We start from the raw sequence: 247,290 nt of genomic DNA, 5'->3' as shown, positions 1-247,290 counted from the left end.
AGGGAATTTTAGCAAACAATTGGTTTCTTTTATGTAATATCAAAGTGACTCTCATAAACGCTGCTCACAATATGATATAATAATAAATATACTGACCCGGACGAGTAGCGTTTATGAGAGGCACTTCGATATTACATTAAAAAAACAAATTTTTGCTAAAATTCCTTTTCCAGTTGTGCAGGAATTACGACCACGGCCGTCTGGCATTTCTTGTTCCTTTTGTGGTCTCCTCATGGGTTTGGTTGACTAACTTTACCTCAGGCAGGTACGGCCTTACTGGATAGGGAACAAACTCTGCATTTATTTTTAAAACATAATTCATAGATCCTGTGCGCTGGAAGGCCAGGAGGCTCCTCTAAATGAACACCGTGTCTTCAGGCAGCCCTGTTATAGACCGACAAGCATACGTCTGCCTTCTATTCCTTCTGCTTACGCCGCTGGCCGCAATCTATCATCTATGAAGATTTTTGCATGCTACGGAAACAGCTCCGTTCTGCTGCATCAGGTTCTCTAAGAGTAATGGAAACACCAACAGAATGAGGCAAAGGCAGACCTAGTCCCCCCCCCCCCGCCCCCCAAAGCCATCCTGTCTAATGCAGCAGGTTTTTCAGGCTCCCGGCATCTGGGATGCTGAGCTTGCCTAATTTAAAAAGAAAACGAGCATCGCATAAATCTTGATGAAACATGCAGTCATTTGTTTTTTTGCTATTTCTATTTACGTTTTCAATATATGGAGGAATATCTATAAAGCGTTATTCAGATGAATAATGCTGTGCTGGTACGAGATCAGATTTAGGGAGTCAAGCCGAGATGTTAAAAATACATCAGTCATCTCTTTCAGAAGGACCACGGTCCACCGGGCATCCGGCGCCTGTTGGGTGTAATGGAGAAGACTCTATTGAAAACATATCTTCAATAACCATCAATGCCGCAGCATCCACATTACCAAAGGGGTTAGGATTAGCTGCTCTATTTCTAGGTGTTGGGTCAAGACTATTTCGCTTCATTATTATTTATTTTAAACTGTCATGGAAATACGGGACGATCTGTCCTTAAATAAATGGAAATAAATGACAAATCTGCGTTAAAACATTAAAAACGATATGCTAAACCTGTCATATCGTTCGGCTTTGAGAACAAGCTCTGAAGTTAATTTTGGGATTGTATTCATAAGGCGTGCCAAACGGAAGACAGATTTGTGACTCTGGGACGTAACCACTTTATTCCAATTTAGCCTTCCTGAAGAAGTGCATATACAAATCTCAGCAACATTAAAATTCGACACTAAAAAAAACCACAACGGGGCCGCGCGTAACCGTGTGCTCTTCCCCTAGCTGTTGCCAAGGCAAATGAGCATGCATACAATTGCATGGCACACGCTGCGAAGCAATGAGACCTACGAAATAGGATTCCATATTTAAATTTGCTCCAGCAACTTGTATCATTGGTTTAAAATTACAGAGCCGTCAATGTTTTCATTGAGCACTCTGGGCATTACAACAAATGTCTCCTGCTTTAAACTGTAAATGCAGTTCGGCAATGCAGAAACAAATCTGAGGCATAAAGCTCCCAGAGCATTAAATATTCCATTCAATAACACCCAACTTATCAAGCTAACTCTTTCAATCGGTGATCCCTATATTTAAAAAAAAAAGAAAAATCTCCAAGGGACAAATACGATTTATCATCTGTCCTGGCTTGTAAATCATGAAGCACCTGAGCCTTGTAAAGACACATTCCTTTAAAACAATGTGCTAAATTCTCAAGACTTGAAACTAGGGTTGCCTGTCTCCAGATTCCCAGCAGGGGTTCCCCTGATTTTGGGGGCTCCACCCCTGGTTCTTGGGGTTGGTCAGCAAGGAAACCCCACCCACAAACAGCAATGTCGCTATGCTATGCCCCCGATGTGATGACATCACCCAGAAGTGACATCATCACATCAGGAACATCACATGGCCGTGCTGTCTGAAGGCAAAACTCTATGGTTTGAAGCCGGTTTCACCATAGAATTATGCCTAAAAACCAGAGCATTGCCACACAACGTCCCCAATGTGACATTATTGCAGTGGGGATGTTCCAGAGCGCCTACCAAATCCCACCGCCAGCGCAATGAGAGGGCCTGGAAACCCTATTTGAAACATTTCTTATGCCACCTTTCCACCCTAACAGTGTTCCCTAAGAACATAAGAGAAGCCAGGCTGGATCAAGGCCAGTGACCCATCCAGTCCAACTCTCTGTCACACAGTGGACAAAACCCAGGTGCCATCAGGAGGTCCACCAGCAGGGTCAGAACTCCAGAAGCCCTCCAACTGTTGCCACCCCAAGCACCAAGAATACAGAGCATCAGTGCCTCTGACATAAGAACATAAGAGAAGCCACGTTGGATCAGGCCAACGGCTCATCCAGTCCAACACTCTGTCATACAGTGGCCAAAACCCAGGTGCCACCAAATCCCACCACCAGCACAACAAGAGGGCCCGTAAACCCTATTTGAAATATTTCTTATGCCACCTTTCCACCCTAACAATGTTCCCTAAGAAGGTCCACCAGCAGGGCCAGAACTCCAGAAGCTCTTCCAGTGTTGCCCCCACAAGCACCAAGAACACAGCATCACTGTCTCTGACATAAGAACATAAGAGAAGCCATGTTGGATCAGGCCAATGTGTCACACAGTGGCCAAAAAACCCAGGTGCCATCAGGAGGTCCACCAGTGGAGCCAGGAGGTGCCATCAGGAGGTCCACCAGTGGAGCCAGGACACTAGAAGCCGTCCCACAGCTGCCCCCCAAGCACCAAGAATACAGAGCAACACATGCCCCAGACAGAGGTTGCAAATGCTCTGAGCAGGAGAGCCCAGGCTAGCTCGATCTCATTGTGGCATTGTGATAGAGTCAGGCAGCAGCAAACCACCTATGAACATCTTGTGGCTTGAAAGCCTTGTGAGGTTTCCATAAGCCAACTGTGATTTGATGGCAAAAAAGAAGTAAATGTTAAAACATTAAAAAAAACAACATTAAAACATTAAACAGCATTTACAATAAGGAATGTAAAAAAGTTATTAACAGTTCAATAAAAAGGTGAAGTCATACAGACACACAACAAACACTACTAGAAAAGAGGGCAAATTACAGTAACTGAGGGGACACCAAACAATACCAAAAAGTCTCCAACCGTTGGCAGAAGAGAGCAGAGTGAGAGAGATCCATCTCCCTGTGGGGAGGGGATTCCAAAGTTCTAGTGCATAACAACACCACTACATTTTATTATTTTATTATTATTATTATTATTATGCTACTCAAATAACCCCTGCACCAACCCCAAGAAATAGGGCTTCCTACGCAGCAAGGGATGGCCAAACCATGCTTCTCAAGCCACATGTGGCTCTTTCACATATATTGCGTGGCTCATGGAGGCCAAGGAGAAACAAATAAGCATTGGCACCACAGTCAGTCTCCAAGCGCTGACCCATAGGTAAGTGAGTATTTCCACTATGTGTGAAGTGGGGAAGAAGAGGAAAACAGGCAGGCCGAGGGAGAAAAGCCAGCACGTAGAGGAGAGACGCTGCAAGCTGCGCTGCCAACACACACTTGGGGTTCCTGATCTTCCCTGCTGGACAGACAGAGCAACCTGAATGCAGCACCACCCAAAAGGACAATGAGACTGAGAACAGCGAGGGAAGGAATACAAGAGGACGAGCACCAGCGGTAGCCCTTGGCTCAGCAAGCAACGACAGTGATGGGACTGGGGGGAGGGTGATGGCTGCACTTGCCCCTCCTCTGCAAAGGGCACTGGGATGGCCAAATAGGCCGTGACACTGACAGAAGAAGCGCGCCTCCTTCACTTGGACGGCTGGACGGTGCAGGCCTGGTAGCCATGGGCCATGGCCAGCCATGGAGCTGTGTCCTTGCAAACAAAAGGCTGACGCTTTTAGTTAGTTTATCTCTATCGAATGGCCCTAATCTAGTGAGTTTTCTAATTGCAGCCCCAGAGAGAGTAGGGCTGCTAAAGTATGGGTCTGGAAACCTGGTGCTGAATTCCCGTAAGGCGTTCTAAGGACACCAGTCTTGCTCATCGGACCTTCCGATATTTGTTGCTAGCCTTGACTTGGTTTTTCGCACAGCATGCTGACTTTGGGCACACTGCTGCTTCACCAAGCTTTCAACTTGTGTGTTCCTAATTCTAGAGAGTAAACAGAATGAATCAGTCCACGTCACGCATCTTAATAACAGAAGCTGTCTTCCTTCGGAAAGTACTCCCTCCCACTGCACTGTGACTGGCTCTTGTATTAGTCATGGTCTTAACTTTCAGTGCTGCTGGGACAGGAATTTGGGGTTATTCAGGATACCTATTAGCATTTCACCACCAGTGTTCCCTCTAAGCTGAGTTAGTGTGAGCTAGTTCACAGTTTTTTAGCCTCTGGCTCACACATTTTTGTCTTAGCTCACAAAAAAGTGGCCCCAGCGCAAGCTAATTTGTGCAGTAGCTCACCACTTCAATGCTAGCAGTTCACAAAGTAGCATTTCTGCTCATAAGACACCACAACTTAGAGGGAACATTTATCGCCACCCTTTTACAGAGATGATGCAGCCACCAGAAGCCACCTCTCAGCAAGTCTATACTCTGGCTAGGCCTGCTCTTCTCTTGCTAGGCCATGCGCTCTGCTCATTTCTGCCTTTGCATTTCCTGTGATCAGCCATCACAGATACTACACTGTCATTTAGTGCGTTCCTAAGAACACAGGGGAGTCGAGCTCATTTGTTATGAGGGCAGGATCTTCACCTTGTTGAGCCAGGCCACGTATCACAAAACGTAATGCGGGATAAGGGAGATATAAACTTTATATAGAACACAGACACACACATGCAACCTAATCCACCTCACTGGCTTGTTGAGCCTCAGCCAACAGAAGGAAGAGAGGTTTAGATCAGTAGCTCTTCTGTGCAATTGAGAGAGCCTGGCAAAGCTAGCTTTTCTTCCCCTAGTTCGCCCCCAAAGGAGGAGCTTTGGGGAGAGATGGTGGCTCAGTGGTAGAGCATCTGCTTGGTAAGCAGAAGGTCTCAGTTTCAATCCCTGGCATCTCCAACTAAAAAGGCTCCAGGCAAGTAGGCATGAAAAACCTCAGCTTGAGACCCTGGAGAGCCGCTGCCAGCCTGAGCAGACAATACTGACTTTGATGGACCGAGAGTCTGATTCAGCATAAGGCAGCTTCATATGTTCATATGCTTTGTAGCTCCTGTGCGATTGAGCAAGTCTGGCAAAGCAAGTTGTGATCCAGAAGGAAGCAAGAGAGGGAGAAGGAAGCAGACAACAGTGAGTTGCTCGCGGGCCTGATTTGGCCCCCAGGCTGCATGTTTGACACCCCAGCATTACAGGGTGTAAACACCAATAACAGACCTTAGCAGGATTCTCAGCAGAACTGTTTAAGGGTAACACTTCTTTGGATTCTATGATAGCATACTATCAGTGGAACAGAATGGCTCGGTGGCACAAATCCAGACAAACAATGAGGAGGCGGAAGAGTTAAAAGGGATATTTGAAGGACAGTTAATGAATAGAAGGGCTATTGGGATCTTGTAGCAGCTGGCATGAAACAAAACTTTGGAAGACTATAAAACTTAGTTTAAATTCATCCAAATTAATAACTAATAAAATTAATTGCTGGTAGGACCAGGTGAATGATTCTCTCTTGTTTCTTTTCTCGACAGAAGCAGGAGATTCAATGTTGATTACTGTAGTGCATACTTAATGCCACTAGAGGATGCTGCAAAACGTCTTTCTTTTTAATTCGATCCCACCACTGAACACCTTAGTGACTCGAAACCAACTTTATAGTCCAGGTTACTTTACAGTAATGCAATAAGGAAAAACAAAATGTAGCATTTACTCTGGAACAAATGTCAAAAGACTGCAAAAATTGACCTGCTCTTAAAGATGACTAGAAGACAGGCCAACTTGTCTGTTTCCCCCGTCAATCTCTCAGTATTTCTAATTTAGTTAAACGTAACCCCACATTTAAACACACTCTGAAAAAAATACAAGGAAAATCTACCTGTTTTTATTATCAGCCTTGGGAATCTAATCAGTCTTGGGAATCTATGCCAACCTGTTCCACACCACAGTTTCACTCCACCACCAGAACACTCGGTAAGTATAGAAAGGTATCTGAGGCTTCAAGTCCCAACATTTTTGTGGGGGCTTTGCAGGGGGGGAAACGGCTCCCATCATAAGATCATCAGAAGGGCTATGCTGGATCAGTGGTCCATCTAGTCCACCATTCTGTTTCACAGAGTGGCCCCAACCAGTTCCTCCGCTACCCATTAACCTCAGGATCAAAACTCAATGATGGACTATATAGGAGCTTGTTGCAAGGTCAGTACTACTGAAATTGTGGTACAGGAGGTTCACAGTTGCTCTAAACTCATTTGTTATAACGGCCGAATCTGACATAAATGAGACCTTGCCGGGCCATGTGTGCACCTATTTAAGATTAGGTAGCAGAGATATAAACTTTATAAAGAACACAAACACAATTAAAGATTTTTAAAAATAAAACATGCTTAAAACATTAGCACTCATTGGTCTTAAAGGTGCTTGCTTTGTATTTTTCCCATAAGATACAGAGAATGGGGCAAAGGAAGCTCTTTCCTTCCTTCCCCAGGGGACCAGGAGGGGGAGGAGTCTCAGCCAATAGAAGGAAGAGAGGCTTGGCTCAGTAGCTCTGCTGTATGGCTGAGAGAGCCTGGCAAAGCAAGCTGTCTCTCCTCCTTCCTTCCCAAAGGAGGAGCCTCAGCCAATGGAGAAAACAGAGGTTTTGCTCTGTAGCTCCTGTGCAATTAAGCAAGCCTGGCAAAGCAAGCTGTGATGCAGAAGGGAGCAAGAGAGAGGGAGAAGGAAATAGATGACAGCTAGTTGCTTGGGGGCCTGATAGGAGCCCTCTGGGAGCCTGATTTGGCCCTCGGGCCGCATGTTTGACACCCTGCTCTAAACACAGAAAACTCTCGCTCCCCTATCCCAGTTCAGTATAGCAAACAGGAGCATGCACTATCCCACACCCTCAGAAAACAGAGGCCCAGAAAGCAGTGTTGATGCTCTAAATCCCATCTTATTCCACCCAGTTTCTTTTTGAGTTTCTAAGAACTGTGGGGTTGGTGGCGGACTGTGCTGCATGGACTAATGCAGTCCATTACCCATATAAATCAGGGAAGAGAAAGGATGTGATTAGGAGATAGTAGTTAATGACAGTACTGCATTATAGTCTGGTATTATTAGATCAGGAGTGTCAAACTTGTGGCCCAAGGGCCGGATCAGGACCCCAGAGGGCTTCCATCAGGCCCGCAAGCAACTTACTGTCATCTGCTACCTTCTCTCTCTCTTTCACTTCCTTCTGCATCACAGCTTGCTTTGCCAGGCTTGCTCAATCACACAAGAGCTACAGAGCAAAGCCTCACGCAAGAGCTACAGAGCAAAGCGCTCCCCAGGGAGCACTAAGATCTAGCTCCCAAAGCCTTTTAAGGATCCCTGGACCAAAGGAGGCCAAATTGAGAGTAACAAGAGAGCAGGCCTTCTCCGTAATGGCCCCCCACTGCTGGAATCAATTACCGGAGGAAGTGCGAGCCCTGCGGGACTTTAATCAGTTCCGCAGGGCTTGCAAAACCACCCTCTTTCTGCAAGCATATAAGGAGCCCTGAAAGCGATATCTAGCCATCGAAATACATCTATTGAACATAGCACCTAATTTATTGTAGTTTTTAACTTTTATGTAACCGTTTTTTAAATGTATGTACTAACTGTATTTTAAAATTGTTTTATGTAAATCATGGTATACCATGTCTTGTTAGCCGCCCTGAGCCTGCTTTGGCGGGGAGGGCGGGATACAAATAAAAGTTTTTTATTATTATTATTATTATTATTATTATTATTATTATTATTATTATTATTATTATTATTATTATTATTATTTCTATTTTCTCCATTGACTGGCAAGCACATGAAGCAACATTGTAAAAAAGCTCACAACGCCCAGCCATTTCATGTTTTCTCCTGGGTCTTAGGCTCAAAGCAATCACCATGAGATTTTTGTAATGAATATAATAAATCAAAAGTAGGTTCACAACCTACACACATGGATCTGAACAGCATACTGAAGACTGCCACAGCACAGACGTTGTCTCGAGATTTTGATGCAATAATGCAGAGCAAGAGGTGTCAGTCACCAGAGACTGTTAAATAAACAAAATATTGCAGGAGTGCTAATCTTTTAAGTACATTTTAAGGGCCTTTTTAAAAAAAAAATCTTTAATTGTGTTTCTGTCTTTTCTCCACTACCCCGCATTATATTATATGACACACATGGCCTGGCCTGAGAAGTTCTCATTTATGTCAGATCTGGCCCTCAGAACAAATGAGTTCAACACCCCTGACCCATGTTGTGAGCTGAGAATGAGAGACAGTGGTTTAGAACATCCCTACAACATAGCCTGTTATTGTCTCCATACTGTAGAGACAAGGGAAGGAAGCTGGGGGAGAATACAGCACAATGCAGACACAATGTGGTGGTAGTGTTAAAGTAAGCAGACTCAGGTTCAAATCCCCACTGGTGTAGTGGTTAAGTGTGCAGACTCTTATCTGGAGAACTGCACAGTTGCTCCCTCCCTTGCACTTTCTGGATGGGAAGGAAGTGCGGGGGAGGGAACAGTCGCGTGCCCTTTCCAGCCGCAGTCCATTCGAGCTGCCACCGGCTTGCCCCAGCGCTGATTTCCCACCAATCCAGTGATTGGAGGGGGGAGGGGCTTTACACAACCTGAAATTGATCAGCGGTGGGGAAGGGAGGGAGAAGGAGGCATTGTGGGTGCAACACCGCGGGGGGGATACATGGAGGGTGCGGGGGAAGGCCAGGGGACGGGAGGCCCTGCAGGCCAGCATTGAGGCCTCCATGGCCCGGTGCCGGGTCGCGACCCTGCCATTGGGAAATGCCGCCATAGAGGAAGGACAGGTTGAAAATGCAGTAGAAAGAATGTATTTCACTGCTATAACCTCAGGCTACAAGGCTATTGTCATGATAACAATCTCCACTGTAATGGTCACTTACAAGACATACCTAATAAAAGCTATAAGAACTTTCTCATATTTAGTTGCTAATATATGTAAACACAGAACAAATATTTTAAAATCAATTTCTGGAGAAGAGCCCAAACATTAAATACTGACTTATAATCAGGTCTGATTTCACCAAGCCCAATCTGAATATTTGCTTTTGTGTTCCTAAAACATAAATTTCTGACACCTTGATTTTTTTTTTTTAGCTACGGGTGTCATCAATCGATAAAAGCATGTTCAGGAAAGGAAATACTACTTTACACAGAGAGTGATTAAAATGTGGAATTCACTGCCAGAGGATGTCATAATGGCCACAGGAATAAACAGCTTTCAAAGGGGATTAGATAGATCTATGGAGGATAAGTCTTATCAGTGGCTACTAGTTATGGTGACTGAAGAAAACCTTCACACTCAGAGGCGCTAAGCCTCTGAATCCCAGAGCCAGAAGGTAACAGGTGGTGAAGGCCTTATCCTCTATGCCCTGCTGTTGGCTGTCCAAAGGAACTGGCTGGCTGCTGGTGAGACAGGATGCTGGACTAGATGGACCACAGCGTCTGATCCAGCAGGCTGTTTCTGATGTTCCTCATTTGCTGAATTCCAGCTAGACTAGGTTGAAATGCTGTTAACCGCCCTGAGCCTGCTTCGGCGGGGAAGGCGGGATATAAATAAAATGTTGTTATTACTATTATTATTATTATAGGTTCTGAAAGATCCAAAATCCCACTCTGTCATAGAACTCGCTGGGCGACCGTGGGTCAGCCACTCTCAGCCTAACCCATTTCACAGGGTTCTGGGGAGGATAAATGGAGATGGGGAAAAAAGGTGCATCCCCCTAAGCTCCTTGAAGGAAAGATGAGAAAGAAGCATACTAAATATATATATATAAATAAATACTACAGTGGTAGTCATATGTCCGAGTCACTTTCTGTCAGAGGTTTTAAAGAACCTCAATAAATCAGTATGTGTACTAGCATTGCTAATCCCCAGTTGGGGGCAGGGGATCCCCCAATTTGGAGGCCCTCCCCCTATGAGTATCTGGGGCTCAGGGGGCAGTGTTTTTGAGGTAGAGGCATCAAGCTTTCAGCACAGCATCTGGTGAGGTGGTGACAGCTGCCAAGATGGCCAGCTTCAAGAGGGGATTGAATAAGCATATGGAGCAGAGGTCCAGCAGTGGCTATTATCCACAGCATATTGTTAGAACTCTCTGTCTGGGGCAGGAATGCTGTGTATTCTTGGTGCTTTCTGTGGGCGGGGGGCATAGTGGGAGGGCTTCTAGTGTCCTGGCCCCACTGATGGACCTCCTGATGGCGCCTGGTTTTTTGGCCACTGTGTGACAGAGTATTGGACAGGATGGGCCATTGGCCTGATCAAACGTGGCTTCTTTTCCGTTCTTACCTCTCCTCAAAAGTTTCAAAAAGATTGGAACAGGGGGTCCAATTCTATGAGCCCCCAAAGAAGGTGCCCCTATCCTTCATTATTTCCAATGGAGGGAAGGCATTTGGAAGGTGTGCGGTCCCTTTAAATGTGATGGCCAGAACTCCCTTGGAGTTCAATTATGCTTGTCACAACCTTGCTCTTGGCTCCGCCCCAATGTCTCCTGGCTCCACCCCTAAAGTCTCCTGGCTCCACCCCCAAAGTCCCCAGATATTTTTTGAACTGGACCTGGCAACCCTAACGTATACATAGATACCGAAAGCAAACGTTAACTACATTTATCAATTCGGCTCCTTTATGAGCATACATTATAAACAAAACAAAAGAAAGAAAACAAGTACGATTTTAAGGGTCCCTTTAAAAAGAAAATCCCCCTCAGTGGATTTTACCTCAAGGTCTCCAAATTACCTGTGCGTCAACTGCCATTTTAATTTTCTTCCCCTCAACAAACTCACGGTTATCCATTCACAACACTATGGAACCCCCCCTTTGGCTTTTCTCTCCTTTCTCAGAGCGAAAACGCCAAACCAACCCGGAAGCAGCAGAGCAGCGCGTGGTCGACTCTAGCCATCCCCCTCTATGGCGCTCTCAACCCAACCCTTAGCCAGGCCCTTCTGCCAATCCCTTCTTGGCCCCTTTCCAACCAATGGCGTGCCAGAGTTCCTTTCCTCTCCCCTCCCTCCCGCCGCGCCTGTTCTCGCGAGAGCGCCCTGGATTGGGAAAGGACGCTCGGCCTCCCTCTCGCGAGGCTCAGCACCCGGAAGTTGGCTTCCCTGAGAGGAGGGGGAGAGTGATTGGCGGGGCTGCTGTGGTAACGGGGTTTGGCGGAGGCAGGCGGGCTCCTCTCCCAAGATGGCGGCGGCGGGGGCCAGCGGAGTGAACCCTTTCCTCAGCGACTCCGAAGAGTCCGACGCTGAGGGAAGCAGGCCGGGCGGCGGCGGCAGCAGCAGCAGCGACCCGGGGCTCCCCGCCGCTCTCCCGGCCCCTTCCTCCTCCCCGCCGCCCCCTCAGCAGGTGCCGCCGCCGCTTCCCCCCCTGCAGGCCGAGGACCCTCCGCGGGTGCCGGTGGACGCCCTGGCGGCGCAGCTGCTGCGCGACCAGCTGGTGCTGACGGCGCTGGAGCTGCACACGGAGCTGCTGGAGAGCGGCCGGGAGCTGCCTCGGCTCCGCGACTATTTCTCCAACCCGGGCAACTTCGAGCGGCAGAGCGCCGGAGGAGGAGGAGGAGGCGGCACCCCGGCCCCGACCCCGCCTGCCTCGGCCGCCCCGGGGGGACTGGCCGCCGCCGGCAAGGAGGGAGGCCCCGGACAGCTCCGTAAGTGACCGCGCGGTGGGAGCAAGCAGGGGACATATGAACGTCGATCTATGAACCTGCGAAGCTGCCTTCTTCCGAGTCAGGCCCTCGGGGCCCCCCAAAGTCAGTCTTGTCTACTCAGACTGGCAGCGGCTCTCCAGGGTCTCCAGCTGAGGTTTTTCATGCCCATTTGCCTGCACCCGTTTTAGTTGGAGATGCCGGGGATTGAACCTGGGACCTTCTGCTTACCAAACAGATGCTCTACCACTGAGCCACAGCCCCATTCATGGCTCTCCAGGGTCCCCAACTGAGGTTTTTCATGCCCATTTGCCTGGACCCTTTTTAGTTGGAGATGCCGGGGATCGAACTTGGGACCTTCTGCTTACCGAGCAGATGCTCTACCACTGAGCCACAGCCCCATTCATGGCTCTCCAGGGTCTCCAGCTGAGGTTATTCACGCCTACTTGCTTGGACCCTTTTTAGTTGGAGATGCCAGAGATTGAATCTGCGACCTTCTGTTTACCAAACAGATGCTCTGCCACTGAGCCACAGCCCCATTCATGGCTCTCCAGGGTCTCCAGCTGAGGTTATTCACGCCTACTTGCCTGGACCCTTTTTAGTTGGAAATGCCAGGGATTGAATCTGGGACCTTCTGTTTACCAAACAGATGCTCTGCCACTGAGCCACCGTCCCTCCCAACATATGAAGCTGCCATACTGAATCAGATTCTCGGTCCATCAAAGTCATCTACTCAGACTGGCAGCGGCTTTCCAGGGTCTCAAGCTGAGGTTTTTCATGCCCATTTGCCTGGACCCTTTTTAGTTGGAGATGCCAGGGATTGAACTTGGGACCTTCTGCTTACCAAGCAGATGCTCTACCACTGAGCCACTGTCCCTCCCAACATATGAAACTGCCTTCTACTGAATCAGACCCTCAGTTCATCACTCAGTCTTGTCTACTCAGACTAGCAGCGGCTCTCCAGGGTCTCAAGCTGAGGTTTTTCATGCCCATTTGCCTGCACCCTTTTTAGTGGGAGATGCCAGGGATTGAACTTGGGACCTTCTGCTTACCGAGCAGATGCTCTACCACTGAGCCACAGCCCCATTCATGGCTCTCCAGGGTCTCCAGCTGAGGTTATTCACGCCTACTTGCTTGGACCCTTTTTAGTTGGCGATGCCAGAGATTGAATCTGGGACCTTCTGTTTGCCAAACAGATGCTCTGCCACTGAGCCACCATCCCTCCCAACATATGAAGCTGCCTTATACTGAGTCAGATCCTCAGTCCATCAAAGTCAGTCTTATCTACTCAGACTGGCAGCGGCTTTCCAGGGTTTCCAACTGAGGATTTTCATGCCCATTTGCCTGGACCCTTTTTAGTTGAAGATGCCAGGGATTGAACCTGGGATCTCCTGCTTACCAAGCAGATGCTCTGCCACTGAGCCATTGACCCTCCCAACATATGAAGCTGCCTTCTACTGAATCAGACCCTGGGTCCATCAAAGTCAGTCTTGTCTACTCAGACTGGCAGCAGCTCTCCAGGGTCTCAAGCTGAGGTTTTTCATGCCCATTTTTCCTGGACCCTTTTTAGTTGGAGATGCTGGGGGTTGAACCTGGGACCTTCTGTTTACCAATTGGATACTCTACCACTGAGCCACCGTCCCTCTCCCAGAGGAAACCCGAAGGCTCATGGCTGTAAATTACTGGCAAACAACAATTTTACAAAATTGTGAATATAATTATTCAGAAATTCCAAATGTGCAAAATAAACAATAAAAACAATTTCATGTATGTTTGTTTCCTCCTGTCTTCACTTTGACCTGAAAAACTCCCAGTAAAACCCGGGAGATGATGAAACAGCAGTTCAACTTCACTGTTATTATTATTTGTTACATTTAATGAATCACCATATCCTGGCTAGTGCCAGGCTCAGGGCTATGTACAACAGTAAAAAATACATATATATAAAATCACTTAGAGTAAAAAATTACAAACCCTGATGGTGTCTTTAAAGTGCTCTTAGTCAGTAAATCACATCAGGCGTGGGGGGGATCCCCCCAAGAGGGGGTAGAGAGAAAAAGGTGCTGGGTCAAAATGAAGACAGGAAAAACAAACATACATGAAATTGTTTTTATTGTTTATTTTGCACATTTGGAATTTCTGAATAATTATATTCACAATTTTGTAAAATTGTTGTTTGCCAGTAATGAGCCTTTGGGTTTCCTTGCTTGTGTGTTTTGCACAGCTTCCTCTTGTTGTTTGTAATCCCCAGGTGGGGGCAGGGGATCCCCTGATTTGGAGTCCCCCCCCCCGCTTTGGAGTCATCAGAAAACAGGGGGGGGCTGTCTGCTGGGCACTCCATTATTTCCTATGGAGACCAATTCATATAAATCAAACTTGCTTAGTGTAAGAACCACATAGAATAAATATCAGATGGCTGAGAACCACAAGACATGAATGTCAGATGTTTTGAGAGAAGGAAGGAAGGAAGATGGAGGTGGAAAGAAAGCAAATTTAAATGTATTTCCAAGTCAGCTTGGCTTGGAGAAGTGATTTAAAGAGAGAAATGCCTTCTCCGAGCCAGCCAACAGGTTGTGGACGCTTTGAGAGCCACACAACATATGTGAAAGAGCCACATTTGGCTCCTGAGCTGCAGTTTCGCCAACTCTGCTAGAGGGTATAATGGAGAATTGGTTCACGGGTATCTGGGACTCTGGGAGAAGCTGTTTTTGGAGGTAGAGGCACCAAATTTTCAGCATAGCATCCAGTGCTTCTCCCCAAAGTACCCTCCAAGTTTCAAAAGGATTGGACCAGGAGGTCTGATCATATGAGCCCCAAAAGAAGGGGCCCCTATCCTTCATTATTTCCAGTGGAGGAAAGGCATTTAAAAGGTGTGTGATCCCTTTAAACATGATGGCCAGAACTCCCTTTGAAGTTCTATTATGCTTGTCCCAACCTTGCTCCTGGCTCCACCCCCAAAGTCCCCAGATATTTCTTGATTTGGACTTGGCAACCCTATCAGATGGGCCAAGAAATTCTCTTCTCCATCCACCCCCTGCAAACCCTCTTGGCCTGTGATTGACCTTCCTCTGTGTTCTCTTTTTCTCCATTTCCTCCCAGTGCCTTCCTAAAAGCCACAGGGTTCATTTGCAGGATGACAACCTCCACGTGCCCCCTGAGTTTGTGTAATTTTTTCTTTTGTTATGTTAGTCCCCCCCCCCACACACACACACTCACACCGGAGCAGGGGTGGCCAAAATTGCTTAATGCAAGAGCCACATTATTTTGCAGCTCTCAGATGTATGAGAGCTGAAAAACATGAACGTCGGATGTTTGAGAGAAGGCAGGCAGGCAAATAGATGGGGAGGGAGAGGTGGAAAGAAAGCAACTTGTATTCTCCAAAATGTATTCTCCAAGCTGCCAGCTGGCTTGGCTTGGAGAAGTGATTTAAAGAGACAAATGCCTTCTCCAAGGCAGCTGATGGGATGTGGGGGATTCGAGAGCCGCATAATATGTATGAAAGAGTCCCATGTGGCTCTTGAGCCACAGTTTGGCCAGCCCTGCACAGGGCTTCCTCCAAGGAGCTGAGATCCCTGAACATCGTTTTCCTCGCCTCCATGTTATCCTTACTACAGCAACCCAGTGAGGCAGGTTAGGATGGAAGAGAATGATTGACGAAGGATTGGACTGTAGCTCTCTTAGCTCTTAGTCCAAGTGCACGATGCGATATATCGGGATGGATAACTGTGTTTGTCTGTAGCAAGAGAAAACAGCCAGAGTCCAGCAGCGTCTTAAAGACTGACAAAAAAAGTAAACTTATATAGGATTGCTCTCATAGTGTGTGGGAAGAGCAAGAGTCCTGCAGCAGCTTAAAGACTACCAGAATTTGTGGCAGGATAGGAGCTTTTGCGAGTCGAAGTTCTAAGTCAAGGGTGCTGCTGGACTTTTGCTTTTTCACACACGGGTCCACTTCAAAGTAGGTCACAAGTTATTCAGAAGGACTTGCTCCCCAGAAAGTGTTCTTAGGATTGCAGCCTGTGTTAGTAGCATGCTTCATGTCAGTACTGAACACCTACTAGCAGGGATTCCGCACTAGAATCACCAGTCAAAAAGGACAGCTTTTAAGTAGTAACTAATACTCCCTTTAAGCTGTGGAGTCTTGTGAGCAAAAGTTCTACTTTGCGAGCTCCTGGCATTAAAGTTGTGAGCTACTGCAAAAATTAGTTTGCTCTTGGGCCATCCTTCCTGAGCTGAGACAAAAATGTGTGAGCCAGAGGCTAAAAAACTGTGAGCTGGTTCACACTAACTCAACTTAGAGGGAACACTGGTAGTAACTGTCTTCATTTGCCATCCTGCTGGCTTATCTTTTGGTGTTATCAGCCCTTTAGGTACACGCATTTGTGGAGCATTGCACATGTTAAGATCATTGAACACTGCAAACCCCACAAGTCTTATGAGTACAGGCCATCTTGAGCCTCTGTACACCTTTGGACAAGACTAGCAGTGAAGCTACTCCTCGTGTACACGAGTCTTGTTTCACAAGGTTAGGTATTGCTGTCAGCTGGAATTTTTCTGAATCATGTTTTGCCTTCTGGAGGAGGCAAAAGTTGGCTTCTGTCTTTGGTACTGAGGCATTAAGCCAGGAACACAGGGAACTCTCATTGATTCATACCCTACATTATTTTTAAAAAACGGCTGTGAAAACCATGTTGATGTGATGTTTTTGGTTCATTCACTGGCAACAGTAGCTGTATAGTTTTGCAGGACCAGAGGTGGCTTTCTCAGTGTCCCTTGTGTTCTGAAACAGCCCTGAAACATGGAAGTGTGGTTGCCACATAGCAGTGTTTGGGAAACGAGCAGTCCTGAAAAAGCGTGACCGTGTGTCATCACACTACATGCGTGATGAGGACTTCATGGTTGAAAGGGATTTCTTGGTTCTTAGGCTAACCACATTATGAGATAGATCAAGATAGACAACTGTGTTAGTCTCTCTGTAGCAGCAGAAAAGAGTAAGAATCCAGGAGCATCTTAAAGACTAGCAAAAAAGTAGACCTTTTTGAGATTGCGTTCATAGCGTGTGGGAAAAAAGCAAGAGTCCAGCAGCAGTTTAAAGACTAACAAAATTTTGGAACTGACAAAATAGCATGTGGAAATGGGGAGGAGCGGAGGTTGAAAACATTTCAGTAACTTTTGGTTTTCAAGTACTTAATTGTAAAAATACTTCCGTTAGCGTGTTCTCTATTACGTTCAGGCTTATATCTTTGTAGGCAAGAACTTCTATATTAATAGACCATTTTGATAGCGGCTGTTCTTGGCTCCAGTAAATTTGACATTGCACAGTGAGAGAGGTAAAGTGTCACAACTTGAAGTTTTCTCTGTTTTTGAGAGATTTAGGCCAGTCTGCTACTGAGGATCCATGCTCGGTGGAAAATTTCTATATATATTTATATGTATGCAGGGCTTTTTTGGTAGAAAAAGCCCAGCAGGAACTCATTTGCATTTTAAGCCACACCTGACACCAAGCCAGCTGGAACTGCGTTCCTGCTCAAAAAAAGCCCTGTGTGTATGTATTCTAAGCAACCTTGAATCATCAGGAAGGGTGGGATATAATGGTTTCACTAAACAAATAAAATGTACAAATGTCTACACCAATCACAATGCCACAAAATTGACCAGCTGAGTGACCGCAAAAAGGAATAATTAAAACCTTCTCCATACCTAGTGTATTTTAGTAGTTCTGTTACCTTAAGAAGGTGATCTTTGAACCTATCACAGTTTGACTAAGGATTTCTTTAGGATACCGGCCAGTATAGTATTTCAAAAGGGACTTAGAAACTGTAGAGCCTATGCAGAGGACAATGGGTTTGGATTAGAGTACCTGCATAGGTTTGCATCACAATTATTATTTTTTGTTCCCCATCTGCTATACACCATCTCTTAATTTTGGGATTCATGTGTCTTCATTGCAATATGTAAAAGGGTCCGGAATGATGCGGCTGAATAAACTTGCTTTACAAATCAAGGTTCTGCTAAAATTGGGTGCTTCTCTTGCTTAAAGTTTCCAAAGTTCTTCAATACACTGTCAAATATAAAACTTCTTAAAGAACTCACTGAACTAGCTCGTGCATTTTTATGACTGTGACTCAATTCATTAGATAATTCTGTGGCAAAATTCCATTCTGAACAACTCGTATGAAACATCTGTACAGTGAGGGCAGAACTTGGCCAGTATAGCCACAGTGCAATTTGATTTTTCACCAATGTTGTCATAGTTAGGAAATTTGCCTCTCTTTCCCTTGATAGGAATTAATGAAACCGTAGGAGTGTTTGATTTCTCTGCCAATTCATTTGTCAAAATAAAGCTGCAATAAGCAGTTTAGTTATCTAGAAGGAATACCAGTTGCCCCAGTGGAGAGCTGATCAGCAAATATTCTTGTACTAGTTCCCCTTCCTTGTCACTGCTGCTCTAGTTATACCATGGCCCAAATGGACAGCTACCGCAGAGCTGCACTGTTTCCATCTAAGCAAAATACAGCACCAGGGGTGGAATTCTAGCAGGAGCTCCTTTGCATATTAGGCTACACCCCTGATGCAGCCAATCCTCCAAGAGCTTACAAGACTCTTTTTTTGTAAACTCTTGGAGGATTGGCTACATCATGGGGTGTGGCCTAATATGCAAAGGATCTCCTGCTCGAATTCCACCCCTGTATAGCACAGTAGTATAGCTGCAGTTACCTCCTTTGGTTGGTGTGTAGTGTTTTACTCCAAGGCTTTCTGTGAATTGTGACAGGAGCCTATGTGCATCTGTATTTTTTGTGTGTCAGGAAAGAAGTGCAGACTAATAGAAGCCATAGAGTCTGTGTAAGCTTTCCCACTATTTCCTGATTTTCCTAAGGGAGTAGATGAAGAGTGCTCTCATCCTGCAGTTGTACTAGAAAGATGGGGTAGATGGAGCAGGGAACGGTCAGTTATCTACGTAATACTGATTTATAACATTGAATTATACAATCTTTTTTTTTTTTTTTTAAATGTGGATATTGAAAATGGAGCCTTTTTCCTCACAAGAATGGCTATCCCTTGTCGGAACTGAAAATTATTTTTGTACCACCCAGGCATTTAGTAGTTCTTTTATGAAGATGTTTTTTCAGTGTGTCAGCTCCTTTGTTGTGCAATTAATACTTAGCAGTGTAATTTTAAGATGAGTTACATCCTTCTAAGGGTGTAACTGCTTTGGATTATGCTCTAGGCGTTGTCTGAAAAAGGAACATGCATTGTAGGGCAGGTTTGAGGAGTTGCTGTAAACATTTGTGAACAACCCCCCTTTCATTAAATGAAATAATTAAAACTCTTTAACGCATTTTTAAGCGTTTTATGACTTGTGTAATATTACTTCTCGAAACGAGACTGTTTCCTCTCTCGGGTAATAGCATGAAGTTGCGGCTGGAGTAAGTGTGTGGAGTAACACAGATTAATTTCAAGCCCTCGCTGACAAAATAACTTGTTCTATCTGCTGATGAAAAAAAGAGAGGAAGTTTAGCATTCTGTTTCAGAAAACTGTCCTAAGACTGTCCTGAAAGTTGTGTCATGGAACAATATAGGAATTCAAATTAACATCAGAATGGTGGCATATGCTTATTTCATCTGTAGCTTGTGCTTCTTATATGATAAGAGTATAATATGTAGTGTTCACAGGTGGTTGACAGTGCAGTTCTATGCAGAGTTATGACTTAAGGTGTCACAGTCCCTTAAAACGGCACTGACCCTGAGCTTTTATTGGACCGCACCTTGGGACTGAAGAGACGTAATTTTTCTGTAGGAGCAGGGTGGATGGAACAAAGGAGTAATCTTCAAGATGAAAGTCGATTATGCACCATCTTCCTCTTCTTGACCCATCTGAGTTCTTAGAGAACAGGGAATCAGGAACTTATGTAAGATCCAGTGGACAAGGGGGTTGGTTGTTAGTTATCATTGCATTTAGAATTTGTATTAAATTTTTAAAACCCAATGGATTGTCAGAATAGCATTATGAAAAGGATCTTTTTTTTAAAAAGACTGCTGCATTAAAACACAATTATTGCAGGAATGCTGTTTTAGTATTTTACAGTCGGGTCATTTTGTAGAAAAATAGGTAGTGGAGCTCATTAGCATAACTCATTAGTATATGCCCCCCCCCCAGCCAAAAGCAACCCGATGCAAGAAAGGAGAGCCCCAGGCAAGCAAGGCCTGCTTGGGCTGGCTAGAGATCCTCGCTTGCTTGGGGCTCTCCTGGGCGCCACAACCAGTCAAAAGGCCAGCAAGCCACCCGCCACCCAAAATCACATAAGTGGAGGAAGGGTGGCGTGGGCTTTTCCAAGGGTTAATGAGGGCAGCTGAGGCCGTGGCAAAGCTCCTGGTGGCTGGCTGGCTGGCTGCCCGCTCTCCTAATCCAGGGGTTGTTATGCAGCTGCATCTACTATTCAATGGACAGGGTAGGTGGGGAGGAAGAGGGGGAACTCTCCAAAAGGTTCAGGAGCTGTGCTTCTGTGAGCTCCTGCTGAATTCGCGGCCTGCTGGAAATTATTCTGGGGATGCTTTTGCTCTTAAGCTTTCCCCCATTAGTAGATAACACCATTGAGTCACATCAGAATTAGTTACTGTCTTCTGATCACAGCACACATTGTGGTCCATTTTCAGTGTTCCTGATGTAGCTGCTCCAGGTTTCCCCCCCCCCCCTCTTATGAAGTGTGTTAATGGTTCTCTTGCAAGAGTTTGCTAAAGAAGAAGAAAAGTACACATCACCGGCTGGGTGACAGAAGTGTAAATGAAGTGCCTGAAAGAAGAAGTGCGAAATTCAGCCATTTGTTGTTATATGTGAGGAAAAGGATAAAAAAGCATTCTCTAATTCTGCAGTCAGTCCAACATAAACTTTTAATCTGGGGTACAGATAGAGGAGCAAATCTTCTCTATGGCATGTAGGGCTTTTCACTAATATATGCCTTGAGATGCAGGATTTGAGGACCGTTATCCCTTGCTGTGATTATGTCCAGCTGTGCTGCACATGGAACTATCTTTTAGTACAGTACAGAAGTTTTAAGAACATAAGAGAAGCCATGTTGGATCAGGCCAATGGCCCATCCAGTCCACACTCTGTGTCACACAGTGGCAAAAAATTGTATTTATACACACACACTGTGGCTAATAGCCACTGATGGTCCTCTGCTCCATATTTTTATCTAAACCCCTCTTGAAGGTGGCTATGCTTGTGGCCGCCGCCACCTCCTGTGGCAGTGAATTCCACATGTTAATCACCCTTTGGGTGAAGAAGTACTTCCTTTTATCCGTTTTAACCTGTCTGCTCAGCAATTTCATCGAATGCCCACGCGTTCTTGTATTTGGCCAATTCAAAAATGTGACTACAGAATTAAATAGATGCCCCAGGGTGACAAAACTCTTAGATATTTAGCAGAACTTTTAGGTAATTTAACATCTATAATTAGGAACAGTATGTAAAGTTTCAAAACACACTATAACAAAGAAATGCACAGTCAGCAGAGTAATACAGTTATGTAGTGTAACCAGGGCTTTTTTTGTAACAGGAACTCCTGGGAGAACCGGGTTTGATTCCCCACTCCTCCACTTGCACCTGCTGGAATGGCCTTCGGTCAGCCACAGCTCTCATAGGAGTTGTCCTTGAAAGGGCAGCTGCTGTAAGAGGTATCTCAGCCCCACCTACCTCACAGGGTGTCTGTTGTGTGTTGGGGGGGAGGTAAAGGAGATTGTGACTGCTTTAAGATTCAGAGTATAGGGTGGGATATAAATACAATATCTTCTTCTTCACCGCTGGGTGTTTACTGGGTGACCTTGGGCCAGTTGTTCTCTTCCAACCTGACCTACCTCACAAGGTTGTTATGAGGTTAGGGCAAAGAAATAGAGGACCACGTATGCCTATGCTCCTTGGAGGAAAGATGGGATAAAAATGTACTGAGTAATTAAAATGCTCACCTAGCACCAAACTTACATTTTTTTAGACATCGGGGCATTTTTGTAGCAGGAACTCCTTTTCATATTAGATCACACCCCTCTTTTGTAGCCAATCCTCCAAGAGCTTGCAGGGCCTACTGTAAGCTCCAGGAGGATTGGCTGCATCAGGGATGTGTGACCTAATATCCAGAGGAGTTCCTGCTACAAAAAATGCTCTGGACATAAGGCAAAGGGCACTTTTATTCTACCCAGTGTTATAGTCTCCTTTGAGTTTGTTTTCATGCGAATATCATCATATGTGTTTTAGTTATGATCTTATCTTTTTAGTGTTTTAATTATGATCTTTTTCTGAGTTGTAATTAGTTGTTGATGGTTTTTTAGTTTGTCTCATTTTAGCCCTTGTGAAGCCATGATTTAGGAAGCTTAACAGTGTTTGTTTATTAGGCTTCAAGCAGCTTTGGTTATAATTTGCAGAGAGAAAGGCTAGACGAAATTAATAACCACATTGTTGAATTTGCATGTAACTGCATGTAACTATAGAGTCTCTTTTTATCACTATCGCATGAACTTGCATATATTTTAACTTCCTCTCCCTTTTATTTTTACCTCATTTTACTGCTGCTGTGTTTCTTGTTATCCTGAAAGTCAGTTGTCTAACAGTACAATCCTAGTCTAAGTTTCAGTGTTCTAAATACTTTGAAGTTAATGAGTTTAGCCGCTCTAGTTCTTCTCCTATTTCATGTTTCAGTGCAGAGTTAAAGCTCCAATGTGCACCGATAACAGGATGGGCCGCAGTTTTGTTTTTTTGCAGTGAACAAAGAGATTTTAGACATACATTATAATTCATGTAACCAATATTTTTAGCAACTGAATTGGTATTTTTAAAGTTTCAGATAAGTATACCTTCTACCTGTATAAGTTACAGGTGCTGTTAAATGAGAAGCAGTATCCTGCAACGTAGCACGCTGTCATTTGAGGTGCTTCTTTTTGTTCCCTAGCAGCCCCATGGCGCAGAGTGGCAAAGCTGCAGTCCTGTAGTCCGAGCTCTCTGCTCACGACCTGAGTTTGATCCCGGCAGAAGCTGGGTTCAGGTAGCCGGCTCCAGGTTGACTCAGCCTTCCATCCTTCCGAGGTCGGTCAAATGAGTACCCAGCTTGCTGTAGATGACTGGGGAAGGCAATGGCAAACCACCCCATAAAAAGTCTGCCGTGAAAACATCATGATGCAACGTCACCCCAGAGTCAGAAACGACTCTGCACAGGGGACTATCTTTATCCTTTTTTTTTTTGTTCCCACCCCTCTGTCTCCTATTTTGTTACTCTGCTTTCCCTTTACACTCTCCTAACCTATTGGGAAACTCCCAATACAGCTATCCTGCGTACTCTTAAAAGTTCTTTACAGCTCCTATCCTGACAATGTGGATCACTTTCTTTGCCCCCGTTCCCCATCAGAGTAGAACCCTTTCGGTGGGAAAAGGTGAGCAGGTGTGTATAAATAGAGAAGTAACATGTGCCCCGTGCTCTAAGGAAACATAGACTAGCTGGTTTCCAGCTCTTCGCTTACTGTAGCTAGTTTCCTCAATGTGGGAACTGCTATAGCTGAAGTAGCCAAGTCAAGCCGCATATTGTGCTTCTCCACACAAGCTGGGGACGTTGTTTGGATTATGGCCTTACCCATTTTAATTTTTTTTTTATTTTTGTAGATCGCGCTGGAAGCATTAGCACTCTCGACTCATTGGACTTCGCAAGGTACTCCGACGACGGGAACAGGGAGACAGATGAACGGGTGGCTGGTAAGTAAAAGTTTCAGTTCGGAGAAACCGTCTCCACTGAATGATATTTGTCCTCCCCCCCCCCCCAATACATCCTAATCGTAATGCTTTTAAAATGTTTTGAGTGGCTATTCAGATTGGTAGTATTCCATCCGTGATATCCTTTTCGTAATGGAAAGAAACGAGTAAGGTTTTTGAAATCTCCCTCTGAGACAATTAATCCTTTATAGCTCTTCTGTCACTGACAGTTGCCACAAAACAGAAACAGCCGAAGGCCTACCTGTGGGTAGCACCACACCTAGTTCTTTAAGGGGCTAAAGTCCATGTGCTGCATCCCGACAGAACAAACTTTCCCACCTCCTGCTTTTTGCTGTGCTCCCTGAATTACAGATATACTGGAAGTCAGTGGATCCCCCCCCAGGTACAGCATAGGAGACAAGGGAAGGTTGGTGCTGCTTCTTGTGAGTTGATAAAGGCCTAGGATCCATCCTTCATGAATAAGAAAATATTTATGTAAATAAGAAAAATTAGAATGATATTACAGTATGTTTTATGTTTAACTGGTTTCTTGGTTGATCCTGAAAAGCTTTTGAGGGATTCGGATATATTCCACCTATGGCGGGAGGCGTAACTTAATAGAATTTTGAACGAATCTCCTCGCAAGTCCTGAATTCGGTGCTTGTGAAACTCTGAATTAGAAATTCATTTCAAATGTGTTAAGTGTCAAACCAGTAGACTAGTGCCTCTGAACAGTACCAGCGCTGGGATAGCTGTTATCAGCTTTACTTCAGCTTTATGGGCTCACGAGCTTCACATTCAGAAAGGCTAGTAAAAATGGATTAGGTCTTATAAAAGGGTTTTGTGTGACAAACACATTTGTGCGGCAGTTCAGTCATGTTTTAGACTAATCTGACCACTGATCAGATTAGTGTGTTGAGGCAGTCTACACATAAGACACCTGGGGATATTCATCCCATGCTCTTAGAGTATTTTGTTCTAGTTTTTAACTTGCTATTGCAAGCTCAAGACAAAACACCGATTTTTTTCTTTTGCTTATATATGATCAAAATACTAGAAAAGTTCTGCAAGTTACATTATCATTGCATGTTGCATTATGTTTTTTGGCCTGGAATATAGCAGAGCATCTTCTCTGAGCATGTAATAGCTTGGTATTCTTGACCATTCGGTTAAATGTCTCCTTAGGCTTTCAAACGTCAAAAATATTCTAAGACCATATATTTGGTATCTGCTCCCCTCCATGATCGAATTTCATGGTATTTAAAGTTTCACTGCCTTCATTCATAAATGTGAGGTAGTTGAAGCTCTTAAATTTCTGTCAGGCTCCTTGACATTAGGTTGTGAAAATTGGGAAGTCAGACACAATCTGTTTGGCAAACTGAGTTCCATACGTACTGCAGACTTGGTCTTCTGCAGAAAATTGAAGCATTTTAGTAAATTTTATTTGGCAAACAGCCAGAGGTTTAATATAAAACTTTCAAAAAACCAATAAGCACACAGATTAAGATCTTCAACAAAGGATTTTTTAAATTATTCATATTTCTATCTAGAATTCAATACATTCTTGCCACTTGTTGTTTCTGTAACCAATACACTTCTGACCCAGCATGAAAACAAAATAGAAATCCAGTTCTTAAGCTGTAACAAGCTCCAGTTTGTTCATGCCATTCTTGAGCCAGGTTTATTCTCTGGTTCATGTGCTTCCCCATGACTTGTGCAGAGTGGAGATCCAAGATTTTCCAGGTTTAGTAAATCTTTCACCTAACTGCAGTTTGTTAGGACATCTGCATTCAGGTGTTTTAGTCAACCTGACATTTTGTCTGATCCATAAAATGCAGTTTTAAACTGAGACACAAATTTGTATTTGTTGGAGCACTGACTTTAGATGTTCTAACCAACAGTGGCTTGATGGGTGACTTTCTAAACATAGAAGCTCTCAATTTCAGCTCCATGTGCGTGGGGAACAGGTAGCGGAAAAGGTGTTTGCAAGCACAAGAATCAAAACAGGCTTGAGTTCATCAAGAACAAAATAAAGTGATGTCTTAATACAGACTCAAGTAGAAAAAACACCAACTTCAGGTTCCTAGGTATTGCCAGCATGTTTTGACTGTCCCTTGCTCTTAATATATTGTATGTACAAACTACTTAATGTAGCATTCCCTGAATTCAACAGCACCCCACCTCATACTCTCAACACCGAGCGTTTGTTCCCAAAGTGTTCACAAACATATAAATGATGCCGCTTTTCTGCTTGTTCCAGCTGCTCCAAAGAAACGTTGCTTTACAGTTACTTCTAGCACAGCTAACCTTTCAAAGATTACCATAAAAGGATGCCCACTGCCAGGAATTTAAGTGCTTCAAGCTTGCCTTGCTGTGGGAGAATACCTTGTGCTGTGAAGTTCAGAGGGGGCTGCTGTGTTAACATGATGCAGAAAAAACAAAAGAGTTCTGTCACATCCTGAACACTAACAAATATAAATATATTGTTGCAAAGCTTTTGTGAACTACGCCCTACTTCAGATGCGTGGTGTGTTTTTGAGGTGTGACAGAACTTACTTTTTTTTTTTTTTTAACTTCTAAAGTCAGGGCTGTGCCAACCCCAGAAGAACAATTAACAGAGCCTCAGCCTTCATTCAAAGCGCAGGTCACTTTCGCTGCAGCTTTTTTAACCCAAAAGAAATTTAAAATGGCTCCTACTTTATAAATAAAAAAACACGGACTCTGTTTTCCTCCCAAGAGCTTATGTTTTTATTACAGCAATAATTTTGAGCCCGCTAGGTTCTTGGAAGATGTTAGAGTGTCAAAAGAGAAACCATGCAGCAGAGTAAACTGTTTTAACGGGAAAGCCAAGTTACAGTCGCAAATGGCTGTTCACTGTGTTTGAGTCTTAATAGGCCATAAAATAGTTTGCTGTCTGACATGGGTTGGTGTAAGATGGGCGTTCTGATTTTCTGTGCCCTCAGTGGTATGTCTTGCTTCAGTTTCCCTAGTGGAGTTTCTGACCTTCCCTACAGCTTGTGTTCTCGCTGATTTTTTTAAAACATTTTTATCATCCTGTTGCAGGGCATTTCTGATCTGCAATCGTTCTGTAGCCCAGCACTTTTATCGGTTTTAAATGAAGAGCTGCCCGTTAGCCTTAAATTAACACACTCTGAATTGAATAATTGAATTGGGTATTTTTGAAGCCAAAAGGTTTTCACCAAAGTTATTCTAGAGCTGGCTCCCCTCATAGAATATATGTTCATAGAGAAAGTAGCACTGTTGTTATCGGACTTTGTTGCACAGAAATATTTGCAGATCAGCATTGCTGACTACTACAGAATTTTTTCGCACTTTTTCATCCGATCCTCAGTTGTGCTTTTTGTATTTCTGCAGTAAAATTCTGTGCATCAAACAATTTACTTCCGTGTAGTAGATGTGATGTACTATAGCTACCCCGTTCTGTTTTTGAACAAGAAAAAAAAATGCAAACTGAGTGAATCTTTTTTCCATACACCCTTGTGACCAAAAGATTGTCCTCAGGGAAAGGGAGTTTTCTGTACATGTTTTTCAGAGATACACAGTCCTTATAATTTAGCTAATACCTTCAAATACACTTTTTGCATAATGATCTGAAGTTGAGTCTGTTCGGATATTCCAGCTTTAAGATCCTTAGTAACAGGGGTGGAATTCTAGCAGGAGCTCCTTTGCATATTAGGCCACACCCCCTGATGTAGCCAATCCTCCAAGAGCTTATAAGGCTCTTTTTTTGTAAGCTCTTGGAGGACTGGCTACATCAGGGGTGTGTGGCCTAATATGCAAAGGAGCTCCTGCTAGAATTCCATCCCTGCTTTGTAATTTGTGGCTTCATGGTGGCACTGTTTAAGGTCTGTGATGTTGCCTGTTACCTCAACTAGTGAATTTACCCTTTCACTATATTTTGCATGGGGCCATTTGGGGGTTAAATTGAATAATTTTCTTTAAATTTCTGCCTGATGCAGAAAAAAAAAACACCGATTCATCACTGTTAAATAACTGCCCTAAACAATGTAGACAAAACAGAAACTGAATCTTCCTTTTCTAATGGGGGCAGTGGCAGCATGAGGAGCACGTGACCCCCTGGTAAGCTGCTGCACACAAATAGCGTTCCACAAAATAACAGCCACCCCGTTCAGTTATTTTAAAATGGCTTCCGCTGTAGGAGCAGCCACCTGCACACTGCTCTTGTAACTTTAGTCCCTGTAACTGCTAGTGTTCCATTCTGTTTGTAGAACAAAGCAAGAGTCAAGTGGCACCTTTAAGACCAACAAAGTTTTATTCAGAATGTAAGCTTTTGTGTGCGCGAGGCACACTTCATCGGACAATAGTATGGAATGGCAAGCAGTCCTAAATATAGAGAAAGTGGACGGTGAGTTAGTACGCAGAGTCGTGGAAATGTTTTTTAGCCGATTAAAAGAATCACAGGTTGAGGTGTGATGTTTGTTAGTGTTAACTGGGCTGAAACAACAATGAAAGGTAATATAAAGCAGGTCGATGTCCATGTACTAAATCCATTAAGTATCCTTGGTGTGAAGTGCAATAGATGAGAGTCTGCTGTAGTGTTTTTGTTGTTCAGTCTCTGGGTTAAAAGGAGGGCATAAGTTTCTCAGAGGTTTGATTTAAACATATAACACACATATAAATATAATTCTAGTTTGCCACTAGAAAAAAGAATATGTTAACATATAGTGGAAGATGGGTTAGTATATGTAATGAGATAAGCAGCCAGTATCCCTGTTTGTGTATGTCAGTACAAAGAACATTATTCTGATACACTCTTCTAAAAGAGAAATGCCTTGGAATACTGTGGATATATTACCCTTCGTTGTTGTTTCAGCCCTGTTAACGTTAACTAACGAACACCAGACCCCAACTTGTGATTCTTTTATTCGGCTAAAAAACCATTTCCATGACTCTGCATGCTAACTCACTGCCCACTTTCTCTATATTTAGGACTGCTTGCCATTCCGTACTATTGTCTGATGAAGTGCGCTTAGAGTACACAAAAGCTTACATTCTGACTAAAACTTTGTTGGTCTTAAGGGTGCCGCTTGACTCCTGCTTTGTTCTGTTTGTAGAATTTGTGGCTTTATCAGGTGTGCCCTCAGAGCAAGACACTCTCCCAGAGCTCCATCCTTTTTTTCCCTCAGCTTTTCAACCCTAGTATGCATTACTGCTTTGTGGGGAACTTTCCAAACAAAGTAGAGACAGTAACAATATTCTGCTGAAAACTGATAGCATTCCTTGTCAGACCGCTTAAGCTGTGAAGATCAGATTCGAATGATGGAAAATATTCACCAGTTTGCTTCAGTCTAACTCTGCCGCATGCGTTCACGAGTTCCATAAAGATTGCATGCTTTGTCTTTTAATACGAATTGTATTTTATTTTCATACCCATCCTTGCTTTTTTATATTTCATTTTTTTGTTTCCCTATTCTTGGTTGGATGCCTGTATATGTTTAATCCAAATCCTTGTCCAGTCCTGGAGTTTGAACTACGGAAAGCAAAGGAGACCATTCAGGCCCTCCGAGCCAACCTGACTCAGGCTGCAGGTGGTGTACATAAACCTTTTCCTTAGCATTTGTATTTTGACAAAATAGCAGAGGCTGGAGCCTTACACAGTGGAGAATAATACGTTTTGTGTGTTGCTGTTTACAGAAAATGAAGTTCCTTTGCAGGAACGGAGAAATTACAAATCAAGTCCTGAAATTCAGGTAGGTAACTATAGAGGCTTAATTTGTTTTTACCTTATGTCAGTTTTACAGTTACTCACTGACCTCTGGGCAAGTGCATTTCCAATCACACACCTTTTGAAACAGCTCTTGTGATTCATGGGTGTATTTGAGTGAAGTTCTAACACTTTATGTAGGCTGGCAAGCATTTATACTTATCTTCATTGCCGTCCTGAAATCTGTGGATCGTAATAGAGTGGGAGCCAACATTTAATTAACCTGTAATAATTGTTTGTTCTTCCTAGGAACCAATTAAACCTCTTGAAAAAAGAGCTCTAAACTTCTTAGTCAATGAATTTTTATTAAAAAACGGTTACAAGCTGACTTCAATAACTTTTTCAGATGAAAATGATGATCAGGTAAGGTTACATGCTGTTCACTTTTTTAGCTGAAGTTCTTTATGGCTGTTTTGTGACGTTGCTTCCAATAATTTGCTTCTTCCCGTTTTCCAGATTGCCTAATTGGATATCTGTTTTGTGAGAGAAATGGATGCAGGGTTAGGAAACGGGTTCTGTATTGGCAGTAAGAAGGAGGCCTATGCCAGTATTCAGCATGGTGGTCTCTTTGGACATTAGGAGTATGGGATGATGTTACTGTCTCAAATTATAATGCTATGAAAATGATTAGCAGGTTTCAAACGCGAGAAAACCCTACTAATAACTTGTAGTTTACTATGCCCTAGATAGTAGTTCTGGAGGAAATGAAATTTTGCTAAAAAAGAAAATCTAATTTTGTCCATGAGATCTTGATAAATGAGGCAGCAGAGACTAAAGAGCAGAACTTAGGTTACTTAAAACAAAAGTGCTCGTAACAAAGTCTGGAATCTGTAGCTTGTACATATGACATTTTGTTCAAATATCTTATGCGTGATCTATACACCTCCAATACATCTCCTCACCATTTAAAGAACAGCAACGGTAACAAAGTTAGTTTAGGATGAGAGGTTAGTTTATCTGTTTGGGCTCCATTTCCACTCAGTATATTTGCATGATCTATTCTTTTGGCAATGTGGACTACATTGACTCTCTTGGGATTCTTCCTTCCCTCCCTCCTTCCTTCCTTCCCTTCCCTCCCTCCTTCCTTCCTTCCCTGCAATGAAGCTGCACTTGTCCTTCGATTAATTAGTATATTTTCCTCCTTGGTTTGAGGCATCCATGTATGCTGGATGCTCACAGTGAGGTTTGGATATTTATAAATAATTAGCAGAAGGGAGGAATTATGAAACGCCCTCAGGAGATGGAGGAACATCCTTTTAATAACTTCTTTATGAAACAGCCATTGCCTCTGTTTTGGATTTCACCATCTGGACCTGCACCGGGTTTTTTTCCCCCTTAACGATCAACTTCCTCATTCTGCCATGAATTGTGATCTAAGTTTTGTTTGGTTTGCTGGGTGTCAGACCAAGTTTATTACTCTTAAGCGAATAAATTTTCTAGCCATTAAATCCAAAGCACCTGAAGACTTAGACAGAGAAACAGAGCTGGCTGTTAGTAGCTCAATAGAAACCATTCACTGCTGTGAGGCAGAATATCTGTTTGTGTCCATGAGTAGAACCCCTGACAGGAAGAGCCCCGTAAACATTCTGCTTTTGCCCTTCCTAAGGATTTTGAGCTGTGGGATGATGTGGGGCTGAACATTCCAAAGCCGCCGGACTTGCTGCAGCTCTACCGTGATTTTGGGAACCACCACATATCTGCAAAAGATGTTTTGGACATAGCCATCGGCACAGAGGAGGACGAGTTAGATGTCACCACTCCTATCCTGGAGACCATTCCCATGTTCGGAACGCCGCAGTCAATAGAGGTAGCAAAATGTGATTCACCTTTGAATGACTAAAGGCTGCTGCCCAGAATACAGCACAGCAAATGATGCTTTTCCTCTGTCTTTCCTTTTGTTTAGCAATGTGTAATGGTGCAGAAATTGGAAGATCAAATTAATACCTTAAGCACAGAGAAATGGTCTCTAATGGAACGGATACAAAGGCTTGAGAGGTATGTGCTGTCACGCTATAATCTGTGAGCTTTTTTTTTATATCAAGCATAAATGCATTTGATAAAATAGACAGATCACTAGATATTCAGAAGTTTCCTTGATTAACAGTGTATTTTGGTAATTTAGCTCACCCTCTCGACTTTCGTCGGCCACGTCAAATGTTTTCAGGCTTCTGTGCTATGAGTGCACTGAAAAGAATAGGTTTTGTGCTGCACGAAATCTCTTGTGCACCATGTTCCTTCCTTCATCTATCACTGTTCTTAGTCGCTGTTTTCAAAGGAAGGAATGCTATCGTGCCTAGAAAGGATGTCAATGGTAGGGAATGCTGGGATTTGGAATGTGGCAAGGTATTCAGTTAAATACCTGTGTTAGTTTCATTTCTTCCAGTTATTTTTTGGCCAGCATATGGTAGCAGTTTTAAAATTCTTATAACTCTTTTTTGTTTGTTTAAATCAGAGGTGTTGAACTCATTTGTTACGAGGGATGGATCTGACATAAATGTCACTTTGTTGGGCCAGATGATGTGTGCCGTAAAATGTAACACGAGGTGCTGGGGATATAAACGTCATAAAGATGATTTCAGATGCCAAATGGCAATAGGCTTGATTGGATTAGGTGTGATATGCAGAGGGGTGGTAGGCCTGGAGATATCATCGTTGGTAATGAGACAGGAAACCTAGGTTTCGATTTGGTCCAGGAGTATGCAAAGAATAAATGGATGTGAATCTGAAGACGTGAGCGGTGTCTCATGAAAGCTCATACCCTGCCTCAAATTTTGTTAGTCTTCAAGGTGCTGCTAGACTCTTTCTACAGCTATTAAAAAACCCGTAACATTCAAAAACCAGCAGGGGGGACATTTTAACTTTCCAGGACATTCATTTGCTGACCTAAGAGTAGCAGTTCTCTTACAAAGGAATTTCAGAGGGAGATTAGAAAGACTGCTAAAGAAGTTCAATGCATCTTCCTGGGCTGAATTGAGACGCAGGTTTCTTCTCTCATTACCAACGGCTGCGATTGTTGTTTGGCATCTGAAATCACTTCACTCTCCAAGATATAAAAACAGATGGACTCACGTTTTAGCTGTATCTGAAGAAGTGAGCAGTGACTCATGAAAGCTCACGCCTTGCCAACAGAGGTTGTTGGCCATTAAGGTGTTAATGAATTCTTGCTGCCTTCCACGAATAAAGGCTGCAGGCTGTGCTGTTAGGTTTCTTTTATTGTTTGTTTGTTTTTCATCTGTTAGAACTGGAAAGGGGAATCTCCGCAAGCGAAATAATGCGTTGCTTCCGGATGACAGAATCCGCTCACTGCTAGTGATGATAATGAAAGCTTTAAAAGATTTTTTTTTTAAGTTTAAAAAGCAAAGGGGGGGTGGGTTAATGAAGAAGAAAGGCAGCCAGCGAGAGGCGAGATGGAGATGACATGTTGGAATATATGGAATCATAAATGTATTTTTAAAATACTTAGCCACGGGGCTTTTTGGGTAGAAAACCCCCAGCAGAAACTCATTTGCATATTAGGCCACACCCCCTGTTTCATAGAGGGCTTTTTGTAGAAAAAGCCCAGCAGAAGCTCATTTGCATATTAGGCCACACCTCCTTGACACCAAGCCAGCCGGAACTGCTTCCCTGTGCATTCCTGCTCCAAAAAAAGCCCTGCTTCGCCATCTACTTCTAGTCATTAAACCATGAGATCTGATCCAAGTGTTGCAATTCCTAAGCAGGGCCTTTTTGAAAGAAAATAAAATCTCAGCTATGCACATAGAAATCTAATTTTTTTTAACAATATATTCAGAATAAGCCAAAATAATTTCTCTATAATTCCCCTTATCCAGATGCATCTTTTTTCCTGCCTGCCCCCCTTCCTTTTTCAACGTGTGAGTGCATGATCAGGACTCAAAAGAAAGCAGCAGAGAAGGGCTTGACAGAAGACTCTCCCCCTCTCCTGAAGAGTGCATGTATAGGAATAAAACTTTGGTGGTCTCTAAAGTTCCATGGGACTGCCTTCTGCTGCATGCCTGCTTTGTTTCCTTCCGCCTCCCTCCCTGTCCAAACAAGAGAAGACAGGCTTTGGCAACACAGGAGCAGCCCCGGTGGAGGAAGCGAGAAGAGAGCAGAGGGAGCTTTCCTCTGGTGCACATGCATGCGTTCCCTTTTTCCTTTCCCCATGCTTCCTCCCCAAAGGAGGGAAGACAGGCATGGCAAAGCAGCAGCTCCAGTGGAGGAAGCGAGAAGAGAGCAGAGGGAGCTTTCCTCTGGTGCACGTGCGTGCGTTCCCTTTTTCCTTCCCCCATGCTTCCTCCCCAAAGGAGGGAAGATAGGCTTGGCAAAGCAGCAGCTCCAGTGGAGGGAGCAAGAAAGGTGGTGAGGGGAGTTTTCCTCTGGTACACGTGCATGGACTCTCATTTTCCTTCCCCCTCACAGAGGCTTTTCCGCACAGTAGGAGCCAGGACAAGGACATAGGAGACAGTCAGTTGCTCCTTGGCTAGATACCAGCCCTGTGGGGGCCGGATACAGCTCAAGGGCCACACATTTGACAGCTGTGGTTTAACTATTCCAATTCAATGCTGCTACTGTTAGCTGTTCAATGTGGATAACCAGGGGTTGCCTCCTAATCCTAGGCAGACTGGCATCCATCGGGTCTCCTCTTTCACCATATTTGAACTACACACAATATTCCAGTATTGCAAGGGGGTATAACACGTAGGGCTGAGCCTTCCAAAGCTTTGTAACCTTGGGATGGAGATGACATTTTTATGGATGTACTCCTTGTCACAGAAGGAAGGGAACAATGTGTCTTTCCTTGCCTTAGGTAAGGGTTCCCACTGCAGCACTCTGGAAACCAGCTGCAACCACTCGGGGACTCCTGAGAGCATCTAGACTAAGAAGATAGCCTTCTAGTGTGGGCCTCGAGCAATAACAAAGTGACCAGGTGGAAACCCTAGGAAGCACCTCATAACCAACGAGTTATGAGCTTTCCACAGAGCTTTCATCCAAAGCCTTCAAATTTTCCCACATTGTAAAATAGTCTGCATGAATGCTCTATGACAGGGGACCCCAACCCACGGTCCATGGACTGGCACCAGTCCATGGCCTGTTAACAACTGGGCCGTGAGTTGTATAATTTATTTCATTATATATTACAATGTAGTAATAACAATAAGAAGAAGATGACATTGGATTTATATCCTGCCCTCCACTCCGAATTTCAGAGTCTCAGAGCAGCTCACAATCTCCTTTGCCTTCCTCCCCCACAACAGACACCCTGTGGGGTGGATGGGGCTGAGAGGGCTCTCACATCAGCTGCCCTTTCAAGGACAATTCCTGCCAGAACTATGGCTGACCCAAGGCCATCCCAGCAGGTGCAAGTGGAGGAGTGGGGTATCAAACCTGGTTCTCCCAGATAAGAGTCCGCACACTTAACCACCACACCAAACTAATAGCAATAGAAGTGCACAATTGTATCATCCTGAAACCAGCCCCCCACCCCACCCCCAGTCCCTGGAAAAATTCTCTTCCACAAAACCGGTCCCTGGTGCCAAAAAGGTTGGGAACCGCTGCTCTATGACACATTTCTGGGAAATGCTGTTAATATGCTTCAAAGCAGTGATAAATTCCTGGAGATGACTTATTCTTTACTAGTGTTTCATAGAACAATTTTCTGACTAGTAGGGGAAACTATAATCAGTTCTTTTGTTTTACCTCTTACAGTGAAATAGACTATTTAAGGAATGAAAAACCTGCTGTTCCAGTAATCTGTGATTCGGTCCAGTCATCTTTAGCTCAAGTGCCTCTCACATTCCCTGATGATAATGGAAGATATTTGGATATCAAGAGTTCTGCCACTGACAGCAACCATGGGGAAGCTGAAGAGGAAAGGCTTTTCACAGGAACTGAACCTGAATCCAGAATTCCTAAAGATAACACTATAAGCTGTCTCCCTAATAAGGGGAGAGAAAAACTTCCGTCTTGTTCCCCGTCCATTAAAGTTGCCGTACACTTCGATAAACCCAACAGGTTAGTGATTCTTTTTTAAAAGTCTGTCTCGTCTTTTGAGTAAGGATACCAGTTTTGACTCTTGAATGACTTTAACACTAACTCTAAGTGTTACGCGTGGGCAACCCAAATTGATTTCATAAAAGTAAAAGTAGTCCCCTGTGCAAGCACCAGTCGTTTCTGACTCTGGGGTGACGTTGCTTTCACATTTTCATGGCAGACTTTTTACGGGGTGGTTTGCCCTTGCCTTCCCCAGTCCTCTACACTTTCCCCTCAGCAAGCTGGGGACTCCTTTGACCAACCTCGGAAGGATGGAAGGCTGAGTCAACCTCGAGCTTCCACTGGGATTGAATTCAGGTCGTGAGCAGAGGGCTCCGACTGCAGCACTGCAGTTTTACCCCAACAAAGCCTTTGTAGGATTAATTTTTCTTTCTTTTGGGGTGTGGAAGCTCAGCAACTCCTTTGAGACATAAAAATGCTGACCTTGTTGGAAGTCTTAAGGATATGAGAAGTTTTATGTGGAGCTAAACAGAACATCTGCTACCTAACAAGGAAATACTAATCTTGTCTGTCCAGTTTCTGCATTGTATAAACCAGCTTTCTCATATTCATAATGTTTAAATTCTGCCTGAACCAGCTATTCAATACAGTTGAGCTGTTCAAAGTGTAAAAACTTAATTTCTTTAGTAGCAGGAAGTGTGGCAGCAGACATCGTAAGCCAGAGTTCTAGCTGCAAGGACAGTTCTTTCTTGGTCCACTATAGTCCTCTATGCATAATATGGGTAGAAGGCAGTACGCGTAGAGGGGGAGCACAACTCTCTGTATGTGACGTGTAGAGAACAATATGCATAGGAGGGCCCTGTCATATCTGCCATTTCTACAACATGGACATATAGACCATATAAACCAGGGCTGTCGAACTCATTCGTTATGAGGGCCAGATCTGACATAAATGAGACCTTGTCGGCTCAGACCATGTGTGCCATAAAATGTAATGCCAGGTAGTAGAGATACGGACTTTATGTGTTTTAACAATTTATTGATAATATATGGTTATAAAACTCAATTATAAATTTTCTATACTAACCCATATGATATTTCAACCCCCCCTCCGTCCAATGTTTGACTTCCCCGAAGTTATAGATTTAAGTTCAATACTAAAGGTACCACTAACCTATCAAAGTTCAGTATTCTTTTTTTTTCTCATTAATACTAAAAAATTGTCCAGTGTCTTTTTACATTCCACTCTTTCTCCATATATCCTTTAAATTTCTTCCACTCCTTTTTGAATATATCTAAATCATAGTCTCTTAAAGTTCTAGTTAGTTTGTCCATCTCACTCCACGATAAAACTTTCACAATCCAATCCCATTTTTCTGGTATTTTTCTTTGCTTCCACAGCTGCGCATACAATGTCCTAGCAGCTGAGAGCAAGTACCAAATTAAAGTCCTGTCTTCCTTTGGAAATTTTTCTAATTGTAATCCAAGCAGGAAAGTCTCTGCTGTTTTTTTAAAGTCATAACCCAAAATCTTGGAGGAGATATGGACTTTATAAAGGACACAGACAAACACAATTAAAGGTTTTGCGGTTGAGCAAGCCTGGCAAAGCAAGCTGTGATGCAGAAGGAAGCAAGAGAGAGGGAGAAGGAAGCAGCCAGTTGCTTGGGGGCCTGATAGGAGCCCTCTGAGGGCCTGATTCGGCCCCCGGGCTACATATTTGACACCCCTGGTGTACACATTCCTCTTTGACCAGGGGCGTTGCTTTTACAGCACTCCCAATCAAGGGTTGCAGCCTCACATACATACAGTTTGTGTGCATATAAGCAGAGTGGTAACATTAGTCCAAGGATACATAGATGCACTGGCAGCATTACTTCCCAGATATATGTGTTGCCCCCTACTCATATTTCACAGGTATATGTCTGTGGCATACTACCAGTGTGGGGGAAGCATTGCAGTATGGCATCGGTAGTTGCTGCTTTCACATCTGGGTGCACCTCAAAGCAAATGGCTTCGTCTGTCAGAACTTCTAGGAAATGTTCCTATTCCTAATTTTAAAAATTATTTTCCTAGTATTGTCACTACAATTGAATGATGTATTTTGAACTGTGATACAGCTGTTAAGAGAATAACTTGTAAAACTTTTTCATCTAGAAATTAGTTTAAAATTCTACAGGTTTATAGATCACCTTCCAGCTTTCAATTATGAAGCAAATAGGCGTTCTCTATTAGTTGTTTGCTGATCGTGTTTTCTGTCCCCTACCTTTATTTCCCACAACCGCCATCAAAATACTACACCAGAAAGCTGTCACCTGCATTCCATCAAGCATTGCTGTCTTTCTGTCAGATGTCAGCAGAAAGCCGCTTGGGATCAGAGGTACGTGTAGTCCTTCAGTAAAATATTAAATCGCAGTGAATCATCTGTGTATCCCAGTTTGGTGTAGTGGTTAAGTGTGCGGACTCTTATCCGGGAGAACTGGGTTTGATTCCCCACTCCTTCACTTGCACCTGCTTGGAATGGCTTTGGGTCAGCCATAGCTCTGGCAGAGGTTGTCCTTGGAAGGGCAGCTGCTGCTCTCAGTCCCATCCACCTCACAGGGTGTCTGTTGTGGGGGAGGAAGATAAAGGAGATTGTGAGCTGCTCTGAGATTCAGAGTGGAGAGCAGGATATAAATCCAATTTCTTCTTCTGTGTGAAGGAGACCATTTCAGTTTTAATCTTTGAAGTATACTTCTGGCAGAGACTTTTGGGGAGCTCTTTTGAAAAGCCGTGTGCTGGCTTAATACATGTAGCCGGCCTGTTCTCAGAAGTGCTCATGAGAAGATGCTATTGTGAGTGCTACTGTGGAAATACTACCCATCTGAAGGTATTAGTTGATGCCTGTGGAGTCAAGCCTGAGTCGTCTCGGAGACAATAATACTTTCATGGCCCAATCAGATGGCAGATGTGCTATATCGGAGTGCTGTATCTGAGAGGGACTCCAATGACGTTATTTTAAGCACTCATTACCGTGCATAATTAAAAATAAATTCCCCTTCTAGGTGTCTCGGATTGCCGATAGCGAGAAAAGCGTCATGCTAATGTTGGGCCGTTGCTTACCTCACATTGTCCCGAACGTCCTGCTTGCAAAGCGAGAGGTGAGAAATCCAACAACTTTTTTTGTGGGTTTTTTTTTGTTGTTTTCCTTTTTTTAAAAAAAAATGTTTCTGTACAAAATGTGTAATGTTTCTAATGTGGAAGTCGATTACGTGCAATCACTTTCTCACTTTTGTGCATGCATCTCTGCTCCTAGAGAATGGTTGTACACCTCTGCCAGGTGAGTTTAGCAAAACAGCATGGTCTCCTCGCCCTCTCTACCCTCTCGCTTAAGATCCTGATGGCACTCTGCGAGGCTGTTGTTGTGAGTCCATCCGTTTGGCCCTTAAGTTTGCTTACTTGTGTTAGCGAAACCCACTTCTAGCGCTTATGTGTATTTTTAAAGTAGACTTAGCTATGTTCCCTAGGGTGAATTTGTTACCTCCCCCCCACTTCTGAAAATTGGGAATCAATTGTGTAAGGTGTGTAAGGTGTACATGCTTGGGTACCCAAAGGGTGGGTGAGAAAGAAAAAGAAATTATTTTTGAAAAATAAATTGAACAAAATATATGTATTTATCACAGAGTGCACTAAAACTATACTTTAAAAACAATGGCACATTTCACTCTTGTTTTTAAGGTTGGGAGTTTTCCTTTTCCGTTTTGGTAAGGTTTACATGAAAAGTTCAACTTAGGTTTTATTTCTGATATGTAGCAGGAAGTCCTTTGCATATTAGGCCACACACCCCTGATGTAGCCAATCCTCCAAGAGCTTACAGGGCTCTTTGTGCAGGGCCTGCTGTATGCTCCAGGAGGATTGGCTACATCAGGGGGTGTGGCCTAATATACAAAGGACTTCCTGCTACAAAAAAAGCCCTGAATCACAGTATTTGTAGTAAAACAGGATTCGCCTTGATGTCACTATATGTGATGAAAGGTGGTACATAAGTGTTCCGTTCACATTTGTAGAATAGCCGCTAACATGTTAACACAGCCTTTTGAAGAAGAATGTCCTTAACTCATTAACATTTGGGATTTAAGGTTTTTCACTGTTGCCGTGCTGTCGTGTTTACAAATGGGGACAATAATAGTGTGATAGGGAGGATTCCGCTTTATTAAAATCAGTGGCAAAACTTGCATGGATGGTAAATGAGTGTAATTGTTATGGATAGAACTTTTTGGCTGGTATAGTAAAGACTGCTGGGTGAACTGAAAATGGTGGGGGTGGTAGTGGGGTAGAAATTGTTTTTACAACCAGCTTGGCTTTTTACCTGTTAATCCAGAGAACTAATTATGCATTTGCCCTTGAAACTTGTTGAGGCTTTATGAAAAGGTAACGAAGTCAAGAAATATGTACTGATCTTCACTTCATCTGTCTAAATTTGTAACTGGTGAAATTCTGCTTATAATGACATTTAGTTCCTAACTGCATAAGCGGTGTGCCTTGTTAAAAAATTCTAATTAGTAATTTCCATTCAGTAATGCAAAAGAATTCAATTAGTTGTGTTCCAGGATCAGCTACCAATTTCTGGCTGTTGCCGTTGAGCTTGGCAGGATGCTGTCTTAGCTTCTCTTTTGCAGCTCTCCTAGTTACACTTAGATATTGTGTTCTATTTCTGCAGCCCTGTTTCCTGCTTATTTTTCCCTTGCAAAACCTGTAGAAGTAATATTTAAATGTAATTCTGATCAAAGAGAGAAAATTTGCTTGCTAGAAATGTATTTTGTGCCTGCCTGGCTTTTTTCTTTTTAAACTTTGTGTGTAAAACACACATAACTGTTTCTAAAATTTGCCTTTAATGGACAGTTTGTCACTATGACAAGACAGTGTTCTTTATTATAATTGGCAGAATTCTGGATATAGAAGAAAAGAATATTGGTTGTTTACGTTGGGTTGGACCTCAACCAAAGAGTACTTCTGCTTATGCCAGAAGAGGTGGTGATTTCCACATGCAGCCGTTGGCTGCCCATTGAGCTTTCTGGGGGTCCCCAACCCTCAAGAGTGGCTTTTCAGGGTATTGTAGTTATCAAAAGAGAAAACTGTCCTGAGGGGATCCAGGCCAATTAATTGTTCATAATCATAAGATCCATATATTGGGGGGGGGGCATCATTTCAACCAATAATGCACCATTGTGTATACCTAAGACCACAATAACGACTGGCTTGAAAAAGTATAGACCAGGGGTGGCCATTCTGTGGCTCAGCAGCCACATGTGGCTTTTCCACATATATTGTGTGGCTTTTGAAGCCCCCAGTGCCACGTCAGCCAGCTTGGAGAAGGCATTTCCATTTTTAAATCATTTCTCCCAAGCCAGGCCTGTCAGTGTCATTTAAAGTTGCTTTCTTTCCACCTTTCTCTCCCTCCTTCCTCTATCTCCCTCCTTCCTCTATCTCCCTCCCTCCCTCCCTCCCTCCCTCCCTCCCTCCGTCCCTTCCTTCCTTCCTTCCTTCCTTCCTTCCTTCCTTCCTTCCTTCCTTCCTTCCTTCCTTCCTTCCTTCCTTCCTTCCTTCCTTCCTTCCTTCCTTCCTTCCTTCCTCCCTCCCTCCCTCCCTCCCTCCCTCCCTCCCTCCCTGCAGCTTTCAAATATCTGATGTTTATTCTACATGGCTCTTACATTAAGCAAGTTTGGCCACCCCTGGTATAGACACACACACATATACAACACTTTTCTTTTTGTAGATCATTGTTTTGCAATGTAGGTTTCTAATAATGATAGGACTGGGGAGGGACGGTGCCTCAGTGGTAGAGCATCTGCTTGGGAAGCAGAAGGTCCCAGGTTCAATCCCCGGCATCTCCAAAAAAGGGTCCAGGCAAATAGGTGTGAAAAACCTCAGCTTGAGACCCTGGAGAGCCGCTGCCAGTCTGAGAAGACAATACTGACTTTGATGGACCGAGGGTTTGATTCAGTAGAAGGCAGCTTCATATGTTCATATGACTATACCGTATAACAGTAGTGCTTGGGGTACTGTGGTGCCTGATTACACAATAAGGAAAATAGCATTTAATGTATACTTAGTTCAGTACTTTATACTCTAAGTACTCATTGCATGAGTTATTCCAGTAAATGCATTGTATATTAATAAATTTAAAGCGCTGTATGTATGTGCTTTCTTGCGGTTCCCTGAGTTTAGCTCTGTGTGTCCGCGTGCATAGACATAAACATGCACTTTGGATTTTGTGAGAGATTTTTAAGCATTAGTGACGGCACGCCCTCTTACGTACAGGCATCTGTTAAACAGTGGTCCTGTTCTTGTTAACAAATTCCCAGAGAGCTGTTGAAAACTAATTCCATGAGCTATTTAGAGAATTCAGGCTTGTCCGGAACAGCAAAGTTCTGCCAAGTTGCATAGCAAACTATGGAATACCTGAAGTCGTTTTTGCTGTGTTGTGAGGTTCTGCTATTCAAAGGAAGAAGTGAAAATACTCCTGGGCTAGTGTAAGCCCATTCCACCGGCATGAGCAGAACTTTGGATCCCAGCCCGGCTCAGTAACTTAATTGTTAGAACTCCAGAATAAGCCCTAAAATAAAATAGGTTGTCAGCCTCCAGGTGGGCGACTGGAAATAAACCCAAGGTTTCCATGAAAACCAGCCTCAAAAAATGAAAACGACTTACAGACCAATAGGCAAATGTACAGCATTTTCATATACTCTCCGTAAACAAAGCAGGAGTCAAGTATCACCTTTAAGACCAACAAAGTTTTATTCGGAATGTCAGCTTTCGTGTGCATGCGCACTTCTTCAGACGAGGAATGAGGTACAGTAAGCAGAGCTACATATAGCTGGTGGGGTTTAGAATGCAAAGTGGTACAAAGTTTAAATCCAATAGCAGAATGGTAAAATTAACAAATTCAGAAAACCAGATCGAAGGTTTTCTGAATTTGTTAATTTTACTGTTCTGCTATTAAGCAGTCCTTGGAATCATCCCTCTTGGGCCCGAAACCAAAAGTCAAAATTGGCATTCAGGTAGATTGCACCCTTGTTCATCACAGGCCTTCTGACACCGACCAACCATCTGGGCAGGCCATCTGATCACCGCGCCTCCAATGTGATAATCCCAACCCCAACCACCTTGACTGTCACATGACTGATTAATACTTCACCTGCCACTTCAAAGCTGCTGCCTTTGGGACAGCAAACCATCAGCGTCCTCTCTCACTCCCCTCCAGTATGTAGTTACAGCCTAGTAGGGACTTCCTTGCCTGAAGACATCCAGCATTGAACCTGGTGGTCAGAGCTGAGAGAACCACACCAGTTCTTCACCATCCAAGAGATCTACTCCCATGCAGGGGCAAGGCACCTTACCAACAACTCTTTCTTTCTTTCTTTCTTTCTTTCTTTCTTTCTTTCTTTCTTTCTTTCTTTCTTTCTTTCTTTCTTTCTTCCTTCCTTCCTTCCTTCCTTCCTTCCTTCCTTCCTTCCTTCCTTCCTTCCTTCCTTCCTTCCTTCCTTCCTTCCTTCCTTCCTTCCTTCCTTCCTTCCTTCCTTCCTTCCTTCCTTCCTTCCTTCCTTTCGATTTATATTATAGTGTGGACACTTAAATACACAGCCTGGTGTCCAAAGATGCCAACTATATCGGCCTGATTTTCTTCTCAGTCCAGATGGTAATCGGTATTGGTAGTCGGTGGCATCAGTGTTGGGAGGCCAGTTAGATGGTATAGCAAGATAGGGACGTCCGTCTGCCTCAGCCAAAGGCCTGGCGGAACAGCTCCGTCTTACAGGCCCTCCGGAATGGCAACAGATCCGAGAGGGCCCGAACCTCTATGGGAGCTGATTCCACCAGGTCGGGGGCCAGGGCCAAAAAAACCCTGGTCCTGGTCAAGGCAAGACGAATGTCCCTTGAGCCAGGGATGGTCAGAAGATGTTTAGTGGCCGATCGTAATGGCCTCTGGGGCTCATATGGGGAGAGAGGATTGCGGAGGCTATTCTTTGGGCTTAAGATCCTCCTCTCAACGTCAATCCCGGGCTTGATACTGCCCTCATTGGACCCATCATGCGCAGTCCTGTTCAACCTTGAGATCTCCTCAACACTCTTACAGGAGACCTCGCTCTAGGTCCAGAACTCCATGCCACCACCATCAATCCCCATCTTGTAGCTCAGCGTACTGCAGTTCCCCATGTTGATACTCCAGGGCCTCTTGATCTTCTCAACCATCAGATTCGGGACTGTCCCGCCATCGCAGAAGACGTATTGTGGATCCTCCCCCTCATCCCCGTGTGACAATGTGACCAAGTCTCCTCTATTTCCCACACAGATGCTCCAATTCATCAGTTCCCAGCTCCTTGCCATCCACCAATGAGCATACCTCCCTATGGACAGTGCCTCTGCCCTGCAGTCAATGGCTTGGGACTTTATGGCGACACCGGTTCAACTAGTGAAGTCAGTCCAGTGCTCCCTAGGTCTCATGGCATCAACCACATTAGTCGTCCCCTTGTGAGGTTGCAATGGAGACTACTACAACTGTGGTTCCTAAGCCACTTCATGCCTCATTGCTAGACACAATCAACCATATTACTCATTCCTCAGGATGTCCTCTCCACACTTTCGTGGTAGACATCCAACAAGAACCTCCTAAGAGGCATGCTGTTCCTACCACTCCTGCAGGTTGTGCTCTCCACAGATGCCTCACTTTGGGGTCAGGAGCTCATTGTGAGGGTCTTCATGAGCCGGGTCAGTGGTTCACTATGGAACAACACCTTCATATCAACTGCCTTTAGTTACTGGCGGTACATCGGCCGTTGAAGTCTTTCCTGCCATCGCTGAGAGGTCGAGTCATACAGGTTCACACCAACAATGTGGCAACAATGTACTGTGTCAACAAACAGGGAGGCACCGCCTCAGCCGAACTGTGCAAGCATGTTATTGCCCTATGACGACGGTGCAGGAAGCACTACATTTTTCTGACTGCTATTCATATTCCAAGTGTCCTGAATGTTAAGGCAGATCTTCTCAGCAGAACCATGTCAGGCAAAAATGAATGGTCTCTCAACAGGAGGTACCTGACTCCTATGTTCAGAACCTTCAGCTACCCAGAGGTGGTTGCATTCATTGTCAGGTAGAACAACAAATGCAGTGCTTTTTAACAGCTACCTACGGCTCACTCAGAGATGCTTTTCTGCCAGTGGGCAGGGAAACTATTTTACCAGTTTTGCTGGGCTTGTTATGAGTGCAACTGAGTTTGCCTCCCCCTTTATTCGTGCTCTCATGATCCAGTGCCAGGATTAGAATGAGAGCGTGTGTCCAGACCAAGTTTACCCAGCACATTTCCTTTAATTTTTTTTCTTTCACATTTTCCTTTAATTTCCTTTAATTGATTGCAGATTTTGAACTTAGGCTTCCCAGATAGTAGGCTGGTACTGACTACTATACATGGCTGTCTCTCTGTTCCTGCACTGCCTCATGGGAGCTGTAGTTATTTTTCTAGGGAAGACTACAGTTTTGTAGATAAACATGTAGCCTCCATTCTGTGCCATGGTGCCTTCACATGTTCTCGACCAGCACGTGAAGCAGCTTATGTACAAAAGCTCACAATGCCCAGCCATTTCATGTTTTCCTCTGGGTCTTAGGATCAAAGATTTCTGTAATGAATGTCAGTAAATCAAAAATAGGTCTTGCAACTTACAGATGCACACCTGAACAGCACACTCAAGATTGATGCAGCTCAGACATTGTCTCCAGTTTTTGGTGCAGTAATTCAGAGCAAGAGGTGTTACTTATCAGAGACTGTTAAACAAAATATTGCAAATGTGCTAATGTTTAAGCACGTCTTATTTTAAATTTAAAAAAAATCTTTAATTCTATTTGTTCCCTTTGTAAAGTTTATATCTTTGCTACCAGGCATTACATTTTATGAAACATGTGGCCCGGCCCAATGAGGTCTCATTTATGCCAAATCTGACCCTCATAATAAATTAGTTCAGCCCCCCCCCCCTTCCCGGCAGACGCATAGCTTCAGTGGGGCCCTCGGGGGTCCCCAAACACAAACCCCATCAATCAGTCCCCCTTTGCTTGCTTTAGGAGGCTTCAACCCCTTTCTTTCTCCTCCCCACCTTACCCTTCAGCCTCATGCAAAGTGCAGGGGAAGATGAAAGCTTGTGAATAATTTTGTAGTAATAAAAGGGACAACATGGCATTTGTTTTTTTAGGGGCATTCACGGGGTATTTTGAGAGTTGTCATCGAGAGTCCGGACCCCCTAAACAAAAAAGTCTGCTGTGGCCCCATCAAATTTGAAATCCTGGCTAAGGCCCTGCCCCCTGTTCTAAATGCTGGGGTCGAATCCTAGTCTCTAAGCAAGTTAGAAATTGCAGTTTGAAGCTCTTCATTTCAGACTTCTCAACAAACTGTCACTAAATTGAAGAGTTTCTAAATTTGGAACTGTTTGGATTCAGCTATGCCATGCAAGCGAAGGAGAGTAAGAAAGAGCATGCCTAGAACAAACCAGACTCATTCCCATCAAGTTTGACCTTTTAAGCTTTCATAAAAAGGCGATCGGCACCATATTGGAAACTGGGAACCAATAGTCCCTCTGAGCTGTGGAGTCTTGTGAGCAAAACCACTTTGTGAGCTACAGGCATTAAAGTTGTGAGCTGCAGCAGAAATTAGATTGCTCTGGGACCATTTTTCCTGAGCTAAGACAAAAATGTGTGAGCCGGAGGCTAAAAAGCTGTGAGCTAGCTCGCATTAACTCAGCTTAGAGCAGGGGTGTCGAACTCATTTGTTATGAGGGCCAGATCTGACATAAAGGAGACCTTGTCGAGCCGGGCCCTGTGTATCATAAAATGTAATGTCAGGTAGCAGAGATACAAACTTTATAAAAGACACAGATAAAACACAAGTAAAGATTTTTAAAAAATAAAACTTAAAATAAGCTTAAAAGATTAGCGTTCTTGCAATATTTTGTTTAGTTAACAGTTTCTGATAACTGACATCTCTTGTTCTGAATAATTGCATAAAATCTGGAGACAATGTCTGTGCTGTCGCAATCTTGAGTATGCTGTAACACCCCTGGCTTAGAGGGGACACTGCTGGGAATTCATCCTTTCACTTCAAGGGCGTGAAGGACGAACTTCTGTGTACTCTCTGGGCCTGTGTCAGTGTACTGGGATAAGTGGATCTGACGTTATGGTCTAGCAGGTGACACTTTTTAAATGCATCACACTAGCTTAGCTGCAATTGTGTCTGCCTTTTTTTTTAAAAAAAACAACCCAATTTATTTTCTTCAGTTTCCAGTAACAAAGTATTAGATGCTGGAAATCAAAGTTTCTAACACTGTCTTTCAGTTGCTGCTGGAGCCAACAAATAGCACATCGGTCACTACCATTTTTAGATCAGCCTATAAGAAATCAGTGCGCAAGTATGTGTGCAATTTGATTCTAGTGACTAGACTTCATTTTGCTTCTCTTCAGGTCTTAAATGTTTGTCAAGGAACCTTATCATTTGATGTCTCTTCACCTTTTCTCCCCCCTCAACCCTGTTTTAGGAACTGATTCCACTCATACTGTGTACAGCTTGCCTCCATCCTGAACCCAAAGAAAGAGACCAGCTCCTCCACATCCTATTCAACTTGATAAAAAGGCCAGATGACGAGCAAAGGTATGTCTGTCTTCTCTCGTGCAGAAGTTTGATCTGTAATAGGTGGGGGCCCGTGATGTGCTTTTAGCTCTTTGTCTTTTAAAATCGAAGCAACTTTTTGATGAAGGCCTGTTTTGTGAATGTGCCTGTACTTTTCCTGGCTCCCCTTATGGGTCAGAGGTGATCTTCGTGCGTTGACTTCTAAGACATAGTGTTGCATATGCTGAACTGTGGGTACTGTGGTCCCTCACCTCATAGGCAGTATATGAGAACCTTGGGAAATCCAGGAGCCTAATGCGGGTGCAACATTTTCCAACGCCCAGAGAGCAGGAATGGCTTTGATGAGTTTACAACCTGGCTCTTTCCCCTATGCAAGCAGTCTTCAGCCTTTCTGGACTCAGAATTCACTCAGTTGTAAGCATGTGACATCAGATTCACATTACAGGAGGAGTGGAAGCCAGTCATATGACCTCACTGGAGACCTGGCCGAGACTACCAGGACTGTGAAGTTCCTGGGTGATACAAATTCTTTCAGTGCAACGGTGTTGTCTGTCACATTTCCTAGGACAGTACTTTATTATTATTATTATTAATTATTATCTCACGGAGGTTATCTTCTGGTCACACTGTCTCAGAAAAGGCATGGAAAAAGTACAGAGGAGGACAACCAAGATGATGAAAAGGTTGGAGTACCTTTCGCATGAGGAAAGGTTGAAGAGTCTGGGACTTTTCTGTTGAGAAAAGAGACATCTAAGGGGGGAGGGGCCATGATAGAAGTTTGTAAATTATGAATCAGGTGAAGAGAGTTGGCAAAGAGAACCTTTTCTTCCTCTCCCGAAATACTAGATTTTGAGGACATTCGATGATGATCCGATGGTTCGGGGCAGACAAGAATGACGGGCAGTAGATTTAGGGTGGACAAAAGGAAATACTACTTTACACAGAGAGTGTTAAAAATATAGTGGCCACAGGAATGAACAGCTTTAAAAGGGGGTTGGATAGATTAATGGAGGATAAGTCTGTCAGCAGCTACTAACCATAGTTACTGAGGGGAACCTCAGAGGCACTGATCCTCTGAACCCCGGTGCCAAGAGAACATCAGGGGAAGGCCTCAGCCTCTTTGCCCTGTTATTGGCCCTCCAAAGGAACTGGTTGGCCATTGTGTGAGGCAAGATGCTGGACTGTATGGACTGTTGGTCTGATCCAGCAGGGCTGCTCTTATATTCTAAAATGTTATGTTTAAATTAGCCATTGTCTTATGTTTTTGACCGTCTTGTTATTACTTGAGCCGACCTTTCAAGCTGTTCCATCTTCTTTTAGCCCCCTTAAGCAGGTCTCTGGGAAAGCAGGATACTGGTCCTCTAAATAAATAAATACTTGGCGATTCATTCAAGCATTTTAACTGGCTGAAGATTCATGCAAGCGTTGCAGTAGGCTGAAGATTCTTATTTTACAGGCAAATGATTCTGACGGGGTGTGTAGCGTTTGCACGACATGTTGGACCAACACGTGTAGAAGCAGAACTTTTACCACAATGTTGGGAGCAGGTAATTGGATACACCACATCCATTTTATTCCGAGTTTACTTTCAAGTAGCCCCTCAGCAGTTCTATTTCTAGTGCCTTTCCACTATATGTAACATAGGGGTTTTTTTAAATTGTGCTTTTATATTAAATCTGGTTGCCTCTGCTCACATCAAGTGGGGTACTGAGGCCAGCAGTAAGGCATCCGAAGTGGGGCAGGCAATCTGTGGGTGTTTCACTCTGTTATTGTACACCAGGGAAGGCTTTAAGCCATGAGTGTCGACACAGATGAAGCAGAAGTAGTAGCACAAACTGTGGTACTCAGTGAACCCACGAAATTGTCCCAACCAAAATAGTTTTATTGGGGTATTATAAAAGCGCTTTACTGCCTTGTAGGTACTTTTATTCATGAAACCATTCATGAAACTTTGCTTGGTTCTTGTATATACCCCAAGAATTCCCAGTTAATGCTCAATGCAGGGCCAGCCCTAGGGTGCACAACGCCCTAGGCAGGCCTGCTGCCTGCCAACCCCTTTCTCCACAGCGCGGAGACCCACTGCCCGCACAGCAAGGGAGGAGAGACGGAGGTGGGAAAGCCTGCAGGAGAGCGGGGACTCCGGGGCGGGAACGAGAATGGCTGCGGGAGAACGGGGAAGTCGGGTCGAGAATGGAAAGGGCCATGGGAGAGCAAGGTAGCCAGGGTGAGAACAAGAAGGGCCGCGGGAGAGCGGGGAAGGCATCTGCAAGTGCTGGGGGCACCCAATTCAACGCCCCCTAGGGCCGGAACTGTAGGCAAGTGCCTAATTTGCCTAGTGGAAGGGCCGGCCCTGGCTTAATGTGGGTCAAATTCTGTCACTGAATGGAAGCTCGTAGTAGCGAAGTGAAAAGGAATCTTCCTTAGGGTTCTTCTTTTTAAGTATGGCATCGCTTTTATTAATGCTATAGGTGCGGTGGGTGAAACATAAGAATGCATAGAAGTGCAAGCAAATAACAAAAGGAGTAAACTATTAATAGTTAAAGTTTTGCTCCCAACAGATCAACCATAAATATCCAGAAAGGCGGCTGTTAGTGGCAGAATCCTGTGGAGCGTTAGCACCTTATCTTCCTGTAAGTGTTGTGTTTAGCTGTGAATATTTCTCTCGCTTTTAAGTGTAAGATTTCTGTCAGGCTTCAGGTTGTCTAAAATAGTCTATATTCCAAAGAGCTGTTTAGATGCACAGAAGGGGCGTGTTCAGAAGATTTGATCTTTTGTTTCTTTCTTGACCAACAGAATATGTTGTACCACAAACTGCTTTTGAAGCTTCCCTTAGTTTTGACATCCCATGCCAGAACTGGGCTTACAAAACAGCTTTACAGAGAATCGCCAAGTCTGATTACTGGTTATATCTGTTGGTGGTAATCATATGGAGAAAGAGGAGCTCTATGGCAAAACTTTCTGTATTAAATTAGCCCAATGCTTTTTTTAGCGTATCCTAATTGCACGCCCTTGGGGTTATTCAATTATAAGCCTCCGCAGTTTTATTTTTGATGAATAAACGTAAATATCTTTATAAACAGTTTGGATAAAGGAGTAGAGGGAATGCTTATTAAATTTGCAGGTGATATTAAATTGGGAGGAGTAGCAAATGCAGAGTCAGGATACAGTTTGGAAAACTGACCTAAAACAAATAAAATGAATTTTAATGGGGATAAACGTAAAGTTTTGCATTTAGTAGGAAGAATCAAATGCATAATTATAGGATGGGGGAGACTTGCCTTAGCTGTACTATGTACAGAAAGGATCTAGGGGTCTTAGTGGACCATACACTGAACATGAGTCAGCAGTGTGATGCAGTAGCTTAAAATGCCAGTGTGATTTTGGGCTGTACCAACAGAAGTATAGTGTCCAGATCACGCAAAGTGATGGCATTGCTTTACTCTGTTCTGGTTAGACCTCACCTGGAGTACTGTGTTCAGTTTTGGGCACCACAATTTAAGAAGGATATAGACAAGCTGGAATGCGACCAGAGGAGGGCAACAAAGATGGTGGGGGGTCTGGAGACCAAGTCCTGCAAGGAAAGACTGAAGGAGCTGGGTATGCTTAACCTGGAGAGGAGATGACTGAGAGGTGATGTGATCACCATCTTCGAGTACTTGATGGACTGTCATATAGAGGATGGTGTGGAGTTGTTTTCTGTTGCCCCAGAAGGTTGGACCAGAACCAACAGGTTGAAATTAAATCAAAAGTTTCTGGCGAAACATTAGGAAGAACTTCCTGGCAGTTAGAGCAGTTCCTCAGTGGACCAGGTTTCCTCAGGAGGTAGTGGGCTTTCCTTCTTTGGAGGTTTTTAAACAGAGGCTAGATGGGCATTTGACAGCAATGCTGATTCCGTGAACTTAGGGGAAGCTTAGACTAGATGACCCTGGAGGCCGCTTCCAACTCTGTGATTCTATCATTACACTTGTACAGATCAGCAGTTATTGTACTTTGTTTTTGAGAGTGTTTATTAATGCTTGTGTTCCCACTTTCTACGTAACACAATAAACCTCTGCTTCTGTGTTTTCAGAAAGAAATACGTAGTTCTTTGGTACTTTCTATGCTGCAGCAAATGCTGATGGAAGATAAGACAGATCTGGTACGAGAAGCTGTGATCAAAAGCCTTGGCATCATCATGGGCTACATTGATGATCCAGACAAATACCAACAGGTATAGTATCTGATCGCAGTTACGCACATGCGACGGTTCTGTTGGGCTGATGAACCCACTCCCAAAATACTTTGCAAGCTCGGCACCAAGACAAGAGCCAGCCCAAGGAAGGGAATGTTTCGTAAAACTTCTAATTCTGGTAGCTTGTTCTAAGCTGGTGGCCAGCGACCTGCTTATTTTTATCTAACATCTTGTACGCTTTCCCAAATATTAAGTGGATTTTGCAAAAAAGAACCCCAAAAATTGTAATATATACCTAGAATTCATCGTACCCACCTGGCAGATAAATATATAGCCTGCCCCAAGAGTATTCTTCGTGTAGCCTTTATCGAATTAAAGGTCACGTCTAACTCTGTCAGAGAGCCTTTTCGATCAATGGCAGAGTTTTGTATTCATTTTTGCATCACATTTTGCTCTGTAAGTTGAACACGTTTGAAGTGGGTTGTCGTCTGTCCTTTCTTTAGCATGTTAAACTCGAAATATAAACCTTACAATTTCCTAGATTTCTTTTTTCCTCATCCAGATGAGTTCACTCCCTAGCACAAAGAAATATTTCCATATTTATTTATTTTTTAAAAGAATTTCTTCTTCAGTCGTCTGGGCTTTTCCCATCCTTGTATGTTCCTCACTTCTCATAAGTCCCCTTTATCACACGAAGGCCACAGCAGGTTCTCTGATCCTTGTGACCTCTAATCATCCCCTGTCCAGTTATCCTATAATCTAAAATGACCCTCCCTGCCCCCAACATCCTCTTCCAGAGCAAACTGAAGGAGAGACATTAGGCCCCTCATAATGCTTGTGAAAGTCTCAGAACAAATGACCTTTCAAGCAGTTGAGTGTCTGAGAGTAACTATTTGAAAACTCCCTTTCCAGCAGGCATGTAGTATTTTTGCTCATCTGGAAAATACCTAGTATATACAAGTCAGGTAACTGGATGTTGCTAAATGGGGGCCTTTCTCTGTTACCAGGGTTTTGAACTGCTGCTCTCAGCTTTGGGCGATCCCTCAGAACGAGTAGTTAGCGCAACTCATCAGGTGTTCTTGCCTGCCTATGCTGCCTGGACTACCGAACTGGGCAATTTGCAGTCCCATCTTATACCTACATTGCTTAGTAAAATTGAAAAACTACTCAGGGTGAGTATTGTTTCAGCATTTCCGACTTTTGACGGTACAGCTGAGATGAGCGAGCATGTTGTAATTCATAGAGACATTTTAGGTTTTAAGTGTATTTACCATTTACTGAGGAGAGCCAGTTTGGTGTAGCGGTTAAGTGTGCGGACTCTTATCTGGGAGAACTGGGTTTGATTCCCCACTCCTCCACTTGCACCTGCTGGAATGGCCTTGGGTCAGCCCATAGCTCTTGTAGGAGTTGTCCTTTAAAGGGCAGCTGCTATGCAGCCCCACCCACCTCACAGGGTGTCTGTTGTGGGGGAGGAAAGGAAAGGAGATTGTGAGACGCTCTGCGACCCTTCAGAGTGGAGGGCGGGATATAAATCCAGTATCATCTTCTTCTACCGTAGTCGTTAGAGGTTCTAACATGCAGCATCATTCAGTACTCTGCCTTATAAGAATAAGCCAACCACTGCATCGGCTGTATGTATGTAGCTAAGAACCTAAAATATCTGTTGTTTATGAAGACTTGAGAAGATACATAATAAACTTATAAATTAACTGAAGCTTGTTCAGTTTCTCTTGGGCGTGTTTATTGCCTATTACTAGATTGAATGAAATAGCTGATTTGTGCACACAAATTGAAGCTTGACACTTGTGCTGAGCCCCAAGTTGTTTTATAACTTATTGAGAAGATTTTTTTATTTTAAAACTTTTTATTTCATTTTTTAAAAAAAAAACTTTTACACTGGAATTTTTGTTTTACTTAGTAGGCTTATATTCCGCCTTTTCCCGTAAACGGGCTCAAGGCAGATCACATACATATAAAAATAACAATAAAAACCTACGTATCAAAGTTAAAACACCAAATTAAAATTAACAGTAAAAACAATAAATAAAACGCACCACCGGCAGACAGGGCACAGTGTATCAATAACCGGTTGTAGGCCCACCTTAAACGATGGTAATAACAATAGGATAGCACTGTAATAAAGCATGATGTCACCACAAGGGAGGCCAAATGATGAAATAATAGGACGGCCGCTGCCTCAACCGTAGGCCTGGCGGAACAGCTCTGTCTTGCAGGCCCTACGAAATGGCAGTAGCTCAGGTTGGGCCCGGATCTCCATAGGGAGCTGATTCCACCAGGCAGGGGCCAGGGCTGAAAAGGCCCTGGCCATGGTTGAGGCAAGTTGGACGTCCTTTGGGCCAGGGGTGGTCAGGAGGTGTTGCGTAGCTGATCGCAACGACCTGTGGGGCATATATGGGGAAAGGCGGTCCCTGGGGTGTATATGGGGAAAGGTAAATTTAAGAGACATTTTTGTAGTAAATGTTGTTCTGTAGTCCTCAGTAACTCATCACTGCAGAGATGACGAGACAGGCCTAGATTTCAGAGGAAGGAATTGGATACTGTTGTAACAACAATGATGTCATCCAGATACAGTTAAGCACTTTCAAGACTCATCAAGAAAGATAAGCTGGCATGCTTACGTTTTCTGATTTAGTAGTAAGTGAGACTTAGAATTGCTTAATTTCATCTGGACTGTGCCCAGTGTTTCTTATATCATTTCATCTTTCATATGAAAGGGCTTTTTAGAAGGGACCCAAAAGTGGATTGATGATTTCCTGATCAGAGGCTGAGTTAGCCTCGTAGCTCGCTTCCTCCAAAATCCCAGTGTAAAACCTGTTTTGTTTTTAGTTTTATCTGTCCGCATTGTCTCCTTTCCAGCCTTTCTCCAGTAGATTCTGGGAGAGGAAAAGACTCTGACGATAGTAAAAGAGCAAAGCCTCAGCTTGCCCTGCTTTGTGTTTCAGGAAGGAGATCACGGGTTGGACGAACACAAGCTCCACATGTACCTTTCCGCTTTGCAATCCTTGATTCCTTCGCTTTTTGCGCTGGTGCTACAGAATGCGCCTTTCACCAGCAAAGCAAGGCTCCAGGGCGAAGTCCCACAGATAGAAGGTACACATTTGTCACCCCTTCCCCCCCCCCCAGTGAATTTTTATTTAGAAATTGGGCAACGGTATTTTCTCTAATAAATGTAAAATTACATGAAGACAGGTTGCGTTCTAAGTAGGCTAGAATTATCTAGTTTTTTCTAGATAGGATAGAGTTACCTAGTTTTTTTTCTAAATACAAACCAAAGAACGTCCTTTCTTTTCTTCTCTAGTGTGATCCATACAATTCTATGATACCATCTCAGGAGCTGGTCTGATACCTTGGGAAATGCTGATTGCCACTTTGGGGTCAGTCAGCAATTTTTCTCCAGCCCAGTTTGGCAAGGATCTTGAAGGTTTTTGCCACCTTCTGGGCATGGAGCAGGGGTCACTGGGGCTGTATTTTTGTGTGGGGGGAGGTATTTGTAACTTTCCTACATTGTGCAGGGGGTTGTACAAGATGACCCTGGAGATCCCTTTCAACTCTATGATTCGAATGGAATCGTACCAATGAATAGATTTGTTGATTCTTAACTTGTGACCTTCCCCCCCCGCCATCTCCATCATCCGCTTCACTTTGATAGCAGAAACATAAAAACACACAGGCAAAGGCCCAGCACTGCTCCAAGTGAAGTAAAAGGGCTGTGGTTTGTCAGATGATGATCACAAACATCACAGTGCCTTCTCCTGGGATCAGCACAGACATGCGCAACCACACCTGTTCTTTGGTTAAGGTGGGCCCAAGAGGACGTCAGTATGGTTGGCATTTTATTCATTGGCTTGGAACCCATGGTAAACCTCCACTAGTGGAAGGGCAGAGGTGATTTTTGTTCACTTAAGAACATAAGAGAAGCCATGTTAGATCAGGCCAGTGGCCCATCCAGTCCAACACTCTGTGTCACACAGTGGCCAAAAAAACCCCAAGTGCCATCAGGAGGTTCACAAGTGGAGCTAGAAGCCCTTCCACTCCCCCCCTCCCCAAGCACCAAGAATACAGAGCATCACTGCCCCAGACAGTTCCAATAAAATGCTGTGGCTAATAGCCACTGATGGACCTCTGCTCCATATTTTTATCCAATCCCCTCTTGAAGCTGGCTATGCTTGTAGCCACCGCCACCTCCTGTGGCAGTGAATTCCACATGTCAATCACCCTTTGGGTGAAGAAGGACTTCCTTTTATCCGTTCTAACCAGACTGCTCAGCAATTTCATTGAATGCCCACGAGTTCCTGTATTGTGAGAAAGGGAGAAAAGTACTTCTTTCTCTACTTTCTCCATCCCATGCATAATCTTGTAAACCTCTATCATGTCACCCCGCAGTCGACGTTTCTCTGAGCTAAAGAGCCCCAAGCGTTTTAACCTTTTTTCATAGGGAAAGTGTTCAAACCTTTAATCATTCTAGTTGCTCTTTTCTGCACATTTTCCAATGCTGTATCTTTTTTGAGGTGTGGTGACCAGAATTGCACACATTATTCCAAATGAGACCACACTATCGATTTACACAGGGGCATTATGATACTGGCTGATTTGTTTTCAGTTCCCTTCCTAATAATTTCCGCTTCCCTGAGACCATTAACGCTCCTCCTCGACCTATTCTTCAGGGTCCCCCGTCCCCACGAAACAGCGTCTCGGGGCTCTACCACTACACCAATCTGGAGGCAAGATATGTGTGAATTAGAATTAAACCACAGTGCAAGGACTTAGGCCCGTTTAGTTTTGCTTTAAAACTCTCAGGCTGAGTAATCCATTTTGGTATGAAGAAAACCAACGGGTCTCTGAAAAGCTGGTATTTTGAATCTTGGTTCGTGGTCGTTTCTTGTCTCCTTCCAGTGACGAGATTCCCGAGGCCCGTCTCGCCTCTTCAGGACATGGCCACGATCATCGGAAGCCATGAGCAACTGGCGGTCTTGCTGCAGCTTTACGATTATCAGCTGGAGCATGAGGGTACCACAGGCTGGGAGACCTTGCTGTGGGTGGTTAATCAGCTGTGAGTTCTTCTCCTGTGCCCCACTTAATTCCTCTGAATAATCACAATGTGTAGGAAGCTCTTTTTTTTCTCACCCTGATATCGTCCTTTGCAAAAGCGGTAACGCTTGATGCTGTTGGTTTTTTTAAACAGTCAAAACCGGTTGCATAAATAAATTTGCAATACCGCTTTGGACGGTGTTTGAGAATAGCCCAGCAGTGTTACCTTTGAGAATATTGAATGTAACCTTGGATTAAGAATAGTGCTTCTCAGTCTCCCGCGACTTGTATACTTGGTAGATCCAAGTGGGAGGCCGTGTTGGTCCGAAGCGGTAGAACAAAGTAGGAGTCAAGTGGCGCTTTGAAGACCAACGAAGTTCTGTTCATTATACCTGATTCCTCGTCTGAAGAAGTGTGCATGCGCACAAAAGCTCGCGTTCTGAATAAAACTTCCTTGGTCGTAAAGGTGAAACTTAACTTGTACGCAGGGCCAACGCATGGGAGTAGGCCAAGTAGGTGGCTGCTTAGGGCGCCACTTGGCCTTGGCGCGCCACGAGGTGCCCCCTCTCCCCAAGCCCCACACCACTGCCATCCTTTGCCGAGGTCTCCCGAGGCTCAGGAGGCCTTGGCAAAGTCGGGGAGGGGTTGCAATGACGTCATTGTGACATCATCGGCGTGCGTGTGGTGGGAAAGGGGAGGAGCAGGCTGTGGCCTAGAGGCGTAAGCATCCCTAGCCCCGGGCCTGCTTGCAAACTTGTAATTTGTTATGATGAACAGCAACAGTTTTACTTCAGCGGTCTCAAATGTATCGTGCTAGAAGTCCTAAAACAATGGGGTGTTGGTGCAAGATGTGCCTGTGTGTGGGTACGGTGCTGGAAACCTACCCAAGCAGTGATTTAAAAAAAAAAAACAACCGATGCAACTTGCTTCTTTTAGGTTGCCGCAGCTTATAGAAATTGTTGGCAAAATCAACGTGGCCTCGACAGCCTGCGTGCATGAGTTCTCGAGGTTTTTCTGGCGACTGTGCAGGACCTTTGGGAAAATCTTCACAAATACAAAGGTAAACGCCTCCACGTCTGGACCGGATTACAGAACGAAGGAAGGCTTCATAAGGCCACTGTATTGATACAGGGAAACAAGTAGAGCGCTGGTGGTGGAAAGAGCTGTCAAGTCACAGCTGCCGAATGGGAACCCTGCAGAGTTTTTTAGGCAAGAGACGTTCAGAGGTGGTTTGCCATTGCCTGGCTCTGCAGAGCGACCCTGGACTTGCTCTGTGGTCTCCCGTCCAAGTAGCAACTAGGGCTGACCCTGTATGACATAGGCCAGGGGTGTCAAACATGCAGGTTGGGGGCCGCATCAGGCCCCCAGAGGCCTCCTATTAGGCCCCCAAGCAGCAGGCTGTCATTTGCTCCTTCTCCCTCTCTCTTGCTTCCTTCTGCATAACAGCTTGCTTTCCTCAATCGCATAGGAGCTACAGAGCAAAGTCTCTATTTTCTCCATTGGCTGAGGCTCCTCCCTAGGGGAGAAAGGGGGGGGGGGTGGAGAGCTTGCTTTGCCAGGCTCTCTCAATTGCACAGCAGAGCTACTGAGCCAAGCCTCTCTTCCTTCTCTTGGCTGAGGCTCCCCCCCCCCATTCCCTGGGGAAGGAAGGAAAGAGCCAGCACTTCCTTTGCCCAGTTCCCTGGATCCCATGGGAGAGATACAAAGAAAGCATCTTTCAGACCAATGAGTGCTAACATTTTAAGCATGTTTTAAGTTTTTAAAAAAATATATTTGTGTTTGTCTGTGTTCTTTATACAGTTTACGTCTCTGCTACCTAATCTTAAATAGTTACACACATGGCCTGCCTTACATGGTTTCATTTATGTCAGATCCAGCCCTCATAACAAATGAGTTTGACACCCCTGACATAGACCATTTCCTGATTAAAGCCCCATGGTGCAGAACGTTAAAGCTGCAGTACTGCAGTCCTAAGCTCTGCTCACGACCTGAGTTCGATCCCAACGAAAGCTGGTTCAGGCTCAAGGTTGACTCAGCCTTCCATCCTTCCGAGGTCGGTAAAATGAGTACCCAGCTGGCTGGGGGGAAAGTGTAGATGACTGGGGAAGGCAATGGCAAACCACCCCATAAAAAATCTGTCATGAAAACTTTGTGGAAGCAGCGTCACCCCAGAGTTGGAAACGACTGGTGCTTGCACAGGGGACTTTTCCTTTCCTTTCCTTTCCTTTCCTTTCCTTTCCTTTCCTTTCCTTTCCTTTCCTTTCCTTTCCTTTCCTTTCCTTTCCTTTCCTTTCCTTTCCTTTCCTTTCCTTTCCTTTCCTTTCCTTTCCTTTCCTTTCCATCTTGTCTAATTTTCTGACTCACTACCTTTCTACCATGACATCTACTTTCTCCCCCCCTCCCCCTTTTTCCTTCAACTGTTTTGTTGTTGTTCAGTTGCACAGTCGAGTCCGACTCTTTGCGACCCCATGGACAAAGTCACGCCAGGCCCTCCTGTCTTCCACCATCCTCCGAAGTCTGCTCAAATTCGTGTTCGTTACATCAGTAACGCTGTCCATCCATCTCATCATTTGCCGTCCTCTTCTACTTTTGCCTTCTGTCTTTCCCAGCATCAGGGTCTTCTCCAGGGAGTGCTCCCTTCTCATTGGGTGGCCAAAGTATGTGAGCTTCAGCTTCAGCGTCTGACTTTCCAGGGAACAGTCTGGGTTGATTTCCCTTAGGACTGACTGATGTGATCCAGGGAGTGCTCCCTTCTCATTGGGTGGCCAAAGTATGTGAGCTTCAGCTTCAGCGTCTGACTTTCCAGGGAACAGTCTGGGTTGATTTCCCCTAGGACTGACTGATGTGATCTTCTTGCAGTCCAAGGGACTCTCAAGATTCTTCTCCAGCACCACAGCTCAAAAGCATCTATTCTTCTGCACTCGGCCTTCCTATGGTCCACTCTCATAGCCATACATTACTACTGGGAATATGATCACTTTGACTATACGGACTTTTGTTGGCAGGCTGATGTCTCTACTTTTTATTATACTGCCCAGGTTCACCATAGCTGTCCTCCCAAGGAGCAAACGTCTTTTAATTTCATGGCTACAGTCACCATCTGCAGTGATCTTGGACCCCAGAAATATGAAGTCTGTCACTTCTTCCATATCTTCCACTTCTTTTTTCAAGGCGTGATGGGGCCAGATGCCATGATCTTAGTTTTTTTGATGTTGAGTTTCAAGCCTACTTTTGTGCTCTCCTCTTTCACACTCAACAAGAAGTTCTTTAGGTCCTCCTCACTTTCTGCCATTCGAGTGGTATCACCTGCATATCTGAGGTTGTTGATGTTTTTCCCTGCAATCTTAATTCCGGCTTGTGCTTCATCCAGGCCAGCATTCTGCATGATGTACTCTGCATATAAATTAAATAAACAGGGTGACAATATACATCCTTGTCGAACTCCTTTTCCTATTCTAAACCAATCAGTTGTTCCATTTCCCGTTCTGACAGTTGACCCTTATGCAGGTTTCTCAGGAGATGTGAGGTGGTCTGGTACTCCCATCTCTTTAAGGACTTGCCACAGTTTGTTGTGATCCACGCAATCAAAGGCTTTAGCATAGTCAATGAAACAGAAATAGACGTTTTTCTGATACTCCCATGCTTTCTCCATAATCCAGCGAACATTGGCAATTTGATCTCTAGTTCCTCTACCTCTCCGAAACCCAGCTTGAACTTCTGGTAGTTCCCGATCGACATACTGCTGCAGCCTAGCTGGTAGGATCTTTAACATGACCTTGCTGGCATGTGAAATGAGTGCAATGGTGCAATAGTTTGAACATTTCCTTGGCATTGCCTTCAACTGTACTGCTGCTGTAATAAACAAAGCTAAGGATCTCTGTGGTAGCTCACTGCCAAAATAGAAACAAAGCTTTGTTTTAAAGTGGATTGGCAATGTACATTCCTCCAGGCTGGCTTATACCCTTTTTTGGCTGACACTGCTTCTGTGTCTTTCGTTCAGAAATTCAGGCACCACGCCACAGCTTTTGAACAGCAAGCAGCCTAGATCTTTATTCACACAAACACAGGCAGGGCTGGGAGATTGACGAAGGACAGACTTTTGTTTTAGTTCAAGATGCTTCCCTTTAATGTACTCTAGGCAGGTGTTATATTGGCATAGCTTACGCAGTGACTTTGTGGTTCTGAGAACACCCAAAGTTCTTCCACTTCTGCTAATATCTCCGGTTGTTCCTAACACTCTCTTAGTCTGGATTTCCAGGTAATCTCTATACACCGTGAGAATTACCTCAGTTTCGCTTGACCTGTGGGACTGTCCTTGCCTGTACCCAGGCTCTTTGGCTAGCTGCCTTTCCAGACTTCTAGTCTTTTCTCAGTCGAGTAAAAGCTTTCTCTGAGATGTGTGTGCAACTCTTTTAACATCAAGGAGCTTTCCTGTTTGAGGCTCCTTTTATTTATCTACCCTCCCTCTCTAGAGGTAACCAGCAGAATTCGGTCTCTAGCAACAGTTTCCCCTCAAACCGGCTGCTGCTTCACAGATCTGCTCTCTAGGTTTGAACACTCTCAGCTCGCTGTCTCACTGCCTCGTCTTTTCTTTTTTTCAAATCCCCCAGAATTCTAAGCAGTCTGATGTCACAGCCTTGGTCATGTGACCTAGCAGCTCTCTTGATTTCTTGCTGCTTAGCTAAAAGCCTTTGCAGTCAGTCACGCCCTGCTTAGCTTCCAAGGTCTGCCGAGTCAGGCTCGCCAGCTACAGTTTTTAAAAATGCTCAACCACAGGATTGTAGTTAGAAAAGAATAGTCACTGTCAGGCGGACCTTTTCTGTTTATGTGGAGGTGTGGAGAACCTTACCCCGTGGGCCTAAATGACAGTCGTGAATGTCCCCCAATCAGTTTGCAAACCTTTTACATCTACATAACTGCTCGGGAAACCTCTGTAGGTTTAGTTTATCAATTTATTTAAATCCTGCCCAATCTGGCGCACTTGTAGCAAATAATCAGAACTGGCGCAGCCATGAAGCGAGGTGACACCGTCATTTCAGGCATCAAACATGGACAAATTTTGGCCCGTTATCCTCTTTCCAGCCTGTCCATGCCGACTGTGAAATAACTCCTTTCCTTCTGCCATCGCTAAGGCTGGCACCCCAGTCAAGGATCTGTCAGCTGACCAGTGAATTGCCTGTCATTTGACTATGGTCAGGTATTCCATAAGTCCATTACATAGGCAACAGCTTACCTTTTGATGTCATTTGTTAGCAATGATAAGAGTGAAGGATGCTTTGTCTCCTAGTCCTGAAACGGGAATAGATTTTGCTGCACAGCAAACGTACAGCACAGCTATAGCAGCGGGCATTTTAAAAAAGACAAATTTGCTTTCTGTCTACTTAGCACAACAGCCATTTTTTAAATTGTTGCTAGCTTATTTCCTTTCTTTTTTAAATTTTTTTAAATCTGTTACTCTGGACTGACTCTGGTTGTCCAGGATAAAATACAAAGATAAAATACAAACCATTTAATAAACCCATTCATTCCTGTAACATTGTGAACATTTATGTTAATGCATTACACATTTTTAAAAGTGAGCATCAGTGTTTCATAACAGTTCTTTAAAAATATTTGGCAACATTTGGACTTGTCAATTGACCAAATTACTTTCCCCTCACACAAATAGTCCTCCCTAGCCATTGTGTTTTATTTAACTGGCAGATGTTAAGGGTTTATAGGTATGTTGGTAAAATGAGTCCCCAGCTTGCTGGGGGAAAAGTGTAGATGACTGGGGAAGGCAATGGCAAACCACCCCGTAAAAAGTCTGCCATGAAAACATGAAAGCAACGTCACCCCAGAGTCAGAAACGACTGGTGCTTGCACAGGGGACTACCTTTACCTTTTTATGATTACATCTGCCACACCTGTCTCCAGATTGGTACACTTCTAAAGTGCTGTATTTTATGTAGAAGGCCCCAAATGTCATTAACATCTTATAATATGCGTGAAACCTGAAGTAGTGTCTTATATTGTTTTTAGGTAAAACCACAATTCCAGGAAATCTTAAGGCTCTCTGAGGAGAATGTTGGTGAGTAGTAATCTTATTTCAGATTTTTTTAAAAATCCTAAATCGGTGACAAAGCTGTAAACCCATCAGCTAAATCCAAACTAGTTTTTAGAGACAGCTTCACTGGACAAGGGGTTTTTTTAGGTGGGGGGGGGGGGGAGTTGGTAGATAAACTGACTTTACTGAATATACATAGAAGCCTAACTAAAAGACAAACTGCCTAAATAAGTCTGCGTTCTCTATGATATTAGGAATGATACCTTTCCCCTTCATTATATTCATTCCTATAGTCATAAGATCTTCTCAGCAGATAGATTATGGACTGGTTTATGCCTCATTTTTTTGGTAATGACATGCATGCATATTAAAAATCGAACATGTGCTTTCCAGAGCTTGAGTAGTATGCAGAGAGAAGCCAAAGCAGTGTATAAAGTGCCCCTGCTTTCAAACTCAGAGGGAGTGTTAGTGAACTCACAAATCTCCCAGATCCTGGTTTGATAATTGGAGCGTGAGGCCTTCCTGGCTCTCACTTGGGAATCTCAGCATTGCTAAATTACATCTTCACAGAGCCGTTTTGATCAGGATTCATGGTACATCCTGTATTCCCGCATTCATTAACGTATCGCAGTTCTTGAGAATGGATATGATAAAGTGATTCAAGTGTAACAAATTTGAGTCCAGTACTACCTTAGAGGCCAACAACAACCAATAACCTTTTGCAAGGCTTTTTTTGTAGCAGGAACTCCTTTGCATATTAGGATGCACCCCTCTTATGTAACCAATCCTCCCAAGAGCTCTTGGGAGGGCTCTTAGTACAGGGCCTACTGTAAGTTCTTGGAGGATTGGCTACATAAGAGGGGTGTGGCCTAATATGCAAAGGGATTCCTGCTGCAAAAAAAGCCTTGACCTTTAGCGAGACAAAGCTCCCAACGTTTTTTGGTCTCTGAGGTGCCACTAGACTCAACATGGCTGCCCTCTGAATTATCTTGAATGTAACAGCTTTTTTTCCCATGCATTTGCCAGTCCCAAAATGATGCGTCAGCACTTGTAAAGTTTCATTTTTAGCAATGTATATTTCTTCAGTCCTTGAATTTAATGAGTTAAGTAGCTGTTGTCATTTTGGTGCCAGTTTTTTTTTCCATTCCGTAACACATTAAAAAGCCGTGGTGTTACCTTGACAGAACAGCTGTGGCTCAATAGTAGCCCAACATTTGGGACTATATGCAAAGATAGAAAACACAAGGGTGGACTATGAAAAACAATTCACAGAATTTCACAAGTTACCAGTAGACATCAATCTGTTGAAACATAATCATAGTCAGGGGTCGTTTTGTAGAAAAATAGGTGGTGGAGCTCATTAACATAGCACATTAGCATATACCGCCCCACCACCAGTCAAAAGCAACCTGGCGCAAGAAAATAGAGCCCTGGACAAGCAAGGACTAGAGATCCAGCCAGCCCAAGCTGACCTGGCTCACCTGAGGCTCTCCTGGGCCACCCACCCCCAGTCAAAAGGCCAGCAAGCCATCCACCGCCCAAAATCACATAAGAAGTGGAGAACAGGTGGTGTGGGCTTCTCCAGGGGTGAATGAGGGCTTCTGGGGGTGTGGAAAGCCCCTGGTGGCTGGCTGGCTGCCCGCTCTCCTAATCCAGGGATCGTTATGCAGCTATGCCTACTGTTCAATGGACAAGGTAGGTGGAGAGGAAGAGGGGGAACCCTCAGAAAGGTTCAGGAGCTGTGCTCCTGAATTCAAGGCCTGATCATAGTAAATACAGATAGTAAGAGAGAACTGGTGGTCACAATTCAGAAACAAGTGATAAGAAATAAGTATCACAATTCAAAATACATTCTTCAGTAGTAATCATAAATCCAACAAGAGTCTCCTCTGTACTCTTCATATAATCGTGTCCAAAAGACCTCCCAAAGTCCAAAGAGAAGGCAGAGGACGTCCCAGAGAAATTTCTACGGACGATACATCCTTCCCAGGTATACAAGATGTTTCAAAACAATTCTTCCGCAGTGACGCACCTGAAAAATGGAACCTGATTTCCACACTGCTCTAGGCACAGCTCATGTCTCGAATGGAATCTTAAGGTTCTCATAAGATTAAGATTCCATTAGGGGAATGGCTGTAATCATAGAACATGTTTTTTGTGTTTATTACACAGAATGGGATGTTCAAGGGAAAATTTCCACATCTCCGTCCTATGTACTTCTGCCAACAAAAAATAGTGCAAGCAAAGAACTCCCTCAATATGACCAAATGAGGCAAATATGTCCTTCTTTTTCAGGAACAGAATGTTAACTAACACATCTTCTAACTCCCCCCCCCCCCCTTGAATTCAGATACTACAGCCGGGAATGGAGTGCTAACAAAAGCCACAGTTCCTATCTATGCAACGGGTGTACTTACATGCTATATCCAGGCAAGCAGTTCTGTTCAATTCTGAAAAGCGCGTTTTGTTCTTGAAATTAGAAATGTGTTAATGAAGGATGACTGTGTTACTCCTGATTCTAAAAGGGTAGTTGCGTTAGTCTGTCGTGGCTAGTATGACCAAAAAAAAGAAGAATCTAAAGGCAGGTGATGGAAGAATTGTTACTGTGTGATAAAGGAATACTGAAAAGGAGTCTCAGTTTCAGCGATTATTTGATTCGCTCAAAAATGATACAGGGGCACAACTGGAGGAAAGATGATAGGCAGCCGCTTTGTTAATATAATATAGTAATATTAACTAGTCAGAAACTATGTTATGAATATGTACAGAGGTAAAGAAGCATGCTTTTACCAGGTTTACAAAGTTACTATCATTTCCAAACCAACCGAAGGAGCGTAGTGCTGAAGTCACAGCACATTTGACTCCTGCTGTGGATGGAATGAATATCCTTGGTTCCTAATCTCCGAATGAACAAGGAGTTACCCAGTTGGCAGCGTTCCCTCTAAGCTGTGCACGTGAGTGGCCTCTCATTAACAGAGGAAGCCCCACTCACCAACCGTTTGTGCTGCACAGGGTCTTGCACTGCCTGTTTTAAGATTATACAGAAAGAGATGGCTATATGGCAGGGGTGGCCAAGGGTAGCTCTCCAGATGTTTTTTTTGCCTACAACTCCCATCAGCCCCAGCCATTGGCCATGCTGGCTGGGGTTGATGGGAGTTGTAGGCAAAAAAACATCTGGAGAGCTACCGTTGGCCACCCCTGCTATTTGGGAAAGTGATATTGTAAGACAAGGGGAAAAAACTTTATAAAAGTAACACCTGTTGATACAAGTGTTGGCTTGCTACTCTGTGTTTTGAAACAAGCAATTTATGATCAATATTATTGGAGGAAAACACTACACACTAGATGTCAGATTTTAACAACATCGGCAAAATTGCAATAGAGGCTTGATGTTACAGCAACAGCAATGGATTGCCTACGTAGCTCTCCATTTCATTCGCCTTCTTCAGGCTGCAATACACTAGGTAATGCCTTGAATTCAATAATGGAATACCCAGTATTTCCTTCAAATTTCTATTTAGGCACTCTCCAGCTTTTACCATTGTTGTATAGAAAGCTGCAGTTGAAGCCTCAGAGATCAACAGTCTTCCATTAGGGGTTACCCTTTGTCAGATTCAAAATGTCTCTGTGCTAGAGAGCCAGTTTGGTGTAGTGGTTAAGTGTGCAGACTCTTATCTGGGAGAACCGGGTTTGATTCCCCACTCCTCCACTTGCACCTGCTGGCATGGCCTTGGGTCAGCCATAGCTCTCTTATCTGGGAGAACCGGGTTTGATTCCCCACTCCTCCACTTGCACCTGCTGGCATGGCCTTGGGTCAGCCATAGCTCTCTTATCTGGGAGAACCAGGTTTGATTCCCCACTCCTCCACTTGCACCTGCTAGCATGGCCTTGGGTCAGCCATAGCCCTGGCAGAGGTTGTCCTTGAAAGGGCAGCTGCTATGAGAGCCCTCTCCAGCCCCACCCACCTCACAGGGTGTCTGTTGTGGGGGAGGAATGTAAAGGAGATTGTGAGCCGCTCTGAGACTCTTTGGAGTGGAGGGCGGGATATAAATCCAATATCTTCTTCTTCTTAGCTAAGATTATAGCAGGCATGGTCTGCTCAGCATGTGAACTGCTTCCCTTGTGGGGGAGGGAATAGAGGGAACATGGCCAGTTGGTCTGAGGGGGTCTTAAGAGTGAGCAACCAGATTGCTAAAAGCGGCCACTGGAGAGTGAAGCAGCCAAGAGGCTGAGGCAGAGACATAACATCTGCATCCCCCCAAAAAAATGTTAATCTCCTCTTGAGGGCTTTGGGACTAGAAGGGTCTTTTCGACAACTCCCAGCAGTTTAGGAAAGTGAAACTGAAACATCTCGAAACCTCCTTTTCAGGAAGAAGACCGCAAGCTGTTAGTTGGATTTTTGGAAGATGTGATGACGATGCTCTCATTATCACACGCTCCTCTCGATAGCCTGAAGGCATCTTTTGTCGAACTGGGGTACAGTACATTTTTGGTTTTTTAAAATCACGTTAATATAACACCTAGCTTTACATGCAGGTTCAGCCATAAGCGTTTAGCATCCTGTGTCTCTAGGAATCTGTCCCTAAACATTTTCAGTTGAGTCTCTAATGGTGGCTTTGTGATGTCCACAGGGCCTTTTTTTTGTAGAAAAAGTTCAGCTCATTTGAATATTAGGCCACACGCCCTGATACAACCATTGTTTTGCGCAGGGCTTTTTGTACGGAAAAAAAATCCCAGCAGAAACTCATTTGAATATTAGGCCACGCCCCCTGACACCAAGCACAGCCAACATGACACCACCTATATTTTCAGGGGGTGAGTCCAGGAGCTGGGGAAAATGGGTGGAATCGTTTCAGCGCAAACGTCTGTTCACAGATCTGTCTTCTGTGTTCTTGCAGTGCAAACCCAGCATACCATGAGTTGCTGCTAACGGTATTGTGGTATGGCGTTGTCCATACTTCAGCACTCGTTCGATGTACAGCTGCTAGGATGTTTGAGGTGAGTGCTTGTCAGTCTCATCCTTATTACTGCATGAAGATGCTTTGTTGCTGGGGAATCTGGCATCTTAGCAAGCTGGGGGGCATATCTAGCCCCTCAAAGGGCTCTTCAGCTGTCTCCTATGGCTGTCACTGCCCCCACCCTCCCATAAGGGTGGCGCTGTAGGAGAGGGAAGCAGCAGGGGTGGAATTCTAGCAGGAGCTCCTTTGCATATTAGGCCACACACCCCTGATGTAGCCAATCCTCCAAGAGCTTACAAGGCTCTTTTTTGTAAGCTTTTGGACTATTGGCTTCATCAGGGGTGTGTGGCCTAATATGGAAAGGAGCTCCTGCTAGAATTCCACCCCTGGGAAGCAGTAAGCAGTGGTGGGGTGGGGTGCCCAAAGTTGGAGGACTCTGAGGAGCATCCTCATCTTCCATGGGACTGTCAGATGCGGCAAAGAGGCAGCACAGGACCTGCAGGCATTGTGGCTCTGTGCCACTCCCCTGTGCAAAGTCTCAGTGAACGCACAAAAGACTCCCTTGGTCATATTTCTGGTTACATCAGCCGTTGTTTGGCTTGAGAGCCAGTTCGGTATAGTGTTAAGAGCACAGATTCTAAGCTGGGAGAACCGGGTTTTATTCTACATTCCTCCCCATGCAGCTGCTGGGTGACCTTGGGTCATTCACAGTTCTCTCAGAGCTGTTCTTTCAATAGCAGCTCTCTCAGCCCCAACTACCTCATAGAGTGTCTGTTGTGGTTAGAGGAAGGGAAAGGAGATTGCAAGCCGCTCTGAGACTCCAAGGGAAGGGCAGGGTATAAATCCAATCTCCTCTTCTTTTTCCTTCTCCTCTTGAATTGATGTCCAGGCTTTTATAAGGTCTTGATATATGCAGATTCTGATATGTTTTAATGTTGCATCGTATCATTTGAAATGGCTTGTAACCGGTTGTGCACTGTGGGATGGAGCAGAATGTTTACACTGTGTATAGTTTGGGTTTGAAAGGGGTTATATGTTTTCCAGCACTCATTGATTTTCTTTTGAACATCGCTGGCTTGCATCTACTCGCAAGATGTCTTCGTGGTAACTGGGCACCCTTAAGATCTCTTTTTAAAACCTCCTTTTCTGACATGAACATTCAATCGGCACACTGCTTGCTTAAAAATCATCATTGCCTCTGAGATAATCATTTCTGTGCTGCGTTCAGTGTACAAACCGGTTGTCTTCTATAAACAGTTTGCAAAATAATAAGCTGAACGTTCATACTGCTTAACAGTGGTGGAATGGTCCCAGTAATGAAATCTGAGACTGCTTCTCTTCTGATTCTTAAAGGGGAAAAAACCCTAAAACCTAACGTAGGAAGTGATTGAGATCTGCCCTCTGTTGGCCATTCCTGGCCCATCCACTCCATCGCTACAACCACCAGCAGAGTTGCTAGGCAGTTTTTGTGTCAGAAAATACTGTAAGAGTCTTCTACTGGTAGGGAGGCCTCCCAGTGATTCTCTTTGCAGCCTCGGGCACAAGCAGGAGGAATTTAGGGGGAGGAAAGGTAATGCCTGCATGCCAGACCCCACCCATCAATTACTCACGGAGGTTGCTGGCTGCAGCCTAGGGATCTCCCAGAATAAGGACCTTTTTTGTAGCAGGAACTCCTTTGCATATTAGACCACACCCCTTTGATGTAGCCAATCCTCCAAGAACTTACAGTAAAGATAAAGGTAGTCCCCTGTGCAAGCACAAGTTGTTTCCGACTCTGGGGTGACGTTACTTTCACAAAGTTTTCAGACTTTTTACGGGGTGGTTTGACATTGCCTTCCCCAGTCATCTACACTTTTCCCCCAGCAAGCTGGATACTCATTTGACCGACCTCAGAAGGATGGAAGGCTAAGTCAGCTTCAAGCGGGTACCTGAACCAGCTTTCGCTGGGATGGAACTCAGGTGTGAGCAGAGGGCTCCGGCTGCAGTACTGCAGCTTTACCTCTCTGCGCCACGGGGCTCTTAAAACCTACAGTAGGGAAGAGTAAGAAGAGCTCCGTAAGCTCTTGGAGGATTTGGCTACATCGGGGTGGGGGCCTAATATGCAAAGGAGTGCCTGCTACAAAAAAAAACCCGCCCTGCCCAGAATTACAGCTCCTCACCAGGCTACAGTGATCTGTTCCTGTGGAGAAAATGGATGCTTTGGAGGGTGGACTCTTGGGCATTGTACCCCACCTGCCCTTCCCAGTCTCCATCCCCAAATCTCCAGGAGCTTCCCAACCTGGATCAGGCAACCCTACCCCCCCCCCCTTCCCGTGCTGATGGCAGTGGAAACCTGGCACTCTTGCTGTGGCCTGGCAACCCTGTATATCGGGCACAGTTGCATTTTGGGGTTTTAGTGTTCTTTACAGCCTTGTAGGGGACAAAACGGTATAAATTCAGTAGTCTTAAACATTATCACATAGGAATGCTCTGAGGAGCGCTCTCTTCATCTAATTTTTTTTTTTAATTATAAAAGCAGTATTGGAGTCAAAGGGTTGTCTGGTAAACAAGTTACGTATGCTGAAGGGGCTTTCCGGCAGCTTTTCTTCTCTTTCCCCTACCCCCTTTAAATTTTACGGCAAATAAGTTTAAAGCCAGGTTGGGACACGGCATATTTAACAGATTTGGGAGAATGGTGGGCTTTGCACTCAAGACTTTGACCCAAATAAAGTAGCTCTTCCGATCCTGATTGAGTAATCCCACTTCCCATTTCCAGTGCCCCATCCATTGCTACTTCCACAACACTGTTTGGTTTTTAGCCAACCCACAATGCAGGTGTTTATTTCACTCAGAACTAGAAGGAATTGATTTCAGATTTTTTTTTAAAAAAAGCAATACATCCTACTTACTTACGCATCATTGTAGTATAGATTTTCTTCTCAAACTTAAAATTCATTATCTGAGGATTGTGGTAAACCCAGCATTCAGTCAAGGGTTTCCTGTTATAGTTAAATTAACCCTTTCTTCTCTACAAATGAAAAGTATTAATGCTTCTAATAGGCCATCTTGAAACACTTTAATTGGTTGTGAGTGGTTTCTCAAATTTAAATTTATCAGGCCTCTTCTTCTTCTACAACTTCTTCATCTTTTGTAAATTGTCCTGGATTCTCATGGGTGCTTTCTAGAGCTAGACTGAAGCTCTTTCTGCTGTCTCAAATAAGGAATGCAAGAAAATGGCTATCAAATCAGTCTGTGTCCTTCACGACTTACTTTCTAGCTTTTAATTTTTATGTTTCTTATATATCATAAGGAAATTAAACTTATTTTTAATCCTAATATATATGCTTACAAATTAGTGGAAGGCCAGGAAGTGGCTGGAAGCTTTGCTAAACGTAACTTGCTGTATTTTTTTCTTGGCTTTCCCTTTTCTCTCTTTTGTATTAACCACTTACAACTGCATTAACTAGTCTCTCTTCTCCATTGACACCATCGTGGTGCTGGTTTGAACATGACTGCTGTCCTGTCTAGTGGATTTTACGGCATCAACTTAAAAGAGGAATGGACTGAGAGTAGGTCCCTGATAACTTGTTGGTTGCTCGAATTCTGTCAAAGAATTCCGGTCTGATCCACCAAGAAGGTTCTTAATTGATCTTGAGTAGACGTTGCTGGTTAACATAAGCTAGATATGCCTTGAACAGTTAAAAGATACACTGCCATTTGCATTAAAAACATATTTTGATAGTTCAAACAAAATTAGGCCATTTAACACTTAAAAAGGTAGCCCCCTGTGCAAGCACCAGTTGTTTCCAACTCTAGGGTGACGTCGCATCACGACATCTTAACGGGGTGGTTTGCCGTTGCCTTCCCCAGTCATCTAGACTTTCCTCCCAGCAAGCTGGGTACTCATTTTACTGACCTCGGAAGGATGGAAGGCTGAGTCAACCTCGGGCCGGCTACCTGAACCAGCTTCGGAATTCATAACACCTTGTTAGACCTGTAGTATCTTGGAAGGGAGTTTTGTAAAGTTCAGAATGCAAAGATATTGTTCTCAAGTAAGTCCCATTGTAATAAATGGCAGACCTCGCAAGAGCTCATCTTAACCTTGCCCTCCCTCTGAAAAGCGTTGATTCTGTTTTGACATTGATTTCTCTAGAGCCACAGATCCTCGACCTTTTTGAGCCTGCAGGCACCACTGGAATTCTGGCTGCCACAGGACATGGAGCCAGCCACGGAATGGCTGCTGGAGCTTCCCTTCGGCCACGCAGGGAGGGTCCTTGTCCCCAATGGTGGCAGCTGCCGCCGAAGCAATATTTTTAAAATGCAGGCAAGTCTCCAGTGGCCAATCCCAGAGCCTTGCTGGGGAAAGCCCCACCTGGCCCCACCCACTTTCTAAACACTCAACGGGCACCAGGAAGGGTGTTGATGGGCGCCATGGTGCCCATGGGCACCTTGCTGGGTGCCGCTGCTCTAGATCATAGCCTATGTTTTTAAAAAATCCACTGTGTAGTACCTGACCATTCTGGTGTCCCTCTTGGGATCCATTCAGGAAATGCCCTCTCCATCACCCCAGTCAGGGCTTTTTTTTGTAGCAGGAACTCCTTTGCACATTAGGCTACACCCCTGGATGTAAGCAATCCTCCTGGAGCTTACAGTAGGCCCAGTAATAAGAGCCCTGTAAGCTCTTGGAGGATTGGCTACATCAGGGGTGTGTGGCTTAATATGCAAAGGAGTTCCTGCTACAAAAAAAAGCACTGACCCCTGTTCCGAATTTACAAGCCCCTGCAAAGCATTCAACAATAGCCCCGGAGTCGAGTTGTCTTTTCTCCTTAACTATCTCAAATCACAATACTGATCTGTGGAACGCGATCAGGTTTTTTCAGGTAAACTTCGCAGCTTGTCTAGCGTGGGCCGTCTGCTTCAGCCACTTTGCACCTCCATTGTTGCCTTCTGCATATTTATTATTAAAAAGCACTCCTTTTTTTTTAGTGTGTAGTGGTATTTTGCTTTCTAATTTTGGTTTGCTTCTTGTGTTTTCCCTCCTCTTGGTCGTGCTCCTTCCTCTCCTGACTGTGCTCGCTCTTTCCGTGCGTCTCCTGTGATGCCCCTCTGCTCTGCCCACTCAGCTGTTGGTGAAGGGGGTCCATGAGACGCTGGTGGCTCAGAGAGTCGTTCCCGCTCTCATTACTCTTTCCAGTGACCCTGAAATGTAAGTTTCCTGACTGTCTTATACTTCCAGCATCCCTCTTTACGATCTGTCGAGAAACAAACCACCAGGATGACGGGGGGGGGGGGGGGGGAGGGTTTGGTACTCGAATAATGGCAAACGCTGTAATGTGCATACTATTTTAAAGAAAGGAAGAGAAAACTTAAGGCACGGTTAAATAAAATTTCACTAGCTTCATTTGGAAATTCACTAGCCCCTTTGAAATTTCACTAGCCACCTTGAAATTTCACTAGCTCCTTTGAAATTTTGCTAGCCACCTTGAAATTTGAAAAAAGTGACTTTGAAATTTTTTTTAAAAGCAACTTTGGCTGTTGTCTCCAAAGTGGATCGCTGCTGTCATGATTCCCACGCCTGAGCACGTGCAGAAAAGCTGCCTCTCTGGTGTTTTGTTTCTCCCAAGTCGTAGAGGGACGCTGACGTCGCTAATGTGTTATTGCCAGTGAATGCTGAAGCGTCCAAAGAAGCCCTTAACGATGTGCATTGCCTAGTGGGGGTGCCCAAACTCAGGCCAGGGAGGCTGCCTGCCCATCCTCAGTCACAGCTAACTTAGTTTCTCCTTCCCGTTTAAAACCATATTTATTGCATGTTGACTGGTTTACAGCTGACTCTCCGAGGCATGCGGGAAGCCTTAATTGACAAGCGGGTTGCTCCGGCCCTTGTTACCTTGTCCAGTGATCCTGAATTGTGAGTTTCTGACTGTGACTTTGAGTTAAGCCTGTCTGTCTGTCTCTTTCCCCCCTTCCACCCCCACCCCCCGCTTTTTTTTTGAGCAGTTTACCTGGTCTTTTGTCATTGCTAGAAACTAATTTATCTTAAAATGCAAACTATGAAATTGGATCATTTTTCTGTTTGGGCAAAAACAAATAACGTTAAAGGCTGAAGAATATTGTTTTTGTTTTTCTCTTTTCCTAGCTCTGTAAGAATAGCAACAATTCCTGCGTTTGGAACCATCATGGAAACTGTCACTCAGAGAGAGGTAGGGGGGGGATCGCTTGTTGCAGCAGGATCAAAACGGCTGTTCAGCTCTATAAGCCGTTCCACCCCACTCCCAGTTAGCAGACGGTTAACATTGTCAGTTTAATTTTTCTTAAGCACTCCCCGTTGGGAGCAAACTTTACTTGGAACGTAGCTGAATAACAAACCTGGAAATGGATAAAGAACACACACACACACCCCGGTGATTTAAATATCTGCCTTGGCCATGGATGTGCAGCGTTAGCATGCTCAGCACACTTGTGGCTTTGGCAGGTGGGCTATTGGAGGGCTGATGTTCTCCGTCGGCCCCGTGGAATCAACCTGCTCGCCAGGATGGAGGCAAGTCCCAGGCCACAACCGGTCCCTCACTAAGCGTTCTAGGGTTTCAGTCCCGAGTCAGGTGGCAAAGTTCCAAAAGCTTAAACAAGACATGTGACTGGTAGCAGACAAGTTGATGCCAGACTGGCTGCCGCCTCCTAGAGGGTTTGAACTGGGGAGGCCTGGGTTTGAATCCCCACACAGACCCTTGGGGAAAGTTTGGATCTGCTCAACTCTTGTGCACATGGGTGTGTTTTCCCCCCTCTTAGAAAAATGGGTTTGTTGTGGGATATATGAAGATGACAAAAACTGAGCCACAGTCACCAGGGCTTACAGTTGCCATGGGAGATGTAAGCAGCCAGCCTGCCAGCTGGTCTTTCACTCAGCTCCATTGATAGGTCCTGCTACGCATTTTCATCACATAACAGATAGCTATTTATTAAGAGTTTTGGAGTACAAGAGGAGGGATTCTCCCAAGTCTGTTACAGTAAACATCTGGGAACAGCTGGAACATTATTTATACACTGCTCCGGTCTCATTGGGATCCCAGGCAACATAACATCACTGTCTCAAAGCACCACCCAGTGAAGTAGGATAGGCAGAGAGGAGTGATGGTCACTCATTGGGCTTGCCTAGCAGAGCTTGGATTCAAACCAGGGTCTTCCCAGACCCTAGCCCAGGGGTGGCCAAACTTGTTTAACATAAGAACCTCATAGAATAATACATGAGATGTTTTGAGAGCTGGAAGACGTGAACATCAGATGTTTGAGAGCCGGAAGGAAGGAAGATGGGGAGGGAGGAGAAAGAGGTGGAAGGAAAACAACTTTAAATGCATTCTTCAAGCTTCTACCTGGCTTGACTCGGATAAGTGATTTAAAGAGATACCTTTTTTCCAAACTGGCCAACGGGCTGGTGGAGGCTTTGAGACCCGCACGATCTGTGTGAAAGAGCCACATGTGGCTCCCAAGTCGCATTCTGGGCACCCCTGCCCTAGTCCCAACACTCTGACCACTGTAGTTTCAGACAGGCAGCTGTGTTGGTCTGGAGCGACAGAATAAAGTTTGACTCCAGCGGCACTTTGAAGACCAGCGAAGTTCAGCTCTAAGGTTTCATGTGCATGCCCACTTCTTCAGATAACATGAATGCCCGTGGAAGCTTATACCCAGAATTAAACGTCGTTGGGCTTTAAGGTGCTGCTGGATCCCAACCACTAGCCCGTGCTGGCTGAGTTTCCAACGGTGGCAGTTCTGCCGAGTGTGCATTTTTGTAATTTCGGCTTGTTCCTGATTTCTTAAAATAACATACTTGAGGAAACTTAACGAAGAACTTTGTTCTGACTCATACCAATCCCGAATAAGTAATAGTAGGGTGGTTTAGAATTCCTGGTTATACAGTTGATAAATTCGAGTTCCTCATTTTCTTATTGTTTGCCCTTTATACCAGAGAACAAGATGTGCCTTTTGAGAGCAGAGGAGAGAAACAGGAAATTTATTTAAAGGTGCAAAAATTAAATGCCACGGGGGAGGAAGGAGTGTCTGTTGAAAGGTTGCTTGCTTATGAAAGTATTCACTTACAAATGGCTTATTATTGTAAATCTAGAGGCAGTAGAAAAGTTGCTACTTTTTAGGTTTTCCCATCTGATAGAAGCTTTTAAGCTTCTTCTAATATATAACTCTTGCATATGTTTCTGCCCCATTTCTTCTTAAGCTATTAGAGAGAGTTAAAATGCAGTTGGCCTCTTTTCTGGAAGATCCCCAATACCAAGACCAACATTCCTTACACACGGAAATCATTAAAACTTTTGGAAGAGTTGGGCCAAATGCCGAGCCGAGGTTTCGAGATGAATGTAAGTTTTTTTGTGCAAAACCAAACCATCTCTTTCTTTGCTCCTGCATGTCCCCCCCCCCATCTGAATGATTGCTAGGGTTGCCAGCTCTGGGTTGGAAAATACCTGGAGACTTTGGGGGTGGAGCCTGTGGAGGGCGGGGTTTGAGGAGAGGCGGGACCTCAGGGCATGATGCCATAGAGTCCGCCCTCCAGAGCAGCCATTTTCTCCGGGGGAACTGACCTCGATTTCTGGAGATCAGTTGTAATAAAACCCTAATTGTTGCACCTCGTTCCTCCAAGCTCCTGTGAGTTGCTATGCATTTTATTTCAAACATTTTATTTTTCCAGTTGTCATTCCACATTTGCATAAACTTGCACTGGTTAATAACCAGCAGTCTACAGATTCGAAAAGACTGGACATCGCCACTCATCTCTTTGAAGCGTACAGTGCCCTCTCCTGTTGTTGTATCCTTTGTTCATTTCGAATTCCTTTTGGGAAGTATCCCGAAGTCACTTAACAATAGTCAAGCATCAGTTCTAAGCCCTTTGGAAGTTCTGCGCTAGAGAATCCAGTTATGTCCAAGTCTGTCTATATTTTATTGCTTATGATTTGTTCCAGAAGGAACTTCGGGTTTCGTTCTGATTACTTTTGATTTGGGTTCTAACTGCCGCCAGTAGAAGTGCATATTTTTGTTGTTCTCCCCACACACACACACACACACAGTAGTTCTGACTCCCCACTCCTGCAGTTTCTTGGGGCCACAAAAACCTTCCTGGAAATGAGTGGCCATGCAGAAGGGGGAGGAGTTGCAGAGGATAGGATGAAGGGTGCAAAATGACCTCTTTCTTTTCCATCAGTACAACTCTTCAGGCAGAAGAAACAGGAAGGGCAGTTTCATCCCTCCCCACTGTCCTTTCCCCCAAAAAACTGTGTAGTTAATAATCTGAGCTAATAATCTAATAATTCAGAGATCAATTTTCTAGGGGCCTGAAGGAATTGCAGGAAATCTGGTCACCTTTTGTTAGCATTTAATTGCCCCCCCCCACCTTTTTCCCCCCATTTGGGTGTATAGCTGAAATGATTGTTTACATAGTGTTCAGTGGAAGTTAAGAGCCTATGTTATAGTGTTTTAAGGCGTAAGACTAGGATCTGGAAGATCCAGGTTTGAATCCCAGTTCTGCCATGGAAGCTTGCTGGAGGGACCTTGGTCAAATCACACATTGTCAAACCTCATCTAGCTCATAGGATTGTTGGGAAGTTAAAATGTAGAAGAAAACCAGGTAGGCTGCTTTTGGTCTCTACTGAAGAGAAAGGCAGGGTATAAATGAAGTACTTACCTTGGGGAGTAGAAGGAGCTTTGCTGGATCCAAAATTCTGTCTCCTACTTTCTGGGTGTCTTTTCCAGAATACCACACAAATTCAGCAGTTGTTCCTCTGTCGCCACCCTGAGCCCATAAGGGGAGGATGGGATGCAAATCTAATTAAATAAATACATAAATAAATCTAAGCAGATACTTTTTTAGATAAAATAACAGCCTCCTGAACTCAACAAAATTTAGACCCTTATGAATCGACCTTTGTGGCCTTATGGTTTCCCATACTGCATTATTTAGCATCTCAGCAAGATTTCTCTAGCATGCTTGAAGCCGCTGATAATTATCTATTGGGGTTTTCTTGTTGTTTCTTTACGCGTTTTGGAAGGCAATTATTGTTTACTATTCCTTTTGTATTTTAGTTTTCTTAACGAACTCGAACTTACCAGTTGTTATGTGTGCATTATCTTACTGCGTTACCATTCTAGTATTTACCCATATTACTGAAATGATGTAGTTGTAATTTTTTGGAAAGGTTGTAACTTTTTTGTTTTTGGATTTCAGAGAAAATTTTCAAACTGGGAAAAAAATGTAGATGCTTAAGATAACTTATTTTATTGGGCCCCTCACCGGGCTTTTCATTTTAGCAGTAGATGAAAAAACAAAGCGCGTATGCTCAGGAGGTTTTTTGTAGCATATTTGGCCACACACACACCCCGCCCAATGTAGCCAATCCTCCTGGAGCTTACAGTAGGCCCTATAAAAAGAGCCCTGTAAGCTCTTGGAGGGTTGGCTACATAAGAGGGGTGTAGCCTAATATGCAAATGAGTTCTTGCTACAAAAAAAGCCCTGATTATGCTTGAGCATCTTGGTGAACGCAGGTCGGGGGGGGGGGTGGAAATCTGGACTCGTTGCTCTTTGCGAATCTCTAAAATTATGACAAATATATTATGTTTATCTGTTTCTTTTTTGTTTTGCCCCAGGAAATAATGCAATTTCCTTGAGAGAGTTAACTTTATGAGGGGGCTGCTGGATTTAAATAAGCCCGTGGTTTTCATGTAATGTCTTGTAATGTGATGTAGAACAAATGCGTTAAGAAGTCCGTTGTTCTTTGGGAGACCTTAACTTCTTGCCCGCCAGTCATTTCAGAGGATTTAATGGTCAGTCATTTTTTGCCTGGACTCAGGTGTTTACGAAATGACATGGAAACGCTCTCACCAGAACATGAAGTAAGTAACTGAGCGTGCTGTTTTCTGTTTGGATTTAAAATGCTAAAATAAATTAGATGTTTTGCCCCTGCCAACATTAAAACATAATATTTTAATCTGTAAAAGCACCAGTGTTGAATAAGAGTCCGCCGCTCTTAACCACCCCTTCCAGCCAGACATCAACCGTGTCGGGTAAATCAAGAGAGATGCGCTTTCAGGGCCAAACCCATTCCGATGCCAGACGTCCCTTGAAACAGTTGGGCCTGGCATCTGCCAACCAACACAGGGAGGAGAAGGGTCCAAAGAAGAAGAATTGCAGATTTATACCCCGTCCTTCTATCTGAATCAGACTCAGAGCAGCTTACAATCTCCTATATCTTTTCCCCCCACAACAGACACCCTGTAAGGTGGGTGAGGCTGAGAGGGCTCTCACAGCAGCTGCCCTTTCAAGGACAGAATCTCAAGAGTGGCTCACAATCTCCTTTACCTTCCTCCCCCACAACAGACACCCTGTGAGGTGGGTGGGGCTGGAGAGGCCTCTCACAGCAGCTGCCCTTTCAAGGACAGAGTCTCAAGAGTGGCTCACAATCTCCTTTACCTTCCTCCCCCACAACAGACACCCTGTGAGGTGGGTGAGGCTGAGAGGGCTCTCACAGCAGCTGCCCTTTCAAGGACAATCTCTGCTAGAGCTATGGCTGACCCAAGGCCATTCCAGCAGCTGCAAGTGGAGGAGTGGGGAATCAAACCCGGTTCTCCCAGATAAGAGTCCACACACTTAACCACGACACCAAACTGGCTCTCATAAGGTGAAGAAGCGTAAGGTGGATTCAAGTCCGCAGCGTGACTCCACTCAACATACAAAGTCTGCCTCCCACAGACATCCTGTACCAGAGCCGACGCATCTCCAAACGCTAACATCTCACCAACTGCTTCATCTCTGACGGTTGACTGAGCCCTCTAGTACCAAGGTCACTCCTGACTCAACTCATTCAGTTTTCCAGATTGGACCAGGAGGAGCTGGACCTCACCCAGCAGTCTTCACAGTCTTGCTCTCAATCTCAATCTCAATGCGAGGACAGCCTCCCTCCCAACCTGACACACACAGTTCTATCTCAGCAGCATCCACGTGGGAGACAAACACCATCCCTTTGGGGATGGCGTCCTGTATCCTAGGATGCATCAACACCTCTGCGTGTTTCCACCTCTTCCTCTCATCACCAGAGCAGTGAACAGAATTATTTGGGAAAGACCGACCTTCTTCCTAAATCGCCACGCGGTGGCCGTGTCAACACTGGTTCCCAGTAATCTCCCATCTATCACAAGGAACCTTTCACCTCCAGCGGCGGATCTTCTTGGCCACAGAGGTCAAGTTCTCCGTCACCAATGGCAAGGAGGGGACAGTTTCCAGGATTTTGAGGGCAGTAGCCAAACTTTTCATCACTCGCGTTATTTTGGAAAGCAAAGGCTATCGCAAAGAGCCGAAAATCCTGTGTGAGCGCAGACGCCCTTTTTGTACAAGATGAACAGCTTAAATGCAAGTAGGAGCAACGGTGCCCACGACACAAATCGGAGTCTTTTTATTGTTACCTCTTAAAAAGAATAAAGACGCTTCATTAAATCGCAGAGCGGAGGAAGCGTTTGTTGATGCCAAAGGGGAAAAACACATTCAACAAATACGTTTCACTGTTACGGTGCGTTTACATAATTCCTACGTTCAAACGATGCTTCTCTGCACATGTGCCATTGCTGCTACATCCAGTGGTGGATTGGGTCTAAAAATATTGGTTTCCCAGAGACAAGGTGGGCCCACCCACAACTATAAGGCTAGCATTTATTTTTAATAAGAAATAAATTTTCAAAAAAAACCCACATACGGTACAATTTAAACTTTTGCGAAATAAATCATAGGCTGTGATTCAGCCTCCCAGTTTTTTTAAAATAAATTTTATTACTAAATTGTTTTTTAAAAAAATACTATTTACAGATAACAACAAGGATAGTGAAAAATCAACAAAAACAACACATATTTAAAACAATAATCTATCCTATAACACCAAATTCACAGCTAAACTTTCATCCTTCTGTCAAATCCGTTTCTTCCAAGCAAATCCATCTCATATAGTTTTCTCGGGGAATGAGGGATTTACATAATCAAACCTATTTCCATCGCCTCTCAATGTGAATATTCTAAACATTTAAAAATACAAAAAATCTCTTAACTTTCGTTTTCTGGCAGGATATCTCTTTCAGTCAGATAAGTATCAGATACCAAAATCTAAGAATTTCTGATGTTACTTGTATAATCCCCTTCTTGCTTAGCTGTTATTTTATATATTACAAATAATACCACAATTTTTGATACCACAAGTCCCTATCTGGTAGATGTTCTGAAGTCCAATGTGAGGCTAGCACTAGTCGAGCAATGGCGATCAGTAAAGAAATTCTTTCTTTCTTATCCTTTGGGATCTCTTTATAAGATTTTTAAAATTACTTCAGACTTCAGTGGTACTTTCACTTGAGTAATCTTTTCAATTTCCTTTATTATCATAGTCCAGTAGGCTTGGATCTTTGGACATGTCCACCAGAAATAATGTGGCTTTTTGACTGCAGTTAACATTCAAGTAAGACAAGGTGGAGATGTCCCCACTTGCACTAAAGGTCTGGGGAGGGGAATCCTCTTAAGACACGTCAGTTGCCTCAACTCAAGGGACTGTACATATACAAAACTCACTAAAGGTGCTACTAACACACAAGGCTCCAGAATAAACAGCAGAAAGCCCTCCAGCAGAACATAAGAAAAGTCATGTTGGATCAGGCCAGTGGCCCATCCAGTCCAACACTCTGTGTCACACAGTGGCCAAAAAAACCCAAGTGCTATCAGGAGGTCCACCACTGGGGCCAGGACACCAGAAACCCTCCCACTGTGCCCCCCAAGCACCCAGAATACAGAGCATCACTGCCCCAGATAGAGAGCTCCAACGATAAGCTGTGGCCAATAGCCACTGATGGACCTCTGCTCCAGATGCTTATCCAGTCCCCCCTTGAAGCTGGCTACGCTTGCAGCCGCCGCCACCTCCTGTGGCAGTGAATTCCACATGTTAATCACCCTTTGGGTGAAGAAGTACTTCCTTTTATTCGTTCTAACCAAAATGCTCAGCAATTTCATCCGCCCAGATCACTTGTGGAGTGGGTGGTCCAGCCAGATTAAGAGTATGGAAAGTTATCCTGCTGAGATGAGCATGATGTGAAGTCCCGTAGGTATTTTTCATGGGTCATTTCTCCTGTACTTATCAGGAAGGGGAAAGCAGACACACACCAAGAGGGGAAAATTGCCCTGGACAAGGGGCTGCCCCACATCCCAGTCTGGCCACACCCCGCAAAAGAGGGGAAAAGAAGAAGAAAAAGCCAGCCAGCCTCACAGTTTGCATAGCTTGACTGGGCACTTCCCACTGCTCTGCCAAGCTTATGTATGCCCATCAGCAGGGCTTTTTATGAGCAGGAACGCAGTTCCAGCTGGCTTGGTGCCAGGGGGTGTGGCCTAACATGCAAATGAGTTCCTGTTAAGCCTTTTCTACAAAAACCCTATGTTAAACAATAGCGACATCAGGGGGTGTGGCCTAATATGCAAATAGGTTCCTGCTGGGCATTTTCTACAACAAAAGCCCTGCCCGTCAGTATGCTAAACCAGGCTCTGCTAGGCTAGGCACATCTGCCTGCAACTTGTCTGAGCTAGGGCTTTGCCTTCTCCGGGCTGGACACCTGGCTACATGCTGCCTGCTTGGGCCATGTACTGCTTGCCTCCTTCCCCAGTCCTCCTCTGGGCTGGATCAGCACGAGAACTCTGCGCTCTATCTTGAGGCTAGTAGCTCTAATGAAGATGCTCTGTCCCAAGGGTAGCAAGGTGCCCTGCATTAACAAATGCAGTGGTCACAAGAAGGGTAAAGAAAAAGAAAAGGTTTGCTAGACTAGCTGATCTCCTGGCCAGTGGTCCCTCTAAGCTGCAGAGACTTGTGAGCAAAAATTCAACTTGGGGAGCCCCTGGCATTAAAGTTATGAGCTGCTGCATCAATGAGTGTGCTCTGGGGTCCTCCTTCCTGAGCGAAGACAAAAATGTGTGAGCCGGAAGCTAAAAATCTGTGAGCTAGCTCATGCTCACTCAGCTGAGAGGGAACACTGCTCCTGGCAGAACTTTTTGTTTCATGTCTGTGTGTGTGTGGTTTTTTTTTTGGGGGGGGGGGGGGACAGGCCATTGGCCCACCTGGAAGTTCCCCAGTAGCTATAATGGCCAAGCTACCTCTGAGGGCAAGGAAACTTGAAGGCAGAAGGGAGAGCAGGGGCGGCCAAACTTGCATAGTGTAAGAGCCACATAGAATAAATGTCAGGTGTTTGAGAGCCGCAAGACATGAACGTCAGATGTTTGAGAGCCACAAGACATGAATGTCAGATGAGGAAGGAAGGAAAATAAATGGGGAGGGAGGGAGATGTAGAAAGTTAACAACTTCAGATGCATTCTCTAAGCCATCAGCTGGCTTGGCTTGGAGAAGTGATTTAAAGAGAAAAATGCCTTTTCCACAGGGTGGTGGGGCCTTCGAGAGCCACACAATACATGTGACAGAGCCACATGTGGCTCCCGAGCCACAGTTTGGCTACCCCTGCTACAGAGGAAAGGGAAAATGCAAAAGAGAAATACAGAGGTATCCTCAAAAAATGATTCTATTAAAAAAATTCATTAAAATAGTAATGCAAAATAAATTTTAGTTGCATTGCAGTAATAATATTGGGACTTCTATTATATTTTCAAGGTCATTAACATTTTTAACATATTGTCTAATCTAAGCCGACACCCTAGCCAGTCCGCCACTGACTACATCTTCTGGTGGCAAAAAGGGTAGTTAAACTTGCCAGCCAGCCACAAACAGTAGCCGGCAGTCAGGAAAAGAAAACTATGCAGCCGTGATGGAATTGCCCAGGTCACAATAAAGTTGAAGGACCTAAGTTATGTGGCACTCTTCAGTCCTTTCAGGAGCTGAAGGGTTTGGTATCTGAACCATGAATGATTTTTTTTTTTTTTTATCTGCACAGAAACCGGTTTCTTGATGTCGGTAATTACTTGAGTAAAGATGGCTTGCCGCATTGCTCATTTAGACAACTTCTCCTTATTTGCCCGGTCAGGCATGTGGGCAGCTGGGAGATAACATTTCAGTCAGTGACAACTACCTGCTTGTTAGTAGGGGGAAGTTGGCGGACAGCTGCTGAAGCTACTGGAAATAAGAGAAGCTTGTTGGTGGATTCTGAAAGCATTAGCCATTTGAGGTTTTTTTCCTGCAAAACACCTAACATTGATCCGGAAAGACCATCCCTCTGCTATCAACGGAGTGACATTAGAGCAAAAAGTATCAGGTGACAGAGTGCAGTGTTGCCAACCTCCGGGTGGGATAAAGACAGCACAACTGAAGTTATAGTGACCGAATAACTAAGGATGTATTGAGCCTTGAGCCTTTGGGAGTTTAGTGCCATTACTGGAGACTTTCTGTCCCATTTGTCCATTGGGAACTCTGTGTGCAGTCTTTGGACGCACTGAAAAAGAATCCTGTGGGTTTTGCAGTTTTTTGCAGCTTGTTGATGCATCAGAAACACTTTGATCTTCTTTCTGAGCTTTTGCCTTTGGTTGAGAGATGTGACTGGAGCCCCCTTTGCTAGAAGAGGATTTGAAGCAGGAATAATCAAGTCGACTTCCCGTTCACTGGGACTCCTTTGATGGAACTGTGAAACTTTGGGGGAATCGTTATTGCTATTTAGTCTTCTGTTGAACGTTTCTGTAAGATTTGTTTCCATGCGTTCTTAGGTATTCAGTCGCTATAACTCGGTTGTGCTGTCTTTAGCCTGCAAGTGACCTCTCTCCCTTTACCAACCTCCAGGTAGAGGCTGAAGTTTTTCTGGAATTACAGTTCCTCTCCAGGCTGCAGAGACCAGTCCCTGTGGTGGGAGGGGCAGCTTAAGAAGGACGGTGAGGCATAACATCCCGCTGAGCTCCTTCCCCAGATCCCACCCCCAAATCTCTAGGGATTTCCCAAGGCGGAGTTGGCAACCTACAGAGTAGCAAATTTCTGTCTTAGGTGGTGTCCTGCTGGCTTGATGAATATGTCCCATTTTTATACTTGTATATTTAGAACTAGAAAAGAGAGCCATCATACTTCTTTTTAAAAGATGAATAATTTCAGGAGGCGCTGGCGTCTTGCTAGTTTGCTCAGCAAATTTAGTCCTCTGAAGAAGAACAAGAAAAACCTTGTTGTGTGTGTCGCATGCTTTATTCCACTGAAATTGTAAGATAGGGGCCAGCCTGTCTGAGGGACTCACCATTTGTAAAGAGACAGCGAAGGGGAACCATGAGTAATTCATTGTACTCCTCCATACTGAGTCATGTGAACCCCATTTTCCAGGAGATCTGTGGGTTCTACTTAAGAGCAGAAAGATTCAGTAACACTTCCCATTTTCCTGCTGGTTTGGTAAATGTGAAGCAACTATGAATGAAGCATCTGGATTCTGTAACAAATATTCTCAACTTCTGCATATATTTCTAGCACTCTAATGAAATGCACAGGCTGTGGTTGAATCTGTTTGTGTGAGGCGTCATAGGTAGAGTTTCCTGGCCTGACAACCAGCACGAGACCTGGGGCGGGGGGCGGGAGCGGTATATGAGAAGTGGCCGTCAGCAACACCATGACATCACACCTTTCTAGGAATCAGTGGCAACTCTGTGGTGAAACCATAGAGTTGCCACTAATTCCTAGAGAGGAATGGTGTCAGTTCTGAATTCTTCACAGAAGTGACATTACACTGTAGGTCTGGCAGCTTTGTTTTATTTTTTTCTCCTGCTACTGCTCTGAGCTGTGGGAGGAAACGGTTAGCTGGAGACGGGATCCACTCCCCCCATCAGGCAACCCTAATCATAGACCAAAACCCAAACCCTTGCTAGCCACCACCCACAGAGGATTTTTCCCTCCTGTCACAATTTCAATTTCCCATCTACCCCACTGCACCAAAGTTCACTGCAGGAAATTTAAAAGAATATAACCTAGGTTTGAAGGGATAGAATCTGTTCCATTGTATTAAACCCCACCCAAGCTTGGGCCAATCACAAGTAAAAACGGACAGGCACAACACACTTTCTTTTTTTAAAATGAAGTAGAACAAAGAGTATTCAGGAGGACACACAACTTGAAAAAAAAATTAACACTTGTGTTAAACTAACCCTCAGAATCGACCTCTGTCTACTCCACCTCACTGGGAGCTCCTACCCAGCCCCCCCAGCCCCGTGCATTTCCTGTTAGTGGATTCAGAGCACTGCTCTGATTGGCTGTTGCTGTGTTCCGTCTGATTCAGCCATTTTGGTCTGGAGCAAGAGGACCAAGTTTGAGTCCAGTGGCCCTTTTAAGACCAATATAATTATGCTTTTGTATGTGAGCATGCTTCGTCTGTCTGCTTCTGTGAGGGGAACCTGCCTTTAGTTGGTTAACGTTCTGAAAATCTTGTTCTGCATTCCAACAACCCGGTGAAATGCAGTGAAATGACAAGTAGCTCTTTCTTATCAGATTCCTGATTCTGTGCTCCACTCTTCACTTTTGGTATGTGAAACATCCCAAGATGAAATGTACAGCCTAGAAGTGTTTATGAAGGTTTGCCCCTGTTGAGCAGTCTGCCCCGGACTTCACCCACTAATTCTGCAGCAAGCAGCTCAGTCTTCTTCAGCCAGTAGCTAACAGAAGTCCTGAGCCAGGATAAATCAGTATCTATCACAGTTCTTTGGCTTGGTAGATGAGGCCTCCTTTAGAGGGGGTTGATTTTTGTCTCTGTTACACCTTACACTTGGCGGGGGGAAAAATCAGAACACTTAACAGTAGTAATAATGTCTCCGAAGCCAAAGGACAGTATGCCAGTACGTTTTTATTTATTAATTGAATCGTGATAGCTGGACTTCTGCAGCTGCTAATGTTGCAAGTTTTCAGTGGCTGCGGAAAATGGGATTTCATATTTTGTGTTGTTTCATACATTAAAAATGTTTGATCTTTGAACTGAAACGTAGCGCTTTCCTGTGTCCTAGGTTATTTTAAGCTCCATGATAAAGGAGTGTGAACAAAAAGTGGAAAACCGGGGCATCCAGGAACCGCAAGGGTAAGGCATTTTGTTTTTCAGAAAGAGTTGGTGTCTTTCTCTCCGCGGCGCTGGCAGCAAAATACTATTTGGAGTTAAAACATCCTCCAGATTTTCCGCCTCTGATTTTTCACAAAGTCATGTTGTCTGTTTGTTGACCAAGTGTTAGGAAGATTTTTTTCAGAGGGGGAAGAGGGTAGCAAAACATGACTATTTCCCAGGCTTTGGAGCAGTAGTACCTTCAGAGAAGCAGTGGTTCATAGGGCTCTGCCTGTCGTGCTTCTGAAAGAGGAGGGAGTACAATCTCTGGTCATCCAAAGGACGTGGCAGCGTACGACAACCACAAGGGAACTGCGAGGGAGGCGGCCATTTTGCTTTGATGCTGGCGACGTGATTAGAAATAAGCTGGTTTCAAAACATGTTATAGTCAGATGGGCAAGAAATTAGAAGGCTGTTGTGGAGCATAAGTATGAATGAAAGTCTGAACCAAAAAAGAACCCTAGGACATTGTCTGGAGAACGTAAGAGAAGGCATGTTGGATCAGGCCAACTGCCCATCCAGTCCAACACTCTGTGTCACACAGTGGCCAAAAAAACCCAAGTGCCATCAGGAGGTCCACCAGTGGAGCCAGGACACTAGAAGCCCTCCCACTGTGCCCCCCCCAAAGCACCAAGAATACAGAGCATCACTACCCCAGACAGAGAGTTCCAACAATAAGCTGTGGCTAATAGCCACTGATGGACCTCTGCTCCATATGTTTATCCAATCCCCTCTTGAAGCTGGGCATGCTTGCAGCCACCACCACCTCCTGTGGCAGTGAATTCCATGTGTTAAAGCATTTCCTTTTATCAGCTCTAACCCGATTGCTCAGCAATTTCTTTGAGTGTCCACGAGTTTTTGTATTGTGAAAAAGGGAGAAAAATCCTTCTTTCTCTACCTTCTCCATCCCATGCAGAATCTTGTATCTCTATCATGTCACCCCTCAGTTGACGTTTTTCCAAGCTAAAGAGCCCCAGGCGTTTTAACCTTTCTTCATAGGGATCATAGTGGAGTATCAGGTCTGGGTTAGGAAAGAGGAAGATCACATTAGACAGCTATTAACCACGGGAGCGTCAGGGTGCCAAGGGTGTGTTTCTTCCCTACAGAAATTGGGTTTTGCCTTAGCTTGTAGTTGTTGGAGTGTTAGGGGGAACAGGCTAAGTCCGGGAGGGGGGGTTGAATTCATTTGTTATGAGGGCCATATCTGACCTAAATGAGGCCTTGTCGGGCCGGGCCATGTGTATATCTATTTAAGATTAGATAGCAGAGATATAAACTTTTAAAGGACACAGACAAACACAACTGAAGATTCTTTAAAAAAAACTTTAAATATGCTTAAAACATTAGCACTTGTTGGTCTTAAAGGTACTTTGTATTTCTCCCAAGGGATCCAGAGAACTGAGCAAAAGAAGCTCTGGCTCTTTCCTTCCCTCCACAGGGAACCAGGAGAAGGAGCCTCAACCAGTGGAGAAAATGGAGGCTTTGCTCTGTACCTCCTATGCAACTGAGCAAGCCTTGCAAAGCAAGCTGAGATGCAGAAGGAAGGAAGCAGACAAGAGCCAGTTGCTTGGGGGCCTGATTCGGCCCCCAGGCTGCATGTTTGACACCCCTGGGCTAAGTCTTACTATCGTAGTCAAGGGCACTCAAGCCAGAATAATGCATTCTGAGCTCCTCTGCTAGAGCATTGACCAATCAGCAGGCTTCTTTCTGCAGCACTCTGACTAGATCAGGTCATCAGTAATGAGCTGCCATAAATGGTTAAAAGAATTTGTCACAGGGGTTTTTTTGTACATGCTCAACATCTGTCGTTGCAGTAAAATCGCGCAGGTCAAATTATCGCAGTTTAGAAAGGAGAGTTTGTCCTGGTTTGGTACAAAGCTATAGCTATTACTCTAGAGAGCCAGTTTGGTGTAGTGGTTAAGTTCACGGACTCTTATCTGGGAGAACCAGGTTTGATTCCCCACTCTTCCACTTGCACCTGCTAGCATGGCCTAGGGTCAGCCATAGCTCTGGCAGAGGTTGTCCTTGAAAGGGCAACTACTTTGAGAGACCTCTCAGCCCCACCTACCTCACAGGAGGTCTGTTATGGGGGAGGAAGATAAAGCAGATTGTGAGTCGCTCTGAGATTCAGAGTGGAGGGCGGGATATAAATCCAATATCATCATCATCTTCTTCCATCCTCTGCATGCATGCTCTGATTTTTGCAGCACACAGGGGTTATATTGTAAACAAACTTACAGAGGAGCATGAATGGGAATTGAGAGCACGATGGTCTTGAAACCATATAAGGCTTCCTGTCCTCCTGCCTGCAGAGTGTGTGTACGTACATCAGTGACTCATCTTTCAGCTAATTTTGTTTGAAGCTGCAGTGTTACTCAGAGCTGGTTGACCGCAGCTGCGGGTCTTGTGCACATGTATGTAGTGCACACTTTGCTTAGCGGGACGTGTTTCCAAGTAAATAGGGACGCGCACGAATGGCTCAAGAGCTAAAATTCAAGCCAGACCTATGCCAGTTTGGAGCTCAGGAACTGATGTTTGAGAAAGGTGCCTTCTCCAAACATTCAGTGGATTTTTGGCCCAATCGGTTCAGCTGTTCGGGGCCAGCCATTTAAATCTACCAGCTATTAGGTTTAAATGGCTGCTAACCATTTAACCCTTCGGTTTTGCTCCCTGCCACTTCAAGGGGGGGGGAGCAAAACCAAAGGGTTAAGTTAAACTCCTTCCCAGGCAATCCCCACCCCCTTTTTCCAGACTGCCACAGGCCGCGGCCGGGAGAAAAGGGAAAAGGAAGTCTTTTTCTGGGCAATCCCCCCCTTTTCTCCTGGCCCAGGCGAGCCCACGGCCAGGAGAAAAGATGGAAGGAAAGTTTTTTCTAGGGTGATCCCCACCTCCTTTCTCCCCGCCACTGTGAGTCACAGCGGAGAGAAAGGGGGAACCAAACTCGCTGGACCAGGGGTGGCCAAACTTGCTTAACATAAGAACCATATAGAATAAACATCAGATGTTGGAGGGAAGGAAGGAGAGGTGGAAAGAAAGCAACTTTAATTTTAAATGCATTTTCCAAGCTGTCAGCTGGCTTGACTTGGAGCAGTGATTTAAAGAGACAAATGCCTTCACTAAGCCAGTTGATGGGACTGAGGGGTGAGCTTTGAGAGCCACACAATATGTGTAAAAGAGCCACATGTGGCTCCCGAGCCGCAGTTTGGCCACTCCTGCGCGGAACCATTTCAGTTTGGATGGAGCCCATCTGGGTCACTTCAGGGTTCGGTTCATGGGCTGCCCCAAACCAAGTCACTGGTTCACGCCCATCCCTACAAGGAAACACGCATGGATAAGGCAATGCAGAAAAGAGCCTTCAGTAATTGTAGTTCTTCGCTTAACCTTCTCTTTTTTGGCTTCTCTTTTGCATGTCTTTGTTTCCCCATAGTTTTTTTTTAAGACCCTCCCCCCCCCAAATAAGGTCATAAATTCAAGTATGATCCTTCAACATTGAAGTAAGGTTGAGAATATTGTGGGGTTTATTGCTAATTAGGGCATTCCAGCCATCTCAGTGCTAGCATTCCAGTTGAAATTTTAGCTGCCTCTGGTAAAACAGGTCGCTGAAGCAATAAGCCTCACTGAGCTGGGTTCTAGTTTGGTCTCTATCGTTCTAACCTTCTAGTAACTTTTTGGTGTGACCTGAAGCTGCCTTGAACACAACTGAACCATTGGTCCATCCGGCCCGGTACAATTTACTTTTCCAGAGGCCTTGGGAAGCTGTTGCCAGCATAAGATCTTTCCCAGACCACCTTCCTGAGAACATCTCGCTGTAGATTCCGGGGTTATTTTATTCATTCATTCATTCATTCATACATTTCCCCTTCCTCCTAGCTCCATGTCGATTGCATCAAGCCTCGTGAGCGAAGACACAAAGACCAAGTTTCTAAACAAAATGGGCCAGCTGACCACGTCCGGTGCCATGCTGGCGAACGTATTCCAGAGGAAGAAGTAAATTGGAGAAGGAAGTCCTTGTAAAACACGTGAGAGACCTCATTGAGACTGGTTCCTCGTACTTGAAGTACTTGCCTTTTTATTTCCCCCGTCTCCTGTTCCCATAGTATAATTTGACTCTGACCTACAAAGATATTTGCACTGCTCTTGAATACTGCTGTGTATCTGTTAACTTTTGGTTAAATGTGGTTGATTATAAAAACTAAATTAAGTCTGTATTCGGTCCCTGTCCTGTGTTCTTGTCTTTCCGGCATAATTTTTATATATATATTATATATATATATATTATATATATAGTGAAGATTTTTTTATTTCCTGATGGATTCTCGGCTGATATCTGTATTATAAATGAAGCTATTATGATGGTACTTAAAATAATGTAAATTTGAAGTTGCTGTCACGAAGTAATAAAAGTGGAGATTACTTATGTATTTAAGTTACGAGAGAGTAATGCAGAATTTTTTACCGTTTCTGGAACGAAAGGCAAGAGTCACCAGCGTTAGTCTGATTCCAAGATTTGTGTTTGGCGGGGGGGGGGGGCGGGGGGAGGGATTGTAAGTATATTTGTACATTTTTGAATCCCAAGATGGGAGAAAACAATGTAAAACATTACTACTTGCACTACACATCTTTACGGAAGACCAGACAATCACAAAAATGATGGATATACCAGATGTTACGGATGTGCTGTCTCACATGTATCTGAGTTCTGCATGTATGCTAATCAGCGTGGCATTTAGCCTTCCTGATGGAAAGTACATTCCAATAAGCATAGGCAGGGCTTGTTTTGTACAAAAAAAGCCTAGCAGGGACTGATTTGCATATTAGGCCACAGCCCCTGATGCCAGGCCAGCCGGAACTGCATTCCTGTGCGTTCCTGCTCAAAAAAAAAAAAAAGAGCCCTGAGCATAAAGTAGGGACCGATGTTTCCTCTAAGGTGCAGAATCTTGCAAGCAAAAATTCTGCTTTATGGGCTACTGGTATTAAAGTTGTGAGCTACTGCATAAATTAGTGTGCTCTGGAGCTATTTTTCTTGAGCTAAGGCCAAAATGTGTGAGCTGGAGGCTAAAAATCTGCGAGCGCGAGCTAGCTCAGCTTAGAGGCAACACTAGTAGGGACACGCAGTAACATCTTAAAATGCAGTCCTAAACCAGGTTTGCTTGGAACAAAGCCCCACCAGCTTCAATGGGACTTATAGGTAAGGATAATACTGCTGCCTTAGTTCTGATTTTAAGATACGGCGGTGCCGCACAGAATCCATGCAGAACAGCACACATTGCCAGAGCCACATTCGAAAGACAAGGCTCTTAAGGAAACCATATTTGCAACACTATCCACCTTGGCCAGAGGCCGCAGGTGTGCAAACACAGTGGGTATCTGGGCCGTCACATGGGGTAAGCACCTCTTTACATAAGGTTTTTGCCCTTGGTCAGCCTCCCTTTTAGATCAGGCCTCGATCCTACAGGGCTTCATAGGGATTGCGGTGCAGGAGCTGAATGAGTGTGTGGTGTTGACCCTCGCTGCGCAGTACCATAGCGATCAAAAGCAATAATTTGTTTAGCTCTCAGTGCAGCTTCAGTTCGAGTAATGAAATGATTAATGCTGTATCACCTATTCCTTAAAATAAAAAAAGTCTCCCCAGTGTTCTCATGTTTGTTTGGAAAATAAATGGCACAGACACTACTAACGAACAAAGTTGGGAGTCCGGTAGGGTAGCACTTTTGTTCTCTTGCTTCAGACGAGGGGTGGCCAGACTGTGGCTCAGGAGTCACATGGGGCTCTTTCACACATATTGTGTGGCTCTTGAAGCCCCCACCACCCCATTGGTTGGCTTGGAGAAGGCATTTGTCTCTTTAAATTATTTCTCCAAGCCAAACCAATAGGCAGATTGGAAAATGGATTTAAAGTTAAAGTTGCTTTCTTTCCACCTCTCTCCATCTATTTTCCTCTCTCCCTCCCTTCCTTCTTTCCTTCTCCCTCCCTCCCTCCCTTCCTTCCTGTCTCGAGGTTCTCAGACATATGATGTTCATGTTTTGCGGCTCTTGAATGTCTGCTGTTTATTCTATGTGGCTCTTACATGCTTTGTCCACGCATGCAACTTCACGAAAAACAAAGTTTTGCGGCATTTTTGGTTGTGTGCCTCAGCAGCTTTTGATAGATTCTTTCTGGCACAGCCACCTTCTTCTTTTCTTTTTGCTTGTGAAACATGTTCACATGCTTTGTCCACGCATGCAACTTCACGAAAAAAACCGGCACAGAAACGAACATTCCGTTCAAGTATCTTTCAGTATTATGTAAACATCAGTGGAGGGAGACAAAAGGAGACAAAAGGCCTAGGGTGCTCTGGATGACAGTTCTGTATCCCAAATGTGACTTTAAAAAAAAAATGTTGATATTTGTCATGAGTGAGCAAAGGTAATGCCTCAATTCAAAGAGACAAACGGGTCTCACTCTTTAGGGGGCGTGGTGTCAAATCAAACCGGGGCGTTAACCCTAACCTGGCTATACTTCTGGGAGCTCTGTAGATGATGGGCAGTGGAAATGGAGAACAGCCAGTGGAACAGCCAGAGAGCCAGTTTGGTGTAGTGGTTAAGTGTAGTGGTTAAGTGCGTGGACTCTTACCTGGGAGAACCGGGTTTGATTCCACACTCCTCTACTTGCACCTGCCGGAATGGCCTTAGGTCAGCAATAGTTCTGGCAGAGGTTGTCCTTGAAAGGGCAGCTTCTGTGAGAGTCCTCTCGGCCCCACCCACCTCACAGGGTGTCTATTGTGGGGGAGGAAGAGAAAGATTGTGAGCCGCTCTAAGATTCGGAGTGGAGGGCGGGGTATAAATCCAATATCATCATCATCAAAAAAGGTTGAGACCAACACAGGTAATTTAGATACCAGTGCACACTTACGGGCAACGGAATCAAACTGGGTAGCCTATTTAGGTCTCCTGCACAAGGCTGTGGATTATGCATTACTGTGACCATTGTGGGTTGGATCGTATTAGTTTTTCCATTACACTAGACATGCCATCATCCAATTGGGACTTGGGGATCCCCTGGAATCACAGCTCATCACCAGATAAGCATATGGAGCAGAGGTCCATCAGTGGCTATTACCACAGCTTATTGTTGGAACTCTCTGTCTGGGGCAGTGATGCTCTGTATTCTTGGTGCTTGTGGGGGGGGGGGCACAGTGGGTGGGCTTCTAGCCCCACTGGTGGACCTCCTGATGGCACCTGGTTTTTTTGGCCACTGTGTGACAGAGTGTTGGACTGGATGGGCCATTGGCCTGAACCAACATGGCTTCTCTTATGTTCTTATGACTCCCGAGATCAGTTCCCCTTGTAGAAAATGGCTGCTTTGGATTGTGCACTCTGTGGTATACCCCACTGAGGGAGGTCCCTGTCCTCCCCAGGCTCCATCACCAAATTTCCAGGAGTTTCCCAACCTGGATCTAGCAACACTACTTCCTCCATCCGATGGCTACCATGGCTTTTGGGCTACATGGATCCTGTGTTTCCTGCAGCGGCCTTTTGTGGGAATCGTCTGAAAGGATTTCTCTTTATTGTGTATCAGTAGGGGAAGCTGGTAGAATCCAGCCTCATATCTGTATTGTTATACAAACATCAATTTTTGTTCAAGGCAACAAATGGGTCCGTCCCGTGCTATCTTTAGCCACTTGCTCTAACTGCGTTGCCAATGTATTTCTTAGCAAGCTGATTATGAAACGCTGGAGGGCATTCCTCAGGAACTGGAAGTAGCGAAGTCTCTTGTCCTTTCTTTAGTTTAAAATGTTTTGCATACCTGATTTGTACATTCAATTTACAACTTCTAAGTGATCCCTTTTTTATTTTATTTTTTGCTGATCAGTTGACGCTCAATCCAGTGCCTCTCTCCTTGCGCAGCCCAGCCCAGCTCCTTAAACAGATGGTTATTTCAGTACCTTTAAACATTTTCTCAACACGCCCTTGGAGCTCTTTGTGGGCGGGACCTGCTGGCCCAATCCTATCAAGTGGAGTTTTTCACAAAGACCCCATGCAACTCCAGAGCTGCTCTCACTGTTTCAGAGAGAGGGTCTGTAGCAGAACAACTGGGTTCAAGTCCGGGAGAGCCAGTTTGGTGTGGTGGTTAAGTGCGCGGACTCTTATCTGTGAGAATTGGGTTTGATTCCCCACTCCTCCACTTGCACCTGCTGGCATGGCCTTGGGTCAGCCATAGCTCTGGCAGAGGTTGTCCTTGAAAGGGCAGCTTCTGGGAGAGCTCTCTCAGCCCCACCCACCTCACAGGGAGTCTGTTTTGGGGGAGGAAGGTAAAGGAGATTGTGAGCCACTCCGAGTGGAGGGTGGGATATAAATCCAATGTCATCTTCTTCAGGAGCACCTTAGACACTAATAAGAGTTTCAGGGTATAAACCACGGGTGGCCAAACTGTGGCTCAGGAGCCACATGTAGCTCTTTTACACACATTGTGTGACTCTTGAAGCCCCTACTGCCCTGACAGCTGACTTGGAGAAGGCATTTCTCTCTTCAAATCACTTTTCCAAGCCAAGCCAGTGGATGGCTTGGAGAGTGCATTTAAATTTAAAGTTGCTTTCCTCCCCCCCTCCCCATCCATCTTCCTCCCTCCCTCCCTCCCTTCCACATTCATGTCTTGCAGCTCTCAAACATCTGACGTTTATTCTGTGTGGCTCTTACATTAAGCAAGTTTGGCCACCCCTGGTATAAGCTTTTGAGATGCAAAGCTCCCTTTGTCAGACACCAATAGATTAGAAAAAGTAGAATATCACTGTGTTAAACTTGGTTTTTTTGTGGTTCTTGGCATTTTCTTTAGAACTATTCTCGACTTTCCTCAAACCAAGAACATTGCCATGCACTGATTGTTCAAATAATGCTTCAAAACACACAGCATGGGTGTGCCATACCAGCAGCTATTTGCTTAGGTGGTTGTTTCTCTCCCGTAGAAAGAAAAATTCTATTGTGCATGAGAGGGAATAGATGCAACTCTTTCACACCTGCATTTATAGTGCCATTGTTAACATTAATCTGTTATAGATACAGGAAGGCTGTCCGCCTTTCTCTGATCTAAGATAACAAAGGCGGACTTAGAACACCTCCAAGACCAGCAAAGAAGACGACGACTGCAGATTTATACTGCATCCTTCTCTCTGAATCAGAGACTCAGAGCGGCTTACAATCTCCTATATCTTCTCCCCCCACAACAGACACCCTGGGAGGTGGGTGGGGCTGAGAGGGCTCTCACAGCAGCTGCCCTTTCAAGGACAACCTCTGCCAGAGCTATGGCTGACCCAAGGCCATGCTAGCAGGTGCAAGTGGAGGAGTGGGGAATCAAACCCGGTTCTCCCAGATAAGAGTCTGCCCTTTCAAGGACAACCTCTGCCAGAGCTATGGCTAACCCAAGGCCATTCCAGCAGCTGCAAGTGGAGGAGTGAGGAATCAAACCCGGTTCTTCCTGATAAGAGTCTGCACACTTAACCACTACACCAAACTGGCTCTCAATTTCAATTCTGGGTATAAGCAAGAACTGAGAGATGTAGCATGTGGAGATGAACACTTCTTCAGATACGTTGAAACAGATTTCCTCAAATGTTACATATAGGTAAGGGAGTTAGTTGTCAGGAAGAGCTAATAAGAGTCAAGCTGCATAAGTACAGCTAAAATTGAATAATGCAGTTGGTATGGTCTGTGAATAACAGCAGATTAGCATATAAATAATACAAGAGTTAACAACAGATGTGAGAACTAAGTTTGAGTCCAGCAGCACCTTTAAGACCAACAAAGTTTAATTCTGAGTATAAGTGAAAAATGATTGACTTAGCATGTGTAGTGAGATAAGAACCCAATATCTCTATTAAGCCCTGGGGGTTCCATTTTCCTGAGTGTTGTAATAGCTTGTAATTCAATAACCTTCTACTCTAGTCTGTTTCTGACATTGCTTCGCAGTAAAACCGCTACTTTGAAGTCCCCGCATCAAGCACTGTGGGAGGTTGAAGTGTTCTACAGGTTTCTCAGTTTTGTGGATTCTTGATGTCATTCCGTTTATCCTTCCGTATAGTGTTTGACATGTTTGCCCTTTGAAGGGCATTGTTAAAGGGGAGGGAGTTAAGGTGTTAGTCCTATATTGCAGGTTGAGATTAAGGAGAGATCTGGAAAGCGTGAAGGCAGCTGCTGTTCTAATTAACTTGTGTATTTGCAGTTGTCACAAGAGACTCTCCATTCTGAACTGCAGCACCCAACATCATACTCTTGTGCGTTTTCTGTCTGATGCTTCTTGCTCTCTCATTATCCTCTTTCACAGTATGCACTGAAGACTTTTCTTACAGCAGGCTGGAATTCGACCACCTTTTCCGTTGAGGAAGGGATAGGTCCTGTTGGACCACCAAAAAAAAAATCTTGAGGCCTGCCTGGGCTGAAGCCAAGTGAGATGGGAGCTGTAGTAAAGAGACAGGATGAAAACGCTGGCTGGATTCAACCCCCTGAATATTGAAGTTCTGCCTTCCATATAGCAAAATAGGTAGGTTTCTATCTAGACAGATTCAGGCGTTGGTCTGAAGCAGGGGTGATCAAATTGTGCCTCGGGTTCCACATATGGCTCTTTCACACATACTGTGAGAGCCAGTTTGGTGTAGTGGTTAAGTGTGCGGACTCTTATCTGGGAGAACCGGGTTTGATTCCCCACTCCTCCACTTGTGGCTGCTGGAATGGCCTTGGGTTAGCCAGAGCTATCACAGGAGTTGTCCTTGAAAGGGCAGCTGCTGTGAGAGCCCTCTCCAGCCCCACTCACCTCACAGGGTGACTGTTGTGGGGAAAGGAGATATAAGAGATTATAAGCTGCTCTGAGTCTCTGATTCAGAGAGAAGGGCAGGGTATAAATCTGCAGTCTTCTTCTCTTGAAGCCCCCACCACCCTGTCATCTGGCTTGGAAAAGGCATTGGTCTCTTTAAATCACTTCTCCAAGCCAGCCAGAGAATGCATTTAAAGTTAAAGTTGCTTTCTTTCCATCTCTCCCCCTTCCCCCCATCTATCTTCCTTCCTTCCTTCCTTCCTTCCTTCCTTCCTTCCTTCCTTCCTTCCTTCCTTCCTTCCTTCCTTCCTTCCTTCCTTCCTTCCTTCCTTCCTTCCTTCCTTCCTTCCTTCCTTCCTTCCATTTTGCGACTTGCAGACATCTGACATTCATGTCTTGTGGCTCTCGAACAACTCACTTTTATTCAGGGATCATTATGTAGAAAAACAGGTGGTGGATCTCATCCAGGGATTGTTATGCAGCTGCACCTCCTATTCAGTAGACAAGGTAGGTAGGTGGGGGAAGAGGAGGGGGAACCCTCAGAGAGGTTCAGAAGTTGCGCTCCTGTGAGCTCCTGCTGAATTCAAGGCCTGCTTTTATTCAGTGCGGCTCTTACATGAAGCAAGTTTGGCCACCCCTGGTCTGAAGGAACAGGACACAGCTTGAGTCCAGTGGCACCTTTAAGACCAACGAAGTTTCATTCTGGGGATAAGTTTTTGTCTGCATGTACACCTGTGCACACTTTGTTCTGCTCCTATCTAGTTAACGAGCTTTTTCTGATGGAAGGAACAGTTCAAACTCCAGGATGTTTGAGTGTGAATTGTATTTTCTGAGACCGTTCAACAGACTTGAAAGAAAGGTTACTTGCAAGTTAATGTTTAACAGATAAGCATTTCTTTTCAGCGGAAGGTTGCAGATTGTGTGTCCTAAGTGGTATGCTATCTGCTATTCACAGGAGTGACCGATTTCTTAACAGCAAATATTCTACCCGCCGGTAATATCCGATTGTGAATATTTCTTAAGCCTCCAAAGAGTGCTTTACATTTCACTTCACTGGCAAGGTTTCCACAGTCGTAGCAGGGACAAAATAACATTTAGTAGTGCTAACGGGCAATTTCCAGCCAGCAGTTCCAATCTTCTGCTTTTATGCTGACACCTGGGGAGGGTGGCAGGGCTGGATAAAACCCTGTGGAGGCCCCCAGGCCGTCAAAATTGGTGGGGGGGGCCCCTCGCAAATTATCTCAGAGTTGGAACTGCTGCTCCACCGCCTGCGGCCCCCGCTACAGCCTGCAGGCCCCTTCTCAAAAGCCGCTTTGACAAAGCTGCAAGCGAGAGGCAGAGAGAGGCAAATTTGGCAATGACGGCAGCAGCAGCCACACCAGGCGAGACAAAGAGCGGCTCATTTGACCGACCTTGGAAGGACAGAAGGCTGAGTCAACCTCGAACCAGCTACCTGATTCCAGCTTCTGCTGGAATCAAATTCAGGTCATGAGCAGAGGGCTCTTACTGCAGCACTTCAGCTTTACCACTCTGCGCCACGGGGCTCTTTTGATCAAGGAGAGAGGTGTGCACAGGCTGGGAGGGCTGCAAGCAGGGGGAATCCGGGGAGAGGGAGCCGGTGCGGGGCCCCTAAAAGCGTGGGGGCCCATAGGCCAGTGCCTACTTGGCCTAATTGTTAATCCAACCCTGGAGAGTGGAATTAGGAGGGAGAAGGAACCTCAGGTATAATGCCATAGACTCCGCCTTCCAAAGCGGCCATTTCCTCTCGGGGAACTGATCTCCATCATCTGGGAATCAGTTGTAATTCTGGGAGATCTCCAGGCTACACCTGCCAGCTGACAAAGGAAAGTAAGGTCACCTACTGAAGCAGCACTGGAACTCCCACAATTGCCCGTGCAACGGCTATACAAGTCCTTAATACCCGAATAGCATCTGGTAGCAGCGATACTTAAGCACTTTCCGCTTTGCAGGGTTCCAGTTAAAAGCGACATCCAATTTTAAATATCAGCGTGAATCAGGGATGAGTAACTGACAGATGCTTACAATGGCAGAATTGTCTGCACAAATAAAAAGAGGAAGGAGAGACTTGATGTTCCAGCTTTACAGCGCGTGTATTTCTGGTAACTGCTTCAGAGGAACACAGGTCTTGTCTGAGTAAGGGTCCCCGTGCAGAATATGGAGACTGGCTCAGGTCTTGCCGCTGAAAGTCTGACGTTGCCCAGACAATACAGCCTTGAGTGCCTTGATCAAGAAGGAAAGGAAGGAAAGGGAAGGTCCCCTTTGCAAGCACCAGTCATTTTTGACTCTGGGGTGATGCTGCTTTCACAATGTTTTCACGGCAGACCTTTTTACGGGGTGGTTTGCCATTGCCTTCCCCGGTCATTACACTCCCCCCCAGCAATCTGGTACTCATTTTACCGACCTCGGAAGGATGGAAGGCTGAGTCAACCTCGAGCCGGTTATCTGAACCAGCTTCCGCTGGAATCGAACTCAGGGCGTGAGCAGAGGGCTCCGACTGCAGTACTGCAGCTTTACCACTCTGCGCCACGGGGCTCTTCTGATCCAAGAAGGGGAGAGGTTAAATCAGGGGTGGCCAAACTGTGGTTCAGGAGCCACATGCGGCTCTTTCACACATACTGTGTGGCTCTTGAAGCTCCCACCACCCTGTTAGCTGGCTTGGAGAATGCATTTAAAGTTGCTTCTTTTCCACCTCCCTCTCCTTCCACCATTTATTTTCCTCCCTCCCTCAAATATCTGATGTTCATGTCTTGCCGCTCTCAAACATCTGAGGTTTATTCTATGTGGCTCTCACGTTAAACAAATTTGGCCACCCCTGGGTTAAATCATTCAAGTGGAGGTGGACTTAAATTTCGAGGGTCCTCTACTTTTAAAAACACACGCGCACACACTATATTTCAATGAAGGTAGCTTCAGGCGGGTAGCCACGTTGGTCTGAAGGAGCAGAACAAAGTCTGGGTCCACCTCGAATAAAACTTTGTTGGTCTTAAAGGTGCCACTGGACTCACAACTTTGTTCTACTTTATTTCAGTGTTAGACTAAAGCACATACTGCTGCTATTGCGATATCACCATCTAGGAAGGCTTCTGTGCGCTTGCTTTGAATACTTCCTTGTGAATATGGCTTAAGATGTTATTTTTAAAAAGGTAAAGGTAGTCCCCTGTGCAAGCACCAGTTGTTTCCGACTCTGGGGTGACGTAACTTTCACAGCCTTTTCATGGCAGACTTTTTATGGGGTGGTTTGCCATTGCCTTCCCCAGTCATCTACACTTTCCCCCCAACAAGCTGGGTACTCATTTTACTGACTTCAGAAGGGTGGAAGGCTGAGTCAGCCTTGAGCCGGCTACCTGAACCCAGCTTCCACCAGGATCGAACTCAAGTTGTGAGCAGGGAGCTCGGACCGCAGTGGTGCGCTTTACCATTCTTCAAGGACCCCTCTTTGATAAAGCATTGAAACAGTGCATCAACTGAAAGCTGACAATTGGCTCCGTCAGAGGTGGCTACAAGAAGTCCGCTGTGAATGAACTTTTTACAAGCACTTTGGGATGTAATTTGGCTTCTGAATGAATTTTTGCCGCACTTTTGGTGACCAAGCTCACGAATTGATGTTTGTACTTCTTTGAAAAATATGAAAATGGAATAATATTGTTTGGTTGTTATGGATGAGTGTTTGTTAGTGTGTGAGAGAGTGTGAGTAAGATATTCTATCAGAGTATCATGCCAATTTGTATGAATTGTATGACATTGTAATTAATTTAGAAATACTAAACAATTATTTTGCAATATAAGCATGGGTCGTTTTGTAAAAAAATAGGTGGTGGACCTCATTAGCATATGCCACCACCCCCCACCAGCCAAAAGCAACCTGATGCAAGAAAGGAGATCCAGTCAGCTCAAGCAGGCCTCGCTCACCTGAGGCTCTCCTTGGCCGCCGCCCCCAGTCAAAAGGCCAGCACCCCTCTGAGGTCCTTGTGCTCCCCAGCCTCCATCAGATGTTTTTTTGCCTACAACTCCCATCAGCCCCAGCCACTGGCCATGCTGGCTGGGGCTGATGGGAGTTGTAGGCAAAAAACATCTGGAGAGTTGGCCACTCCCACCCTATGGCAAGCTACCTGCTGCCCAAAATCACAGAAGTGGAGAAAGGGTGGTGCAGGCTTCTCCAGGGGTGAATGAGGGCTGCTGGAGATGTGGCAAAGCCCCTGGTGGCTGGCTGGCTGCCCACTCTCCTAATCCAGGGATTGTTATGCAGCTGCACCTCCTATTCAATGGACAAGGTAGGTGGGGAGGAGGAGGGAGGGGGAACCCTCAGAAAGGTTCAGAGGTTGCGCTGCTGTGAGCTCCTGCTGAATTCAAGGCCTGAATATAATAATTTATTTGAATATTGTGAAATATCCTTTGATGTTATAATCATGGTTACTTTATGGGACATAATTTAACGCAGGGGTGGCCAGCGGTAGCTCTCCAGATGTTTTCCCCCCTACAACTCCCATCAGCCCCAGCCAGCATGGCCAATGGCTGGGGCTGATGGGAATTGTAGGCAAAAAACATCTGGAGAGCTACCATTGGCCACCCCTGGTTTAAGCCATGGGCATGTAGGAATGCCAGCTTCCAGGTGGGAAACAGGAAATTACAGCTCATCTCCAGGCTACAGAGATCAGTTCCTCTGGAGAAAATGGCTGCTTTGGAGGCTGGGCTCTGCAGCATTGCACCCCTTTGAGGTCCCTGTGCTCCCCAGCCTCCATCAGATGTTTTTTTTGCCTACAACTCCCATCGGCCCCAGCCACTGGCCATGCTGGCTGCGGCTGATGGGAGGTGTAGGCAAAAAACATCTGGAGAGTTGGCCACCCCTGCCCTATGGGAATTCTGATGACCCTGAAGCGAGGGGAGGTCCTGGGGGATCCCCTGCCCCCACCTGGGGATTGGCAACCCTAGTCCCACCTGCCTTGCAGGGTGCCTGTTGTGAGGAGAGGATGGGGAGGTGATTGTAAACCGCTTTGAGACTCCTTAAAGTAGAGAAAAGCAGACAATAAAAACCTACTTTTCATCTTCCTGGGATTACAACTGATCTCCAAGTTACCAAGATCAGTTCCCCTGGAGAAAACGGCCACTTTAGAAGCTGTGCTCTATGACATTACTCCCATTGAAGCCCCTCCCCTCCCTAAACCCACCCACCTCAGGCTCCACCCCCAAATCTCCAGGTATCTCCCAATCTGGAGCTGGCAACCGTAATGCCAGGGCTGAGCTGGGCATGGCCGCAAGAAGAAGATTTCCCATAATTCCAAGCAACATAAAGTTGCCTTGCAGCTCCAGCGGGCTAGTTTAAAGAGCTGGGGCCAGTCTCGTCCCGCAAAAGGATTCTCCAACAATGTGCAAAGTTCCAACGACATTACTCACGTTCCTAAATTGCTGTCCAGTTATTTTTCAGCATGTAACTGTCTAAGGCTCTATACCTGGGTCATGGTTAGCCTCTGGACCCAGACGCCAGCATGTGATACCATTTCTTTGGGATCACTTTTTCAAAGAGGCAGCCCACATACACGGCCTGGGTGGCTCTTCCGGCTGCCCCGCCCCCTCTCTGAAACGCCACACAGACTTTTGAATTATTGTTTGAACGTTGTGAGAATACTGAATGTTAACTTAAAACCGTCTGTAATAGTTGTTGTGGCACCTGAAGAAATTTCTGCACTTTAGAAAACTATACTATATTCTTCAGGGCTTTTTTTGGTAGAAAAAGCCCAGCAGGAACTTGTTTGCATATTAAGCCACACCCCCTGATGGGACTATTGTTTCACAAAGAATATTGAATGTTAACTTAAAACTGTCCGTAATAGTTGTTGTGGCACTTGAAGAAATTTTTGCACTTTAGAAAACTGTATTAAATTCTTCAGGGCTTTTTCTACAAAAAGCCCAGCAGGAGCTCATTTGCATATTAGGCCACACCCCCTGATGCCAAGACAGACAACTGCATTCCTGCTCAGAAAAAGCCCTGATATTCTTGCAGTTATTGAAATCCAGTTGAATGGTGTGAATGTTTTCATTATTATTCCACAATTGGATATTGTTGGTATTAGCCTCCAGGTGGGGCCTGGAGATCTCCCGCTTTTACAACTGATCTCCAGGTGGCAGAGAACAGCTCTTGGATATTGTTGGTATTAGCCTCCAGGTGGGGCCTGGAGATCTCCCGCTTTTACAACTGATCTCCAGGTGGCAGAGAACAGCTCCCCTGGAGAAAATGGTGCTTTAAAGGGTGGGCTCTATGAGGGGGGAAGGAAATGTCTGCTGGCACTCTATTCTCTATAGAGACCGATTCCTGTAGGATATAATGGAGGCTTGGGGAGGAGGGCTTGGGGGTGCATCTCAAGCTCCAGAGGGGCTGTTTTTTGCAGCACAGGATCCTGTGTCTCTCCTCAAAACATCCTCCAAGTTTCAAAAAGATTGGACCGGGGGATCCAATTCTATGAACCCCCAAAGAAGGTGCCCCTATCCTCCATTATTTCCATTGGAAAGAAGGCATTTAAAAGGCGCGCGGTCCCTTTAAATCGTGACGGCCAGCACTCCCTTTGGAGTTCAGTCGCGCCCGTCACACCCTTGCTCCTGGCTCCACCCCCAAAGTCTCCTGGCTCCACCCCCAAAGTCTCCAGACTCTTCTTGAAGTGGACTTGGCAACGCTAAGCACAGGGCAGCCTTCGAGGCAGCGACGAAACCACTGAAAGGGGAAGCGGGAGGAGGAGAAGAGGCGGGAGCGCGTGGAAAGAAAAGAAGCCGAGCACCGCACGAACCGCCCGCCGAGTCCTTCGGAGACGCCGTGGGAACTGCAGGCCAGGGGAGGGGCGGCCTTTCTGGGCCTTCCCCCCGGCGGCTGGCGGCTTCCATGTGCCTCCCTCTGCCCTGGGAGGACTCAGCCGCCGACATGCCTGCCGCGGGGCGCCGCTGGCTGCTGCTCTTCTTGTGCCTCACCGACGCCCAGGTAAGGCTGCTCGCGCGGCAAAGGCGCCTCGGGGGCAATGGTCCCTCGAAGCTGCAGAGCAAAGATTCTGCTTGGTGAGCTCCTGGCGTTAAAGTTGCGAGCTGCTGCATCAACGAGTGTGCTCTCTGGGGTGCTCCTTCCTGAGCGAAGACAAAATTGTGTGAGCCGGAGGCTGAAATTCTGTGAGCCACGAGCTCAGCTTAGAGGGAACACTGCTTGGGGGGTGGGGGTCTCTTGCAGCGGGCTGGGGCTTTTGCTCTCCTGGATCATGGACCGGTTGCTCGCAGAACCTCAGCGAGGCGCGATTTGCAGAGACTTGCAGAGAGGGTAGAACCAAGCAGGAGTCAAGTGGTACCTTTAAGACCGACAGAGTTGTATTCAGAATGGAAGCTTTCATGTGCACACTTGATCAGACGAGGCATCTGGTACATATAGCTGGTAGCAGGGGCAACCCTATGCCCCATAGCGCCCTAGGCAGACTCGCTGCCTGGTGCCCCCCAAGAGCCCCCACACCTCCCCCCTCCCTTCAACGCTGGAACCGACTCTAGCACTGCGTTCCGGCTCTCTAAAGCCCCCCCTCCCTGGCCAAACACTCTAGTCAAGGTTAAAACCGCACTGCGGGGCCGGGCTGCACTCACCGTCCGTCCCTCCCTCAGGAACAGTGTCCTGAAAGGGCGACCCCCACTGCAGCTGACTCCTCCCCTGTTCCTGGATGGGAGGGGAGGAGTTCAGCGGGGGTCGCCCTTTCGGGACGCTGTTCCGTGGTTTTAACCACGACTGGAGTGTTCAGGAGGGAGGAGGAGGAGGCACAGGTGGGGAGGGAATGGAGGGGCAGGCGGTGGGGGGCGAAAGGCAAACTAGGTGCTTGCCTGGGGCACCGGGAGGGGGGTGGGGAACCCAATTTTGCGACCCCGCCCTCCCGGCACCCTAGGCAGCCGCCTAGTTTGCCTAGCGGGAGGGCCGGCCCTGGCTGGTAGGTGGTTGTCTAGAATGCAAAATGGTCCAAATTTTAAGTTCCAATGACAGAATAGTAAAATTAACAAATTGAACAAACCTTGGATCTGGGCAGCATGAGCGAGAAACCAATAAAACAGTAACATGTCAAAATGTGAGAATGTCTGTTAATCACTCTATTGTTATAAGCCTGGGCCAAATTGAGGGCATTTCTTTTCTCAGACGTTTTTCACATCCAACTAATTTACCTTTTAACACAGGGGTGGGGAACCTCCGTCCCGATGGCCGTATGCAGCCCTCGAGGTCACTTGGTGTGGCCCTCGGGGATTGCTGGGCCGAACTGAGTCATGTGGCAGCCTCCTGGGGGCTTGGCTGGCCAGTGAGGATCGTGGGGCCCAGCCGCGCTGTGCAGCAGCCTCCTCAGGGCCAGGCAGGGATCACAGGGCCCAGATGTACTGTGCAGTAGCCTCCCTGGGGCCTGGCTGGCCGGCCAGAATTGCTGCAGGGCCTGGAAAAGTTACTGTCACAGTTCAGTTTCCACTTGATTATCCCAGATGGTGTGGCCTAATATGTTAATGAATGTGTGACCTAATATGCTAATATTAAGGGATGTGGTCTAATATGCTACTGAGTTCCTGCTGGGCTTTTTCTACAAAATAGCCCTGGACCTATGCATTTGCCTAGGGTGGCGGGCCTGGTGTGTGTGTGTGTGCGTGTGCCAGACTAGGCTCTCCCCACATGACTTCAAATAGAAAAACAATTATGTGCATTAATTTTGCTGGCCTGAATCATTCTTCCTTGGCGGAGCACTGTTTTTTAAGCTGATAATTTTTTATGGCCCGCGAATGATGTTATAAATATCCATATGGCCCTTGGCAGAAAAAAGGTTCCCCACCCCTGTTTTAACATGTAACATAGATATAGTTTGCCATTAGAAGAAAAATACATTAAAATATAGTGGAAGATGGGTTTAGTATATGTAATGAGATAAACAGCCAATATCCCTATTTTGACTACATCAATACAAAAAATTATTCTGATACACGTTTCTAAAAGAGAAATACATTGGAATACTGTGGATGTATAACCATACTCAGTGAGAGTGGGTTTAGCTTATGTAATTGGGTGAAAGGTGAGGGATCAATTAAGTAAATAAAACAGATTTAAAAAATAGTCAAGATTGGCAGCGGCTCTCCAGGGTCTCAGGACAGGGGCTTTCGTATTACCTCTTGCCTTTTACCTGGGAGGGGAGATTGTACCTGGGACTTTTTGCATACTAAGTAGATGCTCTATTACTGAGCCACAGCCAATACTCCCTCTAAGCTGCGGCGTCTTGTGAGCAAAAATGCTACTTTGTGAGCTACTGGCATTAAAGTCATGAGCTGTTGCATAAATTAGTTTGCTCTGGGGCCATCTTTCCTGAGTGAAGACAGAAATCTGTGAGCCGGAGGCTAAAAAACTGTGAGCCAGCTCACACTAACTCAGCTTAGAGGGAACGCTGGCCACGGCCCCTCCAAAAAGGCCTGGAAAAGTTCTTATTACTTCCGAGTTCTCTCAAGCCTTCTGTATCCAAAATATATACCACCTTGAAGACACCAAAGCAAAGAAGCCATTCTTTGTTAGAAGTCATTCTTTGATAGGCTGAGTCTGTGAGCCCCACAAGATTTGGCAGAAAGCGAGTCTGTAGATGGAGATGTAATAATGTAGTGCTATTGGGAAGAGCCCCGTGACGCAGAGTGGTAAAGCTGCAGTACTGTAGTGGGAGCCCTCTGCTCACGACCTGAGTTCGATCCCTGGCGGAAGCTGGTTCAGGTAGCCGGCTCGAGGTTGACTCAGCCTTCCATCCTTCCAAGGTAGGCAAAATGAGGACCCAGCTTGCTGGGGGGAAAGTGTAGATGACCGGGGAAGGCAATGGCAAACCACCCCGTAAAAAGTCTGCCGTGAAAACGTTGTGAAAGCAACGTCACCCCAGAGTCGGAAATGACTGGTGCTTGCACAGGGGATTACCTTTACTTTTACCTTTAATGTAAGTTCTTGGAGGATTGGCTACATCAAAGGGGTGTGGTCTAATATGCAAAGAAGTTCCTGCTACAAAAAATGTCCTGATTCTGGTGCTTGCACAGGGGACTACCTTTTTTTTATTGGGAAAACAGCGCTAGCAGAATGCATGCAGAAGCTGCCGCCCTTTGGTGTGTCCTGCCATGGCTGGAACTGACCTGTTGGTTCACCCGACAGCGGTCAGGATTGCAGTCCCTCCTAGCTCGTGCTTTTCCAACTGGAAAGCCCTTCAGTGATGTGGCTTTGACCACTTCCCTTGGGAAGCTGCTCTGCGAAGGAAAGTTTCTACTTCAGCATGGTAAACGCTCTTTCGTAAACAGAAGGGCTGGTTGTCAAAAACTTTCCTCGTGGTTGACTTTTTAAAAGCAGACATTCCACCCTCCGTTAGTTTCCTTTTTTTTAAAGACCCATTTTAATTTTCAATTTTGATCCAGTGATCAGAGCAGCCCAAGCTTGCAGAAAGACAATGAATCCCAAATTCAGTCCAGCTGTAAAGGCCAGGTTCTGTCACTAGCAGACAGTGTTGTCTTGCCCAGGGGGGGCCAAACTGAGGCTCTGGAGCCCCATGTGTCTCTTTCACGCATATTGTGTGGCTCTTGAAGCTCCCACTGCCCCATTGGCTGGCTTGGAGAAGGCAGTTCTCTCTTTAAATCACTTCTCCAAGCCAAGCCAGCTGGCAGCTTGGAGAATGCATTTAAAGTTGCTTTCTTTCCACCTCTCCTTCCCACAATCTATTTGACTTCCTGCCTTCCTTTCTTGTGGCTCTCAAACATCTGACGTTCATGTCTTGTGGCTCTCAAACATCTGATATTTATTCTGCGTGGCTCTTACGTTAAGCAAGTTTGGCCACCCCTGGTCTTGCCTGTGAAGCACAAGTTGTGTAGGTCAAACACAACAGTGCTCCTGTTGCATTGTGTTTGACCAAGTTGTGAACCGGGAAGTCTACAGTATGAGTCTTGTCTCTGCGATGGGTACTGTAGGTGGCCTGGGGCCTTCTTCCAGCTAATAATGCTAATAATACTGGCCTGCCTTCCAGGATTGTCGCGAAGGTTATTTTTAACCCCTCTAGAAGTGTTTAGGAGATTGCTATCTCTGTTACCACTGCGTATAGGACCTGTTATCAGTTTGTGCACATGTTATCCTCTCGTTGCTGCATATTTTCTATGCAGGGCGGGGTTTTTTTGTAGCAGGAACTCCTTTGCATATTAAGCCACACACCCCTGATGCAGCCAATCCTCCTGGGGCTTACAGCAGGCCCTGCACTAAGAGCCCTGTAAGCTCTTGGAGGATTGGCTACATCAGGGGTGTGTGGCCTAATATGCAAAGGACTTCCTGCTACAAAAAAGCCCTGTTTTTATGGATGTCATACCTCCTTTCTTCAATGTATCCAGTATTGTGTATCATGCCTAACATGCTGTGCTTGTTCAGATTTCTGTAATCCTAGTTCTAGTGAGTTCAGACGTAGGGTTGCCAGGTCCCCCGGCAGGGGATAGAGCAGAAGAGCTGCCAGACCCAGGTTGAGAAACTCCTAGAGCGGTGATGGCCAAACTCTTTCACACATATTGTGCGGCTCTAGCAGCCCCCACCACCCCATCAGCTGGCTTGGAAAAGGCATTTCTCTCTTTAAATCACTTCTCCAAGTTAAACCAGCCGGCGGCTTGGAGAATGCATTTAAAGTTAAAGTTGCTTTATTTCCACCTCTTCCTCCTTCCCCATCTATTTCCCTCCCTCCCTCCCTCCATTCCTTCCTTCCTTCCTTCCTTCCTTCCTTCCTTCCTTCCTTCCTTCCTTCCTTCCTTCCTTCCTTCCTTCCTTCCTTCCTTCCTTCCTTCCTTCCGTCTTGCGGCTCTCAAACATCTGATGTTTATTCTATATGTGGAGCCAGTTTGGTGTAGTGGTTAAGTGCGCGGACTCTTATCTGGGAGAACCAGGTTTGATTCCCCACTCCTCCACTTGCAGCTGCTGGAATGGCCTTGGGTTAGCCACAGCTCTCGCAGGAGTTGTCCTTTAAAGGGCAGCTGCTGTGAGAACCCTCTCAGCCCCACCCAGCTCACAGGGTGTCTGTTGTGGGGGGAGAAGATATAGGAGATTGTAAGCCGCTGTGAGTCTCTGAGTCAAAGAGAAGGGTGGGGTATAAATCTGCAGTCTTCTTCTTCTATGTGGCTCTTACATTAAGCAAGTTTGGCCACCCCTATCCTAGAGTTTTGGAGGTGGAGCCTGGGAGGACAAGGACCTCAATGGGGGACAGTGCCATAGAGTGCACCCTCCAAAGCCTCCATTTTCTCTCAAGGAGGTGATCTCTGTCATCTGGAGGTGACCTGTAATTCCAGGAGATCTCCAGGTCCCACCTTGAGGCTGGCATCCCCAGAAGCCTCTTCCTGTTGATTGTATCAGTTTACACGGTGTAAGAATATCGGGGGGGAAAGCTGAACTGCGAATATAATAAAATCACAGTCCGTGCGTTGGACCCAGCCAGCTGATTCCTTCCATCTCACTCCCTTGCCCTCTTTATTACGGGCCCCACCCCGCGTGACTTCTGCTCACACCGGTCCCATGCCTTTGACGATCCCCTCCCCTTTTCTGCAGCGGAAAAGCTGACTCTTGCCTCCTGTTATGAGCCAAGATTTGTCCTTAAGGCACTCCAGTTAGTCACCTGGTGAGCAGAAGGTGCTGCTCTCCATATCAGCTTGTTTGCCTGCTGAATAGTTCGGTTTGATGTATGTTGATTAGGGTTGCCAAGTCCAATTCAAGAAATATCTGGGGACTTTGGGGGTGGAGCCAGGAGAATTTGGGGACGGAACCAGGAGCAAGGGTGTGACAAGCACAATTGAACTTCAAAGGGAGTTCTGGCTATCACATTGAAAGGGGCCGCACACCTTTTAAATGCCTTCCTTCCATTGGAAATAATTGATAGGGGCACCTTCTTTTGGGGCCCATAGAATTGGACCCCCTGGTCCAATCGTTTTGGGAACTGGAGGACATTGGAGGCACTGAATGCTATGCTGCAAATTTGGTGCCTCTGCCTCAAAAAACAGCCCCCGCAGAGTCCCGGATTCCCACAGATCAATTCTCCATTATTCCCTATGGGAATCGGTCTCCATAGGGAATAATGGAGTGCCCAACAGACATTCCCCTTCCCTCCCCCGCTTTCTGATGACCATGAAGCAGGGGGGAGGGCCTCCAAACTGGGGGATCCCGTGCCCCACCTGGGGATTGGTAACCCTAATGCTGATGTATGTTGAACTTGCTTTTCAGGCCTCTCCAAAAATTGGCTGCCTGAAACGGCTTGCTGAAATGAAAAGCACCAGCTCTTCATTTAGGGTTGCCAGGTCTGGGACACCTAGAGACTTTGGGGGTGGATCCAGGAGAGGGTGGGTTTTGGGGAGGGGAGGGGCCTCCACATGGTACAGTGCCCTAGAGCAAGGGTGTCAAACTCATTTGTTATGTCAGCCGGTTCTGACATAAATGAGACCCTGTTGGGCTGGGCCATGCGGGTCATAAAAGGTAATTCCAGGTAGCAGAGTTATAAACTTTATAAAGGACACAGAGAGACACAATTAAACTTAAAATGAAACATGATTAAAACATTAGCACTCATTTGTCCTTAAGGTGCTTTCTTTGTATCACTCCCATGGGATCCTAGGAACTGGGCAAAGGAAGCTCTGGCTTTTTCCTTCCTTCCCCAGGGGACCAGGAGGGGAGGAACCTCCACCAATAGAAGGAAGAGAGACTTGGCTCGGTAGCTCTGCTGTGCGACTGAGAGAGCCTGGCAAAGCAAGCACTCCCTTCACCTTTTCCTTCCCAAGGGAGGAGCCTCAGCCAATGGAGAACATAGAGACTTTGCTCTGTAGCTCCTGTGCAATTGGCAAAGCAAGCTGCAGTGTAGAAGGAAGCACGAAAGAGGGGGAAAGAAGCAGGCGACAGCCAGTTGCCAGGGACCTGATAGGAGCCCTCTAGAGGCCTGATTCGGCTACCGGGCCACATGTTTGACACCCCTGCCCTAGAGTCCACCCTTTCAGGCAGCCGTTTTCTCCAGGAGATCTCCAAGCACCACCTGGAGGCTGGCAACCCTGTCTGTATTCAGTTTTTAAACATGTTAGGCTGTGGGGAGAACTCACTGAGAACAGAAGGATGTGCGTCTGTCTGCTTTTCTCCCTCTGGTGCTGCTGATGGGAGCAGAGGGGAATCACTTTCCAACGGAGATCCCCTCCTGTTTCTGTCAGCAGGGCCATCCGGAGGGGCACCTGGCCTTTCGATCCCGTCTCTGGCGTTGTAAGTAGCCATTGTGGTCATTGGGAAGAGGGGAGCTCCCAGCCGGAAGCTGGCAAGACAGAAGGGCGGCCTGTCGTCGACTTGTCGAAAGTGCTTTGCAGCCCCGGTTAGAAATCCGCCTGTAATAACAAGACAGATCCCCGTTCTGTAATTTCCTGGTATTGCAGAGTGCAGTTTGGCCCCCAATCAAACGAGCGCTCCTTCCAACAATGTGAAATGTGCAACTCATAACATGCATTTAGGAATTCACAGTTTTCCCAGGTATTCCAGTTCCCATCTACAGCTAACGTGCAGGCATATGCTAACGCTGCTTGCACAATGTTCTGTGAGGATCTGTTCACAACGATACAAGTTAACCTAGAAGAGTGTCTGGATAGTTCAGCCTACGACAGTGAAATCCTGTGCCATCCTAGATCATGTACATCCATGAAGCTGCCTTATATTGAGAGGGACCACTGGTCTGTTAAGGTCAGTATTGCCAGCGTGGTGTAGTGGTTAAGACTGGTGGGTTCTGATCTGGAGAGCTAGGTTTGATTCCCCACTCCTCCATCTGAAGCCTGTTAGGTGACCTTCGGCCAGTCACAGTTCTTTCAGAATTCTCTCAGACCCACCTACTTCTCAAGGTGCCTGTCATGGGGAGAGGAAGGGAAGGTGATTATAAGCCACTTTGAGACACCTGAGGCCTGCTGGGTGGACTCGGGTCGGTCACAGTTCTCTCAGAATTCTCTCAGACCCACCTACCTCTCAAGGTGCCCCTTGTGGGGAGAGGAAGGGAAGGCGATTATAAGCTGCTTTGAGACACCTGAGGCCTGCTGGGTGACTTTGGGCCAGTCACAGTTCTCCTAGAACTCTCTTAGCCTCACCTTCCTCACAAGGTGCCTGTTGTGAGGATGGGAAGGGAAGGCGTTTGTAAGCTGAGACTCTTTAAGGTAGAGAAAAGTGGGGTATAAAACCTTCTCTATATTCTTGACTTGCAGTGGATCTCCTGGGCCAACTATGGTCTGTGTTCCTTTAACTAGATATGCTAGGGATTGAATCTTGGGTAGGGGTATGTAAAAAATGAGGTTTTTAAAGATTTGTGTATAATTGAAATCCTCCCCCCCAAAAAAATTGGTATTTGCTGATATTTCTGAATCCCAATACCAGTATAGTATTTGAATTTGGGATTTTCCAGAAATCCCAATTGTTTCTAGTTCCATTATCCCCTGTGGGGACCATTATAATGAATGGACCTGATGAAGAATCAATCTGGGGGTATCTGGGGCTCAGTGGAGGTATTTTTTGAGGTAGAGGCAGCAAATTTGCAGCATTGCTGCTGGTGCCTCTCCTCAACCCCTCCCCAAGTTTCAAAAAAAAACTGTACCAGGAGGTCCAATTTTATGGGCCTCCAAAGATGCTTCCATTCTTCATTGGTTTCAGTTGAGAAAAAAATGTTTAAAGGGATTGCAGTCCCTTTAAATGCCTTCTCCAAGCACTTAAAGGGCAACTGCAATCCCTTTAAACACCCTTTAATTTCAGCTATCTGGCAGTCCCAAAAAATCCTGAAAATTTTCAGTTTTGAGGCTTGGCCATTTTGCATAGCTGAAAAAATATCTATATATCTGACTAAAAGCATAGCCAGAAAATACCAATAAGGTATTTTCCAGATTTTTTTTTTTTGCTCAGATATAGCCAAATGCACACCCCTAATATCAGGCCCTCTGCATGCAAAGCGGTCAGTCTGTTGAAGAGTCGCAATTTCTCCCAGGTACATAGATACGCAGACAATAGATCAACGTATAGGTTGCAGTACATATTTATGCAGTGGGAATAGCCTAAAGTTATCGCACCATGCCACAGGGATTAACTGATTGTAATAGGCATGTTTATGCAAAATATGTTTGTAAAAGAAAGCATTTGTGTCTCTTCCTTTATAATATTTTATATCTAGTATAACAAAGCATATTCCCTGTGTATGCTTCATTTTGCCTAATTAGTAAAAAAAAAATATCTGGTTATTGTTACCTTTTAGAATTTTCCACACGTTAAAATGTTTCAATCTCCATTTTAAAATCAAAGAGTATACCGGACTGTTGCTAGAATTATAGAAGCCAGGTCTAAAATGATCAATCTAGCACCTCTCTCTCTATTTTGTGATTCTGTATTTCTACCCCATAAGAGAAAATTGCATCTTAAAAAAAATCCAAACAAATACCAAAAAGCCTGGAGCAGGCCAAACAGCAGCTCCAGAGCCGCATGCAGCTTTTCCCCACATATTGTGCAGCTCCTGGAGGTCAAGGAGGAACTTAATGCAGGCTTACTCTCAAGTAGAGGTGCTTAGCATCAGGACCTCAGTCAGCCTCTGAGTGCTGACCCATAGACAAGCAACTGTTCTACCATGTGTGAAGCAGGGAAGGAGGAGGAAATAGACTTGCAAGCTCTTCTCCTCCACCACAGAGGTTGCCCAGAGACCTAGATCAGAGAAAAGAGCACAAGAGCTGAGGGAGCCACTGGAAGGAGGGACAGAATTAAAGTGCTTCCTAGCTCTTGTAGGAGCTGCATTTACTAACCTTGTTGTCAAGGGAAAGAGAGATGCACAGTGATGCAAACCATGATTTAAATAGCACATGTGTGTTTCTTTCTCCCACTGGTGCCAAAAAAATTATTCCCTAACCTTCCCTATGCTGGTCTTATGGGGACTGTTATTCCCAGCTTTTGTTTTGTTTTTTTTAAAAAGTCTCCTCCTAACATGGTTATGTTGTAAAGTGCATGCATATGTATTTTATCTTTCTGTGCAAAAAAAAGTATGAAGAGCAGGGCTTTTTTTGAGCAAGAACGCAGTTCCGGCTGGCTTGGTGTAAGGGGTGTGTGGCCTAATATGCAAATTAGTTCCTGCTGGGCTTTTTCTACAAAAAGCCCTTTGTGAAACATGGTGATGTCAGGGGGTGTGGCCCTATATTCAAATGAGTTCTACAAAAAAAGCCCTGATGAAGACTATTAATAAAGACATGTGTGTAATATTTGTTCATGTCTTGCGGCTCTCTAACAACTGACATTTCTTTTTTGTGGCTCCTACGTTAAGAAACTTTGACCACCCCTGACCTAGAGCATGATCATTGGTGCATTTACATTCTTCCAGTGAGGTGCAATACTTCTTTTAGCTGCTACTGGAAGAATGTAGGTTGAATTCTACCAGGTTGTTTGCTAGTAACAGAGGGAGAATGGGTGATCTCACCCGATTCTGCCTTCTCCCTACAGTTCTGTCCTGCATGGCTTTTTGTCTGCACTGCATTGCGTTTTGGGAGCCCTCCTTCTTCTGGTGTCAGCAAAAGAATTGATAGGATCCAATCCAGTATATCCACATTCTTTACCATTTCCAAGAGGATTTTCTCAGAACATTCTACTAATTCATATGCCATCATATTGCCCAGAAGTCTAGTCATTTCCATTTGCCATGGGTTGTTAAATGGAATAACAATGGGACGTCACAGGAGGTGGCTTCCTCAATTCATATTTTCTTTAAGGTTGTTGACAAATGCATGGGGAATTAGTGACTTCCTGCTAGCAGGACTGATTTCTCACTTGGTTTATCATTGTTGATTAGTTGACTGAATGATCTGCAAACGGAAAGTATGAACAGACTTCCCTGGAGAAGTATTGTAGCTCGGTAAACACAGCACACCTAACCAGCTCTGTATGTTCAACATAAAGCAATGCATGTAGCCAGGCCTTGAATTCAGCAGGAGCTCACAGGAGCACAGCTCATGAACCTTTCTGACGGCCCCTGCTCCTCCTCCCCACCTAGCTTGTCCACTGAATAGTAGGGGCAGCTGCATAACAATCCATGGATTAGTAGAGCGGCCAGCCAGCCAGCCAGCCAGCCAGCCAGCCAGCCACCAGGAGCTTTGCCATGCCCCCAGCAGCCCTCATTAACACCTGGAGAAGCCCACACTCCACTCTCCGCTTCTTATCTGATTTGGGGTGGCGGGTGGCTTGCTGGCCTTTTAACTGGGAGGGGAGAGCCCAGGTGAGCAAGGCCTGCCTGGGCTGGCTGGATCTCTAGCCAGCCCAAGCAGGCCTCGCTCACCTGGGGCTCTCCTTTCTTGTGCCAGATTGCTTTTGGCTGGGGGGGGGGTACATATGCTGATGAGTTCTACTCATGAGCTCCACCACCTATTTTTCTACGAAATGACCCCTGCATGTAGCAGAAGGAGCAGGGTCACTAGCCTTGTGACCGCCCTGCCCATAGGCTTCCCAATCCCCAGGTCCCAGCGGAGGATCCCCCGCTTTTTCAGGCTTCCCCCTGCCCCCAGCCAGCTGGCCAGTGAGGAGAAGCCCCGCCCCCACAGCCACCATGTATCTCTAGAGCTCCGGCAGGTTTAGAAACCTGCAAACAGGTCCTGTTTTAAAATGTGCGTGTGTGTTTCTGTTGTTTGTGTGCCTTTAAAGTTGAGCAGGAAACAGGAAGCACTTCATGGGGATGGGTCAGCAGCAGCTTCCGTTTGTTTTGCTTTCATTTTCAGAACAAGTAACCAGACCCAGTAAGTGTGTGTGTGTGTGTGAGAGAGAGAGGGTTGCCAATCCCCAGGTGAGCAGGGGAAACTGAAGCAAAAGCTACCATGACTAACCAGCCTCCCAACAAAAAAACCAAACAATTTGTACCAATTAATCGAAGAATTATATATTTAAGTTATCCAGCAGACAATTCCATAAGTCTTTTCATGCGAAATAAGGAACGAGTTCACCAGAAACCAGCCCTATCTTTCCAGCAATTAATGTCAGCTTTTATCAGGAAAATCCAGGTGAACTTGAGAGAAACATCCAACAATCCAGTGTTTTTCAATATATGCAGCCAGTAGTTATTATGGCGACAAGGTCATACTGGCATCCTTGTTTCACATTTAGCTTTCTCAAGCTGCAGCAATAAAAGTATAACATTATGTAAACAGTAACATTATAACTAGATAAATATCACCAAATCTTTTTCTTTCCCAAAATTGCACCTATGTACATACAATCAGTTTAAAAATACACACCTTCTCACAAATAGGTTAAATCACAGGGTAATCACAACTTTTCACACCGAACAACACTTCAATCGTGATATAGTTAGAAGCTTACTACTGCTTATATATACACAGGTGTATTCACTTAAGCGTTCCTTTAAAGATACAGTATTCCTAATTACAGTAATGTCCATAATTCATTGATTAATTGGTACAAATTGTTTGGTTTTTTGTTGGGAGGCTAGTTAGTCACGGTAGCTTTTGCTTCGATTTTCCCTGCCTGTCAATTGCCGTGATTCTCTGTTTTGTTGCTCATACTCTGTTGAGAACGTCCTCTTGGAAAGATTATTTAGCATTTTCGGATTCTGACAAAAATTAAATCTTAGCTACAGTAGTGTCCTCTTTAGAGGTTCAACAAGATATTGGTAGCACTACATGGTCTAATTTTCCAGAAATTGACCATACCATTGGAAAATGTTACAAGCGACAGCAGTTGGAATAGGAAGTAATTTTTTGAAAGCTCGTCAAAGCAAAAGCGAAATGTGGGATTAAGTACAACCGCGTAGCGAATTATATTTGTGCCTTGCTGTACAAGATAAAGCCGTTTGGAGCTTCGGTCTCCATAAAAGACTCCACCGTTAGGATGGCCACCCGCACCCTTCCGTTATGAAAATTGGACATTTATTTGTGGTTTAGTGACTATGGGTGACTGGGTGATGTTCCTTTAATGTTTAGTTCTGTATGAATCTGTTGGTGACTATTTGAGAAATTTTTACTGGCAACAGTCTTAGTAAACATTTTGTATAAATTTAGAGGCTGGTTTTCTTGGAGGTTTATACCTTTTTCCCTGCTACGTTATCCGCATTGCTCTTTTTTGGTTGCACAATCCCCAGGTGGGGGCAGGGGATCCCCCGGTTTGGAGGCCCTCCCCTTGCTTCAGGGTCGTCAGAAAGCGGACGGAGGGGAGGGAAATGTCTGCTGGAAACTCTATTATTCCCTATGGAGACTTGTTCCCATAGAAAATAATGGAGAATTGATCAGCAGGTATCTGGGGCGGCTATTTGCGGTAGAGGCACCAAATTTTCAGTATAGCATCCAGAGCCTCTCCCCAAAATACCTCCCAAGTTTCAAAAAGAGAGGACCCTGGGAATGTATGAAAAAGTTGCAGACCACCCACTTTCCATCCCCATTTTGGCTCAGCATGAGTTTCAGAGAGATTTTTCTGAAAACAAAGTTACTTCAGAAGAAGAGGCAGGTTGGGGGGAGTGCCCTGGAAGTGACATCACAGGGAAAGGTGGAGTTTTGGTTCAGTGTGCCCTGGAAGTGACACCACAGGAAATGACATAATTCCTGTCTACCGGCTCCACCCCCAAAGTCTCCTTGCTCCACCCCTGAATTTTAGTGGGCCGTGAAGAAGAAGTGTAAAAATAACCAGGCCATGGGAAAGAAAAGTTTGGGAAACCCTGCCATAGGGTATAATGGAAAATTGATCTGCAGGTATCTGGGGCTCTGGCAAAGCTGTTTTTTGAGGCAGAGGCACCAAATTTTCAGCATAGCATCCAGTGCCTCTCTCCAAAATACCTTCCAAGTTTCAAAAAGATTGGACCAGGGGGTCCAATTCTATGAGCCCCCGAAGAAGGTGCCCCTATCCTTCATTATTTCCAGTGGAGGAAAGGCATTTAAAAGGTATATGGTCCCTTTAAACGTGATGGCCAGAACTCCCTTTGGAGTTCAATGATGCTTGTCACAATCTTGCTCCTGGCTCCACCACCACCCCAAAGTCTCCTGGCTTCACCCCCAAAGTCCCCAGATATTTCTTGAATTGGACTTGTCAACCCTAAATTGGATCAAGCACTGGGATTCCTGGATGAAATCTGGGGGCTTTTTGTGTGCGTGTGTGTGCATTCATGTCCATGTGTTGTCTATGTATGAAAGGCCCAAAATCTATCCCTTCACAAAATGTCTCAAGATTCACTGCTACAATTGCGTCTTCTCATATTTGCTCTATAAAAGTGGCACTTCCTCTATGAGTCTTACTAGAGTTTTGGGTTTCAGCCACAGACTACGACAAGTTCCGCATTCTAATGTTGTATATAGTGTTTTTTTCCTTGAAAAAAAGAGGGGCTGGAACTCTCGAGATGGAAATGAAGGAGAGACACATCGGTGCCCCTCACGAGCTTTTAAACATTTGTTGAGAATTTTGTTTCCGCAAAGAGGTTTCCCCAGAAAAAAAAAGCCCTGTGTAATATGTAGAACACTTTTTGTCTTCTGCCCAAGGCTGGCCCTGCCATTAGGCAAACTAGGTGATTGCCTAGAGCACCAGCCTTCTGGGGGGGTGCCAAATTGGATGACCCCATGTGACTTGGTGATGTTTTCTGTTGGGGGGTGGGGTGGGACGCCAGAAGTTAGACTTGCCTACGGTGCCAGACGGTCTACGGCCAGCCTTGCTTCTGCCACATGCTCTGATATGCTGGGGCAGGGGGGTGGGGGGGGGGGTGGTATGTGCAATAGGGTTGCCAAGTCCAACCCCAGAAATATCTGGGGACTTTAGGGGTGAAGCCAGGAGACTTTGGGGGTGGAGCCAGGAGACACTGGGGTGGAGCTAGGGGGAGGGGGGAAACGGTGCCGGGGAGCGTGGCGAGCCGTCTCAGAGCGGGCGACGCCGCTGCACCGTTGCCGCCTCTTCTCCGCTCGCCGTGGCTGCTCCTCCGAGATGGGCTCAGCCTGAGCCCATCTTGGAGGAGCAGCCACGGCGAGCGGAGAAGAGGCGGCAGCGGCGCGGCGGCCTCGCCGGCTCTGCCTCTGGGGTGGAATCAGAGGGGGGGTGGAGGCGGGCCAGGGGCGTGGTGAGCCGCGAGTCCAGGTCCTAGAAGGGCCCGGATTTGCGGCTCGCCATGCCTCGCCCTCCCCTGCGCTGCTGCCGCCTCTTGGCTGCTCCTCCGAGATGGGTTCAGCCTGGGCCCATCTCGGAGGAGCAGCTGCGGTGGGCGGGGAGGGGGCGGCAGCGGCGCGGCGGCCTCACCCGCTCCGGGATGGGGCGGCTTGCCATGCTCCCTGGCACCGTTTCCCCCCTCCTCCCGCTTCCGTTTTTTTGGGGGAGCGGGGGAAGAGGGTGGAAATCCTGGGGTCCCCCGCCAGGGCGGGAGGGTTGGGAAGCCTAATGTGCAAAGACTCAGGGCCTCCAATGAAGCTGATGGGAAGGAGGTTCAGGATGGACAAAAAGAAATCCTGCTTTACAAAGACATCAATTAAAATGTGGAATTCACTGCCAGAGGATTTTGCGATGGCCACAGGAATAAAAACTTTAAAAGGGGATGAGATGGATTCATGGAGGATAAACATATCAGTGACTACTAGCCATGGTGACTCCATGTTCAGATACAGTCAACTTCTGAATCCCAGTGCTTTTAAATCTCAGCAGGCTTAGAGGAAGCTTGCAAAGAACTGTTCGTGTTTTGGAAGGTGTGTGTGTACCTTTAAATCTCAGCGTGACGAAAGCTGTATGGGCAGAGTGAGCAGGCAGAGCCACTGTGAATGTGTGGAACATGTGAAGCTGATCTCTGCCAGCTGGAAATCAGTTGTAAAAATGAAAGGTTTTCTGTTAGTCTGAAAAGTTGGTTGAAATACAGCAGATGGTTACGTTCAGCAACTCCCATGCATAAATTGCCCCAGTGGAATCACAAAAATGTGTGCTTGGAAAGTGGGTTTATTTCACAGTTATGAGTGTGTGTGTGTTTGCTTTCATTTAGCAGAAGTGCAGTTGCTGGGGGATGAGGAAATGAAGATTGTATTCAGGGGAACTGCACTGCTATATTTTTATTTATTTATTTTAAGGAATGGGAAAGTCTCCAGGCTCCACCCCCAAAGTCCCCAGGTATTTTCCAGGTATTTTCTGAGTGGGACCTGGCAATCCTACTTGCACCCAGCGCCTTGTGTCAGAATTCCAGAGGTGCCCACAAGCTCGAAAAGGCTGGGGACCTCTGAGCTACCACTTATAAGCCAGTATGATGTAATGTTCAGAGTAGGGTGCTAGAATTATATTTGGCTCCATGTTTATTGCCTTGTATGTTTGATCCAACTGAGCAAACAGCAGCCCCACAAGGCCATTTCAGGCCAAAAAAAATCACCTCTCTTGCACCCCTGTCACTGCTGTCAGCCTAAACTGCCTCACAATGTCACTGTGAGGATAAAACAGGGGAGGGGAAAACCATGTTAGTTGCCCTAACCTCCTTGAAGTAAGAACGTGATAGCTTAAAAGAGCTCTGAGCACTTGAGAAAAATGTTGTGCAATACTTTATATTTTTACAGTGACTTCAAGTGCTTTGCACATTATTGCAGTCTTAACAACCTTATAAACCAGGTATTATTATTCCCATATTGAAGATAAGGGACTGAGCTAGAGAGAAAACAACCGACTTGAGACAGCTGATAAGATTCAAAGCAGAAGTTTTTCAGGTCATCATGGCTCATCTACTATGCTATGCCATAGAGCAGGGGTCTCCAACCTTTTGGAGCCTGTGGGTGTTAGAAGAACAGGCTGACGATTGTCTCTTGCTCAGTCCTCAAAGACTACAAACACCATAGAGCAAGTCAGATAGATAGGTTCATATCAGTCTCCTTCCTGCCTGCTACCATTGACCCTCTCTGATTGGTAGAATGTAATCTCAGGGAATTTCCTTCCTGTTTGTTCTCCTCCTCTTCCTTCTTCTTCTTCTTCCTTCCATGCATCAGGAGGAACAGCATGGTCTCTCCTCCTGCTCTGAACTAAACAGATGGCCTACTATAATCCAAAGCCATCCAGTTAGTTAGAATGGTTTAGTTACTCTTTCTCAACACTACACTAGCATGTTATCTTTCTTTTCAATAAATCCGCCAGCATTGGTTTCTTAACTTAAAGCAAAGGCTCTCTGTGCAGATTGTGAGATAGTGAGGTAACCATTAGACTAGGCCACTGCTGCGCTGAAGCTCAGAAGGAGCACTCTGCTAAGTGAAAGAAAGGACAGCTGTCTGGCCAGTCCAACCATCCTAAACTAGGCCCAACAGCGGGCACATTTGGACTTCTGATGCGGCTTGGTGGAAGCAGCAACAAGATGGTGGCCGCGGGAGGCAGAGCCAGCCACAAAATGGTTGCCACACTTTAAACTCAGTAACCCACTTTGCTGTGGTGGCAGCTGCTACCAAAGCAACATTTAAAAAAAAATCTCCACAGCCAATCAAATCTCCAGTAGTCAGTCAGAAGCCTTGCTGGTTAAAAGCCCCCTCCCCCCCCCGGCCCACCTACCCAGAAAAGGTGTTGGCAAACACCGTGGGGACCATATTGGTGACCCCTGACATAGAGTTATTTATTTGGAGCTATCCATACTAATCCCAGGGCAATTGTAGTACGTTGTATGGACCAGGAGAGCCAGTTTGGTGTAGAGGAGAGCCAGTTTGGTGTAGTGGTTAAGTGCGCGGACTCTTATCTGGGAGAACGGGGTTTGATTCCCCACTCCTCCACTTGCACCTGCTAGCATGGCCTTGGGTCAGCCATAGCTCTGGCAGAGGTTGTCCTTGAAAGGGCAGCTGCTGTGAGAGCCCTCTCCAGCCCCACCCACCTCACAGGGTGTCTGTTGTGGGGGAGGAAGGGAAAGGAGATTGTGAGCCGCTCTGAGACTCTTCGGAGTGGAGGGCGGGATATAAATCCAATATCTTCTTCATCTTCTTCTTTTTTTGTAGCAGGAACTCCTTTGCATATTAGGCCATACCCTTCTGATGTAGCCAATCCTCCAAGAGCTTACAGTAGGCCCTGTACTAAGAGCCCTGTAAGCTGTTGGATTGGCCACATCAGGGGTATGTAGCGTGGCCTAATATGCAAAGGAGTTCCTGCTGCAAAAAAAGCCCTGGAGACTTTGAGATCACACAAGAGATTTGGCCTGACCTAGCCACACCTCCCTCCAGATGTATTGTGCACAATCACTTACACACACCTGCCCTCTAAATACCACCCATACTTATCTCATTGTAGGACAGGCTGGGACCAGATTAAATAGCTACCGGGAATTCCCAGCAGCAAAGCTGTAAAGCCCATTCAAGCCGCGTTTCCCTGCTGTCTGAATGGTTGGGGCGCACGATGCACCTGCCCCCCCCCCCCCAGTAGCAGTCTGAATGCTCCTCTTGCACATGTGTGGCACAAGCCTCTCCCGGCAGCAGAGTGAGGACTGTGTGATAGTGGCGGCACGCATCAAAGAGCACCGGCTTTTTCAAAGCCGGGATCCTGCCGCACCAAATTCCCAGTGTGACCCCTCCCGCTAACAGCACCACCGTAAAACAACTTTATTTCTGAAATGGAGTTTTTTGTTCCCTTCCGGAATGGTCTGATAACGTTGCGACATTTAATAAAGCGCTATATTGCCGGCTTCAGTCATAGAGCCAGCACTGCAGTTGCCAAATAAGCAGAACACCTTCCCCAGTTATTAAACTCAGCTTGAAGCCTTCAAAAAAAAAGGACAGGAACAGAAGAAGCCTCAGCTGCATTATTACATCGATAATGTACTCCTTTTGCATGTGTGAATGAAGCAATATTATAAAACTCAGCATTCCCTCCAAGTAAGATGCATTCTGCATGGGAGCAGACCAACATCTACCCTAATACGTGCACAGTGGCAATGCTAATGTGCCCCCCATCCCTGTTCTCCTAGCAGTGAGAAATCCCAGAGGTGCAGCTGCTAGCATTAGTTTCTTTTGAGGAGGGACCACTGATTAACTTTGTAAAAAAAATATTCAACTGGTCTGATCCAGCAGGGCTTTTCTTATGTTCTCATGAAGACCTTGGCCTCTGTGCCTGTTGTTGGCTGTCCAGAGGAACTGGTTGGCCACTGTGAGACAGGATGCTGGACTAGATGGGCTACTGGTCTGATCCAGCAGGGCTCGTCTTATGTTCTCATGAAGGCCTTGGCCTCTATGTCCTGTTGTTGACCATCCAGAGGAACTGGTTGACCACTGTGTGAGGCAGAATGCTGGACTAGATGGGCTGCTGGTCTGATCCAGCAGGGTTCGTCTTATGTTCTCATGAAGGCCTTGTCCTCTATGTCCTGTTGTTGGCCATCCAGAGGAACTGGTTGGCCACTGTGTGAGACAGGATGCTGGACTAGATGGGCTACTATTCTGATCCAGCACGGTTCATCTTATATTCTCATGAAGGCCTTGGCCTCTATGTCCTGTTGTTGGCCATCCAGAGGAACTGGTTGGCCACTGTGTGAGACAGGATGCTGGACTAGATGGGCTACTGGTCTGATCCAGCACGGTTCATCTTATATTCTCATGAAGGCCTTGGCCTCTATGTCCTGTTGTTGGCCATCCAGAGGAACTGGTTGGCCACTGTGTGAGGCAGAATGCTGGACTAGATGGGCTACTATTCTGATCCAGCAGGGCTCTTCTGATGTTGTTGGCCATCCAGAGGAACTGGTTGGCCATTGGGTGAGACAGGAAGCTGGACCAGATGGACCATTGGTCCAATCCAGTAGGGCTTTTCTTATGTTCTCATGAAGACCTTGGCGTCTGTGCCTGTTGTTGGCTGTCCAGAGGAACTGGTTGGCCACTGTGTGAGACAGGATGCTGGACTAGATGGGCTACTGGTTTGATCCAGCAGGGTTCGTCTTATGTTCTCATGAAGGCCTTGGCCTCTATGTCCTGTTGTTGGCCATCCAGAGGAACTGGTTGGCCACTGTGTGAGGCAGAATGCTGGACTAGATGGGCTACTAGTCTGATCCAACAGGGCTCTTCTGATGTTGTTGGCCATCCAGAGGAACTGGTTGGCCACTGTGTGAGACAGAATGCTGGACTAGATGGGCTACTACTCTGATCCAGCAGGGCTCTTCTGATGTTGTTGGCCATCCAGAGGAACTGGTTGGCCATTGGATGAGACAGGAAGCTGGACCAGATGGACCATTGGTGCAATCCAGTAGGGCTTTTCTTATGTTCTCATGAAGACCTTGGCCTCTGTGCCTGTTGTTGGCTGTCCATACAGAATGCTGGACTAGATGGACTACTAGTCTGATCCAGCAGGGCTCTTCTGATGTTGTTGGCCATCTAGAGGAACTGGTTGGCCATTGGGTGAGACAGGATGCTGGACTAAGTGGCCCGCTGGTCTGATCCAGCAAGGCTCCTCTTATGAAGTGCCCCAACCCACTTGACACTTCATATGGATCCCCCATTACATCTGCCCCAAGACTATGCCTGATCATGACCAAAATCTTATTGAACTCCCTAGAAGAAGACGACGACATTGGATTTATATTCCGCCCTCCACCCTGAATCTCAGAGTCTCAGAGTGGCTCACAATCTCCTTTCTCTTCCTCCCCCACAGCAGACACCCTGTGAGGTGGGTGGGGCTGGAGAGGGCTCTCACAGCAGTTTCCCTTTCAAGGACAACCTCTGCCAGAGCTGTGGCTGACCCAAGGCCATTCCAGCAGGTGCAAGTGGAGGATCAAATCCAATTATCTCAGATAAGAGTCCGCACACACTTAACCACGACACCAAACTGGCTCTAGTGAAAGCTGGCTTAGTAGCCGCACCATCCTGGATTTTGTTTGCATGCTAAATACTGAGCCAGATCCATCCAACTCAATGCTATCTCTGCTGTCTGTGGCAGTGACTCTCTCGAGGAGTCAAACGCTTTGGAGATCCTTCGATGAGAGATCATTGTAAACTGAACATGAGATTGTCATCTATGCAAACACTTGCTTGGCCACTGGGCTGTGGTCCCTTTGCTGTATGCAAAACGCATTTTCAGTGGACTCTTCTTGGTACACTTACGCTACGTCACATTCTCGGTGCAATGTACGGCACCAGCAGTTTGAAAGCTGAAAAGTTCGTCTTGTTAATCGTGGGCCAATATCGGGCAAATTGTTTCTTCCACCAGTCGACAAACCATCGCGCATCACAGCAGAGCCGTTGAAGAAAATGTGCGTGTGAAAGTGTTTTTCCTCCTAGCCTTTCTCTCAGCTTCAGCTTGTAAGGTTTTAGGACAGCTTGTTTGAGCCGCTCATAGTGCAGTCTTCGTTGTTAAAAGGCTTTTCAGATCTGAGAGTCCTGAGAAAAAGAGTATCCTCCTTGGAGTTTGTGTAAGATCTTTGCATTTCCTGAGTGCTTTATGGGATGGAAATTTTGTGATGTGGTTTATAGGAGCCACACTGGAAAGTTGGCATCATAAAAAACCATTTCCTTCACGGTTTGGGGCTTGTTTTGAATTAAAGACCTGGAAGTAAATGTCTGGGGCTACAAGAACTCTTCTGCGCCCTGTTTGACAGCGTATATGGCTCTGTTTACCCCAAGATGGCTTTTGGATTTTTAAGTGACCCTCTCCCGGCTATTGCTTGAAATGTACAAAAACACTGATTGTTACCTTGCATGGATTTTGAAGGCAAATCTTGGGTTCTGTTGTGTTCTTGTAATAATGTTTTGTTTTGAATGTTGCTTTTTAAAGGTCTCCTTTTTCATGGCTGGTTAGTTGCGACAGTCTGCCACAGCTGTCTTATGTGCCAAAATGAAAACACATAACAATAAAAATGTATTTGTAAGGATGAAGGCGGATGAAACTTTTAATAGCAGCTACTGGATTTTTCACCAATGGTGAAATCCTGGCTTGACATCTCAGCTTGCACACACAGGTATCACCAGGGGTTGTTTTGTAGAAAAATAGGTGGTGGAGCTCATCCAGGGATTGTTATGCAGCTGCTATTCAATGGGCAAGGAGGTGGAACTCTCAGAAAGGTTCACGAGCTGTGCTCCTGTGAGCTCCCACTGAATCTGAGGCCTGGATATCGCCAAAAACATTGCTTCAGCTGGCAGGCTAGCCGCCCCACACACCCCGCCCCTCCATGGCCATGATCCAAGTGGATTGCCTGATTTGCTTTTTCATGATTAAAATTGTTAAATAGTTCTAAGGCTATTGTGGTGACTCTAGAGCAGAGGTGGCCAGACTTGCCTAATGTTAGAGCCACATAGTATAAACATCAGATATTTGAGAGCTGCAAGTGTTGGACATCAGATGAAGGAAGGAAGGAAGGAAGGAAGGAAGGAAGGAAGGAAGGAAGGAAGGAAGGAAGGAAGGAAGGAAGGAAGGAAGGAAGGAAGGAAGGAAGGAAGGAAGGAAGGAAAATAGAGGGAGGAGGGAAGTAGAGGTAGAAAGAAAGCAACTTTAAGTGACACTGGCCAGCCTAGCTTGGATAAATTGTTTTAAAAAGGAAACGTCTTTTCCAAGCTGGCTGACATGGCAGTGGGGGCTTCAAGAGCCACACAATATGTGTGAAAGAGCCACATGTGGCTCCTGAGCCACAGTTGGGCCACCCCTGCTCTAGAGGGATGTTGGTGATGTCACAGTTACTAGCCAGTTGGTGCTTCCTAGGATAGCTCTGAATGTCCTCATTTAATTGCAATACCATGATGGTTCAGTACACATGTAGTTGGGGGGAGGGGATAGTCTTGTTGTAACCACAGTAGCTGGGATTTATGTTCCCTCTCCCTCTTTCAAAATGTGAGCTCCGGTACACAGAGAATGTCCTCTACCTACAAAACAGGGCATCATGGCAGAGCAAAGGATCTGGAATCCCCTTTCTTCCGTTCAGCTCAGTGGATGTCCTTATGCAATGACTTCTTCTCATGTCCTTATGCAATGACTTCTTCTCAGAATGAGCCTACCCCACAGAATTGTTGTGAGGATTAAAGGGTGGAGGGAGAACATGTGCAGTGTCCTGAGCTTTCTGGAGGAAGAATGGAATAAACATGCACTAAATAGGTACCAAATTCTGTCCAGAGGAAGTCCTTTTTTGCCAGGAAAGCTTGCTGAGTGACCTTGGGTCAGCCTGCTTCACTGGCTTACTGTGAGGATAAAATAGAGAAAGGGAAAATAAAACTTGTAAACTACTGAGGGGGGGAAGCGGGCCACAAATAGCCAAAATGGATAAAATTTCATGGACACTTTCAGCTAAAATCTTAATATGAAGTCTGGTGATTACTTGGTGGTAGACAGGGCTTTTTTTGAGCAGGAATGCACAGGAACGCAATTCCATTTGGCTTGGTATCTGGGGTGCGGTCTGATATGCAAATGAGTTCCTGCTGGGCCTGATATTGTCACCTCTTGGAAGCTAAGCTGTGTGTCATGGCCCTGGTTGGTCCTTGAATGGGAGAAGAAGAAGAAGAAGATATTGGATTTATATCCCGCCCTCCATTCCGAAGATTCTCAGAGCAGCTCATAATCTCCTTTACCTTCCTCCCCCACAACAGACACCCTGTGAGGTGGGTGGGGCTGGAGAGGGCTCTCACAGCAGCTGCCCTTTCAAGGACAACCTCTGCCAGAGCTATGGCTGACCCAAGGCCATGCTAGCAGGTGCAAGTGGAGGAGTGGGGAATCAAACCCGGTTCTCCCAGATAAGAGTCCGCACACTTAACCACTACACCAAACTGGCTCTCCAGTATGGAAGTCCAGGGTTGTGGTGCAGGGGCAAGTAAAGACAAACCACCTCTCAGCATCAATAGCTTCAAAAATCCTTCAGTGGACTGTGACTTGATGGCAAGAAGAAGAACCACCGCCACCGGCAGCAGCCGGTTGGGTGTAAAACTGACAAAGCCTTCCTGGCTGTCTTTGCCAATTGAGCCAGGCCCTTGAGAACAGAGAACAGCCCTCTGGTACACAGAGAATGCCCTCTACCTACAAAACAGGGCATCACAGCAGAGCAAAGGATCTGGAAGACCCCAAATGTGAATCCCCTTTCTTCCATCCAGCAGTTGTGAGTGAGGGAGTTGTGTGGCTCACTGCTGTTAGTGATGTCTTCAGCACTGGTGTTTTGTGCTTCCCTATTTCAGTCTCAATAAACCGGCCGCAGAGACAAAAGGATAGCATTTAACCAGTGGCACTATCATGGGGAAAGGCGATATTGTTCATGAATTCAAGTACTTCCTTGAAGGAAAGACATAGGAACAACACACTCAGTTACTGGTTGCACCATAAACTGGTCCACCTGGCCCTTTATCTTGTGCTTCAAGCAGGGTAATGATCAATAATAAGACAATGTAATAAAATAGTTTGGTTCTATGAACTCTCCACACATTGCCACAGTGTCCTGGCAACAGGCAGATTTTGGAAAAAGTGAAGGTTTCTAGTGTATAAGAAGACGAAGATGATATTGGATTTATATTCCGCCCTCCACTCCAAATCTCAGAGTCTCAGAGCGGCTCACAATCTCCTTTCCCCACAACAGACACCCTGTGAGGTAGGTGGGGCTGAGAGGGCTCTCCCAGAAGCTGCCCTTCAAGGACAGCTCTGCGAGAGCTATGGCTGACTTATAGTCACTCCAGCAGCTGCAAGTGGAGGAGTGGGGAATCAAACCTGGTTCTCCCAGATAAGAGTCCTCACACTTAATCACCACACCAAACTGGCACTAAGCTGAAAGTGTAGGAGGGTCTCATTCATCCTGGCAGGCTGCTAAAAAAAGAGAAGGGTGTTTCCTTGTGCTTCTGAGGAGGCCACACCTGGTGAACGTTGAAGGCTCTTGCTCCTAATCCCAGATGGTCACGGTTACTTTCATGCACTTTAAATGACTGTTACCTTTCAAAACAATGAAATTATCTCCATGGACTTATAACACAAGAGGCTTCTGGTTATTGGTCAGACTGGATATGCCTAAAGGCCTATGGAAACCCCCTGTGGGAAGCTCTCACACCTTTTATGTCTCTTCCAAAAAGAAAAGGACCTCTGCAACTCTATCCTCTGCCAGTGATGTGTGTCTCTCTCTGAATAGTCACTTAAGCGCAAAGTAATTTTAGCAGTCCGTGACACACAGTCTGGTGAGATTGGATCGCTCAATAGCACCATAAATCAGTGTTTCTAAAAACCACCCTTCGTGGGCAGCGGCTTGAATTCTGTCGCTTCCTTCCAATATACCTCTCTGTTTGAGCTTAATCGCCTGTTTACTGAAGGGAGGGGAGATGAATTACTAATCTGCCTCATCTTTTCTGGCTGTGACTGGTGCCAGCAAAGATTCTGACTGCCAGGTGGTGCCAATGCATGTGCCCAGTGTTTCAAGCACGTCCCTGAGACTACTGAAGACAGTGGGGAAGCTGCTCTTTGCAAGAATAACGCCAACTTGGGGGCAGTTTTGACAGTAAAAGCGCCTTTGGGTATCTAGTGAGCTTTATTTGTGTACATGCTGGGGGGTTTTTTGTAGCAGGAACTCCTTTGCATATTAGGCCACACTCTCCTGATGTAGCCAGTCCTCCAAAAGCCTACAATAGGCCCTGTACTAAGAGCCCTGTAAGCTCTTGGAGGATTGGCTGCATCAGAGAGGTGTGGCCTAATATGCAAAGGAGTTCCAGCTATTAAAAAAAGCCCTGCACACAACAATCTTGTAAGCGATGCTAGGTTGACAGTGACAAACTCAGAGTCACCGAGAGAGCTTCCTGACTCAGTAGGGCAGGGGTGTCGAACTCATTTGTTAGGAGGGCCAGATATGAAACAAATGAGACCTTGTTGGACCAGGCCATGTGTGTACCCATTTAAGATTAGGTAGCAAAGATGTGAACTTTTTCAAGGACACAGACAAACACGACTAAAGATTTGTTTTAAAAAAAAAAACAAACTTAAAATGAAACATGCCTAAAACATTAAACTTGTTGGTCTTAAAGGTGCTTTCTTTGTATTTCTCACATGGGATCCAGGAAACTGGGCAAAGGAAGCTCTGGCTTTTTTCCTCCCTCCCCAAGGCATCAGGAAGGGGCAGAGCTTCAGCTAATGGAGAAAATCTTAAGTTTTGCTCTGTAGCTCCTGTGCAATTGAGCAAGCCTTGAAAAGCAAGTTGAGATGCAGAGGGAAGCAAGAGAGAGGAAGAAGGAAGCAGAAGAGCCAGTTCCTCGGGGGCCTGATAGGAGCCCACCAGGGGCCTAATTCGGCCCCCGGGCCTCATGTTTGACACCCCTGGAGTAGGGGTTTGGTGGTCTCCCCATCTGGTGCTCTAACCACTACACCACACTGGTTTTGAAATATGTCCAGCTTGCCCTCATCATATGTTGACCTTACCCTAAATAAGATTGCAGTTGAACTGGATCCACAACCATGTCAAGAAGAAATGGCAACTTGCTTAGAAGTACTGTTAGTCTTGTAAGAACACAAGTCAAGGTCAACAACTGCTGATAGCTGATTTTTATTTCCCTCTTTGCCTCATCGTAAAAAAAAGAAGAAAGCAGGGTTTTTTATTGCTTTACCACTAGATCCTTATCCAGAAGGCAGGATAATGTGGTGCTACAAAGAACTTCCATTGTGGCTGAAATTGTGTCGCAACCAGCTTTTCTTTTGCCCGTAAACGTTGAAGGATTTATAAATGTGTGCATTGCGATTATAATTCTCAAAAGATAAGCGGAAGTGTCAGTGGAGCTTACAGGTCCTGCTATTCTTTTCAGTTTGGCACAGTGTTCTGTTATGGATTTGCACAGTGTTTCTCAAAAGTCAGGACTTTGCCCCTTTTTTAAACTTTTAACATTTCCAATTGAAAGAAGAACTGAGAAGCTGGGGCCAAAAAGGAAGAGGGTAACGTTTTGTCCAATATGTGAATGCCTTTTGAACGGGCATTAGGTCTGTACAGAGGACCACTGGCCAAGTGCTAATTTAACCTGGTTAGGGTTGCCAAGTCCATTTCAAGAAATATCTGGGGACTTTGGAGGTGGAGCCAGGAGAAATTGGGGGTGGAGCCAGGAGCAAGGTTGTGACAAGCGTAATTGAACTCCAAAGGGAGTTCTGGCCATCACACTTAAAGGGACTGCACACCTTTTAAATGCCTTCCTTCCATTGGAAATAATGAAGGATAGGGGCACCTTCTTTTGGGGCTCATGGAATTGGATCCCCTAGTCCAATCCTTTTGAAATTTGGAGGGCATTTTGGGGAGAGACACCAGATGCCATGCTGCGAATTTGTTCCCTCCGCCTCAAAAAAACAGCCCCCAGATAGCCACAGATCAATTATCCATTCTACCCTATGGGAATCGGTCTCCATAGGGAATAATGGAGTAGCCAGCAGACATTTCCCACCCCCCCCACCCCCCGCTTTCCAATGACCCTGAAGCAGGGGGGGGGGCTCCAAACCAGGGGATCCCCTGCCTCCACCTGGGAACCCTAAGCCTGGTAAATATATAAAACTGCTTGCTAGATCAGTTGTTAGTATAGCCCTCTCCTGCACCAGGCCTAATGCTACCACACTTATGCAGTCGATCAGAAACCCTGGGAAGCAAGGTAATAGTTTAGTTCAGTAAAAGGTTTCCAAACAATATGAATCTTGAACAAAATGATCTCTACAGCTGATTCTAGAGATTTAATTGGATTTCCTTCAGTGCTCTCAAATTAACTTGCAGGGTTAAAACCCTTTACCGTACGGTATTATTTGCTTATCAGTGTAATTAATCATTGGACAGAACATAAGAGAAGCCATGTTAGATCAGGCCAATGGCCCATCCAGATATATACACACACACACACTGGGCTTTTCTACAAAAAAGCCCTGTGCAAAACAATGGTGATGTCAAGGTGTGTGGCCTAATATGCAAATGAGTTCATGTTGGGCTTTTTCTACCAAAAAAGCCCTGCCATAGGGTATAACGGAGAACTGATTTGCGGGTATCTGGGACTTGGGGGAGGGTGGAGAGACTGTTTTTTGAGGTAGAGGCGCCAAATTTTCAACATCACATCTAGCGCTTCTCCTAAAAAACAGCACCATGTTTTAAAAATATTGAACCAGAGTGCCCAATTCTGTGAGCTTCCAAAGAAGGTGCCCCATCCTCCATTATTTCCAACTGAGGTAAGGCAGCTTTCATATCGTAGCGAGTAACACATAGAAATAAATTTATTTAGCGGTGGAAGACCTTATTTGTGCAATGGATATTTGAAGATGAGCAAAGTTGTACACGCAGGGACTGGTGCAGTGCATTCACTTTTAATATATTTTCTGTTTTAGTGGAGATTTTTAAAAAGGTAGCTATTTAATCTTCTGAGCCCTTACAGTTGTTCTGGGCAGGACATTGTTCTTTCTGAATATTATTCTGTTTTTGGTGCATTGTTCTCCTCTTTTGTAAAGCTACTCTATTATATTACAATTTCTAGTGTATTTTCTAATTTAGAGTGCATCTTTTTATTGCATTGTTCGTCCTCTGAATTATACCATTTCTATTAGGTAACCTAGAGGCTGAGGGGGAAAGCCAACTGAACAAAACACTAATACTGAAAATCAAAAAAATTACCAGGGCTTTTTTTGTAACAGGAACTCCTTTGCATGTTAGGCCACACACCCCTGATGTAGTCAATCCTCCTGGAGCTCTTAGTAGGCCCTGTAAGCTCTTGGAGGATTGGCTACATCAGGAGTGTGTGGCCTAACATGCAAAGGAGTTCCAGCTACAAAACCTCTGAAAATCACTGCATAAATGTAGCAGAATTTTTAGAGCAATATGTAGCAACAAGCACACTGTGTTTGCCCTAATAAGGCCTGGAAAATTATATGGGATATTAGAAACAATAATAACAACATCCCCCCTTTCCCTGCCCCCCACAATATAAGGGTACCTGTTGAGATGGATATTCATTATATATGGAAGGCTGGATTTTATATTAATCCATTCCATGACTGCTTACATTTATTCTATGCCTATTCAGGTCTATTTTTGCCTATGTAATAAATAGATACATTGAATATATCACTGACCACTGAAGAATGCTTTAGAGAAGCCAAAATGCTTATGGTCTGTTGATTACAGCTTTTGTTCTGGCTATTTGAAACATGGTTTAATTAGATATTTTTATGTTTGTCATTATCCTGTTTAATATTTTTTTTTCAGCATAAGAGGACGATGCTTGGTGTAGTGGTTAAGTGTGCGGACTCTTATCTGGGAGAACCGGGTTTGATTCCCCACTCCTCCACTTGCACCTGCTGGAATGGCCTTGGGTCAGCCATAACTCTGGCAGAGGTTGTCCTTGAAAGGGCAGCTGCTGTGAGAGCCCTCTCCAGCCCCACCCACCTCACAGGGTGTTTGTTGTGGGGGAGGAAGGTAAAGGAGATTGTGAGCCGCTCTGAGACTCTTCGGAGTGGAGGGCGGGATATAAATCCAATATCATCATCATCTTCTTCTTCTTCTTCTTCTTCTTCTTCTTCTTCTTCTTCTTCTTCTTCTTCTTCTTCTTCTTCTTCTTCTTCTTCTTCTTCTTCTTCTTCTTCTTCTTCTTCTTCTTCTTCTTCTTCTTCTTCTTCTTCTTCTTCTTCTTCTTCTTCTTTATTGAGGCGCTACATATACGTAAGCCAGGGCTTTTTTTGTAGAAAAAGCCCAGCAGGAACTTATTTGGATATTAGGCCACACTCCGACATCACCCTTGTTTCACATAGGGCTTTTTTGCAGGAAAAGCCCAGCATGAACTCATTTACATATCAGGCCACACCCCCTGACACCAAGCCAGCCGCAACTGCGTTCCTGTGCGTTCCCGCTCAAAAAAAGCCCTTGATGTAAGCTATGGCTTTAATCCTTTGACTTTATTGCTGTATATTCAATTAAAAATTATGTAATACATTTTTTTAATTTTCAGTATTAACCTTGGCATTTTGTTCATTTTGGTTTGGTTTTCTTCCAACCACCTGGTTACCTAATTCATTTCAAGCTTGGGGTTCCCCCCCCCCTTTTCTTCTTGGTCTTTATATTTATTAGTTTGTTTAATACATTTATTCGCTGCCTTTCTCCGTTGCAGTTTACAGTATAAATAAAATCATGATAAAAACCCACAATAAAAACAATATAAATAAAATGACAGTTATAAAATCCTGTAAAGAGTCACAATTTAAAAACTCCAATTAGGACTGTCAATAAATAAAAATTTAATCAGTCAAATGCAGTTCTTAGGGAACCTGTCTCTGTCGCCTGGTTTTGGATTGTGCGATCCGCCTTGAGTCTCATGGAGAAAGGCAGACTATAAACCTGTTCTGGGGCCCATGAAGTGTTTTGGGAAGTGGGTGGGGCCAGGGTGAGCTTTTTCCAAGCAAGGCTTCTGATTGGCTACTGGAGATTTGATTAGCTGTGCAGATTTTTTAAAATGCTGCTTTGGCAGCAGCTACCTTTGGCTGTGCTGTGTTACTAAAATTAAGACCTGGCAATCATTTTGTGGTCAGCTCCGCCTCCTGCGGCAGCCATTTTGTGGCAACCAATTTGCTGCTGCACCCACCATGCCATGTCGGGATTCCAAATGTTCCCTCAGGCTCAAAAAGCTTGGAGACCCCTGCTATAAGCGGAGCAAACAAGCAAGCAAATATTCTCTGAGCTCTACGATAGTAACGAGTTTCTAATAGGCAAGCCACTGTGCAGTTCTGACAGCGCTATAATATCCTGTAATGGCAGTATAATGACATGTTTTGCATCAACATAGATTTGCAATTGTGGTTTGTAGCGCTTGTTAATATGTATAAAGAAGGCCAGAGCCCCAGGGCAGCCAAAAGCTTCTTATTATTTAGGAGAGCTAAAACAAATGACTGGGAAGGGACTTCCAAGTACTTTTTGTAAAGCCGTCTCTCCTCAGCTTTCAGAGTTCCAGTTACGCATATTCAGTGGAGGTTCAAGGTGTTTCTTCATCCGAGGCGGGGAGGGGGGGATGGTTTTTGGATGATACAATTGTGCACTTTATTTCTATTAGTTTGGTGTGGTGGTTAAATGTGCAGAGCAGACTCTTAACTGGGAGGACAGGGTTTGTTTCCCCACTCCTTCACTTGCAGCTGCTGGAATGGCCTTGGGTCAGCCATAGCTCTCTCAGAGTTGTCTTTGAAAGGGCAGCTTCTGGGGAGAGCTCTCTCAGCCCCACCCAGCTCACAGGGTATCTGTTGTGGGGGAGGAATAGGGTTGCCAAGTCCAATTTAAGAAATATCTGGGGACTTTGGGGGTGGAGCCAGGAGACTTTGGGGGTGGAGCCAGGAGACATTAAAGGTGGAGCCAAGATCAAGGCTGTGACAAGCATAATTGAACTCCAAAGGGAGTTCTGGCTATCACATTTAAAGGGACGGCACACCTTTTCAATGCCTTCCTTCCATAGGAAATAATGAAGGATAGGGGCACCTTCTTTTGGGGCTCATAGAATTGGACCCCTTGGTCCAATCGTTTTGAAACTTGGGGGGTATTTTGGGAAGAGGCACTAGATGCTATACTGAAAATTTGGTGCCTCTACCTCAAAAAACAGCCCCCCCCCCGAGCCCCAGATACCCGCGGATCAATTCTCCATTATTTTCTATGGGAATAAATCTCTATAGGGAATAATAGAGTTCCCAGCAGACATTTCCTTCCCCTCCCCCCGCTTTCTGACGACCCTGAAGCGGGGGGAGGGTCTCCAAACCGGGGGATCCCCTGCCCCCACCTGGGGATTGGCAACCCTAGGGAGGAAGGTAAAGGGGATTGTGAGACTTTGAGATTCAGAGTGGAGGGCAGGATATAAATCCAATGCCCTTCTTATTATTACTGCATTGTAATATATAATGAAATAATTATACAACTCACAGCCTGGTTGCTAACAGGCCATGGACAGGTACCGGTCCAAGGACCGGGGGTTAAGGGCCCCTGTTCTAGTGCTTTTGTTACTGAATAGAATATGTTCCTAACATATTCAGCCTTGTCTATGAATTCTGTTGAGTTACTTACAAGATTAACTGCAGATAGCTTACAAACCAAAAAAAAAAAAGTGACCGAACTCTTGTGAGGAGCAGAAATCCTCAAGATTTGGGGAAGTGTCATGTGTGGGATGCACCTAGGGTTTCCAAGTCCAATTAAAGAAATATCTGGGGACTTTGGGGGTGGAGCCAGGAGACATTGGGGGCGGAGCCAGGAACAAGGGTGTGACAAGCATAATTGAACTCCAAGGGAGTTCTGGCCATCTCATTTAAAGGGACAGCACACCTTTTTTTCCTTCCATAGGAAATAATGAAGGATAGGGGCACCTTCTTTTGGGGCTCATAGAATTGTACCTCTTGGTCCAATCATTTTCAAACTTGGGGGGTACTTTGGGGAGAGGCACTAGATACTATACTGAAAATTTGGTGCCTCTACCTCAAAAAACAGCTCCCCCAGAGCCCCCGAAACCTCCAGATCAATTCCTCATTATACCCTATGAGAATCGATCTCCACATAGGGAATAATGAAGTGCTCAGCAGACGTTTTCCTCCCCCCCCCCCCCCCACAACCCCATTTCTGGCAACTCTGAAGCGACAGATTGGCGTCTCTACTCACGAGTTGCTGCCAACTTCTTCAAAGTAACACAGACACACCATCCCACGAGGAAGCCTTTCAATCGGAGACTGAAGCTTCCAAAGGCACATGGTCTTCTGGGGGCGGGGCTTTCCCCCGCCGGCCAGCTGACTGGGGGTGGGAAGGAGTCTGGGAAAGTGGAAGAACCCCCGCTGGGACCTGGGGATTGGCAAGCCTAGTTGCTCCACAGCTGTTAAGATTGTGGGACTGCACAGAGGTAAGGAAGATGATCTCTTCTAGCTCCTGGGCAGACCTGACAGGAGTAGGGCTGGACGTGGTCTGTCTGGCAGCCTAGGCAATCTAACTTCTGCCTCCTCCCCTCCCCCCGCACTGATACATTCGCCGTCACATGGGGGCGCCCTAGGCAGTTGCCTAGTTTGCCTAGTGGCGGGGCCAGCCCTGGGCAGGAGGCAGCTCTTTGGCAGTGGGTGGGGTGGGAGTAGGCTTCCAGAAATTATCTCAGCAAATGCTGGAAGAGTTGGGAGCAATGCCTGAAGAAGGCAGAGTTTGGGGATGATGTGCTGTTACATCCAGGCAATGCTTTAAGCTGCCCCTCCTTAATCTTTCTGGGTTTTACCATAGAGACTACTTCTGGCTGATGCCAGTGCTCCTCTGTGAAGGTATTGCTTTCTGCTCCTGCTACAAAAAGCAGTGAAGAAACTGTATGGATGTATGTATTCCCATGTCAATCATCAGTAATGTGAAGCTGTATATCTTTGGTTATTCAAATGGACTGTCTAATACTGGCTTTCAGTTGAACTCTTACTCTGAACATGAACATAATGTGGCTCTGTTAAAAGGATTCTGATCCAAGGAGCAGAATTTTATATCCAGCTTTTATGTCCGTCTTGCCAGCAGTGTAGAAAATGTTGTCTTTTACTAGTTGTCAGATGTTTATTAAAGCTATACCTTTATAGCCACTGGATAGCCGCAATCGGACAAAATCCAAGCCACCTTCTGAAATACTCTCTTTTTCTGTCCTCCAGTTGTCCTTCCAAATCACCCCTCCTTGTAACAGCGAGCAATATTATGAATACATGGGGCGCTGTTGCATGAAATGTGAGCCAGGTAAGAACTCTTGAATATTCTTATTTACTCATCCAAAATCTTGGGTTCTGCCCCTCCCCCTTTTTAGGCTATTGCTTTACTGTTTTCTAAACATAAATGATGCTTCTACAGCAAATCAAGAGAATTTTGTTTGGCCCTGATCCGGCAAGCCCGATCTCCTCAGCTAAGCAGGGTCAACTCTGACAAGTACTTGGATGGGAGACCTTTAAAAAAACAGTAATCGGGAGGGCAGGGGCAGGCTTTATTTAAACACCTCTCTGAATACCCTCCAGGCCCCCGGTAGGGGTGAGTCCCCAGAAGTCACCGTGACTTCCAGGTGAAGACTAGGGCTGCCAAGTCCAATTCAAGAAATATCTGGGGACTTTGGGGGTGGAGCCAGGAAACATTGGGGTGGAGCCAGGAGCAAGGGTGTGAAAAGCATCATCGAACTCCAGGGGAGTTCTGGCCATCACATTGAAAGGGATCGCACATTTTAAACAATGCCTTCCTTCTCTAGGAAATAATGAAGGATAGGGGCACCTCCTTTTGGGGCTCATAGAATTGGACCCCCTAGTCCAATCCTTTTGAAACTTGGGGGGTATTTTGGGGAGAGTCACTGGATGTTATGCTGAAAATTTGGTGCCTCTATCTCAAAAATAGCCCCCCCCCCCTGAGCCCCAGATACCTGTGGATCAATTTTTCATTATTTCCTATGGGGATTAGACTTCATACAGAATAACAGAGTTCCCAGCAGACATTTCCCTCCCCTCCCCCTGCTTTCTGATGACCTTGAAGCAGGGGGAGGGCCTCCAAACCAGGGAATCCCCTGCCCCCACCTGGGGATTGGCAACCCTAGTGAAGACTCACACGCACACACAAAATACAAAAATACCAACAACTAAAAAAGGACCAAAGAGAATTTTTTTCTGGTAGGTGAGATAAAGTAGTAAACAAATTGTACATTGTCTCAGTGTTGTTCTTTCCCCATCCATGATGGTGATGTGAAAATCTCTCAGAAGGGCAACCCAGCAGTTTCAGAGGCCTGATTCTCACTGAGGTGTTAAACCGGCATCTGAGCTGTACCATTTCAGACTTTTTAAATTTGTAAACAGCAACCGCAGACGTGATGTGAGGCATGGCAGACATTAACTTCCCTCCCTCATACACCTATTCTTCCTCTTCAGTTGGCCCCAAGGAACTTCTGTTTGCCCTCTGATGGAAAGGTGTTGGTCAACTGTGTACTGCCTATATGTTTTCCCCTCAGGACAAATGGCAGCAGTAAGGTCAAGTGAACTGTACAGGTGAAAATATCTGAACTAAGGACACCGGTGGCTACTTATTAGAAATAAGAAATCCTTGGTGAGGCCCAGTTGTAGATCTCCTAGCACCTCCTCTGGTTTTACCTGTAGAGATCACAAGGAGAGAGAGCCAGGCTAGATCAGACATCCCAGTTTTTTTCATCAGAAAGAACACTGTGTCCTTCCTACCCAGATCTGCAGATGGCATGGCTCCAAACGTTCTAGCCAGACACAAATTTTCTCCCTACAGCATTTTTGAGCGTTGAGAATGGAGAGGAAGAAGACAAAAGGAATCGAAGGGCTTTTGGTGACACGTGGAAATGGTGTCGCTTAAAGAGCGCGTTGCTGCACAATATCCAAGGAGGGAATAGGTTATGAAGTAAACGGAGGGAAGGGGACAAAGCGATAAAGCTGGGACTGGCACCCAGTTGATTCTGCCAAAGGTCACTCGCCAAAGATGGCTCCAGAGGCTACAGGAAGAGGAATCTGGAGAGAGAGTGGAGCATTCAGAAATCACACTTGCCCTTTTGTGCCTGAAGCAGAATGGTCCGTTCACCTAGCCCAGAATTCTGTTGCAAGTGCAGACCACCAGGCCTCTGCCTGACTTCTGCATTATTATGTGTGCTTTAAAAGTATATCTGTATGTAGCCCCCATTACCCAGCCAACACATACTTCATCTCAAAAGTACTCCTTGCAAGACACGGGCTAAATCCTTCTTTCTTTTCTCCACGACCCTGGTACAAGTCGTATGCATTCCGCTTTCTTTTTCCACACTGACTTTTGTGATCTTCATCACATCTGTTTCGGCTGTCATGGGTAATCCTGCGAAGACTTCCTGCTATTGACCCTACTCTCTTATGTCAGGCGGCCAAACGCGCTTAGTGTAAGAGCCCTATAGAATAAACATCAGATGTTTGAGAGCCGCAAGACATGAATGTCAGAAGTTGGAAGGAAGGAAAGCAGGCAGGCAAATAGGTGGGGTGAGGGAGAGGTGGAAAGAAAGCAACTTTAAATGCATTTTCCAAGCCAGCTGACAGGGCAGTGGGGGCTTTGAGAGCCACACAATATGTGTGGAAGAGCCACACATGGCTCCCAAGCTACAGTTTTGCCACTTCTGCTCTTATGTCATTCAAACTCCACTTGCAATCAGCTGTTTCTCTCAAACTCTATCCTGATTGTCTGATTGTACCCAGTACTAGACCCCAGCCCCCACCTGGGGCCAACGTCTTTGGATGCAAAAACCTGGCAGCTCTACTTTGAATATGTTGATGAATGATATCCCAAGTAAGGGACTGGGAATAATGACGACATCAGAGTTAAGGCTGTGTTAAGGCTGGTTTCTTCCATTGCAGAACTCCAGCTGTAGCCTATCTCTTCTCCTCTTCTTCTCAGGAAAGTACATGTCGGTAAAATGCACTGCCAGTTCGGAGACTGTATGCCAGACCTGTGGCCCCAACGAATACATGGATATCTGGAACGAAGAAGAAAAGTGCTTGCTGCACAAAATATGTGACCATGGTAAGGCTGCTGCACAAAAGTGCTCTGCAGGCTCTTGTCTGAGTTGTTGACTTGCATGGCCCTGTTGGTGGACCTCCTGATGGCATCTGGGTTTTGGCCAGTGTGTGACACAGAGTGTTGCACTGGATAGGCCATTGGCCTGAGCCGATATGACTTCTCTCATGTTCTGATTAGTAGTCGTATTAGTAGCATTAGGTGCTTACTCATTTACTTCATTTGTACCCTACTCCTGCTGGTACCCCACATATTGCCAGCAGAGGTAACCCGTGTTCCCTCTAAGCTGCAGAGTCTTGTGAGCAAAAATTCTGCTTGGTGAGCTCCTGGCATTAAAGTTGTGAGCTGCTGCATAAATTAGGGTGCTCTGGGGTCAACCTTCCTGAGCTAAGACAAAAATGTGTGAGCTGGAGGCTAAAAATCTGTGGGCTAGCTCACGCTAACTCAGCTTAGAGGGAACACTGGAGGTAACCCCATACCTTGATCAAGTTTGGGACCCTTCCCTCTCTTAGAAAGTTCCGCTGGTCGGTTCTTGTTATTTCCCTTCTTTGCTGTCGTTGCTGCTGAGATCTTCTCTTCAGACAGGTAATCTGTGGGTGTTTTTACACTAGCAGTTTGCGACTCTCTATCACTGCATTGGAAACTCACCTTTTACATTACCTAACATTCTCACAACTGTTTTGCATTGTTGCTGCCTGAAGCATCTACATTTGCTTCAGTGAGATGAGTTTCGGAGCTGCTGCTGCAACGTTTTGATCTGGTCTTTTCTCTACAGGCGTTTCAAACTTGTATTGTAGAAGTTTTCATGCATTTTAAAAGACTCCTCCAAAAGCCACAAGGTGCAGTAATTTGCATGAGAACTGACAGCACTTGAAATTTTTACATATCATTGCTTGCCTCATATGAACATATGAAGCTACCTTATACTGAATCAGACCCTTGGTCCATCAAAGTCAGTATTGTCTTCTCAGACTGGCAGCGGCTCTCCAGGGTCTCAAGCTGAGGTTTTTCACACCTATTTTGCCTGGACCCTTTTTTGGAGATGCCAGGGATTGAAAAACAATACATATTTAAATCACTAGATTAGGGGAGGGACGGTAGCTCAGTGGTAGAGCATCTGCTTGGTAAGCAGAAGGTCCCAGGTTCAATCCCTGGCATCTCCAAAAAAGGGTCCAGGCAAATTGGTGTGAAAAATCTCAGCTTGAGACCCTGGAGAGCCGCTGCCAGTCTGAGTAGACAATACTGACTTGATGGACTAAGGGTCTGATTCAGTATAAGGCAGCTTCATATATGTTCAACCTGGGACCTTCTGCTTCCCAAGCAGATGCTCTACCACTGAGCCACCGTCCCTCCCCTAATCTAGTGATTTAAATATGTATTGTTTTTGCAGTGTTGACACGATTTCCAAGCAATCGTATACATTTAACTAAGCACTGGTATTCTGGCTGCCCTCTGATCAGAGACACCCCCCACAAATAATTGTATACATTTAACTAAGCACTGGGATTCCAGCTACCCTCTGATCAGAGACACCCCCCCCCCCAAAAAAAAGAAAATTGAAACGCTTAAATGTAAAAGGAAAATAATTAAAGCGGAACAGTGGCAGGCGATTTGAAGACTCTAAAACTCTGGATCAAACTGAATGTAAAAACGCCCTGTATCACCTGTGATCATCGCTTCAATCCTGCTAATGCAATTGTCCCTATCCAATCTTCACCTCTGTATTCTTAGTTCTTTATGATTGTGTGAGTGTTAGTGTAACTGTATGATTGTGTAACCTATATTTTCCAATAAAACGTATTGAACTTAAGCAACCAGTTTCCTCATCATTGGGTCTCTGGGGAATTCCAACTCTCATAGACATAGGTTGTTGATCCTGCTCTTGCCATTTGCCTATTAATTCTAATTCCCCAATTTGATCTCTGAAGCAATTTGGCTAACACTACCTGTTACCTAAACAGGCAGTCTCTTTAATTGGAGGAAATTACCTTGTTAATACAATGTTCATTTTCAAATAAAAGTACAAGCACACAACATTAATAGAAGTCGATGATTATTTAGGTAGACAGGGTAATTCCAGTTTTACAGACCATGAAAAAAGAAAAAATGTAGACTGTCAAACAGTACAAGAACAGAATTCATAATTAAAAATATAACAACTCTTTGTAATATGGATTTCTGGAAATTATCTCATTTTCTTCAAGATACTATGCCACAAGAAACCATATACATTGAAAAGATTTTTGGTAAATCTCTAAGTGTGGTATGATGGATTGACTAGTAATTCTAGCATTTATGGAAATTAACTTAATTGGAGACAAGTGACAGGGGATAACTGGGATCTCCACCAATATATACCAGGATACTCCCTTAGAGAACTCTCAAAATAAATCAGAAAGGTGTTTTATTATAAATGAATAAAAAAGAAAAATATACATAGAGGACACACAGAAAAGACACAAGCTAGCTAAAATCAGGAGCCCTTTGAATATTAGCAGGAATATTGTAGCAGGAACTCCTTTGAATATTAGGCTATACCCGCCTGATGTAGCCAATCCTCCAAGAGCTTACAATAGGCCCTGTAAGTTCTTGGAGGATTGGCTACATCATGGAGTGTGTGGCCTAATATGCAAAGGCATTCCTGCTACAAAAGAAGCCCTGGCTAAGATGAAATGGGGGGATGGATTTCAGGGAAGGTAATATTTACCAATCTCAGAGAGTGAGGTCCGTGGAAGGCAGTAAGCGAAATGGCCAGCAATTCACAGAGGAGAGGTGAGGACCCACACATGAGTGGGGATGTGAGGCTAATGTAAAGAACACACCCACAAAGACTGCTGGCTGTGTACTCCAGATACAGGGCAAAATGCTTCCTGAGGGCAGGCTGACATGCTTGCCCCCAAAACAATAACTTGATGGCTTTTCAAGGGATAGACAAGACTTGGGGGGAACCTGATGGATTTACACAATGTGAATTAAAGATGTGAATGTTCTTCAGTGCTCTTGCACCCAAAACAATAACTTGATGGCTTTTCAAGGGATAGACAAGACTTGGGGGGAACCTGATGGATTTACACAATGTGAATTAAAGATGTGAATGTTCTTCAGTGCTCTTGCATCCAGGATGGCAGAAACTACCAGGTTGTATGAATAGTGTTAAATATTGCGTAATCAAGGTAAATGGGTGAGGGAAAGTGTGACTGGGTGTGGACAAGGTTAATCCAAGGTGAGATAATGTTTTCTCTGGTAATTCATTGTTTAAATTATGCGTCTTTTTAGGGCGGGGAGAAAAGTCGTTAGTGAGCCAGCCATTCTGGTTCACCTTCCACAATATTTTCCCATGCTTTTACCTGACCAAAATCCGTTTTGTTTGTACCAGCTCCATTTTAGTTTCACTCTTAGGCTAAGCAGTGCCCTGCACATACAGTTTTGGGGTGATATCTAAAAAAGGTGTTTTTCTCTCTCTCTTAAGCGCCAAACTGCCCATCTGCAGGAAAAGGGGTCTGACTGCTAACATCCCTTGCCTCTCAATGGGAAGCAAAAGTAGTTTGTTGTTTTCCTCTCCTCCATTTAATTCTCACAACTGCCTTGTAAGGTAGGTTAGGCTGGGAGTGTGTGACTTGCCAGGAGTCGTCCGGCAAGTTTCCATAATCGCTGGGTATTCGGAACCTGCATCTCCCAGATCCTGGTCTGGCATTCTAAGCACAATTCCACACCGGGTAGCGCTGGTTTTGTATTTCTCATTTATGGCACCTAGCCACATACAGGCTTTAGAAATATTGTCATTATGTTTATATAAGCCAGGCTCTTTTCCGCACTGTAGCAATATCATGCCTCTACCAGTAAAATGCAAGTCCAGACACTGGATTTGGGGTGGGCGAAAGGAGACGGTCGCTCATTACACACCCTGTCTTAGAAATTAGCTTTGGATAGGGGAGGGATGTGGGCAGAAGGCAGGTGGGGAGGGGCAGAGGAGAGGAATGCAAGGGAAGAAGAGACCCATAGATTTAGCTGTTCAGGAGAATGTGTTCAAAGTTAAAGTTAATTTCTTTTCACCTGTCCCTCCCTCCACCCATCTATTTGCTTGCTTGCCTGCTTTCCTTCCTTCCTTGCAGCTCTCAAACATCTGACATTTATTCTATGCGGCTCTTACACTAAGCAAGTTTAGCCACCCCTGCCCTATGGAGGTGGGGTTGCATCGTTCCTCTCTCACAGAGACTCCTCTCCTTGTTTTGTGCCAGCGTGAATCACAGTGTGATGTATCCCAAGTGATCATATACTAACAGGGAAACGGCATGAGCTGCAACCAACATGGATTTTCAGGCTGGCGTATCTGTGGTGTGAACCCCCCTTTGTGTCATGCTGTGCCTTTTGAAGGAAGGAAGCACAACTCTAGTGTTAACCTCTCCCGTTTGTTCTTGTCATTTTGTTTCAAGGGAAAGCTTTAATAGAAGTGCACCCGGGAAACAGCACGTTCCATCGACTGTGTGCTTGCACAGCTGGCTACCATTGGAACGAAGACTGCGACTGCTGTCGGCGAAACACAAAATGTCCTCTGGGCTTTGGAGTGAAGTATCCCAGTAAGGCTTTGATGCTGTTGTTGACGTGCAAGGTGAAGACAGACATAGAAAGAAGCATTTTGAAGGTGGGAGAACTGGTCTTGAGCAGGCAAACAATCAAAAACCTTCTGTTCCCTTTGTTTTTGGACCAGAGGATGCCCGTTCAGAGCTCCTGCATCACGCTTCAAGATGTCTGTCTTCACCTGAGAATCCAACCCCAACGAAGTTCTTGCTCTGGCTCTAACCTGGTGGAACTCTCTGTCTAGCGCAGGGGTGGCCAAACTTGCCTAACACAAGAGCCACGTAGAATAAATGTCAGATGTTTGAGAGACGCAAGGCTTGAACATCAGATGTTTGAGAGCCGCCAGGAGGGAAGGGAGGACAGAAAAAATGGAAAGAAAGGTGGAAAGAAAGCAAATAGATGGGGGAGGGGAGGAAGGGAGAGGTGGAAAGAAAGCAACTTTAATTTTAAATGCCTTCTCCAAGCCACTGGCTGGCTTGACTTGGAGAAGTGCTTTAAAGAAGATTGCAGATTTATACCCCGCCTTTCTCTCTGAATCAGAGACTCAGAGCGGCTTACAATCTCCTATATCTTCTCCCCCCACAACAGACACCCTGTGAGGTAAGTGGGGCTGAGAAGGCTCTCACAGCAGCTGCCCTTTCAAGGACGACCTCTGCCAGAGCTATGGCTGACCCAAGGCCATTCCAGCAGGTACAGGTGGAGGAGTGGGGAATCAAACCTGGTTCTCCCAGATAAGAGTCTGCACACTTAACCACTACACCAAACTGGCTCTCCACAAACGCTCTCTCAAAGCTGGCTGATGGGGGTGGGGGGGAGCTTCGAGAGCCACACAATATGTGTAAAAGAGCCACAGTTTGGCCACCCCTGGTCTAGCGTGACCCAGGCCCTGCAGGATTTGAGACAGTGTCTCACGGCCTGCAAGACAGGGATGTTCCACCAGGTCGATGGGTGAGGCCTAGCGATGGCTCATCTGCTCTGCCACTCCCCCCTCCTCTTTCCCCCCACTGGTATTCAATCAGTCAGTCAATCTTTATTACATTTGCAACAAAATACCATAGCAACTAACAACTAGATTTAACAGTAGGGAAGAAAACTCAAAACATTCAAGACAACAATAAAATTATATAAATCACAATAAAAGTTAAACTAAAGTAACAGTAATAAATTATAAGAATTTAAAATTTATACAAGAACATCTCAATGAAACAAATAACCCAGAGTGGTAAAAAAAAAAGGACAGTAGTCAATATATCTCACTACTCATTTTTTAAAAAAAATCTGTAATGGCAGCCACAAAATCTTGCCACTTGGAAACTAATATATTTATCTCTATCTGACAGTTGGAATACTACTATAATTTTTTTTTTGGTCCAACCTTCCAACGGTACACAGAAACCTATTTCGTTCAGTCTCATGTTTTACACTATAAAATGCAATATGAGAGAGGCCTTCAACAGACGTTTGATCACAAGGGCAAGCTCTTTTCTCATTTGGTATCCGTATAAATCAGGGGTGTCAAACATGCAGCCCGGGGGCCGAATCAGGCCCTCGGAGGGCTCCTGTCAGGCCCCCGAGCAACAGGCTGTCATCTGGTTCCTGCTCCCTCTATCTTGCTTCCTTTTGCATCACAGCTTGCTTTGCCAGGCTTGCTCAATTGCACAGGAGCTACAGAGCAAAACCTTTATTTTCTCCATTGGCTGAGGTTCCTCCCTTGGGGAGGAAGGTGGGGAGAGAGAGCTTGCTTTGCCAGGCTCTCTCAATCGCACAGCAGAGCTACTGAGCCAAGCCTCTCTTCCTTCTATTGGCTGAGGCTCCTTCTCTTCCTAGTCCCCTGGGGAAGAAAGGAAAGAGCCAGAGCTTCCTTTGCCCAGCTCCCTGGATCCCACAAGAGAAATACAAAGAAAGCACTTTTAAGACCAACGAGTGCTAGTGTTTTAAGCATGTTTTATTTTAAGCTTTTAAAAAATCTTTGGGTTTGTCTGTGTCCTTTATACAGTTTATATCTTTGCTACCTGGCATTACATTTTATGACATGCACGGCCTGACAAGGTCTCATTTATGTCAGATCTGGCCCTCATAACATATGAGTTTGACATGCCTGATTTAAAACAGCTAAGTAAGTGTGATACTTAGACTTCTGCTTCATTGGCCAGTAATGGCAAGCTATCAAAGCGAGCCCTAGTGAAAGCCTTTTGATACTTGAAATTAGTTAAATTAACAAAATATGGAGAAGATGCCAGAGGTGAGGGAAATAACTGTTTATAAATCGCAGAAATTCTCAGTTTGCCTATTGGTCCCCTGTCAGTTTGAATACACTGATCTTTGCTTGACAAGAGATTTGGCAGAGTAAAATCCGAGGGATCTCAGATCATCAACTGAGAAACCCCGCTGGTATTCAGTGTTATTGATTTTTATGTTGCATTCGTTTTATGTGCGTCGGCTTGATACTTTGATAATTGTATAGGATCGTTCTGTATGATGTTTTAAATTGTAATTGTTTTTATCTGTCTTGAGCTTTACTATGCAGGTGAGGGAGAGCTATAAGTCCAGGTCTTTTTTTGAGCAGGAACGCACAGGAACACAATTCTGTGTCAGGAGGTGTGGCCTAATATGCAAATGCAACCCTGTTGGGCTTTTTCTACAAAAAAGTCCTATGTGAAAAAATGGTGATGCCAGGGGGTGTGGCCTAATATGCAAATGAGTTCCTGCTGGGATTTTCCTACAAAAATAGCCCTGTATAAGTCTAATGTAATACTGGCGGTTTCTGGACCACATTCTATATAGCAAATGGAGGGAGCAGGAAATCTCATGCAAAACAATTGCTGTAAAAGCAAAACAAGGTTTCCCTGCTGCACTGTAATTAACACCTTGCCAGTCTGTGGAGGAGCCATGGCTCAGTAGTGCAGCATCTGCTTGGCATGCAGAATATGCCAGTTCAGTCCCTGATATGTCCAGTTAAATGGATGAGGCAGTAGGTGATGTGAAAGGACTGCACCTGAGCAGGGCTTGCCCTAGATGTCTGGCACTCTAGGCAAGGTTAGCTTCTGGCACCCCCCCCCCCCCACACTGATAACATCACCAAGTCACATGGGGGGCACCAATTTGGTGCCCCCAGAAGGCCAGCGCCCTAAGCAATTGCCTCGTTTGCCTAGTGGCAGGGCCCCAGAGAGCCATTAGCAGTCTGAGCAGCCAATAGTAACCTTGATGGGCCAGTTTCATGTGTTTATGTGTGCAGAAAAAGCTCAGTGGCAATGTATTTATTTGAGATATTTCAGTACCACTCTTCTGTATGGTTCAAAATGTTTTGTCCCATCCACTCTACTCATCACTGTTGTTTATCATTTTTCTTATAGTACAAGAGGACAAGGACGCCGTATGCCTACCATGTCCTGCGGGGTATTTTTCTAATATCTCTTCCTCGACTGAGGACTGTAAATCCTGGACGAAGTAAGTGTGATACTTAGACCTCTGCTGCTGTACTAAAATAGCAGTTGTTAGACTGAGTAAACTCAATGACATTGAGTTTTTTCCTCCCACGTTATGACACGTGGAGGCTGTTTGTGTAATATTTAATAACCTGCCATTGATAACAGCTGATGTTTGAAAGGTAAAACGAATATTTAAACCATAGGGATTTATACAGTTTTAAATTGTCCTGTTTGTGCTGTGAGATCCTGAAATTAATAACGTACAGCATAACAGCAGCACATCACAAGTTGTATTTGCCTAGACATTTGCAAGGGGAAAAAGATTAAGAAGATACCTCCTGCCGGCAAGGTTGAAACTTCTTAGCTTCAGGGGGAGATATTTGTGAATCTCCTGCTTTGTGCAGGGAGTTGGACTTGATGACCCTGGGGGTCTCTTCCAACTCTATGATTCCATGATCTGATAAGATGAGGCTAGGCTAAACCATCCAGGTCTGGACAAGAAGATACATGACCTTCCGTTTAAAGCCACATATCTGAGCAACACAGTCTGTTCTTGTATTTCTTGTATGAGAGCGTTTGGTGTAGTGGTTAAGCGTGCGGACACTTATCTGAGAGAACCGGGTTTGATTCCCCACTCCTCCACTTGCAGCTGCTGGAATGGCCTTGGGTCAGCCATAGCTCTGGCAGGAGTTGTCCTTGAAAGGGCAGTTGCTATGAGAGCCCTCTCAGCCCCACTCACCTCACAAGGTGTCTGCTGTGAGGGAGGAAGATAAAGGAGATTGTAAGCCTCTCTGAGACTCTCAGATTCGGAGTGGAGGGCAGGATATAAATCCATCATCATCATTTCAGTAGCCCTGTCCCGTATGATTAATCATGGTATTTCTTTATTTTTTCCCCTCTCCATTTCTTCTGAAGCTGTACGGCATTTGGGACTGAGGAGAAAATTCCTGGCACTGATCGGTCTGATGTGGTTTGTGAGCAGCTTCTGAAGAGTATAGATTCACGAGACGGTAAATTTAATAGTGCATAAGGATCTATTTGGTTAATTAGTAGTGAGGGCTAAAAAAGCAAACTCAGTGATTCATAAGACTGGTGATAATTTGTCTAAAATAGGAGCAGAGTTATGTCGGATCTGCAGTAAGATGCTAGTCTTAAAGAAGAACATAAGAGAAGCCATTCTGGATCAGGCCAGTGGCCCACCCAGTCCAACACTCTGTCAGATAAGAACATAAGAGAAGCCATGTTGGATCAGGCCAGTGGCCCATCCAGTCCAACACTCTGTGTCACATAAGAACATAAGAGAAGCCCTGTTGGATCAGGCCAGTGGCCCATCCAGTCCAACACTCTGTGTCACATAAGAACATAAGAGAAGCCATGTTGGATCAGGCCAATGGCCCATCCAGTCCAACACTCTGCGTCACACAGTGGTCATTATATGTGTGTGTGTGTGTGTGTGTGTGTGTATATATATATACACACACACACACACTATGGCTAATAGCCACTGTTGGACCTCTGCTCCATATTCTTATCCAATCCCCTCTTAAAGCTGGCTGTGCTTGTAGCCGCCACCACGTCCTGTGGCAGTGAATTCCATGTGTTAATCACCCTTTGGGTGAAGAAGTACTTCCTTTTATCCGTTTTAACCTGACTGCTCAGCAGTTAGATGCATACTATTTTTTCTCCGCTAGAAGTTGATGGACCACAGATTAGTTGTGGTTAGGAGTCTGCACTTCCAAAAAGCGATTTGAATTTTGTTTCAGTATTTCAGAAAGATAATGATTACAGCTATCTTAAACTGTCAGTACTATCGATATCATTCTTGGAATCCATTCCAGGTAATTTTACTCTCATTCAGGAATACTGAGGATTGATAAACGTAGCCTCTAGATCAGGGGTGTCAAACGCATGATGGTCGGATCTGACATAAATGAGACCTTGTTGGGCAGGGCCATGTGTGTACCTATTTAAGATTAGGTAGCAGAGATATAAATTTTATAAAGGACACAGACAAACACAATTAATTTTTTAAAAAACCCTTAAAACATGCTTAAAACATTAGCACTCATTGGTCTTAATGGCTTTTTCTTCGTATTTCTCCTATGGGACCCAGGGAACTGGGCAAAGGAAGCTCTGTCTCTTTCCTTCCTTCCCCAGGGAACCAGGATGGGGAGGGAGCCTCAGCCAATAGAAGGAAGAGAGGCTTGGCTCAGTAGCAGTGCTGTGTGGTTGAGAGAGCCTGGCACACCAAGCGCTGCCTCCCCCCCCCCCTTCTTCTCCGAGGGGGGAGCCACAGCCAATGGAGAAAGTAGAGGTTTTGCTCTGTAGCTCATGTACGATTGAGCAAGCCTTGCAAAGCAGTTGCTTAGAGGCCTGATAGGAGCCCTCCAGAGGCCTGATTCAACCCCCAGGCCACATGTTTGACTCCCCTGCTCTAGATGCGGGCCAGGCAGCACCGACCCGAGGGTGCATGGCGCCCTAGGCAGACTTGCAGTCACTGCCTCCCTCCACAGAGCCTCTTGTGCCACCTCACCCCCCTCGCACCGCCAGTGGTCAAGTGCTGCGTTCCTGGGCTATCTAAAGTTGCCCCCCTCCGCCAATTAGCTGATAGGTGGGTAAAACTGCACAGCGCTCTCACTGTCCATCAGCAGCAACAGGAAGGACCAGCTTCTTGAAAGGGTGGCCGCCACCGCTGACTCCTCCCCACTTCCTTCCCATCCAGGACACTCGTCCTTCCTGTTGCTGCTGATGAACAGTGAGCATGCCGCGTGGTTTTACCCGCTGGTCAGCTGATCGGCGGGGGGGGGGTGCCTTTAGATAACCCGGGAATGCAGAGCTTGACTGCAGTTCAGGGCATTGAAATAGACATGGGGTGGGGAAGGGAGGGAGGGAGGAGGATGCTGGGGACTGGGCAAACTAGGCATTTGCTCAGGGGGGAAGATCGAATTTGGTGCCCCCACCCTGCTGGCGCCCTAGGCAACCGCCTAGTTTGTCTAGTGGGTGAGCCGGCCCTGAGGCCAGGTGAGCGCCTGCTGCTTCTGTGGGTGGTAGACTTGGTGTCCAGGCTGTGAATACCAGATTTCCCAGCACTCTAGATGTTTGGTCTGTGTCCCACTGAAAACACTGGCATCAGTCTTGGTTTCCTGATTCTAACACCAAGTTTACCCTCCTTGATTACAGAGCAAGCCGAAATAACAGCTGCAAGTCAACAAAAATGTTGGAAATTTGGGGATACAAATTTCAGGAGTGCTTTTTGCCATTTCAGTTATCCCCAAACTGAAAGAAAGAGCAAATTTGGGGAATGATTTCAGCTTAGAAAGATGAAGATATTGGATTTATATCCCGCCCTCCACTCCGAAGAGTCTCAGAGCGGCTCACAATCTCCTTTCTCTTCCTCCCCCACAACAGACACCATGTGAGGTGGGTGGGGCTGAGAGGGCTCTCACAGCAGCTGCCATTTCAAGGACAGAGTCTCAGAGCGGCTCACAATCTCCTTTACCTTCCCCCCCCCACCCACAACAGACACCTTGTGAGGTGGGTGGGGCTGGAGAGGGCTCTCACAGCAGCTGCCCTTTCAAGGACAGAGTCTCAGAGCGGCTCACAATCTCCTTTACCTTCCTCCCCCACAACAGACACCCTGTGAGGTGGGTGGGGCTGGAGAGGGCTCTCACAGCAGCTGCCCTTTCAAGGACAGAGTCTCAGAGCGGCTCACAATCTCCTTTACCTTCCTCCCCCACAACAGACACCCTGTGAGGTGGGTGGGGCTGGAGAGGGCTCTCACAGCAGCTGCCCTTTCAAGGACAGAGTCTCAGAGCGGCTCACAATCTCCTTTCCCTTCCTCCCCCACAACAGACACCCTGTGAGGTGGGTGGGGGGAGAGGGCTCTCATAGCAGCTGCCCTTTCAAGGACAGAGTCTCAGAGCGGCTCACAATCTCCTTTCCCTTCCTCCCCCACAAGAGACATCCTGTGAGGTGGGTGGGGCTGGAGAGGGCTCTCACAGCAGCTGCCCTTTCAAGGACAGAGTCTCAGAGCGGCCTACAATCTCCTTTACCTTCCCCCCCACCCACAACAGACACCTTGTGAGGTGGGTGGGACTGAGAGAGCTCTCACAACTGCCCTTCCAAGGACAACCTCTGCCAGAGCTATGGCTGATCCAAGGCCATTCCAGCAGGTGTAAGTGGAGGAGTGGGGAATCAAACCCGGTTCTCCCAGATAAGAGAGCTATGGCTGACCCAAGACCATTCCAGCAGGTGCAAGTGGAGGAGTGGGGAATCAAACCCAGTTCTCCCAGATAAGAGTCCACACACTTAACCACTACACCAAACTGGCTCTCCAAAGATCCAAAGGAACACCCCCTACTTTCAGTGGTTGCTCTGGCAAATCAGGATTTATGTAACAGTGGCTTGCTCCTGCCTAGGATTTCCACAAACAGGGCAGTTTTCACTAATCTCCCTCACCCTGCAATGAGACTTCACCCTCATGCTATGTCTGCAAAGCCAGTTTGGTGTAGTGGTTAAGTGAACCGGGTTTGATTCCCCACTCCTCCACTTGCAGCTGCTGGAATGGCCTTGGGTCAGCCATAGCTCTTACCAGAGTTGTCCTTGAAAGGGCAGCTTCTGTTAGAGCTCTCTCAACCCCACCTACAGGGCCGGCGCTAGGCTTTCTGGTGCCCTAGGCGAATCACCCACTAGCGCCCCCCCCCCCCCCATTATTAAAAAATATAGAGAAATTGAAGAGCACCAAACTTGAAACTTTTTCACATTTTTAATTTTCTGATTTTATAAAAAAAATTGTGAGAATAAGTGCGTGCCGGCCATGTTAGGAAGGAGGGTGGCAGGATAGGATGCGGTGGGAGGCCAAGTCACACATTGGGGAGACGGGGTGGCTTGGCTTTGCTGAGGGCAGCTTGGTGATGGGAGAGGACAAGGGGACAGCGGTCAGGAGCCAGAGTCATGCGTCAGGGAGGGGCACCTCTGGGCAAGGTGGCACTCTAGGCAACTGCCTACTTTGCCTACTCCCATGCACCGGCCCTGCCCACCTACCTCACAGGGTGTCTGTTGTGAGGGAAGAAAGTAAAGGAGATTGTAAGCCACTCTGAGACTCTGATTCAGAGGGAAGGGCGGGGTCTTCTTTTTCTTCTTCTTCCAGGGTTCCCCTCCCCTTTGAGCAGCACTTGGGGGGGGGAGGGGGTTGCTGGAAGGTGGGTCAGCAACAATTGTCCCCCCCCCCCCCCTTTGCACTCACAGAAATTCTAGTCAGGATTCAAGCCATATCTTTTTTTTTTTTTTGCATGTACTCTAACTGATACTGTGGTAGACTGGTAACGTAGTGATGTTATTTCCAGTTTTGCCTTACGTACTTCCCAAAATGATCACGGATTGTAACAATGATTCAGACATGAAGTTTAATATTGGAAGCCCAATACTGAAAGAGCCAGTTTGGTGTAGTGGTGAGGAGCGGTGTACTCTAATCTGGAGAACCAGGTTGGATTCCCCACTCCTCCACATGCAGCTGCTGGGTGACCTTGGGTCAGTCACAGTTCTCAGCAGAGCTGTTCCTCTCAAAAGCAGTTCTTGGAGAGTTCTCTCAGCTCCACCTACCTCACAGAGTGTCTGTTGTGGGGAGAGGAAGGGAAAGGAGATTGTAAAACCACTCTGAGGCTCCAAGTGAAGGGTGGGAAATAAATTCAACTCCTCTTTTGTTTTTCCTTTTTTAAAAATACAAAGATATTAAGCTGTCTGGCAGCTTCGTTAGCAGGGTTTTTAAAATCAGGAATGCACAGGAACGCAGTTCCAGCTGACTTGGCATCAGGGGTGCGTGGCCTAATATGCAAATGAGTTCCCGCTGTTTTTTTCCCCTACAGGAAAAAGCTCTGTTCGTATAAACCTTATTTTCCTGTAAGCTTACTACAGACTGCTCTAATTTTTTTTTCTGTTGTTGTTCATTTTCCAGAAACAAACCAATTATTTTATATGCTGCTTGCTCCACTCCTCCTAGTTGCCTTGGTCGGCATTGCTGTCCTTGCCGTGTACTATCGAAATAAGAGGAAAGTATGGACAGGTAGGTGGCTTCTGGCGGTGCTTTCTCATGTGGGTGGTTGCATTTCAGCTGTGCGTTTTCTCTTGTAGCCACCTTATCCTGCTCCCTTTAAGCCAGCGGAGAGTAGTTTCTTTTTTCCAAATTAATCTGTCGTGTGTTTTTTGAGTTCTGCACGTTCGCAAATATGCAATATTGTTCACAAATACACTCTGTTAACCTGAAGCTGTATCCCGTCTACAAACTGCCACACGGACTAGTCTCCTCCTCCTCCAAATACAAAAAAACGGTATTTCCAGGGGTGGGATTCCATCAGGAGCTCCTTTGCATGTTAAGCCTCAAACCCATGATGTAGCCAATCCTCCTGGAGCTTACAAAAAAGAGCCTTGTAAGCTCTTGGAGGATTGGCTACATCATGGGGGTGTGGCCTAATATGCAAAGGCGCTCCTGCTAGAATTCCACCCCTGGGTATTTCTACAGTCTGGGCACAATCCATTGGGAAGTTCCTGGGTATTTCTACAGTCTGGGCACAATCCATTGGGAAGTTCCTCCTCTTGAGAGACCATTAAAATGAAGGGGAAATTACTGCCCTTGCAAAGCTGTCCAGTTCGCTGCTCTTGTGCAACTCATGTTCTCCCTCTCCCTGACCCATGCCAGCAGTGAGACCGCATGTGTGCACTTCTTTGCCCTTGCAGAACCGTTTCCTCAATTGAAATGAATGGTATTACCTTGTGGAATGGAACACCCTGTGCCTCTATCGCATGTAAGATTGCCTCTTCACAAGCCTCATCACAAGGCTGCTCCGACAGTGGCTCTCACAGGTCTCAGGCACAGAAAGTTCTTTCCTGTTGTCTCCTACCTGAGATCCTTTAACTGGCAACATCAGGGGTTGAATTTGAGACCTCTTTGCCAGCCAATATGATTGTTCCCTACTTACGTTTTTCTTAGCTGAGCAGCTTCTGCTTCTTCGTTTATCTCTGTCTTCACCCCCCCCCCCAATTTTTAAAATATATACAGATATATTCTGACCCATCCTAGGACACTGAGGAACCAAAAACCCTTCACTGGTATATGTCTGATTATGCACACAAGAAGCTGATGTTAATTCACAACACACTTTTACTTTCATTTTTACAGGAGAATAGTCAAATCAAATTGTCAGGAGGGTTGCAGGTTTAAGCTGGACAGGTGAAAAGGCAACAGGAATGAGGGAAACTTCATATAACTATAAACAGTAGATACTTTTGTCACTAGAATGTAGCTGTTTTGATCTACCAAGAGGCATTTATAACTGCTGAGCAGTGTTCCCTCTAAGCTGAGTTAGCATGAGCTAGTTCACAGATTTTTAGCCTCCAGCTCACAGATTTTTGTCTTTGCTTAGGAGGGATGATCCCAGAGCACAACAATTTATGCAGTAGCTCACAACTTTAATGCCAGTAGCTCACAAAGTAGAATTTTTGTTCACAAGACTCTGCAGCTTAGAGGGAACAATGCTGCTGAGAGAGATCACTTGGCTGTCACTCCTTAGATAAACAGGCACGAGCTTATTTGCCACAAAATTTCTGAAGACCATGGAGACAGGAATATACACATAGGTTTCAATTTTCCTTCTTTAATACTTAACGGGGATCACCTTGCCTTTCCTAGGTGCTGTTTCCCTCAGGGAAGGATAACTGGTTTCACTTTCCTCTTTCAAGATCCTTCTCAATCCTTCACTCCCCTCCTTCCTAACTCTCAACTGCTGCTCCCTCAGGTCAACAGCAGAATTCCATTTGAACCAAGGTCAATGAAGGTTCCCAGAGCAGTATAATGCATCTGCAGTTAGTTGTCCATCACAGTGTGCTCTTCCCCTGAGCTCTCCCAAAGTTCCCAAGAGACTGGAGCTTTTGGCTTCTGTGGCAACCACAGATCGATGTACATACATACATGCCTTCGAGTTGCAATCTATATTTATGGCAACCCAGCAAGGAGCTTTGAAGGCAAGCAAGAAACGGAGCTGGTTTGCCGTTGCCTTCCTCTGCAGAGTTTTCCTTGTGGTCTCTCATGCAAGTCCCCACCCTGCTTCGCCTCTATGATCTGACAAGATTGGGCTATACAACTCTTTTAAGTTAAAATACTGGAAGCAGAGCTGGTTTGGTGCTCTTTCGGCTGCTCAAAAGAGGCTCACTTCCAAGTATTTTGGTTTTTACTGGATTGTGGGTGAGGCCATGAGTCAGTTTACATGCATGCAGGGATAGTTTTAAGTGGTTTCGTGGGCAGCAGTAATATTTTGGACAGAGTGGAAACCAATAACCCTTCTCCAAACTTTTGAAAAGTTTGGTCACTTGCGAGACAAATTTCTGTCTCTGTTCACACTTGTCATCTAGGGTTTGACTCTGAATTAAGAGGGGTTTTTTTGATTAATGGAAGTTTCTATTTTTACTTGCATTTCTGCAAACTGAGGGAGGCCTAATATTATAATTAGGGCTTTTTTGTAGTAGGAACTCTTTTGCATATTAGGCCACATACCCCTGATATTGCCAATCCTGTAAGAGCTTACAGGGCTCTTAGTACAGGGCCTACCATAAGCTCCAGAAGGACTGGCTACATTGGGTGGGGGTGAGGTGGCTTAATATGCAAAGGAGTTCCTGCTACAAAAAAAGGCCCTGATTATAATTATATACTTGACAGATCAATGTAAACGGAAATACTGTTCCTCACAGGTAGTAGCGGCTAGGTTTTTTTCCCAGTGAAAGACAAACATGGGCCATCATTGGGGTTGTCAGCTCTGAGTTGGGTAACAACTGGAGATTTTGGGGGTGGAACCTGAGGAGGGTGGGGTTTGGGGAGGGGAGGGACTTCGATGAGGGACTTCCATACAGTCCACTCTCCAAAGCAGCCATTTTCTCTGGATAAACTGACCTCTGTCACCTGGAGATCAATTGTAATAGCGGGAGATCTTTAGCCAGCACTTGGAGACTGGGAGAAAACTGTGTTAGAAGTGAAAAATTATCAACATTAAATCACTGTTACTCATGAGAGCCAGTTTAGTGTAGTGGTTAAGTGTGTGGACTCTTATCTGGGAGAACCGGGTTTGATTCCCCACTCCTCCACTTGCAGCTGCTGGAATGGCCTTGGGTCAGCCATAGCTCTCGTAGGAGTTGTCCTTGAAAGGGCAGCTGCTGTGAGAGCCCTCTCCAGCCCCACCCACCTCACAGGGTGTCTGTTGTGGGGGAGGAAGGTAAAGGAGATTGGGAGCTGCTCTGAGACTCTTCGGAGTGGAGGGCAGGATATAAATCCAATATCTTCATCTACCTCCCAGGGTGTCCGTTGTGGGGGAGGAAGGGAAAGGAGATTGGGAGCTGCTCTGAGACTCTTCGGAGTGGAGGGCGGGATATAAATCTAATATCTTCATCTACCTCCCAGGGTGTCTGTTATGGGGGAGGAAGGCAAAGGAGATTGTGAGCCGCTCTGAGACTCTTCGAAGTGGAGGGCGGGATATAAATCCAATATCTTCATCTACCTCACAGGGTGTCTGTTGTGGGGGAGGAAGGTAAAAAAGATTGTGAGCCGCTCTGAGACTCTTCAGAGTGGAGGGCGGGATATAAATCCAATATCTTCATCTACCTCACAGGGTGTCTGTTGTGGGGGAGGAAGGCAAAGGAGATTGTGAGCCACTCTGAGACTCTTTGGAGTGGAGGGCGGGATATAAATCCAATATCTTCATCTACCTCACAGAGTGTCTGTTGTGGGGGAGGAAGGTAAAGGAGATTGTGAGCCGCTCTGAGACTCTTCGGAGTGGAGGGTGGGATATAAATCCAAGATCTTCATCTACCTCACAGGGTGTCTGTTGTGGGGGAGGAAGGTAAAGGAGATTGTGAGCCACTCTGAGACTCTTTGGAGTGGAGGGCGGGATATAAATCCAATATCTTCTTCTTCTTCTTTATGAGAAGTACTGATTACACATTACTCATGAGACATACTGATTAAAAAGGTAAAAGACTGCAAGCACCAGACGTTTCCAACTCTGGGGTGACATTGCTTTCACAATATTTTCATGGCAGACATTTTACGGGGTGGTTTGCTGTTGCCTTCCCCAGTCATCTACACTTCCCCCCCCCAGCAAGCTGAGTACTCATTTTACCGACCTCAGAAGGATGGAAGGCTGAGTCAACCTGCAGCCGGCTACCTGAACCCAGCTTCCGCCGGGATCAAACTCAGGTCGTGAGCAGAGGGCTCCAACTGCAGTACTGCAGCTTTACCACTCTGCGCCACAGGGCTCTTGAGAAGTACTGATGACGCATTGCTTATTATTAATAATATCTAGAAAAATCATTTAACACTCGTACTTTGAAGAAAGCATCTGCAATAATTCCATGTATAGTTTCCTGCACAGGGAAAGCACTTAACACATGAAAATGAGAAGTGAAAATGACAAGTGAGAACCGATAGTGCCTGCCTTGAGCTAACTGATCAGCAACATTGCCATTATAGCATATAGAGCACTGGTTCCAGATTACGTATTTTTCGGATGATTAGACGCACCGGAGGATAAGACGCACCTTCCTCCTGGGGGGCGATCCGCTGCCTCTTCCTCCGATCCGGCGCTTCCCCCGTGCCTGCTTGCCTGGCTCCATCTTCTTCAGGCAAGCGTGGGATCGCTCCACGTGGCCCCAGCGCTTCGCAAGCGCCGGCTGCGGAGGGGGCAGCGTGCTTCCTACTTCCCTGTGTGCCTGCCTTCAGCTGTGATGTTTAAAGCAAGCGCTGGGATCGCTCCATCCCCCCTCCGATCCCAGCGCTTGCTTTAAACATCACAGCTGAAGGCAGGCACACAGGGAAGTAGGAAGCACGCTGCCCCCTCCGCAGCCGGCGCTTGCGAAGCGCTGGGGCCACGTGGAGCGATCCCACGCTTGCCTGAAGAAGATGGAGCCAGGCAAGCAGGCGCGGGGGAAGCGCCGGATCGGAGGAAGAGGCAGCAGATCGCCCCCTCGCCCCCTGAAGGTACGTACCTTCAGACCATAAGACGCACACACTTTCCCCCCCACTTTTTTTTGGGGGGGGGAAGTGCGTCTTATGGTCCGAAAAATACGGTAATTGCTCTCGGCTTGTGACGTTGGCCACTCATAGAGAAGTGTTGCCTATTGAAATTGACCTAACCATATTATGAATTGAACTGTGGTTCCAGAAAAGCACCCTCTGTTGTCAGACGAAGAATCACATTCGAAACACGAACTTTACCGGAATCGTGTCACATTCACATGTCCTTCTGGATGAGAAATTTCTGGCACCTTCCTATAATTTTCATGTGTTAAGTGCTTTCCCTGTGCAGGAGAACTATACATGGAATTATTGCAGATTGATATATGTGTTCATATTCTCAGGGTATGCTTTCTTCAAAGTACAAGTGTTAAATGATTTTGCTAGATAGTATTAATAATAAGCAATGTGTCATCAGTACTTCTCGTGAGTAACAGTGATTTAATGTTGGTAATTTTTCACTTTTTCGCAATTTTTCTCCTAGTTTTCTACTTTCCGTGTTCCTTTCCAATTCTTTACTGATGGCACAAATTGTTTTGACAAATCCGAGTTTGCTCTATGTATGCAGCATAAAGTTAAAGTACCGATACCAGCTTACAGGCATAACACGTTTGTGTTCCTCTTTCGCATCACAGCTTTATCCAACCTACAGGGGTTTTTGCCAATGTTTTGCTTCACGTTCAATAAATAACTTGCTCACACTCAATCCAATAGTTAATAGCATCTTAATGGTATACTATTAATTGTTGGATTGAGTGTGAGCAAGTTATTTATTGAATATCCTCTGCATACTTTGAGCAAACCTGGATTTGTAAAAAAAAAATTTGCCATCAGTAAAGAATTGGACTTATAAATATTCTTTTGGTGAAATAGTCTTTATTGGAATTGAAAGTTAGAGGCTTATTGTGCACGGAGCTGTTGCTTTTATTCCTGGAGCACTTGGAGGTTGGCAACCCTAGATATCATGCATTGAAAAGCTATTTGTATTCCATCATGCTGTGCACCCCTATATTGGGACTGCGCTTGCGCAGGTTAGCTAGAGAGGGTTTCTCTCTAGATTTTAAAAACCTAGAACTGGGACGGTTGTACTTACCTGTAAAGAGCCCCGTGGCGCAGAGTGGTAAAGCTGCAGTACTACAGTCTGAGCTCTCTGCTCATGACCTGAGTTCGATCCCAGCGGAAGCTGGTTTCAGGCAGCTGGCTCCAGGTTGACTCAGACTTCCGTCCTTCCGAGGTCGGTAAAATGAGTCCCCAGCTTGCTGGGGGGAAACTGTAATGACTGGGGAAGACAATGGCAAACCACCCCGTAAAAAGGTCTGTCAGGAAAACGTGAAAGCAGCATCACCCCAGAGTCGAAAATGACTGGTACTTGCACAGGGGACCTTTCCTTTCCTTCTTGATCAAGGCACTCAAGGCTGTAGTGTCTGGGCAACGTCAGACTTTCAGCGGCAAGACCCGAGCCAGTCTCCATATTCTGCACGGGGAACCTTACTCAGACAAGACCTGTGTTCCTCTAAAGCAATTACCAGAAATACACGTGCTGTAAAGCTGGAACATCAAGTCTCTCCTTCCAAAGTCGATAAAATGAGGACCCAGCTTGCTGGGGGGAAAGTGTAGATGACTGGGGAGGGCAATGGCAAACCACCCCATAAAAAGTCTGCTGTGAAAACTTTGTGAAAGCAACATCACCCCAGAGTCAAAAACGACTGGTGCTTGCACAGGGGACTACCTTTACTTACCTGTACCTGTTGTTCATCAACATCTTCTGTGCAGATGCACATTCCTGCCCCTCTGTGAGCTCTTTTCTATCTTGGGGGTGGGGGACTAAGGAAGTAAAGTAAAGTAGGCTTGAAACGCAGCATCAAAAAAACTAATATCATGGCATCCGGCCCCATCACTCCTTGGCAAATAGAAGGGGAAGACATGGAAGTCGTGACAGACTTCACATTTCTGGGATCCAGGATCACTGCAGATGGTGACTGTAGCCATGAAATTAAAAGACGTTTGCTCCTTGGAAGGACAGCTATGGCAAACCTAGGCAGTATAAGAAGAAGATGATTTTGGATTTATATCCCGCCCTATACTCTGAATCTCAGCGTCTCAGAGCAGTCACAATCTCCTCTACCTTCCCCCCCACAACAAACACCCTGTGAGGTAGGTGGGGCTGAGAGTTCTTTTATAGCAGCTGACCTTTCAAATGCAGCTTCTATGAAAGCTATGACTGACCCAAGGCCATCTCAGCAGGTGCAAGTGGAAGAGTGGGGAATCAAACCCGGTTCTCCCAGATAAGAGTCCACGCACTTAACCACTACACCAAACTGGCTCTCATAAAAGTCAACAAAAGTCCGTATAGTCAAAGTGATGGTATTCCCAGTAGTAATGTACGGCTGTGAGAGTTGGACCATAAGGAAGGCTGAGTGCAGAAGAATAGATGCTTTCGAGCTGTGGTGCTGGAGAAGAATCTTGAGAGTCCCTTGGACTGCAAGAAGATCAAATCAGTCAGTCCTAAGGGAAATCAACCCTGACTGCTTCCTAGAAGGCCAGATGCTGAAGCTGAAGCTCAAATACTTTGGCCACCAAATGAGAAGGGAGCACTCACTGGAGAAGATCTGAGAAAGACAGAAGGCAAAAGAAGAAGGGGACGGCAAAAGATGAGATGGCTGGACAGCGTTACTGATGTAACGAACACGAATTTGAGCAGACTTTGGAGAATGGTGGAAGACAGGAGGGCCTGGCATTACTTGATCCATGGGGTCGCAAAGAGTTGAACTTGACTATGCGACTGAACAACAAAAAGATTACTTAATTTCTTGTTTGTGTGACTGAGTTTGCAGCAGCCTAGCAGAAACTGAGGGAATGGGGGCAGTTCCCCTCAAAGACATGTGATGGTTCTGGAGGAAAAACCTGCACGTGTGTGGTGTTTTTCCTGAGACTGCCCCAGTTCTAGGTTTCTAAAAGCTAGAGGGAAAGCTATAGCCAGCCTACACAAGCGCAGTCCCAATTTGCGTCTGCACAGTGGGCATCAATGAACAACAGTTGCAGGAAAGTGCAATCATGTTTTTCTATGGAATCACTGAGCTTGTTTAAAGGAGATGAGTTCTTTTGTTCCTTTCAGATCTTCCCTATGCTATATATAATTATTCCTTTGGAAGGTCATGTGACAGTTCTCAGAACAGAATAACCAACCATTAGCTCACAGCACCACCATTAGCAGGTCGGTCATAGCCTGATGGGGTATGACATGGAACAAAGACCCAGCTGGTGTGGAACGTTTTATGTTAGGCAGGGATGGTCCTGGAAGGCTCATATTCCTCTCTCTCTTTTTTTGGCAAGAACTTTTTTAGAAGGAGTCTTTCTTTGCACAAAATCTGGGCTTTTGAAAAAAGGTTTTAAAATAGTTTTAAGAGCCCCCTGGCGCAGAGTGGTAAAGCCGCAGTACTGCAGTCCAAGCTCTCTGCTCACGACCTGAGTTCGATCCCAGCGGAAGCTGGATTCAGGTAACTGGCTCAAGGTTGACTCAGCCTTCCATCCTTCCGAGGTCAGTAAAATGAGTACCCAGCTTGCTGGGGGGAAAGTGTGTAGATGACTGGGAAAGGCAATGGCAAACCACCCCGTAAAAAGGGTGCTGTGAGAACGTCATGATGTGACGTCACCCCAGAGTCGGGTTGCCAAGTCCAATTCAAGAAATATCTGGGGACTTTGGGGGTGGAGCCAGGAGGCTTTGGAGGTGGAGCCATGAGACATTGGGGTGGAGCCAGGAGCAAGGGTGTGACAAGCATAATTGAACTCCAAAGGGAGTTCTGGCCATCACATTTAAAGGTACCATACCCCTTTTTAAATGCCTTCCTTCCATAGAAAATAATGAAGGATGGGGGCACCTTCTTTTGGGGCTCATAGAATTGGACCCCTTGGTCCAATCTTTTTGAAACTTGGTGAATATTTTGGGGAGAGGTACTGGATGCTATACTGAAATCTTGGAGCCCCTACCTCTAAAAATAGCCCCACCAGAGCCCCAGATACCCATAGATCAATTCTCCATTATTTCCTATGAGAATAAGTCTCCATAGGGAATCATGAGTTCCCAGCAGACATTTCCCTCCCCTCCCCCTGCTTTCTGATGACCCTGAAGTGGGGGGAGGGCCTCCAAACCAGGGGATCCTCTGCCCCCACCTGGGGATTGGCAACCCTACCAGAGTCGGAAACAGCTGGTGCTTGCACGGGGGACTACCTTGACCTTTTAAAAATAGTTTTCCTCCAAACTGAATGTAAGGAATGAAATTACTAGAGTTTGGATCTAAACTGTGAACAGAAGGAATTTATAACACATGTTGAAAGGAGTAGCCACAAATAAATGCATAGTTAGAGGGGGGGGTATACATGGGCACTGATAAGCTACATGAAGCCCCCCACCCACCAGAGCCCCAATCTGCTGCAGAATCAAAATCCCTTAAAAAGCATGAGGACGCCCAAGAGAGAGTGAGTTCAGCTCTTTATTCAGTGATTCAGCATAGTGAGATAGGAACAGAACTGTCTGGCAGGACCAAGGGCCCTGCTTATATGCATGCAAACCTCCCCACCCAAAAACCCATTACCATCATCCCATTACACACAACTATAGGTTAATAGCTGGCCTAACGATCCCTGATGGGCCTCCTTCCTGGATCCCATTGCCATCATCCCATTACACACAACTATAGGTTAATAGCTGGCCTAACGATCCCTGGTGGGCCTCCTTCCTGAATCCCATTGCCATCATCCCATTACACACAACTATAGGTTAATAGCTGGCCTAACGATCCCTGATGGGCCTCCTTCCTGAATCCCATTGCCATCATCCCATTACACACAACTATAGGTTAATAGCTGGCCTAACGATCCCTGATGGGCCTCCTTCCTGGATCCCATTACCATCACCCATTACACACAACTATAGGTTAATAGCTGGCCTAACGATCCCTGATGGGCCTCCTTCCTGAATCCCATTGCCATCATCCCATTACACACAACTATAGGTTAATAGTTGGCCTAACGATCCCTGATGGGCCTCCTTTTTGAATCCAGGCAGCTGTTGTTTTAGGGTCTCCAGCTCAGCCAAGTCTCTGCTGGTCCTAAGGCCAAACTCCAGTTCCAATACATAACATCGCTCTTGTCACAAGTCCCTCGTGGTGGTCACATGTTGAACGTACTGTCTAGTTTGGACCTGGAAAAAACAGAGGGGAAAGAAACTTAATCCAAAAACTGGAGTAAGATACCTCAAAGGTTAATATGCAATTAAAGGGCCAGTCATTAAAAGCAAACTGTATAATAAATCATAAGCAAACATGCATGTATTTATAAATCATAAGCAAACATGCATGTATTTATAAAGCTAAAACCATTTAGGGGCTCATCATTAGCCTCTATCCTTTGTACAAATATAAAACTGCAATGGGAACCCACTCGACTTGACGTGTTTCGACCTAGACTGGTCTTCTTTAGAGGTCAGGATTCAGGAAAGTAAGTACACATATTGGCTCATAATACAGAATACAATAAAACAATGGAACAATGGTGGACCACAAGGAAATTTAATGACGTGACGAAGGCTTAAAGATATTCTTGAGGCCTCTTATTCTACAGCCTTATGTCCTAATCAATACATATTGCATCCAGTGTCTTATTGTATGCCTCACCACATGGTCTAGAATTGATCAAGGTGGGTGTAAGATCAGAGCTTACGTGCCAAAAGTTATGTGTAGTTTGGACCTTGGTCCACTGAACTCAGGTGGCTTTGTTGTTTAACTCAGTGATAGCCAGTTTAGCTGACCTTTGGTACAGGATCAGATTGTGGTGGTTACCCATCAATCAGTTAGCCATCAGCCACATGCTGTTGGGTGGTTTTGCCCAGGGCTTTTTTTGTAGCAGGAACTCCTTTGCATATTAGGCCACATCCCCCTGATGTAGCCAATCCTCCTGGTGCTTACAATAGGCCCTGTACTAAGAGCCCTATAAGCTCTTGGAGGATTGGCTACATCAGGGGTGTGTGGCCTAATATGCAAAGAAGTTCCTGCTACAAAAAAAGCCCTGGTTTTGCCACCTTTGTCTGTAAGATTGTTTACTGTGCTTCTCCTTTTTTGTAATGTCTGTTTTATGACATTATTTTAATTCTGTTAGATTTTACTATTGTAAGCTGCCCTGAGCCCGCTTGCGGGATAGGGCGGGATATAAATCCAAAAATCAAATTAAATTGAATTTGGCCTAATTACTTGAGTGTATATGGTTGAAGAATGCATTACCAGCTGTAGGGTGGTGTGGGAAATTTGGTTTCGTATTCACAGTCTGAGTTTTAAAACTCGAGGAGGAATTTAGCTAACAAACACAAGATCTAGAATGATATTTTCCCTTAAAAACGGGAGTAGCTTTGTGGGTATGGTGGGTATACTGGAGAGGTGGGTGGGGCTGAGGAGGAGGAGTTCAAGGACAACTCCTACAAGAGCTATGACTGACCCAAGACCATTCCAGCAGGTGCAAGTCGAGGAGTGGCTCTACAAGAGCCAGTTTGGTGTAGTGGTTAAATGTGCGGACTCTTACCTGGGAGAACCAGGTTTGATTCCCCACTCCTCCACTTGCACCTGCTGGAATGGCCTTGGGTCAGCCATAGCTGTGGCAGAGGTTGTCCTTGAAAGGGCAGCTGCTGTGAGAGTCCTCTCAGTCCCACCCACCTCACGGGGTGTCTATTGTGGGGGAGGGAGAAAAAGGAGATTGTGAGCCGCTCTGAGATTCGGAGTGGAGAGTGAGATATAAATCCAATATCATCTTCTTCTTATGTGGCATAATATAGCAGACCTTGAAACATCTGGACCACCTCTAGCATGAACCTAAGATCTGTTTTACATAGAACATCCAGCTGGAACAGCAGCATAGTTAAACTTAATATAAAACAGAATAGGCAGCCATCCATTTTATTAAACAGGTTACCATCTAAAGATCAATAGCACTTGCAATGTTTTTTAATATTTTTACGATTTTATGTTTTTATGTCTTAATTGTACTTCTATTTTTTCATGTTTACACATGAATATGTAAGCCGCCCTGAGCCTGCTTCTGGCGCGGAGGGCGGGATATAAATCGAAATAAATAAATAATTGCAATCTGCCGAAGATCCGATTTGTCCCTGTCTTTGTCTCTCCTTCCAGCAGATCTGCAGTACTGGGTGAACGAAATCTGCACGCAAATAAAAGGGACAAAGGTAAAAAACCCCCCAAAAAACGAAGCCCGCCCAGATCCCCACACTCTTTGATGCTTTCTGCAGCCTCTGCTTGCCTTGGCAGCTAGAATACAACCGGTGGTGAAATAAGAGCGCTCCTCCTCCTTAGTGGCTGCTGGACCACATAAGGGTTGCGAGGAACGGGAAACCCACAAAGGATCTCCTCGCTTTAAAGTCCAGACAGTCGATTCCGTTCTGAATAACATCTTGTTAAGATTCATGGGGTTTCACCTAAGTCGATTAGCAGGGTTTTTACTGTTGATCAATTGTCAACTTTGCTGTGTTGAGAGAGAGAGAGATTTTCTGCAGAATGGTGCTTTTTCATGGCCTCACTAATCCAGTTCAAATGTTATTTCTCATTGTTGTTGTTGTTTTTTTTAAATCAGCATGTTTTATTTGGGAAACAACAAGGATGCAAAATATTTCTAAACGTGCTAAGGAGAAGGCTGGTGGGTGTACCCACTCTAGACTCTGACCTCCAGAAGACAGAGTCTGACCCAATCTTTTGCAGAATTAGTTCTTTCAAAGCTCATAGGCTGAGACTGGAATAATAATAAGATGATATTGGATTTTACATCCTGCCCTATACTCTGAATCTCAGAGACTCAGAGCGGTTTACAATCTCCTTTACCTTCCCCCCCACTCCTGCAACAGACACCATGTGAGGTGGGCGGGGCTGAGAGAGCTCTTACAGCAGCTGCCCTTTCAAGGACAACTCCTACAAGAGCTATGACTGACCCAAGGCCATTCCAGCAGGTGCAAGTCGAGGAGTGGCTCTACAAGAGCCAGTTTGGTGTAGTGGTTAAATGTGCGGACTCTTACCTGGGAGAACCGGGTTTGATTCCCCACTCCTCCACTTGCACCTGCTTGGAATGGCCTTGGGTCAGCCATAGCTCTGGCAGAGGTTGTCCTTGAAAGGGCAGCTGCTGTGAGAGTCCTCTCAGCCCCACCCACCTCACAGGGTGTCTGTTGTGGGGGAGGAAGATAATGGAGATTGTGAGCCGCTCTGAGACTCAAGTGGAGGGCGGAATATAAATCCAATGTCATCTTCTTCTTCTTCTACTCCTAACTGCATACAATTGCATAGTTAAAATCTTCAGAATTACTGCTGAGTATCATCATTGCCCAGGCATCTGACACTTAAACCATAATATCTCCATGAACATATGAAGCTGCCTTATACTGAATCAGACCCTTGGTCCATCAAAGTCAGTATTGTCTTCTCAGACTGGCAGCGGCTCTCCAGGGTCTCAAGCTGAGGTTTTTCACACCTATTTGCCTGGACCCTTTTTTTGGAGATGCCAGGGATTGAACCTGGGACCTTCTGCTTCCCAAGCAGATGCTCTACCACTGAGCCACCGTCCCTCCTCCATGATAGCATTGGTGTAGCTCTTCATTCTTCAAAGGAGATCACGTGCATTAAGCTTGGTATTCCCTGCAACAGCCCTGCATAGCAAGCCAGTATCATTGTCTCAGTATGGCAAGAGCAGAGTCGAGGCTGACAGAGGAAGGCTTGCCTGAGGGTTCCATTTTCAAAATGATATCCTGCTTGCTATTTTGTTAAAATTGTTTTTCGATTCCATTTAGGATCCCCCTGCGGAAATGTTTGTGAACACAAACATGGCAAGTCTTTCAGGTCTTTTGCCAGGAACTTACCTGCTGCACCACGATGCATACTCGTTTTCTGACGAGCAGTGTTCCCCCACGGATCACGTCGTGTGCGAGAAAGCCGCCATGGACGCGGTTCACTATGAATCGGAAGAGGACTTCCCGATCCTGTCTCTTGAGAGCAAGACAGAAAACGACCACCTTCGTCAGATCCCCATGGAAGATGAGTATTTGGACAGAATCCTCCTTGGCCGCAATTACCTGCCGCAACTGAGTCAGCCTGACAGCACGCCTGCATTGCTGTTCTCGGAGCCCCTGGAAGTGGGGGAGAATGATAGCTTAAGTCAGTGCTTTGCAGGAACTGAAAGCCTGGTCGAATTATCGGACTGCTGCTGCTCCGACCTTTCGTGTGGAGCAGGCCCTCCTCGTGCTTTCTCTGACAAAGGCACACTGCCTTCTGGCCATCCCTGTGGCTGTAACAATGCAGGGAATATCGAGAGCCTAGACACCCTGACAACACCTGTGGTGACAAACTGTTGTCCTGCCTGTGGCATAGCACCTGGAGAATCTCCCAGAAAATGTGGCAGCGCTGCAGATTCTTCTAAAAAGGGTGGACCTTCCCCACAATGCACTTGTGCCTTGGACTCTTCCTCCACGAATCAGAATGCTCCGACAAGCGATCCTAGTGCCGCAGGGGAGCCGCCTGACGAAACCGAGGCAAAGCATCAGAATGCAAAAAGAAACAACACTGGTTCCAACTGCGGTACTTCAGATCCTCCAGCTGCATCTGGTGAGTCTCCAAAAGCAGGGCCTTTTGCTGGTTGCATTGTGCTCTGCTTGTTAATGGTCTTTTTCAGACAACCTATGGAAAACGGATTGGTTTCATTTCCATCCCATCATCCTGTAAACCAGTACAGGGACTGGACTTCCACACAGAGCTTTTTTTCCCATAACTGAGCTGTCTCTGTAGCCCTGTGCCAATTCAAACCATCCCGCTTTCCATTTCCTGCCATTTTATGCCATGTGGATGATCTTTCTGAGGGGTTTTTTTTGGGGGGGGGGGCTTTTTATTGAGAACACTATGGTGCTGAAGCAAGAGAGCAGAATAGTACCACCATTGGGTTGCTTGGCTATTCAGCAGCATAGTGCTCCCAACGTTTTAAAAAAAGGAGAGAGTTTGCATGCCTGGTGAAAAATGGTGGGAAAATCCTGTCACTCCATAGCGTTTCAGATCTGGAAGAAGGATTTAGAACCAGGAGGAAAGCATTGTTAACCATGCCTCACCAATAGGATAGAAGCTGAATTGTCTGAACAGGTAAAAGCAGGACTTTTTTTGTAGCAGGAACTCCTTTGCATATTAGGCCAGACCCCCTGATATAGCCAATCCTCCAAAAGCTTACAGAGCTCTTTGTACAGGGCCTGCTGTAAACTCCAGGAGGACTGGCTACATGGGGGTGTGTGGCCTAATATGCAAAGGAGTTCCTGCTACAAAAAAAGCCCTGGGTACAAGTATTCTGGTAGCAACCAATTCTTGTCTGAAATGACAGAAAACATCCGTTACTGGCCAGTTCCTAAACTGGAGTACATAGGCTGGCTGAAAAAGACCAATGTCTCCAGGGATTGTTTTGTAGAAAAATAGGTGGTGGAGCTCATCCAGGGATTGTTATGCAGCTGCAACTACTATTCAATAGACAAGGAGATGGAACTCTTAGAAGGAGGAGGTGGAACTCTCAGAAAGGTTCCGGAGCGGTGCTCCTGTGAGCTCCCACTGAATCTGAGGCCCGAATGTCTCTGAGGCACCACTGGTTTATATGAAAGTTTGGTCATGGGCTCCATTTGTTTCCCTAGAGATGCCAACGAGAGGAATCTTTCCCCCTCTTTCTGTTTTAGTTTCATGTCAACACCATGTAGGCCAAGGTGATTTAACCACATGCTGATCTCTGAAACTGTCATTCTTGCCTTGTTCGTGGAAAAACAGAGGGGAAAGATGGCGCCCAGCAACCTCAGAGTCAGCCAAGAGGACAGAATGGAAGAGCAAAGGAAAGTTTCCATGGTCTTTTCCCCAAACAAAAAAGGACCCGATATTTCAAGCCACGAAACAGCTGCTGATAACTTTTTCCTCAGCCCTGATTCTTACTGGTGATGGGGACTGTTGGTGATGGACCCCAGCCAATCTGATAATTTTGACAGAACTGAAAAGCAATATTCTAATATTAGCAAGTCCCCACAAGGCCCAAATCCAATGGTTTCTTTTCTTTTTTTAACCCAAGTTTTCCTTAGTTTTTTTTGCAGCAAAAAATTTTTTTTTCCAATGGTGGACCTTTCAATATAGCGAGAATTGTGTATTCTGGAATCGCTTTAATGCTTGCCCGGGTTTATTTTATTTTATTTATTTTATCCAATTTATATCCCGCCCTTCCCACAAAGCAGGCTTGGGTTTGCTACAACCCTTGAAGACAGGCTTTAAATGGGCAGCTGGAATGTATGGCATATAATCCAGACCAGGGAAGTCGAACGAATTTGTTATGAGGACTGGCTCTGACATAAATCAGACCTTGTCGGGCCAGGCCATGTGTGTCACGTAGGCTTGCCAATCCCCAGGTCCCAGCGGGGGGTTTTCCGCTTTCCCAGGCTGCTTCCCGCCCCCAGTCAGCTGGCCGACGGAGGAAGCCCCGCCTCCAAAGCCACCATGTGACTATCCCCCTCCGGAGGCTCAAGTCTCCGATTGGAAAGACTTCCTCTTGGGATGGGGTGTCTGTGATACTTGGAAGAAGTTGGCTGCAACTCGTGAGTAGAGAGGCCAATCCCTCACTTCAGAGTCACCAGAAACGGCGGGGGGTGGGAGGGAAACGTCTGCTGAGCACTTCATTATTCCCTATGTGGAGATCGATTCTCATAGGGTATAATGGGGAATTGATCTGGAGGTTTCGGGGGCTCTGGGGGAGCTGCTTTTTGAGGTAGAGGCACCAAATTTTCAGTATAGTATCTAGTGCCTCTCCCCAAAGTACCCCCCAAGTTTCAAAATGATTGGACTGGGGGGTCCAATTCTATGAGCCCCAAAAGAAGGCTCCCCTATCCTTCATTATTTCCTATGGAAGGAAGACATTTAAAAAGGTGTGCTGTCCCTTTAAATGTGATGGCCAGAACTCCCTTGGAGTTCAATTATGCTTGTCACACCCTTGTTCCTGGCTCTGCCCCCAAAGTCCCAGATATTTCTTGAATTGGACTTGGCAACCCTAGTGTCATAAAATGTAAGGCCCCGTAGTGGAGATATAAAGTTTATAAAGGAGACTGTCACGACTCAGAGGGATCTTACCAAATTACTGCCATCACTCCGGGTTAAGGGTTCCCCTTGAGAAGGCCAAAGTACCCTCCCAAGCCCTTCAGGCCTCCCTTAGCTAGGCGTGAGGACGAGGCAGAGTAAACAACAACAAAAAGGTTTATTTCAGTGCAATATAAATTAACAAGGTGCATTAACCAGTAAAAGGGTGAAGGGAAAATAAACAAATGCCCTAATGCGTCTATCTTACAGTCCCTACGCTTACCAGCACTTACCCCCTTGGGTAAGGGTCTTTCCCCTGCTTTCAGCTCTCCAGGCTTCAGCCTGCTTCCAGGTAAGCCTTCCAGGAAAAGAACACCTATTTCCTGGGCTTGGCCTTTATATTCTCTTCCCAGGCCCCACGCCTCTCTGGGCCTGTTTCCCTCCAAAACCCTCGCTACCCAATCAGAGGGACAGAGGGGATCCTGGGAGATGTAGACTTTTCCCAGTAACTCCTAAGCAGGCTTTCCTGGGGCCTACAGGCCTCACTAGGCCCAGGATCATGACAGACACAAACACAAAGATTCTTTTTTAAAAGCTTTAAATAAAACATGCTTAAAAGATTCGCACTCTTTCAATATTTTATTTAACGGCCTCTGCTAACAGAAGGAAGCAAGAGAGAGGGAGGAGGAGAAGATGATGACTGCAGATTTATTGGGTTAAAATTTTTTTTTTAAATGCCTTGGAAGCACAGAAGCTTTATTCAGTATCCCTGATTCTCCATGTTTCCCATCAGGGCAGAGTGGTATATAAATTTGATAAAAAATAAAGCAAAAATGAATACCCTGCCCTTCTCTTTGAATCAGAGACTCAGAGCAGCTTACAATCTCCTATATCTTCTCCCTCCACAACAGACACCCTGTGAGGTGGGTGGGGCTGAGAGAGCTCTCCCAGAAGCTGCCCTTTCAAGAACAACTCTGCGAGAGCTATGACTAACCCAAGGCCATTCCAGCAGCTGTAAGTGGAGGCGTGGGGAGTGAAACCCGGTTCTCTCAAATAAGAGTCTGCACACTTCACCACTACACCAAACTGGCTCTCACAGACTTGCTTGCAGGCCTGATAGGAGCCCTCTGGGGGCCTGATTCAGCCCCTGGACTGCATGTTTGACACCCCTGGTCCAGTCTATAAAAGCCCTATGGCTACCACTTTGCAATCCTATTCAGAGTTACTCCAGTTGAAATTAGTGAGTTTAGACTGGACAATTCTGCATAGGATTGAACTGTGAGAAGCTAAGATTTTAGTTCCCCAAACTGTGGGTTGTCATCTTCTTCTTTTTCTTCTTTTTGTTGAAGAAGGGTAAGATTTTAGCTTTTACAAAGGCAGAGGAAATAATACCGAGACACCGCCAAAGAAGATCCACAGTTTTGGCTGTCGCCCTGTATTGGTCACATTATCTTCACGGTTCACCAGTTCAGAGCTGGAGGAAAGACAAGTCAAAATGAAGGTTTTTGAAGCTGGAACGTAAAGCCGGAGGGCACTCGCTCAGCTTGAAAAAAAAAGCTGAATACGTTTTAAAATGGGATCTCCCCCCCACCCTGTCCTTACACACAATGCTGTACAGATAAGGATTGGAAACTTGAGAATGGAACCCCTCTGGAGGGTGCCATCCCAAGCAAAAACTGTTCCATGTTTGCCCTGTTTGTTCATCTGTTAGCTAATCTGCAAGGCTACACGACCAAGCCAAAAGGAACAAGCCCAGGAACGTTTGTTTTCCCTGTGATTCTGGAAATGAGCTAGACCCCGTGTGGTTACACGCTGGTGCCAGTGGTTTCTCCCCACCCAGGGAAGAAACCTCCATCTTCTGGCCCTCTCCAACGCAATTAACTGTCTGCCTGGCCAAATATTTATTGGGTTAAATGTAAAAAAAAATGCCTTGGAAACTCACAGAAGCTTTACGCAGCATCCCTGATTCTCCATGTTTCCCATACTGTTCAAACCAATTACAAATATCTGACTCCAGTGATAGCAAGAGAAAGAAATTTCACTTACAAAAATAGAAGCACTTCTTACATGACATATTCATGTAGGGACATTGAACTTTTTGTGACTGAATTAACTTAAAAAAAAAGGTTAACTTGCTACAGCTCCAAGCTCAGGTAAGAGAGCAAAGAAGAGAAGTCCTAAGACGAAACAAAAGGCAAGCAACAGCTCGAAGAGGCTCAGCATCTAATGGATGCCAACACACCTGAGTGAATTCTCTTAACCCTCTTCCTCCCAGATGCATCCAGAGCTACAATACCCAACAATATTGTGGCAGCGGCGGAGAAATAAAGCACGGCAGACAAAGCTCTGTTTCTCCCTTGCCTCAGAAGCCACTTGCTGGGTTACCCTAAGTTGGCTACTGTGGTTTGTAACAGTGGTTAGAACTAACCACCGTTCTTCCAAAGCAGCTACTGTAGATTCCATCTGCTGAACCTGAGCACCCATAAATTCAGTTGACCCCCAAACTCGTTGAATTGAATTGTTGATTTACCTTATCATTAGCAAATAGTTGTTTCAGTCTGCTGTTTCAGCTCTTCAGACTGCTGTTTTAGCTGTTCGGATTGTTTTTTTCGGCTGAGCAGCTATTGTTTCCAGCCAGAAAATTACCGCTTCTTGTCCATCAGTGGCAGAGAGTTCAGCAGTTGTCACATTTTGAAATTATGAGCCCGTACATTGGAAGCAATCATAACAAAAGTAGAATACAAACTTAGAGCAATAGCCACAATATCAGACAAAACAGATCCAAATCAAAGCATGATGTGAAGACAAGACAAGAGAGGCACAGGATTACTTCTGATTACTCTGCCATCTTAACCGGAAGCGGGGGGGGGGTTGTGGGAAAAGCCCAGCAGGAACTCATTTGCATATTAGGCCACACCCCTGACATCACCATTGTTTTGTAGGGCTCTTTGGTAGAAAAAGCTCACTAAGAACTCTTTTGCATATTAGGCCACACCCCCAGATGCCAAGCCAGTCCGGAACTCAAAAAAAGCCCTGACTGGAAGCATTACATTTCAGCTAACCATGGTTACCATTAAGCATTCAAGAATGCTGCCATGTATATATGATTCATCTGGAGAAGCTGGGTGACATGAGACTGATAGCTCCCCTAATTCTTGGAGCCTTTAAGTATCGGTGTACACAGACCAAATGAATTCAGATGAGAAGGGAGGAGTATAGGCCAGGGGTGGCCAACAGTAGCTCTCCAGATGTTTTTTATCTACAACTCCCATCAGTCCCAGCCATTGGCCATGCTGGCTGGGGCTGATAGGAGTTGTAGGCAAAAAACATCTGGAGAGCTACCGTTAGCCACCCCTGCTAGGCCACTTTGGGTATCCTAAACATAACTGAGAGATTGGGCAGTATTAAATGTGCACCCAGTGCTTTCTTTGTAGAAAAAGTCCAGCTGAAACTCATTTGCATATTAGGCCACACCCCTGATGTCACCATTGTTTCATGCAGGGCTTTTTTGAAGAAAAGGCCCAACTGGAACTCATTTGCATTTTGGGCCACACCCCTGATGTCACCATTGTCTCACACATGGCTTTCTTGTAAAAAAAAACCAGCCCAGCTGGAACTCATTTGCATATTAGGCCACACCCTTGGGTGTCACCATTGTTTCACACAGGGCTTTCTTGTAGAAAAGGCCCAGCATGGACTTATTTGCATACTAGGCCACACCCCTGATGTCATCATTGTTTCACACGGCCTTTTTGCAGAGAAAGCCCAGACGGAACTCATTTGCATATTAAGCCACACCCCCGGGTGCCGAGCCAGCCAGAACTGCATTCCTGTGCATTCCTGCTTCCAAAAAGCCCTGTGTGCACCAAACTGCAATGGTGCACGTCACTGCTTGTCTTCATGTAGGTGAAGGCTGCCACAATTGACCTGTAGGAGCTGTGCAGTTAAGATCTTCACAGTCAGAGTTGTTCAACAGTGAAATCAGCAGGCAGGTGCTGAGCTCTAGGCTGAACCTCCACTGAGCAGAGGATTGGACTATTTGGCCTCTATGGCCCCTTCCAACTCTGTGATTCTATCTGAAGCGGACGTTTTCCAGGGTCATTGCAATCCTAAACAGAGTGAACGCTGTTCTAAGTGTATTGAAGGCTAGCCCATTTAGGTTGAGAAAAGTTAACTCATTCAGTATTAGCATTCCCAACTGAAGACTGAACGCATGTTGGGATGAGGCGAAGTATTCTGATTTTGCACTTCTTATTTATTTCTATTGCATTTGGATGGATTGGATGCTACCCTCTTTCTTTAAATTACAAGCACAGGGTGGTTGTTGTTATTTTTTAAACAGCACCCAGATTTATTCTGCATCTCTTTCTCTTTCACACCCTCCAGGAAATGTGACTGGAAATAGTAACTCTACATTCATCTCAAGCGGACAGGTCATGAATTTTAAAGGCGACATCATAGTTGTCTACGTTAGTCAGAACTCCCATGAGGGTTCGGCGTCTCCTGGGGTGACGGAGGACAACTTGGGCAGTCCGGTGCAAGAGGAAAACTTGAACCGCTGTGAGACATTTGCGGGCAATGTTCCCCAGTATAAGGAAAAAATTGCAGAGATGGATTCCTGCCACAGCACTGAAAGCGAAGGAGGAACTGGCAGCGTTGGAGAGTACAAGCGAACTTCGGGGCCGGTAGTTCAAGAAGAGAATCAAGACTGTCCAAACAGAAAACAGTTTGGTAATGAAGCCTCTCAACCTGTACAAGAGGTGGGGAGACCGGAACAGTTTCTAGAAAATGTATTGCACTGATAGAAATGTCTGCTTGCTGATTTCTAGCAATGGGATATGCAGGCCTCAGATTCAGCAGGAGCTCACAGGAGCACAGCTCCTGAACCTTTCTGAGGGTTCCCCCCCTCCTCCCCACCTCCCTTGTCCATAGAATAGTAGGTGCAGCTGAATAACAATCACTGGATTAGCAGAGTGGGCAGCCAGCCAGCCACCAGGGGCTTTGCCACACCCCCAGCAGCCCTCATTCACCCCTGGAGAAGCCTGCACCTCCCTTTATCCACTTATGTGATTTTGGGTGGTGGGTGGCTTGCTGGCCTTTTGACTGTGGGGGGTGTGTGGCCAAGGAGAGCCCCAGGTGAGCGAGGCCTGCTTGGGTTGGCTGGATCTCTCGCCAACCCAAGCAGGCCTCACTCACCCGGGGCTCTCCTTTCTTGCTTTTGGCTGGTAGGGGGTGGGGCAGCATATGCTAATGAGTTATGCTAATGAGATCCACCACCTATTTTCTACAAAATGACCCCCATATGGAGCGCTATCCTTGAATATATCCTGGAGACATTAGTCGGATTGCACTAAATAACCCCAAACTTACGTTCGCTCTTAAGGAATCAGATGGTGGCATGTGAAACTGCCTCATACTGAGTCAGACTACTGGAACATCAAACTCAGTTATCATCAGCTGCTCTCGGGGATCTCAGAGGAAAATCTTTCCTTCATGCCTACAACCAAAGATCTTTTAACTGGAAACACCAGGATTTGAATCTGGAACCTTCTGCCGCCATTGAGCTTTGTTCCTCACAGATCGCTGGGACTAACTAGCCAGAAGTGGGACCTCTGCTCTTCTGAGAGATTCTCTGAAGCCCTGCATGGAAGGACAAGGTATTATTGATGCTGGATGGTGCATCTCACAGCTGTCAAGGAACAAACTGAAATACTGGGAAACTTGGGCACAATATGTTGCTAGCGTTGAGCATGTGCCAAAATCAGGGTGCGAAGCTCCTAAGCATCTTGTCCAAATTGCTAAAGATTCCGAGCAACAAGCTTAACAAGATGCGGTATAAGAGGTACTGTGCAGGCTAAATTGGAGTTAGACCACATAAAAGAGATTTCATAACGCACCAAGATCTATTAGAGCCAATTTGGTGTAGTGGTTAAGTGTGCAGACTCTTATCTGGGAGAACCGGGTTTGATTCCCACTCCTCCACTTGCACCTGCTGGAATGGCCTTGGGTCAGCCATAGTTCTGGCAGAGTTGTCCTTCAAAGGGCAGCTGCTGTGAGAGCTCTCTCAGCCCCAGCCACCTCAGAGGGTGTCTGTTGTGGGGGGAAAAGATACAGAAGATTGTAAGCCGCTCTGAGTTTCTGATTCAGAGAGAAGGGCAGGGTATAAATCTGCAGTCTTCTTCTTTTGTTATAATGGTGGGTTTTGGGCTATGTACACATGTAACATGAAACCACACTTCTTACAGAGCCAGCTGTTTAATAGGGCAACCCCTGAATTACTCAAGTCAGCAAATTTTTTTCTGCCTGCCTGCTCAGTGCCCCAAGAGATGGAGGAGGCAATCCTCCTTCTTCCTCATCCCCTGGGCAGGTCTTTAGCCAGAAATTTTGGTTTAGGGGGCAATTTTTTTGTTAAGAAGGCAGATTAGCACTGTGGAGAACAGCCCATTATGTGTCTGTACAAAACTGCCATGCTTATACTTCTAAATAATAAAGACACGTGGAATATCACACAAAAATGTTTCAGGTTTATTACAAAGATATTTACATGTAGAACATATTGACTACTCCAACAAGTAAGAGACAACCCACATTTTCAAACTGTTCATCTCTGAAATTTAATAAGATGTGGTGTAAGAAGTACTATGCAGGCTAAGTTGGAGTTAGACGACATAAAAGAGATTTCATACTGCACCAAGAGTTATTAGGACAGAAAACCTAGTGACAGCTGTTCTTCACTCCACAAGTGTGTGTAACTGTAGACCCAGGTTCGAGTCCCTACTGGCAGTCTCAGCCTCACCTGCTTCCCAGGATGGTTGTTGTAACAGAGTAACCCGTTGTGTAACTTGAAATCTGCTTGACATCATACACTAAGTCTACATTAAGGATGTGCAGACAAGGAAAAATTGGTAAAATTTGGATTCAGGGGGGGAAATATTTGGAGGGCCCACTTTCCCTGAATATCAGATTCGGTCGCCAAATCTGATTCGGGAGATACTCGGCTGTTCCCCAATATACAGCTCCATTATACACTATGGGCCACTGAAGTCAATGGCAAAACGTAGGGTATAATGTATGGGGGTGGGGTTGAGAGAGAGGCACCAAATTTGCAGGGCATCTGCAGGATCCTCTCGCCATCTGCCTGGCACCCCGCCCCCCCACCAAATGACTGAAAGTTAACGTTGCCATCTTGCTTCTTAAAGCGTTCATCATTTCAAGGTGATAAACATCATAGTTTTATAGTTTTAACTTGTTTTATATTGTCCTGCATTAAATTGTTGTGAGCTGCCCTGAGCCCTGTGTAAGCAAGGAAGGGCAGTCAAAAAATCAACAACAACAACAATAGCTGAAGAGCATGGGACTTTACAGCTGAGAAAAGAGACGACTAAGGGGAGTCAGGTTTATAAAATGATGCATGGAGTGGATAGAGCTGACAAACAGAACTTTTCCTCCCTCTCCCAAAATGCCAGAACTTGAGGTATCCAATTAAGCTGATGAGCCATAGGTTCAAGACGGACAAAACATCGCCACATCTGTGACGTTGGCCTGATTCATGAGTGTGTGTGAACTCTCCTAGAATTATATGAATGTAGGACTCCCCTAGAATTGAGAACACTTTAGTTAATCTGGATTAATGGACACACCATTGGAACTGTGAATGTAGGATTCTCTTAGAACTGAGAACACTGTAGATAATCCAAATTAAAGGACACACGTTTGGAACGGAGAATGTAGGATTCTGCTAGAATTGTATGAATGCAGGCTTCCCCTAGAATTTAGAACACTTTAGTCCAGGAATGTCAAACTCATTTGTCATGAGGGCTGGATCTGACATAAATGAGACCTTGTTGGGCCAGGCCATGTATGTTTCTATTTAAGATTAGGTAGCAGAGATATAATCTTTATAAAGGACACAGACAAACACAATGAAATAATTTTAAAAAAACCCTTAAAATATGCTTAAAATATCAGCACTCATTGGTCTTAAGATGCTTTCTTTGTATCTCTCCCATGGGTTCCAGGGAACTGGGCAAAGGAAGCTCTGCCTCTTTCCTTCCTTCCCCAGGGGACCAGGAGGAGGAGGAGCCTTGGCCAACAGAAGGAAGAGAGGCTTGGCTCAGTAGCTCTGCTGTGTGATTGAGAGAGCTCCCCTTCCTCCCCAATGGAGAAGCCTCAGTCAATGGAGAAAATAGAGATTTTGCTCTGTAGCTCTTGTGTGATTGAGCAAGCCTAGTAAAACAAGCTGTGATGCAGAAGTGGAAAGGAAACAGACGACAGCCAGTTGCTTGGGGGCCTGATAGGAGCCCTCCGGGGGCCTGATTTAGCCCCCGGGCCCCATGTTTGACACCCCTGCTTTAGCCAATCTGAACTAATGGACATACCTTCAGAACTGAGAATGTAGGATTCCTCTAGAATTAATGTTTTCCTGTGCACAGGATCTCTTTTGTCTGTGAATGGGGCACGGGGGCGAGCAGGCACATTGCAATTAATGGGGGGGGGGGGTTTGTGCACAGAATTGTATAAAATGAATTTTCTAATGTTGACCTGCTGCTTATGGCTTGTGTTGGTAACTATGAGGACTGAGTTAGGGCATATTTGTTTCTTATTAACAGGTGGAATCAAAATAGAAATATAACATTTGTGAAATAATAATAATAATAATACAGAATGCTCATTTTGTTCCCCAGGAATCTTCCAGATAATGACAGCGACTCATTTCTTCATTGTGAGAAAAGCTATTAGAGCCAGAGAGGAATTTCCTGCGGAGTCTCGGTCAGTTGCTGGTACGGGGTGTGTAAACCCTTCCATTGCAAGCCATTCTCTCTCTTCAGGAGTCAGCAAACTCACAGAATTAGTCACGCTGCCCTCTCCTGGCCTTTTCCTTCTCAGCTGATCTGGCTGGCTCATAACCAGACCCTTCAACACACATGATGAAAGCTGGGTGCCTGCCTGCATTCCATTTGCTGCAAAGACCATACACAAACAGCACTAGCAAGGCTTCTGTACTAACAATGCATCGCGGCATTTTTTGTAGCAGGAACTCCTTTGCGTGTTAGGCCACGCACCCCTGATGTAGCCAATCCTCCAAGAGCTTACAGGGTTGTTAGTACAGGGCCTGCTGTAAGCTCCAGGAGGATTGGCTACATCAGGGGTGTGTGGCCTAATATGCAAAGGAGTTCCTGCTGCAAAAAAAAATTAAGTGAATGCTGTATTTTTTAACCCAAGAGGATCACAACTGCATAACTCTTGTGCTGATATCCCCAGGGCTGGCCCGCCCACTAGGCAAATTAGGCATTTGCCTAGGGAGCCAGCCCTCCCCAGACAAATGACTAGTTTGTCTCTTCCTCTACCCACCCACCCCTTCCCCTCCTCCGTAGCTTGCCCACCCCACCTCCTCCTCCCTGTGGCTTCTCCTCTTCGTCTGCCCGCCCCACCTCCTCCCCATCGCTTCTGCTCTTCGTCTGCCCGCCTGTCCCACCTCCTCTCCATTGATTCTCTTCCTCCTCCTGCCCGCCCTGCCTCCTCCCCGTAGATTCTCTTCATCTGCCCGCCCCACCTCCTCCAGTTGCTTCTCCTCTTCATCCACCATGCAGGCAGCAGGGCGCAGCGATTGGTGAATCTGTCTGGGGCGCCACACACCCTAGGTCCAGCCCTGGATATCCCAAACTTCTGAAGGAAACCTTCCCTTTATTCTGTGCAGCTAAGCCAATTTCCTGTAGTGCTGTCAGGTCTCCATCCAGAAGGCCCTCTTGTGTCTTCTGTAGCCCTCTTCTGACAGTTCTGCATCATCCTTAGTTCTCTTGCACCCCTTCTCTTTAAGTTTTCTAGTTGTCAGGGCTTTTTTTGTAGCAGGAACTCCTTTGCATATTAGGCCATGCGCCCTGATGTAACCAATCCTCCCAAGAACTTACAGGGCTCTTAGTACAGGGCCTACTGTAAACTCCGGGAGAATTGGCTACATCAGGGGTGTTTGGCCTAATATGCAAAGGAGGTCTTGCTACAACCCCCCCCCCCCCGCTAGTTGTGATATTAAAAAATAATGTTTCGCAAGGAGAGAAGTAAAAGGGTAGTTGCCTAGTTCAGTCAGGTGATAACAATCTCAACCAGAAACCTGTTTCTTACCATGTTTTGAAGAAGATATTGCAGGGGTGGCCAACGGTAGCTCTCCAGATGTTTTTTGCCTACAACTCCCATCAGCCCCAGCCAGCATGGCCAATGGCTGGGGCTGATGGGAATTGTAGGCAAAAACATCTGGAGAGCTACCGTTGGCCACACCTGAGATACTGTATTTATACCCCACCCTTCACTCTGAATGTCAGAGTCTCAGACCAGCTGAGACATACGTGTGCGGATTCTTATCTGGGAGAACCACGTTTGATTCCCCACTCCTCCATTTGCAGCTGCTGGAATGGCTTTGGGTTAGCCATAGCTCTAGCAGGAGTTGTCCTTGAAAGGGCAGCTTCTGGGAGAACTCTCTCAGCCCCATTTGCCTTACAGGGTGTCTGTTGTGGGGGAAGAAGATAAAGGAGATTGTAAGCCTCTCTGAATCTCTGATTCAGAGAGAAGGGCGGGGTATAAATCTACAGTCTTCTTCTTCTAGTCAGGAGGACAGGCTCTATTCAGCTACCTCTTGAATATCCTCCAGGCCCCCAGTAGGGGTCGGTCCCCAGAGGTTGACATGACTTCCAGGTGCAGAAACACAAAAATACAAAATACCCCCGAAGAAAGGCCCGTTATCACCCCATATCTGTTTCCAAGCACAATTCCAAGTGCTGGTTCTTAACCTTTGAAGTCCTTATGTCGTTTAGAACTATGGTTGCCAGATCCTTCTTGGCAACCCTTAAGAAGAAGAAGAAGAAGAAGATATTGGATTTATATCCCGCCCTCCACTCCGAAGAGTCTCAGAGCGGCTCACAATCTCCTTTACCTTCCTCCCCCACAACAGACACCCTGTGAGGTGGGTGGGGCTGGAGAGGGCTCTCACAGCAGCTGCCCTTTCAAGGACAACCTCTGCGAGAGCTATGACTGACCCAAGGCCATTCCAGCAGGTGCAAGTGGAGGAGTGGGGAATCAAACCTGGTTCTCCCAGATAAGAGTCCACACACTTAACCACTACACCAAACTGGCTCTCCTTACCAAACTGGCTCTCCTTACGGGGTGTGGAGGGGCAGGGTTTTCCTTCTCCACATTGAGAAACTCCTGGAGATTTGGGGATGGAGTATGGGGAGGTCAGGAACCTCAGGGGGGCACAGTGCCATAGACCCCACCCTCCCAAGCTTCCATTCTCTCCAGAGTGACCGATCTATGTAGTCTAGAGGTGAGCTGTAACTCCAGGAGATCCCCAGGGCCCACCTGGAGGCTGGCATCCCTACTTAGAACCATATTGTCCAGCTTGCCAGCTGAGACCTTCTGAAGCCCAGTTCTCGGTGCCGTTACCTTTAGCTATGAGGCAGGCAGTGATCAGACACAGGGCTTTCTCAGTGGCGGCACCTCACCAGAGCTTTCTTGTAGCAGGAACTCATTTGCATAATAGGCCACACCCCCGTGATGTAGCCAATACTCCAAGAGTTTATAGGGCTCTTCTTACAGGGCCTGCTGTAAATTCCAGGAGGATTGGCTATATCAGGGAGGTGTGGCCTAATATGCAAAGGAGTTCCTGCTACAAAAAAAGCCCTGTACCTCATCTTTAGAATACCCTTCCCAGTAGGACTCACCTGGTACCTACTTTACTCTCTTTTAGGCACCAGGCTAAAAAACAAACAAACAGGCTTTTAACTAAAGGGTTTTATCTTTCAAACATTTTATAGTATATTTCTGGCCCAAGGATAATTTTATCTGTATTTTTTAGGCTGTGTTGTGTATTTTATGTCCTGTCTTGTTTTAATAGTGCTGGCCTAGTTGTTAATGCATTTCAGCAGTTTATTTTAATTTATGTGGCCAAACTGTGGCTCTTTCACACTTATTGTGTGGCTCTTGAAGCCCCCACTGCCCCGTTGGCGAACTTGGAGAAGGCATTTCTCTCTTTAAATCACTTCTCCAAGCCAGGCCAGCTGGTGGCATTTAAAGTCACTTTCTTTCCACCTCTTCCTCCCACCTCCCTCTATTTTCCTTCCTCCCTCCCTCCCTGTCTTGTGGCTCTCAAACATTTGATGTTCATGTCTTGCGGTTCTGAAATATCTGATGTTTATTCTGTGTGGCTCTTACATGACGCAAGTTTGGCCACCCCTGGTATAGCCCGATCTCATCAGATCTCAGAAGCTAAGCAGGATCGGTACCTGAAAGGAAGATCAGCAAGGCAAATGCTGCAGAAGGCAAAGACAAACCACCTCTGCCTCTCTTTTGCCTTGAAAGCCCCTTGCAGGAGTCGTCGTGAGTCGAATGTAACTTGAGGGCACGCGCTAGCTGCCTCAAGCAGGTCTCTGAAGTGGTAGCCTATAAATCATCTCAATAAAGCAGAATAGCTTCATTGTAGGTTAACAGGGTGCTTCCCAAGGTGTGGGTCAGGACCAGTGTTCCCTCTAAGCTGAGTTAGCATGAGCTAGTTCCAGAAGTGGAATTCTAGCAGGAGCTCCTTTGCATATTAGGCCACACACCCCTGATGCAGCTAATCCTCCAAGAGCTTACAAAAAAGAACCTTGCAAGCTCTTGGAGGATTGGCTACATCAAGGGTGTGTGGCCTAATATTCAAAAGAGCTCCTGCTAGAATTCCACCCCTGGCTAGCTCACAGATTTTTAGCTTCCAACTCACACATTTTTGTCTTAGCTCAGGAAGGATGACCCCAGAGTGTACTAATTTATGCAGTAGCTCACAGTTTGAATGCCAGGAGCTCCCAAAGTAGAATTTTTGCTCTCAAGACTCCGCAGCTTTAGAGGGAACATTGGTCAGGACCCCAAAGTGTCTCTCCATGGGTCACAAATCCAGAAGGGAGGAAGCGGTAGATTAGGAACTAGGTGAACTGGGGAAAGACATGTTTGGAGGCTCCGTGGCAGAGGGGAGCTTGCCATATCACAATGTGTGGAATGATTACAGAATACAGCCTGTTCCTTGGTAACACCGCAACCAATTTCCCACTAACCTTTCCTCGCTCTCACTCTCCTCTTCTCAGCGGGGCTTCCGTCGGATTTCGCACAAGCTGCCCTGAGGCTGCAACTCACTCTTTCACGCAGCAAACAAGATCCTCTAAAAAACAGTTTCTGTTTGCCGCGCGAAAAAGGCAAAAGAGAGTTGCAGAGATTGTGAAATCCGACAGGAGCCCCGTGGAGAAGAGGAGCATGAGAGCGAGGTAAGACTAGTGGGAAATCGCTCTGCCTGTTTATTATAACTATGAAGCATGGAAAATAAAGCAGTCACTTACTAACTGAGGAGTGATTCTTGCACATTTCATTGCAAAGTAGGAAAGGAGAGTAGAATGGCTTTGCAAAGACATCCTGAACAGTTATGGTTGCCAGGTCCACCTGGGCTCCGGTGAAGGAGAGGGGGTAAGGTTGCCAGCTCCAGGTTGGGAAATTCCTGGAGATTTGGGGATGGAGCCTGGAGAGGACAAAGACCTCAGTGGGGGACAATGCCAGAGAGTCCACCCTCCAAAGCAGCCATTTTCTCCAAGGGAACTGATCTCTGAAGTCTGGAGATCAGCCAGGATTCCAGGAGATCCCCAGGTCCCACTTGGAGACTGGCATCCCTACAAAAACCATAGTGCAGTTTAGAAGCAGGTCCCGCCTCAGTAACTTTGAGAACCACTACTTTAACAAGGCCGTGTTAATTTTCTCACAGCTACTGGAAAAGGTATGAAGGCTCAAATATCAGCCATGATGATTGAAGACGTGATGTTTATTTTAATGACAGTTCTTAATGAAATGGGTAATAAAGGAAAGTTAAAAATTCAAAATAACTTGGCAAGAATAAAAAGATGCCTCCTGTTTAGAATGACAAAGGTAAGTAGACTATAGCCAGGGGTGGCCAATGGTAGCTCTCCAGATGTTTTTTTTGCCTACAACTCCCATCAGCCCCAGCCAGTATGGCCAATGGCTGGGGCTGATGGGAGTTGTAGGCAAAAACAACTGGAGAGCTACCGTTGGCCGCCCCTGGACTACACTATCCTTGATGTAAACACAGCCTGTCCTCCTCCGTTACTAGCCCTCATAGAGTTGCCAGGTCTGTGTTGAAAAATCCCTGGAGACTTTGGGGGTGGAGCCAGGAGAGGGCGGGGTTTGGGGAGGGGCCTCAGCAGGGGACAATACTACAGAGTCCACTCTTCAAAGCAGCCACTTTCTCCAGGGGAGCTGATCTCCACCGGCTGGAGATCAGTTGCAAAAGCGGGAGACCTCCAGGCTCCACCTGGAGGCTGGCAACCCTACTTCCAAGGAAAAAATTCAACAGGATCCTTAGAGCAAGCTGAGTTCCTAAAATCAGGATCAATTCCCACTTTCGACCACTTTTCCAACACACAACTTGGCTCCACAATTCAAAGACTCGGCCATAGAGCCGAGCATCCCTGAGTAGCTTTTATTTGGCTCAGCTGCAGTAGTTGAGCATCCCCTAACGGCCAGCCTGAGGAACTGCGGAATTCCTGGCAAAACCAGCTGCTTGCTCCGCAAAGGGAAAAATACAATCGAGAGAAGTCATTCCAGAAATATATACATAGACGCAAGCAAAAGGTTATAGTGACAAATAACTAATCTATTGACAAAAATATAAATACCAAATATAATAAAGAGAACAAGTCCCTTCATAAAGTTCAGCCCGAAGAGGGTCAGTTTCCTATTCCCGAAGAGGAATCAACACGCAGTGTTCCAGTAGACGCAGAAGCATTCAATCCTCATATGTGGAATAAAACTCTCATAGGAATTCCCTGGACAGGTCGTCGACTTCTACCACACCTGTTTCAAATCTTTATCTACGAGGGATATTCCACAATATTTGCAGTAATAAATATTACAGTTCTCAAACAAAATTCATTGTCTCCAAAAACATTCTCTCAATTATGGCTCACTATAACCTTTCGGTTGTGTCTACGTATATGCTCTACAAAGAGGCCAGTTTTGTGAAGGGAATAAAATGGCCAGCATAGGCTCCACTTACCCCTTTTGCCTTGGTGCATAGTGGGGCAGGTAGCCATTGCTCCTCAAGATGACAAATTGGGCACCTTTTCAGAGCAATCCTAAATCTGTTGACTTTAGAATCCTAGAATTGGAAGGGATCTCTAGGGTATAACCCTGTTAAGATCAGCACTTAGTTGCTGATGCTAAAAGTCCAGAATTCCGCTCAGGCTCACCAGATTTCACCAAGAGCGTTCCAGCTTTATCCAGACACATGCAGCCATTAAGCTATTTTTACTTTTATCACCTTCTGTCAAATACTACAGTCTTCTGCATAGGGTTGCCAGTTCCCAGGTGGGTGTAGGCAAGAGAAGCAATGCTTCCATGTAAAACGTCCATGTAAAACAATGCCATTAATAGCTACCAATAACAACCACTTAGAAAATTACCTTCAATTCTTTAATAGTACATAACAAAGCATACACTTTGTAAACATTTTGTAGAATAAGCATTAATTTTTAGGAAAATGAAATTGCAATGTTATTCTTAAAAAACACACACACAAAACCTTGAGTTTACGAATTATATTGCCTGGGAAGTGTAAATAATATGATCATGATTACCTGACAGCGTGGCACTTTTAGAATCTACTTTACTTCTTAATAAAGTAGATTCTAAAAGTGCCACGCTGTCAGGTAATCATGATAAACTATCAAATTGTTTTCTAGCCTTCCTCAGAGCAAAATCATCCAAAACTTCATCAAAATTTATTTGTCTAAGTTTGTCATTTTCAATGTACAGAATGCTCAGTGCAGACAACCTCTCTTGAGACATCGTGGCCCTTAATTCATTTTTAATTCTTCTGAGTCTTGAAAAACTCCTCTCTCCCGAGCAGTTAGTGACCATAAAGCTAAGAAATAGCCGCAAGATTGCTTCCACATTAGGAAAGGTCACCTGAATTTTTCCTTGTATATAATTAGATAAAGGTCTGTATGAGACAGAGAGTGCTCTTCTATAAGCCTATGGCTTTGTCTCACATACAGGTGAAAGTGCAAAAGTTCTTCAATAAGTTTCAGGTTAATATCTTCTGGGTATGCTTCCATCAACAGGTCAACACCTTGATGAATTTCTTGCTTAGATGCTATCAGATTAGCAAGAATGGGAAACAATTGGGTTTTTTAAATTTAAAACAGTTTAGTGATATCAAAATAAACAGGTACAGTATAATCATCAATCATATCTTCAGCGTCCTTACTTAAACACTCAAGCAGGACACATACATTAAGGTACACACGTACACAGTTACAAAACACAACCAAACCATACAACTTCATAACAGGCAGCATGAGCAAGAAAATAAGACACACTAATCACAGTTCAACCTCATTCGTTACATTAAATTAATAATATCAAAATATCTGCTGGGGATGTGCGACCTTGAAAGGTCCGAATTGGTAAAAGAATTTGGTAAGCAAAAAATTTTGATTGAAAAACATTAAAATGAGTATTCTTCCTGCAACTATGTCCGGTTTTTGACAAGAGATGGCAGAAGCAATGCGCTTTTTAAAAATTGAATTATTTTAACCGTTGCAGTTCAGAGATAGAAATTTCAATAGACACAGCCATTTAGAAGGAAAAAAAATAAGAATATCACAAATCATAACTCTCACACAGTAGAGAGTAACCTTATGTTAGCTGCCAAAAATATGCCTTCTAAGTAATGCATGACCTTCAAAGTTGTTGAAAAGTCCATGAAGGGCTTACCACGTAAGCCTTTTCTGTCAGCAAATAAATAAAAAATGCAAATGTAAAATTTAAGAAGCACCCCTAGATATGTTCCAAAATGCTGCCATAAATTCACACTGCCCATAACTTGTACAAGTAACAGCCAACTCCAATGGCTTAACATGAAAAGCCACCAACAATTTATGCTAACCCCAGGTAGGGAAAACAACAGTCAGTATTTGCAAATAGTTATGTATTTGAACAAACAAAAAAGTGGAGACTCCCTTCAAGAAGCTCCATTAAAAAAATTAACAACAAAGTGGAGCTATAAGAAAAACCGAAAGTCTCTGTTCCCCTTCCCCTCCCCTTACCGCCTAATACAATTAATACAGATGTTAGCATTATCAGCCCAGCTCTTAAACCTTTTATAGAAAAATAATATATATATATACAAAGTTTAAACCACAACCCCTCCTTACTCATTTAACTTACATATAAAAACTTTCTAAATATAAAGTATTTCATAAAGGAACTTTATCTTAATTAACAAGGTACAACTGCCAGCGTAAGTGTACATAAACTTTCCAATGGTGACCTGAATTACAAGCCGATATATTTCTACAAGGAAATTTTAGTGTCTACTGAGATTATCAGCATTGCCAAGTCTTTCATAAAATGAAATCCATCCACCCCCCACTTCAAAAATTTCAAAAGTATCCCAAAAGGTAAAGGGACAAACCACACATCCTAAATCACAATTTCCCAAATTTGTAAGACCAGTTAGCAAAATCACAAATCCTCTGACCCAGACTTCTATACCTATTATTTTAATTAGCATTTTAACACTATTTTAGCTTCAGACCAAACCGTGTATCCTCACCGTTCTTCCAAACCACACGCCCTCCAACACACATACATATCCACATGTTCAACAGGTCTTCCTTCAGCAGCTAACAACATAGTCATAATCACAAACACTTCTTCCCATGCATCCACACCTAAGTATTTAATAATCAACCTAAAATTTCATTATATTTCAGTACAAAACAGCACACTCACCCCACACTTCCCATTCACTCAACACTCAACAATCAGCAAACATCCAAAACCACATTAACTAACAAACATACCTCTATCATCCGACAACTAATTCATTTGACACACAATACTCCAACAAGACCATACATTTCTAACCTTAGCACACACCACACCCCCATACCATACTCACATTACCAGGAAAAAATTCATTTAACATTTTAACACATTAGACAAAGATGAAAATTAATTATTTATAAAAAGCATTAAAGATAAGTCTCCTGTTGCGCTCCAATTGGTGCAGAGCATTTTGCAGTCAGTCACAATCGCTCAGCGTAGGCAATGCAGCAGACAAATCTAGAACATGTATAACCAGACAGGTCAGCAGAAGATCTTTCACAGTTTTACATCAGCTTAACGTTCGAAAGCAAAGAGTCCAAATGTGACAAAGAAACAGTTTCAGCAGTTCAGCTGCTAGGGAATTCAGGACGAGTAGGACGATTCATGGGCACACGTCGTCATCTTGTGTCAGAAGACAGTGGATGTTCTTGGGAAGCAGCCTCTACCAGTTCATTAGGAACATGGAGTTTCAGATCTCCCAGCAAGCCAATTCTAGATTCCAGATCCCAAGCCATAAACGTTTGGTCCTGAATTGTAACTTGCAGTTTATAAAAAGCAATCCAGCGATACTGAATGTTTTCTTTGTTTAAAATCTCAATGATTGGCTTCATTACTTTACGCCTTTGCCAGGTTTCAGCAGACAAGCCTTGCAAGATTAGAACTTTGTGATCACCCAATTTGAATGAACTAGAAGCGCGGGCTTTTTGCAGAAGCTTAGCTTTAGTGGAAACCGACGAGAAGCGGACTAGAATGTCTCTAGGCATTGATGATTTCTGCCTACGCACGGGGCCAATTCTATAGGCCGCTTCCAATGTGCCCAATTCAGATTCAGAAAAGCCAAGCTCTTTAGATAGCCACATTAATAAGACCTTTCAAATCATTGGGGGAAGCTGAGTTCTCAGGGAGCCCATGAATTTTAACATTTCCCGCCTTTAACTGGTTTTCAAGTGCAATAATTTTGTCCGTAGCCCATTCCTCACGTTTGTAAAAATACTGTGCGTCATCTTGAGACATGCTCACCATATTGAAAGCAGAGTCAGCAGTCTCTGCCACCTTCTCAAGCGAAGCTTGAAAGTCCACCAATTGGGCAGAAAGTGGCTGAATCATAGTGGATATTTTATCAGTCATGTTATTCTGTAGATTTTTAAAAGCTGCCATTACCTCTGAGTGAAAATCTGCAAGTTCATCCGATGTGGTTTTCCCGCCTCCCAACACCATCTTATCTGCCAAGTTAGATGCTGCTCTTTGGGCCCTAGATCTGCTCTTTGGGCCCCTTGGGAAAATAGTCCTTCATGGAGCTCTTTGGGCTTCTTTTGGTTCGCGATTTTTGGCTGCCTGATGTTTCCATACTATTTAGATGAGTAAAAAAATTAAAAAAGACGCTGGGCGCTTTGGTTGACAGAATTATAGGAGGCAGACACGGAGCTTCGCTTTCAGGTGTCCATCTCCGAAGCCCACAACACCACGCCCCCCCCCCCCCGAAAACAATAGTGCAACATCACTGTACACAGTACTTCTTTTTAAATTGGCTTCAAGTGCATCTAATATAGGAACAAAGGATTTTATCCTAAACTTCTCTCTTGAAGAAAGTGCATCTAAGGCATCAGGTGCACTTCTGCCATTTCTTTGCTATTCCCTTACTCTTTGTCTCCTTGTTTTGTAGTTAACATTTAGCAAGGTGGCTTTTGCTTGTTTCTCAAGTTCATCAAAATCTTCTCTCATTTTCCTTAAAAAATCCAGAAGTGAACTGTACAAACTTGCACAAGAACTCAGTAACAGTTCTAATTTCTGAAGGGCTTTGCTGACCTTGTAAAAATGACCTAGCACATGGGTTCAAAAATGCAGCATAAGCCCAAATTCCAGTTCTTCCATTTTCTGCAAAAGATTGTTAGCTTGAAGCCTGATCTCCCTCTTTCGATTAATGTCAGAGTACAAATGACTGAGGGCATCAGTGATAGCACCAGGCCCGGCCCAAGGGTGCATGGCGCCCCAGGCAGCCTCAATCCCTGCCGCCTCCCCCGTGCTGCCCCACCTCCTCTGTGGCGCTTCCCCCTCCCTCCCAATTTTAACGCCTGGGGAACTGGTGACAAAGCGCCGGCTCCTGGGGCTCTTTCAAGATGCCCTCCTCCCCTGCCGATCAGCTAATCAGCAGGAAAAGCCACCCGGAGGCTGGTGCTGTCCGAACGTTCAGCGCTGGGGCGGGGGCAGCAGTGGGGGGAGAAACCAGCAAGCCACTGAAAAAGCAGATGCTGCCACTTCCTCCCCACTTCCCTCCTACACAACTCGCACCCCCCCCCCGAGTGCCATGATGCCTGCCTGTCCCCTCGCCTCCCCCCACACAATCAGAGCGTGCTGTTACAACTGCCCACAACCTCCTTTCCCTTCCCTTCCCTGTCCCTTCACCTCCCCCCCATCATAGCGCACCACGCCTGGGCAGTACTGGCCCCAATGCAGCATGCATCTTATATTTCGGAGAAGGCGCTGGAGGCGATGGAAGGGAGGGGGAGCCAAGCCTCCTCCAGCGCCTTCTCCGAAAGATAAGATGCATGCTTCTTCGGGGCTCGTACTGCCCAGGTGTGGTGCGCTATGATGGGAGGGGGGAGCGCGAAGGGACGAGGAAGGGAAGGGAAAGAAAGGCGGGGGGCAGAGGAGGCAAGCAAATTAGGTGATTGCCTGGGGCACTGGGAGGAGCCTCAGTCAATGGAGAAAATAGAGGTTTTACTCTGTAGCTCCTGTGCTATTGAGGAAGCCTTGAAAAGCAAGCTGTTTTGCAGAAGGAAGCAAGAGAGAGGGAGAAGGAAGCAAATGACAGCCAGTTGCTCAGAGGCCTGATAGGAGCCCTCCGGGGGCCTGAATCAGCCCCTGGGACACATGTTTGACACCCGTGTATAAGTTTATGTCCTGTCCCTTTAACTATTAATTAGTAGCACCTGTATAGGACTGGGATGAAAGCTTGTCCAGTGCTCAGCTAGGGTTACCAGACCCCTTAGCCAACAGCAGAAGATGGGGGGGGCACTTTTTTTTTACGGTTGCTAGATCGAGTTTGGGAAACTCCTGGAAATTTGGGGATGGAGCCTGGGGAGGACAGGGACCTCTGTGGAGTACAAGGCCACAGTCTACCCTCCCCCAGAGTAGCCATTTTCTTGAGGGGAACTTATCTCTGCCATCTGCAGATGAGGTGTAATTCCAGGGGATCCTCAGGTCACACCTGGAGGCTGGCATTCCTATTTTAAGGGTTCAATTGCATTTGCTTAAAGGAAAGCAATATCTAAGAGAGCATAGTCAGGACTGTAGCCTCCGCCGTTCTTTTCCTCCCTCACGTTGGCTGAGATCCAGACAGATTCCTGACTTCAAGCCAAGCTCCTGGAGGAACAGCTTTGAGTTTCACTTTCATTTCAGGAGAAATTCAGCTGGGAAGTTTCATTTCTCTCTCTCCCCACAGAGGTCTCCCTCCTCCCACCACTCTCTGCACAATTGTTAAAATGCCCTCCATGCGCTTTTCCTTTACCCATTCGGTTTCCCTTTTAGCTCCTTGTGTTGCTGATTATGATAATTACGGATATTCAGGCCTCAGATCCAGCAGGAACTCACAGGAGTATGGTAAAACTGCACTATTGCAGTCCGAGCTCTTTGCTCACGACCTGAGTTTGATTCCGGCAGAAGCTGGGTTCAGGTAGCTCCACCGTACAAAAGTGGAAACACAGTCTGTAGCAGAAAACAACAACCACTGTGTACAAAACCCACCATAAAATATATACAAAATAATTCTAAGGTCTATATTAATTTCAAATAATACCAAATACACAGTATATCAAAAAGTTTCACAAAAGGAAAGGATCCACAGTATATCAATGTCCAGAGAATGTCCAGTCCTTCTCTTTTCTTGTTTAATCCTGTGTGGTATCCAAATTCCTTATAAATCAGGCAGCTGGCTCAAGGTCATCTCAACCCTCCATCCTTCTGAGGTCAGTAAAATGAGTACCCAGCTTGCTGGGGGGAAAGCAGGCCTCGGATTCAGCAGGAGCTCACAGGAGCACAGCTCCTGAACCTTTCTGAGGGTTCCCCCTCCTCCTCCCCACCTTGTCCATTGAATAGGAGGTGCAGCTGCATAACAATCCCTGGATGAGCTCCATCTCCACCACCTATTTTTCTACAAAGCGACCCCTGGGATAAAGTGTTGATGACTGGAGAAGGCCACCTTGTAAAAAGTCTGCCATGAAAACGTTGTGATGCACAGGGGACTACCTTTTGTTGTTGTTCTGTCGCACGTCGAGTCCAACGCTTTGCAACCCCATGGACAAAGTCACGCCAGGCCCTCCTGTCTTCCACCGTCCTCCGAAGTCTGCTCATATTTGTGTTTGTTGTATCAGTAACGCTGTCCAGCCATCTCATCTTTTGCCATCCCCCTTCTTCTTTTGCCTTCTGTCTTTCCCAGCATCAGGATCTTCTCCAGTGAGTGCTCCCTTCTCATTTGATGGCCAAAGTGTTTGAGCCTCAGCTTCAGCATCTGACTTTCTAGGGAACAGTCTGGGTTGATTTCCCTTAGGACTGACTGATTTGATCTTCTTGCAGTCCAAGGGACTCTCAAGATTCTTCTGCAGCACCACAGCTCAAAAGCATCTATTCTTCTGTGCTCAGCCTTCCGTATGGTCCAGCTCTCACAGCCATACATTACTATTGGGAATACCATCGCTTTGACTATACGGACTTTTGTTGGCAGGGTGATGTCTCTACTTTTTATTACACTGCCAAGTTCGCCATAGCTGTCCTCCCAAGGAACAAATGTCTTTTAATTTCATGGCTACAGTCACCATCTGCAATGATCTTGGATCTGTCTGTCACTACTTCCATGTCTTCTCCTTCTATTTGCCAAGGTTATTGAGGGGTTCTACTTGTATTCCAATTGCGGTTACAGTGATTAGGTTAATTGTATTTTACTAGAGATATTATAGCTTTCTACCATCTTTTATACTGTTTTAGGTTTTGAGTATTTTATCTTGAAATGTAGTTTCTGATTTCGATGATTTATAATCCTACAACGATTAGCGATGTATATTTATTAAGTGTTTATGCCAATTGTTGTAATTTTGGCTTAAGACCTTTGGTCAAATGAGCGAATAAAAGGATTGGTATTGGCAATGTGTTGAGAGAACATCGATATCTCTGAACCGACTTTTTTTGGATGAGAAGCAGGTCCAACAGAAATGGAAATGTTGGGTACTCGGAAGGGAATTTGGACTTTGAGGTTCCATCCATTATTAGAATTTGGATTTTGGCTTCTGTGGACTCTAGGTTCTGCCATTTCCCTTGAACCTGTTCATTTTTATGAATATTGTAATGTATATTTTTCAGGCATTCCATGTTCTGTAAGTTGTGCTTGTACATGAATGAAAATGACTGATTATTAGTAATTGAAATTACTATGAAATGACTGATTATTAGTAATTGAAGTTTTATTTGGAATTAATACAGTTGTTTTTTGTATTCCATTGTAGTTACACTGTGTGACCACTTGTGATTGGTGTAGTGGTTAAGTGTATGGTTTTGTGGAAAACAGTTTTTCCACGGACAGGGAAGGGTGGGGCGATGGTTTCAGAATGATACAATTGTGCACTTTATTTCCATTAGTTTGGTGTGGTGGTTAAGTGTGTGGACTCTTACCTGGGAGAACTGGGTTTGATTCCCCACTCCTCCACTTGCAGCTGCTGGAATAGCCTTGGGTCAGCCATGGCTCTTGCAGAGTTGTCCTTGAAAGGGCAGCTTCTGGGAGAGCTCTCTCAGCCCCACCCAACTCACAGGGTGTCTGTTGCAGGGGAGGTAAAAGAGATTGTGACTGCTCTGAGACTGATATCTGGAGTGGAGGGTGGGATATAAATTCAGTGTCATTGTCTTATTATTATCACTACATTGTAATATATAATGAAATAATTATACAACTCAAGGCCCAGTTGCTAACAGGCCATGGACAGGTACCGGGCCACGGCCCGGAGGTTGGGGACCCCTGCCCTATGGGAATTGGTCTCCATAGGGAACAATGGAATGCACAGCAGACACCCCCCCCCTGATTTCTGATGACCCTGAGGAGGGGGGGAGAGCCCCCAAACCAGGGGATCCCCTGTCCCCAATTGGGGATTGGCAACCCTACTGTGTAACTGGGCTTGGCCATAGATGTCCTGGGTCAAGACTCCTAGTGGAAGGGAAGGAGGCAGAACAGAAGATAGGGGGGCAGATAAATGTAGGGTGGCTGGTGGGGGGGGGAGCAAAGAGAAGGAGGCAGGAAAAGGGAAGAGGGTACGGGGGCTTTCTGGGAAAGGAAAGAGGAAATAGTGGGAGGGGGGAAATCAGATGTCCCCCGCAAGCCCCTAGGCTGATATAATAATATTAACATCCGCAGGGGTTGTTTTGTAGAAAAACAGGTGGTGGAGCTCATTAGCATATGCTGCCACCCCCCAGCCAAAAACAACCTGATGCAAGAAAGGAGAGCCCCTGGTGAGTGAGGCCTGCATGGGCTGGCTAGAGATCCAGCCAGCCCAAGCAGGCCTCACTCGCCTGAGGCTCTTCTGGGCCGCACCCCCCAGTCAAAAGGCCAGCAAGCTACCTGCTGCCTAAAACCACATAAGAAGTGGAGAAAGGGTGGTGTGGGCTTCTCCAGGGGTTAATGAGGACTGCTCGGGGCGTGGCAAAGCCCCTGGTGGCTGGCTGGCCGCCGCTCTCCTAATCCAGGGATCGTCATGCAGCTGCACCTACTATTCAATGGACAGGGTAGGTGGGGAGGAAGAGGGGGAACCCTCAGAAAGGTGTGCTGTGCTCCTGTGAGCTCCTGCTGAATCTGAGGCCTGCTTTCCCCCCCAGCAAGCTGAGTACTCATTTTACCAACCTCGGAAGGATGGAGGGCTGAGACAACCTTGAGCCAGCTACCTGAACCCAGCTTCTGCCAGAATCAAAATCAGGTCATGAGCAAAGAGCTCGGACTGTGGAACTGCAGTTTTACCACTCTGCACCATGGGGCGCCTCTAAGTATATATTCCAAATCCTTTTATAGTTATCATTAGAGCAGCCTGCTCCTTTTACGTTTTACAGAAAGCAGTGCCGTCAGGAATTTTGTAACAGCATAAGCGGTTTCTGGATTAGTATCTGGACATGTTGTTGGCTCATATTGGTCATGTTGCACAATAAATTGCTTTTTCACGAGCTGACAATTCAAAGGCTTGCTAGGAATGAAATTTCTTTATCGACGGGCGTGTACTGCCTTTCATTTGGCATGCTGATGTTCAGTCCCCACGGCGGGCAGGCATGAACCTGTTTCTCCCTTGATGCTTATAGTTTATATAACTGGAATCCCATTCGTCCTCAAGCAGCAGATGTTGAGGAATGATTAAAGCCCAACAAACAGCCTAATTCCTAGATTTTTACCATTGTGGAGAGATGCAAGACTTTTGGGGGAGGAAAAGCCCAGCAGGAATTCATTTGCATGTTAGACCACACCCATGATGTCACCATTGGTTCACGCAGGGCGGGAACTAATTTGCATATTAGGCCACACCACCTAACGCCAAGCCAACCAGAACTGCATTTCCTGTGCGTTCCTGCTGGGAAAAAGCCCAGGAGAGATGTCATTTGAGGTTTGCAGCCTCAGTCACCAAAATGTCTTGAGGGGAGGGGGTCATCTCTTCCTAAAGAGGAGGCATTAGAGAACATCTGCATTAGAGAACATCTGGCATGAGAACACTTTAGGAAGAGAAATTATGATATATCGAAAACCTCTTATGATTACACCCGTTAACGTTTTATTTGTATACCAGATATTGATTTATTTACTTTAGGAAATGACGAGTTTCTTTGGAAAATGGGAAGGCCCACAGCTCTGAGACAGCAAACATGGTTTGCACGTCTCTTGGCTACAGCAAGCAGGACTGGCCTCCATCTGTGTATCCCCGTCCCCTATGCCCCTGGCTCCCCCCGGGAAGGCCAGAACCTCCTTTCCCCCACCTTCCATTTCCCCAGCCAAGTTCCACGGTAGCTAGAACCCGGGTCAGCTGGGGAAGTGGAAAGAGTGGACTAAGTGGGAAGGGGGGACAGGTAGCTCCAAGCCCTCCTCATCTTTGCTGTGGGCACCCAGGCTCTTATTTGTGGAGTGGCCCAACTTGCTCAATGTAAAAACCACATAGAACAAATGTCAGATGTTTGAGAGCTGCAAGGAAGGAAGTTTCCTGTGCAGTTCTGGTCGCCGCACCTCAAAAAGGATATTATAGCATTGGAGAAAGTCCAGAGAAGGGCAACTAGAATGATTAAAGGGCTGGAGCACTTTCCCTATGAAGAAAGGTTGAAACGCTTGGGACTCTTTAGCTTGGAGAAACGTCGACTGCGGGGTGACATGATAGAGGTTTACAAGATAATGCATGGGATGGAGAAAGTAGAGAAAGAAGTACTTTTCTCCCTTTCTCACAATACAAGAACTCGTGGGCATTCGATGAAATTGCTGAGCAGACAGGTTAAAACGGATAAAAGGAAGTACTTCTTCACCCAAAGGGTGATTAACATGTGGAATTCACTGCCACAGGAGGTGGTGGCGGCCACAAGTATAGCCACCTTCAAGAAGGGTTTAGATAAAAATATGGAGCACAGGTCCATCAGTGGCTATTAGCCACAGTGTATGTGTGTATATAAAATTTTTTGCCACTGTGTGACACAGAGTGTTGGACTTGATGGGCCGTTGGCCTGATCCAACATGGCTTCTCTTATGTTCTTATGAAAACACAATTAAAGATTTTTTTAAAACCCTAAAATAAAACACCCTTAAAGTATTAGCACTCTTGCAACATTGTGGTCAGTATCAAAGCAAGTTCTTCTCCCCCGCCCCCACTTCCTCCCCAAGAGAGGAGCCTCAGCCAGTGGAGAAAACAGACACAGAAAGAAGCAAGAGAGAGGTAGAAGGAAGCAGACTTGCTTGGGGGCCTCCGGAGGCTTGATCCAGCTGACGGGCTGCACGTTTGACACCCCTGCCCTAACCTGTCTGGCACCTAGACAAGGCTAACTTCTGGTGCATCCCCCCTGCTCCTAAAAAGTCATCGAATCACATGAGGGGTGCTCAATTTTGTGCCCCCAGAAGGCCAGCACCCTAGACAGTCACCTAGTTTGCCTAGTTTTTGAACAGAAACACAGTTCTGGCTGGCTTGAAATCAGAAGGTGTAGTCTAATATGCAAATGAATTCCTGCTGGGCTTTTTCTACAAAAAGCCCTATGTAAAACAATGGTGATGTCAGAGGGTATGGCCTAATATGCAAATTAGTTCCTGCTGAGCTTTTTCGACAAAAAAAAAAAGCCCTGCCCATTCCCATCCACCAATTACAGCAACTCACTGTGTTAATCCGCCTGGAGTCCAAGTGAAAAAGGCAGACTACAAATAACGTGAATATATATATATTTTGAGAGAGAGAAAAAACAACGAACGGCTGGACAATTTCTTTAAGTATTTTAGCCGTTTCTTCTTCTTCCTTTCCAGTTTAATCGCCTGTCAACAGCAGCGACGGAGGCTTTAGGACCCGGCGGGAAGCTTACCCCCTCCCCGAGGGGAGGGAGCCCTATGCTAAGCTCTTCGAACTAACCCCGGATCCGCCTTCTCATTGGCTAGTGCGGGGGGGGGGTGTACCACTTTTATCTCCCCCCTTCCGCCGCGTACCCTTTTAACCCCCCCCCTCGTTCTTATTTCGCCCCTTCCACGGAGGGGGGGAGGGGCCGCGCCTCCCGTCTTCCCGCTTTCGGGCCTCAGGCGTTGCTTCGGCGGCGGAGCTGAGGCGAATCGAGCGGCGGCCGCCATTTTGCCCGCCGTCGCCTGAGGCGTCTGGGCGGCTCCTCCTCCTCCCCCTCGGATCCTTTCCCCTCAAGCAGGGCGGAGGCGGAGATGAGAAGAAGCGGCGGCGGCGGCTCTTGACGCTCGGTCGGCGGCACCCAGCCCGCCCCGCGGCGCGCTCTCGCCCTTCCCCTCGTCCTGAGGAGGATGCTGAAGATGAAGCTGCCGGCGGCGGCGGAGGAGGGGGCGGCGGCGGCCGGGCCGAGGGAGCGCGGCGGCCTGTCGTGCGCGGGGCGGCGTGGCGGTGGCGGCTGCGCCGGGGCCCGCGAGGCGGTGTACGAGTGGTTCGGGCTGGCGCTGGGCTCGGCGGAGCGGCTGGAGTTCGCCGTGGGGCTGCTGGGCCTCCTGCACCCGCTCGAGCTGCGCTTCCTGGGCTCCTGCCTCGAGGAGCTCGCCCGCAAGGACTACCACTGCCTGCGCGACTCCGAGGCCAAGGCCAACGGCGCCGCCCCCGCCAGCGACCCCGCCGAGCCGCCCCCCGCGCCCGCCTCGCCCCCGCCCCCGCGGCCCTCCTCCGACTTCCTCGACCCGGCCGCCCGCTCCAAGCTCATCGTCTCCCTGGCGCTGCTGGGCTCCGAGAACCGCGAGGCCGCCGGCCGCCTCCACCGCCTCCTGCCCCGCGTGGACGCCGTCCTGCGAAGCTGCCGCCGGCCCGCCTCGCCTCCTCCTCCTTCTCCCGGCGCCGAAGAGGGCCTGGGGCTGGTGGCCCAGCAGGAGCTGCTGCTGCTCTTCACCATGGCCTCCCTCCACCCGGCCTTCCCCTTCCACCAGAGGGTCACCCTCCGGCAGCACCTCGAGAGGCTGCGGGGGGCGCTCGGGCGGGACGCCCAGGAGGGGGACGGGATCCCCTGCCACGGGGGACGGGTAAGCCTTGGCCGGCCTCAGTCTCGAAACATGGGCTGCCGGGAGACAGAGCGACAAGGCTATAGTTTCGTTTTTGTAGGAAACACATGCAGTTTGTTAAAAAATACAGACGTGGGGAAAAGGTAGAATTAAAACATATGCAAAATAAACGTGTATATGTTTTAGTATGCCAACAATATGTACGTATATTGTATATATTGTTGGCAGTATGATAGTAGATGATAGATACCCTGCCTTCCCCTTCCACCACAGGGTCACCCTCCGCCAGCACCCAGAGAGGCTGCGAGGGGCCCTTGGGCAGGACGTTGAGGGGAGGGATGGGATCCCCTGCCATGGGGGACGGGTAAGCCTGCCCAAGGGCGGGCTGGATCTGAAAACATTGGTTGCCAGGAGACATAGGGGGCCTGCCCACAACTACAAGGCTATCGTTTAATTTTTATACAAAATACATATAATTTCTAAAGAAATACAGACGCGGGGGAAAGGTAGAATTAAAACATGTGCAAAATAAACGTGTATATGTTTTAGTATGCCAACAATATGTACGTATATTGTATATATTGTTGGCAGTATACGGTAGATGATAGATACCCCGCCTTCCCCTTCCACCACAGGGTCACCCTCCGCCAGCACCCAGAGAGGCTGCGAGGGGCCCTTGGGCAGGACGTTGAGGGGAGGGATGGGATCCCCTGCCAAGGGGGACGGGTAAGCCTGCCCAAAGGCAGGCTGGATCTGAAAACATTGGTTGCCAGGAGACATAGGGGGCCTGCCCACAACTACAAGGCTATCGTTTAATTTTTATACAAAATACATATAATTTCTAAAGAAATACAGACGCGGGGGAAAGGTAGAATTAAAACATGTGCAAAATAAATGTATATATGTTTTAGTTTGCCAACAATATGTACGTATATTGTATATGTTATTGGCAGTATAGGGTAGATGATAGATGCCAGGCCTTCCCCTTCCACCACAGGGTCACCCTCCGACAGCACCCAGAGAGGCTGCGAGGGGCCCTTGGGCAGGATGCTGAGGGGAGGGACAGGATCCCCTGCCACGGGGGACAGGTAAGCCTTGGCCGGCCTAGGGACGGACTGAGTCTCGAAACATTGGTTGCCAGGAGACATAGGGGGCCCATCCACAACTACAAGGCTATCATTTAATTTTTATACGAAATGCATACAGTTTCTAAAGAAATACAAAAGTGGGGGGAAAGGTACAATTAAAAAATTTGCAAAATAAATGTATATATATTTTAGTATAGTATATTGCCAACAATATGTAGATATTGTTGGCAGTATAAGGTAGATACTAAATGATAGATACCTGGCCTTCCCCTTCCACCAGAGGGTCACCCTCTGACAGCACCTCAAAAGGAGGCCCACTTCATCAGGGCCCCACTTGCCACTGGGCAAACTGACACCCTGGCTAGTCCACCACTGCCTCCAGCCATGCTTTCTCCCACTCATTCATAGCCCAGCTCTGCCTCCCCGCCTCCTCTCTCCAGAGCCTGGCCTAGCGCCGCTTCATGTAATCCGCAGAGCTTTCCTGCTGCTGCCTGGGACGTCTTTCCACGTCCCCAAATGAGGGGCAGGTCAATCAAGATGGGCCTGTTTGTATCAAAAGAGCAAGGCTTACAAGACTTAAGTTTGTGGCAGGTGATGAGCTGCTGTGAGTCACTGCTGCTCACCCTGCCCCAAATTTTGTTAGTCTTTAAGATGCTGCTGGACACTTGCTCATGAGGGAGAAAAATCTTTGCCTTATGATGACATAGTAGTTGGATATTTGGATTAGGGGTAGACCATGGGAGGTTTTTCTGCATTTCCTTAAAATGGCGCTTCCATTACTTTAGCTGGTAGGCAGGGGAAGCCAGACTGTTACTTACATTAAATATAGAAAAGCATAAGAGTCCAGTAGCACCTTTAAGACTAATAGAATTTGTGTAGGGTATAAGTTTTAGCAGTGATTACAGACTAACAGTGATACAGACTTAACAGTGCTACCTGTCTTGATCTTTACATTAATTACAGTCTGTGTTTCTTGGAGAAACTTTAGATAAGATTGCATAGTGTAGGTGAATGCAATCAATGGGATGAGGCATTTAATAAGCAATACGATAAGACTGGGATTTCAGAAATTTGGCCAAAGCATAATTATTAAACATGACATTTTAAATGAGCAATTAAGTAAAAGTACAATGCACTAGCAGGATAAGACATAGAGCAACAAATAATACAAACAATATCGTGGTTAAGTTTGCAGATCTGTTCCTTTACTTGAAACGTCTCTTGAGCCATTCCTGTAATATTGTTTCTATAAAAATGATCTGAAAAATTCTGCTTGACATAATTTGCAGAATGCCAGAAACATAGGAGCCTTCATGGCCACCTCAAGTATTGCATTCCACAAGGTTGAGGCTGCTCCAGAGACTGTGCATCTGCAGGTAGTTGTTGGTCTTTCCCATTTGCAGTGTGGTTCCTGCAGATGGCCCTGCTCAGATGTGCAGTTGTGGTAAAGCATAGGAGAGGCAGGTATGTCATGCAGATCTGAGGGTCCAAGGCTTTACATGCAATGGCTCATACATTGAACTGAGTCTGCTTATGGTAGCTGTCAGGCAGCCAGTGGAGTAACTGCAGAATGGGTGTAGTATGCATGCTCCACCTAGCTCCTGTGCTGATGCTGCCTGAGCTGCAACATCGACTTCTTTGAGGGGAGACTTATCTAGAATGTGCTACAGCGGTCTAGTCATGAGGCTACTGTAGGATGGGTCCTCCTGGTGGCTAGAGTAGTCGAGGGTATTTTCTAGGCTAAACTAAGTTGGTAGAAAGCATTTTAACTTGCTTCCCTAGCAGTAATGCTGCATCTGGTTATAACCCCGTGGCTTTTAGCTGAGCCATATGCTGTTGCTTACCCTTCCCATATAATGGGGAACTTAGACGGCTCTGAGAATACATCCAACTAGTAGATGTCTGTCTAAGACAGGGGTGGCCAAACTGCAGCTCAGGAGCCACATGTGGCTCTCGAAGCCCCCACTGTCCCATTAGTCAACTTGGAAAAGACATTTCTCTTTAAATCACTTCTCCAAGTCAACTGGTGGCTTGGAGAATGCATTTAAAGGTGCTTTCTTTTCACCTCTCCCTCCTCCTCTCCTTCCTTCCTGTCTTGTGGCTCCCAAACATCTGACATTCATTCTGTGTGGCTCTTACGTTAAGCAGATTTGGCCACCCCAGTCTAAGATGTATGTATGCAGCTATCAAATCAGGTCACAATATTTAAAAGGTGGTGGTGAAATATGTTTTTGGAAATAGCCCCAAACTAGCAATTGTCACCCTATAGCAGGGGTCCTCAAACTTTTTAAATAGGGGGCCAGTTCACTGTCCCTCAGACTGTTGGAGGGCCGGACCGCCGTTACTGTACAAGGCCGCGGGCCGTCAGTTCTCCGTCTTCTGCATCTCTCTCCCTTCCCCACACCACACACCCCGGCCTGGGAACTCACCTCACCTCGGTATCACCTCACACTCTGTCTCCGCCGCCTCAGCCCAGTGCTGGAAGTGTGCGTTGCTAACGCGAGTTTAGGTCGAACGTCACTTCCGGTCTGATTTTGCCATAACCCGGCGGGCCGCATAAACGTCCTCAGCGGGCCGTAGTTTGAGGACCCCTGCCCTACAGCTTGAAGAGAGCAACATTTGCAATTGCCATCAACCAAAAGAGCCACACTTCCATCCCCAGCATGAGGCTTGCAGATTACCTGTTCCCATGGCTGCAGCTGTTTCAAGGTAGAAACCAGCTGCTAGCCATAGGCCTTTTCCACATTTCTGAAATATGGGGCAGGTGTCACATTGTGAAACAGTGCTATGAAGAGCCACAAATACCATACCAGAGCTATATGTAGCCCAAGCTACAGGAATTTACCATCACATATCTCATTCTGAATCTGGACCCTAGTGTGTTTGTGTTCTTTTTAATCAACCAATGGGAGATTTTTCTACCCTCAAAAAAACCCCTGGAAAGTCCTGCAAGTACTCTGCAAGTCCTTACTGGTTTCCTGCTTCTCGCAAGTTTCCTGTTCTTTCTGAGGCAACCTGCATTGCTTGAAGGCACACACCTGTTCATAACTTTAGGCAGCATTTTCAGTTTGTTTTTGTATGTAGGTGTAAACTAAAATTACATTGGCAACTTTAAAAGCTGTAATTAACTTGAAGCTTAAACTGAAACCACAATTGCACATCTTAATTGGTCAAAAAAAGACCTGATCAGAAAAGCTGTAATTAATTTGAAGCTTAAACTGAAACCAAAATTGCACATTTGATTGGTCAAAAAAAAAACCTGGTCAAATAGTGATCTAGAATAAGTATTTAAAGTAGATTTTGTTATAGTAATAATCCAAATACTTACGCAGATTAAAAAACAAATTACCTCTTACGGAAGTTAAATTTCCAAAAAAAGTTATAAATAACTTAATTTTGTTAAAAGTTGCGGTAATGCGAAATAAATGTGAACTATTCAGTAAACACTTTCTTTGCCTTTGTGGAACAAAAACCTGCCTATGGTAAGGTAACAAAATGTTACTCTTTAAAAAAAAAAGGAAATAAAGTAGCAACTTCGGAAAAAAAGTTGAAAATTTGTTTAAGGGAGTTATTGATAATGCCATTATAATAAAATAAAAAATGCAAATTGCTGCTATGTTGTGGCATACGTATTCTTGATTTCATGGAATATTTAACTGCTCGGTTGATGGGTATATTGTCAGCTCTAGTTGATGAAAAGTTAAAAACGTAAGCACACTGCTGGATCATACTGAGGGTTCATCTTCCCCAGCATCCTCCTTCCAACAGTGGCTAAACAAACTTCTGGATATCTTCAATGTAGGACAAGAAGAAAATTTGCCCCCCTTTGTGTTTTGTCCTCAGCAAATGGTGGCTCTGAATTCCAGTATTATGAGAAAGTGTTTTTCAAAAACTTGCCCTCTACACAGTTTGCTATCTCATTATCCTTTATCGTATCCCTCCTTTGTTGAAATACTTTTCCTCCAAACTGACCAGCTTCTGAGACCCATTTTATCCTAATAGTCTTTTTCTGTCTTCTACAAATATAAACTTTGTAGGAGTCTTTGAGACTACATTGAAAACTTTTTTTGAATTGGAGATTTGCTACTTGCTGTTACCAATTTTGTGTTTGAGAGCAGCGCATAATAAGAATTCAATGGCCTGGGGCTGCCTATTGGTGTACTGAGACCTGCTTCTTAGAGGACAAAATGATCCCTTTACTCCTAACTAATCTTGGGAGGTAGCTTTGAGAAAATGCCTTAACTGTAATACTCCTGCTCCATCTCAGCATATTTTTGTGGCTCTAATGTATAAGAGGATGCGTCTCTTGTACTTTCAAAGTGAATAAGAAAAGAATATCCACAAAAATTAATGCTAGAATATCCATGCAACCAAGTCTTCTAGCACTTTAAAGACTATATAATACAGCACTCCTCTCAAGTAGATTACACAGTATGTTTAGTTTTTAAATGGCTACCTTGTTCTGTCTCAGTGCCTCAGACACTGACAGGTGAAACATTTGAAGCTAAATGTTTTTTTGTTAGAATTGCTTGTCAAAAAAAATTTTGGATTTCTGTCTGATCTCTTTTGTGTTGCAGGTTGTGTGTATATGTCTATGTTCTCAAAATATGCAAAGAGAAATAGTGAAATGCAAATGGGGAGAAAGAAAATGGTGCTTACTGGTAGCTGTAAAACCTCCCTCCCCCCTTTTTTTCCTTTATTAACACTGCAGGGCTTTTAATACAGAGATGACTGTGACTGTATCATGGACTGCATCAAATTTTGGGATTTAGTAGGCTGTACAGTGTAGTAATGGCCCTGACTCAGATGGCCCTGGATAGCCTGATCTCAACAGCTTTCAAAAGCTAGGCAGGGTCAGCCCCAGTCAGTATTGGGATGGGTGATCGCCAGGGTCATGGGGTGAAGCCAGGCAGTGACAAATCACCTCTGAATGCCTCTTGCCTTTAGAACCCAACAGGGTCACCATAAATCAGCCATGAGTTGATGGCAAAAAAAAAATCTCCACAATGTAATTACATTATTTTACCTTAAGGCTGCTTCGTATCATACATGATCAGTTTCTGTCCCAAATAAGTTAGCTGTAAAAGGGAATTAGACATATTCATGGAACCTAGATCCATCAGTGGCTACTAGCCTTGGTGACAAAAGGCAACCTTTGTATGCAAAGCATTGAATGACTGTGCTGAGTGGCAATATCAGGGTCTTTCTGCTAGGTTCTTGGCCCTCCAGGGCAACTGGTTGGCCACAGTGTGAAACGGGTTGCTGGACTAGATAGACCACTGGCCTCTTTTGGCATTTGGTGTTACTGACTCCTTTCCTAGTTGTATAATTCCAGCAGCCTTTTATAGTCCTGCTGACTCTTCTTAGACTCATACCCATCACAGGAAATTCCTGAGGTATAGCTTGATGTTCAGAGTTCTCCTTTTAGAGAATGTGTTGGAGACACATAAAGGAAGACATTCTCACCTGAGCACATGAAATTGTCTCATACTGAAACAGACCTTTGATCCAGAAAGGTCAGTATCGTCTACTCATACTGGCAAGGTCGCTGCAGAGTCTCCAGTGGAGGGCTTTCTCATCACCTCCTACCTGGTTACTTTTAATTGGAGATGTTGGGGATTGAACCTGGGATGTTGGAGATGTTGAACAACCTTCTGTGTTCCAGGCAGATTCCTCCCTGTGGCATTCTTCGGGTCCTGCACATGTTAAGGAAAGGTAGAATGATGGAAAGGCAGGTAGCCTGCCTAGAGACAGTTGTATCAAGCAAATCAAGTGCGCAAAGAATTGTAGGTGCCGTTAACCGGCCATTCTAGATGTTTGACAGATGTTAAATTGACAGCATTTTATTGCTAGCTAATACATTTGTTCTTCAAGATGCGGGAAGACTGTTCTGAACTATTAGACCACTGGTCCTATTTAAAACTTGTTGAATGTATTTTTGGTAGCCGTGTAGAGATCCAGCTGCATTCTAAAGACTGAATTGTTCTAAATTGTACACAGATAAAGTTTTGTAGTGCTTGCCTTCTCATATGCACATTATTTAAAGTCTTTCCATTATCAGATTTTGATGTTTCTAAATAAACTTGTTTCTTGACTTTTCTGTCTTCACTTTAGAACTTTTGCCATAACTGCCTGACAAGTAATGAGAACAGTTTGTATGAACAAACAGCAGTGCTTCACGATAAACTTATGATGGCCTCCCACCGACCACAGCAAGAAGGTATGCTGACAGAAATCTCATACTTTGTCTTCCGCATTTTTTTACTTGTCCTGTTCACTAGCTGTAAGCACAGCTTCTTTTGCCACTTGCATACAAGGAGAATGGCACAGGGGGCCAGTTCAGCCATCGCTCATGGGGTGGGTTATAGGATATTGTGCTTCTTCCCCTCATCCCTTTGCTCCTGGACTGGGAATCCTGCTGATATTGGAAATTATGGCTAATCCCAGCTTCTGGTTTAACCAGGATATAAAAGATAAGCCTGTTTTATTTTAACATCAGTGCCAGTTTAATGCGCAGTTGTTACCACAGCTGGCAAGCTGTGGGATCTTCTTTGTGGTCTCTGTGCAGTCCCACACTTGGAGTTGGGCACCTGCACATGACCTCAATCTTATTTATTTATTTAATTTATATTATGACTGTTGAGAAAATTTCTCTTTCTATAGTTCATAAGCCCTTCCTATAACCACAATATCCCAAACAATATGGCGTTCCCATAGAACTAGTACGTGAGACCCAGTGGCAGATTTCATAAACAAGAAATAAACTTTCTTCTCAGAGAACAGCAGACTTATGCTATTAATAGGAAGGCAAGAACAGTTAGCAAACAAATTCAGATTATACTTCCAGTTAGCGCTATACAGTTAGGTAAACTCTTATACAATTAAGATCCAGTTAATAGCATTAAAATACTTCCAGGTTTGATAGTTAACAATTTCAGTAGTTAGGCTTACTCTAAGTTTCTTAATTAATCAGCAGCTAAAATCTAGACGCTCCTAAGCATTAATAATTCTCTAAATGTTCTAAACAGTATAAAGACATAAATTGTGAAGTAAGTGAACCAATTTTCAATTTTTCCTGCAACAATGCCCTTTCTCGAAACAGGCTCAGGGCGGATGACAACGTAGATAACAACAATTAAAACTTACAATTAAAATCAAAACAATATAAGATCGTACGTTAAAACAATAGGCAGGTTATACATCATAGATGGTGGTTTCAATTGGGCACATTCTACAATTCAATGTACTGGTGGTCTAAAAATCTTGGAAAAGATCTAGAGCTAGGTTCAGTAGATTATCGTAATTCTTGGATTTTTGGTAACATCACGGTGATGGTCACCAAGTAGACAGTAAAAATTGATGATGCGTATCTGTAGCGTCCATAGTACTTGGAATATGTGGGAATCTCTTGGTAACTGTAACAACCATGATTCAAGATAAAACAGTATTAGCACCAAATGTACATATTCATGTGGATTAGATTGAGAGTTGTTGAGTCATATGATATGCATTAGCGACTGTCTGTAACCTTCCCCGGCCTTCCTGTTTTACTCCCCTAAATACCCAGAAATTAATTTTTTCACAGAAATAACAAAAATCAATCTACTACATGTGTTACTAAATGTAAATATACTGAAGGAAATATGGCAAAAACGTCATAGGCTGGCCTTTTTGTCGCCATAGAACCAAGATAAGTGTACTCTGCAGAGTGGTGAAGAATGTAGTGCTCCAATACCATTAGACAAATTGTATCAAGTACTCACTAGAAGAGAGGCTACTGAATCTGTTTGAAGGGTGCCTTCTCATATGTCTCTTTTTGCAGTAGAATCTCAGCTGGTTCTGCTTTCATGGTAACTGCTGAGTACCCTTATCTTATTGCTCTAATGTAATTTGCATGCCATGTCCCTTTCTGGGTTTCATGATAGAAATGGATGTTCCATTTTCCTTAGAATGAATAATTAGATGCAAAGACGGTTGCATTTTGATAAATGTCGGTGGTTAAAAAGATACAAGAAAGTAATTCAAAACTGTGCATTGTCCTTTTAATGCAAATTCTCCGAAATGCTTCAAACTGTGACTAGGTCCTTAACATGAAGTTCAGAATTACCGGGTAATTCTGGCCTGCCACTGAGCTAAGGAGGTAGAATACAGATAATGCTGTTAAAGTTATAAACTGGAGAGCTTTGTGACCAATGTCTATGGTTCTCTGCCCATGGTACTTGCACAAGCTGATCAGAAGACAGAGGAATGTCTGCATTGCATGATGATACTGATTCAGTTTTAGGATGATACAACTTCTCAAGACCATCGTTATAATGAGACACTGATGTGTTGTAGCCAGAAATGTTGTTGAAGGCCTTAGGACCACAGTGTTCAGGCAGAATTAGGGATCCTTAACAGATGATAATTGTGGAAAGTGCTTACACGCTAAAGATGTGAAATTATATTTCTTTCAGCTGTGCATATTGAGAAGATAATGCTGAAGGGTGCACCAAGGAAAAGGGCTGACAAACATCTAGAATATACTTTCAAAGTGAGTGATCTCTCTGTGTTTACAAATATGTAGCGTTCAGAGTTATAATATGAGGTGTAAAGCAGCAGTATACAAAACAGGAACCTGTGGGGCTTTGTGGAGCAGGGAATAGCTTATATTTCTTCTTTCTCTCCCAACTATTAGTTGCATCTCTGCCTTCTCTCTGCCTTACCAGTAGCTGCAGCTTAGTTCTGCCCGGTATTGGCAGCTGCTACTGTGAAGTTCAGTATCCTCATAGGTTTCTACAACTATCCAAAATGCTACCTGAACTCTGAAGTGAGGTTACAACATCAGATTAGGGTTTTTCAAAATTATTATTCTATGTTTGCAGAACTTTAAATCATAGCTGTGGCTGGTCCCATTGTGTGGGTTTGCCTATCTTCTCATCTACCAGTCTATAGGGATGGTGGAATAGGGTTTGAGCTAAAGACCCCTTTGGCATACTCAGAGCCTTAATATTTATTTGCTTACCTCACTTTTCTTCCCAGTGGGGACCCAAGGTAGCTTATCCTCACAGCAACCCTGTGAAGTAGATTAGGCTGAGAGTGTGACTGGCCCAAAGTTACTTGATAAGGATTCATGGCAAAACGGGATTCAAACCTGGGTCTCCCAGATCTTGGTCTGACACTGTAGCTGCTGCATGCTATTTGTGTGGGAGGCTGATGCTTCTAGATGTTCCTTTGATGTATTTTGTAGGTCATGTCTGTTCTTCAGTTTTGAGATAATACACCTATATTTGTCTGAAGCTGACAAAGGGGATCTGCAAATGGTGGCCAGAAATTCTGGAAGCAGCTAAATTGTATAAGTTACCACAGAGGTAATGTTTTGAAGAAGCTACAGGCAATATAGGGAGCGAGAGTCTCTTCCTAAATGGCATAATGCTTCTTCTGTTAATACGCATTTGCAGACCCTACTGCTGACTGTTTGACTTTCTCATCTCAGTTCCACACAAGAAGACTGTTCTAAGGCTTGTGCCAGGCAACTTCAATGTTTTATGTCCTCATATGTTAGCTGGACTTGATAGCAACAGTGGCTTCTGGCAGCCTGAAATCCAGCTTCCTTACCCCCTGATCTACTGGGGCATACTGCTCACAACCAATGCTCCCTCTAAGTTGTGAGCAAAAAATCTACTTTGTGAGCTACTGGTATTAAAGTTGTGAGCTAATGCATAAATTAGTTTGCTCTGGAAACATTTTTTCTGAGCTAAGACAAAAATGTGTGAGCTGGAGGCTAAAAAAGAGCTAGCTCACACTAACTCAGCTTCGAGGGAACACTGCTTACAACCTCTTTTCTACCTGCTGTGCAACAAGACAGTTCACTGGGGAAGTACAAAATGCAAGAATGTGCATGACGGTAGCAATCCCTCTAACTTCAAGCAACAACTGAGGATTGAGGCTCTCTTACACATGGTACATGCCTTATAACAGTCGTCTTGTACGAAACTGAGATGAGAGAGTAACACAGACAGCATCACAGTTTGTAAATGTATACTAGTACATAGATAAAACCAGTTACAGTTAGATGCCTGATCCAGCAGTGTTGAACAGTACATACATATTTGTAGTAAGAGACTTTCCCCGTAACAAAACATCATGGAAACATGTGAACTTGAAATACAAAGTATTCTAACATTTTGAAATTCTGTGGAGGTATATTTGAAAACATTAGGGTATTTTGAACTTAAAGCTGATATTTTAACAAATTTCTTTCCGCTAATATTGTCTGCAGTCACCCAGAAATGAAATTGAATATTTCAAGTTGTCTATTGCAGTGTTCAGGGCAGTGGTTGAGAAATAATGATCAATATGGAAATGGGACACAGATTTGTGACTTTATGATTACCAAGCTTCTGATCACCAAAAACTTTGTGTGAGCGACTGTTATGATTTGCTGTTGTTGTGTCATTTTGAAGAGAGCCAGCATAGAGGTTTGGATGTTCAGTTAAGGCTAGGTCTAGATCCTTCTCCAGCCATTAAAGTCACTACACTCTTTGGACCAGTTGTACTCTCAGCCTGTCGTGCCACATAGGTTGTTTGGGAGGAATCAGTTGTCAGTGGGGGAACAATGTATGCCACCCTAAGTAAATTATTTTATTTATTTATTTATTTAGGATTTATATCCCGCCCTTCCCACAAGTGGCTCAGGGCGGCTTCCAACAATTAGTCGAACATAAAAATTGAACAATATTTAAATTTTAAAACACTTGGGTAAATTATTTAAAACACTTCTGTTCTACCTCTTCAGAGACTTGTTCAAGGCAGTTCACAAAACAAAATATAAAATCATTAAAATTAACAGGTGCGTAAAAGATTTGGCAGCCTAATTTGAGAGCCAGTTTGGTGTAGTGGTTAAGTGTGCGGACTCTTATCTGGGAGAAACGAGTTTGATTCCCCACTTCTCCACTTGCACCTGCTGGAATGCCCTTGGGTCAGCCATAGCTCTGGCAGAGGTTGTCCTTGAAAGGGCAGCTGCTGTGAGAGTCTTCTCAGCCCCACCCACCTCACAGGGTGTCTGTTGTGGGGGAGGAAGATAAAGGAGATTGTAAGCCGCTCTGAGATTCGGAGTGGAGGGCAGGATAGAAATCCAATATCATCTTCTAATTGATCCATATTAGTCCTTAAGCTAGATGCAGATTGTAAAACCAATTAAGATGATCAGCCACCTATGAAAGCCTGGGTAAAAACAGTTGTTTTGATTTGGTGGCAAAAAGAAAGGAGGGTTCAGGCCATGCAAGCCTCAAGGGGGAAGACTTTTAACTGGTGTGGTGTCCTGTTTCCTGTTACCACCCTCTTTACCTCTGCACGTGAGTCACAGAGAGCAGGCCTCGAAAGACTGGGCTGGATAGTGATAATGTGATAGATGCTAGTCCTACAAAAGACAAGGGTTGCATTATAACTGCTTTTCTTTTCATCAGGTAACCTGGTCTGATCATTCTATATCCTGTGTAACAAAAACACACCAAGAGCTACAGGAATTTCTTCTAAAAGTGAGTGTTTAAAGAAGATGCAGCGTGATCTTTAATCCTTAAAAAATAACCAGTGCTTGTAGAGAGAAAGTTAGGAAAGCAAAATCTCAGTATGAGCTGAGACTAGCAAGAGATGCTAAAAACAAGACAGAGGGTTTCTTTTCTTTTTTTCAAAGTAAGAAAAAGAGCAAGGACATGGTAGGCCCCTTGTGGGACAGGAAAGTGAAATTGCAACAGGTGATGAAGAGAGGGCAGAATTGTTCAATTCCTACTTTTCCTTAGTTTTCTCTTGGGAGGGAAAAGGTGCTCAGTATAGCAAAAATAGAACACACAATAAGGGAAGGGAGTTGCAGGCTAGGATTGGCATTGGGGTAGTACATAAAACACCTAGTTTCTTTAAATGAAACTAAGTCTTCAGGGCCAGATGAACTTGGCAACTTGCAGACCTAATTTCTGACCGTTAAGAGAGGTTCTTAAGTGGAACAGGCTTCCTTGGGAGGTGATGGACTCTCTTCCTTTGGAAGTTTTTAAACAGGCTAGATGGCCATCTGACAGCAATGCTGATTCTGAGAACTTAGGCAGAACTTAGGAGGGAGTTATGAATTTAGGGGGGAGGTATTTGTGAGTTTCCTGCAATTGTACAGGGGGCTGGACTAGATGACGCTGTAGAAAATGTAAAGGCAACAATCAAGATATAAATCAGAATATTTATGAAAATGGTCCTTGCATTATAGTTGAAATAGAATTTTAGACTGAAAAGGGGGTTTGGCTTCAGTAACATGTAAACATCTAAATATGTATCTTGAAAATTAACTGAATGTTATTTTGCTGTATCCTCGATGCCTCTGTCTTTTTCTGTGTTTTTAGGAGGTCTGTATTCATATACACAAGACCACTCTGAGATAAAATGTTTGTGAAGTGGGAAATCTAGAGGGTAGTTTCTCAATATGGTTTCAGATATGAAATCTCGCTATTTTCCAGATGGTTTGGTAGTGGGGTTTCAGTCCTGCTGCTCTCTGAAAGGTATAAACAACAAAAAAGAATTGGCTACAAAACAGGAAAACTGTGATAGCTTTGTCTTGCTAGAAAGGAGTTGTATTCGTCACGAAAACCTTGCAGTTAACCAGCACTTAAATATTAATTAACCTAATCCTGGTTTTAGTTGTAATTTAAGAGATCACTGGTTCTGTTGTGTGAGGTAGGGTTTTTGTTTGGATTTTTTATATAAGTCATCCATCTGTCTTGGTAGAGATCCAGGTGGTCCTGAACCAATTAGAATTTGAGGTATGGAGCCTTTCCTCCTTAGGGCTTTAAAAAAACTACTTTTAATGCAGATTAATTTTATTTCTCAGTAATTAACATTTCTTGCCTCTTCAGCTTCCAAAGGAACTCTCTTCTGAAGCATTTGACAAGACAATTTTAGGAGCACTAAATCAGGGGTTCCAGAAACACGAAGAAAGACGGCATGCAGATTTTGAACCTTTGATAAGGTAACAGAATGGAGTGAAGGCTATTTACCAGTATTTACTAAAATACTCAGTTTGGCTTGCTGTCAGTTATGTGTTTGCATGTAGTTAATATATTTACTTGAAAGCTGGCTGCTTAAAAAGGGAAGCATGAAATTTGCGTAGTTGTATTGGTCACTCTAAGTACATTGTGTATGATACATTTTTAAAGGTGGGCCGGAGAGCTGCATGAGATGGCAGTATCTAACAGTGGACGTTGTATTTGTACACCAGCTTTTGTATTCCCACTTTGGCATTTCTAGGACATGTGGGAAGATATGTAGGGGTGGGGAGGCATGTTTAATAAAGGCCTTTAGACTGAAATAACGCCATATGATTGCACTGTAAGCTTGTGTGAGTTATGCCTACCCTGCCTATCCGCTTTGTTCGTCCCTCTTCTGCCTGTTTATGTGTTGAATGTAATGTTTATATAGATAAACGGGTGGAATTCTAGCAGGAGCTCCTTTGCATATTAGGCCACACACCCCTGATGTAGCTAATCGTCCAAGAGCCACACACCCTATAGGTAAAAGATAGTACCTATCTAAGGTAAAAAGGTAGTCCCCCGTGCAAGCGCCAGTTGTTTCCAACTCTGGGGTGATGTCGCATCACGACGTTTTCATGGCAGACTTTTTACAGGGTGATTTGCCATTGCCTTCCCCAGTCATCTACACTTACCCTCCCAGCAAGCTGGGTACTCATTTTACCAACTTCAGAAGAATGGAAGGCTGAGTCAACCTTGAGCTGGCTACCTGAATCCAACTTCCACCAGGATCGAATTCAGGTCATGAGCAGAGGGCTCCACTCTGTGCCAAGAGCTTACAAAGCTCTTTTTTGTAAGCTCTTGGAGGATTGGCTACATCAGGGGTGCGTGGCCTAATATGCAAAGGAGTTCCTGCTAGAATTCCACCCCTATAGATAAAACTTAGCACTTGTAGACCTAAGCAGCTAGTCAGTTACCCGTATAAAATATGGGAAACAACTGCAGATTTTTGAGTTTTACTGTTATTTTTTACATACCATTCTACAAATGTTTAATTTAACCCATGACTTCCTGGTGATGGGGCAAGCACCCTCAATGACATATGCACTGCATCCAAATGGAAGTTCTCACTTGTGGTTATTGTCTAGTTATGTATTCCAGAGTAGACTGAAGCTCTCTACCATATGTACTTGGAGTTAAAAGCATGCTTCTGCTATGGCATAATGTGTGAAGTAACCCTTATTCTGGATCAAGTATTAATATTGTTCTCAAACCATAAAAATTAACTTACCACCCTTGAATACGGTGTGGATTTTGAGGGCTGGAGTCAGGTTAGCAATAGGTGTCCTGTACTTTGGGTCTGTGCAGGAACAGTTCATGCACTGAACTGTTTGGGGTGTTTGGTTTGCACTGACAGAGAGATTAGCAGAAGTAACAGAAAATAATACCTAATCTTAACCTTAATCGGACTTCTTTCACGTAAGCAAATTTCCTCTTTATTTTTAGGCGACTGTTTGCAACTACATCACAAGCTTTTCTACAGAATCAGAGTGTGAACAACTTCTTTCAATCTCTGTCATCAGAAACTTTGCACAGCCACAGTAAGACCTTTCAGAGTATTCTCCTGACTGGTATTACAGGTGTATATGCAGCTCCTGTTACACATTGTATCAGAAGCCTGATGCTCAATGCAGAAGCCAGAAATGTTGTCAGTTCACAGTAATAGCGGATAAATTGATAACATAACAGTAAAGTCAATTGATTTAAAAAGACTAAAACCCAGTGTAGATAAAAACAAGTTACAATATATCTTCAGTTGCAAGGGGTTTATGTTTTCTAATCACTAAACAACAAAATCTGGTCACAGCATGAGATACAAAGGCTCTGAGAATCTTCTAGGAGAAATTATATAAGATCTCTGGCCTAAATTTCGGATAAGACTGCAAAGGGTTAAATTTAGACAGAAGTGGTAATATAACATGAGTGCATTCTTCCTAGTACAGTTTACAATGTAAAAGTACATGAGTAGTGGATTCCACCATATTTAGATATACATGGGCATAAGCGTTCATACATGGGCACTTGCAGAAATTTGCCTTGCAGTACAGCAGAGGGGAGTGCCTCAAAACGGGCCCTAGAAAATGCTCATCTATAGAGTTTTTAGGTAATATCAGAAGTATGGAGCAGCTGTGAGATTGGGCCAGGATTTTAAACATCTAAAACTTATAAGGAGTAAGGCTTCCTCATTTTGTAATTCAATACCAGGAAGCCTTTGAGTGATAATAGTTCATGCTTTGTTCAGGCCTCTGTAAAAAAAAAAGGGGGGGGGGTCTTCAGGATTATTTTAGACCAATACTTTTGATTTTATTAAGAATTAGTTTGACCCAGAAGCCTTATGCATGAGTCAGGTTAGTTGACTTCAGATACACTAGACTTCCATGGGACTATCTGTTTAAATCCAAGTAATCCATCTTAGCAGTAAGGCAGTACGTGTTCTTATAAAATATTCTTTATGTATGAGCCTGAGGATAGTTATTAACACTTTGTACTGCAATTTTTTTTGTCTCAGTTTTACGGTAAATTTGAGTTCGAAACATGCATTGCATAGAAAATTGCAGTCTGCTAAGTGATTGGTCCTGGGACAACACAAGATGTGTTTTACTTTAAGGCTGATGTAGGCCTTTGGATCTGGTGGCCATGTCCAGTAAATGATATCATGTACTTTCTTAGCACAACTGACTGATCCTGTTGAGCTCATGCTTTTTTTACAGCTGACAAACCTGAATTCTGGGTCTCAAACGATGAATCATAATGCATGCATATCCTGCAGTTCTTTTTGGGGGGTGGAATCTGTTCAGTACCTGCTACTCCATTTGGGCTGGAAAACTCCTATTAAAAAGTCCCTGTGAGAACAACTGAAGGGAATTATAAGTAAACCTAACTTATTCAAAATTGTATTCTTTGAATATTAATTCAAAGTCCTCAGTGAATATACTGCTGACAGCTGATGCATTTAAATATGCTGATTTCATTCCTGTTCTCTTACAGTGAAAGGATGGGGAGATTTTAGGTGTTAGCTCAGAGGAAGGCAATTTAAGTCCAAATAAGCTCCAGTTAGAATCATAGAGTTGGGATCTCCAGGATCATCTAGTCTAGCCCCCTGCACAATGCTGGAAACTCTCAAAAGCCTCCCCCCCCCCCCCACTCCCCAGTGACACCAGCTCCATGCCCAGAATATAGCAAAAAACAAACCCAAAAACCTTCCAGGATCTCTGGCCAAACTGGCCTGGAGGAGAATTTCTGCCTGACCCCAAAGAGATGACCAGTATTCCCTGGGTGTATAAAAAAGGGCCATGAGAACAAAGCACTGATGCAACCCATCCTGCCCTCCCTCCCTCTCATGATCTGCCTAAGTTCACAGAATCAGCATTGCTGTCAGATGGCCATTTAGGCTCTGCTTAAAAACCTCCAAACGAGAGCCCACTGCCTCCCGAGTAAGCCTGTTCCACTGAGGAACTGCTCTGTCAGGATGTTCTTCCTAATGTTTAGCCAAAAAAGTCTTCTGATTTAATTTCAACCCGTTGGTTTTTGTCCAACCTTCTGGAGCCATAGAAAACAACTCAGCACCATCCTCTGTAGGACAGCTGTTCAGGTACTTGAAGATGGTGACCCTATCACCTCTCAGTTGTCTCTTCTCCAGGCTAAACATATCCAGTTCCTTCAACCTTTCCTCATAGGACTTGGTCTCCAGATGTGTTTCATCTTGTCTGTATCCTTAAATTGTGGTGCTCAGAACTGAACGCAGTGAGATCTAAGCAGAGCAAAGTGATACCTTTATGTCACATGATCTGGACACCACACTTCTTTTGATTTCTTTTGTATTAATAAATTGTTTAAGCCCAACACAGTGGAGAGGTGTATGTGTGTGTTAACTGTCTTTTACACAGTTTTTCTCATGACCTGCCACCAAAGGACTTGTTTTCACACCTATTGAACATATGAAGCTGCCTTATCCTGAATCAGACCCTTGGTCCATCAAAGTCAGTCTTGTCTTCTCACACTGGCAGTGGCTCTCCAGGGGCTCAAGCTGAGGTTTTTCACACCTATTTGCCTGGACCCTTTTTTTTCTTCGGAAATGCCAGGGATTGAACCTGGGACCTTCTGCTTCCCAAGCAGATGCTCTACCACTGAGCCACCGTCCCTCCCCTGCTCTCCAGGGTCTCAAGCTGAGGTTTTTCACACCTATTTGCCTGGTCCCTTTTTTGGAGATGCCAGGGATTGAACCTGGGACCTTCTGCTTCCCAAGCAGATGCTCTACCACTGAGCCACCATCCCTCCCTTTTCAGACTGTCAGGTAGGAATTCCCAGAAGCGAAACCCTTGAGACATCCAGTGCTCAGTGAATACTGTTTAGGGCCATCTGAGTATATGTTGCGCCTAATGAGAGAATCGTTTCTTATATAAGGAGGATGTGAGTTAACAATACAAAAATGTATACATGGTCTCAAACCACCAAATGTGGGCTAGAATGCAAAGCAATATGAAGAAACCCTGCAAGCTGCTATTTTAAAGAAATTTGGCAGCCCACCAAATGATGCATTATTAGATAATACTCCCCTGTGTTTAGGCCTGTGCTCAAAAGCTACTTGCTGAAACTTTCAATTTTCATAGCCCTTCATAAATCTCACTTTATTTCCCTAATGTAAGCTGCTGTGGTATTGAGTATTTGAAACTATTCAATGATTACTTTTCAGATAACCTTCAGTCTTCTTTAAAGACATCTAAGACACCAGAACACTTCAAGGAGGACAGTTCAGAGGCTTCGAGTCAGGAAGAAGGTAAAATCACACGTTAAAAGATTAAATGTATGGTTTCTTAGCATATGGAAGAGTAGGTGCTGTTGTGAAAGTCAAGGTTTAGGGCAAACAGTAATGTGGATTGAAGTATTAACTCTTCATGTATCATAGGGAAGTTAAAATAAGGCCACACGTGGCCCAGACAACTTGGGCCTTTTTTATTTATACATAGGTAGTATAGCAGCTGTGAGAATCAGAAGTTTGCAATTACTTGGTTACGGTTGAATGTGCACAGCTTTGCTGCACAAACAAAAAAGCAGGGTTTCAATCAATATGGGAGCAAACATGTTATGGGTGCGCTGTCATTTTACCTTGTAATACTAGAGGCTTTACAAGAAATGTCAAGGCAATTTGGCTTCGTTAACCAAATAAGCTCCAGTTAGAATCAAGAGTTGGAAGGGTCCTCCAGGGTCATCTAGTCCAACCCCTTGCACAATGCTGGAAACTCACAAAAACCTCCCCCCCCCCCCCACACACACACATCCAGTGATACCTGCTCCATGTCCAGAAGACATAGTGCTCTCTTCCAGGTCCCCCGACCAGGGCATCCAAACAACTTGCACTCAGTCAGCTAAAATAAGTGTAATAATAAACTTCAAATAATAAGAATCTAAGCAAGAATGTCATAGTGTTACTTGAAAGAGTACGCTGAAGGCCTTCACATTCCCCTGAAAAGCTGGGTTGAAGAAAAGTTCTTAGACTGTTGTGCTAAGTTGAAGGCAGCTTCATGCATGCTTTATAGATAATCAGTGATTGATGACAGTTATGGTGTGGAATAAAAGAATGCAATGCAAAGCTAATTAATCATAGTTTCCCACGGAATGCCATTTATTTATTATTTTGGCTTTCTGCAGAACTGTCAGTATGTTGAACAAATCCTAGTTAGTAAAAGACAGCTTCCTGGTTGGTTAAAAAGTTAATCTCATCAATACATTTTGGTTTTTAATTTTTCTTTTCCAGAAATAATACAGCACACAGTGGTCCATAAGAAACACAATGGGAAATGCCCTCTTGCCAAGTAGGTGTTGTTGTTGTTAAGAAAAATGTGTGGATTTATCAGTATTTTGATACATGTATTCATGATGGGTTCCTTTGATGGGTTTAGAATAGTTTACTCGATCTGTTAATCCAGAAGTCAGCATTTAGGCCCTTCTAAGACAGGGCGTGTAGAAAGTACAAAGAAATGACTGTAGAGAATATTTTTCCACAGCTTTGCAGGTAGAGTAACAAGAGTGCCCAATTTTTACCTAGGACGTATGCTCCATTATCCTCTGATGTCTTCAGCATGATTGCAGGGCTATCATTCATTATTGTCTATTTGCAGCAGCTCTCCACTGTTGCAGGCAGAAATCTTTCACATCATCTGATATGTGCTCCATGTGGCTGGAGATGTTGGGGATTGAACCTCTGGACCAGGGGCGGCCAAACTGTGGCTTGGGAGACACATGTGGCTCTTTCACACATATTTTGTGGCTCTCGACGCCCCCACTGGCTTGTAGAAGGCATTTGTCTCTTCAGATGCATTCTCCAAGCCAGCTAGTGGCTTGGAGAACGTATTTAAAGTTGCTTTCTTTCCGCCTCTCCCTTCCCCACCTATTTTCCTTCCTTCCTTCCTTTCTCTCAAACATCTGACATTCATGTCTTGTGGTTCTCAGACATCTGATGTTTATTCTGTGTGGCTCTTAACCCGTGCTCTGGACCCTTCTGCATGCAAAGCAGATGCTCCACCACTGAGCCACAAGCTCTCCCTCAGACCCACCTTAGGAAGTAATTTCTGCCTTATGTAACTTTCTGTACTTAACAATCAATTAGGAAAACCCAAATCTACCTTTGAATGGGTAAAAAAAGTTACATATGTCCTGTAACAGGCTCCCATGGACCACTCCCTGTTTATCCTGTGTCTGCAGATGAGTCAGAAACACAGTCTGTTTAGAAAAGTGTAATGAAAAATGTTTTTGCGGAAAGAAGATAGTGGTTTATGTATATTTTGGATTGAAAGCGTAACAGTAGTGAGAATGTTATGTATTCTTTCATAATAGTGCAATAAACACAAAATGCTGTGCCATGGATGGCTTCGATACAGCACATTCTGAACACAACGGCATGGCAGACTGGAGAAGGAAAAGCTGTGCTATGCAGCAGCATCCAGAGCACTGTACACTACTTGATCAGGTATTTTCATAATGTGGGCCTCCACAACTTGTTACTTAATAGATGTGCAACATCGTATGAATAGCTGTGGCACTACAATGAATTTAAGTAACCAATTCAAGTGATTTTAATTTTAACTTTTGCAGTGGAAACTTCTATCCGTTGGCTTCCCTGTTCACAAAGAAGAGATGACAAATGTAGTTTTGTACTTAGCCAGGTACATGGGGCTGCTTAATAGAGGAGCTGAGCAATGGCCATGGTCAGGGCTATTTTTGTAGCAGGAACTCCTTTGCATATTAGGCCACACCCCCGATGTGGCCAATCCCCCAAGAGTTTACAGGGCTCTTGGTACAGAGTCTACTGTAAGCTCCAGGAGGATTGGCTACATCAGGGGGGCATGGCCTAATATGCAAAGGAGTTCCTGCTACAAAAAAAGCCCTAGCCATGCTGCAGCAGACACATGGAGTGCCAGTATTTCCTATGGCCGTTTGGAATGTTGGCATGTGTTCAGTGTTTGTGTGTGGCTCTTTTTAACCTATATACTGCTGTTCCTCACCTGCTCCAGGGGAGGAGTCATGTGACCCAGCCACCATGGGTCACATGATGCTAGGCGCACTGCAGAGCGGCCTGTCTGCCTGTTCCTTGCTCGCTGCCCTAACTGGCACCCAGAGAATTAGAGACCACTGCCAGGCACACAGAGAGGGGAGCACCACCCCTGGCTCGCCTCCCTCTCTTGTGTCCTGCTCCACTGCCAGGTGGCTCCTCCATATCACGTGACTCCCTTCTGGGCCTCCCTCCCTCCTTGGACTGGAGAGTGCATTGGCTGGCTCATCTATTTGGATTACTTAAACTACTGGTAATCTAATTAGCTATCTAATTAAGTTCCCCAACCCCTGCCCTACCACCCAAAATTTTTTTGCTACTGTTGCCAAAGCCAGGAACACTGCATGGACTACTTCTATATTGCTTTTGTGCTGGATAGTATGAATTGTAACAGGCAAAATGATCTTGGAAGCCAAGGGCTACCAACAGCCCCCTCCCCCCCCACCACCCTTTTGGCTGTCTGTGACTTGAAGTTAAAGTATCCAACTTTTTTGTACTATAACTGTATTTACTGAAACTGATTAATTACCTTTGTGTAATGTTCGGAATGCTTTAGAATGTATGTTTTTGAAATTGTTGTCACCTGCTCTGAGCTTGTTTCAGGGAGAGCAGATTTTGAATAAATAAATAAAATAACTCTTACATTTTAAGCAACAGTAATCCTGTCAACTCTTTTTTTTAATGAGGCATGTATAAAAGTTACAGGAAACAATAACTGAGGTTATAGTACACTGAATCAATAAAATGCAAAAAATAGATTAATACAGATTTATAAAATACCAAATGTAAAATACTTTAACAGGATTAAGACAGGTTGCAGCTGGGCTCTGTCATTCGCATAATGATAAAAAAAACACTGATTTCGATACTACTTTTAAAGTATTGCATATTTCTATAATGGTTTGTTTCTATCTTTAATCTGTGTTCTTGTAAGCCACCTTGGGTTATTCAGGAGAAAGAGGCAGGTTTCAGGAGAAGAGGCAGTAAATAAGTATCCATTTCTGCTTCAGGAGGACAGTTTGTATTGTTCATCGTCTGTCTACTGTGCAGCCCTACTTTGGGACTGTGCACGCACAGGCCAGCTGCAGACATTTTATATTCTAGCTTTAGGCTCCAAGAATAGGTGCCCTGCCTCTGGGAATGGCACTTATGTGGGTTTTCCCACTGAATGCATCATGTGGCCCAGGGGCAGGGACCCCCATTATCTCATTCCGTTGTGGGGTTTTTTTGCTGCTGTGAGAATAGATCACTGTTTCTAGTATTCCATAGCTTGCTCTTGGTCACTGTTGCTCTGTTTAAGGCCTTTTTGCCTCGACATCTTAGATTTTCTATCTGACATGATGGTTGTTCACCTCTGGTTTTTTTAGCACTTGTAGTCCCTCTGACATGGCAACTAAAGCGCTCTTCAAGAAATGCTTGACCTGCAGCACCAAAATGCCCCATGCAGACGAGCATCACCTCTGTTTGACTTGCGCTGGTGAATCTCATAATGTCACAGCCTGTACAATCTGTCAGTGCTCCACACTGAAGGGCAAAGTCTGATAGAGCCTTGTGGTTGACAACAGCTCTTTGGGAGACGGCTCTCCTTGTCTCTGCCTGAGAAACTGTCAGTATAATCTGCACAATCCCTCTCGGTTCTGACCCTTGGTTCAAGCTCCGGGCCTCCTTTGATTCGGACAGTTCTGATGGCATTGACTTTGAGGTCCAGCTCCAATCTGGATAGTTATGCCTCTTGCACAGTGCCTGCTCTGAGACGGCCCAGTCAGTTTTGCCCTCTTCACAGGGCCACACGTAGGAGTAGGCCAGGTAGGGAGACGCCTAGGGTACTACCTGGTTTACAGGGGTGCCACCAGGCCATGCTCCTCCAAGCCCACCTTCCTTTTGGAGGAGAACGCACCCCACCTGGGTGCTCTTGCCTTGAAGACTGCAGCTGGCTGTGCACATGCAGTCCCTGCACAGAAGACATCTATGAACAACACTTACAGGTAAATGCAACCCTATTTTCTGAACAGGTTAACTTTCTCATGTATGTGTAACTAAGTGTCAGTATGGTTATTTTGGCCTAAGCAGAAAGCTCCTGATCTGCTATTTTGTTTTCTAGAACTCAGGAGAGAAAAGGAGTTTGCCTGCTATGAATAAGAAGAAAGGAAAGCCACAGTCAGAAAAGTAGGTTTTAACTTTCAAAGTATACTCAGTATCGCTTGGGCATTTAGCAGTAATGTAGCTGTTGAACATGTAAAATGAATTTCGATTTCTTTTAGTGTAAAAACTGATCTTGTTACATTTTTTAAAACCATGGATTTGATGCTCTTAGGTAGGATTTAGCCTACCATCCTCAGAGGATGTGTGGATTTTCACTGCCTCCCAGCTATGTTCCATTCTCCATCTTCAGGGTGCCAACCTGAGCCACATGTCTTTTTGTCCCTGTGGGTCCTGAACTTATAGAAATCATTCTTTCAGGAGTTGACTGCTGAAGGGAAGAGGATGTGGGGAAAATCTGAATTTGCCCGTGTTTTCTGCTGACCAGAAGCATGGAGGTGTGATCTGATGGGAAGCTCTTTTAAAGGCTTAGCTGTGCCTGACTGAAGGAACCTTTTCCTGGCTACCCTTAGATGAAGTCCTTGGATGCATGGGTTAACAGAGCCTCACATTTCTTAGTGGCTCTTTATGAAAGGTGTTACGTATCAGGACATTGTTGCTCTGTTTAAGGCCTTATTGCCTTGACGTCTTAGATTTTCTGTCTCACTTGATGGCTGTTCACCTCTGGTTTTTTTTAGCACTTGTAGTCCCTCTGACATGGCAACTAAAGCGCTCTTTAAGAAATGTTTGACCTGCAGCACCAAAATGCCCCATGCAGACGAGCATCACCTCTGTTTGACTTGCATTGGTGAATCTCATAATGTCACAGCCTGTAGAATCTGTCAGTGTTTTTGTCGGGGTTGTTTGGGCCTCTTCAGTCCCTGTAGTTTGGAGAGCTGATGAAGTGGGTGGAATTTCCTGTTCTGGTTGTTACTGAGGCAACAGACTAATCATGCTTAAGGCCTGCTGAGCTTCATTTTGCCACTTGCTCTAAGAGGACTGCCTGGATTCCAGGGTCAGAACTGATTCTCTGTTTATCTCAGCTCCCGTTGCTCTTGCCAATGCCTTTTTCTAAAGGCTGTCTCAGTGACGCAGCAGCCTTGGTTCCCCGACTTTGCTGCAGACTCTCAGTACTGATACTTAATCCCAAAGGGTTTTCAGCACAGGTGCCGTTTCAAGCAGAGGTGAGGCTTGCGATTGCCATTTCCATTGGGAACTCGGAACCAGCCAGCATGTATTATTTTTGAAGGCAAGCCTCTTATCTTGATTCTATGGTAGCCTTTGGAACCACCAACAGTGGTTTGGGTCTCATTGGTAACTTCTGTTTTCCCCTGTCCATGATAGGCCTGCATCTCTAAACCAAAGGCTTTTTTGGAGGCAGATTGTCCAAATTTGGTTTCATGTATTCCCACACTCCCTTCTTCCCACCAGGGGATGGCACTGACTCTTCCCTGTTCTCATTCTCACTGCTGCTTTTGGGAGACAGTTCTTATTTCAGTGTGTTTCAGACGGCCTCAAGTTATTCATATGCAACACCAGTTGTAGCAAAAGCCAGTGTGGTATAGTGTTGTAGGCTAGGATCTGGGAGTCTTAGAAGTTCAGCAGTTGTACTGTTGCTTATTAGTTATCTTCCTTATTCTGGGGGGGGTTTTTTTTTGTTTAAAGAAAAAATTTCATAGGCTAGCCATCAGTTTCCTTCAATTTCTTTTGGGAGGGACTGTGACTCATTGGTAGTGCATCTGCTTGGTAAGCAGAAGGTCCCAGGTTCAGTCCCCGGCATCTCCAACTAAAAAGGGTCCAGGCCAATAGGCATGAAAAACCTCAGCTTGAGACTTTGATGAACTGAGGGTCTGATTCAGTAGAAGGCAGTTTCATATATTCATATGTTGGGAGGGACAGTGGTTCAGTGGTAGAGCATCTGAAGGTCCCAGGTTCAATCCCTGGCATCTCCAACTAAAAAGGGTCCAGGCCAATAGGCATGAAAAACCTCAGCTTTAGACCCTGGAAAGCTGCTGCCAGTCTGAGTAGACAAGACTGACTTTGATGGACCGAGGGTCTGATTCAGTATAAGGCAGCTTCATATGTTCATATGCACATTTAACAAATGATATTAAATGGGGCTGAAACAGCCTTGGGGCCCCTCAATAACTCTCCCTTACCTAGGATTGAGCATTTAAGATAGCAGCAGCATTGTCTAATAATGCATAATGCCACAGATGTTCAGTATCCAGGAGACATAATTAAGAGGCACCCTCTGATCACTTCTTGGGTAGGTGGAGGTTCCTGTGGCTGATTAGGATGGATAAGCGACCCTCTGGAGGCTTCTTCTAATGCCAAAGGTTGCGTAAATGCCACTTGACTGAGATTGCTTCAGCAGCATTGCCAAAACCAGTCACACTTCTTCCTTCCCCATTCATAGTATCCTAAGGTAAAATAGGGTGTGTATTCTTTGTCAGTGAACAATCCTTCAGGTTGTTTTTGCTTCCTTTTGACTAGGAGCTTATGAGATGGAGCAGAGGCTCTCTTAGAAGAAGCATAATCCTGACCTGATATCGCACAGTAGACACAACACTTCCCTTAATTGAAAGGTTTTTCTGCAAATTGAAAGACGGGCTTCTGAATCTCCTTGTTTCTTTGCCATTATGGTAGTTCTGGTGGTTTTAACTTGGCTTTGCACAAATTTCTCCCCTTTGAGGTATTAACGGAAGGGTCTTCATCTGAACTCGCTATAAAAATATTTGCAAAGGAGGTGCTCCATAGCACATAGATGCTGACGTCTTAAGCAGTGCTCTAATTACAGTTGCGATTATAGTTTCTACAAGCAACGTCCATATACTGAAGTCCCCGGAACTTTCTCTTGTTGCCTTGGCATCTTGCTGCCTGGAATGTAACATACTAGCATCGTATTGCTGTGAGAGCTTACTACTAATCCCTTTGATGAATCCTTGTTTCCCTCTCAGAGATAAAGTAAAGAAAACAGACAGCAGGTTAACCATCAGAGCTAACTGTGTAAGAGTTGCAGAGAGTCACCACTTCCACCCAGGAACAGCAAAAGGTAGGAGATTTATTTGAAGAATCTTTTTAAATATAAAGGAACACTTCATAGCACGCTGTTTGATCTGTATAGTGAGTAAACATCTAGGTGCCATGTGTATTACATTTGCCTTTGGAATAGGTATGCAGGGTGTTGAAAACTATGATGGCTAGATCTTGCAGTATTCCCTTAATTATATAATAAAAGTCTACTTCCCATCATTAAAGTGCACATTGTTAATCTTCTGGAATAGACTACCTAATATATTTTGTGTCGGGGTCTCTGCAGTCCCGCCCATGGTCTCCTGCTTGCGCGTAGCCGACTCCAGGAACATTCTAAAGGTTTAGCCGGGAACCTGGCGATTGTCTCTTCCCCTCCTCCACCCCTGTTGTTCTTACTGGGCAACTTCTGAGATGGAGGATGGGCCCTTCCCTGCACAGTTCTCTCCTGCGATAGCAACAGTTTGGAGGGGCCTGTTACTAGTGAGTTCTTCGACCAGTTATTTTCCTCTCAATTTAAGTTGAGGTTTTCGTATTTCATCCAGATAGAGGGGGCAACATCCTTCATTTTTCTTGCATTGGTGTTTTCTTCTAGTTCTGAGTGCCTATGGTACAGGGGTTCTCGTTTAAAAAACAAACAAACCTGTTCCTTGGGAATAGAAGAAAACCTAATTTGATTTGTCTTTGAAGCATAAGGTAGGCCCTTGTCCATGTTATTAGAAATCCTGCATGCATAGCCAGACTTAGGGCATGGCTCTGGAAAAGGCCTCAGTAGCCAGGGCCCTGTTTGATTTGTGAAGCTTCCGGTCATGCCTACTGTCTAGAATTACGTGGTGGTGTCTCTGCCACATCCATACTTCTGCATGGACCACCAGATCCAAAGTACAGCCTGATTCTGTGGGATTAGTACCTAAGCAGTTGATCATAGGTCTTGCATCTGCGCAAGCTGAAGGAGGAAGCAAAAGATCTTGGTGCACTGATGCTTTCTGACAGCTTGTTTTTCCACTGGTTGTTGTGCAAGCAAGTCAGGCCTTGGTTCCTGATCAATCTCAGCTGTACCCTAGGAGTGACAGACTACCATTCTGGTAGCCATACTATTCAATCCCTCTTGAACTGTCCTTGTTAGGCTTGAATTCTTATTGCATCTCGCTCAGATACCCTCTCCAGGATGCCAAGGTGCATCAGATGTTCAGGCTGAAAGATCCTTTCAAAGCCATCTGTATTTCTCCATAGGTCCCCTCTCTTCATTGTGCCTGGTATCCTTAATGGGTAGGCACTTGTCCACTCATATATATGATTTGATTCTTTATCCCACCGCTTTTGGCTTATGTAGTTTTGGAATCATAAATGCCAGGAGTGTAATTAGGGGAACATACCACACATCATAACCCCACGTGGATATACAGGACAGGCAGCTGTGGAGGTATATCAAGATACCTGTGGGACAAGCGTTCATTTCACTCTTGGGTCTCTGCGTGGAGGAGTGATACTCACATTTATTCCTTCCTGTTTCTAACATGGATCTGACAAGAATTTAGGGAAATGGTCAACCTTTCCCTGGAGGTCCCTTGAATTCTTCATTTGTACACCTCTGTAACAGTATCTTCAGCAAAATTTGATGCTGTAGATCACTTCCTGACACAGTGGCTTCTCTTCCTGGTTTAATGACTTCAGCGTTGGCTTAAAGTATTTAAATCAGCAGCTGCTGGGTTAGAACAGCCAACTGCTTAAAACCACAATGGCCACCTGTGTGGTAGTAGCACAGTGATCGCTTGGGTTATAGTTCTCATGGAGCAATCTCAGCACCTTTTATCCCAGTGCCTCCAGATGAAGCGGCAGCTTCTGTTGTAATTGAGACTCCAGTTCAAAAGGATTGTGTGCGTCTCTAGGTGAGAAGGCTAAGAACAGATGAGAGAACGAAAAGCAGAGCGGAAAAAAGTTCTTTGTTGAAGGGGAGGAGATGCCTGCTGGTCCCATGAATATGGCCTGCATGCGGTTGTGCCTCTCTACTTTAGAATGTCATTGCTGATTTTTTCTCCTGATCTGTGGAATGGGAAAAAGCAAGTTTGGCACAGTCTAAATGTGCAAAAGGCATTGGCTTTCTGTTTAGTAGCGTTCGTCAATTCAGGAATGGGGATGTGTGGCTCCAAACAAATTGGTATTTTTCATATCTGGGTATCAGGGATCCAAAAGATAACAGTATTCCCAATTTCCTGGGTTCCAAAAAGCAGTAAGTATTCAGATCCAGGTGGGGGTTTTTTGGCGGGGGGGGGGGGGCGGATTCCAATTTTTTCAGCTCCATTGATCCCTATGCGGAATCTTTTTTGGGGGGGGTGGAGGGGCTGTTTTTAAAGTTACTGGCCCCAAAATCGCAACAGAGCTGCTGTTGCCTCTCCTTTTAATAACCCCCCAATTTCAAGTGAATTGGACCAAGATGTCCAATTCTGTGGGCCACTGCCTTCACCATCCTCCATTGATTTCTATAGGAAAAAAGTTTAACCAAAGAATTGCCCAAGCCAAACAATAGGAATGCCAGCATGGTGTAGAGCAGGGGTGGCCAAACAATGACTCAGGAGCCACACACGGCTTTTTCACTCATATGGTGCAGCTCCCAGAAGCTGAGGAGGAACGTAGTGCAGGCTTACTCTTGAATAAGTGTGCATAGCATTAGGACCTCAGTCAGCCTCTGAGTTAGGTAAGCGGCTGTTTCCACCTTATGTGAAGCAGGGAAGGAGGGGGAAATAGGTAGGCTTGCAAACTCTTTTCCTCAACCACAGAGGTCACCTGAAGTAGTGAAAGAGAGGGCGAGAGCCAAGGGGGTAAGGTGAGCATCTAGGGGAGGGAAGCTGCTGGCTGCCCCGCTGAGTCCAGTTGGGTGCACCACCCAGTCCAGTATTGAGAGTTTTAATAAAGATGTGTGTAGTATTTGTTTATGTCAAGCAAGTTTGGCAATCCCTGGTGTAGAGATTAAGAGCAGCGATTTATAACTTGAGAATCTACAGCTATGTCAGACCCAGGAATCTCTGCCAGCGTATTACCCGAGAATTGCCTGAGCCCAGCCTAACAGGAAAGCTGCTTGCAAACCCAGTAAGTGTAAAAATTAGAATTGAGCCTATGTACAACCTGAACATTTAAAGCAGTGTCAAGCCTGAGAAATCACCACAAAAGCAAACCTGATACTAAACAACTTGAGCAAAGACCACAAATTTGCAAGTCAACAAAAGCAATTTAAAAGTGCATAGTTGAAGATGGATCAGCTTGGGAAGCCAATACCAAGCCTGGGAAGACACAGACATGGGGGTGGGGGTGGTAAGGGGACAAAAACCAATCCTTGGAGCCTTCACAAGCTGACTCCCAGTACTTCCGGCTGATTCCAAATATTTCTGGGATTTTTCAGTACCCATTTACTGCTATCCTGGAGAATTCCAGATACCTTGAATATATAAAAAAATACTAGTAATGTATTTTTCAGATATATATTCCACTCAGATATACCCAAATGCACATCCGTATTCAGGAATGTTATTTTTTTTCCTGCACTGCTATTGTAACTCTTGCTATTCTGACCCCAAGAAGGATCTGTGAGGTCCCTTCATCCTCCCCAGAGATTTCTGCTGGCAGCTTCTGTTACAAGCTCGCCAAGCAACTGATTCATCTGGACTCAAGGGTCATTCTACCATTACAGCAGCCATAGCATCTCCATATGTAGGAAACAAATGCCACTTCGGCTGCCTCATCCATGCTTTCCACCTCAGCCAGTTATACCCTAAACACACAACATTTGACAGAGCAGTCTCTTGGGGAGGGATGGTGGCTCAGTGGTAGAGCATCTGCTTGGTAAGCAGAAGATCCCAGGTTCAGTCCCCGGCATCTCCAATTAAAAAGGGTCCAGGCAAATAGGTGTGAAAAACCCTGGAGAGCCGCTGCCAGTCTGAGTAGACAATACTGACTTTATCAAAGATTTTAGGTTTTCACGGCTGGTAACATCATTAGGGTTTGTAGAATCTTTCGGGCTCAAGTGCCGTGTTCTACTGGAGAAAGTTTTCCTACCAGACGTTTCGTTCTCAGCTGTGGAGAACATCCTCAGTGGCGTTGCAGCTGGAGCAGGCGCTCTGACCTTCTTGGCTGCTGTGCATTGTGCTGTGCACTTTCTCCAGTAGAACACGGTGCTTGGGCCCGAAAGATTCTACAAACCCTAATGAATACTGACTTTGATAGACCAAGGGTCTGATTCAGTATAAGGCAGCTTCATATATTCATATGTTCAGCAGTCCTTCATCACCAGTTAAAAAGGACACCTGCAGTCTCTTCCAGAGCTTTTCACCCTGTGTGAAACTGCAAATAGACTGAAGATTAACAAAGGTATTAAAATTTCATAAATATATCAAGTAGTGCAGTATTGTAAAAGGTGTGTTTTAGGATAAATCAATAAAAATAAACTTAAGCTTCTTAAGGACGTTATTGCATACGTTTCAGTTTTCCAAAACCTTCCATTTCCCCCGTGACTTTAAATTTTGAGAAATTTTACATTTTTATCTATGCCAGAGGGGCAGACAGCATTTGAACTGGTGTGAGTTGTGGCAGAGCTGGTGCTGCAGGGAGGTGGCCGATATCTGCCCTTTTCTCCCCATTGGCTGCATCTTCCCTTCTGTGCATTTAAGACTTTCCTTTTGAACCTTGGGAGTGGCATTTTAGTAGGCAGAAGGAGGAACTCTAGTGCAAATAGGGGGTTGGCCATTAAAAAAATTGTTTAGGTGAGCTCATTCTTTTTGTCTTGATGAAGAATCCAAACCATTATTTTATGACAGGAAGATTAGTTAATCAGAGTTGGAAATCCCACTAGACATCCTCTACTTTTTGTTTGTGCTTAAAGTAACCCTTTGAAACTCTGAGTATGCTAATGTATCATAATGTAAAGTGCTATAAGGGTTTTTAATTTTTACGATTTATATTTATGTGTGTGAATTGTGAAATACAGTCACATTAGACAGAACTGTTTGTAAAGCAGTACACTAAGATGCATCAGTATTGGGTGAAAGATTCAGAAAGACACAACTTTAATGCATACTGATCTTGTAGTGTTTGGCAATAACCTTGCTGATATCAAATTTCTTCTAGATTCAAATTTAGACATTACTATTGGACATGATACATGCGGAGAAACCTCTTCAGAGAGTTACAGTTCTCCTTCTAGTCCACGGCATGATGGAAGGGAAAGCTTTGAAAGTGAAGAAGAAAAAGACAGAGGTTGTATTTGTGGCGCATGTGTGTGTTTAAAATACTCTTGACGCTCACAGACGGTGATACACTAGAAGAATACTTTTAGTACTCTTCGCTTTTCATTTGGATTAATGTTCATGGTAAAACCTCAGGGGCAGACTTCCACACCTTTTACTGTGGTATCATTAGGTAGAATATGATAAGTTCAGAATTTGGAGCTTTTATGTACAGAATGAGTCTCATTCCGAGATCTACCATGTCTGTGTCGCTGTCAGTAGCTCCTCTCTCTAGCTGATTCATGACTGTCTTCATAAGAACTACGTATCTTCTAAAAAACCTGCATGCTGGCCCCTGACCTAGATAGCCCAGGTGAGCCCAGTCTCATCAGATCTCAGAAGCTAAGTAGGCTCAACTCTGGCCAGTACTTGAATAGGAGACTTCTTTGGAACACCAGCAGGGCAGGAGCAGGCTTTATTCAGCCACCTCTGAACAGTAGGGGTCAGTCACCAGAAGTCACTATGACTTCCAGCCCCCAAAATACCAGTATGCTGCATCTAGCCTTACAAAGCTTCTGTTGTTCTTCATGGTCTTTGTACATCACACTGATTGGGCGGACTCAAGTATGTCCAGATTCAAACTGGAAAAACTAAGCTTAAGGAGATTTGGGGGGGGGGGGGGTTGCACTGTCTCCACCTACCTGTAAACAAACTCAGAGAGTGGAGTCATCTTCTTGCACAGTACTTCTTCATTCACTGCACTGAAGACATGAAGAATTTCTGTCTGTACTCAAATGAGCTAGGCTGGGTTTTTTCCACTAATTAGAAGGAAGATAAGTGGGAAAACAAGTTTTCAGATAGTGGTTTCTCATTTTCCAATCTCCCCGCCCCCCTTTCCTGGATTGTGAGACCCACTCTTTTTCTGCTCCTGTTCATGGAACAGAAAACGACCTTTTAAGCATTGCATCTTCTGTGAGGACAAGTGGTCTATTAGAGACAATCATGCCAAGTATCTGATTTGGGAGAATAGGATCGGGTTGGTTCTTGTCATTGAAATTCATAATTCAATCTCATCATATTTGACTGTCCCAGCTTCACTTTCTCATTGACAATCCCTTGACACTGCTCAGCCTCAACCCCAGCATCATTTGCTTGCTTTGAAAGCCGCTGGTAAGTTGAGCCTTTGGCTTTGGAAATGGCTGTCCCTTCTTCATCAAGGAAGGATTCAGTTAGCTCCAAACACCCCTCTAAATGTAAACCTTCCCCTTCCTCTGACCCGAAGCAGGAGGGAGTAAGGACCATTAGAAGCTGACTTTCTCACCTTTACTGGTGTCCACATCAGCCCCCTTGCCCACGCCTCCACTTTCAGCCCAGGGTCTTCTGACCGCTGCAACTACTCTCAACCAATCTGTGCACTCTTCTGTTGTTTCCATATTGGAGAGGTCCCAGGCTGTCCTTCCCACACCAGCACCCTTCTTGGCTGTGGTGGAAGAGTATGTTGGCTCAGCTTCTGAGGGACTTGTTGAACGCACCTTCTGTTGACATGTTGCCTCTTCCCGGATGCACTGATGCCATTCCCAGAAGAGCCCGTTATGACTCTCCCCTTGGATTGTGGAACCAACCCTATTATGACTGATTGTCATCCCAAGAACCTTCACCGGGAGGCAGATGTCGCCTTCCCTACAACTTTAGGGGCTGCTTGCACTCATGGAGTCTTCACCATTCACTGAAGTACTGGTTGAGGTCCTCTCATTCTTGGGTTCACTGAGACAAGCGCGACATGCTGCCTAAACAGCACTGCCCTCGTTAGAACTGACTCTCAACTTGCTCAGAATACCTTCTGTCCTTGCCACTCCTGTTATGTCTCAAAACAGTATGCTGGTCCTTTGAGGAAACCTTTTGGGACTGACTGTAATTGTTTTGTGCCTTCTGTATACCAACCACCCTTGCGATCGGAATCAGTACCAAAATCTTGCTTGTTGAGGCTGAGCATCTCCTGCACTTCAGGACCAAGATGCGCCGCCTTGTCTCCCAGCACTGACTGTGAGATGGCTTGGGATCAATACATCCAAAAGCAGCCATCTCAAGACCAGGTATCCTTGCAATCTCATCCTTTTCCCCTGCCTGCAGACAGAAGACCTCTTCCTCTCCAACAGGCAGGGACAAACTTTTACTGTTCTGAAGCTTTGAGCCTCAAGATAACCAGCTACCTCATTTCTGTGTCATGCTGCTGATGTCAATGGGAAAAAGAAGACGCTATTACTTGGCCATTTCCAACAGAACCAACTTCTCTCAGCAACAAAACAGCAATTCAGCTCTGCTGGCTACTTTGCAGACTGTAGAGTCAAGTCACTGGCAAGTTCTGTCACTTTATGCAGCCATGCCTAGCTGAATTCTCCGTCACTAACAGTAGAAGCCCAAATCTGCATACAGGACTTCCCATTCAAAGGAGAAGGCCTTTTCTGCTCCAGAGTGGTGGGTGATGCCTTCAAGTATAGGAACTCAAGTCCACTGCACATCTGGACCCTGATCTCAGGGGCAGAGCTCTTATAATTGCCGATGTCAGAGACTTAACCTTCATCTCTTCCACTTGCAGTTCAGCTACATCTTTCTCCAGGGTGACCTTCTGTAAGTCACAGTTGGCATTGCAGCACTCCCAACATTGCAGTGCCTTCCCAGTGCTGCCCTTGACTATTTCCCTCACTCCCTTTAGACAATCCTGTACTTCACAACGGTCTTCCAATGTAGGAATGCATTGCAGATGTTGCCTGTGTTTGTAGCATTATTTGCATCTGTTATGCTGTAGAGCAGGGGTCCTCAAACTTTTTAAATAGGAGGCCAGTTCACTGTCCCTCAGACTGTTGGAGGGCCGGACTGCCGTTACTGTACAAGGCCGCGGGCCGTCAGTTCTCCGTCTTCTGCATCTCTCTCCCTTCCCCACACCACACACCCCGTCCTGGGAACTCACCTCACCTCGGTATCACCTCACCCTCTGTCTCCGCCGCCTCAGCCCAGTGCCGGAAGTGTGCATTGCTAACGCAAGTTTAGGTCGAACGTCACTTCCGGTCTGATTTTGCCATAACCCGGCGAGCCGCATAAACGTCCTCAGCGGGCCGCAGGTTGAGGACCCCTGCTGTAGAGTTTCAGGTCATGCCACCCACCTCATTTGTGATTCCACCCTTCCCTCTGTCCTGGAAGTCTCCTCTTTGCTTTCAAAGGTTGCTATCAGTCCTGCTTCAGCTTCTCAAAAGGGGATGAGAGTCTGTCATGCTGCCCAAGAGGCTGCCATCACCTACTCCTGATAGGTGAGCCGTTGCATCCTCAACATAAAGGTTTGGATAGTTTGCTTGGGTACCATTCTGCCCCTTGTGGCCAAAAAACATGTTTTTCCTCAGTGGATCTTAAGATATGTACTTCCATATTGGAATTGGCCCCCAGCATCATAGGTTCCTGCCTTCTTTGCAAGAGGTCCGTCCCACTGTGAGGCACTTCCATTTGTCTTGCTGGTGGCACAGCATATCTTTGCCAAGTGAATGGTGATGGTGATGACTCATCTTTTAATCATTCCTCAATTAGGAATAGCCATCAACACTTACATTGGTGATTAGTTAGTTGTCGAGAGATCCCAAAGACCTTTTCTGAGACACCTTCACGCTCTCCTTCGCCTCTTCTCCAACTGAGTCTAAAGCTGAGTGCTGTAAAATGCCCGACCCTCAATGACTTGATAAAACAAGTTTATAGGGATTGTCATCTTGTTTGATAACTTACTGGGGCCCCTCTTCTTTCAGACAGAGCCCTCATGGTTATCCATCTGGCACTCCGTTTCGTTCAACAGCCCTTCCGACCCACCCTGTGGATGTAATGCCTGCTGGGTTTCATGGTGCCTGCTACAGCATCAACTGGTTCAGTGGAGCCTTCAAGCCTATCCTTCATAGCCAATCTTGAATTCTGCATGTTCCTACCGTGGTCCTCATCTCACTGCAATGATGAGCATCATCCAAGCACTCAGGGAAAGCGTCCCCTTTACTTCAGGGAGTCTGGATATTCCTATAACCAAATGCTGTGTTATGAGGTTGGGACGTTCATTGTTGAGACTTTCCTTCAGTCATTCATGGATTGCCCAAGAAGCTACTCTCTGCATTAGCATCCTGGAACAGTTAGCAGTCCACAAATGAATCAATGTATTCTACTCCATCCTGTGCAACTGGAAGGCTCCACTACTAAAAAAAATTGGCTACCGTTCACCTTGCCTCTGGTGAGGAAGATCTTAACTGGCAGACTGGACAGTATGGGAGGAAGACAGTGTGATGTCATGGAATACAGGGTTCCTGTATGTTTCCCCCTCTATCTGTCAAGATCACATGGGATCTGACCAGTGGTATACTTATCACCCTCTTCTGGCCTCACCGTACTTCATTTCCATCCGTTCTTTGTCTAGCCAGAAGGATTTTTCTCAGCCTCCTATATCTCCCAGGATGGAGACCTGGTTCTACAGCTAGATATTATTGAGCTGAAGCTGACCCGTTGTGGAGGACCTGACCCACCGCTACACTACCTCTATCGTGTCCTTCTGAATTCCAGGAAACAATCCATAAAGATTTCTCTACCAGCTGAAAGCACTTCTGCTTGTACTTGTCCTCTCCAGGTCTGGATCTTGCATAGTGTACATATGCTAGAGTGTCTTCTATCCTTGCATGAATCGGGTCTCACTATCTCCTCGCTTTGTGTGCTCCTTGTACTAGTTCTCTGTACTGTTCTGCTCTCCCAGGCCTTTGTGTTCTTTGTTCTTGATCTACGACATTTTTCAAAGGTTTTCTGACACTTTGTCCTCCAGTTCCTAAGGTTCTTCTCCTGTGGAACCTTTAGTTCTGTCCAGTGTGCGAGTGAACTCTGTGAGCTGTCCCTCTGTACCTTCACTTGCACCCAGACAAGGTGATCCTACTCCCCGGTCCCACCTTTCTTCCAAAGACATTCAGCTCTTTTCACCTCAACCAACTCATAGTGCTACTGGCATTCTTCAAAAATCTATCCTTGGAAGGGGAAGGAAGGCATACCCTAGACATGTGCCAAACCCTCACCGCCTATCTAAGCACAGTGGCAACGTTTTGTATATATCCTCATCTCTTTGTATGCCATGGCGGCAAGAAAAAGGGACTTCACACACAAGCTAATAGATACCTTGGCGCATCTCCCTTTTCTACCAGGTGGCACGAGCAACTGTGATCAAACAGGTTGCTTTACTAGGGCTGTGTCTAGTTCTACAGTTTTTGTTCAGGGCATACCTTTTCAAGATGTCTGGAAGGCAGCAGCAGCCTGGTCACAGCCTTCAACCTTTGTACATCACTATTTAAACATTCAAGAGCCTGAAAGGACACGGCTTTTGCTCAAGCTGCACCAAGCACCTTGTTCCAATAAGACATGCCTGTTTCCATCTTCAGTGGGAACTAGTAGAAGTCACCTTGCTAGTCTTACCCAATCAGTGTGATGCACGAATCCATGAAGAAGAGCAGGTTGACTGATGTTCTTTGAGCGATGGCCATCTGTGCAGTCACACAACCCGTCCACCTTCCTTACAAGCGGGTGCTTCTTTTTTCTCTCATGCCATGTTTTTGGGAAGAAGAACTCTGTGGGAAGTTCAGCTCCACCCTCTCTGTGTGCGCACGTTGCCATCAGGTGCTCCCAGTGGGTGCAGCCAGTGCTGAAAACTCCCCGTTAATCTTAGCACTAGAAGTTTCTCTGGCGTCAGTCTGTGCATGCTCAGTTCCTGTCAACGTGACTGTACCCAGAACCTGCTCGAAGAACACAAGTTACAGATAAGCAACCTGTTCTTTTCTACACTTTTAAAAAAATCTTGAACCTGTATTCAGAGTGACTGTCTTTGCTAACCCTCTAGAGCAACAGGTAGCTAGCTTCTAGTTGCTTATAGTTTTGCCATCTACCTCATATAACCTTCCAGGTTTCACTGGCTTTTTTATTAATCTTGATTTGTTATCTGAATGTAGAGAAGAGTACTGAGAGGGGAAAGCAGGTGATATGAACACTTTGCTCAAAGCTGGTCCCCCCCCCCTCCTCCGAAGCTTGGATTGTTGTACAGATTCTGTCTGTTCTTGAATAGATGCAGCTTTTATGTCAAATATTTTGTATTTCAGTTTTAAATAATAGACTTTCAGCAGTAAATGGTTTTAGCTTTTTGCCTTCAGCAGTTAAAATTGGATTCTGTGTATTTGTGCATAACTCTTCTGTAGCTCACTCAGTGGACAGTTAATGCCTTAGATATTTCTGCCCAGAGCATTTTGAAAAGCACATTAATAGTGACAACAACTTGCTTTGTGTTGTCAGTTGTGGCACAGTAGTACTGCAAGTAGTAATACGTGAAAGTTTTATCAGTGCAGTTTCTGTGGTGTCTGTTCTGATGCTTTTTTAGTCTGGATATATGAATTGTGGAGAGTGCAGGGCTTACAGGAATCAGACATCCAGAATTTGTAAGCAGCTCTAGTTGACATGAATAACAATCTTTGACCAAAAGTTATCCGGCTAGCCTCAGCCAGGGCCTTTCTGCCCTGGCCCCAGCCCTCGTGGAACTCTCTGCCAAGTAACATTGTGCCCTGATTAAGTTTCACAGGCCACGCAAGGCAGAGAAGCCTTTGGTTGAGGGCAGTGATGGCTTTTACATCTGCCTGGCACCCGCCCCCCGCCCCCCAGACAGAAGGTTAACATTGCCATCTTCTTAAATTGTTTATTGTTCCTGGATGTTTAAATACTGTATTTTAATGGTTTTAACTTGTGTTCTGTTGTATATTGTATCATATTAGATTGCTGTGAACTGCCCTGAGCCCTGCATAAGTGGGGAAGGGCGGGGTTTAAAAAATCCCTAATTTAATAAATAATTTTTGTCACCGTTGTACTATATCCCAGGCGCTCTTACAGCAGTCTGAGGGGCTTAAACCTGGAAACTTCTGAAGCCGTGGTTGTTAACAGTTTAATGATTCCTTGTTTTCCCACACAGACACAGACAGCAATTCTGAAGACTCTGGCAACCAGAATGTGTTGAGATTTACCGCTTACGGCACTGGAGATGTCAGCAATTCACCTGCACATATTTCAGTGAGATCACAGAATGGAAATATGGTAGAAGATCCTCTGAGTTCACAGTTCCAACATATTTCCTTTATGCACTGCGTGACGCACAACGGTGCACAGAAACCTGAGGCAGCAATTCCGCCATGTATAGCTCCTGACGGGAAAACTTTGGGAATGGTTGCCGGCGGTCCTGTTCCCGTTTCCCCAATGAGGGAGCCTGCAAACTCCGCTGTCAGAATTGGCTCAGCTGGCGAATCCGAAAAACACGCCGCTTCCTCCCCTTTGCCAGCTGCGTTCCTTCCACCCGCAGTCCAGCCAACAATGCACAGAATGAAAATCTCTTCGCCACAGGCCTCGTCTGATGGTTGCCCCATGAGCAGTCTGCAGCAGCAAGCAGGGAATTTAAGCATCGGCTCACCTAACACTGCCTTTCTCCCAGTCCACAACCCAGGTAACTTTCCAGGACCTGCCGTTTCTACTACAGACCCAATGTCCAAGCCCGCATCCCACGCTGTGGGCCTAAATCAAGTGGTGCCTCATGTTGAGGGAAACGCAGGAGCGATCCCTCAGCCTTCCAGTCTAAAAGTAGTCGTTCCCGCAGCTGGCCTCTCGACAGGACTTCCACCCGCTCCTTTTACCATACCAGTGACTCTTCATACTTCCAGTGTGTTGCCCAATCAGAGCACAGCTGTGCTGAACACCATCGCCTCCACGCCGCCTCCATCCTCCGGACTGTGTGTGAGTCAGGTCCAGCCCACCGTTCCTCCAGCAGTGCCCACCCACACGCCAGGACCGGCCCCTAGCCCCATCCCTGCTCTAACACACAGCACTGCCCAGAGCGACAGTACCTCCTACATTAGCGCTGTCGGGAACACTAACGCTAACGGGGCTCTGCTATCTCCACAGCAGCCGGGGTCTGGGCTGTGTGGGTCTTGTGGCCGCAGATGCGGCTGTGGGACCAACGGCAACCTTCAAGTTAACAGTTACTTTTATCACAACCCACTTCACGGACAAGTCTACAGAGTTCCACCTTTCATCCCCCTGCCGTCGCTTTGCAATGGTAGCTACCTCAACCAGCCGCACCAGACTAACGGGACGCAGATCCCTTTTTACTTGCCTCGGGCGCCGTATGCAAACGGGCTGATGCACGACCCGGTCATGGGGAGCCAAACCAACTACGGTATGCAGCAGATGGCAGGATACGGGAGGTTCTATCCTGTGTATCCGGCTCCAAATGTAGTTGCCAATGCTAATGGATCAGGGCCCAAGAAGAACGGGAATGTGTCCTGTTATAATTGTGGTCTTAGTGGGCACTATGCACAGGACTGTAAACAGTCATCCATGGAGGCCAGTCAACCAGGTAATCATAACTCCCCACACAGTTGCTTCTGACTTCACTTCTCTTATTGTCCCCGCTGCCCCCGTCCTGCTCTCTGTGGTTTGTATGACTCTGTGTGATTGGCTGCGATACCCATTTTGTAGTTTGTGATAGGCCCAGATACTTTCATCATCCTAATGGAACAAAGGGAATTTTCACTGGCAACCCTGTGAGCTTGGCTGTAGCCTGTCTTAAGGGGAAACAAATCGGAACCAGCTTAGTATATTTCCCTGGCTGTTAGAAGTTGTGCTGCCAAAATGTGACTGCAGAACCCAAAGCTGTCAGAAACAAACCTTCTGGCTTTTAAACGGATCACTTAGACATTTCATATGTTGGCCATAAAATTGGCCATTTATACCTATGCATAACTAGATATTCAGTTGTCTTTCTCCTCTGTCTTGGTAGAGCAGAGATATTTGTTACAAAGGGTGTAGATGTGCATACACGTGAATAAGCTATTGAAGTTAAGGGGTGCCATCATTTGCAGTTTGCAGATGATGAAAATATATATATTTGCTTGTTTCAGGCATATTTGCATCCTGAGAAATTTGAGAGGAACATTTCAATTTGGTAGCCTTGAAATTCTGAAGCTGTCTGCTCTTAAGACCTCACAACTTCAGGTTTTTAGCATGTCATTGAAATGGGTGAAATTATTTCTGAATTTCAGGTCTAGTGTACTCTTATTTGCTTGTCGTTCATTGTGGAGAAATGTTCTTAGAAGGTTTTTTTTATTATTATTTTCAAACCAACTTATAGGTAGTCTGTACAAGCCTGCCTATAGATAGTAAAATAGCCTTTTGGGAGAGTATGTTCACTTTGCTGCTTTGTAGCTTTTTATAATTTTATTCTAAGTGTAAGCAGTGACTTAGTAAGTTCTTTTTCCCGTTCTAGGCACTTACAGATTGAGATATGCACCTCCCCCACCCCCTCCTAATGATACGTTGGATTCTGCTGACTGAAACCAAGTAAACATTGCCTACATACCAAAATGAAGGCTGGGAAATCTGGGGAATTCTTTGGAGTTGAGAGATTCCTTGTGTGTGTGTTTCGTTGTTGTTGTTTTTTTTAATATTCTTTTGCATTTTTCCCCCCCCATTGCTCATGAACTTCTGTTCTAATACGAAAGAAGAAAGCAGTTTTGCTCCTGGTCTGACTCGCATAAAGTGTGTTGCTATCTCAGCCAGTCGATCCGATGAGCATTTGAATGACTAGACTTTTGCACTGAAGACATAACACATGCAATGTTTACTTCATTTTGACCTCTGACTACACTGGTTGAACAGCCATATGGTTGAAAGGAGAAACTGGGTCATTCTTTCCCTCCCCCCCCCCATGCTGCTGAGTCTTCTCCCCCCTCCCCCTTGGCTGGGTCTGCCGTCTCCCTGGGACTGGGTGGGGGGGCGTTCAGCCATTTATGTAGATCCTGCCCACAACACTAGTAACTGATTTGCTCTGTCTGTGAACCCAATGGGGACGCTGGTTTCTTGTTAAACTGAAAACCCTCAACAGTGCATATGCATTCTCTGATAAATATATAGCTCTTACGTGCCTCAGTGAAAATACATAGGATGGGGAAGGCTTAAAACAATGTGGACTTTAAAACTAATTTCTGAAATAAGAAATAAGTTGAACAAGTTTCTTTAGTTTGTGTTTATTTTTTTCTGTTGATTCTATTTCAAAGTGGGGAGGGGGGTGAACGGTCTGAATGCCTTCTTAGTTTGTGTGTCTGCATTTGTGATGAAAGTTGGCAGTGAGTACCTTTTTTGTACTCTAGTTTGTCAGAACAAAAAAAAAATTACTTGATTTAAACTTTTCCCCTTTTGGCTATTGCGGTGTTGTATTTAGAATGTAAAATGGCTTGTTTCAATCTGGACAGAAACCTACCTGAATTCTGCAGATCCGAATTGGGTATTTCTATGCCAGAACCAGTCTACCAAATAGCAATGTCACTTTCTTATGACAATTTACCACTGTGTGATCACGGTATAATGTGAAAGACTCCAATGAGTGTGAAGATTGATCATGTTTGTGTCACGTCACCAAGTTTAACGCTGCTGTATTTTATTTCTAAAAGCCAATATATCCTAAATTGCTTCCAGGTAATATTTTTGGTTTCTTAAATGCACTGAATTTATCTGGAAGAAGACTTCTGACTGTTGAAATGAACGCTGAACTACCACAATTTGTGTATCCATAGGTATTAGCATTCCTCACAATTCATAGCAGAAATATAGATTTTACTTATTTGAGAAAATTAGATATACATGCAGCAAAACAAAACCCACTTTGGGTTCAGTCAACCAACTGTTAAAAGGAAAAAAAAAACTTGAAAACTTGATTTACTACATTTCTTCATAGATAGCATTTATATTTATAGCACCAATATATTTTGAAATTGTGGGAGTTAAAGGGGTAGATGAGAACTTTAATTTAAAAAAAATTAGCATAGGAAATTATTTTGGTTAAAATATTTTATTTGCTCTGGGTATCTTGGACCATATTAAAATAAAATAACTGCTTCTGAGTTTAGTGAGGGTGTGGAAACACTGGTGGACTCACATTCTGAATTATCTGCCAGTTTATGGGGCTTATTTTATGATTTAAGATACTGTACTGTAAATGGGAGGTACGTTGCCTTCTCTTTATTTGTATGTTTACCATATACTTTGATATTTGAAATGTTATGTACTGGAAAGGTCACTTATATTTCTAGAACAGATTGGATTTTATGCAGCATTTTTCCTTGAATTAACAGCAATAAAAAGGGGGAAAATCACGTTTGCAGATACTGTACTTAATTATTCATGACAGCAAAATTGCCCGTTTTCCCGGGTGAAGGCTGAAATATTATCAACTTTCCCAGCTCCAAAGATTCTAAGCAAAATAAGCTGCTATTGGATGGAACGATTCACAAGTTAGGTTGGGAAGAGCAAGAATAATTTCCTAACGGAGCTAATGTCTAGCTCAGGCTGGACTAGAAATGCCCAAAGAACATTAGCTGATAAGTATTAGAGATGATGCTGGGTAATTGAGCCTTATTACTGGGGGGGAGGTCTGTTCTCACATTGTTCCTGGCTACACAGAAGGCTTCCTCCCCCACTCTCAGTTCAAATGTTCACCTTAATCTGTGGTCTGCTCATTTTCACTTGTGTGATTTTCTAAAACAAAAACCTGGTTGACATATTCAGAACTCTGCTTCTTCGCCTTCATCAAAACAAGATGCGTTGGAGGGATCATGTCCTCATGGAGGGGTCTCATTTACTTGCAGGGCTTTGTTTTGTTTTATTTTAAAAGTAGTCCAATCTATTAAACATACAGTATGTGATATACATAAACGGTCAGAGACGGTATTATCAAATATCTAAATTAACAAAAGGGGGGTGGGGTAGGGAGGGGAAGTTTCATCATATAGTTACCATAAATACAACATAGGTGCAATCTTTGGGATCTCTCCATATTTTTGCAAGTATTCTAATATTGGGTACCAAATAGTAAAAAACAAACATCAGTTTCCAGTTCCACAGGCTTTTTGTTCATGTCAGTTAATTTAGCCATTATATATATTTTCCATAATTTTGAATGCCATAAACTTAAAAGAGGGAGCAGATTCTGATTTCCATTTCTGTGCTATCACCAGTTTGGCTGCATAAATTAAAAAGGTAATTCGTTTATTTATTTTCCTTAGATTTATAACCCACCCACTCTGCAAGTGAACTCAGGGCGGCTAACAGTCATGTTAAAAACAACAATTTCAGTTGCAATTTTAAAAAGCAATAAAACTTGAACAAATAACAACTTAAATATTTGGTGCTATACAAGAATTTTAACGTAGGCGGATCAGATTATATTGTGATTAATAGAGGCTATTTTAATTACAGGGCTTCGTTGAAACATGAGCAGACTGTGCCCCAGTCTCCTCTGTGGTAAATCAGAGAAGGTGTGTGACTTGAGGAGAGGGTTAAAACTTAATGTGCAAGAAGAAATGGCAGCAGAGTATAAATGACAGGAGAAATTGAGGGAGCAGAGCCCATGAAAGAAAAAAACATCAAAACAAATGAGGGACGGCGCACAGATCTACAAGGAGTTGCCACATGTGGGATGTTAGCCACACCATAAGTAACCCTTTGTTATGGTTACGGACCTTACTGAATTTAATAGAACATTTATTTATATCACTTTGGGGACCCAAAATGCATTATAGTCTTCTTTTTACCTTCACAGCAGCAGTGAGGTAGGTTAAACTGAGAGCATGTGACTGGCTCAATATCCAGCAAGCTTCCATGGAAGTGCGGAAATTTGAACCTAGGTCTCCCAGATCCTGGTCTGACACTCGAATTGCTGTGCCACACTCCCTGTGGGTGGAATGGGGAAGTGTTAATGGTTATGGAGCATCACTATACCTATCACGTGAGCCTTGGAATGTTAGTGGAAGAGCTTCCAGTGAAATACACCTGGCTGTGATTTTATGTATCTCAATGGTTTGACTGATGGAGCAGTCTCTCTTAATTTGGTGGTGCAAGCTAAGAACGATGATTAGAAGTGTTCCAGTCTGAGCTTGCCATGCACGTGTGTCCCGAGATAAACAACATGAGCAGCTGGTCGAGAAAGTCATTGTGCCTTGCGGAGAGAGACGTGTTCCTGAAGCTGCCAGCGTTTGCCTGCCCTGGAGGTAACTGGTTTGCTGTGGACAGAGGAATAGCCAGGTGAGTCCAGCATGAATTTAGGTCTTCTCAGAGGGCAAGGCCCATAAACGACATGGGCTCTCTGCCGGTTGCATATTTCGTGATACAATACAACAATGCTGAAGTCTGGGAAGATAAATCCCACCTAATGCCCAGGGGTCGTTTTGTATAAAACTAGATGGCGGAGCTCATTTGCATAACTCAGCATATGCTGCCCCCTCCCACCAGCCAAAAGCAACCTGATGCAAGAAAGAGCACCGGGCAAGCGATGCCTGCTTGAGCTGCCTAGAGATCCAGCCAGCCCAAACAGGTCTCGCTCTCCTGGGTGCCCCCCCAGTCAAAAGGCCAGCAAGCCACCCAAAATCATGGAAGTGGAGAAAGGGTGGCGCAGGCTTTTCCAGGGGTAAATGAGGGCTGCTGGGGGTCTGGCAAAGCCCCTGGTGGCTGGCTGGCTGGTTGCCTGCTTTCCTAATCCAGGGATTGTTAAGCAGCTGCCCCTGCTATTCAATGGACAAGGAAGAGGGGGAGCCCTCAGGTTCAGGAGCTGTGCTGCTGTGAGCTCCTGCTGAATCTGAGGCCTAATGAATTGGTAAAAGGCAAAGCTACGTACCGTAGACTATTTTCAAACCAACCAGGATGTGCTAGATCAGTCACCTAGCATGTCCTTTTATACAAAATTGTTACATTTTGTGCAAAACTTGTTCCTCACTAAGAGCCCCGTGGCGCAGAGTGGTAAAGCTGCAGTACTGCAGTCTGAGCTCCCTGCTCACAACCTGAGTTCGATCCCTGCGGAAGCGGGGTTCAGGTAGCCGGCTCCAGGTTGACTCAGCCTTCCATCCTTCCGAGGTCAGTAAAATGTACCCGGCTTGCTGGGGGGGAAAGTGTAAATGACTGGGGAAGGCAATGGCAAACCACCCCGTGAAAAGTCTGCCGTGAAAGCAACATCACCCCAGAGTTGGAAACAACTGGTGCTTGCACAGGGGACTACCTTTACCTGTTCTTCACTCCACCATCATTGGAGCAGTTGATTTACCTGGAGGAGCTGCTCCCCTTTCATTGCAATAAAAAACTGTCTGTTCTTCAGTTGATCCCAGGGTGGTGTTGTTTTTTTAAAGGAGGAACGCACAGGAACTCAGTGTCAGGGGGTGTGGCCTAATATGCAAATGAGCCCCTGTTGGGCCCGCCATATCCTTGCACTTTTTCTTAATCAAGAACATGAGAACCCTTTTTCTGTTTTTAGCATCTTTGGCCAGCCTAAGCTCATACTGAGTTTTAGCTTTCCTAACTTTTTCTCTTCAAGCACTGGTGATTTGTTTATATTCATCCTTGGTTATAAGGCCCTCCTTCCAATTCCTAAAGGAATCTTTTTTATCTCTCAAGTCTTTAGAGAGCTGTTTACGGAGCCACGTCGGCTTTAGGCTTCTTCCATTTTTTCTTCTCATAGGAATCATCTGTGATTGCGCTTTCAGTATTTCGCTTTTAAGAAACTCCCACCCCTCTTGAACCCCCTTCCTGACCAGGGGGTGTGGCCTAACATGCACATGAGTTCCTGCTGGGCATTTTCTACATAAAAAGCCCTGGCCGATCCTGACTCTCTGGGTATGTGTGTGTGAATTCAGCAACCATACACAAATCAGCCTTTGCAACAGGTACCATTCCCAAATCTCCAGGAGTTTCCCAACTCGGATCTGGCAACCCTACCTTTCCCAGGAGGGACCTATAAGATCACAGATCTCCAGCTACTTCCTGGAGGTTGACAACCCTAGAATGCAAAATGCTGCTTGCTTTCCCTCCCCGTCCCCTTCTGAGTTGTGGAGGCTGGGCCCGAGAATTTCAACCCAGAGTCTGGCCCCAATCAGACACGTGCTCCTTTCCAGGAAAATTATAAACAATTCTAAAACCCTGTTATGGCATCCTCAATGCTTGAAATGTCCCTTGCTGCTTGAAGAAGAAGATGATATTGGATTTATAAACAGGTAA

General features: G+C 45.3%; 3 protein-coding genes across 3 annotated transcripts; all 3 read left to right on the top strand.

Moving 5' to 3' along the window:
* The first annotated feature begins 11,354 nt into the window (after nt 1–11,354).
* On the top strand, nt 11,355–90,638 carry RELCH (RAB11 binding and LisH domain, coiled-coil and HEAT repeat containing). Its single transcript, XM_060244279.1, has 29 exons — nt 11,355–11,843; nt 23,482–23,571; nt 29,067–29,138; nt 29,245–29,300; nt 29,564–29,677; nt 30,921–31,121; nt 31,218–31,309; nt 35,021–35,326; nt 37,607–37,682; nt 38,347–38,442; nt 46,858–46,970; nt 48,406–48,496; nt 49,508–49,579; nt 51,019–51,159; nt 52,128–52,292; nt 54,084–54,231; nt 56,035–56,191; nt 57,106–57,229; nt 62,191–62,239; nt 64,566–64,645; nt 66,585–66,691; nt 67,114–67,213; nt 72,276–72,358; nt 73,289–73,352; nt 75,377–75,515; nt 75,845–75,961; nt 77,951–78,039; nt 86,120–86,190; nt 90,079–90,638. The coding sequence occupies exons 1-29, from the start codon at nt 11,381–11,383 to the stop codon at nt 90,197–90,199; spliced, it is 3,597 nt and encodes a 1,198-aa protein (XP_060100262.1). The 5' UTR covers nt 11,355–11,380; the 3' UTR covers nt 90,200–90,638.
* Nucleotides 90,639–103,918: 13,280 nt separating this feature from the next.
* TNFRSF11A (TNF receptor superfamily member 11a) lies at nt 103,919–176,391 on the top strand. The gene is made up of 10 exons (XM_060244371.1): nt 103,919–103,975; nt 137,507–137,588; nt 140,259–140,384; nt 144,812–144,955; nt 148,310–148,403; nt 149,300–149,394; nt 154,338–154,445; nt 166,613–166,665; nt 168,271–169,081; nt 175,940–176,391. Exons 1-10 carry the CDS (start codon nt 103,919–103,921, stop codon nt 176,353–176,355), a joined length of 1,986 nt encoding a protein of 661 aa, XP_060100354.1. The 3' UTR covers nt 176,356–176,391.
* Nucleotides 176,392–185,473: 9,082 nt separating this feature from the next.
* Nucleotides 185,474–243,404, top strand: ZCCHC2 (zinc finger CCHC-type containing 2). Its single transcript, XM_060244370.1, has 15 exons — nt 185,474–185,482; nt 199,500–200,180; nt 207,362–207,467; nt 209,704–209,780; nt 212,695–212,766; nt 214,123–214,235; nt 215,740–215,834; nt 218,987–219,070; nt 220,049–220,106; nt 221,128–221,260; nt 223,944–224,008; nt 226,882–226,976; nt 232,073–232,201; nt 239,177–240,610; nt 241,520–243,404. Exons 1-15 carry the CDS (start codon nt 185,474–185,476, stop codon nt 241,585–241,587), a joined length of 3,219 nt encoding a protein of 1,072 aa, XP_060100353.1. The 3' UTR covers nt 241,588–243,404.
* Nucleotides 243,405–247,290: the final 3,886 nt, after the last annotated feature.

This window comes from Heteronotia binoei, chromosome 7 (assembly GCF_032191835.1).
Source record: "Heteronotia binoei isolate CCM8104 ecotype False Entrance Well chromosome 7, APGP_CSIRO_Hbin_v1, whole genome shotgun sequence".
NCBI lineage: Eukaryota > Metazoa > Chordata > Lepidosauria > Squamata > Gekkonidae > Heteronotia > Heteronotia binoei.
Note: the sequence above shows the minus strand (reverse complement) of the source record. Positions and strands in the feature narration are given on the sequence as shown.

What these genes read in the sequence shown, in the direction of transcription:
- RELCH (XM_060244279.1), top strand. Translation starts at nt 11,381, where the DNA reads ATGGCGGCGGCGGGGGCCAGCGGAGTGAACCCTTTCCTCAGCGACTCC. An exon ending in CGGATACAAAGGCTTGAGAG is followed by an intron (nt 31,310 to 35,020) that starts GTATGTGCTGTC and finishes TACCTCTTACAG; the next exon opens with TGAAATAGACTATTTAAGGA. An exon ending in TCCTGCTTGCAAAGCGAGAG is followed by an intron (nt 38,443 to 46,857) that starts GTGAGAAATCCA and finishes ACCCTGTTTTAG; the next exon opens with GAACTGATTCCACTCATACT.
- TNFRSF11A (XM_060244371.1), top strand. Translation starts at nt 103,919, where the DNA reads ATGCCTGCCGCGGGGCGCCGCTGGCTGCTGCTCTTCTTGTGCCTCACC. An exon ending in CTTTGGAGTGAAGTATCCCA is followed by an intron (nt 144,956 to 148,309) that starts GTAAGGCTTTGA and finishes TTTTTCTTATAG; the next exon opens with TACAAGAGGACAAGGACGCC. An exon ending in GACTGTAAATCCTGGACGAA is followed by an intron (nt 148,404 to 149,299) that starts GTAAGTGTGATA and finishes TTTCTTCTGAAG; the next exon opens with CTGTACGGCATTTGGGACTG.
- ZCCHC2 (XM_060244370.1), top strand. An exon ending in ACTGTACACTACTTGATCAG is followed by an intron (nt 221,261 to 223,943) that starts GTATTTTCATAA and finishes TTTGTTTTCTAG; the next exon opens with AACTCAGGAGAGAAAAGGAG. An exon ending in CATGGAGGCCAGTCAACCAG is followed by an intron (nt 240,611 to 241,519) that starts GTAATCATAACT and finishes TTCCCGTTCTAG; the next exon opens with GCACTTACAGATTGAGATAT.